The sequence below is a fragment of the Mobula birostris genome, chromosome 30, assembly GCF_030028105.1.
Source record: "Mobula birostris isolate sMobBir1 chromosome 30, sMobBir1.hap1, whole genome shotgun sequence".
Classification (NCBI taxonomy): domain Eukaryota; kingdom Metazoa; phylum Chordata; class Chondrichthyes; order Myliobatiformes; family Myliobatidae; genus Mobula; species Mobula birostris.
This window is the reverse complement of record NC_092399.1, coordinates 14,345,834-14,634,191: the sequence shown is the minus strand read 5'-3', so window position 1 is coordinate 14,634,191 and position 288,358 is coordinate 14,345,834. Positions and strand designations below refer to the sequence as shown.

At 40.8% G+C, this 288,358-nt stretch overlaps 9 protein-coding genes and 2 long non-coding RNA genes across 19 annotated transcripts in view; 5 read left to right on the top strand and 6 right to left on the bottom strand.

Moving 5' to 3' along the window:
- LOC140190611 (kelch-like protein 31) overlaps positions 1-13,473 on the top strand; it is a 41,530-nt gene extending 28,057 nt beyond the window's left edge. For both annotated transcript variants that reach the window (XM_072247314.1, XM_072247313.1), the window contains 2 exons: positions 1-183; positions 7,899-13,473. The exon at positions 1-183 is cut by the window's left edge and continues 1,018 nt beyond it. In XM_072247314.1, coding sequence (XP_072103415.1) covers positions 1-183; positions 7,899-8,631 — 916 coding nt within the window. In that variant the 3' untranslated portion in view covers positions 8,632-13,473. The remainder of the gene's footprint in view (positions 184-7,898) is intronic.
- Positions 13,474-14,655: 1,182 nt separating this feature from the next.
- Positions 14,656-23,610, bottom strand: rpl11 (ribosomal protein L11). Of its 2 annotated transcripts, none has more exons than XM_072247315.1 (6): positions 23,381-23,596; positions 20,700-20,850; positions 20,470-20,576; positions 17,642-17,773; positions 14,830-14,940; positions 14,656-14,730 (listed from the first exon to the last, which is right to left on the bottom strand). In XM_072247315.1, exons 1-6 carry the CDS (start codon positions 23,384-23,386, stop codon positions 14,701-14,703), a joined length of 537 nt encoding a protein of 178 aa, XP_072103416.1. In that variant the 5' UTR covers positions 23,387-23,596; the 3' UTR covers positions 14,656-14,700. The 2 variants fall into 2 exon arrangements, with proteins under 2 accessions (XP_072103416.1, XP_072103417.1); XM_072247316.1 differs by lacking the exon at positions 14,656-14,730 and adding an exon at positions 17,467-17,547 and having other exon boundaries at positions 14,854-14,940; positions 23,381-23,610.
- A 4,203-nt stretch (positions 23,611-27,813) lies between these two features.
- Positions 27,814-33,117, bottom strand: LOC140190587 (elongation factor 1-alpha 1-like). The gene is made up of 8 exons (XM_072247277.1): positions 33,012-33,117; positions 31,693-31,857; positions 31,321-31,500; positions 30,545-30,841; positions 30,263-30,413; positions 29,733-29,989; positions 28,778-29,012; positions 27,814-28,198 (listed from the first exon to the last, which is right to left on the bottom strand). Exons 2-8 carry the CDS (start codon positions 31,834-31,836, stop codon positions 28,077-28,079), a joined length of 1,386 nt encoding a protein of 461 aa, XP_072103378.1. The 5' UTR covers positions 31,837-31,857; positions 33,012-33,117; the 3' UTR covers positions 27,814-28,076.
- A 259-nt stretch (positions 33,118-33,376) lies between these two features.
- LOC140190588 (uncharacterized) lies at positions 33,377-44,917 on the top strand. Its single transcript, XR_011883639.1, has 3 exons — positions 33,377-33,511; positions 34,247-34,353; positions 44,641-44,917. It is a non-coding gene; the product is annotated as an uncharacterized lncRNA (long non-coding RNA).
- A 33,590-nt stretch (positions 44,918-78,507) lies between these two features.
- On the top strand, positions 78,508-96,748 carry LOC140190444 (palmitoyl-protein thioesterase 1-like). Its single transcript, XM_072247035.1, has 9 exons — positions 78,508-78,628; positions 79,197-79,303; positions 80,496-80,623; positions 80,823-80,893; positions 83,128-83,230; positions 85,708-85,798; positions 89,248-89,346; positions 93,253-93,324; positions 94,153-96,748. Exons 1-9 carry the CDS (start codon positions 78,508-78,510, stop codon positions 94,273-94,275), a joined length of 915 nt encoding a protein of 304 aa, XP_072103136.1. The 3' UTR covers positions 94,276-96,748.
- An 8,371-nt stretch (positions 96,749-105,119) lies between these two features.
- ppt1 (palmitoyl-protein thioesterase 1 (ceroid-lipofuscinosis, neuronal 1, infantile)) lies at positions 105,120-123,547 on the top strand. Its single transcript, XM_072247185.1, has 9 exons — positions 105,120-105,263; positions 106,970-107,079; positions 109,065-109,192; positions 109,283-109,353; positions 111,804-111,906; positions 115,341-115,431; positions 117,841-117,939; positions 120,234-120,305; positions 122,477-123,547. Exons 1-9 carry the CDS (start codon positions 105,137-105,139, stop codon positions 122,597-122,599), a joined length of 924 nt encoding a protein of 307 aa, XP_072103286.1. The 5' UTR covers positions 105,120-105,136; the 3' UTR covers positions 122,600-123,547.
- A 10,465-nt stretch (positions 123,548-134,012) lies between these two features.
- cap1 (CAP, adenylate cyclase-associated protein 1 (yeast)) lies at positions 134,013-176,946 on the bottom strand. Its single transcript, XM_072247282.1, has 13 exons — positions 176,864-176,946; positions 167,772-167,880; positions 165,136-165,236; positions 162,534-162,611; positions 158,186-158,329; positions 155,897-155,982; positions 151,560-151,665; positions 148,886-149,054; positions 145,357-145,529; positions 144,089-144,212; positions 142,892-142,974; positions 138,025-138,165; positions 134,013-136,148 (listed from the first exon to the last, which is right to left on the bottom strand). The coding sequence occupies exons 2-13, from the start codon at positions 167,869-167,871 to the stop codon at positions 136,065-136,067; spliced, it is 1,389 nt and encodes a 462-aa protein (XP_072103383.1). The 5' UTR covers positions 167,872-167,880; positions 176,864-176,946; the 3' UTR covers positions 134,013-136,064.
- Positions 154,749-165,744, top strand: LOC140190593 (uncharacterized). Its single transcript, XR_011883641.1, has 3 exons — positions 154,749-155,148; positions 158,497-158,590; positions 165,405-165,744. It is a non-coding gene; the product is annotated as an uncharacterized lncRNA (long non-coding RNA).
- Positions 176,947-181,543: 4,597 nt separating the features above from the next.
- On the bottom strand, positions 181,544-202,262 carry LOC140190437 (RNA-binding protein 38-like). Of its 6 annotated transcripts, none has more exons than XM_072247008.1 (5): positions 201,065-202,262; positions 194,335-194,495; positions 187,971-188,094; positions 184,024-184,072; positions 181,544-183,025 (listed from the first exon to the last, which is right to left on the bottom strand). In XM_072247008.1, exons 1-5 carry the CDS (start codon positions 201,078-201,080, stop codon positions 182,770-182,772), a joined length of 606 nt encoding a protein of 201 aa, XP_072103109.1. In that variant the 5' UTR covers positions 201,081-202,262; the 3' UTR covers positions 181,544-182,769. The 6 variants fall into 6 exon arrangements, with proteins under 6 accessions (XP_072103109.1, XP_072103114.1, XP_072103115.1 ...); XM_072247013.1 differs by lacking the exon at positions 201,065-202,262 and adding an exon at positions 195,906-195,926; XM_072247014.1 differs by lacking the exon at positions 201,065-202,262 and adding an exon at positions 194,909-194,929.
- Positions 202,263-202,803: 541 nt separating this feature from the next.
- Positions 202,804-224,032, bottom strand: tekt2 (tektin 2 (testicular)). Its single transcript, XM_072247007.1, has 10 exons — positions 223,894-224,032; positions 221,118-221,292; positions 215,897-216,022; positions 214,795-215,000; positions 210,860-211,003; positions 208,912-209,026; positions 206,751-206,858; positions 204,748-204,891; positions 203,770-203,849; positions 202,804-203,143 (listed from the first exon to the last, which is right to left on the bottom strand). Exons 2-10 carry the CDS (start codon positions 221,271-221,273, stop codon positions 202,930-202,932), a joined length of 1,293 nt encoding a protein of 430 aa, XP_072103108.1. The 5' UTR covers positions 221,274-221,292; positions 223,894-224,032; the 3' UTR covers positions 202,804-202,929.
- Positions 224,033-228,343: 4,311 nt separating this feature from the next.
- LOC140190599 (protein argonaute-3) lies at positions 228,344-288,118 on the bottom strand. 2 transcript variants are annotated; one of them, XM_072247296.1, is made up of 17 exons: positions 287,907-288,118; positions 279,111-279,247; positions 266,404-266,538; positions 260,215-260,302; positions 258,076-258,223; positions 256,494-256,613; positions 255,564-255,686; positions 254,322-254,351; positions 251,448-251,581; positions 251,116-251,300; positions 249,247-249,406; positions 247,133-247,223; positions 246,377-246,571; positions 245,060-245,194; positions 244,802-244,903; positions 240,981-241,180; positions 228,344-239,245 (listed from the first exon to the last, which is right to left on the bottom strand). In XM_072247296.1, exons 1-17 carry the CDS (start codon positions 288,002-288,004, stop codon positions 239,137-239,139), a joined length of 2,190 nt encoding a protein of 729 aa, XP_072103397.1. In that variant the 5' UTR covers positions 288,005-288,118; the 3' UTR covers positions 228,344-239,136. The 2 variants fall into 2 exon arrangements, with proteins under 2 accessions (XP_072103397.1, XP_072103396.1); XM_072247295.1 differs by having other exon boundaries at positions 260,215-260,318; positions 266,405-266,538; positions 287,907-288,087.
- Positions 288,119-288,358: the final 240 nt, after the last annotated feature.

The following is a 288,358-nucleotide window of genomic DNA, read 5'->3' as shown; positions in this document are numbered from 1 at the left end:
GGCTTTGAGCAGAGAAATCTTATACAGAGACCCTGAAAATGGATGGAACAAACTTGCAGAAATGCCAGCCAAGAGCTTCAATCAATGCGTAGTGGTGATGGATGGCTTTTTGTATGTGGCTGGTGGTGAAGATCAAAACGATGCCAGAAATCAGGCTAAACACGCTGTCAGCAATTTAAGCAGGTAAAATGAATCCATTGTCCACTGGACTATGTTAGTAAACACATTTTTAAAGCTTTGAAAAGTAAGGACTAAGATCTATTCAAGAACAATGTTTAAAACATATGTAGACAGGTATATGAATAGAAAAGTTTGGACAGATATAGGCCAAATGTAGATATGCTGTAGAACTCTATAACCCTAACCATGAATCCAACCATTTACTACATCAGGGATGCATGCTTTTCATGATAGAAGTGCTTGCGTGTATTTAAATACCTTTCATATTCTCAGGATATTCATAAATAGATTACATTTACGGTAAATTGGAAAATGCTGATAAGAATTGCATTTCATTCTTCTTAATACATGAATGGTCTTTGATGCGTGATAAGTTCTAAGCAGTGGGACTGAATAACAGCAGAGAATATAACCATAGACTTCCAAGTTATAAAGCAATCAGATCTTTGACATAAAAAATTTTGAAAAAGTAAAAGATACTTAAAATACAAAAGTCATTGACATTTATATACGTTCCTAATCTGATGTGCAAAGTTATCCAAATATGTTAAGGGTTGTGGTTGCTACTATATTAAAAGCCATCAATGCAGCACAGCACTAGTGACCACAGATATGAAGTAAAACATTATGGATTCAATTCCAGAAGACTGAAAACCCGATGGAAGACTTTTATAATCATGGAATTTCCCGTGGCACTTTATTAGAATCTGAAGAACGGTGTTTTCAAGTTTGTTGGATATTTTTTGGGATGCTCCCAAATTTTCCCGAGTTTACTGCTGCCCATTACAATATTTTGGACTCGAATTATAATTTTTTGAGCTTTGGAATGAGATTTATTTAATCTGGCTATAGTCAAGGGTAACAAGGCAGGTTCCTTAAGTTTGTTAAGTGCTTTCTTAAGGTTGTCACAGCTGGGGGAGGAGTAGTGGGGACAAGCTCCCACTACCTATTAAATGCTCCCAATGGCGTGCGTCTCAAATAGCCTCTGACGACCAAGTCCAGCTCCTAGCCTTCACGTGTGGCTTAGCTACTAAGCCCAGTGGAAACATTTCTACCGACAGGAGAAGGGGCAAAGGCAGGCTACTGGTGACTTAAAACCGGTCGCTTTGGGCAGATAAGGCTCTTCAGCTGTGATTGACAGCTCATCCAGGAGAAGGAGATCTGTGATCTCAAACTTCTACTGCCTTGCAGCTATACCCACTGATGGGGAAAGCTTCAGTAGCAAACCCCGAGAAAAAATACGGAGCTGGAGATCCCAAGGCAGTCTTATGTTGAGTTCAGCGCTGACTAGCAAATCCTGCAGCACTGTTGGTGCCAAACTGTATCGGCCTCTGCCATTCCTTTGGATTCATCAGCTGTGGAGAGAGGGGGAGCCTGCTACATGAGCAACAGCTTGCTTTCCATATCATACTGCCCTGGCTTGCATATCACATAAACAGCTGGGTTGACCTCAGCCAATGGAGGGCCTCTCTCTTATAAGGCTAGGTTATTTAGCACTACTGATGTATCTAAATTTGAATATGAAGATGATTCACCCATCAATAAATGGTGATGAACTTACAGCATGGATCAGTACTTGGAGCTATGATGCTGTGGCATTACAGAGACTTGGTTGTCACAAGGACCAGGGTTGGCTGCTGGATGTCCCAGGATTTGGAAGTTTCTAAAAGAAGTGGGGAAGTGGTGTTACTAATCAGAGTTAGTATCATAGCTGCAGAAAAGGAGGACATTGTGGAAAGGTAGTCCATTAAGTAAGTGTGGGAAGAAGTCAGAATGAAAAGGGGAACAATCACTTTATTGGGAGTATTCCATAGGTCCTCCAATAGCAACAGTGACACTGAGGAGCAGATCAGTAGGCAGATGTTGGAAAGGTGAAAAAGTAACAAGGTTGTTGTCATGGGTGGCTTTAACTTCCCTAATATTGACTGGCACATCCTTAGTGGGCTCAGATCAGACAGGGTTCTTGGTAGTAATAAGGTAGCCAGGAAGGAGCTTAAGAAGTGCCTTAGTAGAGTTAGAAGGGGACACAAGAAGGTCTTGGCAAGTAAGATTAGAGAAAATCTTAAAGCATTCTACATGTACCTGAAGAGCAGAAGGATGACTGGAGTGAGGGGAGGGATAAAAGAGGAGACATATGCTTGGAGTTAGAGGAGGTAGTGGAGGGCTTTAATAAATACTTTGCTGTGGTAATCACCAGGAGAGGGACCTTGATGAATGTGAGTTCAGCGTAGAATTGGAAAATGGGCTGGAACATGTCAAAGCTAGGAAAGAGACAGTGTTGAAACTTTTGAAAAACATAAGGATAGTTAAGTCCCTGGGACCGGATGGGATATATCCCAGGTTACTACAGGAAGCAAGAGAGGAGACTGCTGTGCCATAGGCAATGATCTTCGCATCCACACTGGACACAAGAGTAGTACCAGAAGATTGCAGGATGGCAAATGTTATTCCTTTGTCCAGGAAAGGTAATAGAGGTAATCCTGGGAACTATACACCATTGAGACTTACATCAATGGAGAACAAACGATTGGAGAGGATTTTTAGAGACAGGATTTACAAGCATTTAGAGAAGCACTGTCTGATTAGGGATAGTCAGCGTGGCTTTGTGAGGGCAGATCGTGCATTATGAGAATGATTGCTTTTTTTGAAAAAGTAACCTAACAAATTGATGAAGGTAGAGTGGTGGATGTGATCTATATGGAATTTAGTAAGGCTTTTGGTATGGTAGGCTCATTCAGAAGCTCAGTAGGCATCGGATCCAAGGAAACTTGGCTGCATGGGTTCTAAGTTAGCTTGCCCACAGAAAGGGTCTGTCCAGACATCCATGACCAGTGGTGTTCCATGGGAATCTGTTCTGGGACCCCTGCCATTTGTGATTTTTATAAATAACTTAGATGACAAAGTGGAAGTGTGGGTTAGTAAGTTTGCAGATGACACGGAGGTTGGTGGTTTTGTGGAGAGTGTAGAAGTTTGTTGTAGATTACAATGGGATATGGACAGGATGCAGAACTGGGCAGATGGAATTCAATCCATGAAAGTTTGAAGTGATACACTTTGGAAGGTTGAACTTGATGGTAGGGTACAAAATTAATGGCAGGATTCTTAGCAGTGTGGAGGAACAGGAGGTTCCTGGTGTCCAAGTCTATTCATTTCGCAAAGCTGCTGCAAAAGTAGGTAGGGTGGTTAAGGTGTATGATGCGTTGACCCTCATTAATTGGGGATTGAGCTCGAGAGTGGCAAGGTAATGGAACTTTGCAAAACTCTGATTAGATTACACTTGGAGTATTGTGTTCAGTTCTCGTTGTCTCATTATAGGAAGGAAGTGAAAGTTTTAGAGAGAATGCAGAGATTTACCAGGATTCTGCTGGGTTAGAGAACATGTCTTATGAGGAAAGACTAAATGAGTTAGGCCTTTTCTCCTTGGAATGAAGGAGAATGAGAGAAGACTTGATAGAAGTGTACAAAATGATAATAGGCATAGCGGGTAATGGCTAATATGAGAGAATATGCTTTTAAAGTGATTAAGGATGGGGGGAGTGTCAGAGGTAGTTTTTTTTAAACACAGAGAATGGTTAAGTACATGGAATGTACTGTTGGGGATGGCAGTAGAGACAGATACATTAGAGGCAGTTAAGAGACTTTTAGATAGGCACATGGATGATAGAAAACTGGAGAGCCACCTGAAAAGGAAGTGTTAGATTGATCTTGGAGAAGGTTAAAAGGTTGGCACTATATTGTGGACCAAAGAGCCTGTGATGTGCTGTACTGTTCTATGTTCTATATTGCATATAAACCAACAAACTCCAATAGTGGAAAGACTTTCAATCTAACATTTGCAAGGTTCAACATTTTATTCCATCTTAATTCCAAGTTAATTGCTACACATGTAACCTTTTGGCTCTGCTTCTTCACTCATTTCTTTGCTGATGATACAAAGATAGGTGGAGGAGCGGGTAGTGTTGTGGAAACAGAGCCTGCAGAGAGACTTAGATAGGTTAGGGGAATGGGCAAAAAAGTGGCAAATGAGATACAATATTGGAAAGAGTATGATCATGCACTTTGCTGGAAGAAGTAAATGGGCAGACTATTATTTAAATAGGAAGAGAATTCAAAATGCAGAAATGCAAAGGGACTTGTGAATCCTTGTGCAGGATATCCTAAAGGATAACTTCCAGGCTGAGTCGGTGGTGAAGAAGGCGAATGCAATGTTGGCATTCATTTCTAGAGGTACAGAATATAAGAGCAGGGATGTGATGTTGAGGCTCTATAAAGCACCCGTGAGACTACACTTGGAGTATTGTGTGCAGTTTTGGGTTCCTTATTTTAGAAAGGATATACAAATGTTGGAGAGGGTTCAGAGAAGATTCACGAGAATGATTCCAGGAATGGAAGGGTTACCGTATGAGGAACATCTGGCAGCTCTTGGGCTGTATTCCCTGGAGTTCAGGAGAATGAGGGGAGGATCTCATAGAAACATTCTAAATATTAAAAGTCCTGAACAGATTAGATATGGCAAAGTTATTTCCCATGGTAGGGGAGTCTAGGACAAGAGGGCACGACTTCAGGATTGAAGGACGTCCATTTAGAACAGAGATGCGGAGAAAGTGCTTTAGTCAAAGGGTGGTAAATCTGTGGAATTTGTTGCCACGAGCGGCTGTGGAGGCCAAGTCATGAAGTGTATTTAAGGCAGAGATATATAGGTTCTTGATTAGCCAGGGCATCAAAGGGTATGGAGTGAAAGCAGGGGAGTGGGTATGGCTGGAAGAATTGGATCAGCCCATGATTGAATGGCAGAGCAGACTCAATGGGCCAAATGGCCTGCTTCTGCTCCTGTATCTTATGGTTTTATTTCATGCAATTGGTAGCAACCTTCTGAATTAAAAGTTTAGTAGTTCAAACTCTTATTTCCAATTTCAGCACTCTAGCTTGTTGGAGTTGCCATCTTTTAGATAATCTGAGAATCCATCTCCATTTCAGGTGGATAAAATAAAAATTGTGTTACAAGTTTAATAAAAAAATATGCCTGGCCAATATTTGCATCCTGCAATGACAAAAAGCAGTTTATCTCGATATTCTCACATTACTGAGTGTAGGACCTTGCTGTGCGCCATTTCGCAGGAGTGATTTCAGGACACTAAAAAAGTTATTTGGGATATCCTGAATTCATGAAATGGTCTGATTCAAAAGATCAAAGTTGCTGGTGAACGCAGCAGGCCAGGCAGCATCTCTAGGAAGAGATACAGTCGACGTTTCGGGCCGAGACCCTTTGTCAGGACTAACTGAAGGAAGAGCTAGTAAGAGATTTGAAAGTGGGAAGGGGAGGGGGAGGGAGAGATCCAAAATGATAGGAGAAGACAGGAGGGGGAGGGATGGAGCTAAGAGCTGGACAGGTGATTGGCAAAAGGGATATGAGAGGATCATGGGACAGGAGGCCCAGGGAGAAGGAAAAGGGGGAGGGGAGGAAAACCCAGAGGATGGGCAAGGGGTATAGTTAGAGGGACAGAGGGAGAAAAAGGAGAAAGAGAGAAAGAATGTGTGTATATAAATAAATAACGGATGGGGTACGAGGCGGAGGTGGGGCATTAGCGGAAGTTAAAGAAGTCAATGTTCATGCCATCAGGTTGCAGGCTACCCAGACAGAATATAAGGTGTTGTTCCTCCAGCCTGAGTGTGGCTTCATCTGTACAGTAGAGGAGGCCATGGATAGACATAGCAGAATGGGAGTGGGATGGGGAATTAAAATGTGTGGCCACTGGGAGATCCTGCTTTCTCTGGCGGACAGAGCGTAGGTGTTCAGCAAAACAATCTTCCAGTCTGCGTCGGGTCTCACCAACATATAAAAGGCCACATCAGGAGCACCGGACGCAGTATATCACCCCAGCCGACTCACAGGTGAAGTGTCACCTCACCTGGAAGGACTGTCTGGGGCCCTGAATGGTGGTGAGGAAGGAAGTGTAAGGGCATGTGTAGCACTTGTTCCGCTTACAAGGATAAGTGCCAGGAGGGAGATCAGTGGGGAGGGATGGGGGGGGGACGAATAGACAAGGGAGTCGCATAGGGAGCGATCCCTGTGGAAAGGGGGGAGGAGGGAAAGATGTGCTTAGTGGTGGGATCCCGTTGGAGGTGGCGGAAGTTATGGAGAATAATATGTTGGACCCGGAGGCTGGTGGGGTGGTAGGTGAGGACCAGGGGAACCCTATTCCTAGAGGGGTGACGGGAGGATGGAGTGAGAGCAGATGTGCATGAAATGGGGGAGATGCGTTTGAGAGCAGAGTTGATGGTGGAGGAAGGGAAGCCCCTTTCTTTAAAAAAGGAGGACATCTCCCTTGTCCTGGAATGAAAAGCCTCATCCTGAGAGCAGATGCGGCAGAGACGGAGGAATTGCGAGAAGGGGATGGCATTTTTGCAAGAGACAGGGTGAGAAGAGGAATAGTCCAGATAGCTGTGAGAGTCAGTAGGCTTATAGTAGACATCAGTAGATAAGCTGTCTCCAGAGACAGAGACAGAAAGATCTAGAAAGGGGAGGGAGGGGTTGGGAAGGGACCAGGTAAACTTGAGGGCAGGGTGAAAGTTGGAGGCAAAGTTAATGAAGTCAACGAGCTCAGCATGCATGCAGGAAGCAGCGCCAATGCAGTCGTTGATGTAGCAAAGGAAAAGTGGGGGACGTGGAGGAACAACACCTTATATTCCGTCTGGGTAGGCTCCAACCTGATGGCATGAACATTGACTTCTCTAACTTCCGCTAATGCCCCACCTCCCCCTGTACCCCATCTGTTATTTATTTATATACACACATTCTTTCTCTCTCTCTCTCTCTCTCTCCTTTTTCTCCCTCTGTCCCTCTAACTATACCCCTTGCCCATCCTCTGGGTTTTTCCCCCCTCCCCCTTTTCCTTCTCCCTGGGCCTCCTGTCCCATGATCCTCTCATATCCCTTTTGCCAATCACCTGTCCAGCTCTTGGCTCCATCCCTCCCCCTCCTGTCTTCTCCTATCATTTTGGATCTCCCTCTCCCCTTCCCACTTTCAAATCTCTTACTAACTCTTCCTTCAGTTAGTCCTGATGAAGGGTCTCGGCCCAAAACGTCGACTGTACCTCTTCCAATAGATGCTGCCTGGCCTGCTGCGTTCACCAGCAACTTTGATGTGTGTTGCTTGAATTTCCAGCACCTGCAGAATTCCTCGTGTTTATGATTCAAAAAGATATTTCTTTCCCTGGGATCGTCTCTAATGTATAAGCAAATTATTTCATAGTCATTGAAACTTCTCATGGCTGATTACAAACTACTAAAACTCTTTTTTTTTATTAGAAATCCAAGTGAATAGTCAATGCAAAATTAAATGGCTTGCATTTATACAGCGTCTTTCACCATCCTGGGACAGGCCACTTACCATCAAGACCAATGAAGTGCCTTGTTAATATTCAGCCTTTTGAATGTATCTGCAAATTTATCAGATGATAGCAAAGGGAATCACAGGAATCATTCTTGATCTTTTTCCTTACATCATATCTGATATTGATTGATAGTTATGAAATTCATAACCTTATTATCTTTGATGCATAACCTTGCATGGTGGGCAGCTATCGATGGGGAATCTTGTCTTTATTGCCTATGAATTCCCATGCAAAAATCAAAATCTAATTAAATCATGAGCTTGATTCTGTCTCTCCAAAAAATCTATAAATTCACTGATTTTTTTTTAAAAAATTCTTTTTCAGGTATGATCCTCGTTTCAATACTTGGTTTCACCTCTCCAGCATGCTCCAGAAGCGAACCCACTTCAGCATGTGTGCTTATAACGGCCTCCTCTTTGCTGTGGGGGGTCGGAATCTGGAAGGTCCTCTAACATCCATAGAATGTTACGTCCCTTCCACCAACCAGTGGCAGATGAAGGCTCCAATGGAGGTCTCCCGCTGCTGCCATGCTTCTGCAGTGAACGACGGGCAGATCCTGGTATCTGGTGGCTACATTAACAATGGCTACTCCCGCACTGTTTGCACCTACGACCCTACAACGGATACGTGGAAAGACCGTGCCAGCCTGAGCACCTCGAGAGGCTGGCACTGTTCCATCACCCTCAGCGATTATAGCTACGTGATGGGTGGCAGTCAGCTTGGACCGCACGGTGAGCGAGTCGATGTGTTAACGACTGAACGCTACAGTGCCTACAACGGCCAGTGGAGCTACGTGGCTCCTCTATCGATTGGCGTGAGCACTGCAGGTGCAACAACCCTGAACGACAGAATCTATCTAGTTGGAGGCTGGAATGAAAGTACAAAAAAGTACCAGAGTTGCATCCAAGTCTACAACCCTGATCTGAATGAATGGACTGAGGAAGATGATCTACCTGAAGCCACCGTGGGTGTTTCTTGTTGCACCATCATGTTACCCAACAACAAACTTAGAGAGTCTAGAGCAAGTTCTGTGGCATCTGCAGCAATCAGTATCTGATGAGCATCATGTTCTAATTACAAAAAAAAATCTCCCCCCACATCCCATGCTGAGGAATCTAAACCCTACGTTACTACACCATTCCTGCCCCATTCCATGAATAATATCCTAGATCAGGCTGAAGCAGCGGGTGGTTCTTCCTTACGACCCACAAAGTTTTATCTGTATGGAAGAGCTCGGCAAATCTTCTAAACCACAATTGCGCCCCCAACACTGTGAAGTGCAGAGATATTTTCTCTTTCCAAGCAAGTTTCATCAAATATTTTTTGCGAAGGTAGTCCAAAATGCAAAGTCGTATCTACTTATCAAATTGAACAATTCACTGGCCTTGGGAGCCTCCAAGACACAATCGTATCATGGACAATGACTATCAAAAGCATTATCTGATTCTATTATGACCTGTATGTGGAGAACAAAAGGTTTTACTTCTGGAATACAGACTTGGTAAAGTTGCATCAATATTAACCAGCTCGAGTGAGGAAGACCCATCAAAAAGTAAACTAAGTTTAAAATGTATGTTACATCTCGAGTTCAGAAGTCAGAAAAGGAATATCTGTATTCTCCCTTTTTTAACATCTCCAAGGTAGTGACTGTTTGTACGTAAAAGGTAAGGTCTTAACTTCCAATGAGTAGTGATGGCTGTGCCTCTCCACAAAGCTTTGCTGAACATTTGACAATGTTTAGGCAGCCTCACTGGGTACCGTCGAACTAGTTGGGAAGGCTTACAGGTACTGCTTCTGTTGATCATTTTAAATGTATCAATCAAACATCAAAAATTAAGATGAAAGCTCAATGATTTAAAGAATGGGTTCTTTGATTTCAATGATTTAAAAAAAATGGGTCTTCCAGAATTGATTTTAGAACAACAACAATCATTTAAATCAGATGCGTTACTGGCTGATGGAAGTAAAGGTGTGAATCTTGGGTTGCTGACTTTGATCAGCTCTGTGATAATGAGGTTGTGAAAAACAGCGTTAAGATAGATATATTTGCAATTGTTTATGTAGTAGGAAGGGAAGGTATGTTGTAGTAATTCCATTATTTACAGAAATTGGGAAGATGCAGTATATCACCTCCTGAAGCTTGAACTTTTAACTATAAAGTTAACAAGTATGAACAGAAAAGTGATTGAGATGTTATTGGTGTCTTCATTTTAACACTCCCCCAAGCCCCAGAATTGAAAGGAGTTCTCTTTCTACCTTAGTAACATTTATTTTTTTAAAAAGGTGTTGAAAAATCCATTCTGTTTCCTTGGTGCAAGCTCCAACAATTCAGAAGGCCAAGACACAAATCAATACATAGTGTTAGAAATACTCAGTAAGTCAGGCAGATATGATGTCCAAGGTCAATAGCTCTTTTTAAGAATTGAAAGAACTTGGTTTAAACTGCAAAGGATGGAGAAAAGAAAGAGAACATCTGTGATCGGGTGGACCAAAGGTTGGTCTTGTGATGCACGTTTTCCAAAGCCACCAAAATTAATAACCATGAATAGAGAGAAAGTAAGAATCATGCTGGAACTTCGATATACAGAACAGCCAGAATTCACAGTTAATGCCTTAGCTGGGTAACTTTGCATCAGAGCTGTTCTCTGATAAACGTGAGAGGGTAGTTATCTGAAATTGTTGAATTTACTGTTAAACCTCATCAGATGGAATGTGTCCAGATAAAAGGAGGGCTCCAATTCCTTGAGCTTTCTCTGGGCTTCATTGAAATAGTGCAGGAGTCAAAGACTGAAAACTGAGAGTGAGAATTAAAGTAACAGGAACTCTGAACACTTTGTCTTTAACTTCCTCCACTTTTCTAATGAAGCCCAGCATAACCCTGTACCTTTTCTTTACAGGCATGTTGCAATCCTTGGGCTCGACACAGAGTTCAATATTTTAGATAACTAGCCTTTGTTGTTTTTTTTGCTTTTATGAGAACTGAATACCTCTGATGTAAGTTCACCCACCTATAGGATTAAATTTGTTTTTCCCCTTCTCTTCATAGAGCTGCTGAATATTTCAGCAATCATTGTTTCAGATTTTCAACAATCGCTCTGCATCTCACGATTCCAGCATGAATTTTCCTCTCTTCCACTAATAGTCCTCATTTATCTGTTAACTAAATTACTTCAGCCGCACACTTGGTCACCACCCCATCAAAAACATTTCCTTTGTTATCTCCAAATTAAAGCACGTACAGATCTCAACTTTTCAGTTCCAAAGAAGGGCTGTTGACCCAAACGGCAATTGTTCTTCCTCTCTTCTAACATGGGGACTGACCTACTGAGTATTCCCAGTACTTTGTTTTTATTTCAGATTTCCATTATTTGCAGCTTTTGATTTTCAAAATACAAATAAGAAACTGGGAGAGGGACAGTCATGTGCCTGAAATATTAACTCAGCCTTCCATTGTCCATTGATACTGCTGGGCCCGCTGAATGTTTTCAGCTCATAATTTATACTTATAATAATGAATAATAATAATAATAATGAATCCCAAGAACAAAACAGGATGGGAGATGTAAATAGCCATTTCCCTAAATGAGTTCAAATATCAGCACCAAGTCTGAAGATTTCTGCCTACATAGAACTTTACTTTTAACTGGATTGAATAAAATGGTTCGTCCAATAGTAATGAGGATTGAGCTTAAGAATTAGTCCTTGGTGGAAATCAAATGAAACATAGCTGTAATGAACGTGAATAAAAAGGAGGGACATTTGGTTCTTACGGTCAAACAATCATAGATTGAAAATATCTAACCAAATATGTGGCAAACTAAAGACTATCCATCATATTGCAAGTTTAAGATAAAGACTTGTGAATTTGCTTTAATGACGTTATTGGTTCACAGCTAAAATATTACGCAAAATGCTAAACAATTATAGGAAGAGGAACAAAAAATAGCTCAGCCCACCATGTTCTGTTTTAAGTACTGCAACATCTGTCTTAATTAAGATGTGGTGTAAATCCCAGCAGAGGCAAATGCTTGAGCCTAGTCTAATCCTCTCCCTTAAAATGCAGAACAAAGATAAAAATATGTATTTAGTCCAGAATTTAGGAAGATTTTAGACATGACATGAAGAAAAATAAAAGCTGACAGCAGGTACTTCAAAACAGAATGATATTGGTTGGTTCAGTATTTCCTGGGAGCTGCAAGTCATTCATCTACTTGTCCCTGCCACAAGTGGATCCCCAGCGAGAACATACTGACCTGATACATCCATAAATCCCAGAAGTACTTTGACATTAAAACCTTTAACATACTATAAAGACGAAAGTACATTTATTTAAATTAGATTTTTGAAATAAGTTACCTAAAACCTGCTTGCCTCTCTATTTGGAATGAATGGCTTCATTGTGGATTGTTCAGATTTTCTAGTATACATAACGTCTGGGAAACTTGCAGGAGGTTTTTGCTCCACTGCCAGACTCCATGACAAATCCAATGTCCCAGCACATTCAGAGTAAGAGCAGCAAGGCCCTGTCAGAAAGTTTGGGATTTTCATTGTGTTAACGCATAGTGACATGGAAGACCTGAGCATCCTGACGGTGTGTGGGAAAATGGCGTATGCCACACACAGAACTAGAAAATTAATTTTTTTGTTGATTCTAGAATTGCATTTAACCTAACTCAGCTTGGAATATAATTACATTTCAAGTTTAGTTACAAGTAACAATTGTAATTTCTGTACGGATCTCAGAAACGTGAAGATGATAAAACCGTGATGGTGGTGAAAAGCTTTAGTGTTGGTTTTAAGAAAAGGCAAAAAGCTTTAAGAAAGATTATAGTGCAGTTAATGGAATCTTGAGCAGTTTAAGGTATTGCATTTTTAAATGTTGAGGTTAATGTAAGAGAATAAGAAAGGTCACTGAAAAAGGTTAATGTTGACTTGCTTGTTAATGAAAGCTAATGTCCAGTGTTTTTTTTTTAAAACATGGCAATACAGTTGATACTGTTTCTTTTGCCAAAGTTACAAACATGTCAAATATCCTTGCAATGTACAATTATAAAATATTATCAATGCTGGAAATTGCCAGGTATGGGTTTTACAGGAATTAAACAGGTAGGGGGAGAAACGTTACAGAGAACTACACTAAATCACCAGTCTAGCATTCAACTGCAAGCTCAGCTTTGATGTACTGAGATTCTGTCAAGGCTTGACTATGGCCTTCAAGAATCAGGCAAGCACAGAAAATAGATATGTGTATCAAAAAGAAGTCAGCTACATGATATCTCTTCAAGAAAGTTACCACTGTAAAATAAACATTTGATACCAGTTGAACTATCTTCAGCTTTTACTGCTGACATTTTCCAATTTTGTATTTACTATTGCTAACATATTAACTTGGAAGGCAACAGAGGCATTACCGATCACGAGAGAAAAAATGAATACGGAACAAATACACAAAATAACCAGATTGAACCCGAACAGATTTCCTAATTTTAGAATAAGATTATTTCACCGAAATCTTATTTGTATTCAAATAGGATAATTATTAAGAACCCTCACCCCTGCCAACCCTTTGCCAACACCAGCACTGAAATTTCTCCAATATGATTAAATGGAATGGTTTCAACCAGTCAAGTCAAGCTTCACTTGTCCAAACTTCATTCTTCTCCAGAGGGAGTCATTTCCAATCTTTAGACAGTATAACACTGGTAGACAGGCTGTGACTGAAGTTAGTAAAGGTTTTGTGAACAACAGAGAAAGTAAAAATGGTTTGTTGAATTTAAAAGAAAATTGCCTTGATCCATTACAAAAATGTCTGTCTCCTTGCATATTCACTGTCATAAAAGGTGATTTACTATTTGTGTGAATAAAAATATATAAATGGTAAACACTGCGCTTTCATTGTATTTATCACTTCCCTCACATTTATAGATTTTACACAATGTAATGCCATACTGAATTTTTAAGGGTGCTTCATTTCAATCTATTGGCTAATTAAAAATCTATTAATTAGCCAATTGATTGAGTTGAAGCACTCTTAAAATTGCTCTGCAAAATGAACCAATATTAGATAGATTAAAAAGTATTAGAAATCCTCAGAACCATAATTCTGTATTAATATTCTAGCTATGCACTCTATTAGAATGAGAAATTATGAATAGTGTTTTCCCTTAAAAGGATGAAAATAATAAAATGCTAGAAAAAAAGAATGTTTACAACATAGTTAGAAAGTGATAGTGAATGTTTATGATCAAAGCTAGACATTAAGAAGCTCCCTAAGGAATGTGTGTAAAGGTAAAATGAAAGCACATAAAACTAAGAACACAGAGCCAGTTCTAGCATTTCAAGACCTGGCTGATAGAGTAAAATCCCAATATCAAAGAACCTTCTACAGTGAACCTAGATAGCAAGAGGATAGGAATTGAGAAGTTAAGTTCCTCAGTGCCAAATTGCCCAATTGACATTACAAATGTTCCCAATAATGAATTCATGGTGAATCTCCCACCTCACCAAGAACATAATCGTGAAGTCGCATTTGCTAAGCTCAGAATGTCCTATTCCTTTTGAACAATCACTCAGAACTGTACTGTCAAGGGTGATAGTGGAGTGAAATACAAAGGCCATTTAAGGGGTTCTTGGATAGGTACATGAATATGCAGAAAATCGAGGGATACAGACATTGTGTAGCGGAAAGAATTAGTTTAGCTGCTAGATTCATTACAGATTGACACAACACTGTGGGCTAAAGAGTCTGTTCCTGTGCTGTACTCTTCTCTGTTGGCAAGGCTATGTTGAGTGTGCACAACTGGAAAATTACTTAAATGTTTAAGCTTTGACTTGAAGAATGAGCATTTGGATGAGGGATTGACTGATGGCACTTAACCACATGCACATGAGAAGGCATACAAGGCTGCCAGTTCTAGCAAAACTACTCACCAAAATGTGAAAGATGCCCCATCACTGGACATGGTAATGGAATTATTCTATACATTTTTAAACATTTGAATAAAGCAAGCAAGTAGTACATTTGATAGATAGTTTTACCCAATCCAAATGACAACGATGCTCACTACACTGACAACAAATAGATTATGGATTAGATTTTTCCTTTATTGATAGTTCTGAAACACTTTCATTTTCCTGGGAGAATGATACCATCATACTGTAAACAAAAAGGGAAAAGGAAAGCATTAGTAAGTGAAATGTCTTAGATACAAAGACAACCCAGAGCAGTGACTTAAATCTGGAAAGCTTAAGGTACCTTTTGCTGAAACCAGCGCATGGCCTCCTCCTTGCTGATCCTGTGCTTAGCTCCAATGCGGCCACGCTTACGCTTTTTATCAGCAATGCTGAAGCCTGGTCTACCCAGAACCTACAAAACGAGGAGAGACTGGAATCACACCAGAGATAGTCTGCAGGCAAAGGAAAAGTTCTCTTCACCAAAGCTGGCAGTATTAAAAAAATGCTGTATATCTGTCGGGAGTGAGCATTCTCAGACAGTGGGAAACTACAAAGAAGATGGACTGAACTAAGCAACTGAAACCAATGATTTCCGCTGGTAAATAGAGGTTTTAGGGAAGACTAAACTTGTGAAGCAAATATAAATGCATATAGTCAATGGGAAAAGTGGTTGAACATATAGACAACATAGGCAGTACAAGAGAGAGGAGGACTAAGGAACTCCCTTATATAAATGAGGCAAAATGAAAGTGTAGGAATGAAAAAAGAAATTAAATAACCCAATTTATAAATTTTAAGGCGTAGAGCAAAAGTGTGGCAATAAGTAGATAAATCTGAATTAAGAGTTTGATTGCAGTCAACAGAACAAATTGTTATTGATGAAAATGCTTAAATAGAAACTGTCTGAAATTGGTTGAGCACAAAGTGTGCAGTGAATTATTATTATTTGATCTGTCACAAAGAATGACATTGGCAATCAACTTTAATAAAATGTGGTTCTGAAATTGACTAAAAGATAAATAGCTCAATATAAGACAGCAGGTCACAAACTCGAGAAAATCTGCGGATGCTGGAAATCCAAAGCAACGCACACACAAAATGCTGCAGGATCTCAGCAAGCCAGGAAAGATCTATGGAAAAGAATAAACTGTCGCTGTTTTGAGCCGAAACCCTTCATCAGTCCTGATGACTTCCTCCAGTATTTTGTGGGTGTTGCATAGGGTGGTAAGTGTTTCCCTGATCACAATTCTATTGGAATATTGTCAAGGGCTGTGGATTTCATGGACAAAGAAGATGATGAATCATTTAAAAGCAAATGAAGCACCAGCTTTGGAAAATAAAATGGACAAAGTTTAAAGGTGGTGAACTGAAGATGATAGTGGGTAGTCAATAACCAAATTAAATGTTGATTAGAAACATGAGAACAGGTAGAAAGACACATACAGGAAGTATTATGGGCCATAAAAATGTCAATGCTTCTGTCAATACAAGATTAATGACAATTCAGTAGATTATCTTCTACAGTAAAGCTTTTGAAATGGATTGTTAATCAGAAGAAATTACATTTTTATCTGCTATGCATGAATGTTGTTTCGACATATGGTTAGAACATCGATAATGAATGGTTACGGAGAGAATCTGTAATTTAAGAACTGTGTAAACATTTAAGAAATTTTAATTTTAATTAAATTGGAACAGGAATAAGTTTACAGCAGATAAGTCTAGTTGAAGAAAAACACTGACAACATTTTAAGTGTTCCTACTTTCCTTTAGTAGGATCCAGGGGACACTCGCAGGATGTTTGCCTTCATTGTCGTTCTCAGCTTGCTCCATCAACATGTCCTGAAACCACCCAAGAGTCTCCCCAAATGTTATTATTAAGAACAGATACCATTGTATGCCCTGCCTCAGCAAATTATGACTCAAACTTTTTCAAAATTGTGAGTAGCTTAATCATTGTTTACGAGTAACAAACAGCATATGACCTAGAGATATCACAAACTATAGCTCCATTTGAATATCAGTATCTTCCATTCTCCCATCAAATGCTGCTAACCATTGGTTGGATAAAAGGAAGAATCATTAAAATAACCGTAGTTTACCTATTACTACCCAGCCAAGATATATTTCCCCTTCCTCTCCAATTTTTTCCCCTCCCCTGAAGGCAGGCACTCCTTACTCAAGTGCAGTTCCACAGATTTGGTCTGTTAGTACATCCAAGTAGCCTTTCTCCTTTTGTGAGTATAGGCAATAAACAGCAATCATCACAAGTTTAGCTGATCCTCATAAGACAGTTACAATGGTCCAAGAATATCAGCACCTGGAAACTTTGGACCTCAGGGCCAAGGATTGATCCTTGCTGGCTAATGAGATGCAAAACATAATTTTGCAGTACAGTAAATAAGTTAGTCTCACTGGGACTATTAAAAAAAAAATCACAACCTCACCTGGAGTACATTATGCAGTTTTGATTTTCAAATCTAAATATTTATATTCTTGCCTTGGAGTCAAGGCATCAGTTCTGTGGACTAATTCCTGGAATGAAGAATCATCCTCAAGGAAAGACAATGCAAAGTTGGTATATACTAACCAGAGATGAGATCAATGAGAGGTGATCTCTTTGAGAGAGTGACCTCCATGTTTCAAGGGGTGATGTGTGTTTCTAGAAAATGAACCACCCTGCGATTTTCCATGACCAAGAACTACAAATTTAAAAGCTATAGATGAACTGCAAGTTCTTCACAACATGGCGCTCATGCATAGTTTAAAGTAAACCGGGAATAACCAAGGCTACTAACCAGCACAATTTAACCAAATCCCTCATCTATCACATCAGTGCAGAATGGCACCTATAGGAACATTTTTTAAAAAAAAGTATTGGATTGTTCTGTGAATCTTTTTACTTAATCAGTTTTTTTTGTGGATTTTTTTTACTTACTTTATGGACAGCAGCACTGAAAGTGACCTGCTAAGATAAGTTCTTGGCCTGGAGTCGATGATGCTGGGCTGGGAAGAAGGTCTCACAAGGGGGAATTAGTTTTGAGTAGCATTAAAATCACATTCACTCAAACATTTTAATCATGAAAGGCAACTGTATAACTGATGGCACATACCACATAAAAATCCAAACCATAGATACCAATGCTTGGGTCATACTTGATACCCAAATCAATATGCTCCTGAATGCCAAAGCCAAAGTTGCCAGTATCAGAGAAGTTATTTTTCCTCAACTCATATTCGCGAACCTGTAGGTGAAAAGAATTAAAGAAAAAAAATTTTTTAAGAAGTTTTCCTCTAATGCTCCATTTTTATAACACATAATTCACAAATAATTGTCAATTTTAAGAAAACAGCATTTAGGCTCTTCTTGGGCAGCACAGTGGATAGCACAATGTTTTACAGTGCAAGTGATGTGGGTTCAATTCCTGCTGCTGCCTGTAAGGAGTTTGTACGTTCTCCCCGTGACCGTGTGGGTTTCCTCCGGGTGCTCCTGTTTCCTGCCACAGTCCAAAGACGTATCCGTTGGTAGGTTAATTAATCATTGTGATTAGGTTCGGATTGCTGGGCAGCATGACTCAAAGGGCCAGAAAGGCTTATTCTACACTGTATACCAATAAATGAATGAATAAGATAAATAGAAAGATAGAATTATTTTCTAGGAAGAGTTGCTCAAGATTATTCCTAGGTAAACTATAGTTTATTTAGAATATTTCATTTAAATTAAAAGATCTAAAAAAGCTAAAGTAAATAGCAGAGATATTTTGGATTAGCAAAAAAGCAGAGTTTGCAAATGCATGCAAAGTATCCAAAGTTTCTATGTTAATTACAGCCCCAGAATTCAGTCTCAAAGATGACTGTACAGATACATATTCCTTGGAAGGTATTAAATCTTAAGTATTGCAGTCTGAAAACTTAGCGCAAGATTATAGATTCTGCTTTTGGAAAAGCAATTCTATATCAGATTTAAGAATTTGTGTTTATAAACTCTATGCAATAATTATCTCTACAGTCTGACAAGAAATACAAGGCAGTACATATTTTATAAATGAACTGCCATTACTCAATGCAAACATGCAAGAAACACATGCATAATTTAATGAAGTGCTAGATCATGCTTAATTCATACACCAAGGAAAATAACAAGTGAAATTAACGAAGATCTGTCTGTAACTGAAGAAGTGGGTTTCAAGTATTTAGTTTCTCAGTGAAATGAGTAAGAAACCAAAATTACGGCCATTACTTCCATTGACAGTATTTACAACAATTTTCAAAAATTATAGATTCACAGTGGTATTAACCCTCATGAGTAGCACCAATTTATACCACATCCTAGGCACTCATAACCAATTTCTGAAGGTGACAATTTTAAAAAGAGACACACAACTCCACATAAAGAGACAGTTATATCTCAGTCATTTTAATACAATCTATCTCACGCTGGACAGGTCATAGGTCAAATCATTAAAGCAAATCCTCTTATTTATTTATTTAGTGATACAGTGCAGAGTAGTCCCTTTTAGCCATTTGAGCCTCACCACCCCAGCGTCCCGACACCCCCGATGATGTTTCTATCATTCATTCTATGGGTTTTTTTGTTTAGTGGATGTCTGTAAAGAGTAAGAATTTCAGGTTGTATACTGTAGATATTCTCTGATATTAAATTGAACTATTTGAACCATTTGAATCTAATCACGCGACAATTTACAATGACCAGTTAACCTATCCGATATGTCTTTGGACCATGGGAGGAAATCAAAGCACCCAGAGAAAACCCATGCATTCCATGGGGAGGATGTAGAGAGACTCCTAACAGACGGCACCAGAATTGAACTCCAAACTCCAATGCCCTGCTCTGTAATAACGTCAGGCTAACCGTTATACTACCATGGCGCTCCTACAATTTACTACAAATTCCACAAAGAAATTTCCATAATCAAGTTCGCAGACGACACCACAGTGGTTGGCCTGATCAGAGGGGATGACGAGACGGCCTACAGGGACGAGGTCCAGCACCTGGCCGCATGGTGTGCCAACAACAACCTGACCCTTAACACCCAGAAGACCAAGGAGATCGCTGTGGACTTCAGGCATGCTGTGAGCCACACTCACATCCCCATCTACATCAACGGAGCTGTAGTGGAGCATGTATTAAGCTTCAAATTCCTTGGTGTCCGTATTTCCGAGGATCTCACCTGGTCTCTGAGCTCCTTCACCCTGATCAAAAAGGCGCAATAGCGCCTTTATTTCCTGCGGAGCATCAAGAAAGCTCACCTCTGTGTCAGGATACTGACGGACTTTTACCACTGTACCATTGAGAGCATACTCACTAACTGCATCTGAGTGTGGTATAGCAATTGTCCCGTATCGGACCGCAAAGCACTCCAGTGTGTGGTGAAAACTGCCCAGTGGATTATCGGCACCCAATTACCCACCATTGAGAACATCTACCATAAGCGCTGCCTGGGCAGGGTGAAAAGCATTATCAAGGATGCATCTCACTCTAACCATGGACTTTTTACTCTCCTCCCATCCGGTAGGCGCTACAGGAGCCTCCGCTCCCGCACCAGCAGGCGCAGTAAGAGCTTCTTCCCCGAAGCTGTGACCCTGCTGAACCTCACGTCACAGCGCTAAGCAGTATTGCACCCATATTATACTGTCTCAGTACTTTTATATTTCTGTGCTGTAGCACTTACTTTTTATTCGCAGTTATTTTGTAAATAACACTATTCTTCGCATTTCCGGTTAGATGCTAACAGCATTTCATTGGTTTTGTATCTGTACTCAGCACAATGACAATAAAGTTGAATCTAACCTAATCTAATCATTAAACAATTGTCAAGGGGAAAAAGAAACACTTCTAAAATTAAAAAGTTCACCCATCCTTTCAAAAAAGTAAAAATGATTTATATAAACCATTATGAATTGAAGTAAAACAACTTACTTTAAGGCCTTTTTCCAGAATTTCTTCAGCTTTTGCACCGCGGACTGTGCAGTGAACGGCAATCTTTTCATTTCTCCTGATACCAAAAGATCTCACAGTATAGCGAGCTAATGGAGAACAAGTTTTATTTATCAGTACATTCTAAGTCAGCAGAGATAACATGCAAAAGATTTGCACATTAGTGTAAATTCTTCAAAATAGCCCTGTAAGTTTTATAAAGCCCAACACACCTTTGGAGAACACAGGTGTTTGGCCTGTTAGCTGTTCCAGTACTTTTGCAGCTCGAGTGAGTCGATCACCACTTTCACCAACACAGATATTCATACAGAGCTTTCTGATACGAAGCTCACGCATAGGGTTTTCTTTCTTCTCACTTTGGTCCTAAAACACAGTGTCTCTTTAGAAAGCAATATATATTATTAACACAAAATAATCTGCAGATGCTGGGGTCAAAGCAACACTCACAACACGCTGGAGGAACTCAGCAGGTCAGGCAGCATCAGTGGAAACGTCAACCGATCTTTTCCACTGATGCTGCCCGACCTGCTGAGTTCCTCCAGCGTGTTGTGAGTGTCAATATATATTATTTATTTATTGAGATACAGCACATAGTAGGCCCTTTGAGTCCCATTGCCCAGCAATCCCCCGATTTAATCCAAGCCTAATCACGGGACAATTTACAAAGACCAATTAACCTACCAACCAGTACGTCTTTGGACTGTGTGAGGAAACCCACACAGTCACAGGGCGAAGGTACAAACTCCTCACAGACAGCAGCGGGAATTGAATGTGTGTCACCTGTACCGTAAAGCATTGTGCTAACCACTACGCTACCGTGCCATTTTGATGACATTAAAAGGTTTGCTTACAGCTGGTTCAAAATTCAGTCCAGCATTAATAATATCTTTATCTTTCCTCAGCTAAAATTATATCTTTTGTGATTTTTGCCTCTGTACTTGCTCAACAAGTTATAATAGGAAATGCCAAAAGGAATTGAGTACATTTATATATAAAACAAACTGACTCCAAATAGCATCCTTAGATAAATGGCATTTCTATGAATTATTACAGTATGTAATTGATAATGGAAACAAATTGTGACTCTTTTCTTGTTATATATTGGTACTACTATACTCAATAAATTTTACAACAGAACCACAAGTTCCTCAATTTCACCTGTTTCAAAGATCACATAATAGACAATAGGTGCAGGAGTAGGCCATTTGGCCCTTTGAGCCAGCACTGCCATTCACTGTGATCATGGCTGATCATCCACAATCAGTACCCTTTTCCTGCCTTCTCCCCATATCCCTTCACTCCACTATCTTTAAGAGCTCTATCTAACTCTTTCTTGAAAGCATCCAGAGAATTGGCCTCTACTGCCTTCTGAGGCAGAGCATTCCACAGATCCACAACTCTCTGGGTGAAAGTTTTTCCTCAACTCCATTCTAAATGGCCTACCCCTTATTCTTAAACTGTGGCCTCTGGTTCTAGACTCCCCCAACATCAGGAACATGTTCCCTGCCTCTAGCGTGTCCAATCCCTTAATAATCTTATATGTTTCAATCAGATCCCCTCTCATCCTTCTAAATTCCAGTGTATAATCAATCAGGTTGAACTATAATTTTGGTAGACCTAATGACACTGCTGCATAGTCATAGCTAGATTTTATAGGATTATTTACTTCTGTACATTCTTACAAATAGCAATTTTATAAATTATAAACATCACCCTTCTTACACCGCAAATTGTCTACAGTTAACAGAAGTAGATAAAAGGCATTTTCCTGGAGGAGCAAACTTAAAGAGTTAAATTGTATGATTTCAGGTTGTGAATGTTCTTCATTTACAAGATTTTTTGAAAATTAGCAACAATTAACATTTAGACAGGCTGAATGTAAACTTTTATAAAATGTAGACCTTTGTCAAGAGTTATAGATCACTGCTGTAAAAAGATAACACAAATATTCAATCCCTTCTAATGCATGATTTTAATTCCCAAACTGAACTTGTAGCTTACAAAATGAGTTGCACTTCAACAGAACTAAAACTGAAATCCAAACCACTGTGAACAAGAGGCCAGCATTCCACATCTCCAAGCAGATCCCTATGCACCTAACTCTCTCTCAAAAAACACATTTTGAAATCCTTAAAGTCTTGCATTAAAATATGACTATTTAAGAAGTCAGTGTAATGCTCAAAATAAACGTAAACTAGAAGTTAATTGATGTCCTCAGGGTGATCAGTATGCAGTGAAACAAAAGCAGTTTTCCTGAAAGAGCGCGGGGGGGGGGATTACCCCTATATTAGTTAGATATCTAATGATATAACTTCTATATTGTCAGATAAGTATTATATATTGAATTAGATTTCTCTACACCTCTTTCTACAACCTATTACACCCAGAAACGTTCAGTTTGCTGCTTACAGTAACAGGAGTTACTGATTTAATATTTCTTAATTTTTATAATCGCTGTTCCTGACGTTTAAATACATGTGATTAAAGCAAACGTCGCTGCACCTGGTCAGTGTCCGGCCCATCAAATGCCCTTTACACCATTTTATTTGGGTCACCCATATGATACATGGGTTTAATGCAGTCTGTGAGTGTTGGATTCCACCCTCACCGTCCAATCCCGATATCACTACTTTTCCCTTTAAAAATAAAAGCTACTCCTGACAGAAAAGGCTTAAGGTGGTGTAAAACGTAGTAACAGGTGTTGGCCCTAGCAACGCAGAAACTATCGCGTATTCTGCGGCCTACTTTGGCTTTCACATATTTCCGGAGAAGGAGCTTTTGTTCCACTTCAGACTAACAGATAAAAGCGAGCAGAGATTCCCCTCAAACCCCTGATGAGCAGTAGAGAGGCCGAACTGTTCCTTCACCACCCCTCCCCCCTTTGCCTTCTTACCGCCATGTTGGTCGAGAAGATGAATCGGCGACACAGCTCAGAACATTTTTTTTTCCCAGGCCCCGAAACAAGCGGCAGCTGAAGGTCGGCAAAAAATTCTCCTAGTGCCGAATGAACAAAGTAGCGCCACCATCTCCAAGCCAGGAAAAATGCATCCCATCCTCAGCAGCGCAGGGCAGCCATCCCCGACAATGAAACGTCTGAGGGGACAGCCACGAGTGTTTTAGGGGATCCTAAAGCCAAAGGCCCCCTTTATGTGATCCATTCTACATATGGGATCAGAGAAGGGGCCCAACTTATTGCGAAAACGAGTGGCGAATTCTCACTTACGGTGCCAATCAGATTTGCTTGTAATCAAATTTAACTTGTGCATATACCTGACCCGGAATATAGAAGGACAATTATCATCCAGCGTTCTAAATTGTTTTAGTTACGCCCAACTGTTTAGGATGAAGCCAATGGGTGGGACACCTTCTGCAGAAGGAAACCTGCAGCTATTTTGTAACAATGACATTACCATCTTACCTGTAATAGGTCAGAGGTACCAAATTCCAAAATAGTATAAATGAACTTCCAGGATGTAGTCCAAACCACTGTGTTTAGGTTGAAAAAGTGTAATCTAAGCACTGACCCTGTAGTGAGATATTACTGAGTGTTTATGGTCATCTGGTCTTGTTTGCAAAATAGGCTTGGAACTTGTGTTTTTTCATTAGGAGACTAATAATCCATTTTTCTATTTTTTTCTGTCCATGCACACATTTCTAATTCTAAATCTCTCCCTTATGCTAGTAATATAGCCCAAGGATAATCCTGATTGTTCTCTGAAAAGTTTTGGACTTTCGTGGTACATCATTTAAAATCTGATACAACTTAATCAGGGAGCATAAGTAGAAAGAATTACATTTATGTAGAGACTTACACAACTTCAGAATATTCAAATCATCAGACATCACAAACAAAATGCTGGGGGACACTCAGCAGGTTAGGCAGGATATGTGGAGGAAAATGAATAGTCAATGTTTCTAGCCTGGGCCCTTCATCAAAGATGCAGAAGCTGGAGTAAAAGGGAAGGTGAGGGAAAGGAGCAAGACCTGGCAGGTGATAGGTGAATCTAGGTGAGGGAGAAGTAAGAGAGAATGATGTGAGAAGCAAGCTAGGAGGTAATAAGTGGAATAGATGAAGCACTGAAGGAGGAACCTGACATTACCAAAAAGGTGCTTGGGAAGCTGAAAAGCCTGAAGGTAGACAGACTACACCCCATGGTTCTGAAAGAGGTACTTAAAGAGATTTTTGATTGGAGGCATTAGTGATGGTCTTTCAAGAATCACTAGATTCTGGAATTGTTCTAGAGGATTAGAAAATTGCAAATGTCACTCCACTCTTTACAAAGGGAGGGAGGCAGAAGAAAGGAAATTAGAGGCCAGTTAACCTGACTTCAGTGATTGGGAATAAATTGGAGCCCATTTATTAAGGATGAGGTTTCGGGGTACTTGATGAAGTAGGCCAAAGTCAGCATGGTTTAGATGGAAATCTTGCCTCAAATATGTTGGAATTCTTTGAGGAGATGACAGGCAGGATAGACAAAGGAGAGTTAGTGGATGTTGCAGACTTGGATTTTCAGAGGGCCCCTGGCAAGGTGCTACACGTGAGGCTATTTAACAAGAGCCCATGCATTAAAGATACCAGCATGAATAGAAGACTGGCTGATAGGCAGGAGGCAAAGAATCGGAATAAGGGGCCTATTTTAGTTGGCTGCTGGTGACAAGTGGTATTCCACAGAGGTCATATTGACCACTGTTTTCCACATTATGTCAACAATTTAGATGATGGTATTCATGGCTTTGTGGCCAGGTTTGCAGACAATACACGAATAGGTGGAGGGGCAGGTAGCGTCAAGGAATCAGGGAATTTGCAGATTGGGAGAATGGGCAGAGCGGCAGATGGAATATGGTGTGGGGTAGTCTATGGTCATACACTTTGGTAGAAGGAATAGAGGTGTAGACCACTTTTCTGAATAGGAAGAAAAATTCAAAAATCAGAGGTGCAAAGGGACTTGGGAGCCCTTGCACAGGATTCCCTAAAGGTTAACTTGCGGGTGGTAAAGGAAGGCAAATACGATGTTTGCATTCATTTCGGGACCACTAGAATAGACAAACAAGGATTTGATGCTTAGATTTTATAAGCTATTGGTCAGACCTCATTTGTGAACAGTTTTGGACCTCAAAACCTCATTGAAACCTAACAACTATTGAAAGGCCTAGACAGAGTAGATATGGAGGGGTTTTCTAGGACCAGAGGGCACTGCCTCAGGATATGGGGACATCCCTTAAGACTAGATGAGGATTTTTAGCCAGAGGTTGGTGAAAGAGTGGAATTCATTGCCACAGGCAGCCAATTCAGTATATTTAAAGCAGTGGTTGTTAAATTCTTGATTAACCAATTGCCCCCAGGATCAATAAAGTATGACTATAACCAGACAAGGCATCAAAGGTTACAGGGAGAATGGGGTTGAAAGGGATAAATCAGCCATGAGTAAATAGCTTAGACCTGATGAGCTGAGTGACCCAATTCTGCCCCAATGTCTTATGATATTGTAGAACCAAAAGACACTAGTGCAGAATTAAGTCACTCAGAATAAAGGGAAGGGAAATGAGAACCAGAGGGAGGAAGGTGAAGGTGAGGGCAGGAGAGGGAAAAGAAAAATGGTAAAGGAGCCACAGGAATAAGGGGAAACAAAGAGGGGGGGGGTGGGAGGTGTTTATGCCAATATATGGGAGAGGTTATCATTAGTTGGGAGAAATTGATGTTGAATGCAGGAAGCAGCGCCAACATGGAATCACTTAGCCAATGAAAAGGCAGGCATAGCTGGGATGCATGTGAGTGCCTATGCTTACGCCTTCGGTGTGGAGAAAGTGAGAAAAGGCAGGAGTACCAATTCTGCCAGACAGGGCGTGGTAGGTGGCAGGAGGGCAATTGGTTGTGAAGAAAGATAGCCTTGAGGCCTTCTTGATGAGGATGGAAGTATACAGAAATTGGATGTCCATGGATAAAATGAGGCAGTCAAGGCCAGGGAATTGAAAGTGGTGGAGATGAGTTATCAAGCTTTGTTTCTGGCCTTAATCTTAACTGTTACCACGATCTTCAATAAAATATGACTTTCCTAGCAATTAGCATAGCAACAAGCCTATCAAGTATGTGCCAAGTACTTACCCAATGACTACAGGTACATAGTGGTGTATGGGCAAGACAGCACAGCAACAGTGGTTAGCCCAACTCCATTACAGCACCAACAACCTGGGTTCATTTCCTGTAACAAGTATTTAATCCCACCACGGTGACCACATAGGTTTCCTCCCACATGTGGATCATTGATCTGGTCACATGGGGGTAACTGAGCAATGTGAGCAGATCATGTTAACAGTCTACAAGTCTAAATGCACACTGGGGACAAATTAGAGAAGCCAATTAACCTGCAAACTTAGAAATATTTGGGATATGGAAGGAAAGCTGAACACCCAGGGTAACAACCTCGTCAATACAGGGAGTACCAGCAATCCAGATGGATGCAACAAGGAAGCTACATTATTTATTAAAATCATTTAATTAGCTCATTCAGTGAGTTCCCACAACTTAAAAGTGTAATTAATTAACACATGAATAATACCAGAAAGCTTTAAGGAAATATTTATATAAAAATAAAAAATAGCAATTCAAAATAATTAGGAGTTTGTTGGGGAGGATTTTCTTTCTGAATCCATGTGATTTGATAGATACAAAATTCCTAGTTTCATTATTTTTAGATAGGCTGTCAAACCTGACAAAGGGTTTTGGCCCAAAATGCCAACTGTTAATTTCCATAGATGCTGCCTGACCAGAGTTCCTCCAGCATTTTGTGATCTTTCATTTCTATTGAACTCATTTAGCTAGTCTGGCATATTGTGCCAACTTTACAACCTACTCTGAAGATCAATCTGATCCTTCCCTCCCAGAGTCCTTTTTTCTATCATCCATGTACCCAAGAATTTCTGAAACACATCCAATGTATGTCTCTTACCACCACCTGATAGGTGAATTTTGCATGTGGAATGCCCTGACATCCCCAATATACTTTCTATTAAACACCTTCAAAATCATGCCTCTTTGTATTAGTCACTTTATCTCTTGCCATACATCCTTTAAACAATTTATGTTGCTCTTGGCTTTATCAGGATTGTCTATTTATACCTTGTCTTCCAGCAGACCTTTAATTAGCCAAAAAAGGTTTAGTTGTGGTTTAAACATTTCAATATTATATACCTACTTTTATATAGTTCACACTTCCAGATATAGGGGATTTGAATCGGGGAAGTCAGCCACACCATCATCCAAATATTTGCATGTAACTAAGCAGGCAGATTTATTTCCCCATATTAACCCAACAAATTAAAGCAAAATTATACTGGTTTTGTATATTTATTAGTTTTAAATCATTACACAACCAAAACAGTTTCTAATTAGTGAAAGGACATTTACAATTACACTAACTTTGGAATCTACATTTAGAATCCATCATTCCTTATCCTTTCCTTCTGAATTTCTTTCGATGCATCTTAGTCAATATCCAGTCTCTTATTAATATACATATTTGGCTGGTAATGAATAAACATTTTGGTGCAAGTCTCAAGGTTTGCTGGATCTTGGTGGCCAGTGGTAACATTCACCTCTTGTTTAATACTTTACTGGCAGCCTTGGTGGCTTTTGTAGCAATATCTTTCTTAGTAACTGACTTGATCACACCAACAGCCACCGTCTGTCTCATATCACGGACAGCAAAGCGACCTACAAGAGAAAAAGGTAATCAAATGAATCCTCAATGCCATTTCTATTGGGAATTACGAAGTGCAAATCAACATCATGTTGCAATTAGGGCTTTCCTGAGCAGAAAGTAAACACAGGAACTGTAATAGGCTTAAGCATTTTCTGATTTTCAAAACCCTAGTACCAAAGAGATGGAAGCATAATAAAGATTGTGCACTTTAACCATCATTTCTCTCCTTCAGTTCAAAAATTAAATCTGTATTTGTCATTTGTATTCTTTCCTAATGAACATTCTAGCATGTCTGAGTCAGTATTTATACCATACCTTATCAATTTCAAGGTATACCATTAACAGATACAATAGTACTCAGGTATATGAGGCTTTGTAGCCCTCAAGTTTGACTATTAAATACTAAGGCTAACAGTAACCTTTGCACACATGCCAACATTTAATGATTCATATATACATCCTCCTTGGCCATTTTAAGGCACTCATGCCCACAGCTTTGTTATTGAAGAATACACAATGCAGGCACAATATGCAATTATGAACTGATGACAAACAGGCAAAACCAAAAATCTAACTTTAGGAAAACATACCAAGAGGTGGATATTCAGAAAAGCTTTCGACACACATGGGCTTAGTTGGCATCATGTGAACAATGGCTGCATCTCCAGACTTCACAAATTTGGGGCTATCTTCCAACTTCTTGCCAGACCGACGATCAATTTTCTCCTTCAGCTCACTGAACTTGCAGGCAACATGAGCAGTATGACAATCAAGTACTGGGGCATAGCCAGCAGATATCTGACCGGGATGGTTCAGGATAATAACCTTTAAAAAAAAATCAAATTTATAAAATCATAATCAAATAAATTACTCACTCATAACTAGAACTTTTCCTATAGGACATGATTTTTTTTTTGGGACATTCATTCCACTGAATGCAGATGGGAGCCCTCTCCTCTCCCTTAATAATACATTTGTTATTAAGCATGTCTGCTTTTATTTATTGAGATAGTGTTCTGGCCCTTTGAACCACACAACCCAACAACCCAATTTAACCCTAGCCTAATCATGGGACAATTTACAAAGACCAATTAGCCTACCAACTTGTAGGTCTTTGGACTGTGGAAAGAAACCAGAGCACCCAGAGGAAACCCACACAGTCAACAGGGAAAACATATGAAACTCCTTACAGGCAGTGGCAGGAATTGAACTCAGGTCATCTGTATTGTAAAGTGTTGAATTAACCTCTATGCTACCATGCTGTAGCTATAGAAGTGACAGATGTAATGTCTGTTTCGGTCAGTGGGTGGAATGACCTCGGAAATTTCAGTTTTCTGAAGAAAATATGAATTGGTGCATAGTAACTTCATACTTTGCTCAGAGTATACTCACTGGCCAAACTAGTTAGAATTACAGAAAAGGCCTAACCAGTTCAAGCCATCAAAACATCATTGTTATAGTTTACAATCACATGCTTTCTAAGCTGAGATAAACGAGCATTCTGATGACCACTAAATGGAAGATTGAGTGAAAGTTCTCCTTTACCTGTGCAGTAAAATCAGCAGTTTGTATTGGAGGGTCATTTTTGTTGTCACCAGCAACATAACCCCGACGGATATCCTTAACAGAGACGTTCTTGATGTTGAAACCAACATTGTCACCAGGAAGAGCTTCTAGCAGGGTTTCATGGTGCATTTCCACAGATTTCACTTCAGTGATGACTGGATTGGGAGCAAACTGCACCAACATGGCTGGTTTCAGAACACCTGTCTCAACCCGGCCAACTGGTACGGTGCCAATGCCTGCAAAAGAACCAAAAATTCAGAATCCAAAAACAATTTACAAATCCCCCAATAACAGCTACAACAGATGAAAATACTACAGTGTAATAATTGCAGATCTAAATTAGGGTTATACAGTGAGGATTAGGTGGAGTCAATTGGTCAAGGGTTCAGAATGCCCTTTTAAGAAGTCAGGCCATTTTTAGTGACTACAATAACACTCTTGTTCTCCAAATTCTGCTCCAAAGCATCATGAGTTCTGGTACCCATATTACAACAGAACCAGTAACTTACCACCAATCTTGTAGACATCCTGGAGAGGGAGACGAAGAGGTTTTTTTATTGGGCGTTCTGGAGGCTGAATGCTGTCAAGGGCTTCAAGCAGTGTGGTACCAGAGAGGTTTTCATTTTTCCTGGTAATTGACCAACCTTTGAACCAGCCCATCTATTTAAAAAAGAATCAAAATTAGGATATTTGTAGAAAGCACCCAGCACCAAACATATCAAATCTTGCAAAATGTTGCTAGCACCAAATAATTAAATGTAAAGCCACTGAAGTGACCACAGCTTACATACATTCTGACTTTGTTCCAGCATGTTGTCGCCATTCCAACCAGAGATGGGAACAAATGCTACAGTTGCTGGGTTATAGCCGATCTTCTTGATGTACGTGCTGACTTCCTTCGTGATTTCACTGTATCTTGCCTCGCTGTATGGGGGTTCAGTGGAGTCCATCTTGTTGATACCAATAATGAGCTGCTTGACACCCAAGGTGTAGGCAAGCAGAGCGTGTTCCCTCGTCTGTCCATTCTTTGAGATACCAGCTTCAAACTCACCCACGCCAGCTGCAACTATCAGCACAGCGCAGTCAGCCTAGGAAAAGAAAAAAAAAGAGGATTTGTTAAATATGAGGTATTGGCCAGGGCTATTTAGATGAAGTAAATAGAAGAGTTCTACAGAAGGTTCTGCACAAAAAAAAGCACTTGTCATGTAACCTATGACAATAATTTAGAAATATGGACTTGGCTTTCAATCACAAAACTGACCGTATGAACAAAATCAACACACGCAAAATGCTGTTGCAACCTAGCAAGCCAGGCAGCATCTATGAAAGAGTACTTTCAACTTCGGGTCAAGACACTGATGGTACTTTTCCACAGATGCCGCCTGGCCTGCAGAGTTCCTCCAGCATTTTGCTTGGATTTCTAGCGTCTGCAGATTTTCTCTTGTTTGCATATGAACAAAATCCCAGGATAATCGATCATGTAATCAAAAAGCAGCTATTCATATAGAGGGTAATAACCAAGTAGCAGTAATTCAAATTAAGCTGGATACACTGAAGTTCCAGTTACCTGTGAGGTTCCAGTAATCATGTTCTTGATGAAGTCTCTGTGTCCTGGGGCATCAATGATGGTGATGTAGTACTTTGAAGTTTCAAACTTCCAAAGAGAGATGTCAATGGTAATACCACGCTCACGTTCAGCCTTCAGTTTATCTAAAACCCAGGCATACTTGAAGGATCCTTTGCCCATCTAGAAAACACAAAGAGGAATGTTAGGACCACTTTATCAGCCTTAATTCAACAGTTTAAAGTGCTACCTTGCAATAACTTGTTAATCCAACTTCACCCAAATATTAAAACCAATGAATTAATTATTCCACAATGCATTCTGTGACAATTAGCAACCACCCCGACTTGTATTATTCAAAGACAGAAAACAAACCTCAGCAGCTTCCTTCTCAAATTTTTCGATGGTTCTCTTATCAATTCCACCACATTTGTAGATCAGATGACCTGTGGTTGTAGATTTGCCAGAATCGACATGACCAATGACAACAATGTTGATGTGCGTCTTTTCCTTGCCCATTTTTTAACGTTGGAATGAGTGCTGTAAAAGAGCAGGATTACTATTAATTTTTAAATTCCGAAAACTACCAACTTCATGGTTTAAATATACCTACGGACTTGGCCACAGCAGTCTGTGGCAGAGCATTCCACAGGTTCACCACTCTGGTTTAAAAATATAAATCCCCGTTCTGAAAAGTCGCCCCTCAAATTTTGAAGCTGCGTGCCCTCCAGTTCTGGAAACCCCCACTGAAGGAAGCGTGTGAAGGTCTTCGCCTAGCCGGTCACATCCTGCATGTGAGTCAATGGGGACGTGGCCAATGATTCATTCAGCAGTCAGTACCACGATAGCGTAATTACACAACGCCAGATGATGGCCGCCTTCCCGAACGAACGGGGAGAAAAGAAAAATCTACCCCGGGTACCGGTCACAGCTCTTCGGGAATTCAAAAGATGTTTAAATCTCCTCCGGGGGAGGTGGGCACTGCTTGAATTTTCAGGTGGAAACCTGACGAGGGATTACTGTTAGAATCCATAATCAAGCACCTCACCTGAAAAATCACATAAAATGGACCCCTCAGATAGGGGTAAAACAGTTGGTAATCGTGCCGGTATCTCCAAGGCCCACGCTAACAGCCTGACCGGAACACCCATCATTGCATCAGACGCTCAACAATGGACTACCACTCCTCCCTCACGTTACCCAAATGAAAGGCCGGGGGGTTGGGGGAGAGTGAGTTTAAAACTACAAATTACACGGCGAAACGCTTCGAGGCACTCCGTATTTTGTACAGGTCTGGTCGATGTCGCCGGATGGCCACGGACAAGCAGCAGATTGAAGTGGATTGTGCCCGGCCAGACCGGCTGCTCACATCCAACAAAAGCGGCCTTCAGCGAAAGTGACGCCGGTCGCCTGAGTTCTCCCGTCTGGAGACTTGGGGTTTTTTTCCCCCCCCAAAAAACTCTTATCGTTCTGACAGACACGCTCTCTCCATTTATATTACACATGAGAGTTCTCCCTCAGGAGGAAGAAAATCACGCCGTCACAGAAATGAGCTATTCAAACCGTCCATCACAAAAATAAAAACATCTTTTAAAACCATATATATATATTAATTTTACCACATGAAGGTTAGTAAATAACCGTGGCCGGCCCCAGGCCTAAGCTTCTCCCAGACAGCCATTTATTTTAGTTACCGTTCAGATGCAGCCGCAAACCTCTTTCCGTTAGAATCAGAGACTAAAAGGACCGAAAAAATGGCGTCGTGGCAATTTATAGGCGGGAGGTGGGGTGGAAGGCTCGCCGACGACGGCTTTCCCCCTTCCCGCCCCTTTTTTTCTGCCCTCCAAGTACGGAATTAATGTCGGATGCGTGCATGCTTTATATATTTTCTCCACCTTTTCACCTACTCTTTCCTTTTTTTTAAAGTTACGGGGGGGGAAAAAAGTTAAGCGATTTCATGATCCAGTTTTCCGTTTCATGAGAGTTTTCTGCACCCAAATATCAAATAAATTCTTCGAGACCCCCGTCGAATTTACCCACCCATCCGGCTCTGAACGGATTGACGTTTTTATTGCCTCCCACCCACTTGTTTCCTCCAGAAATTTCCGAAGCCGAAGAATGAGCAACGTGCCAAGAATTTGACTTCTTTACTGACCTCTTGAGCGATTGAGAGCTTTAAATACCAATGCCGAAGGTAATTTCAGAAATGGCTCGGGTAATTATTTCGTTAATATTCCAGTCTTTTCCGAAATAATGTGTTGTTAATACAATAATATTTTAAAAATGATTCCCCCACCCTTCCTTCACCATGGCATGAACATGAAACTGATATTTTATACAGACTCCAGAAGATCCCAAAATTTAAAAAAAACAGTAAACACGAGAGAGATTTTTTTGGCTTATGAGTTAAATCTTATGGAAACAGACCGCCTAGTAAGTTTCTCACCTGAAACTACGCTATAAAACTCTCCTTATGAAACCAGACCCTGGGGGTTGCTGGCACGTGATTAGAATTAGCCCAAGGCTAAATTATTAAATCTTTATTTAAATATAGAAGTTAATGAATGCTGACAGCTCTCAGAAACTGCAATTGCATAGCTTTGCCTTTGGTGATTCAGAGTCTCCCCATGGTTTATAGAGGTTTTTTTTATGCACATTGCAATTGGAACGTGGTGGTGGGGAACCTACATTCTACTTCAAACTTAAATATAATTGCTCCCCAAAAAGATCCTTTGGAAGCATTTATTCCATGATGTGCCATGAATTAACAAAAAAAAAACATAAATGAGTAAAATAATAACCATCTGGTTCTTCGAGCTCACTCTGCCATTCAGCAAAGGTCATGGCTGATCTACTTCTGTGCTATTTCCATATCCCTTGAATTGTTTAAGTCCAGAAATCTATTAATCTCTTTTGATTGCATCCACAGCCATCAAAGCTAGAGAATTCCAAGGGTTCACTGCCCTCCGAAGAAATGTCCCCTCAACAGAGTCATAAAAGGCTTGTGACTTATTCTGGGTCAAATAATAGAACTGAGTAGGTTTGCCATCACTCTAATTCTCTCATTCGCCTAGTGTAAATACTTCAAATTTATTTACAGATGAAATACGTAACTTCTCTAACTAATAACTTGTTGGTTTCACTCTGACAGGATGTAATTGTACTTTATGGACAAGTTAATTTCTGGGAGTACTATGTATTATAACTTTAGCTACATTGTAAGCTGTCTGGAAGTCCACGTACATTGGTTAGCTCTCTGTTCTTTTGGGGTACATCCTCAAAAAATGTCTTTTAAGTAAAAATCCTTAAAATGACTTATTTCCCTTTCGTATATCCACCTTGACTCTACCCACATAAAAGTTGCTGGTGAACGCAGCAGGCCAGGCAGCATCTCTAGGAAGCGGTGCAGTCAACGTTTCAGGCCGAGACCCTTCCTCAGGAGATGCTGCCTGGCCTGCTGCGTTCACCAGCAACTTTTATGTGTGTTGCTTGAATTTCCAGCATCTGCAGAATTCCTGTTTGATTCTACCCAGTTTATTTTATTTAGTGATACTGTAGCGGCCTCCACAGACTTGTATGATGCTCCCTTAGGGCAATTAGCAAACATACAATCTTGAAGTGATGAACCTAAGCAAAATTAAGTGTAATTGAGCGGTCAGCAAAAGATATGACACCCATCGGGCCTCAATACTATCGAGCACGAATACGTAACCAAACCCTACGCTTTTACCACCCCCACCCACATGAATAGTTACCGTAGTAAATATAATAAACACACAGTACAGAATCCAATGCTGACAGAGAACAGATGCATGGCTCCTACAGATACAGCACGGAATAGGCCCTTCCGACCCACCAAGCTATAACCCTAGCCTAATCACAGGACAATTTGCAATGATCAATTCACCTACTAACCGTCTGTGGGAGGAAACCCATGTGGACACGGGAAGGAACGAACACACTTGCTTACAGAGGATGCTGGAACTCTACTCTGAACTCCGACCCCGCCCCCAGCTGTAACAGCATCGCGCTCACTACCTCACTACCACGGCGCCCCGTATTGTTAGTATTTTCTCGGCATTTTGTTCACTATTACTGGTAACTGATGTCCAAGTTTCCATTATAGAAGACAGAGTTGAAATAAAACTATGCCAGATAATTTCACTCATGAGAGCCTGCATACAGAGATTAATTCCTTTGATAAAGTCATAAGACCATGAGTCATCAAATTCCACTTTGGTCTTCTTAAGTAAATGCTGCCATAGTCATATGAGCCAAAGAAGGTGAACACAATCTTCAACTCCAATTACCAAGAAAGCAAATAACTTGACAAATTAATCGTTATGCTCGCAACAAGTATATAGTATTGATTTTCATCTTAAGCTGTGGCTACAGATGTAAATGCTCTAGGAAGAGTGCAAAGGACATTTAATAAAGTGGTTCCAGGGATGCGGGGCTTAATTTTTTGTGAATAGATCAGAGAAACGGGCAGACACACGAGACTTGCAGACACTGCGATCTGGGGCAAGGAGTAAATTGCGGAGAGAGCTCAGTGGGTCAGGTAGCATCTGTGGGCAGTCGATATTTTAGGTTGAGGCCCTGCTTCAGGACTTTGAGCTAAGAGGGAAGCTAGCCGGTTTATAGGAGAGATGAGAAATAAGTTGGTCAGTGGTAGGTGCAAAAATGAGGAGGGTGGACAGATGGAGGAAAACAGAGAGATTGAGCTGGATGAAAAGTAGAAATAGAGTAGGTGATCACTTTCATCCAGGGTCTTTTCCCTTAGCTTGCCTTTTCCATCCCTGCCTCCTCCCTCAGTGCCAGTTACATCTGCCCATCATCTACATATTTACCTGGGTTTCTTCACCCTTGGTTCACCTTCCATATCCAATCCACCTCTGGTTTCCACCATCCCTCCCTTATCCGGCTCCATCCATCATCTACCAGCCTCCGCTGGCCCACTGAGTCCTTCCAGATGTGTGTTTTTGCTCCAGGGAAGCTGGGATTGCACTTCTAGAGACTGAGGAAGCTGTGTTGGGATTGGCATTAGGGGAGCAGATAGGAGGAAACTGTATCTGTTTGTGGGGGGGGGGGCAAGATTGAGGAGCTACAGAATGAAGACAATTGGCAAAAGAGCCAGAAATGATATCAGGAAAATAATATTCTATGATTAAGATCTGGAAAAGGTTTGTAGCAGTGACAGATTTGACTGTGGCAATAAACCAGAAGATGGATGAATATTTGAAATATTCTCCCTTCCTTTTTCTTCTATTCTACATTCTGGCCTCTTAGCTCTTCTTACTTACTAATCATCTCCCCCTTGGGTCCCCTCCTCCTTCCCTTTCTCCTATGGTCCACTCTTCTCCCCTATCAGTTTCCTTTCTCTCCAGCCCTTTATCTTACCCACTCGCCTGGCTTCACCTTTCAGCTTATCCTTCTTCCCCTCCCCTCCCCACCTTTTTATTCTGGCATCTTCCCCCTTCCTTTTCAGTCCTGAAGAAAGGTCTCAGCCTGAAACATCGACTGTCTATTCATTTCCATAGATGCTACCTGACCTGCTGAGTTCTAGCATTCTGTGTGTTTCTTTTGGATTTCCAGCATCTGCAGATTTTCTTGTGTTTATGATTTGAAAGAATTTGCAAAATTATGGGGAGAGAACAAGGGAGTAGTATTAATTGGTTAACTCTTGCATGTAGCTGCTATAGACTTATTTCCATTTAGACATTAATGGGTTAAAAGACTTTTCTCTATGATGATAAGGTTCTGTGGTTATATGCTGTGACTCTTCTTTATAGCTTTCATCACATTTCTCAGCATTTGTCCTTAAATAAAACCTTGAAATTCAACCAGGAAGCACAACAAAATTGTGCAAAATACTTTGATCGTTCAGAATTCAACCATGAAAAATTACCGATCTAAAAAATGAAACTGCTCAATCTGCTGAGCTTTTCAGAACTTTCTGTTTACCTTTCTGCAAGATTGTTTCTCTCAAACAGTTAAGCTTGCTTGCTACTAGGAAGATATAGCAAGCATGTGCATTCAGGAGATACCAAGGACAAGGAGGTATCAAGGTTTAGCTGTCCTTGAGTTTCAAGGTCAAAAAATTAGACTTTCCACATGTTATAGTAGTTTGTTTTAAAATAACATTACCAACAATTAGCTAATTGATATCAGGGTCCTAATTCTTACCAGGGTATTTCAAGTTCATGCATATCTGCTTCTAGCTATAGTAAATCTGGGAGGCGACCATGGCAGCAATAGTAATTCAAAAGTTCTTACATCCACTGTGCCTGTACCTGCTCTTTAAAGGAGTTCTTTGAAATTATAGTTTGTGAGAGACATGTGCCCGCTAAACTGTAACCCAGTGCTTTGCAGGAATGGATCTGTGCCCTCCAGTACTCTAAACCAGTTCAAACGATGAGACCAGTTTCAACCTGATCCATAGTCCCAGCTCAATCAGGTCTCAATTCTTAATGTTAGCCTGGTCTCTAGTCCTCAGCTGTGTTAAGACTCCACAATGAGCAATGTCTGGGATCCAGGAGGACAGCTGGAAATGGGGAGAAGTGAAAAGAATTCAGCCTTACCTCTGATTTCTGGCCTCTGTAGCACTTATCCCAGTCCCAAACACTTCTGTTCAATGACCCTGCCTGCCAATTCCTTTTAAAGGGCTGAGGATGTTTTAGGTTTCTTGGAAAATATTGTAAGCGCAGACTCATTTACACTCATTTATCTCTGTTGAACTAATTTGCTAATCATTTGTCCATTGTTGCATGTCATTTATTAAAGTTCTGCTTAGTATGGACCATCCACCCTTGTTTGGACCTGCAAGAAATTCCTAACTCCAGAGTCTAAATCATTCATGTAAATTATTAACAGAGTGACCCTAGCAGAGATTCTTGTGATCCACCACCCACTTCGTACCACAAACAACTCCACTTTACTCTTGCTCTCTGCTCTCTGCCCTGCTGCTTTTCACCTAACACAATATTCTCCGACCTTCTCCAATCCTATCTCTGATTGTTGTCTGTAAAATATTCCACTATTTTATGTTACTTGATAACTTTATAGTTCTATTTTGCTTTCAATTGTTCTCTTTTACCTTCATTGAGGTGTGGAGCCTCCTGGGTGTTTACCGTTTTCCCCATTAAGCAGAATCTATGGTATTTTCTTGCACCCTGTTCAATGCCAGTTTAAAAGTTGCCCATTGTGTTCTGCACGTTTCACTGATATGATTGTCCAATTTATCTTGCTGGGTTTTATTTTCAACCTGTCATAACCTACGATTTTCCAATCATTAAACCTATGTCCTTATTGATTAACAAGTTAAAGCTTCCCTATGACAGTCCCATTAGATCAGGGGTTCCCAACCTTCTTTATGCCATGGACCCCTAACATTAACTGAGGGGACCATGGACCCCAAATTGGGAATCTTGCATTAGATCTTCCCGTTTTTTACTCCACCACCCATTCCTGATTTTTCTATAGCAATATCTCCATAATTCAGGTTATTTCCTATTTCTTTCAAAGCACAATTGCCTCCCACTCTCCTATTTTCCTAGACATACATACGATGTGTATACAGAGATAGGAACTCATTAGATTTTCCACTTGTCTTAATGTTAACCATCTGCTGTTTTATAGCAGCATTTACCTCCTTCCCATCAATGAGCCTCCTTACACATTTTCATGCATTATTTTTAAACTCTTCATTTTGTGTACACTCATTATTCCTTGACCTTATTAGTTTGAAGCCAGCCTTTCTCACCTCCCCATTTACCCTTAGCACCAGAAACTGAGCTCATCCTTGATCCGATGGAACCCACCTTATTAGTACAGTCCTGGGAAGAGTGCCGAAAGGAACTTCCACATGCCTTTGCAATGGTTGGCCCATGCTTCAGTGCATCCCTCAATATACATTGTGGTGACTTGGAACGTAGCCGATTTCCAAAGGCAGTTTTTGTTTGGAAGCCAATTTGCTGCAGCACCGAAGAGGTCATTTTCAATCTCTGTCCTTTATGTTGATTCACCACCACCTTTAATTTGGCCAACATCAGTATTATCATCAGCAAACTTATATATGCCATTTTATCATGGTTTCCATTCTTACTTACCAGTACTTCTCCCTCTGTCCCCACACCCCACACCCGATGACGATCCTTTCTGGCTATGAAGATGGAGCACTCCTAGTTCTCGTTTCACCTTGGCTAGGCACAGCTATTCAGTTTTCTCACTCTTGAGGCCATGCTTTTTAATTTAGATTCTAACTCCAAATACCCTTTCAATTACACTTCAGTCTTATTCATGCTAATGTCATTTGTTTGAACATGACTCACGACAGCTGATTTACTGCTGTCCGCCTCCACATCCTCTCCTGCCACTGTGAGATATTTCATATCCAGTAGGTAACACACCTTTTGGTATTTATGTGCTTGAATGCAGAAGATCCTCCGATCCTCATATCCTCATCACATTACTGATCTGCTCTCTCCCCTCACAAACCCTTGTGAGCCACGGTGTCATTGAGGATTTTCAGCTTGCAGTACTTTGCTTGTCCCCACAGGTAATGGTGTGTGAGATTCTTTGCAATGCTGCTTACACTGTGGACTGTATATTGTAATGTAAGCAGGTTTTTGAGATAATTCTGATCATTATACTGCAGCATGTTTAAAGGCACATGCTCAAACAGAACTTTATTTACAAAATATCAAATTAAGTTTAATGCATGAAGCCTTCTGACAAAGAATTGCACTGAGCGGGAGAAGGAACGTATTGTAAGATTTGTAGCACTGAATGGCACAGGCTGATACTTGGAGCTGAAAGTATCACAAGAAGATGCATATGCAACTTGGGCTTTTGAAAACCTTGTATTTGTACAAATATAAGAAAAATATATTGATTTTGTTTAACTGAACAGAGGGAGAAATGCAGGTGGGTAAGAAAGGAGATGATGATAAAATGCAGTATTTCATTTTCCTGATGACACCACTGTTGTTGGCCAAATCAAAGGTGGTGATGAATTAACGTATAGGAGGGAGATTGAAAATCAGGTTGTCTGGTGCTACGATGACAACCTTTCACTCAATGTCAACAAAATCGAAGCACTGATTATCAACTACAGGAGGAAGAAGCTGGAGGACCCTCAGCCTGTCCTCACTAGGGGACAGAAGGTGAAGAGGATCAGTAGCTTAAAATTCCTTGGTGTTATATCAGAGGATCTGTTGTGGAAGCAACAGGTAAGCGCCATCACAAAGAAGACACAACAATGCTGCAACAGTTTTAGAAGTTTGCTTGTCACCAAAACCTTTTGACAAACTTCTATGGATGCACAGTGTAGAGCATCCTAACTGGTTGCATCATGATCTGGTATGGAAACTCCAAAGCCCAGGAACAGAAATGACAACAGGAAATTGTGGGTGCAGCCCATTCCATAACAGGCAAAACCCTCCCCACCACTGAGGACATTTGCATGGAGTGCTTGCCACAAGAAAGCAGCGTCTATCATCAAAGACCCCCACCATCCAGGCCATACTCTCTTCTTGCTATTAGCATCGGACAAGAGGTACAAAGGCCTTACATCCACACTGCCAGGTTTAGGAACATTTATTACCCTAAAAAGATCAGGCTCCTGAACTGGCATGATAACTTTACTCACCTCAACAATGAATTGATTCCACTACCGACAGAATCACTTTCGAAGACTCTTTACAATTCATATTCTTGGTACTAGTTTTTTATTTGCACAGTTTGTCTTCTTTTGAATCTTGTTTTATCAATCTTGTGTTTATGTATAGTTTTTCGTAAATTCTATTGTATTTCTTTATTTTTATGTACATGCCTGAAAGAAAATGAAACTGAAGGTAATATAGTGACATATACTAACTTGATAATAAATTTGCTGTGAAATTTGAAATTTCTGAGATAGCATTTCCAAGATTTGAAACATGACATGTTTAAATAGTTCCTTTTCTTTAACGTCTGCCAAAAAACTAACTTTTGAACCTTTTACAATTCTGGTAGTGTAATCATCATTGCAGAAAACAGGAAACATCTTGCAATAATATTTTAACTTTTCTCTTTTACATTGTACTCTCCCAAAATGTTACAGAGTATCAAATGAATAAATCATCAAATCAGTATTGAACAAAGATATAGATCCATTTTCATAATTGTAACAAATTATTTAAGATAGCCGTTTGAATCACATTTGAATCAATTTCTTGCCTTAAAGAAGTAAAAAAGCTAGTGTTAACATTTCCTGCTACAATAACAAAAATGTGGCATATATGTAGTCTTTCAGTCTTTAAAATGTACCACTTAAAATGCTCATATTGTATTTATCAATCATTTTCATAATGCCATAAGATATAGAAGTGGGCCACTCGGCCCATCAAGTGTGCTCCACCATTCAATCGTGGGCTGATCCAATTCTTCCTGTCATCCCCACTCCCCTGCCTTCTCCCCATACCCTTTGATGCCTTGGCTAATCAGGAACCTATCTATCTCTGCCTTAAATACACCCAATGTTTTGGCCTCCACAGCCGCTCGTGGCAATAAATTCCACAGATTTACCACCCTCTGACTAAAGTGATTTCTCTGCATCTCAGTTCTAAATGGACATTCTTCAATCCTGATTCGTGCCCTCTTGTCCTAGACTCCCTTACCATGGGAAATAACTTTGCCATATCTAATCTGTTCAGGCCTTTTTACATTTGGAATGTTTCAATGCGATTCCCCCCTCATTCTCCTGAATTCAGCCCAAAAGCTGCCAGACGTTCCTCATAATCCTTTCATTCATGGAATTGTTCTTGTGAATCTTCTGAAAACCCTCTCCAATGTCAGCACATCATTTCTAAAATAAAGGAGCCCAAAACTGCACATAATACTCCATGTGGCCTCACGAGTGCCTTATAGAGCCTCAACGTCACATCCCTGCTCTTATATTCTAGACCTCTAGAAATGAATGCCAACATTGCATTCATCTTCTTCACCACCAACTCAGTCTGGAGGTTAACCTTTAGGGTATCCTGCACAAGGACTCCCAAGTCCCTTTGTATCTCTGCATTTTGAATTCTCTCCCCATCTAAATAATAGTCTGCCCATTTATTTCTTCCACCGAAGTGCATGACCATACACTTTCCAACACTGTATCAAGAGCTTTCTTTTAAAGTGAATTACTTTATCAACATTTGCTATAAAAATAAAATTACCTGTATTCAGATTAGGTTGCACGCAAAGGTGTAATCTACTTTGCAAACACTAGGTTATTTATGCCACTAAGATTCAAAAGATATAAAATATTATGGTTATAAAGAATGTGATCTGGAAGCTGTTCAGCAAAACACACACACACACACACAAACACTGCCCTTTAGGACAGCAATGAAGGTTGTCCATCTCTGGCAGGGTTAAGGGTTTCCTTCATCGTGTCAGTAGCTTCCTCTCAGTTTTCACTACTGTCAGTCATGCAAGTCCCAGGTGGAGACACAGGAATACCGTCACACTCGGGTGTTGAAGGTTTCTTCATCGCTGTTCCGTAATAATTTTGTTTTACCAGTCAGGGTTGTCAGCCCTGAGCTGAACCCCCCAAGCCAGGAGGACCAGTGGACCACTCAGTCTGGCCTCTACCCTTTGACCTGTTTGGCATGGATGACCCTACCAACAGCCAAAGCATAAAGCCCTGACTCCAGCCAACATAACTCTCTGGGTCATTGCAGCACACAAGCCTCCAAACCACAGCAAGGAATGTGGCCCTCCTGGAGGTTCCCATTCTTGCTCAGGTGTAATATCCAGATGATGGGTATTTACTTCCTTATATGTACAATCGAGAAGGAAGCCAGGCAGTCCATGTTGGTTCCTAGCAGACCATCACATCTGATTCATTCCCCACTCCCCCCCATAACTTGTCTCTCACATGCCTATCGACTCTTCTTTGATTCCTTTTGTCTCAGGTACACACTTACATTAAACCATCCAAACTGGAGTACAGTATTTGACAGAAACCTATACAGTTACGGAGAGAAGGTATAAAACGTCACACAGTTCCATTAAACAACAGGAATTCTGCAGATGCTGGAAATTCAAGCAACAGACATCAAAGTTGCTGGTGAACGCAGCAGGCCAGGCAGCGTCTCTAGGAAGAGATACGACGTTTCAGGCCGAGACCCTTCATCAGGACTAACTGAAAGAAGAGCTAGTAAGAGATTTGAAAGTGGGAGGGGGAGATCTGAAATGATAGGAGAAGACAGGAGGGGGAGGGATGGAGCCAAGAGCTGGACAGGTGATTGGCAAAAGGGATATGAGAGGATCATGGGACAGGAGGCCTAGGGAGAAAGAAAAGGGGGAGGGGGAGAAAACCCAGAGGATGGGCAAGGGGTATAGTGAGAGGGAGAAAAAGAATGTGTGTATATAAATAAATAATGGACGGGTCTTGGCCTGAAACGTCGATTGTACCTCTTCCTAGAGATGCTGCCTGGCCTGCTGCGTTTACCAGCAACTTTGATGTGTGTTACACAGTTCCATAGCCAGGATTGAATCCAGTTTCCTAAAGTTGTTTCCATCTGGGGACTTGGAAAGCATGAAATGCCGAATTACAGGCTCATAACCATGGAATGTCGCTGCCATCATTACTCCTGAAGAGGAATAACATTACTTCAAATATACGTTATAATAAAAAGATTAATGCATGACCCATGAATATGCATCGCATCAGCCAGATTCTTTTGACTCAGACTTGTTAGGAACTGAAATTTTATATATTCGAATTACAAGAAAACGATCTACTTCAAAATAATTCCAAATATTTAAACAGCCTAAGCATGTAAAGGTTACAGTGTTCTGTAAGAATTATTATTGTTACGGTAATTTGTCACATGGGTTGGGGTGAGTGAGAACGTTACATATTCACCCTTTGTGCCGTTGGTGGCGCTAGTTAGAGGCTGTGAGGTTAGGTTGGATATTATGGTTGACCACTTATTTCGTTATTTTGCTCGTTTTTCTCACTTTGCTTATTACATTGATCCCGATATTGCTAATTTTGATCGCTCGTCTTTGCTGGTTTCATAGTAAAGGATCGAAAGTACTTTTTTTTCGACTTGGAACTCCGTTCAGCGCGTCATAGTGTCAAGTCCCTCGCTCGGTTTCTCGGCGTTTTTTCCCCCTCAAATAACCACTACAAGGATGATTGGAATGTTATGAAAACATTGTTATGTAACTCTTATTATATAAGCTTTTGGAAAATGTCTTTAGAATGAAGCCTTTGACTGTAATCATCCTGATTTTGCTTTTCCCGTTTTCCCTTCCCTACAAATTCTGTTTTTGTGCATACAGTTTAGAATTTCGTGTTATCACCTCAGAAATGATGAAAAGGTATCAATCATCACAATGGAATCTGGACTACATGTTTCCCTTGATTTATAAAAGAGTTATGTTCCTGGAAAACATTCTGTTAATTAAAAAAAGTCAACTGAAATGGCTTTTCCAAGTAGTTTCAATGCAGAAACACCAGTCGTGTTTTCAGAGATCAAGAATTTCAATTGAGAGGAACTCAAACGCTTAAAAGTACGTCAACACAAATACTTGAAGCAACAAAATGTAATTTTATTGACAACGGTCTTAAATTACGAAAATAAAAGTACATAATTAATGCGCATTCTCAGGGTACTCAACAAGTGAAAACATAAAATCCTCAGGGGTTGTGACGGGAATGTGGAGAGGATATTTAATTCTGTGGGAGAATCCATTTGGGACGTGCGTCTATATTTGCTGTTCGGCTGTCTAGGGTTGCTATAGCGTTCATTTACCAGCAGGGGGAAGCAGATGGTTAAAAATAAAGATGGCTACACAAGGTGATGCCGGTCTTTCTCCCCTTGCTACTATGTTGAAGGTTATTACAATAGTGATAAGGTAAAACTGGCATGAACTGAATTCTGGAAATGTCCTACATAATGAGTCAATAGTACAATTAAACCTACACAGTTTTTTAAAATGCCAACATTTGGATGGGTAACATAATTTGAGAGATCAAATCAAGACAGAATATTAATTGAGCATAGTTTAATAGTAGTTAGTAGAAAATAATATTACAGATGAGAAAAAGACAAATATATTCCTTACCATTTTGGGCTCTGCTAATTTGGACTCCCCAGATGTCTGGCTGTGTAAAGAAATTGGTGAAATTGCCTTAGAATAAACTTTTTGAAACTGTCAAAAATTTCAAGTTGAAGCCATTTATCATTGTAGCATGCTTCATATTTCATCACCAGCACCAAGGAGAAGCTCTGGCTGGAGACCGTAGCAAACTGCTTGGGCTTGCCTTAGTGCTAAGGGATGAGATAGGGCAATTCACTCAGTGTGTTCAGGAAAGTTTTCTGAAACATTACATATTTATCCATACTAGAGAAAGGGCTACACCATCTCTTCTTTGGAAATGAGACTGAGCAAGTGGTTGATCTGTCAGTGTGGAAGTACTTTGGGACTCTATTAGTTTCAGGATAGTTATGGAAAAAGATAGGACTGATCGTGAAATTTGTTTTGTGGCAGCAATACACAGCAAGACATAAAAATTACTATAAGTTTCAATAAAAAATTGTGTGAAAGAGGAATAGTGAGAAAGTATTTGTGGGTCATTCAGAGGTCTGAAGGCACAGTAAATGATAGGACCCTGGGGAGTGTTGTTGAATAAAGAGACCTTGGGGTAAAAGTACCTAGTTCCCTGAAAAATGGGAAGGTAGACAAGGTGGAGATGAATGTGTAAGGCATACTACCAGAAACCTATATATAAGGCATCCGTTAGTCTTGCGAGACTATGGATCTGCGCCTGGAAAGTCTTCACTCTCCAGGCCTGGGCAAGGTTGTATGGAAGACCAGCAGTTGCCCATGCTGCAAGTCTCCCCTCTCCACAACACCAATGTTGTCCAAGGGAAGGGCATTAGGACCCATACAGCTTGGCACCAGTGTCGTCGCAGAGCAATGTGTGATTAAGTGCCTTGCTCAAGGACATAACACGTTACCTTGGCTAGGGTTTGAACTCATAACCTTCAGGTAGCTAGTCCAATGCCTTAACCACAGGCATGCTAGCCTTCATCAACTGAGACACAGAATATTCTACTACACCCCATCTCCCTACCTCCCGGTTACACACTATGGTCAATCTACAGTGGCCAACTAATTAAGGCTCTAGGTAAGTGATTGGGATGTGGGAGGACCAGACTATCCAGAAGAACATCAAGTACTTACTAATTCCACGCAAATAGCAGCCGAGGTCAGGACTGAAACCGAGACTTGGGCACCGCGACTCCTACTGGCTGCACTATTACTGCAGTGGGCTTCTGGTGCTAACTTTTTCAATTGGCCTGTGCCAGTAGAATATTCATTGAGGCAGACCCTTAGTGGACAAGGGGTAAGGTTACCACATACAGGTGGAAATGTGGAGTTCAACCTGCAACTAGACGACCCACCAAATCACAGAGCAGGCTCAAAGCGGCATGATCTAAACCTGCTCTTGACAGTGTGAAAAGCGATTTCTCTAGCTTCTACAAGGAAATCTGCAGATGCTGGAATTTCAAGCAACACACATCAAAGTTGATGGTGAACGCAGCAGGCCAGGCAGCATCTCTAAGAAGAGGTACAGTCGACGTTTCGGGCCGAGACCCTTCATCAGGACTAACTGAAAGAAGGGCTAGTAAAAGATTTGAAAGGGGGAGGGGGAGATCTGAAATGATAGGAGAAGACAGGAGGGGGAGGGATGGAGCCAAGAGCTGGACAGTTGATTGGCAAAAGGGATATGAGAGGATCATGGGACAGGAGGCCTAGGGAGAAAGAAAAGGGGGAGGGGGGAGAAAACCCAGAGGATGGGCAAGGAATATAGTCAGAGGGAGAAAAAGGAGAGTGAGAGAAAGAATGTGTGTATATAAATAAATAATGGATGGGGTACGAGGGGGAGGTGGGGCATTAGCGGAAGTTTGAGAAGTCTATGTTCATGCCATCAGGTTGGAGGCTACCCAGACGGAATATAAGGTGTTGTTCCTCCAACCTGAGTGCGGCTTCATCTTTACAGTAGAGGAGGCCGTGGATAGACATATCAGAATGGGAATGGGATGTGGAATTAAAATGTGTGGCCACTGGGAGATCCTGCTTTTTCTGGTGGACAGAGCATAGGTGTTCAGCAAAACGGTCTCCCAGCCTGTGTCGGGTCTCGCCAATATATAGAAGGCCGCATCGGGAGCACCGGATGCAGTACATCACCCCAGCTGACTCACAGGTGAAGTGTCGCCTCACCTGGAAGGACTGCCTGGGGCCCTGAATGGTAGTGAGGGAGGAAGTGTAAGGGCATGTGTAGCACTTGTTCCACTTACAATGGTAAGTGCCAGGAGGGAGATCAGTGGGGAGGGATGGGGGGGTACGAATGGACAAGGGAGTCGGGTAGGAAGCGATCCCTGTGGAAAGCGGGGCGGGGGGGAAGATGTGCTAGTGGTGGGTTCCTGTTGAAGGTGGCGGAAGTTACAGAGAATAATATGTTGGACCCGGAGGCTGGTGGGGTGGTAGGTGAGGACCAGGGGAACCCTATTCCTAGTGAGGTGGTGGGAGGATGGAGTGAGAGCAGATGTGCGTCAAATGGGGGAGATGCGTTTGAGAGCAGAGTTGATGGTGGAGGAAGGGAAGCCCCTTTCTTTAAAAAAGGGGGACATCTCCCTCGTCCTGGAATGAAAAGCCTTATCCTGAGAGCAGATGTGGCGGAGACGGAGGAATTGCGAGAAGGGGATGGCATTTTTGCAAGAGACAGGGTGAGAAGAGGAATAGTCCAGATAGCTGTGAGAGTCAGTAGGCTTATAGTAGACATCAGTAGATAAGCTGTCTCCAGAGACAGAGACAGAAAGATCTAGAAAGGGGAGGGAGGTGTCGGAAATGGACCAAGTAAACGAGGGCAGGGTGAAAGTTGGAGGCAAAAATAATGAAGTCAATGAGCTCAGCATGCATGCAGGAAGCAGCACCAACGCAGTCGTTGATGTAGCGAAGGAAAAGTGGGGGACAGATAGCAGAATAGGTTTGGAACATAGATTGTTCCACAAAACCAACAAAAAGACAGGCATAGCTAGGACCCATACGGGTGCCCATAGCTACACCTTTAGTTTGGAGGAAGTGGGAGGAGCCAAAGGAGAAATTATTATGAGTAAGGACTAATTCTCTAGCTTCCAGTAATTTCCCTCACTTCTCCCTTCTCTCCTTTTCCATTTCCCTTTCTGGCTCTCCTCATACTCTGTCTCTTCTCCTCACCTGCCCATCATCTCCCTCTGGTGCCCCTCATCCTTCCCTTTATCCACAGTGCACTCTCCTCTCCTATCATATTCTTTTTTCTTCGGCCCTTTTACCTCTTCCCCTTCCAGCTTCTCACTTCATCGACCCACCTACCCTCCCCTTGCCTGGTTTAATCCACCTCTTGCTTACTTGTACTCCTTCCCTTCCTCCCACCTTCTTATTCTGTCTTCTTCTCCCCATCTTTTCAATACTAATGGAGGGTCTCAGCCTGAAATATCAACTGTTTATTCTTCTCTATAGATGATGCCTGACTGCTGAGTTCCTCCAGGATTTTGTGTTTATTGTTCCTAATTTACATCTCTGTACCACATAACGAGCAGTATTGCATGTCAAGGTGACAGCCCATGTGAGATAGAGAGTTGTCATGGTTATCAGTGAATCTGAGCTTGGTTGAGTTTGCAGCATTGATATCATGCTCTTCTGTGCTCCCAACAGCAAAGCAAGGTATTTTTTTTAATCATGCAGGCACGCCTAATGCTACTCTCCATCGTTGGCATCATCACCATTAAGAAGAGCTGTACTTTCTCAATAAACGAGAACCTTTTCTCATAGGAAGTTGTTTAGATGGTACTGCTACAATGTTGTTGGCTTATTCTGTAACCTCTTTAATATTATTGGCCTGCTTACTTTCATATTCCTTCTTTACCCTCTTAATGACTTTCCTAGTTGCCTTCAGTTGGTTTTTAAAAACCTTCCAGTCCTCTAACATCCCACTAATTTTTGCTCTATCATATGCCCTCTCTTTGGCTTTTATGTTGGCCTTGGCTTCACTTGTTAGCCACGATTGTGTCATTTTTCTTTTAGTGTTCTTCCTCTTTGGGATGTATATATCCTGTGCCTTCCGAATTGCTTCCAGAAATTCCAACCACTGCTGCTCTGCCCTGCCAACTCCTCTCTCGTGCCTCTGTAATTCCCTTTGCTCCACTGTAATACTGATACATCTGACCTTAGTTTCTCCTTCTCAAATCTCAGGGTGAATTCGATCATATTATGATCACCTGCCCTACATGGACATTGTCTGCAAGCTTCTAGATACTAACCAGATGTTTTTCAGATTCAGAGTAAGGCTCTGTTGTCCAGGTTAGTCCTTGTAAAATATTGTTGAATACAGAGTGATATAATTCTGGACCAACAACCGTAATGCAGGTGTGGTATATCACCATACCACTAGAAAACTGGCCTTTGAATGTACGGCCCTTTTGTGCCTTGGGTTCTATGAGTGATTGATTCAGAAAAAAACTTAAGCCTGATTGTCCCAAAGAGTAGGATGATGTTTTACTGCCTGGAAACTTGGAGTGGTTTTCTCATCTTGAGTTGAACTTGCACAGGATACCCATTACCATGAGAGCCCAGACTCATTCACCACAAGTACTTGTTCAGGGGAATAGGCACCTCCTTCAGTGATTTCTTGCAGTTGTTTGGGAAATTTTCTGTCATCATGGCAACTGTCTTTGCTTCCTCCCTTTCGAGGTAAATATTCTGCAGATTTCCAAGTGGCTTGAACATTTCAGAAGATCCAGAGCACTTCTCATGTTTTTCTTTCAGGTAACAATCTAACACTTTACTGTTTATTAAGCTTTCAGAGAGGAAATGCTGTTAATTGTGATGTTCTAACCATATACTAGATCCATTCTTTCCATTATAACATTTGTTCCCTCTGTAGCATATGATGCACTTCCAGGGGTAACATTTTGTTTGAATTCCTAAGCAATGTTCCCTCAAGGCTGCACTGGTGCACAGCTGCACAGTAACTGAAATGCTCCCGTGCACATAACCTTTGTTGCCGCGCAGCTGAAATTTTCTTTTATGTAATGTCAATATAATTTTGAAGTTATGTTAATATAGTTTTGAAATCTGTGATAGTTTACTTGTGAAATACCCTGAAATTAATTATGCATTAATGAATAGAATCCATAAATTTTCTAAATAATATATGTTCTACACCTTTACTTTGAAATATCTCAGAGCATCAATATATCTACATTGGCAATGTTTCAAGTTGTAACAATAAACACAGAATGGAAGTCGGTAGCTCATTATTAATAACCTGCTAGCCCACTGAACGCAACGTGAAAGAGTTTCTCTGTTGTATTTCAGTATAACCTTCACTTAATAAATAACATCAAAAATGTGTGTTTTTAAAATTTTTACTTTAAATGTTCATAGTACGCATATTATATGAAAAAACATATAAAGTGCTGTGCAGTATTCAGGCTGTATAAAAACTTCCTACTCAGAGCAATGGTTGGTCTGCGTAGCTATATTAAAAAATTAGAGGGAATGTTGCGCTAAGGATTGTTTGCACCAACAAGTTCAAAAATGGCTGAAGTTCACAAAATGGTCATTCCACAACCTCTCCCCGCCCCCACTTTTATTAATCTCATCCAGATTAGCATTATTGCCTACACCCAGTGACTACGTTATTAGGTACACCTGTACACCTCTTCATTAATACAAATATCTAATTAGCCAATCACTTGACAGCAACTTGATAAGTAAAAGCATGCAGACATGATCAGGAGGTTCAGTTGTCGTTCAGACAAAACAACAAAAGAAATGCGATCTAAGTGACCTTGACCATGAAATGTCAGTTGATGTCAGATGGGGTGGCCTGAGTATCTCAGAAACTGGTGAACTCCTGGGATTTTCACGCACAACAATCTCTAGAGTTTACACAGTGGTGTGAAAAGCAAAAAAAAAAAACATCCAACGAGTGGCGGTCCTGTGGGTGAAGGTGCCTTGTTAACGAGAGAGGTCAAAGGAGAATAGCCAGACTGGTTCAAGCTGACAGGAAGGTGCTAGCAACTTAAATAACCATGTATTACAACAGTCGTGTGCTGAAGAACATTTCTGAACACACAAGTTGAACCTTGAATTGGATGGGTTACAGCAGCAGAAGAGTCCACTGCTGTACCTGATAAAGTAGACACTGAGTGTATAGCTTGATAGATAGATAGATATACTTTATTGATCCCGAGGGAAATTGGGTTTCGTTACAGCCGCACCAACCAAGAATAGAGCATAAGCATAGCAATACAAAAACCACCAACAATCAAACAACAAAATGCAAACTATGCCAGATGGAAAATAAGTCCAGGACCAGTCTACTGGCTCAGGGTGTTTGACCCTCCACGGGAGGAGCTGCAAGTTCGATGGCCACAGGCAGGAATGACCTCCCATGCCACCCAGTGTTGTATCTCGGTGGAATTTGGCCGAAGTCCAACAGTAAAAAGTTCAATATCTGGTCTACAAACACGTTCCTCGATTGTAATATGACCCGGGTTGCACCATCTGTTGTTAACCAGAACAGTGCATGATTTCTTAGAAGGGGTGCAACCTTAGAACTGTTGGACATTTTGAAGGATGCACAGAATAAAATATGATAAACGAGAGAAAATCCGCAGATGTTGGAAATCATAGCAATACACTGTTGACTGAACTCTTTTCCATAGATGCTGCCTGCTGAGTTCCTCCAGCATTTTGAGTGCATCACTAAAATATGATAAATCCCGTTAACAAGCAGAGCACTGCAACCTCAACAATGACAAGATGGCATCAGAGCAAGTGTGAATGCATTGCGAGCAGAAATTAGTGTGTTTTACATTAAAATGCACAAAGTTTCACTAATTGAGGATGACATTGTAATGGAATTTCAAATCAAAAGATACCTGTATCTTGTTTCATCCATTTAGATCGCCAACAAAACATACCTTAGGAGATTTCTCCAATATGCAAGTTGTTAATTTTATATTCAAATATTTTGGAATATTGGAAAATTATGTAATATAACTAAAATATCTTTTTCTTTACTTTTCTGGTGGTACCAATTTATTGTAACATTGGGCAATGATGAACATGAGCAAGCCACCTAACCAGAAAATGCCATGGCCTGGAGAACACCATTATAATGGTGTATGAATAACATAATTAGCTACTAAATGTTGTTTACCAGCTAGACCCCCATTTGTTACATTGAAGACCTCAGGCGAGGGTAGAATCAAGTGCTGATGGAGGGTCCCTGAAAGTAATTGAGGTGGGGTTTTTGTGGAGATTTTAGGCTCAAGGAGTAGTGGTGGTGAAGATGCATTTTGAGGAAATTGAAGCCTCAGTGTCCAGCAGTGATGGGACAGAGGAAGGATGTGTTCTAGGAGGGATCTAGGACAGAAACAGTTGTGCATTCACCATTCACGCATATCCACCCTTTTGTGGTGAGCAGAGTATTGTTTAGGGAGATAGGCTCACTCCCTGACTAGGGGGAAAAAACCTTCTGGGACAGGTGTAAATCAAAGTCTGTTCATATGGCCCGCTGGCATATACCTCTCTGATCTGATCTGAGGCCTGTGTCTGTCAGAGTTGTCCATGGATATTGCATCTAGATATGTAAGCCTGGGCAGTACGATATGGAGAGCAAGCTGTTGCCCGTGTAGCAAGCTCCCCCTCTTCACGGATCTGATGAACCCAAAGGAACAGTAGAGACCGATACAGTTTGGTACCAGCAGCGTCGCAGGAGTTGCTAGTCAGCATTGAAATCAATGTAGCACTGCCTTAGCGACTTCAGCTCCAAATTTTTTCCTCGGGGTTTACTCCCGAAACCTTCTCCAGGAGTAAGTGTAGCCGCAAGGCAGTGGAGGTTTGAGATCAGAGTTTTCCTTCCGGAGGAGCTGCCAGCCACAGCTGACACGCCCCATCTGCCCAAAGCAACTGGTTTTAAGGGGCCAGTAACCCACCTTTGCCTCTTCTCCTGTCAGTAGAAATGATTCCGCCAGGCTTAGTAGCTTGGCCACATATGAAAGCCAGGAGCTGGACTTGGTTGTCAGAGGCTATTTGAGGCGCACACCATTGGGAGCATTTAATAGGTAGTGGGAGCTTGTCCCCATGACAATCCCCAGCTATAACAACCTTCAGGAACCAGCATATACCCTAGACACATTATTGACAACACAAGGCACAGAGAAAAAGAATCACGTGATTGTAACTGCGCTCATTCATTTGGACTCAGTCAGAATACATTCCCTTTGTTCTATCCAACTCTCCACCATCTTCTCTCCTGCTAAAACAAAAGTTGTATTTCTTTTTCCTAGTTCTGAAGAAGGCTCCCAGATCTGAAACATTAACTGTGTTGATGTCTCCACAGAAGCTGCTTGACCTTCTGAATCTTTCTAGCATTTTCTGTTTTTTTTTCATATTTTCACCATCAGCATTTTTAACTTTCATTGTGCTTTGTCTCTCATTAAGGACCAACTATGCCATAACAAAATTGAGATCTTACTGCCTTAATAAAGATTATCCTATGGACAGTTGTGTTTCAGTTATTCCTCAACGCAAAGAGCCGTGCACGCTATGCTGTTATTATATTAGTGTTGAGTTTGGGGTGTGACTGCTTGTAAAAACAGAATACAGTAGTGGCCACTACAAATGCCTAGCATTGTGGAGATAAGGTGAAGCAGTCTTGAGTGTAGCCAAGGAACATGGCACTGTCCTTCAGCAAATTCCTTTCTGATCAACAACCAGCTGTCAGTAGAGAGTATAAATATTTCCCAGTGATGAAAAGCTCTGAATTGTTCATAGTAACCTTACTTGCTGTCTGCACCCCTGGGTAATGTTGGAAAATCCCAGTGAGAGTCAGCTGGGGTGAGATACTGCGTCCGGTGCTCCCGATGCGGCCTTCTATATATTGGCGAGACCCGACACAGGCTGGGAGACCGTTTCGCTGAACACCTACGCTCTGCCTGCCAGAGAAAGCAGGATCTCCCAGTGGCCACACATTTTAATTCCACATCCCGTTCCCATTCTGATATGTCTATGCACAGCCTCCTCTACTGTCAAGATGAAGCCACACTCAGGTTGGAGGAACAACACTTTATATTCCGTCTGGATAGCCTCCAACCTGATGGCATGAACATTGACTCCTCTAACTTCTGTTAATGCCCCACCTCCCATTCGTACCCTATCCGTTATTTATGTATTTATTGATTTATTATTATTATATTTTTTTTCCTCTCTCCTTTTTTTTCCCTCTGTCCCTCTCACTATACCCCTTGCCCATCCTCTGGGCTTCCCCCCCTCCCCCTTTTCTTTCTCCCTGGGCCTCCTGTCCCATGATCCTCTCATACCCCTTTTGCCAATCACCTGTCCAGCTCTTGGCTCCATCCCTCCCCCTCCTGTCTTCTCCTATCATTTTGGATCTCCCCCTCCCCCTCCCACTTTCAAATCTCTTACTACCTCTTCTTTCAGTTAGTCCTGACGAAGGGTCTCCACCCGAAATGTCGACTGTACCTCTTCCTAGAGATGCTGCCTGGCCTGCGGCGTTCACCAGCAACTTTTATGTGTGTTGCCCAAAATAATGCTTTCTTTCTTCTAGAGTTTTTCTTTTTGGAGTGAAGGAGGATGAGAGATGGCTTGATAGAGGTGTATAAGATGATAAAAGGCATAGACAGATTGGACAACCAGTGCCTTTTTTTCCCCCTGGGTGGAAATGGCTAATACGAGAGGGCATAACTTTAAGATGATTGGAGGAAAGTATAGGGGGAGGTGTCAGAGGTAGTTCTTTTTTCTACACAGAGAGCGTTGGGTGTGTGGAACACACTGCCAGGGGTGGTGGTAGGGACAAATACGTTAGAGACATTTAAGAGACTTTTAGGTACGTGGACAACAGAAAGTTAGAGGGGCATGTGAGAGGAAAGCATCAAGTTGATCTTGGAGTAGTTTAAAAGGTTGGTATAACATCATGCCCTGAGGAGCCTACACTGTGCTGTCGTGCTCAGTGTTTTTCAATAAAATTTTAAATTGGTGAAATAATTCCTTCAAGAATGTAAGCCTTTAGTTTACATCTATTTTTCAGTGTCTGGCCTTTGCCGGCTAGTCTGGGATTTGTCCTGGACACTTAAGCTTCAGGAGAGTTGCTAGTGCTACACTCTTCCAGGCAAGTAGAATATTTCCCAACCTGCCTGGATTGGTGGCAGAGACAAATACATTAGAGGCTTATAAGAGACATTTAGATAGGCACATGAATGTGAGGAAGATGGAGGGATATGGACATTATGTAGGTAAGAGGGATTAGTTTTTGGGTTTTTTAAATTTACATTTGAGCTGGTTTGGCTCAACGTTGTGGGACGAAGGGCCTGTTCCTGTGTTCTATTTCAATAGACTCTTGACTTGTCCATTGTAGATAGTGGAATGGCCTTGGGGTTCAGGGGGATGAATCACATGCCACAAGTTACCCAGTCCCTGATTTGCTCTAATAGCAATGGCATTTACATAGTAAGCAGCTGAAAATCAATGTTACGTCGGTGTTATACTGAGCCCAGGGAGAGAGCAGTCCAGGTGAAGGGTTTTGGCTCGAAACGTCGACTGTACTCTTTTTCATAGATGCTGCCTGGGCTGCTGTGTTCCTCCAGTATTTTGTGTGTGTTACATGAAAACATGGCTGAAAGTCCTCTCACAGTATGTTGTATATCTCAGTGATGAAAAACTTTGAAAACTCAGAGCTTCAGACAAATCCATGCAGGTAAGAAAATTGCGTTTCTGAAGACCACACGTGGGCAGCCTTTTGCAGAGAATAGTGTATTTGTCTCCTGCCTAAAGGTCTATGATGTTCAATGAGTGGCCTGCCAAGCATATCATGAAGCTTCTAGTGATGCAGTGCTGCAAATGAGCGATTAGTACAATATTTCTCAGTGGCAAAATGCTAGTAAAAGTACTAGTTGTTAGTTGTAGAAGTTTCGGTGGACTTTGGAGTAGCTTCAACAATCTGCAGTCAGTCCTGAGGCTGCCTATTCAGGTCACCAAAGTCAACAATCTGTTCCTTTAAATCAGGGGTTCCCAACCTTTTTTATGTCAGTAACTGGGGTGGGAGCCCCTACTTTAAATGATAAATGCCCCTACAGCAAAGCATGGTCCTAGCTCTGGGGAGAATCTTCCATTACAGATCTTTGAGTTCTAATTCACATAGGTAGTGGTGTAAACAGCCCTGACATGGTTTGGGTCATGCCTGTCGATCCTGACATGGTTTGAGTCATGCCTGTCGGGCTAATGTGCATCAAACGTGGCAGAGTCCAATCTAATTTTGCTCACTGTGCAATTTTCCCTCAATGATGCAATTGTTAATTTTAGACTAGAGGCCAGGGTTCATGATATGCATGGCAGGCCATTCATTTCCCCTCCCTAGCTTACAAAAGAACCCAACCCAATACTGTAATTGTTACTATGCAGTGTCTACTTTGTCCATAGTTATGTGTTCAAATCCTACCATGACAGCTGGGGAATTTAAATTCAATTCATTAAATACATTTGGAGTTACAAGCTAGTCACTGTAATAGTTATCACGAGCACAGGACTGTCACAGAAACCCATTTGCTTTACTAATATCCTTCATGGAAGGAAATCTGACAAATGCAGATGTGTTTCCAGACCCAGCAATATGTTTGTCTGAACTATCTTCTGAATTTAGGAGAAATTAGGGATAGATAATAAGCTCTTGATTACCAGCAACATTTATGAACCATAAACAAATAAAAAGACTGCTAGTGCAAGCTACATGCAAAATCAATTTATGTTGTTCTGGACTTTTTTTCATAATGAAATACGAGTTTATTTCTATGTTTTAATTTACAGCAGTAATCATCAGATTCACGTGAGCACCATACTCATTTTCTCCTCCATAGTTTACCCAATAATTGTAGCTGAACTGTGTCTACTTTTTCCATTTAATCCCAGGCAAAAAGTGGCAAGATTATGTCTGCGCACAGAGGTCATCATAACTGAACTTATCACTTTCTCTAATTCATCGTCTGCAACAGAGAAACTTTCTGGGATCAAATAATATCAAATGGAACCAACATCTGGACACACTAGCTGTTGCAGCTGAGATCAGCCACTTCCTGATCCAATGGCCTTGTTACGTCGGATTTAAGTATTTGCTTGTTCAATCAAAAGTGGCCAACTTGTATTGAAGTACGCAATTCATTATGGAATGCATAAACACAAGAATGTCTGCAGATGCTGGAAATCCAAAGCAACACACACAAAATGCTGGAGGAACTCAGCAGGTCAGGCAGCATCTGTGGAAATGAATAGATAGTCAACGTTTCGGCCGAGACCCTTCTTCGGGACTGAGAAGGAAGGGGAAGATGCCAGAATAAAAAGGTGGGGGGGGGGTAGCTGAAAGGTGATGTGAAGCCAAGTGGTTGGGAAAGGTAAAGGGCTGGAGAAGAATAAATCTGATAGGAGAGGAGAGTGGACCACAGGAGGAAGGAAAGGAGGAGGGGACCCAGGGGGAAGCAGGCGAGAAGAGGTATAAGGTCAGAGTGGAGAATGCATATAGTTGAGGTTCTTCTCCATGCCAGCAGAGGTCATAGTGCTTTTGGAAGCATAGCTTACTGTGCGACACTGTTTTGATCTTAAGTAGATACATTTTGGTTGATCTCTGTAAACATTGTGGTTTCAGATACGTACTCTTACCAGGCTCAAAGAAAATAAAGCTTACAGAAAAACAAAACTCAGCTTCCACTTTTTAAAAAAAATGTTAAAATACTTAGGGCATCTCTTGTCCATGTGACAGAAGATATGGGCAGGACCCCTACCTTCAACAACTCTAAATGTATAAATAGAAAAATACAGCACAGAAATAGGCCCTTCAGCCCATTTAGTCCATGCTGAACCCTTTAAACTGCCTACTCCGATTGACCTGCACCCGAACCATAGCCATCAAAAATGTGGTTTCATTTTCTCTAACATCGAGGCAGTGTGTAGAGCACTGTTGTCATAACATTCCTAAGTGGTGAAAGCTTCCAGTTAAGTTCACAAAACCTGGCCAAAATGACTTGTAGGTGGTCATACAATACAAATTAAAGTTGGACACAAATGTGTTATTGAAACTGACAGGTTGTCACCAAAATCCTGGTGTTTTTGGATAATCAATTAACCACTGATACTTTTCTCAAATGGGTGCCAAGAATAAACAGAACCACTTGCCTCCTGTGTTTCCTGCCAGCTTCTGCAAAAATGTTTAACCTTGGTTTGTGTTACAACCAGTGTTGTCAAATTTCTGAGAAGGAAATGCCATGAACAAACTTTCTGCCGCTTTGTAGCATGACTGTGCTCCAATCCAACTGAGCTAATTTTGCAAGAGTTATTAGTATAATTTAAAAATAAATTGATTTCAGATTCAGATCTATTTATCTCATTGAAACGTACAGTGAAATGTGCCATTTGGGGTAACAACCAACTCACCTAATGGTGCCCTGGAGGGGCAGCCTGCAAGTGTTGGCACATATTGAGGTGCCCAACATAATGTGCCAACAATATTCAGCAGGACAACACGAGCAACGACAACAGAACAAACACTAGAAAGTCTGCAGATGCTGGAAATCCAAAGCAACACACACAAAACGCTGGAGGAACTCAGCAGGTCAGACAGCATCTGTGGAAATGAACAAACAGTTACGTTTCGGGCCGAGATCCTACTTCAGAGACTGAGAAGGAAGAGGGGAAGATGCCAGAATAACAAGGTGGGGGGAGGAGCAGGAGGCTAGCTGGAAGGTGAGGGGTGAAGGCGGGAGGGGGGGGGTAGAAAAAATCTGATGGGATAGGAGAGTGGACTGTAGGAGAAAGGGAAGGAGGAGGGGACTCAGGGAGAGGTGATGGGCAGGTGAGAAGAAGTGAAAGGGGACTGGAGGAAGGGGTGGGGGAGGGGCATGGATTAACACATCGGATCGGGAATGGGAACCAGAATTAACAACAGAACAAAACAAGACAACAGCAGCAAAACAGGCTCCTTTACCAACTCGCCACCCAACATAGACAAAGATATAAAAACAGCTATGTGAATGCTGTTTTTCTTTAAAGTCAGTTCCACAGGAGACAGTTCAAATTAAAATATTGTTTTAATAGAATTATAATAACAATTGTATCTAGGACTGACATTCACCCTCAATTAAGCACAATACCCAACCAGGCTACAGCTTAACGAGAATACAGATGATGCCCATGTGCAAAATTGCAACACGAAGGAACCTCTGGTTTTAATGAACAAAATATCAATTGAGATCAGATGAGTTGTGTAGAGATGGTTCATTTGACAAAAGCAGTGTAGCGGCCGGAGAAATGAGTGATAGCTTTAGGTCTAACCACAGTCTGTTTCAAGTCAGTTGATCTTGATTGGTATGTTAGTATGAGTCAACCATGGCCTTGAACTAGCATGAGTAGAGCTTAGAAAGCAGCCTGGCTTCCTGCTCCACAATACCAGCTGTGACTCAACTAGATGGTATGCCAGCTGGCAACAACAGAAACAAATTGAAAGGCTAATCAAATCCATCAAAAATTGATCATTCCCCCCACCCCGCAACCCTCAAAGAACTGGGCTTATATTTAACTACGTTAACTATGACAATGTATTCCCAATAACTTTGTATCAATATTATGGTATGTTTATTATTATGAAACTAATAAAAAGATTGAAAAAGAAAGAAACAAACAAATTTTCATGGGATTACTGCCATTGAGTTTTCAACTATCACTTCTGTGGGAATCACCACTGACCAGAACTTAATTGGATCTCCTAATAAGAAACAAACCAAGTGCACAAGAGAACCCACTGTGTGTCCCAGAGCAAATCTAAAGCAGCACAACACTGCACAGCACAACAGTCTGCTTAACCAACACCCTGACTAATTGCTGCCTCCACCACCAGTTTACCGAGTCTCACAAGACAGTGCTGCAGCTCCCCAAGGACTCCCTTATAGCAGTTCTCAGAATGGTAACTCCTGCACCCTGAGATATTTTACAAATACCTGGGGATACGAATTGACAATAAACTGGACGGGTCAAAGAATACTGAGGCTGTCTACAAGAAGGGTCAGAGCCGTCTCTATTTCCTGAGGAGACTGAGGTCCTTTAATATCTGTGGGACGATGCTGAGGACATTCTACGAGTCTGTGGTGGCCAGTGCTATCATGTTTGCTGTTGTGTGCTGGGGCAGCAGGCTGAGGGTAGCAGACACCAACAAAATCAACAAACTCATTCGTAAGGCCAGTGATGTTGTGGGGATGGAACTGGACTCTCTGACGGTGGTGTCTGAAAAGAGGATGCTGTCCAAGTTGCGTGCCATCTTGGACAATGTCTCCCATCCACTACATAATGTACTGGTTGGGCACAGGAGTACATTCAGCCAGAGACTCATTCCACCGAGATGCAACACTGAGCGTCATAGGAAGTCATTCCTGCCTGTGGCCATCAAACTTTACAACTCCTCCCTTGGAGGGTCAGACACCCTGAGCCAATAGGCTGGTCCTGGACTTATTTCCTGGCACAATTCACATATTAATATTTAACTATTTATGGTTTTATTACTATCTAATTATTTATGGTGCAATTGTAACGAAAACCAATTTCTCCCAGGATCAATAAAGTATGACTATGACTATGTTAAGGGAGGCTGAAGCATGAGAACATAACTTAGAGTTCACCTGGGGCTGGCGTACATTTCTGTCAATATTTCTTCACTGTTTAAACATAGAAAAATACAGCCAAGGAACAGACTATCCGTAGAACACAATGTTAGTACTGAACACAATGGAAAATTATTTTACCGTGATCCAGATCTATTAGCCTCTTAAACCCCACTGTCATATCCCCCTCTGTTATAATACTTCGGCAGCCCGTTCCAGGCACTTTTCATTCTATGTGTAATAAAACTTGCCCCTTATATCACCCTTAAACCTTCCTCTTTGTCTTCATTGTATATCCTCCAGTATTTGACTTGTCTACCCCAGCTGAAATATTCCGCTGTCTATCTTATTAATGCCTCTGATGCTTCAGAGAAAACAGCTTGTTTGTCCAACCCTTCCTTATAGCTCACATCAAGGCAGCATCCTGGTAATCTTCTGTACTCTTTCCAAAGCTTCCACATTCTTCCTGTAATGTAAAGACCAACACTGCATTCAATACCTCAGGGGCAGCCTTTATGACTTGCTCACACTTATACTGCGTGTCCTGACCAGGGAAGGCCAGCCTGGAATATGCCTTCTTTACCATCCTATTTGCTTGGATGGCCGCTTTCAGGGGACTTTCAGGGACCTCGAGATTCCTCTGTATATCAGTGTTGTTATGAGTCCTGCCATTAACTGTATATTTGACCTCATAAAGTGAAACGCTCCCCTTAGCCCCAGATTAAACCCTATCTGTCATTTTTATGCCCATTTATATTCTGTTACATCCTTTGACAACCTCCTCCCCTTTATTGTATACCCTCTAGTATTTAGTTCCTCCAGCTCCTTAAGGTGGTGCAGATAAGTGGCGATGGGAATCATTAAGTATTCCCAGTTAGGACCACTACAGCCGAAATCCACAGTCACAATCACTGGGAACTGCAGTAAGCAACATTGTTGTAAGACGTTTGGAAAGACCTACCAATCTTCAAAATCGGCAGTCCCTGGACAGCAGACTGGGGTCGTGAGTGCAGTTCACCTGTAAGAGAAAGGAAACGTGGAAAGGGGGCCAGTCTCCAGGTACAATTGAAATGCAGAGGTCTTAGAATCAACCCCCCCCCCCCCCGCCGCTCCTGACTACTCTAATGGCCTTCATAACAAGGGGAGTTGAGTATAGGAGCAAAGAGGTCCTTCTGCAGTTATACAGGGCCCTGGTGAGACCACACCTGGAGTATTGTGTGCAGTTTTATTCTCCAAATTTGAGGAAGGACATTCTAGCTATTGAGGGAGTGCAGCATAGGTTCACGAGGTTAATTCCCGGGATGACGGGACTGTCATATGTCAAAAGATTGGAGCGACTGGGCTTGTATACACTGGAATTTAGAAGGATGAGAGGGGATCCGATTGAAACATATAAGATTATTAAGGGATTGGACATGCTAGAGGCAGGAAACATATTTCCGATGTTGGGGGAGTCCAGAACTAGAGGCCACAATTTGAGAATAAGGGGTAGGCCATTTAGAATGGAGTTGAGGAAAAACTTTTTCACACAGAGGGTTGTGGTTCTGTGGAATGCTCTGCCTCAGAAGGCAGTGGAGGCCAATTCTCTGGATTCTTTCAAAAAAGAGTTAGATAGAGCTCTTAAAGACAGCGGAGTCAAGGGATATAGGGAGAAGGCAGGAAAAGGCTACTGATTGTGGATGATCAGCCATGATCACAGTGAATGGCGGTGCTGGCTCAAAGGGCTGAATGGCCTACTCCTGCGCCTATTGTCTATTGTCTATTGAATGTACAGTCTCTGAAAAATAAACACCGCCAGTTTCACTGCTATTATAGTGATAAAATTTAACACAGTACTGAACATGGAATTTGAAGAACTCATACAAACTCTGAGCTTCCTTATGCAAGAAATAGGTCATGTTTAATTTCGGTAGAAAACATCAGTCTCATCTTTCCCTCCCCACTCTTCACTTTCCACAGGGATTGCTCCCTCCATGAGTCCCTTTTCCAGTCGTCCCTCCCCAGTAAGCTCCCTCCCGTCACTTATCCCTGCAAGCAGCTGAAGTACCACACCTGCCCGTTCACCTCCTCCCTCACCTCCATTCAGGGCCCCAAACAGTCCTTCCAGGTGAGACAACATTCAGCTGCGAATCTGCTGGGTTTGTCTGTGGTGTTCGGTGCCCCCAGTATGGCTTCCTCCACACTGGCGAAACCCGTCGTAAATTGGGAGACCGCTTTGTTAAGCACCTCCACTCAGTCCGCCAGAAGTGGAACTTCCCAGTGGCCCAACATTTTAATTCCCATTCCCATTCCCGTCCCGCCATGTCGGCCCACGGCCTCCTCTTGTGCCATGTTGAATCCACCCTCAGGGTGGAGGAGCAACACGTTATATTCCGTCTGAGCAGCCTCCAACCTGATGGCATGAACATCAATTTCTCCTTCTGGTCATTTTCCCCTCGCCTTCCCCTCATCTTCTATCCCCCATTCTGGCCTCTTCTCACCTGCCTATCACCTTCCCCTGGCGCCCCTCCTCCTTCCCTTTCTCCTATGGCCCACTCTCCTCTCCTGTCAGATTCCTTCCTCTCCAGCCCTTTACCTTTCCCATCCTCCTGGCCTCACCTATCACCTTCCAGCTATCCTCCTTCCCCTCCCCCCACCATTTTTATTCTGGCATCTTCCCCCTTCTGTCCTGAAGAAGAGTCTCGGCCTGAAATATCGACTGTTCATTTCCACAGATGCTGCCTGCCCGGCTGAGTTCTTGCAGCATTCTGGGTGTGTTGCTTTGGATTTCCAGCATCTGCAGAAATTCTTCTCTTTCCTTTCCCCCCCTTTGCTTAACTAGCTAGCTATCACTTGTCAATGTGGATAATGACATTTTGGTAAGCTAAATCGGCTGTGAACAGCACCTCAGCCAAATGTGTGGGATGACTCAGAATTTGGCAGAAAGCTGAAGAAGTCTGGACTCTCATCTATTTCCTGCTCCTGGCTTCATATTAGAGACCAACTGAGATCCCTGAGTATCCGCAGGGCAGCGAACTGATGTAGCTGGCATTTGTTTAGTATCTTGCTGTATGAATTTTCTGCCACTGAGGAGCTAACCTTTAGGCTTTTTAATAGAGCGTAAATGGTAAAAATAATGAGAAGGGGGCGTGACTGGAATGCAATGACACAGAGTCCAACAAACAGCTGAACAGAAGAAAGGAGTGAGGAAATTCCATAAATGTAAAGAAAATTCAGGGTTCAACATTTTCACACACTGCAGGTGGAAGAAGTGTTGGGTAGTGGAATCAGTTAAAATTGCAGTTTCCAACTCTGGGCTGTCACGTGTCCATCATTTTCTGATCAGAATCAGAATCAGGTTTATTATCATCGGCATGTGTCGTGAAATTTGTTCACTTAGCAGCAGCAGTTCAATGCAATACATAGTATAGAATGAATAAACAAACAAACACACAAATAAATAAATAAATTGCAGTATATGTATATTGAATAGATTAAAAATCGTGCAAAACCAGAGGTTTAAAAAGTGAGGTGGTGTTCATGGGTTCAATGTCCATTTAGGAATCGGGTGGCAGAGGGGAAGAAGCTGTTCCTGAATTGCTGAGTGTGTGCCTTCAGGCTCCTGTATCTCCTGCCTGATGGTAACAATGAGAAAAGGGCATGCCCTGGGTGCTGGGGGTCCTTAATAACAGATACTTCCTTTCTGAGACATCGCTCCCTGAAGGTGTCCTGGGTACTTTGTAGGCTAGTACCCAAGATGGAGCCAACGAAATTTGCGATCCTCTGCAGCTTCTTTCAGTCCTGTGCAGTAGCCCCCCCTCCCCATACCAAACAATGATGCAGCCTGTCAGAATACTCTCCACAGTGCATCTACAGAGGTTTTTGAGTGTACTCTACAAAGTTCAGGAAAGGTAGATCATTCCTTAATGCACTTGAATAAATCTTTGTTCATGAGATTTCAGCAGCAGTTTTAAATTGACATCTGCTATGTGAACCTTTCACACTTTAGAAAACTCATCTTCAAAAAAAAAGGAGGGAAAATGAACAGTATTTAATGTCACGCAAACACCAAAATTTCTGCAGATGCTGGAAATCCAAAGCAACACACACAAAATGCCTGGAGGAACTCAGCAGGTCAGGCAGTATCTATGGAAAAGAGTAAACAGTCGATGTTTTGGGCCGATACCTTTCTCTTCATTACTTAATCTGGATGGTTGAAAGTAAAAAGTTTCAAATGAATAAAGACTCAATGTTCCCTCTTAGATGTGTGTGTGTGCGCCTCACACATCTATTGCTGTACTAGCGCACAAAGGGATTTAAACTGCACGCAAAAAGGTTGTCACCCTCTACCTCATTGGCATGTAAAGTTCTGCAAGACAAATTTAAAGAGTTAGGTGGGAAGCTTAGGGACAGGACTGACAAGGTGGTCTTCTCGGAAGTTCTGCCTGTGCTGCGCGCCAGTTCAGTAAGATAGAGGAGATCAGAAGATTTAACGTGGCTCAAGTCAGAGGGGCATAGGTTTATGGGACACTGGGGCACCTTTTGGGGCTGATGGAACCTGTACCACCGGGATGGGTTGCATTTGAACCGGGGGCGGGGGGAGTCACTAGTGTGCTGGGCAGCATATGCTTTAGTTAGTAGAGGACTGCTTAAACTAGGGAATGGGGGAGCAGGGAACTTAGAACAAGCCAGGCTCAACTGTTTGGAGAATAACATATTACGACATAAACAGATTACAGGCTTCAAAAATACAGAAATGGGTCAGAATAGGATGAAAAACATCAGCAACAGACTAAGGATGGCCTGTATAAATGCAAGAGGTATTAAGAATAAAATAAAAGGGCTGGAATTATATGCAAGAGCGTACAAGTGTGTCATAATAGCAATAACTGAAAGCTGGCTGACCTCAAAGGATGGTGATGAATACAGTATTAAAGGATATACTTTACTTAGGAAAGACAGGTAAGATTGTAAAGGCGGAGGAGTAGCCATATACATAAGAGAGAATTTAAACATGAGGCTGCTTATGATGGGAGATAATCAATACTTAGTGGAAATATCCAGGTGAGAATTGAAAGCAATAAGGATAAGGAATAACATTGGATATATGTTATAAACCCCCTAATGCCGACAGTGATTTTAATAAACAACTCTAACAGAATATTAGAAAAAGCAAGTTCTGAGGGTGATGTTCTAGTTATGGGAGACTTTAATTTCCCAAACATTGAGTGGGAGAACCCAGTGACTAATGGATTACAGGAAAGTGAATTCATTGAGTTATTGAATGACTGTTTTTTGACCCAGCATGTTGATGCACCAACAAGAGGAGACGCCTGTCTGGATTTGATATTCTGTAGCAATCAGGATAGAATTTTGAGTACAGAAGCTGTTGAGCCTTTAGGAACAAGTAATCATAACTTGTTAGTCACAACGATTTTTTTGGGAGAGCGTATCAGTAAAATCCAAAGCCATTAAATTGAATTCCAGACAGGCAAAGTTCGTGCAGATGCGGCAAAGACTTCAGAAGGTAAACCGGAAGAAACTGCTTGATGTCGAGTGAGCTGAGGAACAATGGGGTTGATCTAAAGAGGTAATACATGCAGTGCAGGAAATGTTCCTACTCAAGGCCACGAGAAACAATAAAAACAATAGATCAACTGCATGGATGAATAAAGACTTAAATAAAAAAAATTATTGAAGAAAAGACAGCTATATGAGGAATACAGAAAAAATTAGTAATGATGTTAACCTTAGGGCACATGAGAGTATGAGATCTATAGTCAAGAGGGAAATTCGGATTGCCAAAAGGCAGGTTGAGAAAGATATTGCTGATAATGCTAAGATTGACCCCAAGAGATTTTTTTCAATGCTTTAGTAGTAAAACAAAATCAAAGAGGAAGTTAAGTGTATTAGTTAATGTTAAGTGTAATAATAATGGAGTGTTAAATTATGCAAAGAAGGGCATAGCGGATACTCTTAACTCATATTTTGCTGAAGTATTCACCTGCGAAGATGTTAGCAATATGCCAGTAAGCGTAGAGAAAAATAAGGTTGTTGTAAGTGTCTTCGAGATCTTGGAAAGTAAGGTGTTTCTTCAGCTGAAAAGTCTGAAAGTTATTAAATCTCCAGGGTCAGACAACATATATATATCCAAGGGTACTTAAAGAGGTCTGTGATTATATATACAAACCCTTAACATGTATTTTTCAAAAGTCAGTGAAGACAGGTGAAATCCCTAATGACTGGAAAAAGGGTAACGTTGTCTCAGTAAATCAGAAGGGAGACTGCACTGACCCTGGTAACTATAGACCAGTAAGTTTAAAATGTTTCGTAAGCAAGATAATGGAAACAATAAAAAAGAATGAGATGAAAAAGCATAAAAACAGGCATATTTGCAGAAAGCCAGCATGAGTTCAGAAAGGGGAAGTCATGTTTTACTAATATGCTGGAGTTCTATGAAGAGGCAACTAAAATTTATAATAACAATACAGCGGTTGATATAATTTACTTGGACTTTCAGAAGGCTTTTGACAAGGTACTCCACAAGAGGTTAATAATCAAATTACAGGAAGTAGAGATTCAGGGTAAGGTGTGCGAATGGGTGCAGAATTGGCTCACAAACAGAAAACAAAGTGTTATGGTGAGAGGATCATTTTCACACCTAGAAGATGTTAAAACTGGGGTTCCACAGGGAGCAGTTTTGGGCCACTGCTGTTTTTAGTTTACATTAATGATTTGAATAAGCACAGAACAAATAAACTAATAAAGTTTGCAGATTACACAAAATTAGAGGGACGGGCTGATAGGGTTCAGGCAACAGAATCAATAGAGTTAGATTTAAAGAAAATCCAGATGTGGGCAGATAAATGGCAGATGAAATTTAATCTAAGTAAATGTAAAGTATTACATATAGGAAGTAGAAATATTAGATATAAATATACTATGGGGGGGGTCTTGAGTTAGAAAGTTCACTGTATGAGAAGGATTTGGGTGTCCTGGTAGACTCATCACTGTCAACATCTGCACAATGCACAGAAGCCATTAGGAAGGCTAAATAGAATGTTGGGCTATATAATGCGCTCAGTGGAGTTCAAGTCAAGAAACATTCTCCTTAAGTTGTATAATGCACTTATGAAGCCTCACTTTGAGTGCTGTATATAATTTGAGTCCTGACGAAGGGTCTCGGCCCGAAACGTTGACTGTTCATTTCCACAGATGCTGCCCGACCTGCTGAGTTCCTCCAGCGTGTTGTGCGTGTTGCTTTGGTCTCCATATTGTGTGAGGACTGTGAAAGTACTGGAGAGTTCAGAGAAGGGTGACGAGACTCATTCCAGGTCTGCAGGGTATGAGCTGTGAAGAGAGATTGAAAGAATTAAATCTTTTTAGCCTAAGTAGACATAGAATGAGAGGAGGCACAATAGAAGTGTTCAGAATCATTACGGTATAATTAAGCTGAATAACAGCTGCTACTTCAAAATTAATCCATCAATGAGGACACGGGGCCATAGGTGGAGACTGGTTAAAGGAAGATTTCAGGAACATTTCTTTACGCAGTGAGTTGTGGACTCATGGAACAGCCTACCTAGTTGTGTAGTTGAGAACAGTACCTTAGAGGCTTTCAAATCTAAACTGAATAGTTATTTCAACACCCTATGTGAATAGGAATTTGGCAAGCTTTGTTGGGCTGAATGGCCTGTTCTTGTCAACAACTTTCTAATGTTCTAATATTTCATGATCGTACACAATCACAATCCCTTTTCCGGTTTCTGATACAGACAGTGTTGACAATGCGGAGTTTGCAATGATTTGCCTGCAGATTTTAGAACTGACTTATTTATACTGTTTTTATTGAAGAAATTATTCAGTGCGCACATGTTGTTGTCACTGGGCAAAATCTAGGGGACCCAATCTGTCATGAAATTTGTTAACTTAGTAATACATGATAAATATAGCAAAAATTAATTAATTACAGTAAGATAATATATGTATAGTAAATAGTTAAATTAAAAATAGTGCAAAAATAGAAATAATTTAAAAAGTGTGGTAGTGTTCGTGGGTTCAATATCCATTCAGAAAATGGATAGCAGAGGGGAAGCTGTTCCTGAATCGCTGAGAGTGTGCCTTCAGGCTCCTGTACCTCCTTCCTGATGCTAACAATGAGAAGAGGGCATGCCCTGGTTTACGGGGGTCCTTAATAATGGATGGTGCCTTTCTGAGGCACTGCTCCTTGAAGACGTCGCAAGTCCTGGTTATGCAACCACTGACGCCAGGCAGATAATCTCAGAAGAGTATTGATAGTGGCTGGGATCACCCATCTGGTACAACACCTCCCAAAAGAAGGCAATGGTAATCCACTTCTGTTGAAAAATTTGCCAAGAGCGTTCATGGTCATGGAAAGACCACGATTGCCTACGTCATACGACACAGCACATAATGAAAGAACAAAAGAAAGTTAACCTACATAAAAGTCACACATTTCTGAACTAGCAATTTACTTCATCGTTCATACTGTATAAACAAAATGTCTGTAACCTTCCTTCAGTCATTCAGGAATGGGTTTTAGTGAAAATTGCTGTTATCTCATAGCCTAATGGAGCTTTGGGTAATGTATAACTCTAAAAAGTAACCATAAGATTGGTTTCCATGTAACTTCTTTATTACAGCTGCTTGCCTGCTGTATGTTCTCAGAGTTTATTCACCCAATACTCAGCTCATGATTTGTTTAAAAATAGTTTCAAATCACATTGTGTTAAATCATCTACATAAAGGTTCTACATCTCAAGGTCAGTATCATTGGTCATTAAAATCCACAAGGAGAAAAACTGGCCCTTTGCCAGCAAAAAAAAATCTCCTAGAGCTCCCTTACAAGTACTCATGGCAAAATACTTTCCAAGGAGGTGAAGAAGTAATGGGAAACATTGAATCTTACAATGTTCCCTCTAATTTGTACTGACCAGTGTGCACAAAAGTCTTGTGCTGTGCAATTTTTTGCCCAGTGACAACATGTGCATATTGAATTTTTAAGTGGAAGTAAACCTGAAGCTATTCTAAGGATAATAAGTCATTCTGTTTTAAATGAATTAGCAGTTCTCCTGCAGCTTCACATCCTTTGCTTCTTTGGAATTCGACTTAGTGAATCAATAATTTCTTCAATACAGTTTCCTCTCTTTTTAAATTATTTCTGTTTTCGCACTATTTTTGATTTAACTATTTAATATACATATTTACTATCTTATTGTAATTAAATAATTTATTTTTCCTACATTTATCATGTATTACATTGTACTGCCACAGCAAATCTGAATGTGAATGTTGCACTATCCTGTTTCAAGGTCAAATACGAATTAGCTGAAGAACCCAGGGATACATTCTTCTCTATGAATGCAGCCACAGAATACTGAATCTCCAGATATGATGGATTTTATACTAATGTTTCTAGAAATGTTTTTAGAAGTCGGTATTTCTAAGACGTCCGGCATTTGTAATGTCTAAGAATGTTATATCAGAATCAGTTAATGGTACAGGTCCAAGGTATAAAAAAAGTTGGGAACTCCTGATCTAGATCCACATCTTATCATAGTAATTCTCCTCACCATATAAGAACATATGAAATAGGAGCAGGAGTCGGCCACCTGGCCCGTCGAGCCTGCTCCACCTTTCAATAAGATCATGGCTGATCTGACCATGGACTCATCTCCATCTACCTGCCTTTTCCACATAACTCTTAATTCCCCTACTATGCCAAAATCTATCCGAACTTGTCTTAAATATATTCACTGAGGTAGCCTCCACTGCTTCATTGGGCAGAGAATTCCACAGATTTACCACTCCCTGGGAAAAGCAGTTCCTCCTCATCTTCATCCTAAATTTATTCTCCCGAATCTTGAGGCTATGTCCCCTAGTTCTAGTCTTACCTATCAGTGGAAAGCACTCTCTCTTATCTATCCCTTTCATAATATTATATGTTTCTATAAGAAATCCTCTCATCCTACTGAATTTAAGGGAGTACAGTCCCAGGCGACTCAATCTCTCCTCATAGTCTAACCCCCTCATCTCTGGAATCAACCTGGTGAACCTCCTCTGCACCACCTCCAAAGCCAGTATACCCTTCCTCAAGTAAGGAGACCAGAACCGCTCCAAAATAAGGTACTTCCTTGCACGTATTCTGAGGTGAGGTTGAGAAAAAGAGGATGAGAGGTGACTTGATAGCGAGTATCAAGGTAAGGGGCATAAGTAGAGTGGACAGCCAGAGACCTTCTGCCAGGGTGGAAATGGCTGTCACAAGGGAGCATAACATAATGAATTTTGGAGAGAAGTGTAGAGGAGATGTCAGAGGTAGTTTTTTTCTACACCGAGAGTGGCAGATGTGGAATGCGCTGCAGGGGGCAATGGTGGAGACAGATACATCAGGAACATTTCAGAGAGTCGTAGATGGGCACACGAGTGATAGAAAAACAGAGGCCTATGTGAGAGGGAAGCACTAGATTGATCTCAGAGCAGGTTAAACAATGAGCAGAACATTGTGGGGCCAAATGTTCTACACTGTTTTATGTTCCCTATTCAGAATGTGCTTTCTTGCCACTATGAACCAACAGTTGATCAAGACTTGCCTCATTAAATCTGGAAGCAACTTTTTGCCTGCCTGACTATATTTCTATTCCCCATTGTCAGACACAATTCATCCACTTCCTCAAAATCCTGTCTGTGCATTGGCTTGCTAAATGATAGAAGTGATATTGCTCTGCGGTCTCCCTGGGCAAGTTGAAAATGCAAAACAATGAAGTAAGATTAACCTGTCAAGTTGAAAGCAGATATTGTCCTACGTTCCATGATCTACATGTGCTTTCACATCCCTGTTCAGATCCCAACATTACATTAATTTCAACCTCCCTTATTGGAATTAGTTACAAGTTAGATCAAAGAGAAATACTGCTGCAAGTAAGCTTTCTATTGCACCCATGCATACATTTACTTGTGCATATGACAATAAACTCAACTTTGATAGTGTAGTTTGATGGCGGTGTGACGCAGTGCGCATAACCTTCCGGTGAAATGATATCATATTTGTTAAGGAGGGGACCGTGCACAATTCTGATTTGATGGAGACAGACGTGAGAAGGCACAGAGGGACATCTGGAGAAGTTTCTGAAATGCCCGGTTTGCTGCCGCTGCTACTGTGCGATCGAGAATCTCCAGAGAGAAGGCCTCAAAGTCCCCGGCTTTGCCTGCTGCTGGTAACCAAGGCTGGGGTCAAAGCATTCGGCAGAGATGGTGCTCGGTACTCGGTGTCGGAGGGCTGATTGGAGGCTCAAAGTTTTCGGACAACTCAGAGTCAGACTGTGGTTGGGCATGGCAGGGAGAGTTTTCTTCCTTCTCCCGTCTGCATGGGATGTGGGACTTTCGAGAGACTTTGAACTTTTTACTGTGCTCATGGCCTGTTCTTCATCAAGTTATGGTATTGTTGCACTGTTGTAACTATATGTTATAATTATGTGGTTTTTGTTAGTTTTTCAGTCTTGGTCTGTCCTGTGTTTCTGTGATATCACACCAGAGGAATATTGTATCATTTCTTAATGGATGCATTACTAAATGACAATAAAAGAGGACTGCGTGTCCTCATAATCTAAATAAATAATCTAGTAGTCATGGGTGACATCGACCAGCCTAGTTTTTTTGGACATGAAGCCCTCCTTTGGTCGGGGTCAACCAGATGTTGCATCCCAGCTGTTAATGTGATACGTGTTCAGGGCAGTACGATATGGAGAGCAAGCTGTTGCCCATGTAGCAGGCTCCTGCTCCCCATGCAGCTGATGAACCCTAAGGAAGAGCAGAGACCAATACAGTTTGGCACCAGCGGTGTCGCAGGAGTTGCCAGTCGGCAGTGAACTCAATGTTGGGACTTCAGCTCCAGATGTTGCCCTTGGCGTTTACTCCTGAAACCCTCCCCCTGAGTGGGTATAGCTCTAAGGTTTGAGATCAGAGTTTTCCTTCCCCTAGATGAGTTGCCTGCGAGCCCCATCTGCTTGAGCAATCTTATAGACATTTTTGAGAAAGTTACCAGGAAGTTTGATGAAGACAAGGCAGTGGATGTTGTCTACGTGGACTTTAGCAAGGTACTTGACAAGGTCCCGCATGGGAGGTTGGTCAAGGAGGTTCAATCGCTCGGCATTCAAGATGAGGTAGTAATTGGGATTTGTGGGAGAAGCCAGAGAGTGGTAGTCTGGTCTCTGATTGGAGGCTTGTGACTAGTGGAGTGCCACAGGGGTTGATAATGTGGTTAACTGGATCAGTATATCTGTGGATGACACCAAAGTGGGAGGTGTAGTGGACAGCGAGGAAGGCTATCATGGCTTGCAGCGGTCAACATCTTCTGGATAGATCATGAAACCATATATTTTACTTCTTTTATGTCTTTTACATTTATTTTTCACCTTGAGTGTGATTCTGGAAGTGTTGGAGCCTGTGATTTGCTGTTTGGAGATCGTCTGGGTGTTTTAGCACTCTGCAGTCTCCGAGAAGGTTCTGGGAGGCAGAGGCAGTGTGTGGGAACCTCGTAGCAAGAAGGCTGCGGGACAGAGTGCGAGCTGATGTTCAACTCCACTTCACCAATTAAAGCTTCCATTATTCGCCAATTAAAGCGACAAAGATTGAATCATCGAGGTGAATGCAGAAGGTGAGCGATGGCTGCCTGCCTTTTGATCGTTGGTGGGATCACTCTGCTACTGGAGAGGGGAGACTGACTTTTGATCGCTGATGGGATCGCTCTGCTACTGGAGAGGGAAAGGACAGCTGCTGTGTCTGGAGGATGTTACCCAAGTTTTCTGCGTTTTGGATACAGACCATAGTCCTTTTTTTTCAGTCTTATAGTTTTTTATATTCTGTGTTTTTTTGCCCAATCATTCCGGTTTTTTTGTGTGAGGGGTTGATGTTCCTGTTCCGTATTTGTTCACTTTTTTTCTGCGGGGAGGAGGGATTTGGGGATTGATGATTGTGCTGCCTTGGTTTCGTGGCTATCTGGAGAAGAAGAATTTCAGAGTTGCATACTTTGATAATAAATGAACCTTTGATATATATAGCTAAAACAAAATAAATATCAAGACACTTCAATGATGAATAAAGCCATAAGCGAACAAGTATATACAAAGAAATATGTGCATTTTAAGCCCATCAGCCGCTGGGAACATGCATGACAAGTGAAAACAGAAGGTGGTTAGGAAAGAAGTGAAAATCATTTGGAGGGCAATGACAACTATGAAATTGTTACCAAGGAAATTAACGCAAAATACTGTTTTACATATATCAATACAAAGAAAAGGTTAAGATAGAATTGGATGGGTATCAAGGGTCAGGTAATGATAGACAATATAAATGTTGCTTCAGCACTTATTAGGGAATTGGAACAGGTGGATATTAAATGGCTTATTGCCAGAAGAGATTAATCCATTAGAAAGCAAAAAGAGCTATATTAAATAAACTCGTTAAGCTCAAAAAGGATAATTTCCTGGTGTAGCAGTTCAAATGATTGAACCAAAATCATACAGGACAATTGCCACCTGCTTGCAACCATACGGGTTGTTATACTTGTGTGATATGCCCACAGCTCCAATGATTGATACAAAGAGTCGAATTCCTGATTTCGATCCCTTATTAGCAATTAGCAAACACACAATTAAGCATTATTGAACATTATCTCAGCGGTCACCAAGCTACAAATTGCCACGAAATAAGCAAGAATACGAAACTTATTCCCTTCGCTTTTACCACGCCCCCACTAATGTGACTAGTCACCGTAATAAACACAGAATACGTGGCTCCTATAACCTGGGCTTAGATGGGCTGCACCCACCCATTCAGAAAGAACCTGCAGAAGAGATTGGCAGACACATTACTATATACATTTAATAATCTGTTAGGATTATGCCAAAAGACTAGCAAATAGCTAACCCAATACCTGTATTCAAGAATTAGGTAGAACAGGTCCAGGGAAGTCTTTCAAGTCCAGGGTAGGTAGCTTAGCTTAGTATTCAGCTTAACATCAGTGATGGAGATATAATGGAATCACTAAGGAAACTAAGAACAGAAAAATGTCTAGAAACAAAATTTGATGAAAAGTTAACATGGACTTCAAAAGGGACCATAAAATTTCTGGTGACATAACGTGCATATTTATTAGATTTTCAAAAGTCATTTGATATAAGGTCCCCCAAACTACTAACCCTGAAAAAAAGGTTAGGAAATGCAAAGTGTTGGGACAAACAATAAAGGAAGCAGAACTTTGCGAATAAAGTTTCACACAGACAACTGAGAAATAGCCCAAATTGGTTAAGAAGAATAGGTTGTTATTGGCAGAAGTGATTCTAATTGATCTAGGGGCCGTCAAGGTAAGAAGAACTATAAAGTTATAGCATAAGTTATCAAGGTCATAAAAACAGCAATCCAAGCACTGGAGTTTGACTGGAAATCTCCCAAATAATATCATAAGTTGCTAAGAGCATCTGTGATTGTTAGGAATCATCTACAGCAGAGTTTGCGGTGTTCAGTCTGTAAATCACATTAGCAACTGGAGAAATCATCGAATCAGCCGACTGTGGCTACACCATGTGGACGTGCAGGGACAGGGGAGAGCGATGCCCATTTCACTCATTTTACGTCATTCCCAGATGGCATGTTACTCGAGAGGAATTCCAGTACTGGCCATTAACTCCACTGGAGTTCATTTGGATAATGACCATTCTCTTTGCCGAGGTGAGAGGGGAGAGGGACTCAGATTGTGATCATGCTGATACATCTTGTGATGGAAGAGTGAATTTGACCTGCTCCACCAAATCACACTCAACACTCCAATACCTGAGGCAATCATCTTGTAGTTCTCCAAAACTCCATTATTAAGCTACTTTTATTGTTTTTTTTTTGCAATCTAAGAGTCAGTGGTTAGTTTACCTCTGTCAAGGAAGTTTTCCTTCTTTACTGCCTGAAATGGCCAGGCTGGCCATCTACAGTAACCTTCTGGAGATCTAAGAGACTGTAGGCTCTGGAATTTGGAGTAACACACAAAATGCTGGAGATACTGTGTATGTCAAGCAGCATCAATGGGGGATGTGGAGATCTTAGCTCATCTAGCTTTACTGAAAGTTGGAGAATTCAGAAGTTGTAGGCAGCCCAGAGCTGCTGTTCCTCCAGTTTTCATCTAGCCTCAACTTGGCAGCAGAGGAAGCCAAAGACAGATATCCTGGTGTGGGAATGGGAATGGCTGGCAATCAGGAGGTCCACAAGGCCACGGCAGACAGAGTGAAGCCACTCAGCCATGCAGTGACTCATTTTGTGGCCAGATGGCCTGAGTCTGAAGCATTAAATATCTCCTTCCCTCCAATGATGCTGCCTGACCTGCTGCGATCCCCTCGGCATTTTCTGTGTTGAGGTAACCTCAGATAACACCTATGAGTTGGCTGATTTCCCCAGATAGCTTAGTGACCGAGAGCTGAAGTTTGAGGTAATTGTTTGACCATATCTGTTTGCTCACTGTTACCTGTCTCAAAGTAGGACAGTTGGCTTTGGTAAGCTGTTTCCACCTCAGTTCGATAGATAATGCATCCCGTGGTCTCCATCCCTTCGTTTCCTGCCATGCTCTCCCTTTGCTTCCCCCTCTAGGTCCCATGCTTTGCTGATATCTCAGGAGCAGTGTCTCAGATAGGCAGCGTCCATTATTAAAGACCTCCAGCACCCAGGGCATGCCCTTTTCTCACTGTTACCATCAGGTAGGAGGTACAGAAGCCTGAAGGCACACACTCAGCGATTCAGGAACAGCTTCTTCCCCTCTGCCAGCCAATTCCTAAATGGACATTGAAGCTTTGGACACTACCTCACTTTTTAAAATATACAGTATTTCTGTTTTTGCACACATACGTAATTGATTTACTTGTTTATTTATTATTATGCTTTATTTTATTTATTTTTTTCTCTCTCTGCTAGATTATGTATTGCAGTGAACTGCTGCTGTTAAGTTAACAAATTTCACATCACATGTCGGTGAAAATAGACCGGATTCTGATTCTGATTCTGTGGGGCTGCTGACACTATGAGTTGCCTGCGCCTTCTGCTGAAGAATTATCTTGCAGATTGGGACTGGAGCACTGTAGATAGGGACTGTAGATTATCTCTCACCTAGGGGAAAACAAAGGTGAAATTAAACTAAGAAAAATAAGAAATCCAACAGCTTTGGCAGACATACTATAATACTCCATTTCTCATTTCCCTTAGTTTAATTTCAATTCTGCTCCATCTAATCCATGTACTTTCCATATCCCCCCAGTCTCATCTCATTCTTACTCAAAGTTCATTTCCTTAATATTTCACCCAGTCTAATTCCAGTTGCCCCACTCCTGTTATCTTCAGTATTTCACCAGTCTAATTATACAACCCTCAAAGTATCCCAGACAAAGGTAATCCCACATTGTTAAAGATTTGCTTGATTTGTCACATGTACATAGACGGCGTTTGCATCGAGAATTGTGCTGGGGGCAGCTCACAATTATCGTCACGCTTCCAGCGCCAACGCAGAATGCCCACAATTTACTGACCCTAATTTGTGCATCTTTTGGGAACGTGGAGGGTGGGGAAACCCTTGAAGTCATGGAGGGAACAGACAAACTCCAGCAGACAGCAGCGGGAACTGAACCCTGATCTTACCACTGGCGCTACACGAACCATTACCGTTGACCCCCCCCCACCCCACCCTGACTTGCCGACTGATAGGTTATGGCTCCCCACTCCCTCTGCTGCTGCCTTTTTGGCTCCAGGGAGTCCGTTTGCAGCGTGGATAAAAAAAAACTGATCAGTAAAATTGATTATTTTACAATATAAAAAGATGAAAACTGTTAAAAGTTGCTGTTCAGAAAGATCTGATTGTCCTTACATAAGAGATACAGAAAGTTAACACATGTCTTTTAAGCAAATACTGTATATGGTTATAAATTAAAGAAAACGTTTTTACTCTTTGTACTCTAACTCCCTTGAAATAGATATTTTTAAGAAACATTTCTTTTTTATACCTGAAATACTAACTTTCTGTATCTCTTATTGTAGGTCAGTCAGATCCTTTCGATCAGCAACTTTAAGTTTTCATCTTTTTTATTGTAAAACAATCAATTTTACTATTCTTTCTATCAAAGAAGATGTGTTCAGGTCCCAACAGCCCATCTGGCACGACCTAGGCTAATTGTCATACCTTTTACTTGCTTTTCACAGTGCCCCAGCATATTTCATCACTTAACTACTGCTCTTGAAGAGCTGATAATGAGGATATTAGTACATGAAATTGTTTATCCCGCCAATGTTCCCTAGTTAAATCAAAATATTTAGCTGTACCACTGAAACCATTGAACTGATGTAGGTTCCCAAACACTCGGCGCAGGAGCGATCACGTGATTTGGATCACGTGCTCTTCTTTTCTCCCAAGATGGCTGCGCAGGGAGTGAGTTGCTGCCTCCTGTTCTGCTGTCTCGTCTTGGGGGCATCATCGCGGAAAGCTGTCCAGAACAGCACGCAGTTGCCACCTGTGGTCATTTGGCACGGCATGGGTGAGAAGAGGGAGATTTAAAAAGTCAAACATATTGTCATATGGCTGATTCTGTCATGTGCAACTCGCAAATCGTGAATTCGGAATACTTCACACATTAAACCGGAACGATTCAGTGCTTTAGAAATTCTTTCCTGTACGATAGTCTAATTACTGTTTTATTTTTATTAGAAACATTAACGCATGCTTTTAAAGTCTCGTAAAACGAAACCCATACTTTAAATGTCCTGGGATAGAAGTTCGAATCCCACTGAACAACATTCAAGCTTTGAGACCGCGGGGAAAAAAGTGGAAGTGAACTTTGTTTGAGGTGTGAGAGGGAAAATTAACACAAGTATTTCTTAATTAAAATCATGCAAAATATGTTGTAATTTGGAACTATATGCAATGATATTTAACAATTAGTGTGTTACTCTTGATTTTTATATTCTGACTGTAGCTAGTAAAATATAACTTAAAACAGTTGTTCAACTTTGTGAAACAATTATACTACAGGTGTCATCAAGATTGTCATAACATTTTGGCAATATCTATCTTGCTCTGATCTTGTACACTTCATTCATTTTTAGGTGACAGCTGTTGTAAAGGTCTCACCTTGCACTTCATTAGACTGGTGAAAGAAGCAATTCCAGGAATTTATGTCTTGCCTTTGGAAATTGGAAGCACTGTTGAGGAGGTTTGTCTGTAATGAGAATCAATTGTCAGCGATTACAATTGATTCAAACTTTTAAATGTAGCTATTTTTTTAAATGGTTGAGCAGCTGCTCCTTTCAGTTGCTTAAAACAAAAAGTTTTCCAAGAAAAATGATAGTGAGCGGAGTCAACACAGATTTATGAAAATGAAATCATGTTTGACTAATCTATTGAAGTTCCCTGATGATCCATTTGAAGAACAGATGAATGGCTCCAAGTGCAGCCTAATTAATATTTTTTATACAGTACTGTGCAAAAGTCTTGGGTGTATATATATTTAATAAATCAATTGATTGGAATCAAATTACCTTGCTTGGTGTCTCAGGGCTGGGTGTGTCTGCACCCATGCCACACCCTGGCACTTCCTCTCTGCAGTCTGTGCCACACCCCTCCTGCGGCGCTCCACCCTCACCATTGCCAGCGTCCTTTGCTCCTGCCAGATTTACAAACTTTCTCTTCACTTCACATTGACAAACACAGTACTGTGCAAAAGTCTTGGGCATATATATCAAATTTTTGCACAGTACCGTAGGTACAACATGACTTCCTTAATCTTAGACATGATGCCCTGATCAATGAAGGCCAGCATGTAATATGCCTCCTTCACCACCCTATCTACTTGTGTGGCCACTTTTAGGGAGCTGTGGACTTGGACCCAAAGATCTTGCTATACGGTGTCCTGACATTAACTGTATACTTTTGCATTTGATCTATCAAAAGTGCAGCACCTCACCCCTTCCCAGATTAAACCCCATCTGTCATTTTTCTGCCCATATCAGTAAGTAGTCTATGTTCTGTTCTTTGACATCCCCTCCACGCTGTGCCACAACTCCACCAATCTTTGTGTCATCCGGAAACTTACTAACCCACGCATCTATGTTTTCATCCAAGTTCTACACATCACAAACAACAGGGGTCCCAGCACCGATTGCTGCCGAACATCACTGGTCATAGACCTCCAGCCAGAATAATACCCTTGTGCCTCTACCTTCTGTCTACAGTAGCCAAACCAATCCTAAATCCAAACTGCCAAGTCACCGTCAATCCCATATTTACTGGATCAGCCCATGATAATGGACTTTGACAAGTGCTTTACTAAAATCCATGTAGACTTTTAAAATGATTAATTATACAATCCCTCAAAGTTCTTGTGAATTAGGACATTTTCTTTTTAGGACATTAAGAACGGTTACTTCATGAATCTAAATGACCAAGTAGAGTTGGTGTGTAATATATTATCCAAGGACAAGAAGCTGCAGAATGGATACAATGCGATGGGCTTTTCTCAAGGAGGACAATTTATGTAAGTGTGACCAGTAGTGCTACAATATTGGGGAAGATCTCATTCTTAGAGAACTTTCATGTCCTAAGGTCATCCCAAAGTATTTCACAGCCAGTAAAAGACACATTTAAAAAATGTATTCAGATAAAGGGCACTTTATGATCTGACTGCTTACTTGGCAAAAATATCTTACTAATGGATGATTCTATACCCGTTACAGAAGAGCTGTAGCACAGAGGTGTCCTTCTCCTGCTATGATTAATCTAATCACATTTGGAAGTCCGCATCAAGGTAATATTTACTTGTCTGTTCTCTTTTAAGAGCTGATCTGTTGAAATATATTAACTATTAAAAGCAAAAAAACCTTTGTACTGTTATGTAATGAAACTTGCGTGATTAAGTGTGGCAGGTGTTTGTTTCAAAGGTCATGTCTGAAATACAGTGAATCATGCAGCTGCTGGCTGTAATTACACGGATTTCCTTCATTCTACAAGGGCAACCTCGTCCTGCTTCCCAAACCCTTAACATATTTCAGTCGAAGCTAAATTTTTCATTATTATTCCACAAAGATTGGAAATAGGAAGCAGAGAAACAAAGCTGCTTTGGTGTGACTAAAAGGTATTGAGAAGTGTCCAATTCTGATAAATCATCCAGCGATAAACTGGGGAAAGCAATCCTCCATGAAGCTGGATAGACTAAATTTGCCTCAGTTATGATTTTAGTGGCTGCACCGAAACGGCGTTTATTTATTATCAAAGTGTACAACTCTGAAATTCTTCTTCACCAGATAGCCACAAAACCAAGAAAGAAAAGACTGGCAGCACAATCGTCAACCCCCAACTCCCCCTCCCCGCACGAAAAAAATTGGCAAAAATGAACAAAAAAAAACAGAACAGGATCTTCAACCCATCCCCCAAAACCCCCTCCCCCACACAAATTTTTTTTGGTAAATACGAACATAAAAAACAGAACAGGACCATCAACCCCTAAATCCCCCTCCCCTGCACACCAAAAAATGAGGAAGATCGGGCAAAAAACACAGAATATAAGAACACTATGAGGCTTGGGGGGCAGAGAAAGACCATACCTATATCCAAGCCTGGGTAATGTTCTTGGGGCACAGTGGCAGGCCACACAGGCTTCCCCCTCCAGCAGCAGAGTGATCCTCTCTCCTCTCTCCGGTAGTAGAGCGATCCCACCGGCGATCGGAAGGTGGTCTCGCCTCTCCGATAGCAGAGCGATCCCACTAGAGATCAAAAGAGAGGCAGCCGTTGCTCACCTTCTGCATACTCCTCAACGTTTAAATGTCCCTCGTGGCTTTAATCGGTGAAATGGAGTCGAACTTTGCCTCGCGCCCCGTCCCGCGGTCTTCATGCCACTGGGTTCATGCTCGCTGCCTCTGCCTCCCAAAATCCTCTCAGAGATAGCAAAGCACTGGATCACCCAAACGATCTCCAAACTGCAAATCACAGGCTCCAGTGATCTAAGCAAGCATGCTCCCATCTCCATTTATCATATCTCTCTATGGTTGCCATGGTTTTTGCAAGAGGACTGTAAAATATTTAAAATGAAACTCAATATTTATCTATCATAGAGTAATAGATGCACACGGCATGGTAAACAGTGCACTCAGTCCCACTTACACTTGCAAATCAGTGGGAACCCTTCCATATTAATCCCATCACTCTGCACTTTGTCCATAAAGTTCCATAACCAAGTAGTGGGTGTGTGGAATGCACTGCCAGCGATGGTGGTGGAGGTGGATATAATAGGGTCTTTTAAGAGACTCTTAGATGGGTACATGGAGCTTAGAAAAATAGAGGGCTACGTGATAGGGAAATTCTAGGCAGCTTCTAGAGTAGGCTACGTGGTTGGCACAACATTGTGGGCCGAAGGGCCTGTGATGTGCTGTAAGCCTCTATGCTTCTAAGTGATTCAGGTGCTCATCTAGACAGTTTTAAATGCTGTCAGTTACCCAGCTTCAACCAGTCAAACACGAGAAAATCTGCAGATGCTGGAATTTCAAGAACACACATCAAAGTTGCTGGTGAACGCAGCAGGCCAGGCAGCATCTCTAGGAAGAGGTACAGTCAACGTTTCGGGCCGAGACCCTTCGTCAGGACTAACTGAAATAAGAGCTAGTAAGAGCTAGAAAGAAGAGGGGGAGGGCTCCCCTCCCACTTTCAAATCTCTTACTATCTCTTCTTTCAGTTAGTCCTGACGAAGGGTCTCGGCCCGAAACGTTGACTGTACCTCTTCCTGGAGATGCTGCCTGGCCTGCTGCGTTCACCAGCAACTTTGATGTGTGTTGCTTCAACCATTCAATCAAGCTAAGTAATTTAGAATGGACCTGGAGCCAAATAGGAGAACTGATAAGCGAACCACACTGAATGTACCAACAGCTTGTGCCTGCAGATTTCACATTGTATCAAGGATTTTTATTGACAAGGCAAATGATTCAAATCTTCCACTCAGATTAAACTCTCCTTCTGTGTTTTGCACCTGTCTGCTGACATCTTCTCTAGGAGTGTATGGTGTCCCCCACTGTCCTGGAGAGAGTTCTGACTTCTGTGACTGGATAAGGAAACTGTTGAACTATGGTGCTTATAGAAGCTTAATTCAAAACCAGTAAGTACTAACGTTGAGATTTTAAGAAACTTCCACCTTGTACCAATGAGATAATTCGTGGAATAAGTACAAACTGGGCCAAGAAACAATCGTAAGGATATCTTGTGTGCACTTGGCGGTAGTTTGCTGCAGGTTCCCCTGCTGGAATGGGCCTTTTCTGTTACATTGGGAAGTGTAGCCGCACGAGAAGATAGCTGAGGTAGAATGTGGAGTAAGACCAAAGGAAACTGTATCTGCCAGATAGAACTCTTGAGTCAATAATGTAGAAATTATAGCAGAAGATGGAGAAAGGTGAAATGGAAGATTGTGGAAGTTCAGAATCATCATGAAACTAAATGAAAGCTCAAAAAGTATTGGATTTCATGGCATAAATGGTATTATTTATGTGAAGATGTTGAAGTTTTATAATAATCAAATTGAAAATTAACTCCTTGAATCATAACTTGTAATCTGCCACTGTTTATGATGTAAAACAGGGACTTAGGATGAATTCTTAAATTTAATATTTCAAGATATTGTAATTTTTTGGTCTTTAGATGAACTCTGTAGTATGAGTGGAATATTGGATTGTATTTTGAGTTGCTTTGTTTTATTTTTGAGGGGTGTTACAAAATATCCTGGTAATTGAATGGAGGGAATCTTTTTCCACAGGGTCATGCGAGGACTTGAGTTCACTTTAGCCAATTTTTGAACATCTCCTGTTTACTTTCAAATCTAAACAGAGTAGTGAATGAGGACCAGTACATTTTGGCCCAGTTAAGTAGCTGGACCAATTAGCTGAAAATTCATGGAAATAGTTAGAAAGGTGTGTGTGTATGTATGTATGCATGTGTGTGTACATATCTGCAAGAAGAACAATGGCGACTTGAAGATCCACCAAGTGAGGATGAAATGTTTGGTGGGAGCAGAAGCAGCACAACGCGCAGGTGTCCAACTTGGTGAGACGAAGGAGGGGCCAGGCCCGGAGTCACCCCATAGTGCCCGGAACCTCCATATGTTGCAAACTAATCCCTCTAACATGAAGTCTAACAGGAGTCGGATCAAATGGCCCGCAGCTAACGTGCCTTCACTGTAGAAGCATTTTGATGAAGATGTTAACCAAATTCTGGAGGCAACGGCGAAGGGAGGGGTTGATAGGAAGGTCTCCCAGTGGAGGTTGGTCGTAGGGGATTCGCATCCCGTTCCTTAGTTAGAGCCTTCAGCATTTTGGGCATTGAGGGAGAGAGGAAGAGGAGAGCCATCCGCAGTACCACCAATGCGGCAGAGAGGGCCTCAAGATGGCTGTGGCTCAAAAGAGGGGAGCCATGGAGTCATAAGTAGCCAGCCATCTGGACACAAGCTGGGGTCTGATCAGCCCCGGCCAGCTGGGTCACCTGGAGGAGGTTGTATGATGTTGAAAGACCCGAAACAGCCAATGATTCCAGGAACATCACTGAAGGTGTGTCCAGAAGCATCGATGGATGTATGTACACAGTATATATATGTGAGTGTGTGTGTGTATATACATATACATACACACACGTTACTGTTTAACTGAGTAACAAATTATTATTTAAATGAAATACAGAACAAATTAAAACCCTACCAATACTACTACAGTACTATAAAACTCTATTAGTTCCAAGTAGTTATCAATGGAGGAATTCACTCAGTGTACACTTGTGTTCTTTTGATTGACTGTAAACAAACAAAATCAGCGCAGACACCTAATGCAGATAATAGACTGCCTTCATATCATGCCTTCGATGACTGCATTCTCCAAATTTTCATTTTTGTTGTAACATTAAAGTTGATTGTCTGTACCTTCAAATTCTTAGTAGTTCCTAACTTGGAAGTAGTGAAATCATTTTATTTTCACTTGTTGCCATTTCTGGCATCTGCAAGCCTGACTGCTTGAAATCGCAGTGAGCAAAACAATTCTGAATAGTCTTGCTGCTTATTCTAGCCATCTATCAGTGATAAAAATCACTGCGTTTTGAACGCAAGCATACGTATTTGACGCAATTTTAAAACTGCTCACTCTAAGCATAGTGCCATGCCTAATGGCTACACAAATGCACACCATTGACGATAGCTAAGAAACTATTTAGCAACTGTCTCTTGTCCCAATTAAGCAACATAGTGTCCCAAATAAACAAAAGGAATCCTGGCAATTTTTCTCGATTAGTTTTTGTACTTAACAGTTGTCCCAAATAAGCGGCTGCCCCAATTAACCAATAGCTGAATGAACTGGAATCCACTGTATTTGCAAGACAAGATTGTGTGTAGCTTGTAGGAAATCGTAGAGCATCTGATGTGAATTCATTTATTCTGCACAAAATCAATAATTTTCATGGCTGACCATGTGATTTCACCTTATCCACATGACATTGTAACAGGATGGTATATGTGAAAATAGTCGTGTAATTGTACAAAACTGCTAATTAATGCCTTTAATTTGCAATTTTTCTTGCATCTTTAAATTGCTTTCCTACTAGTTTGGTGCAGGCAGAGTACTGGCATGATCCCTTGAATGAAGAGCTTTACAGAAACAAAAGTGTTTTCTTGGCAGACATTAATCAAGAAAGGGTATGTAATCAATGTTATTTAATTGTTCTGCTTTGTTTTGGAAAATTCCCCAACTCACCACCAACTACTCTCATCTGCCTAGCTGAACTTGTTCATGCTTTGAGAAACTTCTCCTTTGACTCCTCTCACTTCCTATGAATTAAAGGCTGAACTTCGTTTCCCCTTCAGACGGGGCAATCTTCCTCTCTGTGGCCTATGTGAAGTAGTTCCTGTTCCAAACCTTCTCTGGCACCACTCTCTAACTCTTTCTTCATTACATTGACAACTTTGACTGTGCTTCTCCTGCACTGTGTGTGTGTGTGTGTGTGTGTATAATTCCTAAACATAAGCTAATTAAGACGCAGAGGCAGGAATGTGTGTCTTTGTTTTTACTTTAAGTGAAAGTACGTATGACGTGGTGGCATGATGACGTATGCGATTCATGTACTTTTACATATAACCCGTAATTAATTAGTTAAATGAACAAGAATGCTTAACCAAAATGTATTTACAAAATTACTCAAATACTACTGAAATTTTAAATAGCACTCCATTATGCTTAACTATAAACTCCAGCTCAATATAGAATGCAATTCAGCTTAAATAGGTAATGTATTATACTTCAATTTATATATGTGTATGTATATGTAACTACTATGTACACATCTACAACGTAGTAAATTTTAAATTGTCCCATTCAGGCCTAAAGACTTAATCACTGAGGTTTCTCTTGTGGGATACCGTCTTTCCTGACTGGGGGTGAGTCACTCTGCAGGAGAGACTTGTGGTCGTGAAAGAGTCTCAGGTTCTGGGGCCTCCTCCGTGGTGCTTGTAAGTGTATTCTGTGGGGCTGCAGGAAGTGGTTCTGACAGCTCTGGACACCTTTCCTTTGAACATGTTGGCATCCTGAACCGTGCATGTCAAGCTGCTAAATCTGTTGATCTATCCCAGGCCACCCGACAAAACCTCTAGCCAACACTTTCATTTTGACCTCACCTAGATGATTTTAATTAATTTGCCATTCATTTCTGGTGTAAACTATATTGGTTGTCTTTTGTTAGTTTTCACATCGTAGATCTCAAGGCTACTCAGTCCTATGTCACTCATCATTATCAGATTTTTCACCAACAGCATGCAGATTGGCGCTCTTTTTGAAACGGCAACTTGACATTTTATCCTCTTTTTCCTGTGAAATCCATTTACTTTTGTCTGTCCAACATGATATTTTTGTCTGTCCTACTTTGTTGTATTTTCTGTTAGTTTCACCTTTAAATTTTGCATTGGTCTTGTGTATGTGAGCCCATCACAGATGTAACACAATTTGTTCAGCCAGGCTAGTTTCTGTTTAGACGTTGCAATTTTGTTCACACTCCCTTTCATTCCTGACTGCAACTCAATTGTATCTGTGGACTATTTCCATTGATACAGCGATGTCAACTGCTCTTTCAAATGTAAGTTGTGCTTCAGACACTTTTGTAAGTTTTCTTGTCAGATTCCACAAACTGAACAATCTCTCAGTGCATCATTAAGGCCATCATTGAACTGGCAATGCTCAGACAATCTCTTCAATTCAGCCACGTATGCTGAAATGGAATCCCCTTCCTTTTGATTCTGCTTATGAAACCCAAGGCGTTCTACAATCCACAATAGTTTTGGTTCTAAATGTTCCTGCATTACTTTGAGGATATCAGCAAAGCTCGTTTTGGCTGGTTTGGTTGGAGCAGTCAAACTTCAAAGCAAACTGTATGGTTTTAACCCCAGTGCACTCAGCAAAACTGGCAATTGCTTTTCATTGGTTATTTCATTTGCTTCAAAATACTGTTCAATTCATTCAGTATACAGAAGGCTGTTACCTTTTGTGCAATCAAACATATCTATCTTTCAGATGTAGCAAGCTATTTCTGCTTTTTAAAAAAATTATTATAATCACCCAGTACTCACTGTAAAGGAACCCATGAATCTGTCCGCTTTGTTTGTTTAACTTGACTCAACGTTGACTCAAACATCTCGCTGTGCCTCAACAGGTAGGTAGTCGTCTTGGATTTGTTTTAAAACTACCTTGTCACCAATGTTATGTTTTGTAACTCAATTGAAAGGAAACACGGAGCCAGGAATGCACGTCACACACACGCACAGGTCGTGCTACAGGCTGCGGTCACTCAGTTCGCCAAGGCTGCAAAGGCTTTCGGGTTAACGGTCAGTCTGAAGAAAACGATCCTCTATCAGAAGCTCCCTTCTGATGTTTTACATACACGCACACACGTGTGTGTGTGTGTGTGTGTGTGTGTGTAGAGAGAGTACGTTTTCTGTAGTATCATCTATTGCATTGTACTGCTACCACAATATTAACACATTTCACAATGTATGCCAGTGATGTTAAACCTGATTCTGATATAGCTAGGGTGCCTAATACTTTTGCACAATACTGTCTATTGGTTAAAATAGGAAGGTGATTGGGAAACAGAAACATGAGTACTTAGCTTTTATTAGCTCAGTCATATTAAATGTTATTTGTTAACTGGAAAGACATAATACAGTACTGTGCAAAAGTCTCTCCCTCATTTTTGTATAGATATACATATAATGACTTTGCACAGTTCTGTAGGCAATAGGTGAGATCAGGTGAAGGGGAAGATAGATGAGTTTTTTGGGGGGGGGGTAAGTGGGAGGAATCTATTAGAGGACATTGGACCATGGAAGAAAGGGAAGGAGGAGGGGAACCAGGGAGAGGTGATGAACAGGTGAGGAGAAGATTACTACGTGACTCCCGTCTCCATTCATCTCTTCCCCACTGATCACCCTCCTGGCATTTAGCCCTGCAGGTATGACATGTGCTACACCTGCCGCTACACCACCTCCCTCACCACCATTCAGGGCTGCAAACAGTCCTTCCAGGTAAGGACATTCCGCCCGTGAGTCTATCGGGGTCACTTACTGCATCCGGTGCTCCTGATGCAGCCTCCTCTACATTGGTGAGACTTGGCGCCGCTTAGGAATTGGTTCAGCAAGCACCTTTGCTCCGTCTCTCATAAAAGGTAGAATTTCCTGGTGGCTTCCATTTCAGTTTGGATTCTCATTTCCATTCTGACATGTCTGTCTCTTCTCCTCGCCTACCCATTACCCTCCGGTTCCCCTCCTTCCCTTTCTTCCATAGTCCACTGCCCTTCGTTAGATTCCTGCTTCTTTCCCCCTTACCTCTTCCTCCTATCCCCTCCCAGTGTCTTACTTAACCACCCCCTCACCCACCCACCCACCTTCCCCCTCACCTGGTCTCACCAATCACCTACCATCTTGTCCTACAGCCACCCCTTCCCCCATCTTTTTCTGGCATCTGTCCCCTTCCCTTCTAGTTCTGATAAATGGTCTCGGCCTGAAAGGTGTTACTGCCTGACTTGCTGGGATCCTCCCACAAATTTTCCCGCCGATTTCCAGCATCTGCAGAGTTTATAAACCAACTACTTGCTTTGCAGGGCATCAATGAAAGCTATAAAGAAAATCTGATGAAGTTGAAGAAGTTTGTAATGATAAAATTCTTGAAGGATTCTGTGGTTGACCCTATTGATTCCGAGGTGAGGACGCAAAGTTTTGATTCTGAAAAATTTACTGTAATTTTTGCGATGAAAATGGTTCCAGTAACTTAAAGTTTTGGTGATTATCAGGACAATATTGTATAAATATATATTTTTATTTACAATGACATTAATATTTACTATATTACACATTTGGAGAAGAAGGATGCTTATGGGAGAATGCTGTTCTTGGACTACAGTTCATCATTCAACACCATAATTCCATCCAGGCTTGACAAGACCTTGGACTTGACCCTGCCTTGTGCAGCTGGATCCTGGGCTTCCTGTCAGATGGCCAGTAGGTTGTAAGAGTGGGCTCCCTCACCTCCAACCCTCTGACTCTCAATACAGGAGCCCCTCAGGGCTGCGTACTGAGTCCCCTCCTTTAATCCCTGTATACCCATGACTTTGTCGCCACCCACAGCTCCAATCTGCTAATTAAATTTGCCGACGACAATAACGAGGTGGCCTACAGGGAAGAAGTCATCTTTCTGACACAGTGGTGTCAAGAAAATAACCTCTCCCTCAATGTCACAAAAACAAAGGAGCTGGTTGTGGATTACAAGAGGAATGGAGACAGGCTGACCCCTATTGACATCAATGGATTTGGGGTTGAGAGGGTGAACAGCTTCAAGTTCCTCAGCATACACATCACCGAGGATCTCACGTGGTCTGTACACACCAGCTGTGTGGTGAAAAAGGCACAACGGTGCCTCTTTCACCTCAGACAGTTAAGGAAGTTTGGTATGGGCCCCCAAATTCTCAGAACTTTCTACAGGGGCACAATTGAGAGCATCCTGACTGGCTGCATCGCTGCCTGGTATGGGAACTGTACTTCCCTTAATCGCAGGACAGTGCAGAGAGTGGTGCAGACAGCCCAGCGCATCTGTAGTTGTGAACTTCCCATGATTCAGGACATTTACAAAGACAGATGTTTAAAACGCACCCGTAGGATCATTGGAGACTAAGTCACCCCAACCACAATCTATTCCAGCTGCTACCATCTGGGAAACGGTACCGCAGCATAAAAGCCAGGACCAACAGACTCCGGGACAGCTTCTTCCACCAGGCTATCAAGCTGATTAACTCGCGCTGATTTGAGTGTATTCTATATTACATTGACTGTTCTAATTATTATAAATCTTTATAACTCACTATCTATGATAAATTAAACTCCCAGAATTATATGCCCACATCGAGAATGAAAGCTTGGAATAGGGACATGTCTGAATTGGGACAAGACTTGGATTGGGATGTGATTTGGGATAATGCTACTGGTGCTTCGAAAAACCCAAATCATCGGTATATACACTTGAAATTTTTTCATAGAGCATATTTAACACCGAGGATTAGACATCAAATGGGACTGATTCCTGACCCTTATTGCTCATTTTGCCCCCATGGAGCCATTGGCTCTTTTATACATGTTGTATGGGAATGTCCAGGTATTTTTGGTTTGTGGGGGAAGGTTATCAGTACTCTTACAGAACTAACAGGGGTACAATTACCAATGGACCCCGCTGTACATCTTCTAAATGATGGCTCCCACCGTCCCCTTATGGAAAAAACACGCAAAATCTGGCTGGCAGGCCTGACTGCAGCTAAGAAGATTGTAGTCCAGCGTTGGAAAACTCCCCATGATATTTCAAATACTCACTGGCTTCGGAGCTTTTTGGACATTTCTTACCTGGAACTTTCATCAGCAAGAGTAAATGATGCACGACCAAACAATCTTAATGTGGACAAATTTGATATCTAACTTAAAAGATCTTTTGTTAAATTAGGAATGCTTTGTCTGTGTATATACTACTATTCAGTTGATTGGTGGAGGGGAGAGGGATGGGGGTAGAGAGGGGTGGGGGGGATGGAGATGAAGGTTGGGGGGTGGCTGGGTTAAACAGTCAAAATGTAATTGGCAACTGGTTGTATTGAATAATTGGTGTTGCAATAAAAAAATAATAAAAAATAAATTACTATGATTGCACATGGCACATTTAGATGGAGATGTAACAAAGATTTTTACTCCTCAGGTATGTAAAGGATATAAGAAATAAAGCCAGTCCAATTACCCTTCACCCCCTTTCCCTGTTTGAGTAAAAAAAATAATTTTTTCTTTTCGTCTGTTAGCATTAAATGGGTCAACAACAGAGAACAAAACTATAGACTGCAACAGGATACTTAGAAAATATCATTATAGATTCTGAAAGGGAAATAGTGGTTGACAAAACTAAAGGTTTTTTTGAGGATGTAACTGGCAGAATAGATGAGACAGAGTCAGTGCATGTGGAGTATTTGGACTTTAAAAAAGTCATTTGATAAAGTCCCAGATAAGAAGTTAATTTGTAAAACTATTATCTGCCAAAAGTGGAACTTCCCGGTGGCCAAACATTTTAATTCCCATTCCAACATGACGGTCCGTGGCCGCCTCTTGTGCCATCGTGTATTCCATCTGGGTAGCCTCCAACCTGATGGCATGAATATCGATTTTTCTTCCCAGTTTTAAAAAAAGATTCCCTTTCCCTCCTTCCTTCTATTCCGCACTCTGGCCTCTTACCTCTTCTCACCTGCCCACCACCTCCCCCCGGTGTCTCTCTGCTTTCCCTTTCTCCTATGGTCCACTCTCCTATCAGATTCCTTCCTCTCTAGCCCTTTATCTTTCCTACTCACCTGGCTTTACCTGTCATCTTCTCGCTACCTTCCTTCCCCTCTCCCACCCTTTTATTCCGGCATCTTCCCCCTTTGGTTCCAGTCCTAAAGAGGAGTCTCCAAAGCTGCTGCCTGACCTGAGTCCCTACAGCATTTTTGTGTGTGTGTGTGTGTGTGTGTGTGTTGCTATGTAAAACTGACACGTGGGATAGGGAGGAATATATTGATAGGTTAACAGGACTTGGAGAGAGAGTAAATAGCTCTGTATTTGGGATGGCAGATGGGGTACCACAGGGATCAGTGCCAGGCCCCAAACTGTACACAATTCATATCAATGATTTGGATGAGGAAACTGTGTATGAAATATCTCTAAGTTTCTTGATGGCATAAAAATGATTGGGTTGAGTTGTGGAGATGTTGTAAATAAGTTTCAAGGCAATTTGGACAAGTGAGTGGGCTGTTACATAGCAGTTACAGTATAATATGGACACGTGAAGGTATTCACTCAGACAGCAAAAACCAGGAAGGTACAATGTTATTTAAAAGGCTGTAGATGAGGAAATAATGGTGTAAAAAGGGACATGGTTGTACACTTACTGAAAGCAAATGTGCAGGTGCACCAAGCAGTCAGGACAAAAACTGGCATGTTGGCCTTCACTGCAGGAGGTTGTCTGACCAATAAATGAAGCCATGGTGAGCTCTCCCCTGAGTTTTGTGCAGTTTCGGTCTGCTTATACTCCCCATTGAAGTGGTGAAATGGAAATTCAACAAGCTGTTGGAAGCTGATTCTTGGGCTCTCAAGATGAAAGATTGGGTGAACTTAGCTAGTGTTAACTCAAGTTTAGAAGATTGATAGGGGATTTCATTGAAATGTATAAAATTCTGACTGGGTTTAAGAGGCTGGTTACAGAAAGGATGTTTCCCTTGGCTGGGATGAAATTTCTTCCTCTGGTGAATTTCTACAACCCATAGCGGCCAAGTTGTTGAATTAATTTTAAGATGAATGCATTTCTAGACACATGGCTTGGAGGGAGAAGGGCAGAAAGCTGGAATGTGGCATTGAGATAGAGGATCAGCTATGATTGTATTGAATAATGGTGCCTAATTCTTCTGTCCACTAGCCCTTTAGAAGTTGTCAATTCTCAGAATAAGACTCACCAATTTTAAAATCATGGATTTAAAATTTGAGCCACATCACAAGCTATGCAGAGCTTCCATTTATAAACACTATATTTATCCCTCTGTTGAATTTTGTTCCAGTGGTTTGGTTTCTATAAAGCTGGCCAGGCCAAAGACACGTACACATTGCAAGAGAGTATTCTTTATAAAGAGGTAAGATTTATCCCACTGCTGTCTGAAAGGAGTTTATACGTTCTCCCCGTGGCCGTGTGGGTTTCCTCCGGATGCTCTGGTTTCCTCCCACAGTCCAAAGATGTACCGGTTGGAAAGTTAATTGGTCATTGTAAATTGTCCCGTGATTAGATGAAGATTAAAATCAGGGGGTTGCTGGGCAGTGTGGCTCAAAGGGCCAGAAGGGATTATTCTGTGCTGTGTTTCAATAAATAAATAATAACTTTAAACAACTATTATTAATTTCCCACTTCTAGCAAATAGACAGATATTGCACCATGTTTATTGTCATGACATGGTTTGCTGCTAAAGCTGCAAATTAATGCCCTTAGAGCTGCGGCAGGGTGGAGATCTGTCTCTACCGAAGGAGGTGTGAGGCGCTCCTTCCCTCCGCTAGCCTGCAGGTCACCCTTCAGCAAGGTATAGTTCCTGCTTAGCCCCCCTCGATTAGGGTCAGGTGAAGCCATGAGAGCAAGTCAACCTTTTATTCCCCTCCATAAATGCTGCCTGACCTGCTGAATTCCTACAACATTTTTTGTGTGTGTGTGTGTGTTGCTTTTCTGCAACCTTTGTTTCAACTACCTTTGACTACAAAAATACTTCAGACGAGTTCCAATAGACAGATAGTGGCCAGATCCAGTTGTTAATCTGTGCCACGTTGACCGAGGCAATGCGGCAGCGGTCAGGGAGCCTGCCTTATAGCAATGCGGCTTGTGCAGAATATCTTTGCTGATAGGAATAGCGACCTGGAGCTCCCAAAACCAGAAGCTGAATTAGAAAGTTTGGTGAAAATCTTCCTTTTCTTTCCAGGATCGATTGGGGTTGAAGGCGATGGACACACTGAACAAACTAGAATTTCTAAGTGTGGATGGGGACCATCTTCAATTCTCACAGGAATGGTTCAACACCAATATTGTACCTTACCTAAACTGATCCTGTTTTTGCACTAACGGCTTGCCTGACTGATTCATCCTCAATCGGTGCATCTAGTTTTTACTTGCAAAAGGAACTAATTCACTTCAAATATAATTGAGTTCAAACGTAACTGGCGCCAGTGACCGCTCACTGGAGGCTGTACCTTTCTGGGGTGGTTCCGCCTCACTCCTGTGTCAGTAAATTGGTGCACTTCAGGGAGGGCTAGCCTGTTTAGGGATTTAACCATTAGCACACAAGATATTTTGTCATGAAAAGTTCTGCTTTTCTTAGCATTTTGAAAACACTGAATTAACTAATTGCAATTCAGCAATGACTTGAGTATTAATATTTTTAAAAGCTTTTCGGGATAAATTGAGAGTTGTGGAGATCTGCACTCAGTGGCCACTTTATTAGGTACAGGAGTAGAACCCGGTGTTGCCTTCTGCTGTTGTAGCCTGTCCGTTTCACAATTCCATGCGTTGTGCATTCAGAGGTGCTTTCTGCACGCCACTGTTGTGAACGCGTGGTTACTTGAGTTGGTCACCTTCCTGTCAGCCTGATCCAGTCTGCCCATTCTCCTCTGACCTCTCTCATGAACAATTCATTTTTGGTCACAGAGCTGCCACTCACTGGAGGTTTTTTTGTTTTTTGCACCGATCTCTGTAAACTGTAGAGATGGTGTGTGAAAATGCCAGGAGATTAGCAGTTTCTGAGATACTCAAATCGCCCCTTCTGGCAGCTGTGGAGACCAAGTCTTTGAGTATATTTAAAGTGAAGATCAACCGGATCTTAGTAAGCATCTCAAAGGTTTCAGGGGGAAGGCAGGAGAGTGGTGGAATGACAGAATAGACTCGATGAGCCAAATGGCTTAATTCTGCTCCTGTGTCTTAGTCTCAAGCCATGTCAAAGCTCATTTAAGTAGTGTCGTGGTTACCCAGCATGCTGGGCTATGAAGCTTGGTCAATTTGTGTGTGTGTGAAGATCAGCTACTGGGCCTTTAGTGCTGGAGGTTATCTGGAATTTTACTTCCTTTAAGTGGCAGTGTGTTACATTCACATTTGCTGTAAATTGCCAGTCATTATTTGTGTCAAATGCAAGTTTCTCAACTAGAATGTTATAATGTTTGCAGATGATACTAAGATAGGTAGAGTTGTGGATAATGAAGTAGGTTTTCAAAGCTTGCAGAGAGATCTAGGCCAGTTAGAAGAGTGGGCTGAAAGATGGCAGATGGAGTTAAATGCTGATAAATGTGAGGTGCTACATTTTGGTAGGACTAATCAAAATAGGACATACATGGTAAATGGTAGGGCATTGAAGAATGCAGTAGAACAGAGGGATCTAGGAATAATGGTGCATTGTTCCCTGAAGGTGGAATCTCATGTGGATAGGGTGGTGAAGAAAGCTTTTGGTATGCTGGCCTTTATAAATCAGAGCATTGAGTATAGGAGTTGGGATGTAATATTGAAATTGTACAAGGCATTGGTGAGGCCAAATTTGGAGTATTGTGTACAGTTTTGGTCACTGAATTATAGGAAAGATATCAACAAAATAGAGAGAGTGCAGAGGAGATTTACGAGAATGTTGCCTGGGTTTCATCACCTAAGTTACAGAGAAAGGTTGAACAAGTTGGGTCTTTATTCTTTGGAGCGTAGAAGGTTGAGGGGAGACTTGATAGAGGTATTTAAAATTATGAGGGGGATAGATAGAGTTGACGTGGATAGGCTTTTTCCATTGAGAGTAGGGGAGATTCAAACAAGAAGACATGAGTTGAGAGTTAAAGGGCAAAAGTTTGTGGGTAACATGAGGGGGAACTTCTTTACTCAGAGAGTGGTAGCTGTGTGGAATAAGCTTCCAGCAGAAGTGGTTGAGGCAGGTTTGATACTGTTGTTTAAAGTTAAATTCGTCAGCTATATGGACAGGAAAGGAATGGAGGGTTATGGGCTGAGTGCAGGTCGGTGGGACTAGGTGAGAGTAAGAGTTCGGCACGGACTAGAAGGGCCGAGATGGCCTGTTTCTGTGCTGTAATTGTTATATGGTTATAAGTATTATGCACTTTGAATTAAAATACATTAAAAATTGCTTAAAATAGACACCATTTCCTCAGTTAAGTTGTGGAATGATAAGTAATTTCTGAAATTCTGATATTGCCTTGGCTCATTGTTAAACTTGCTATTTTCAGAATGATCCTTTCTCCTATGGTCTGCTCTCCTCTCCTATCAGATTCCTTCCTCTCCAGCCCTTTACCTTTCCCACCAGCTGGCTATCCTAACACTTAGTCAGTCGCTCATCTTCTCTCCTTTCTTTCCAGTCCTGATGAAGGGTCTTGGCCTGAAATGCCGACTGTTTATTAATTTCCATAGATGCTGCCTGGCCTGAGTTCCTCCATTCCATTTTGCTCTGGATTTCCAGCATCTGCAGAATTTGTGTTCCAAAATTATTAATTTTGCATATCACATATATGTCAATTTTCCCTATTAAATATTTTTAAAATTGTGGTAATAAAGTTCCACTTTCATTTTGAAACTCGTCTGCTTTTGTGTGTTTTTTTTTGTAACACAACGTGGAGTTTTGTCGGTATTATTCACATTTTCACTACCTCCGAATCTAAAAGGTTGCAAGAGGAGTGGTGGGACCGAGAAATAGGGGGGAAAAATGCACCTTTTAGTGCTGGAGAGTGTGAAATGTTGCATTCTCGAAGCAGGAATGAGAAGATGAAATGTAAAGGGGGATACAAGAACACATGGGGTGGGGATATACTTGGAAAGTTTCACCTGGAATATTGTTTCTTGTCTGGGTGCCATATTGTAGTAAAGATGTGAGGGATTGAGAGAGTATAGAGTAGATTTACCAAGTGACTTCAGAAAATGGAGTCTATAAGAGATGGGAGCAGAATTAGGCCTCTTGGTCCAATGAGCCTGCTCTGCCATTCCATCATTTTCCCCCTCAATTGCCTTCTCCCTGCCCTGACCAATCAAGAATCTATCATCCTCTGTCCCAGATACACCCAATGACCTGTCCTCCACAGCAACCCATGGCAACTAATTCCACAAGTCTACCACCCCGCCCCCCCGGCCAAAACAATTCCTCCCTGTCTCCGCTCCAAATGGCCGCCCCTCCTTGTGTGTCAGACTGTTCCTTGAGGAACGTTGGATGTCACAAAGTCATCAAATAGAGGTTTTTGCGGTAGGTCTACCACAAATGCGTGATAGACATAAATAAACTTTAAACGAGAGAAAATCTGCAGAGGCTGGAAGCCCAAAGCAACACACACAAAATGCTGGAGGAACTCTGCAGAACAGAGTAAACAGCTGACATTTCAGGCCGAGACCGTTCGGCAGGACTGAGATGGAAGAGGGAAGGTGCCTGAATAAAAAGATGGGGGGAGGGGGAGGAGGAAGAAGGCTAACTGGAAGGTGATGGATGAAATCAGATGGGTGGGAAAAGTCAAAGGAGGGAGAAAAAGGAATCTTTTGGTAGCAAAGATGGGACTAAGGTACAAAGTTAACCTTGGGAAAGAAACCAAAGGTGACATGAGAACAAAAACAAAATGATGCAAAGAGCCAAAGATTCCAGAATATATTGAGAGGATGCTGGGTGGAGGCAGATTCAACTGCCCATTCAGCAGGATAAGTACTGCATCTAAAAGGAACGAATTGGCAAGACTTTGGAGAAAGGATGAGGGAGCTGGGTAAGGGATTGTTTAGATTCTTTTGAGTAGAGATGCAATGACTTAACTGAGTGCATGCTCGCCCCCCCCCTTCCACATTTTAACCATTTCATGAAAAGAGGAGCATCCACAAGTGTCTGAAGCTTAGGCCCTGAACCAACCAGTTGCCACCCATTTGGCCTTGCTCTGCAAGTGGCTTCCCTGGTCAACCATGACTGGTTCATATCTGGGTGAGGATTCTCCCATTCACACTGGGTTAACATTTTTTTGCCGCTTTTTCAATTGGGTACAGGATACTAAACCATCTTGCTGAAAAGATGTTCCTCAGTCAAATCCAGAAATAGTTTAGAGTTGCAGGAATTGCACATCATGGACGCTGCTTTAAAATTCATGGGTTTCGAAATGGCTTTTCATCACAGCCCTTCTGAGTAGCTTGCTTCCGTGGCTTTTGCAGGTTTTGTTTTACGGCTTTTACACAGATGACTTCACCTGGTCCCTTAATAATGCCTCCCTGAACAGGAAGGCACACCAGTTTCTCCACTTCCTAAGGAGATTGAGGAAAACAAGGCTCCCCCATCCTAATTTAATTTTACAGGAGCACCATTGAGAGTGTCCTGACAAGTTGCATCTCCATCTGGTATGGGAGCAGCCGAGCATCGGACTGGAACTCACTACAAAGGCTGAGAGTTTCGTAGGGGTCTCCCTACCATCCATCAGGGACATTTATCAGGAGCGCCATGTACGCAGGGCCCTTAGTATTATCAAGGATCCCACCCAGCCATCCAGCATCCTCTTTGACCTTTTCCATCATGCGGGAGAGTGATGAATAAAAACAAGAACGGTCAGGATGGGAAACAGTTTCTTCCCTCAGTCCATTAGGCTTCTGAACTCACTGCAGCATTGCATTCAAAGTGTCACTGGTTAATCTGTTCCATTCCCAGCATTATTTATGCACTTTCTGTAGATTTCATCCTTACTTTTATAAGTTATTTTGTGTAATGTACACTACAATGCTTTATACCTGGTTTGGAGAAACAGTGTCTCGTTTGATGGTACATGTGTATATAGTTAAATGACAATAAAAGACATTTTTTGTAATATGAACACATTTTTGGAAACATTCAACAGGTCAAGTAGCAACCGTGGAATGAGAAACAGTAAATGTTTAAGGTTTGAGACCCTTTGTCACAAGTGGGAAAGAGGGAAATAAGTTTTCAGAGAGATGAGAGAGGGATGAATAGTTCAAAATAAATTTATTATCCAAGTATATATATGTTACCAGACCATCCTGAGATCCGTTTTCTTGCGGGCATTTACTGAAGAACAAAATACAATAGAATCAATGGAAAACTACGCACAAAGACTGACGAGCAACGTGCGAAAGACTAACAGTGCAAATACAATAAATAAATAATTCTGAGATCTTGGGTTGTAGAGTAGTTGAAAGCAAGTCAATGTTCAGTACTTGGGTGAGTGAGGTAGTCCATGCTGTTTTAGGAGCCCGATGGTTGAAGGATAATGACTGTAGTGTGGGACCCTAATGCTCCCGTACTTCCTCCCCTGCTGGCAGCAGTGAGATGAGAGCATAGCCTGGATGGTGAGGACCCTTGATGGTAGATGCTGCTATCTTGTTTCAGTGTTCCTTGTAAATGTTCTCGATGGAATAGAATGTAACTTTGAAGAACACCACTCCATCTATTGTCTGGGCATATTGATGGCCAGCTGCACTTGATATTAAATTCTCCATCTTTAGATAATATGCCTTTTATTTCTGATACCCGTGTATAAGGGAGTGTCTCTGATGGGAAAGTAATAAAGTGTGTTAAATACAGTTGAAGGGACACTGTGCAACGGGCACAGTGTGCTGGGGAAATAATCAGCATCTTAGTCCAGAACTTTTTTGTTCCCCTTTACACATGCTCATACAGTTGCTTGGACACAAGCTCCCACTACCTATTAAATTCCCTCAGTGGTGTGCACCTCAAATAGCCTCTGTCAACCAAGTCCAGCTCCTGGCCTTCAATGTGTGGCTTAGCTACTAAGCCCGGCGGAACCATTTCTACTGACAGGAGAAGGGGCAAAGGCAGGTTATTGGCACCCTAAAATCAGTCGTTTCAGGTAGATGGGGCTCGTCAGCCGGGGTTGGTAGCTCATCTAGGAGAAGGAAAACTCTGATCTCAAAATGTCCACTGCCTTGCAGCTACACCAGTCTTAGGAGAAGGCTTCAGGAGTAAACCCCGAGGGAGAAATCCTGAGCTGGAGTCACTAAGGCAGTCAATCAGTACATTGAGTTCAATGCTGACTGCAACTTCTGCAATGCTGCTGGTACCAAACTGTATTGGTCTCTGCTGTTCCTTTGGGTTCATCAGATGGGTGGAGAGAGGGAGCTTGCTACTTGGGCAACAGCTTGCTCTCCATATTGTACTGTCCATTGTGTTTTTAGACAGCTAGGACTCAATATCCATGGTCAACTCTGACCGACAGAAGCCCTCATCTGACACATGCTGAAAGTTCAAGATAGATAAATAAATATTTTATTGATCCCAAAGGAAATTACGGTGTCACAGTAGCACTGATATAGAAGTATACAAATATTAGAAGAGAAGTAAGGAAGAATTTTTAAAAAGTTACCCCAAACAGTCTATCAAACAGTCCATCACTTCACCGGCTATAGATTGACTCATTATCGAGCCTAATGGCTAAGGTAAGAATGACCTCATATAGCGCTCTTTGGAGCAGCACATTATACAGCCTTGAGATTCAGCTCTTTACAGGCAGCCACAAAACAAAGAAACCAAAAAGAACACATAAAAAAAACTTGTCAGGCACCCAGTGTAAAGAAAGAGAGAGAGAGAGAGAGAAACAAATCGTGCACCAAACAATAAAAAGTAAGCAAACAGCATCCAGGACAAAAGTGAGTCCATAGACATGAAGCCGGGAGCAGACCACAGCCTCAGCTTCAGCTTCAGTTCAGTGCAGAGCTGAGTAAACGTTATGGAACAGTGAGAAGAACTGGCTTGACTTGCTGAGCTCCTCCTGCATTTTGTGTGTGTTTCTCAAGATTTCTGGCATCTGCAGAATCTCTTGTGTTGTGAAGGAATACTGTGCTGCACTCCTAATAGTAACACTGCCCAGAGTGCCAGGTTTACTAGGCGAGAGAGAAGTAGTCAAAATCTCAGAGAGATGACAAACATAAGTGGCCGACACTGATATGGACAGATAAAAATAACAAGTTACCTTAAGTTGGAGAATTCAATATTGGGTTTGAAAAGCTCCAGCATACCCAGAGGAAAGATAAATTGTTTCTCATTGGGCCCTACTGTAACAGTGTGGGTGGCCATTGATAGATTGGAGTGGGATAGTGAATTAAAATGGCAAACCAAACACTCTTTTCTGTGAAGTAAATCGATCGGCGTTTGGTCTCTCCACTGAGAACATTTCTAGTCTTTGCCTTCCTTCATTTCAGGTGATTGTCATGGAAACCTTTGGTGACGTTTTTCCACTGGGGTGGGTGTGATGCCACCAGTCATGTCACTCAGCTCCTGGGTAATAAAATACACAGAAAGTGGCCCAAAGGTCACCTTAAATCATTATCAGGAAAGGGTCATTTAGTCACTTAGAAAGAAATATATACAGACTCAACTATTTCATAAGGCATTGAGAATGAAATCTGGTCATCACAGGTGTCTATCTCTTTAGTGATTATAAAGAAACTGACAGAAAGTCAGGAAAAACACTTGCAGATTTCGAAAGGTGTACTGTGGAGAGTATTCTTACTGGCTGCAACACCGGCTGGTAAGGGGGGGAGGAGTGGTGCACAGGATTGAAGTAAACTGCAGAAAGTTGTAAAATTAGTCAGCTCCATCATGGGTACCGGCATCCGTAGTATTCAGGACATCTTCAGGGAGCAGTGCATCAGAAAGGCGGCGTCCATCGTTAAGGACCCCCACCTCCCAGGACATGCCCTCTTCTCACTGCTACCATCAGGAAGGAGGTACAGGAGCCTGAAGGCCCACACTCAGTGTTTCAGGAACAGCTTCTTCTCATCTGCCTTCAGATTTCTGAATGGATACTGAACCCATGTACACTACCTCACTGCTTTTTTATTTCTATTTTTGCACTCCTTATTTAACTATTACATACACATTTATATAAAACTTACTGTAATTCACAGACGTTTTCTCTCCATTATCATATATTACATTGTACTGCTGCCACAAAGACAACAAATTTCACGACATTTGGAGGTGGTATTAGACCTGATTCTGATTGTGATCTCTGAATCACATTAGAAATTGGAGTAGAAGTAAGCAATTTACCCTTAATTACTATTAATCAACATTCTTCTACTTCAGTGTTATATTGCTGTATTGTCCCGTGTCTCTTGATTCTTTGAAATCCATTGCTGCCCATACTGAATGACCGAGCCTCCACACCAATGGAGTAGAGGATACCGAAAGTTCACTCCCTCCTACGTGAAAGATTTATCCTCACCTGTGTTCCAAATGGAGCATTGCACAGTATGAGACTGATTCTTCAGTGAGAGAAAATACACAATTTATTGAACTCTGTGAGAATATTGCAAGTTTCAATGAGCTCACTTCCTGGTTCTTCAAACTCTAGCGAATATAGGCCTGGCCTACCCTGGAGAGGGTTCAAAGGAGGTTCATGAAGATAATTCCAGGATTGAAAGGCTTCTCGTATAAGGAGCGTTTGATGACTCTGGGCCTCCACTCAACTGGAATTCAGAAGAATGAGGGGTGAGCTCATTGAAACCTATTGAGTGTTGAAAGGCCCGATAGAGTGGACGTGGAGAGGATGTTTCCTATGGTGGGGGAGTCTAAGACCAGAGGGCACAGCCTCAGAATAGAAGGATGTCCTTTTAGAATGGAGACGAAGAGGGATTTCTTTAGCTAAGGAGTGGTGAGTCCGTGGAATTTGTTGGCACATGTGGCTGTGGAGGCCAAGTCATTGGATATATTTAGGGCAAAGGTTGATAGATTGCTGATTGGGCAGGACATTAAGGGATACGGGGAAAAGGCAGGAGATTGAGGCTGAGAGGGAAAATGTATCAGTCATGGCGAAATAGCAGAACAGAGTCGATGGGCCAAATGGCCCAGTTCTTCTCATATATCTTATGGTCTTATCTCCTTCATATAGCAAACCCACTAACCTTGGACTAGTGAATTTTCACGCACTTCCCTATCACAAGTATATCATTTGTTTTGGGTAAGAAGAACAAAACTGTACACAGTTCTCCAGGTGTAGACTCACCTTGCTGTAAGATATCGTTACTCCTGGACTCAAATGAGCTTTCAGTCACTTGTTTACTGGATACAGTATCTAAATTGTTTTTGTTTTTGGCATTGCCCAATCTCCCATTGTTTAAAAAATGCCCTGATAGATCATAAGACATAGGAACAGAATTAGGCCATTCAGCCCATCGAGTCTGCTCCGCCATTCCATCATGGCCAATCCCGGATCCCACTCAACCCACCTTCTTGCCATATCCTTTGATGCCCTGACCAATCAGGAAACCGTCAACTTCCGCCTGATGGGCCTTGCCCTGAAATGTTGATTTTTTATTCTCCTCCATAGATACTGCCTGACTTACAGAGCTTCACCAGCATTTTTGAAGACAGGAGAGGGAGGGATGGAGCCAAGAGCTGGGCAGGTGATTGGCAAAAGGGATATGAGACGGTCATGGGACAGGAGGCCCAGGGAGAAGGAAAAGGGGGGGGGGAAACCCAGAGGATGGGCAAGGGGTATAGTGAGAGGGACAGAGGGAGAAAAAGGAGAGAGAGAGAAAGAATGTGTATATAAATAAATAACGGATGGGGTATGGGGGGGAGGTGGGGCATTAGCGGAAGTTAGAGAAGTCAGTGTTCATGCCATCAGGTTGGAGGCTACCCAGACGGAACATAAGGTTAGTTCCTCCAACCTGAGTGTGGCTTCATCTTTACAGCAGAGGAGGCCGTGGATAGACATGTCAGAATGGGAATGGGATGTGGAATTAAAATGTGTGGCTACTTCATGTACAAAGACCATTACCACTCACGTGGCCTCCCAGAATGATACCACCATGAAGGGTCTGAGGAGTTTCCGCACCAGACCCATCCTGTCAATGTGCAGTGGCAGGACCTCAAAAAGCACTCCGTCCCCGCAGGAAGATTGCATTGGCTGCATCCGGCTTCAGTGAGCCCCTTGGCATCCTCCCCTTTGCCATCAGATTTCTTACTACTGCATTCCACTTCAGTGCTATTTATTCAGTTATTGTAGATTATAGTAATTTTATGTTGTGCTGCCGGAAAACAACAAATTTCACAACATCGACAGTGATAATAATCCTGATTCTGAAAACAAGCAAATTCCTGAAACGTTAACTGTTTCACCGTGGGTTTTGTTCATCCCACAAGGAATATTCGGCCATCACAAACACAAGAGATTCTGAAGATGCTAGAAATCCTGAGTAATACAAACAAAACGCTGGAGGAACTCAGCAGCACGAGGAATTCTGCAGATGCTGGAAATTCAAGCAACACACATCAAAGTTGCTGGTGAATGCAGCAGGCCAGGCAGCATCTCCAGGAAGAGGTACAGTCGACGTTTCCAACTGAGACCCTTCGTCAGGACACTTATTTCAGGTCTCAGCCCGAAACCTCGACTGTACCTCTTCCTAGAGATGCTGCCTGGCCTGCTGCGTTCACCAGCAACTTTGATGTGCGTTGAGGAACCCAGCAGGTCAGGCAGCATCTATACAGAGGAATAATTAATCAGTCGACGTTTCGAACCGAGACCCTTCATCAGGACTGGAAAGGAAAGAGAAGGAAGGTGTGGAAGGTATTTAGCTATTCAGCTACTTCTGTTTTAATTGTGTCCTGAAGAAGGGTCTCAGCCCGAAACGCCGACTCTTTACTCTTCTCCATAGAGGCTGCCTGACTTGCTGTTCCTCCTGCATTTTGTGTGTGTTGCTCTGGATTTCCAGAATCCCCTGTGCTGCTGTTTTAATTTCATACTTTGCTCCTACCAGACTGCCGATACGTGAGTAAACATGAAGTTACCTATTAAATACTTGAGACGTAGCGCGAGAACTTTATGAATGACGTGATCCGGTAGGTCAACGCCTCCGCTCAACTCAATGGAGCGAGTCCCATTCATCGCTACCCCCCCCCGAGTGATCACGTGACGGCCCGCGTCACATGATCTGGTAAGATGGCTGTGCTGGGAGCGGGCTGCTTTGTGTTGCTCTGCTGCATCTCCTCCGTCCTGGAAACCGGAGCATGGGAGACGGACCCGAAGAGTGCACAGCCAACACCCCTGGTGATATGGCACGGCATGGGTAAGAGGAATGAGCCTAACTGTGAACTGCGCGCGTTCATGAAGTGTTATGCGGGATCTTATCCACTCCGGAAAAGCACCGCCTGTTCCTTTCTATCTTGAATGGCACTGATCCGAATTCCAACGTCTTAGAAGATGTTTATGCATTTATAACCCTAGATCGTGATTCTCGATGTCTACATTATTAGTATCAGTCGATGATAAATAATATGGCTGTTTATTCCAATGTAAGCGGGAAGCCTTTGTCTATAAAGCATTGTGTTACTCTAATCCTTCTCGGGATCTGGTCAGGCAAATCCTATTAAGTACTTGAGAAGTTTGAGTGGGGAGGGGACAAAACGCAAGTGAAAGCAGGCTTTAAGCGGGGACAAGGGAGTGGTCTAAGTCTGATTTTGTTCTTGTTAGGAAGTATGCAAAGCGTGTTATTGACATTTCCTCTGCAGAGAGTAGTCTTTGAATAGGAATGGCTTCTGGCTGCGCGTAAAATGAATAAACAAAGAGTTGTGAGAAATGGGGTGTTATGGACTAGGGTTGATTTGAAGTTTAAGCCTGACTGAGTTCTTTGAGGAAGTGACTAAACATGTTGATAAAGGTCAAATGGTGGATGTGATGTATATGGATTTTAGTCAGGCATTTGACAAGATTCCCCATGTTCAGTCTCATTCAGAAAGTCAGGAGGCATGGGATCCAGGGAAACTGGGCTGCGTGGATTCAGAATTGGGTTGCCCACAGAAAGGAGAGGGTGGTAGTAGATGGAACGTATTCTGCCTGGAGGTCCGTGACTAGTGCAGTCCTGTGGGGATCTGAACTGGGACCCTTGCCCATTGTGATTTTTATAAATGCCTTAGATGAGGAAGTGAAGGGTGGGTTAGTAAGTTCGCAGGTGATAGGAAATTTGTGTTATTGTGGATAGTGTAGAAATTTGTCATGAGTCTCAAAGGGGCATTGACAGGATGCAAAGCTGCCCTGAGACGTGGCAAATGGAATTCAGTCTGGAAATGTGTGAAGCAATTCACTTTGGAAGATCAAACATGAAGACAGTGTACAGAGTGGATGGACGGATGGATCTTGGGGTCCACGCCCATAGATCCCTTAAAGTTAGCCAGCAGGTTGATATGTTGTCTAAACAGATGGCTGTCACCTTTGGCCAAGATTGTCTGCTCAGTTCTGATGCAGAGTCTGAACCCACACACTTTGCCTCCCTGTCTGAATTCATCCAGTAATTTATTTTTGCTTAATTATGGTGTCTGCAGTCTCTTGTGTCACTTTTTTGATATTATGGAATGGTATAATATTATATTTGTGTGTGAAAGGGAACTAGGTCCTGCTGAACCACTGGGATTTCTGAATGGTTGGGGTTTTACTGTATTTGATTTTAATGCACTTATATAACTAATCAAATTGTTGCTTTAGAATGTGTACAATTAAACTTAAAACAATAGATACACACATCAAACCACTTAAAGTCTGTTCTATTCCGAAGCTGCTTGAGTATAGTTGAGTGTAGTTGGGATTAGCATTGCCATGTGAAAGGGGATGTGAGAAAAGGCTTGGAAGTGGTTACGTTGTAAGCAGAGAGAACATCAGTGAACCCTAAAGTGGGTGGTATTAACCCTTTCAAATGGCTGTACTTTATATTTTACAAATACATCCAGTGATGGAAATGGAGATACTTCAGTACTGAACTGTTTTATATAAATTAACCAGGTGACAGCTGCTGCAACCCTCTCAGCATGGGATTTATCAAGAAAGTGGTAGAAGAAAATATTCCCGGAATTTATGTTTTGTCATTGGAAATTGGGAACAGTATTGAGGAGGTATGTTTGAATGAGAGAATGAACTGCAATTTAGGTATTTGCTTTCAGATCTTTTGTTGGGGGTTGTTAGTGGACATAAAATCATCATTACTGATCCAGAGACGAGATCAAATCTTGCCACAGCAGATACTTACTTTAAATTCAATTAAATATTTTGGAAAATATCCACCCCCACACAGAAATCTACAGTACATTACAGGCCTTTTGGCCCACAATGTTGTGCCGACCACAAAACCTACCTAGAATTTTCCTACCACATAGCTCTAAGAGCCTCTTAAAAGACCCTATTGTATCCACCTCCACCACCGTCGTCGGCAGTGCATTCCATGCACCCACCACTTTCTCTGTGGAAAACTTACCCTTGACATCCCCCTTGCACCTGCTTCCAAGCATCTTAAAACTATGCCCCCTCGTTTTAGCCATTTCAGTCCTGGGAAAAAGCCTCTGGCTATCCACGTGATCAATGCCTCACATCATCTTATACACTTCTATCAGGTCTGCTCTCATTCTCCGTCGCTCCATGGAGAAAAGGCCAAGTTCACTCAGCCTATTCTCAAAAGGCATGCTCTCCAGGCAGCCCTCTTCATTACAATATTTGTGTCACTAATTCAAGCTGTTGACCTTGTTTATTGTAAATGTATGAAAATCAGCCCATAGCCACATGCATAATTCCAAAGCCTGATCAAGGCATACAGAACAAAGACAATTCAGGAGCTTTATTGAATTATTTAATAAAACAATTAGACTCAAAGTCAGTACAATAGTACCACAGCTTACAAAGTTGCAAGGAAGCCAATAATTTAAGCTTCCTAATTGGAAATGAGGAACTGTTCTATTTCAGCATCTTTTAGTGCAAAGGTTTCTGTTTCCGATACAAGTGTACGTTTGTAGGTAGGATGTCTGTCAGTGTAGGAGAGCTGGGGTTCAGCTGATTTTCCTTATTTAATAGTTCCATCTCTAATCTTATCCAATTATGATTAAAGCTAAGTTCTTCATTAAGACTGTGTCTGTTTGTGTGTGAGTCTGTCACTCTCTCTGTGTCAGTGTGTTTGTATCTATGTGTGTGCTTCCTCATGTGTGTGTGTTTAGCAGAGTTTAGCTACTGGAGTGCTCACTGAGAGCTCTGCTCAAGATGATTTTTTTGGAGTGGAAATATTGACATCCTTGATTTTAAATGCTCCTTACCCAAGATTGGATGCAAGTTCAATAGTTCCAGTTAATATCGGAGAATGTATACAGTATACCACTTGAAATTCTTACTCTTCACAGACATGCAGGAAAACAGAAACAAACCCCCAAAGAATGAATGATAGAAGAAACAATAGAACCCCAATGCCTCCCACCCACACACAGCAGCAAAGCATTGACCCTCCCTCACTTATTTCAGGAGAAAGCATCAGCTCCCACCAAGCAAGCAGTAGCAAAGCCCCTAAAGACAATAGAGAATAGCTGCAGGAATAGGCCATTCAGCCCTTCGAGCCAGCACCACCATTCACTGTGATCATGGCTGATCATTCACAATCAGTACCCTTTTCCTGCCTTCTCCCCATATCCCTTCACTCCGCTATCTTTAAGAGCTCTATCTAACTCTTTTTTTGAAAGAATCCAGAGAATTGGCCTCCACTGCCTTCTGAGGCAGAGCATTCCACAGAACCACAACCCTCTGTGTGGAAAAAGTCTTTCCTCAACTCCGTTCTAAATTGTCTACCCCTTATTCTTAAACTGTGGCCTCTGGTTCTGGACTCCCCCAAGATAGACCGTGATCTGCAGTGGAAGAAAAACTGTAGCTCACCTGACAATCCAGCGTGCCACCGGCTCTCTCCCTGTCTCTCTCTCTCCAGTAAGAACAGAGATGTCACCTTTTCTACAAATCGGGTGGGATTTGATTGTGGAAGATTTAAAAGCAAATTCTTAGCAAGAATATTAGACTCGTCTATTGTTAACAGTTTAATTCTTCTCTAACTTTGGAACCTTCCTTTAAAAAGGACATAGAGAACGGTTTCTTCATGAATGTAAATGAGCAGGTGGAACTGGTGTGCCATATATTATCCAAGGACAAGAAGCTGCAGAATGGATACAATTCGATGGGCTTTTCTCAAGGAGGCCAGTTCCTGTAAGTATTGCCACCAATTAAATGTGAAAATGCAGCTTCTTGTGGGATCATGTACTGGAGTCTAGAACTTATGGTTTCTGTCCATTGCAGGAGAGCAGTGGCACAGAGATGCCCTTCTCCTGCCATGAAAAATCTCATCTCAATTGGAGGCCAACATCAAGGTAAGTTTAAAAACCCCTAATACCTTCATTTAAGTGAATAGTTATTCACATGCGTAACTGTGAGATAAGGCTATTAGACTGAGTAGTTTTAAAATCCCATGAGTATTACGTCTACGGACGATACTAGGTAGGTAATTGAGTAGCACTCTGGTCAATCCAGCCAGAGTATTGCGTGGTGACCTGGTCTCCCCAACTAAAGGAGGTCATACTTTAGAGCAAGTGGTCCCATCTTTCTTTTATGCCATGGAGCCTTACCACGTCTGATTCAGAAAGGGTAAGATGAGGGAACACACTCACCAATCCTCATAGAAGTGGAGAGAGTGAACAATTTCAGCTCCTACGTGTCGGTATCTCTGAGGACCCAACCTGGACCCAACATATCGATGTAGCCATACGGAAGGCAAGACAGCAGCCATATTTCAGTAGGAGTTCGTGGGCATTTGGGTTTGTGATCAAAAACAGTCACAAATTTCTGCAGATGTTCCGTGGAGAGCATTCTAACTGGCAACGTCACCATCCGGTATAGGGGAGGAGGGTGCTACTGCACAGGATCAAAGTAAGCTGCAGAGGGTGGTAAAATTAGTTAGCTCTATCATGGGCACTAGCCTCAGTAAGAACCCCTACCACACAGGGCATGCCCTCTTCTCATTGCAGCCATCAGGAAGCAGGTACAGGAGCCTGAAGGCACACACTCAACGATCCAGGAACAGCTTTTTTTTTAGATTATGAAGACACACAGTCCTCTTTTATTGTCATTTAGTAATGCATGCATTAAGAAATGGTACAATATTTCCTCCGGTGTGATATCACAAAATGCAGGACAGACCAAGACTGAAAAAACTGACAGAACCACATAATTATAACATATAGTTACAACAGTGCAACAATACCATAACTTGATGAAGAAGTCCATGAGCACAGTAAAAGTTCAAAGTCTCTCAAATGTCCCACATCTCACGCAGACAGGAGAAGGAAGAAAAACTCTCCCTGCCATGCCAACCACAGTCCGACTCCTGAGTCATCGGAAAACTTCGGGCCTCCGATCAGCTCTCCGACACCAAGTACTGAGCGCCATCTCTGTCCGAACGATTCAACCTCAACCTCGGTCGCCAACAGCAGGCAAAGCCGGGGATTTTGAGGCCTACCCTCCGAAAGATTCCCGACCACGCAGTAACGACAGCAGCGAACGAGCGTTTCAGAAATTTCTCCAGATGTTCCTCTGTACTTTCATGTCCATCTCCATCAAATCAGAATTGTCCACGGCCCCTATTTTACGGATACGGTATCATTCTTCCCCTCCACCATCTAATTTCTGAACGGACGTTGAACCCACGAACACTACTTCACTACTCCTGGTTCGTTAACCAAGGGGTCGTGGACTCCAGTTTGGAAACCCCTGCTCTGGAGGAAGTGCAGTGGAGATTCACCAGGTCGATTTCTGGAAGTGCGGTGGGGAGGTGCCCTTAGGAACAATAAGCACCATCGAGCTTGTGCCATCTTGAGTTTAAAAGAATTGGAGGCGACCTCATTGTCACCTGCAAAATTCTTGCTGAGCTTGACAGAATAAATATTAGAATGTGCTTTGCTTCCTCCCCACCCTCCTCCTGGTTAGGGAAGGATGGAAAAAGGGTGTAGCTGATCTAACTGTAACCTAAATTCCACAAGGAGAAGGGTCAGCCCTTCAGGAATAAAATGAGTTTTTCTTCACCTGACAGAAGCCAACCTTTGGAACCGAGGACTGTGTGGAGACTGAGTGAGTTGCACACAGAGGTCAATAGACTTGGATAGTAGAATTGTTCAGGAGAGTAGTGCTGAGATAAAGATCGGCATTCGTCTTGGACGCACAGGGCTCTGTGGCCAATTCCTGTTTCTTTCTGTCTTTGTTTTGCTGCAAAGTCAGATGTGTTTGGGTACCGTGCGGAAGGCAGCTGGCTCAGTGGAAGACTAACCCTCTGCACCTGGGAGGCAATCAGTGTGTGAGAAAGGGCTTCAGGAAGTAGCCTGTCCTGGAATGCCATTAGTCCGCCACAGGAGACTAGCTTGTTTTTTAAATGCAGAAGCTAAAATAACTTCAAATTCCCTTGTTAGCGAGAAAGAGAGCCCCGAGCGATGTCAAAATTTTGGAATGAACGGTTAGTTTTTGGTGGACTGTGGACCATGGTCACTCTTTGGGGGCTTTGATGGTGGGTGGTGGGAATGCTTTATGCTAGAATAAGGGGAGGGGGGGAGGACTGATGCTGGCTTCTGCTGCTTGTGCCTGAGAGAGGGGCAGACGGCTTTGTTTTTTTTTCTGTTATTCGTTCTGTGGGGTTTTTCTTCTGTTTCGAGGATGTCTGCAGAGAGCAAGAATATCAGGCTGTATATTGTGTACATTCTCTGGTATTAAATGGAACCATTGAATTTTCCCTGCAATCACTATTAATTGTGTTTCCCACAACCATCCTTTATAGGTGTGTACGGTTTACCGCACTGTCCTGGAGCAAGTTCCAAAATCTGCAATTTGATAAGAAAACTGCTGAACTTCGGTGCTTATAGAAGTCCAATTCAAGACCAGTAAGTAACGAGAATGTAGATGAGGGCTTTATGGCTGTGGAATGGGTGAGGAGTTATTAATTTGACAGCAGTTAACTGTTCATTGTAAAACAATGTAAGTACTGTTGAAGAATATGGGGTTAAGAATACTCAGTCATCTTGCATGCAATTTCAATGCAAATTCTAAGACCTAAAGGAGGATAAATGGCCAAACCAGTGACTGGGCCAATTGTTCTTTTTTAATTTCTAGAAGCTGCTTAGAAATTGCATGCACTCTTAACATTTAATAAAACTCATGAAATGAACTTTGAACATTCAGATTTCATTAACAAGCAAATCCATGGTCTACTTATTTTCATCTAAATTTTTGCCTGGAGCTCAAGACCCCGGTCATTCACAATGACTGAGACACGTTAGCACGTTGAATAAAAACAAGAGCAATTATTTAGATCAGCAAATATGGGCACGGTCAGTCAGTGTCTCCATCAAAATCGAGAATAACTTTCAGACTGTAATGAAATTTTTCATAAAATCATTTAATCCTCTGACAGTTTCCAATTTCCTGGCCCTGCCAGTTCAAATTCACATTGGATGCCCAAAGCCCCCTCTACCTCAGTCCCACACCAACATGGCCAGGAGGTCCTTTGCTTCCTCTAGCAGCTGCGGGAGAAGGTGGTGTGGGAGATTCGAATTGTCGCTGCTGTCCTTACTCAGCTGGCTAAACTCATTTCTCCTTTAACGTACTCGCCCTCTAAGTCGAAAGTCTAAGATAAGGTCATTGGCATGGGTGCAAGCTAAGTCTGTCACAATACCACTACAGGTTCACAACCATCCTGATTACAATCCCTTCCCCACTTCTCTAAGCCCTTCTGCTGCACTGCATCTGTTCTGATGGGACCTCCCATACTAATGCCTGAAATGTCTTTCCGTGTTGGCGTGTGGCCAAGTGGTTAAGGCGTCGGTCTAGTGATCTGAAGGTCGCTAGTCCGAGCCTCATCTGAGGCAGTGTGTTGTGCCCTTGAGCAAGGCACTTAACCACACAGTGCTCTGCGGCGACACCGGTGCCAAGCTGTATCGGCCCTAGTGCCCTTCCCTTAGACAACATCGGTGGCATGGAGAGGGGAGACTTGCAGCATGGGCAACTGCCGGTCTTCCATACAACCTTGCCCAGGCCTGTGCCCTGGAAACCTTCCAATGCGCAAATCCGTGGTCTCACAAGACTAACAGATGCCTATATAAATGTCTTTCCATTTCTTTAACCACGGCTGTCCTTCTGCCGTAGTTGACAGGGGAGTGTGTCTGCTTTACTTCCCATGTTACTTCCTGTGCCCCCATCCCACTTGTTCGTGCCCTCCACCCTTCATGTTCGATGAGTTACCCCTATTATTTCTGCCACCCGATGCCAGCTCTCCCTCCTGCATTCCAGAGGGAAGGGGTTCCCAACATTTGTTATGCCACGGACCCAAGGGGTGCGTGACCCTGGGATGGGAACCCCTGCCAAACCTGTTCACTGTGACTGTGGGTTCACACTTCCAACTTCGTTAACCATGCTCCTTTTCACGAGCCCTCCCATGCAGTTGTAGGGTGGCCAAACCCACTTCTTGTCTGCAGAAAACCAGAGTCCTTTTTCAGGTGAAGCAACACCATGCCTCCTTTTAGTACTCACACCGTGGTCTCATGTTGGAGAATTAATATGGGTTGGGTGACTGTTTTGCTGGAGCGGCCCTGAGGAGCTTCCACTCCCACACAATTCCAGAGTCAGCTCACAGAACAGCGCCTCTCTATCCGTCCAGGTGAACTGCAGCCTTAGGCACTCAGATTCCGTTTTGAGTAAACAGCCTCTCCTGTTTATAAAAACTGGTCAGTTCTGATTCAAGGTCGTCCTCTTGTAACATGGTCGCCATCTGATCTGCAGAACTTCCCAGCGGATCTTTTTGTTGCGGATTTTCACTAGTTATACTCTGCACCTCTGGGTTCTAGTACATTGCTTTGTCCTGTTTTCCCTGTCTCCCTCTGTTTGCAGGCCAGACAGATCAGCTTCATTTATCTCGTTCCGACTGCTTGTCATTCCCGCCGCTGCCTGTAAGCAGTTTGTACGTTCTCCCCGTGACCGCGTGGGTTTGCTCTGGGTGCTCAGGTTTCCTCCCACAGTCCAAAGACGTACTGTTTGGTTACGCCAATTGGTCGTTGTAAATTGTCCTGTGATTAGGCTAGGATTAAATTGGGAGATTGCTGGTAAGTGTGGCTCGAAGGGCCTATTCCACGCTGTAGATAGAAAAAATACAAAATACAAAAAAAACCCCAAAAATAAATAAAAATTACAAAAAAAAAAATTCTGGACAAACTCTGCTCTCTGCTTTATCATACAAATCCCCTTCCTGTCCTGACTGCCTACTCCGATTTAAACAAAACTCCACCAATTATAATGAGAAATCATTGACCTGAAATAGTAACTGTTTCTCTCCCAATACATACATGTGGAATATTTCCAACGTTTGCTACTATTTCAGGTTCCAGGCATCTGAAATCATTCTGATTTTGAAATAACATTAGAAGGATTTTGACAAGAAAGTTTGCCAAATTCCTATTCACATACTGTGTTGAATTAACGATCGAGTTTAGATTTGAAAGTCTCTTAGGTACTACTCTCAACTACACAACTAGGTAGTTTGCTCCATGTGTCCACTGTGTAAAGAAATGCTTCCTGATGTTAGTCTGAAATCTCCCTTTAACCGGTCTCCACCTATGGCCCTGTGTCCTCATTGATGGATTCATTTTGAAGTAGCTGGTATCCACTTTACTTGTACGCTTAAAGATTTTGAACACTTCTCTCATTCTCTGTCTACTCAGGCTAAAAAGATTTAATTCTTCCAATCTTTCTCAATAGCTCATACCCAGCAGAGCTGGAATGAGTCTCATCACCCTTCTCTGAACTCTCTCCAGTGCCTTCACATCCCTCACAAAATATGGGGACCAAAATACACAGTACTCAAAGTGGCCTCACAAGTGCATTATACAGCTTAAGGAGAACGTCTCTGGACTTGAACTCCACTGAGCACATTATATAGCCTTTCTGAAATCTAATTTAATGGCTTTGGCTTTTACTGATATATTGTCCCAAAAAACTTCCAGACTAACAGTGTTATGATCACTTGTTCCTAAGGGCTCAACAATTTCCATACTGAAAGTTCTATCCCGATTGTTACAGAATATCATATCTAGACCGACCTCCCCTCTTGTTGGTGCATTAACATTCTGGGTCAAAAAAACAATCATTCAATAACTCAGTGAATTTACTTTCCTATAATCCATCAGTCACTGGGTTCTCCCACTCAAGATTTGGGAAATTAAAGTCTCCCATAACTAGAACATCACCCTCTGAATTTGATTTTCTAATATTCTGGTAGAGTTGTTTGTTAAAATCACTATCAGACTAATTGTTTCTTTCTTGGTAGCCTAGTGCAGGCAGAGTACTGGCATGATCCCTTGAATGAAGAACTCTACAGGAACAAAAGCGTTTTCTTGGCTGACATCAATCAAGAAAGAGTATGTTCTTGGTTTTTATTGGAATAAACTTTACCAGTTACCTATCTGTGCAACGTGGTTAGTGTGTGATAGGGTGGAGATGTGTCTTTGGTAAAGAGGTGTGAGATGCTCCTTCCCTCTGCTGGCCTGCAGGTCACCCTTGGGCAAGGGGTAGCGCCTTCTTAGTCCCCCCGATCATGGTCATGTGAAGCCATGGGAGCAGGTGGTGGACGGTCGTACGAGCAGCTGGTGCACATCACAAGTCCTGGTTAAGCAACCACCGACACCAGGCAGACAATCTCTGAGGAGTATTGATAATGGCTGGGGTCACTCACCTTCTAAAGACACTGCCCAGAAGATGGCAATGGCAAACCACTTCCGTGGATAATTTTCCAAGAACAATCATGGTCATGAGACCATGATTGCCTACATCATATGACATGGCACATAATGAATGAACAACGTGGTTAGACTTCTTAGATATTGAATAGGATCCTTCAAATGTTAACAGAAGCTTGGCAATTGTTATGTAGTGGTGCTACCAGATGCTATTCTAACTGTAAACCAGGTTGTCCTTTTGCTACCTGAGTATATTTTTTAAAGTCTTAATATTCAATATTGTATCTGTTGTGACTGAATAAAGTCAGGAGAGAGACACTGAAGCTAGTGGATATAGAAGTGTTTATTCAGCAAAATGAGCTGCTATTCCAGAGGAAGAGGCCTGCCTGACCCAATACTTTTATCTGCAAAGATCTAGGGTAACGGCAGGTCAATTCTATGGTTACAATGTATCTACAATGCTTCTTTTGAATTACATATAATTTTTTATTACATATAATTTTCAAGCACCTTCTTTGCACCCACACTCCGATCACTGAAAATGAATGTTAATCAATAACCTCTGTCTCTCTGTGTCTCTTTCTCGTGAATTTCTGGTTTGCTATCAACCCTAATCTACAGCTCCAGGAAGATGATTGTTCAGAGCTGCATTTCAAATTCAATCTACAATCCATATTCAAATTTGGAGATTGGTTGCTTTTGAAATTAATATTTGCAATATACCCTCACTCCAGAATACACCCTAACAATACAGATTCACCTTATTTAAGGGACGTTAATGTATTGAAAATGATTCAGAACATATGTACTACATCAGTGCCTGGAATGGGTGAGTTGTCTTGAACATAGAACATAGAATAGTACAGCACAGTACAGGCCCTTCGGCCCACAATGTTGTGCCAAATTTGTGAGGAAAGGCTGAACAAAATGCCATTTGTCAGTGACATTAAACCTGATTCTGACAAGTTAGCCTGCTATCCATGAGTTTAGAGAAAGAGAGATTGCAGAATCCTCATTTCAGACAGAAAGGATGTCTCCTGCTGTGAGAGAATCTGGAACAAGATCATTGTTTTTTTTTAAAAAAGGGTTATCCGTTAAGATGGAACTCTGCTTCCACTATCCTCTGAGGAAGAGATTCTGAAAGCACTTAAGATTCTTGATAAACAGGAGTGAATAGTTACTGAGGATGTGGAATTTAGGTTACAGTCAGGTTAGACCATAAGGTACAGGAGCCATTCAGCCCATCAAGTCTGCTCTGCCATTCCATCGTAGCTGACCCTCGATCCCACACACCTGTCTTCTCGCCATATCCTTTGATATAGGAAATTATCAATTTCTGCCTTAAACGTACTTGGCCTGCACCATAGTCTGTGCCAGAGCATTCCGCAGATTCACCACTCTGGCTAAAAAAAATTCCTATTACCTCCGTTCTAAAAGGTCACCCCTCAATTTTGAGGCTGTACCCTCTAGTTCGAGATATGCCCGCCAAAGGGGGTAACTATACTGTTATTAAATAGTAGAGTGAATGGTTATCGAGGACGTGGAGTTTAGGTTGCAGTCAGATTAGCCATACTGTTATTAAATAGCTGAGTAGATTTGAAAGGCTGGTGTTGTTTTTGATTCTGTGTTGTACGGCAGAGGTGATTGTGGTCTTTGACCATGATTGTTCTTGGCAAATTTTTCCACAGGTGTGGTTTGCCTTTGCCTTCTGGGCAGTGTCTTTACAAGACGGGTGACCCCAGCCATAGTCAATATTCTTCAGAGATTGTCTGGCGTCAGTAGTCACATAACCAGGATTTGTGATATGCACCAGCTGCTCACACGACCATCCACCACCTGCTCCCAATGGCTTCACGTGACCCTGATCAGAGTGGGGTTGGGGCTGAGCAGGTGCTACACCTTGCCCAAGGGTGACCTGCAGGCTAGCAGAGGGAAGGAGTGCCTTACACCCCTTTTGGACACATCTACACCCCTTTGTATGCAGCTGTTAAGCGTCAATGTTTGCAGGGGTGGGGAGCACTTGCTTATCTAGATCCGAGTTTCAGATATCTTTGGGAGTTCGATGACAGCTGCCACTGTTTTTATTTGCAGGGCATCAATGGAAGCTACAAGGAGAATCTGATGAAACTGCACAAGTTTGTAATGGTGAAATTCCTGAGGGACACCATGGTTCTCCCAGTTGATTCAGAGGTGAGGACAGAGTCTTTTGACTTCAGCTAATTGTAGTTTCCTATCGTGGTTAAAGATAAATTTTACAATTTACTTTTACATTCACAAGGCACTAAGTTTTCAATGTTTGATAGTTTTACCCTATTAGTTGCAGGAAGTTACCAAAGGAAAACCTATTAGTCTTTATAGTATATATTCATTCCTTCCTCCCCTGTCCTCTTCCACCATAAACGTTCCAATAGACATACGGCACCCTGTGCAAAAGTCTTGGGCACTTATGTATGTCTAGAGTGCCTAAGACTTTTGCACAGTACTGCAGTGTTTCTATGTATTGTACTGTACTACCACTGCTAAAGAAAACAACAAATTTCTTGATGTGGACTGAGAGCGGGCAGAGAGAGGGAAATCAGGGTTGGGAAGGAGTGGGGAGGGAGTGGGAAGCACCCGAGAGATATTCTGTAATGATCAATAAACCAATTGTTCGGAATCAAATGACCTTGCCTGGTGTCTACACCCATGCCACACCCCTCACCACCACGATTCCAGACAATCCTTCTCTGCCACCAGTCCCAAGCCCTTCCCACGGTGCTCCACTCTCACCAATTCCAACACCCTTTGCTCCCGCCAGATTTACAAACTCGCTCTCCGCTCCACGTTGATAAATACAGTAAAAGTCTTAGCACTATAGCTGCATAACTGTGCCTAAGATTTTTGGACAGTATTGTAAATTGGGAGCAGGGTGTTTGGTCCAGCAATCCAGCCACACAAGCTTGTGCTGTGATGTTTACTCTAGAACCAACAGTTTCTTTAGTACAATCTTCCTGCGTCTCCTGCCTGGTCTTCAACAAAGAGAGGCTTGCTTATCTTTGTTCAGCAGCTGCTGTTATGTCCTCTACTGCCGTACATTTAGTCCCAAATGCTGTCTATCCTCATACTCTGCATAGACTTTTCAATAAACTTCAGTAGGCCCCACTTCATGCTCTGTTTTCTGTAAGGTGGTCACACTTCCGTTTGGTGCTTCAGTCATAAATGGTCGTCTTCCCTTTTGTGTTGACTCTTCCTCAACACACTCACTGGTTTCCCCTTTCTTGTTCAAAGTTTCATTCATCATCAAATTATATATGCAGTGTACAACTCTGAGATTCGTCTTCTCCAGATAGCCATGAAACCTGGTGCCGCAGGCTGTCAAGAAGGCAAATGGAATGTTGGCCTTCATCGCTACAGGGATTGAATTTAAGAGCAGGGAGGTTATGCTGCAACTGTACAGGGTACTGGTGAGGCCACACCTGGAGTACTGCGGGCAGTTCTGGTCTCCTTACTTGAGGAAGGATATACTGGCTTGGGACGTGGTACAGAGGAGGTTCACCAGGTTGATTCCAGAGATAAGGGGGTTAGACTATGAGAAGAGATTGAGTCGCAGGGACTGTACTATTCAGAAGGATGAGAGATCATCTTATAGAAACATATAAAATTATGATAAGATAGAGGCAGGAAAGTTGTTTCCACTGGTAGATGAGTCAAGAACTAGGGGACTTGGCCTCAAGATTAGGGGGACTAAATTTAGGGAGTGAATGAGGAGGAACTGCTTTTCCCAGAGAGTGGTAAATCTGTGGAATTCTCTACCCAATGAAGCAGTGGAGGCTACCTCAGTAAATATATTTAAGACAAGGTTGGATATATTTTTGCACAGTGTGGGAATTAAGGGTTATGGGGAAAAGGCAGGTAGGTGGAGATGAGTCCATGGCCAGATCAGCCATGATATTATGAGTCGCGGTTGCCCAAATAGGGATCAACAAGGGGTAGTTTTCTTAAAATATGATGAGGGTTTCCCATGTTAAACATATAAGATTACATATTGGGAGTCATTTGGAAGACCTATAAATTTACTTTCAAATATTGGTAGTTTAAAAATCATTGCAGTACTGAAAAACTGAAAGGTGGCATTCATTATTAAGGACTTCCATCACCCAGGACTCATCAGGAAGGATGTACTGACTCCTAAAGGCAGGCACTCAGCAACTCAGGAACAGCTTGTTCCCCTCTACCATCCGATTTCTAAATGGACATTGAACCCATGAACACTACCTCACTTTTATTTTGCTATTTCTGTTTTTCCAGTATTTAATATACATATACTTTAGTTGATATTTTTCTATATTTATCTCATATTGCATTGTACTGTAATGCTAACAAATATGACATATACTGGTGAGATTAAATCTGATTCTAAGTCCAATAATATCATTGTCTTTTTAACTAAAATGGTTCAATTTAATTTTAATTTCAAAAAGCACTAAATTGTTACTCTCTTGTAGTGGTTTGGTTTCTATAAAGCTGGCCAGGCCAAGGATACGTACACCTTACGGGAGAGCGACCTTTATCGTGAGGTAAGAATTGTGAAGTAAGATTTGTGACGTTACCTGTGTTATTTGCTAAAGAGGCATTTACAAAGGTGCCCTCGGTACGGACGGGATGATGCAGTGGAATAAGAGACTTTCTGCCTTCAGCCTTTGTTTTAATCTGACTCCAAAATTGTGAAGTGAAACTGGGCGGTACCAAGTCTGATTCAGAAGCAAAGCCAAGTGCAAGTCGCAGTGAGGTGGGAAAGTCGAAGATGCACTGTGGCGAGTGATCGAAAGTGGGCTAGGAGTTACAAAAATGAACTTTACTTGTGGAAGGAAATACAGTAAAACCGGGTTCCAGAAGTAAATGGAAGACCAGGAACTGGATACTGATTGTGGGTGATCAGCCCTGATCACAGTGAATGGTGGTGTTGGCTCAAAGGGCCGAATGGCCTACTCCTGCACCTATTGTTTATTAGATCAATATTGAAACCTTTTATGTTTTATTGCTTTGTAGGATGACTCCCTCAAAAAAAAACACAAAGATAGACCAGAAAAAACTAAGATAAAGTTAGCAAAAAAAAACAAATTTTGTAAGGCTGAGAATTTGGTGGACTTCTAGCAAAAGGTCAGAATTACTTTCAGCCAATAAGCTGCATTGCCAATTGATGAGTGGAGGCAGCAGGACCTGGAGAAATCTGTCAATGCATGCAGTCCTCTGCCTGAATGGAGAAGGATGCGTAATTTCCCCACATCAGTCCTAAGATCCTAAAGGAAATCAGGGAAGTGATTGTGGACGTTGAGTATGGAACATAACAGCACAGCATAGGCCCTTCGGCCCACAATGTTGTGCTAACCATTTAATCTACTCTAAGATCAATCTAACCCTACATAGTTCTTCATTTTTTTCCTACCTTCCATGTGCCTGAGAGTTTCTTAAATGCTCCTATTGTATCTGGCCTCTACCACCAGCCCTGTCAGGATATTACACTCTGTTTTAAAAAAAAAACATCTACTTGCCTCTGACATTCCCCCCTGCACTCCCCTCCATTCGCCTCAAAAATTATCCCCCCTCGTATTAGCTATGTAACACAATAATAAATATTTTATTGATCCCGAGTGGGAAATTCTTTTGTTACAACAGCAACATTTAAAAACACACTTAGCAGTGTGCACACTTAACTAATAATAAAGTACAGAATAATAATATATACAATAATCATTTACTAGTCTGCAATAATAATGTTTGAAATAATAGAACAGACGATTGTACTATGATGCGAGTTCTCCTGTTGCATGGAGATGAACTGTTGTATATGCTTATTGCATTTGGTAGAAAAGATTTTCTGTAATGATTCTTGTGACAGCGGAGCTGAATGATATCTGCCCTGGGAAAAAGCCTCTGGCTATCCACTTGATTCATGCTTGTCACCATCCTGTACCTCTCCACTCTCATCCTTCCCTACTCCAAAGAGAAAAGTCCTAGCTTGGGCTATATATATTTTCTGTAAAAATATCCAGTCTGTAAAAATGAAGATAACGTTTGTATTAGAGTGGCATGTTTACAGGGATGATTATGCTGCAGGGAACTTTTCTAAGTTGAAAAATGGTGTACCTTTAAGAGCAACGTGTACAAAATGCTGGAGGAACTCAGCAGGCCAGGCAGCATCTAGGAAAAGAGTACAGTCGACATTTCGGGCCGAAACCCTTCGGCAAGACTGGAGAGAGAAAGCTGAGGGAGTGGATTTAAGAGGTCGGGGGGAGGGGAGAGAGAAGCACAAGGTGATGAGTGAAACCTGGAGGGGAAGGATGAAGTGAAGAGCTTGGGAAGTTGATTGGTGAGAGGCAGAAGGCCATGGAAGAAAGAAAAGGGGGAGGAACAGCAGGGCGGGGGGTGATAGGAGGCAAGGAGATGAGGTGAGAGAGGGAAAAGGGGATGGAAACCTTTGAGGTTGGTATTCGGTGTTTACTTTCAATAAACATTATGATTTGGATCATTTCATTTTGGGAACATCATGTAATGTAACCTAGAATTGAAGAACGATGATTAAAACCAAATTCTTCAGAGCAGTACTCGTTTTGAACACTTGCATTTGAAGTTTTTTTTTGCATTTAGTTTATTGTAACAAGTAACCCCTACCCCATTTGAAATCCTGCTAGATATAAACAAGTTTTACGGAATATTCAGGTTAAATGTATTTTTGTTGTTCATGTAGGATCGACTGGGGTTGAAAGCTATGGACAAAGCAAAGAAACTGGATTTCCTAGATGTGGATGGGGATCATCTTCAGTTTTCAGAGTCATGGTTCATCAGCACCATAATTCCTTACCTCAAGTGATCCTTGTACCTAGCTAGTAATTTTCCACTAATTGCTTCATCATTTGCCTAATATCAAATTGTAAAGCACTGGGTCTCAACTACAATTGAATTACAACGCTTTGCTAATCCAAGATGCTGCAGAGTTTAAAAGAAGAATGCAGGCACTTAGGAACTCAAGAATGTCCATTCTGCTCGGCAGGACTAAACTTTCAGGCTTCTACTTTTACAAGTTGAGAAGTACTTTGAGGTGAGTGCAAAAATAGTGGGGATGAGGAAAGTAGTTAATTTCTTCTCCCGATGCAGGAGTTGGCGTCCCTTCATATAGGATCTAAATGAAAACCATGTCCTTGTAATGGTAAAGATCACCTTGACCATCTAATGGTTTGACTAAATAAAAACTGTTCACGAGATCATGACAAATCTTTTAAGTTTAAGAATGCCAGTGAATGTTATACCAGTAACCTTAGTTCTAATTATTGAATTTTAGATCAGCAATTTTGTTCTTGGCCTGTGATTAGAGCTAGTCTCAGCTTTATTCGTGGGATCTAGATAAGTATATTATAATCAGAATGACAGCCAGACATTATTGACATAATTTCAACCCTCCAACTACTGTCTCCTCGGCTCGTAATTAAAACTAATGAAACAGGTTGTACTAAAATCTCAACATGAGTGAAATAAGACTTGATTTGCAATGCCTTTCATGGTCAGGATGTTTTGTACGTATGTTTTGTAAGCTGATATGTAATACTTTTTTAAGCAGTGGTACCAATAACCAGAGAGTAAGATTTCAGATTGGATCTAATCACTGAACAATGCAAGCTGAAAGACAAGCTGTTTGGAGGAACGCAGAGGGTCAGGCAGAATATATAAAGGGGGTGGAGATGAGAGGAAATCGTGACATTGACATTTTTTTGGGTCAAGTTCCTGCCTCACAGCCAAATGATTCTTGACGGAGTTTTTTTTTCACTCTGAAGCACAACATCCGCAGTCTGCCTCCAGTGAATGAAAACATTTATTTCATTTTAGTAACATTCACCTACCATCTGTTTCAGTGTTAAGATTGTGCTGTTGTCTAAAATTTTAACATGCTGACTTCAGGGAGCGTGTAAAGCTGAGTGTTATTGGTGTGGTCGTGGTACAGATTAAAAGATGATTATTGATTTAATAAGTACCTCCTCGCCGATTAAAGCTCCAAGGAAGATTAAAATTATCAAGCCGAGTGCGGAAGGTTCAGCACCATCTACTAGCCTTTCGCTCGTTGCTGCCGGAGAAGGTGTTTACATATCTCAGTCTCTCACTCTCTCTCGTTTGCTGCTCTCGTGTGAAGTCCCCATGCCCGAGTGATTTCTGTCTCCCTCGATGCTGTCGGCGTATGGTTCCAAAGCAAGATTGCAGATTTGGACTCTTAGTTCAGGTTTACGATGTGTTCCAGTTCTGGTCACTTTTTTTGTTACTACTTTTGGGCAATTTTTGAATCAGGTTGGCCTGCAGATCAATGAACACTGAGCTAAATTGTACTGCAATATGCCTTTTGATTTTGTGTTTTATGTGTTTTTGCTCTTGTTTTTGTTGCGGTTTGTGTGACTTTTTTGTGCGCCTGTGGACGAGGATTTGATGTTTGATAATTTTTCTCTAAACGGGTTGAATCCGTGGTTCTATGTTTCGTGACTGTCCGTTGAGAAGACAAATTTCAGGATTGGGTATTGCATATGTACTTTGATAATAAATGTTCTTTGAATCAAATCCCTTTAGCTATGACTTGTTAGGGATAATTTCATTATTCATACTGTAAAATTGTATTTGGAAACAATGATTGTGGTCTGCTTTTATTTTAGCTTCAGAAGTGGACTAACTCTTGAGTCTTCACGACTGTGGTCAGTTCCCTATTGAAAAATGACCAATATTTGCTTTCCTTCCTTAACATGCATGAAGACCTCATGGAATTTAGCAGATGAATATTTTTTTTGGGGGGGGTTTGCTTTTGGTTTGGAGTGAAAATCACTGCAAAGTCTAGGGTGGGGGATGAGGGAATTCAATTTCTTTAAAATAATTCTTTACAAATTAATTTTCAGCCAGTGCTCCAAATAGGAGCACCTTGAAAAAATTCCTAGTGGTTTGTGTTGTGAATTGTTTGACAGAAGTTAGGATAATGCATGGGTTTGAGATGCGACTGGCCAACTTGCCAGCTCGTAACACTCACAAATGACCATTTGAGTAGCTATTTACATTTTATTTTATTTAGCGGCGGCAGCATACGGTAGACCCTTCCAGTCCAGCAACGCTGACAAACCCAATTAACTCTGGCCTAATCACAGGACAATTTACAATGACCAATTAATCTATCCATTACATCTTTAGACTATCGGAGGAGACCAGGCACCTGGGGAAAACCTACAGACCATGCAGAGGATATATTTGACTCCTTATGGACGGCCCCTGATTTGATCAGTGAAGTCCAGAATGCTTTAAGCTCTAATAATGTGCTACCATGGGTACCAACTTTGGGAAACGCTATTTCCACTTCTCCCCAATTTTGGGCTTTGAGTTGGTAGATGAATCCTTATTCATACAGCTATATTCTTAAAAGGGAAGCAAAATAAACTAGAGCTGGCTATTATAAGAAAATGCAGCATGGGGATGCAAGGTAGATACACGCGTTGTTTTCGGTGATTACACCTCATCCAGAATGTAAACGTCTTCGATTTACATAGATGTGCTGGAATGGACGTCTTTGCTCATGCAAATGGCTATTGGGAATCGTGCAGTGTGTAATATGTGATTTTATATGTAAGTAGATGTGTACCCTTGAAAAATGAAGTTAGACTGGGAGTACAGCTGGAGCTGCAAGGGGGTGGCCTGGTGGTAATTGGGAGTTGGCAGCCCTGTCAGTGTTGCCCAGATCCTGAAAGCACTGAGTTAAATCAGTTCCACATGAATGTCTGCAGTAGCATTCAGATAACAGTTCTTCACTCTGCAGAATTGAGCCATTGCAAGGATGTGTTCCTGACTCTAAGCTTTTCTTTAATGACATTTCTTCAGATTTGTGGATGAGTGGGATCTCTTCTGGGATGTACGAAAGGGATGGGTTACACCTGAACTCGAGGTAGACTGGTGTTCTTGTGGGTAGTAGGCTTACTAGAGCTGTTGAGGTTTTAAACTAGTTTGGCAGGGACATGGCAAGCAGAGGACAGAAGAGTTGGTGTAAACGTATTTGCAACATGTAGAGAGACTGAGGAAGGATGGGTGGTAGATAGGGCATAAAAGGTGGATGGACTAAAATGTGTTTATTTTAACATAAGTGTCAGAAATAAGAGTAATGAACTTGGAGCATGGAACTACACCATTGTGGCTATAGAGTCTTGGCTGTCACAAGGGCAGGAAGGGCTGCTGCATCTTCTAGGGTTTGAATGATTCAAAAGGGTATGGAGGGAGAGGCATTGCTAATCAGGCATAGTGTCACAGATGCAGAAAGGGAGGACATCATGGAGAGATTGTCTACCAAGTTAAATGTGGGTGGAAGTCAGAAACAGAAAGGGAACAACCATGCTATTGGGAGTTTCCATAGCAACAGACACTGAGGAGCAGATCAGGAGGAAGATTTGGAAAGGTGCCAAAATAACAGGGTTGTTGTCATAGGTGACTTCAACTTCCCTAGTGTTTATTGGCACTTCCTTAGCGCAAACTTTTAGGTACTGCAGACTTTGTTAGGGGTATCCAGGAAGGATTCACGTAGATAGGTCAACAAGAAAAGAGGCCATAGGAGAATCTAGTACTAGGCAATGAACCTAGTACCAACTGTGCCAACTAAACCTAAAAATATCTAACTTAGTGTTTATAGAATGTGACTGAGTAACATGTTGGTGATTTGAGGCCATTCTGCTATTCCATAGGATACTGGCTGTTCTGAGTGTTGTACCAAGCTGATTTCCAAAGATCTATCCATTAGTGGTTGAAACATCCATCTACAGGTCTAATGTAGCATTAAAGTAAAATTAAGATAATGTTAGGAAAAAGTGCACTGTACTTTGCAATAGCTCCATGGCATGGAATTTAATGTTTATATCACTTCCCCTTTCTGAAGGAAAAGAGCTACTTAAGTTGTACATTCGGTTAGCTCTTAACATGGCTCCACAGTTGTCAATGCATCCAGTTACACACAAGGTTTACTTTTCCACTGAACACATTTACTAGCCACTAGCCTTGAAGCACTGCCTTCACAGGCCAGGTGGAGAACAAGTAGTATGACAGTGTCATAAAGGAGAGTGTACCTTTACAATTGTTAATGGCTAGTGGAGTTCTATCTTAAAAGTAAGAGCCCTTGGTCACGAGGTGAACTGCAGTCAAGATGGATGGCAAAGCCACTGGATGTTGCTGGGACCATCTGCACCTGATGAGCACCAGAAGTCACAGCTCATTGGATCATCAGTGTACAGAACCCCTCCCCACCCCAGGGAAAATAATGATGATGCCACCTTGCATCCTACCACCCTCTCATTGCCAATCCTTTCATACTTGCTCCTGTCACTTTAAACCAGCAATGTCCTCTACCCTGACCTTCCCTTTCTTTATTGCCTCCAAAGCTCTCAACTAACTTGCCCCTTCAGTCAGTCCTGTCACACTCTGTATCAGATGGATATTAAGTCCAGTGCAGCATTACACCCCTCGATAGAACTACTTACACATGGGATTGCAACCCTCTCAAAGCACTTAGCTCAATCTGTGCCCAGTTTAGTCTAGTCAGTCATTCTGCAAGCAGCAGGAGCCTTGTAGACACTGATTTTTTTTTTCCCTAGAATTTGCTGTTCTACTTTCTTCCTTGATTGGTTTTGATCAACTTGACAGTAACATGTGCTGTTTACTACTCACACAGTTGCCATGAAGCTTCTGTGAGTGGTTACTCATCTTTTCGGATGGATTACATAAACTCTTTCTCTGAACTTAGAAAATAAGAAATAGGAGCAGGAGTCGGCCATCCAGCCCGTCGAGCCTGCCCCGTCATTCAATAAGATCATGGCTGATCTGTCTGTAAACTCAGCTTCATCTAACTGCCTTTTCCCTATAACCCCTAATTCTCTTACTATGTAAAAACCTGTCTAACTGTTTCTTAAATATATTTAGTGAAGAAGCCTCAACTGCTTCCCTGGGCAGATTCACCACTCTCTGGGAAAAACAGTTTCTCCTCATCTCCATCCTAAATCTTCTCCCCTAAATCTTGAAGCAATGTCCCTTAGTTCTAGTCTCACCTACCAATGGAAACAACTTTCCTACTTCTATCTTATCTATCCCTTTCAAAATGTTGTATGTTTCTATAAGATTCCCTCTCATTCTTTGAATTCCAGAGAGTATAGTCCCAGATGACTCAATCTCTCCTCATAGGTTAACCCCTTCATCCCTGGAATCAATCTGGTGAACCTCCTCTGCACTGCCTCCAAAGTCAGTATATCCTTCCTCAGGTATGAAAACCAGAACTGCACACAGTACTCCAGATGCAGCCTCACCAGTACCCTGTGTAGTTGCAGCATGACCTCCCTGCTCTTGAATTCAATCCCTCTAGCAACAAAGGCCAACATTCCATTTGCCTTCTTAATAACCTATTGTACCTACAAGCCAACTTTTTGTGATTCATGAACAAGCACTCCCAAGTCCCTCTGCACAACAGCATGCTGCAATCTTTCACCATTTAAATAATAATCTGCTCTTCTATTATTCCTTCCAAAGTGATGATCTTGCATTTATCAACATTCTATTCCATCTGCCAGACCTTGGCCCACTCACTTAACCTATCTATATCCCTCTGCAGACTCTCCACATCCTCTGTACAATTTGCTTTTCCACTCAGTTTAGTGTGATCAGCAAATTTTGCTATGCAACATTCAGTCCCCTCTTCCAAATCATCAATGTAAATGGTATACAGCTGCGGGCCCAGCACCGACCTCTGCGGCACCCCACTCAGCAGACTGCCAACCGGAGAAACACCCATTTATAGCAACTCTATTGGTTAACCAATCCACTATCTTGCCAATACACTTCCTCCCACTCCATGCATCTGTATCTTATTTATAAGTCTCTTGTGTGGCACCTTATCAAACGCCTTCTGGAAATCCAAGTGTACGACATCCAGACTTGTCGTATGAGACTTGCTGCCTTTGAGGTGTGAGATTTTTGCCAGATCACTGCCAAGGTGATTGGTTCTCTTATCTGGAACTAATCAGAATCAAACTCCCAAGTAAATTTATTATCAAAGTCACCATCTACAACTCTGAGCCTCATCTTCTGGTAGGCATACTCAATAAATCTAATAACCAGACTAGAATCAATGAAAAACCACTCCAACAGGACAGGCAATCAGTGTGCAAAAGAGAACAAACTCTCAAATACAGAAGAGTAAAAATAATAAGCAAATAAATAGAGAACACGAGATGAGGTCTTGAAAATGAATCCATTGGTTATGGCAACAGTTCAGGGAAGCTTTCACCTTTGGTTCAGGAGCCTGATGGTTGAGGGGTAATAACTATTCCTGAACCTGGTAGTGTGTATCCTGAGGCTCTTGGACATTCTTGCCGATGACAGCAGCAAGAAGAGAGCATGACCTGGGTGGTGGGGGTCCTTGATGATGGATGCTGCTTTCCTGCAACAACGCTCTGTGTAGATGTGCTCAAATGGTTGGCGGGCCTTCACCTGCGATGGACTACTTTCTACGGGCTGTAGATTCAGCATCTTTTCCTTTGGGACTCCCTTACCCCAGTCAGTTTAGCACAACTCAGTTTTGTTTCTCAACTTCTGCACCTGAAGAAGTGGTCAATCATGCGCAGAGCAAACAGACGAAGCCTAGAGTCATTGGAAAAACCTGTTGTTCTGTCATCCCTAACATCTGGAGCCTGATTTGCTGCCAGTTACGACACAACTACCTGCTTCGTTTGCTGCTCATAACACTGGAGGAGGCCATTTGTCCCAGAGGAGCAATCCCATTAGTTCCACCTGCCCACCCCCGTATTTCTCATGCAACTTAATCCTCTTGCAGTTCCCGCTAGATTCTTTCTGTAATTCATGTACAAAAAATGCAGCAAAATGACACAATGACTGGAGCTCCTGCTGAACAGCTCCTGATCCTGACCTTCCGTCTGTGTGCGGGGGTTGCATGTTCTCTCTGTGCCAGAATGTGTGTTGCTGTCAACACAAATGATGCATTTCACTGCATACACGATAAATAAACTTGCATCTCTGTGACCGTGTAAGCTTGTTTTCCTCCCGTGTCACAATTTGCCACTTGGTGTAGCTAGGTGACAAAATAATCACGGGAGTATTGCTGAGCATGTAAAAGAAAATGGATTACAGGGCTATAGGGAAATGACATGGGACTCATTGGTCCCAATCATCTCCTGTGGTATAATAAGAGTCAATTCGCAGTCGTCAATGAACTGATAACAGATCTTTGGAATGTGGGAGGAATCCAGGGCATCTAATGAGGGCAATTCATATGGTCATGGAGTGAGTGTACAATTGCCACACAGACTGACCTGAAATCTAGATTCTTTCTGTAATTAGTATACAATAAATGTAGCAAAGTGACACAATGGCTCCTCAACACAGGTGCCCCTCAGGGCTGTGTCCTCAGCCCCCTCCTTTACTCTCGGTATACCCATGACTATGTCACCACCCTCTGCTCCAATCTGCTAATTAAATTTGCTGACGATACTACACTGATTGGCCTAATCTCAAATAATAGAGAAGAAGTCATCACCCTGACACAGTGGTGTCAAGGAAGCAACCTTCTTCCTCAATGTCGCAAAAACAAAGGAGCTGGTTGTGGATACAACAGGACTAGAGTCAGGCATTGACATCAATGAATCTGGGGTTGAGAGGGTGAACAGCTTCAAGTTCCTCGGCATAAACATCATTGAGGACCTCATGTGGTCTGTACATACCAGCTGTGTGGTGAAAAAAGCACAACAGCGCCTCTTTCACCTCAAGACAGTTGAAGAGGTTTGGTATGGGCCCCCAAATCCTAAGGATTTTCGACAGGGGCACAATTGAGAGCATCCTGACCGGCTGCATCACTGCCTGGTATGGGAACTGTACTTCCCTCAATCGCTGGACTTTGCAGAGAGTGATGCAGACAGCCCAGCGCATCTGTAGATGTGAACTTCCCACTATTCAGGATGTTTACAAAGGCAGGTGTGTAAACAGGGCCCGAAGGATCATTGGGGACCTGAGTCACCCCAACCACAAACTGTTCCAGCTGCTAATATCCGGGAAACAGTATCGCAGCATAAAAGCCAAGATCAACAAGCCCCAGGACAGCTTCTTCCACCAGGCCAACAGACTGATTCATTCATACTAACACAACTGCATTTCTATGTTAGATTGTACATACTATTTATTGTAAATTACTATAAATTTCACATTGCACATTTAGACAGAGACGTAACGTAAAGATTTTTTACTCATGTATATGAAGGATGTAAGTAATAAAGTTGATTCAATTCAATAGATTGCAATTGATTTCCCGAAGTTGTGGGGCCGCAGTGCTACCGATCTGCAGCAAACTTGCAGACCTTTCCAGGCAGAGCTCTGAGCTGTCAGCATTGCAAATCCATGACTCCCAAAGAATGTCCTCATTGCGCTCTTCATGTCTCCATCTTTCACTGACATTTTCCACCCTCGTTGTAAACAAACTTCTCTCATGTTCTCATTCGCTTCAGCCTTCACTTCACGTTACACTACATCCCTTCAGTGTGGGGTATGACACAAGCACGGTTCAACCAAGCCATTGTCTCACCACCACCGAAAGGTCTCGCATTTAACTGCTCGACTCGCTCTTCATCCAGACTTCAGAATTCTCACTGCATGAACAGTTGTCAAAATTTACATTCAATGCATCACCACCGGTACCTTGGCAATTATCTTCATGGAGATTGCTGTGATATTTGCTGCGCTTCCTGTTCGTTCCAGATGGTTGCATGATAGCCAGAGGAGAAAGTTAGTAAGTACATGTACATTCAGTGGCCACTTTGTTAATGAAAATATCTAATTAGCCAATCATGTGGCAGCAAATCAATGCATAAAAGCATGCACACATGGTCAAGAGGCTCATTTCAAACATCAGAAGGGGGAAAGAATGTGATCTAAATGAGTTCGACCGTGGAGTGATATTTGGTGCCAGATGGAGTGGTTTGAGCATCTCAGAAGCTGCTGGTCTACTGGGATTTTCACACACAATGGTCTCCAGAGTTTAAAGAGAATGGTGCGAAGGACAAAACTCATCCAGTGAGCGGCAGTGCTGTGGGGCAAAAATACCTTGTTAATAAGACGTCTAAGGAAAATGGCCAGACTAGTTCAAGCTGACAGAAAGCAACAGTAACTCAAATAACCATGTGTTACCACAGTGGTGTTCAGAAGAGCATCTCTGAATAGACAACACATCAAACCATGGAATGGATGGGCTACAGCAGCAGAAGGCCTCACAGGATTCTAAGGTGTTCATTATAAAGTGACTCAGAGTATACTTTGCCCATAAAAATTAGCTAGAATAGTCAGTATAAATGGATTGAATTGGCATTCTTGCTGATACAACTGCACCTGTGAGAAACTTAAGTTATTTTCACTGATGACCATTAAACTTTCGGAAAAAAAAGAGTATAGCTTGCTGCTGTCTCATTCCAAACTGCAGCCTGCAATCCTATCAAAGAGAGGAAAGCCTCTTCAATGTGGGTACAATGACACAACAGAAGGCTGGAGCAACACACAAAAAAACCACAGGCTCTCAATGGGTTAGGCAGCATCTGTAGCGAGAAACTCTACATTACAGGCCAAGACTCGTAAACCTTACCTTCTAAGTATGTACTAATTGGAGATGCTGTAGCATCTCTGAAACTAAGCCGTTTGCCTGCCTAGGGTGGTCCAGTGCACCTTAAGTGTGAATAGTTTAACGATTTCTTTGCTGCCTAAATCCTTTGAAGAATATCATTTAGACCGTCACAATTGTTGTGTACACTTATAATAAGCACCTGGCCTCCTGCCTTTAACAGAGTACTAACATTCACTCATAACTCAAAAAGGGTCCTTCTGCATCCAACATCATTTTGCGCTGCCTCAATGGAAAATCATTGGGATATTTCAGATACAAGCATTAGCCTTTGAAAAACCAACTTGCTGGAATATTGATGGACATTGTGACTGTTGTTAATTCAATTAGGAGGTGACTGTTCTCATAACTGTCCTCAGATGTGAAGTAGTGTTTAGTGCTCTTATTTCCACAATCCCATTGTCGGATTCTACCTGAAGTATAATGCCCAACAGGACTATCTTTGCCTGTTTGCAACTGTGTCATCTTCTTCAGGGATTTGCACCCTCGTGCAATTTGTCCGTAAGTGCAGAGACTCCCCGAGATTCCACAGACAGAGAGACAGAAAGACAGAAAACAAGTTTTAAAGAAACAGCCTCACTAACTTACCTCAGCCTAAAGGAGAAACGACCCTCACAGTCTCCAGCTGTTTGTGAGGTTCCAGGTAAGTGACCTTTGGTAATTTTTGGTTATTTTCTTTCCATTTATTCTAACTGATGGAATGTTCCAAGTCTTAGTATCAGCAAATTATGTGCATTTAAAGTGGTAAAATCTAATAAAAAATAATTGAACTATTAAATACAACTTAAATAATTAAAGCAGAATGCTGGCAATGCGACATACACAAAATGCCAGAGGAACTCAGCAAGTCGGGCACCATCTATGAAAATAATAAACAGTCGTCGTTTCAGCTGAGATGCCAAAGTAAAAAAGGTGGGGGAGGTTGTGAGCAGGCAGGGGAAGGAGATTAGCTAGAAGGTGATAGGTGAAGAGAGTGGACCACAAGAGAAAGGGAAAGAAGAGGGGAGACAACAGGAGGTGATAGGCAGGTGAGAAGAGACAAGAGCTCTGAGTGGGGCATAGAAGAAAAGGGAAGGGAGAGGGAAAGTTTTTTTTTAACCGAGAGGAGAAATTGATGTTCATGCCTTCAGGGAGGCTACCCAGACGGAATATAGGGTGGCCTCATCTTGGCACAAGAGGCGGCCATGGACAGACATGTCGGAACGGGAATCGAAATTAAAATGTTTGGCCACTGGATGACAGTCTTACATATTACCTTCTTATCTGGGACTTTAACAAATGGCTTTTTAAAATCCAAATACTCTACATCCACTGGGTCTGTCGCACCCAACCTGCCAGTTACATCCTCAAAAACAAACACTTTAGTTTTGTCAACCACTATTTCCCATTCAGAAATATGGGAGCAAACAGATTAGAAAGTGTTTTTTGATGTTAATGCTGTTATCAAAAATATTTATAAATCTATTCATAAAGAACCTCTTAAACTTCAAAGCCTACACCACGTTTCATAGCTAGGTACACTGATCTGCAACCATGAACAAAAATGAAGCAAACAACGCAAATGTGAAAATTTATAAGCGAGTTGGCAAATTTTATTTTGTAGTTTAATTCCTGATGTATTTCAGATAGCCTGGTAACCATAAGTAGCAAGAACTGAGTTTGATCCCTCTTGTACATAACAAACTTTTCAAACTGTTATGAGGACATTGATATCAGGTTTAGAACATACAATACAGCAAAGAGAGGCCGTTAACATCAATCTGCTCATAATATTCTGCATGATGGAGGGGCCATAACTTGTTACGTGAACAAGAATATTTTTCTGAGCAAGTTCACTTTAAATGTAATATGTCGATTCCATAATCTCAAACAAATGGCAACCAGTTCAGGGGCAATTACATTAACCTTTTTTTACCTGCTACAGTCTTTATATAAATTACTGTAGCAGCATCACAATCCAACTGTAGCCATGCATCATCTCCCATATTCACCGTCTGGTAAATTCCCACAACTATAAATTTGCAAACCTGTACTACGACTGCAAAATAACCCCACAGAAGTCATACAACACACCATAATCACAGTGGTCCACTCAGAAATTAATATACACCATGTAAGGCCCCAATTACTTCCCCAGCCATTAATACACAGATATTCTTGAAACATAGCTAAAATTAAGAATAATGCATCTAGAGCCAATCACAGAATATTAAACTGAAGCACAAAAGGAAATCTGGCAATATTTTTTTAAAATCTGTATACCGGTAAAACATATTGAATTGAAAAAGAAAAGTGACCATATGTTGTGCAGCCAGTGCTGAAATGTTAATAACCAGAAAATATAGTTTTATTTATCTACTGAAAACCAGATTATTTAACACTCTAGAGAGGAACAGTGGGCAATAGGATAGTTTTTAGACAGAACTTTAAACCCCAAAACATCTGCCATCAGAATTCTTGAATGTTCAAAATGAAGATACATTATTAGATTTTTTTTTCCCTAATCAGCAGGAACTAGACCCTGAGAAAAGATGAATGAAGTTTTATTATCTTAAAATTATGTTGAGTCGGAGGAGAAACCGCTTCAGGATCCCAGCTTTAGCCCATGACTATGCTAGAAATAAAACCCTGTCCAATCAAATTGTCAAAGTGTAATCTGAGAAGTGACTATGACTAAAAATTGGAAGAAACAATGCAATTTGCATTTTGACAGGAAAGCCTCATTTAGTTTTGAAACCGTGGAATGTCTAAGAGTTACCTTAAAGTAACTCACCCGTACCCACAAGTAATTAGACTTATTATTTTAAGGATTTCAAGTCTAGATCACAAAACTGGAGAAATATCCGCACAAAAATAAATTCAGGATCTCGGCCTTTCACATAAATTTTGATCTGGTTCATGGAGGGAAGTTCTTACCCATGAATAGGTTACAGTGTGCACATTGGACTATATATAGCTTCAAAGGATAAAAAACAATCCTACTAGTGCAGTGAATAGAATTTCACTTGAAGTCAAAAGCAACAGATCTTCCACAAAGCAGTCCCAAAGCCTAATTAATCAAAGAAGAGGCACAAAGTAGAAACTAAAAAGAAAATTGTAATTGCATATTATAACTCATCTATGCCTATTTAGCAGGGCTTAAGATTAGTCGTATGCATACATTACAAATTTTTTTTTTAAGAAATAATTTCTTTAAGACAGTTAGAGATTTAAAAAAGTCCTTCCTCCCTTCACCAATTAAGAGCTCAGCAATGTTTGTCTCTAGTAAACTACATTTGGTACACTATACTTACTCAAAAATCTTTTCCCAATCATTTCCCTCTCCACACTGTTCTACTCTCATAGATTCAAAATATTTGCATTGCTAGATTGTTCTGGACAGCAGTCATTATGCTTTATCGCAGCTGCCTTAGGCCATTATTATACTGGAGAGGGTAATTCCAGTCATGAGGTATAACGTGTATCAGAATAAGTACCTCTCATATGGAGTTATAGGATGAAAACTAAGTAGACTGTGCAGAAAGTTAGCTTGTTGCTTCTACAGATTAATCAGGCTCATGATTAGCAACATCATTAAGACCATGCTTGTGGGTTCAAGTCCCCAGGTTCCATACATTTAACCACTTATTTCAGTTACTGTGGTCACCAGTTTCTCTCCATTCCAGACGGTCTTGAATTGTTCTGGAACAGGGCATTCCACCTATTAGACAAAATGAAAAATGAGTTGCTATAAAAATGCTCGATTCTATCACAAACAGTTTCCTTTAAAAAAAAAAGCTCCACGTCTGAGTGTTTTCTACACCACCCAGTTCCAGCACCACGGCATTTCATTTGGCCCAGAAAATGCATGATTAACAGGTGTTGAAGAGCCAGTCATCTCATACCGTCAGCTAGATTTCATCTTAGAATTTGAGTCAAAAAACCCTGAACCACACCGTATGAATCCTGGTATAGAGTCACAGAATTATACAGCACAGAATAGCACATCAGCCCAACTTGTCCATGCTGACCAGGATGCACCATCCAAGCTAGTCCTATTTGGCACATCACCTTCTACATCTTTCCAATCCACGTACCTGTCCCACTGTCTTTTAAACGTTATTATATTTGCCTCAGCCACTTCTTCTGGCAGCTCATTCCACATATATATCAACTTCTGTGTAAAAATTACCCCTCAAGCTCCTCTTAAATCTTTACCCTTTCAATTTAAACCTATGCCCTCTGGTTCTTGATCCCCCCAACTCTGAGAAAAAGACAGTGCATTCACTCTATCTATGCCCCCTCATGACTTTATACACTTCTATAAGATCACCTCCAAGTCTCCGAAGCACTAAGGAACAAAGTTGTAGCCTGTTCAATCTCTTCTTTATAACCCAGTCCCTCAAGTCTTGGCAGCAACCTCGAAAATCTTTTCTGCAGACTTTCCAGTTTAAGACCATCTTCCCTATAACAGAGCGACCAAAACTGAACACAATACTCCAAGTGTGGCCTCATTAGCACCATCAAGACCTCCAACTTTTATATTTAGTGCCTTGACTTATGAAGACCTGTGAGCCAAAAGTTTTCGCCCTGACTGCCTATGGCTTGACTCAGTGAACCAAGGTCCCTCTGACCTAAAAAACACACCAGGGCCATTGTTGTTCACTGTGAAATTACTACATGGATTTGAATTTCCAAAATGTAACACCTCGCACTAAGCCAAACTCAACATCGATTACCATTCCTCAGTCCACTTAGTCTGCTTATCAAGGTTCCCTGTAATTTTTGATAACCTCTTATTATCCACCATATTTCAGTGTCATTTGCAAACTTGCTAAACATGCCTTTTACATTTCTCATCTATAGCTTTGATACCATTGACAAATAACGATAAGCCCAGCACCAACACCCAAAGCACACCACTATTAATGGACCTTCAGTCCAAGAAAACCTAGCACTATCACCCTCTGCTTTCTACCATCAAACCAACTGTGTATCCAATTAAACAGCTTTACCTGGATTCCATGTGATACAAGTAAGGGATAGGATTTCACCCCAATGTCCAATACCAACTAATATTCCGAATTTTTTTTCACAGGTGCTGCTTCCCTATGGAGTATATCCAGTTATTTATCTATATTTCAACTGGAATATGTGGAAGGCTTATAATGAATCTCGTGTTTCAATTTGCCTGTTCTCGTAAAGTACTTGAACCTGCCTGGTTGACCTCTAAATGTGGAGGGCCTGGAGATACAGAAGAGATTCTTGTCCAGTAAGTGTAAGCCAAATCTGAATGTCCAAGGTAAGTTACAACCAGCAACCAAACACACACCAATTATTGAACACTGATTACATTTTGACATTTAGTCCCCTACCCCATTGTAACAAATCTGTTCAAATTTCAAACATCAAATATTTGTGTACAATTTTGAACTGACAGTTCAAAAGAAAAATTATCTGCACTACATTTCAGGAATGCAAGGAAGGAGAGATAAACTTGAAAGCAATAAACTATTTTTTTCTCTGGAATATTCTATGGAATATTAAGTCATTCTCATTAACATGCAATTTTTAAAAGACAAGGGAAATGTACTTACAAAATCATCCTTTTCAGGAATCAAGATGTTCATCTCAGAGGACTTGGCACTGATAACCTCACAAGAGAGAGAATCCTTACTAAGGTAGATATGGCACCCATCAGTCTTATTGACTGATATAGTTGGCACTTTACCCAACACCTAAGGAAGGAAAATGACAGAGCAACTTTAAATATGGACCTTGCACATACAGCAAGCTTCTGAAAACAATTAAAAGTTTAACATTTTCCAATAAAATGTGTAATAAGTGACCAAAATAATCTTTAAAAATTCTGCAACATGTGAACAAAATACAGTGATAAGCTTAGAATTCTAAATTGCACTTTGCTTTTGCATCTACCCTATATAATTGAAACAAAAATTTCTTCTTCTATTAGTTACTCAAGTTCATCAAACCTGAATCTTTTTGCAAACTGGTAAACTCTCAATACAATCAGCTTAAAAATGATCCAACATTTGGATCACTGCTATCAGCACAATTGTTTGGTGTTATATTTGCTGCCTTTATCCGAGTGAGCACCTCTGGATTTGACCTGCAGATAAGAAAGGAACTGGGGGGTGGTATTGGGGTATTGGACCATATTTAGAATTACTGCGCGTTTTAAATTTCAGAAATTAATGGTCTTTCATCCTTGGATATACAAATACAGAGGCGTTTTTAAAGACATACTTTGCTATTGATTGCAGTTGTTTATCTTCGTACAATTTCAAGTAATTTTTATCTTCCATATCTCAATAAAATGTTCTCCACTTAATAATAAATCAATGGCCCAGATTTTGATTGTATATTTTTCAGTACAATCAGAACATACATGAAGTTAACTGTAACTTTGATCTGCACATGCAGTTAAACACAAACATGCAAGTTGCTATCAGTGATCCTTGCTTCTTCACTGACTTCGAATGATGATAGAGAAGACCAGAAATTTGAGAAGCTAAAACTAGATTATTGTTAAAAATAATTAATCCTTGCTGAACGAGGGGACACGATTTAAGCGTACTTAACCTCTGACCCCCACACACACAAAACCATAAATTTTGTAGCAATTTTATTTTTTTTTAAATCCCAAATTTGTACATTACTTATGATACATTAGCTTCTACCCCAATACTTCTATACAACAATCTGTATTTTGCATGCTAAATGTTGATTAAACATTAATTTTTCTGATTCATGATTTGGAAGCTCAGCTCTCCTGATTAACCTACTTGTTGACACAATATTTGCCGGACACAAACAATTTCAAGAACTGATGCCAATCGCAATGCTAGAAAAGGGAAGTCATGCCAGAAGGTCCCATTTCTTTTTCCAGATCAGCAGCATGCAGTTCACTGCCAATAGCAGAATCTAAACTAATAGGTTAGAGTACCATCGTTTGTCTAGTGATCTGAAGGTCGCTAGTTCGAGCCTCAGCTGTGGCAGTGTGTTTGTGTCCTTGAGCAAGGCACTTAACCACACATTGCTCTAGTGTCTGAGCAAGGAGTGGCGCCCCACACAGACTTCCAATCTCCGCCTTGTAAGGCATGAAAATGCCCGACGCACGGTCTGAGTCAACGTTCCCCCCTCCCCCCCACCATGCCTGTGAATAAAGAGTATAGCAATACTGCACATCTTCTTCTAAAACACAAGCTTATTTCTTCTGCTGAGCAAATTATGTTAAGTATATTAACATTCTGAATTTTGCCCAAATTTTGGGATTTAACTTAAAAAAAGAAAGCAGTAAAGACTTTTAAATTGATAACAATAACTTGTAATTGTCTTAGCAGTCACATCTACATAGAAGAATAGGGTTGTCGTATTTGAAAAATAATACAGCTACTTCACATACACAGAAGTTAATGGAACACAATTACACTCCTTTGGATTATGTGTTTTACCTGTGCTAGACAATAACTTGGGACACGTCTCCTTGAAGACTGTAAACTTGAAACAAATTTTTGGTCTGTTTACAATAACAAAGGTTCCCATAAGATCCAAAGACTGAATGTGGCTGAAGTATCCTTAACATTTGAAATATCCTATCACCTACAAAATATATACACTGATCCACACAAGGTCTTGAGGAAGATAACCAAGAGTTTAGTCAAAAGAACAGGTCTTAAGAAGAGTCACGAGGAGGACAAGGATAGAGAGGCACAGTCCAGAGCTTTGGTATTGGCTGATAATGAACCAATTAAATTTGGAGATAAGACCTTAAAACATGAGAGCTGAATTATGCCATTCAGCTCATCAGATCAGTAAGTGGCCAGAATTAGAGCATCATAGATATCTGACAGTTAAAGGCTGAAATTAGAAGTCTCTTAATTGCTGAGAAGGTGAAATTATAGAGGTTAAACACAGAATAAAGAACAGTACAAGCCCTTCAGCCCACTGGCCTCTTGACCTACTCCAAGATTAATCTAAACCAACCCTTCCCTTCCCCATAGCCCTCCATTTTCTCTTTCCTCCATGTGCCCAAGAGTCTTTTAATGTCCCTAATGTATTTGTCTATACTACCGCCACCTCTGACACATGTGCTCCATGGACTTGCCATTCTGACTAAAAAAACAAAAAATCTACCTCTGATATTCTCTCTCCCCATACTTTTCTCCAATCAGCTTAAAAGTATGCCCTCTCATATTAGCCATTGCCACTTGAGAAAATGGCTGCTGGCTCTCCATTCTGTCTATGCCTCTTATCTTGCACACCTCTATCAAGTCTCTTATCCTCCTTCACCTGAAAGAAAAGAACCCTTGCTTGCTCAACCTTTTCTCATATGACATGTTCTCTAATCCTAGTAAATATCCTCTGCACCCTCTCTAACATTACTCTAAGTGTGGTCTAACTGAAGCTTTATAGAGCTGCAACATTACTTTGTGGCTCTTGAGTTCAGTCCCCGACTAATAAACGACAACATGCCATACACCTTCTTAATAACTGTATCAAATTGTGCAGCAACTTTAATCCTTCTATGGCACCACCCTAAGAATCTTGCCATTATCTTTCAAGTTCAACCTTCCAAAGCGTATCACTACACACGTTCCCCCATTGAACTCCGACACTTCCCAACCCAGCTCTGCATCCTATCAATGTCCAGTAGTAACCTACAGCAACCATCTACACTATCCACAACACCACCAACCTTTGTGTTATTTGGAAACTTAGTAACCCACCCTTCCACTTCCTCATCCAAGTCAGTTATAAAAAATCACGAAGGGTAGGGATTCCAGAACAGATCCCTGTGGAACAGCATTAGTCACCGACCTCCAGGCAGAATATGCCCCATCTACCAGCACTTTCTGCCTTCTACGTGCAAGCCAATTCCAAATCCATGTAGCCGAGTTTCTATGTATCCCACCCACCCCATGACTTTCTGGATGAGCCTACTATGGGGAACCATGTCAAACATCTTACTACAATTCACATACACCATATCCAATGTTGTACCTTCATCAATTTGTTCAGCTACTTCCTTGAAAAACTCAATCAGGCTCATAAGGCACAACCTGCTCTGCACAAAGCCAAGCTGACTACCGATAATCAGACTATGCTTCTCAAAGAATGCGTCTCTAAGAATCCTCTCCAACAGTTTGCCCACCACTGATGTAAGACTCACTAGTCTATAATTCCCAGGATTATTCCCAATTATCTTTCGTGACCAAAGAAGTAACACTTGCCATCCTCCAATCTTCTGGTACTAAAATGAAGCCAGTGAAGATGCAAAGATAATCATCAGCAGTGCAGCAATCTCTTCCCTCACTTCCCACAGTAAATTGGGGTATATTCCATCCGGCCCTGGGGACTTATCTACCCTAATGTTTTTCCAAAAGTTCCATCACATTCCCTTTCTTAAAGCCCCAGCACATTAATCCTGCTCTACACCGACCTCATTCATCAATGGTGAATACTGATGAAGGGCCTCCCCTACCTCCTCCAATTCCAAGCACATTTCCTCTTTTATCCCTGTTCAGTCCTACCCTCACTCTAGTCATCCTCCTGTTCTTCAAATATCCATAGAACACTTTGGGATGTTCCTTAATATTACTCACCAAGGCTTTCTCATGTACCTTTCTAGCTCTAAGCTCTTTCTTGGTCACTTTATAACGCTCAAGATCAATGTCTGATTTTTGCTTCCTCAACTTTCAGCATGCTTCATTCTTTCTCTTGACTAAATGTTCCACCTCTCTTGTCAACCATGGTTCCTTCACCCTACCATCCTTTCTCTGCCTCAGTGGACAAACCTATCCAGAACCCCATGCAAATACTCCCTAAACAACTCCACAATTCTGTTGTAAATTTCCTTGAGACCATCTGTTCCCAATTTACACACCCAAACTCCTGCCTAACAGCATCATAATTATCCCTCACCTAATTAAGTATTTTTCCATTTTAGGAAGGTTGAAAATTGAAAATGAGGATTTTAAAACCAATTTGTTGTTTATCTGGGGTCCACTGGAGGTATACAAGTAAAAGATAAGCACTCCAATGACAGGTAATATTATGCAGGGGAAGTCAGACAAGGTAGAAAGAGAGATGGGTTCAGTTTCAGTTCCAAAGGTAAAGACAGTGGCTGGCTCGGGAGCAGAACTTCGGGCAAGGATGGAGACAGTTACTCCAGTCTTCTGAAAATCAAGTTCAAAGAAATGTTTGCCCCCCTGGTATTGATGTAAAAGGAGCAGTCAGTAGATGGGAAAGAGTTGGTGGGAAGTTGAAGCTGACTGCCACCTAAGTACACGTGGATATGGACGCCATTTTGGTGACCATGCGTTGGGAGTTAAATGTCAGTGAGAACACTGAGTTAATTTTCATGTTCCAGCTAAGCGGCCCCTGGAGAAACTTGTGAAAGTAGCAGAGATTTTTATTCTCCTCTGCCCTTGTTTCAATTACCTGAATTTTCACATCCCTGGAATTTATTACTTCCACAATTCCAACAACATCATCAAAAACAAGGCCCAATTTTTTACAGTTATCTGTAAAACAAAAAGCAACATGATCTTCATTAGGGTGTAGAACCCTACATCGCAAACATTAAGAAAGTTCATCTTCATTCACCATTACCAAGCCTCCTCCATGGTGCTTATACTTTCTAGCATGGATGCCAGGGACATTTTGTAAATTCTACATTGACTATATAATTGACCAGATTCAAGCCCTGTATGTTAAGGTGAACGGTAGCACCTCTTAAGGTTTTCTGAAGAATGGCAGATGGATCTAGAAAATTACTCACTTCAGTAGCTCAGCTGTTCATTAAGCATGCTGATATGCAGGGAGACATTTCAGAAACAAAGCAGTTACTTGGATATTTGGCATTTATATCTAAAGCCAATTAATTGATACACAGGATAAATCAGTATATAATTAGCCAGCATGGAGAATAAAATAAACAATTATATGTTTTTACATAAAAATGCAAGTTCTCTCATATAGCAGGTAATTGAGGAAAAGAGAAAGCATAAATTTATTTCACAATTGTTACAATGCTGAAAATTAGTCTTTTCTTTCAAAAATTGCATGCAATGTGTTTTCCATAACTCAAAGATAAAACTCAGTACATCACTACAAAGAAACGAACTTAAGGAGAGCACACCTCAGTTATGTACCACCTGCTGATGAATTACAGAAGCCAATCTCTCCTTAAAAGGCCAACAGAACACCCAGAGGGAGAAGGTAACATAATCAGTTTCAAGCTATAAGAAACAGACAGGAAACCAAGCAGTCTTGAAAATAACAAGAGGTTTTAAACCAATTTATTGTTTGACTTGGAGCCAGTAAAGATAAGTAAACAAGCAAAAGATGAGCGTTTCAACAACAGATGAAACGAGGCAGGGCAAAGTCAGGTAAAGTGAAAATAAATACTAGTTTAAATGTGGCACAAAGAATCTGGCTCAGTTCAGTTGCCAAGGAAGCAAAGTTTGAGATTTCTTGGGAGAAAAGTCAGCTGTCACCACACAGTAGCTTGCTCACCTGACCACAGTAAGATAGACCATTGCATCACTGTTTGTAATTGAGCAAAAGCAGTCTTAACAGTGATTAAACATGCTAAAAAGCAGCTTGAAGATTTGATCTTTATATGTTTCCACCTACCGACGGTGATGGAGTTGATCTTCCCTTTGACAGTAACAGTGGAGTGGGCACACTTGTAAACATACACAACCTGCTTCAATTCAGTGTCTTGAATAACCAGGTTACTGGCATTCTCTTGGTTTTCCTAAAAGCAGAGAACAATCTTAAACCACTTCACATAAAGAGAGTGAGAAAACACTGTAAATGACTAACATGCTGTAGTTTATTCATTTAATTCATGCATAAATATTAAATTACAGGTTAACAATTCAGTGTTCAAAGACTTCATAATTATAAAAGTATAAAATATTGCCAGAAGGATTACAAGTTTCCAAAATACTTACGTGCAACAGATTTTCTGACAAAACTGTCCAATTTGGTTTCTGTCTTTGCCTACTAGCTCCTAATGAGGGATAATTCCATACCTCCAATCATTCCACGTTAGCCCAGTGAAATAGCTAATATTGAAATGTATACCCAATGATTACCTTTTCATAAGGGCATCATGGTTCTGTCAAGTTTTACAGTCACCTACCTTCTGTACAGGCAAACTTTCAGCTGATGGGTTACTAGATTATCAGTCACAGAGACAATGCTCAACTTTTCCATGTAAATTGTTGATCACATTGATATTCAGATTAGTTAAACTTAAAAGTAGGAATTAATTTTTTCAGGTTTCTTTTTACAATGTGGATACACCTCATTTCAGCCCATCCACAGCCCCAGCCTCAAACGCAATTACTTCAATTTTCTTCTGACTGGCCTCCTGTACGCAACCTACTGCACTGGCCAATTGTCCTGTGTGTCTATATACATTTATGTACCTAACCAACCTCGAATCAATTTTAAAATTTTATATCAACGTATTGGTTCTTAAAATTCATTGAAACCCTTAAACCGGCTCAAAGTCACAGTAAATTTATTATCAAATCTCTGACATCATCCTCTTCCCCCAATGTTTCATCTACTCACTCACAAAACCTTTCATGACTGTATTCTTTCCAGCACTCTAATGACCTCCAATGACAATCACAAGCCTGGTCATTACACTAGTGCCACAGGGACACTCTTCAGAGTACAAAGCTGCTGAGTATTTACTTAACTTTAAGGAGCTAAAACCAACTGGAGCTCCATTAGGAAATGCAGCCAAAATCAGCTGAGCAAATACCAAATACTGAACCAAGAGAATTTATTTTGCATTTTCTTTGTCATCACCCACTAAAATCAAAGCCCATCTTTCCAAAATAAATTCTGGAATAATGGATTATTTTGGATAAATTTAAACTTACCACCATCCATTTCTTCCCTTGCAGTTCTAGCACGGGTGGCCCTTTCTTATTTGCTGGCTTCACTGTTGGAGAAGCTGCTTTGAATGGCTTTGGTCCAGATACGGAAGTTCCACCTGCACTTCTTAACGCAGGATTCTTGTGGGTTTTGTTACTGTCCGGGACATGCTTCAGTCCTGAATTAAACAGATGTTCACAACATTGTGCTTATCTAGAACATTTTAGTTCTTTGCTTTTCCTACGCAGCTGAATAATAAGATATTTAGAAGAGTGGAGGGTTTGATTAGTGACTATATACCGAAGGCATAGTTGAGACACAACTTGTGTACTTGGGAAAGCTGTCTTTTATTATGGAAGTCACTGCCAGATGTCCTAGAAAAGGGTGCTAAAATTGATAAAGAGCAATTAATATTAAAGTTAGATACATCTACAGTAGCGTCATCAGTTCTCAGTTGGATGCATCATAGGTTGCTGAGAAAAGGGAGGAAAATGTAGAAGTAGTGGTCATAACCCTCTAATCAGAAGACAGTGTCTGAAGACTGTAGAAATGCAAATATTTTAAAAACGTTTACAAGAATAAATCCAGTAACTTGTCAGTCAGGCTAACCTTAGTTTAGGGCATGGTGGGAAAGCAATTTGGGATAAATTCACTTGGACAAAAATGGATTTGATAATGGGAGTCAGCATGAAGTTACCTGGAATGATAAGACAACTTACATTCAACTTGCCTGTTAAGATTTTGAGTTAATTGTTCATTAGGTTAATCAGTCACTGTAAATTATTCCTGGTGTGTAAGTAAGCGGTAGAATTTGGGGTAGAGGGAATAGTTGATGGGCTAATGTGAGCAGTTTTGGGTCCCTTATCTAAGAAAGGGATTGAAAGGCTTATCATACGAAGAGCATTTGATGGCTCCACTCACTGAAATTAAGAAGAATGAGGGGTGACCTCATTGAAACTTATCAAATGTTGAAAGGCTTCGATAGAGTGGATGTGGAGAGGATGTTTCCTCTGGCGGGGAACCAGAGGACACAGCCACAGAATAGAGGAGTATCCTTCTGGATAGAGACGAGGAGGAATTTCTTTGGCCAGAGAGGGGTGAATCCAAAATTCGTTGCCACAGGTAGCTGTGGAGGCCAAGTCATTGGGTATATTTAAGGCAGAGGTTGACAGATTCTTGATTAGTCAGGGAATGAAGGGATACGGAGAGAGGAGCAGGAGATAGGGGCTGCGAGGGAAAATGGATCAGCCATGATGAAATGGCAGAGCAGACTCATTGGGACAAATGACCTAATTCTGCCCTAGATCTTACAGTCTTATGGGGAATGTGGGAAGAACAAAATGTAATTAATATAAATTATTCCTTAATGGTCAGCAAGGGTTCAATGGGCCAAAGGGGCCAATTCTGAATTACATGACACAAATAAAGAGGGAGCAACAAGGTTGATGCAGTGCATACTGGCTTCTGCTAAAGTGCCATCTGGTTGATGGTAAGACTAAAGTCCAAAGAATAAAAGGAGTAAGTAGCAGCATTGCTAAGTAGTAATAAAAGGGAGACAAAAACGTTACAGTGAATAGTTATTTTAAATAACGAAGTGAGGAAGATAGTATTTTTCTCTGGGGTCAGTGGAAGAACAGTTGCATTTGCTGATCAATATTGATGGCTTGTATTTGGATATACAGGAGACAAATTCATAACCTGCTATTCATTCAAAATGTGGAAGCACAGTGTACAATGAAAAAGACAGTGAGAAACCTTCATGAGAACCGGATGCTGAATGTGAAGACACAAAGCAGAATTTTGATAAAACAGAAAGATCTGGGTGTTTAGTCCAAAGATGGCAAAATAACATATTGAATTCATGGTTTCATAAAATAAGACCACAGGTTTAGTCATAAGTAAATTGGTGAACTTAATTGCAGCAACTTCTCTGAAGGAAGGATGTGAAAGCGGAGAGGATGCAAAAGTAAAGATCACCTGAAAAATTTGAGAAAGTATGAAATTTGTGTGACATGGAAAGGTTGAAGATGGGCCCGTTTGCCTTGAAGCAGAGGCTGGAAAATGCAACAGGTGTTCAAAGTAAGTGGGTCCACAGAATAAATGAGAAAAAGCTGTTCATATTCAATAGGTGTCACTAGGTACATTTACACTCAGGGAAATGTATACAATATACATCCTGAAATTCTTTTTCTTCACAAACATCTATGGAAACAGAGGAGGGGGGTCAAGAAAGGTCTATTGTAAAAAGAAAAAGAACCAAAGGCTTAAGATTTTTTAAAACTTTCTGAAGCACAGTAAGTGGTTAGCATTTTGACTGTATTGCCTAAAGGAGTGTCGTCTGTCCAAAGGGGACAGTATTAGCACTTGAAAAAAAAATTAAATTACACAAGGGCATTCAATTTTTTTCTGGCTCTGTACGTCTTATAGGCAACAAATTAAAAATAAGATTCAGTATTTTCAATATGCATATATGAAACTAAGGTTTCTGTACCTTAATTTAAAACTTACTTCTCAGATACTAGTATCAAAAGGTCATTTTATAAATCTCCCAGTTATTGGAAACTCAAACAGTTTAACACTAAAGTCAAGATCTGATGAATTAGCCAGTCTTCATGAATCTGATTTCCAGGGCTTATGGAAAGCATACAAAGGGCACTATTTGAACACTTCTTTCTTCGACACAAGGAAACTATGTCGTTTCCTGCATTACTTCTATTCACAGTATCTTTTTATAAACTGTGGATTCTTTCCTCCAAAATATTTAGTTCAAGCTGGAAGCCTGTGAAAGTTGGTTAACTCATTCATTTTTTCCTGCTTTCAACTAAATGCTTAATAAACAGTAACTTGCATAACTATTTTCCCACCAAATTTTAACCTTTAACAGACCAAACAAAAACTCCCACATCCATGTGCCCTTCTGTGGGAGCTGTTGGAATCACTCAAATACAAGCCCTGTCAGCACATCAGCAAGTTGTTGACCACTGACCTGAATAGAATTAAATTCCATTAACACACTAAATGCTAATATTCACTATCGATCCTCATTTGAAGATTTTGTTGGCTACATCAAAATGGTTATTCTCATTAGATTTGTGGAACTCTGTACAGAATAAATTAATTAATTCTGAAGCTAAAGCAGTCAGTTTCAATACACTGAAACTAAAATTATCAGGATTTTGCAACCTGCTCTCCCAATTTCTCTGGTGGAAGGTACAGGGGAAGGAGGAGATTAAGGCAATTCAACTGTAATTTAATCCAAAAAATAACTTTATAGATGCCTAATGTATGCAGGTTTACTACAGTTCATTTTCCATCAATATAATGGAGATCAACATTTTTGCAAAAGAATAGCCATTTACCAACATGGTAAATAAATAATTACTATTTATTCCTTTCTCAAAAAGGGAAACTCCAAAGTTCTAGACAGTGAATTAGAGTTAGAGTTCTGAAGTATCTGCAAAACTGATTGCTCGTTATATTAGGATGTTACTTTCAGATTAAGTATCAATAACAAACTCGCCATGTATTACTTACTACTAGTAATATCGGTTCCCTTGTTAAGCTCAGCAAATAGAGCTGATCGCGAAACAGATGTGTCATCTTTAGAAGCTGGGGATGGAACGGATGGTGGTGGTGGTCCCGGAGGGGGAGGAGGAGCTCCTCCTGAAGCTGGGGCAGAACAAGAGGCCAACGCTATCCGACCCTTAAAGAACGAAAACAGGATAAAGCGTTAGGCTTTCTAAAGCATTGTATTTTTTAAAAGTCTAACTGCAACATCAAGCCGAACAGTCATTACAATTGAGAAAAAGCCTTCCAAATAGATCTAACAGGAAAATAGAGGTAGTTCAGCCCAGCCCATCACAACTCTGCCAGATGCCAGTTGAGTAATCCCATTTGTCCAGCGGCATGCAAAAGTTTGGGCACCCCCGGTCAAAATTTCTGTTACTGTGAATAGCTAAGCGAGTAAAAGATGAACTGATTTCCAAAAGGCATAAAGTTAAAGATGACACATTTCTTTAATATTTTAAGCAAGATTACTTTTTATTTCCCTCTTTTACAGTTTCAAAATAATAAAAAAGGAAAAGGGCCAGAAGCAAAAGTCTGGACACCCTGCATGGCAGTAGTCAGTAACACCCCCTTTGGCAAGTATCACAGCTTGTAAACGTTTTTTTGTAGCCAGCTAAGAGTCTTTCAATTCTTGTTTGGGGGATTTTCACCCATTCTTCCTTGCAAAAGGCTTCTAGTTCTGTGAGATTCTTCGGCCGCCTTGCATGCACTGCTCTTTTGAGGTCTATCCACAGATTCTCAATGATGCTTAGGTCGGGGGACCGTGAGGGCATTGGCAAAACCTTTAGCTTGTGCCTCTTGAAGGTAGTCCATTGTGGATTTTGAGGTGTGTTTAGGATCATTATCCTGTTGTAGAAGCCATCCTCTTTATAATCTTCGGCTTTTTTACAGATGGTGTGATGTTCGCTTCCAGAATTTACCGGTATTTAATTGAATTCATTCTTCCCTCTACCAGTGAAATGTTCCCCATGCCACTGGCTGCAACACAAGGCCAAAGCATGATCGATCCACCGCCGTGCATAACAGTTGAAGAGGTGTTCTTTTCATGAAATTCTGCACCCTTTTTTCTCCAAATATATCTCTGCTCATTGCGGCCAATAAGTTCTATTCAAAACGTTCAAAGGAACATCTAAACAAGCGTGATACATCTTGGAAACATGAACTGTGGAGATGCCAGCAACAGCCATGAGTGAAAATGAAACTATTTCACTACTTCATCAAGTTAGGGACTATGAACAATTTGAAGGTATCGACAATCACCTTGAATTTTAAAATGAAAATAAAGATTTGGAGGATGCAATTGTAGAAAGCAATGCATGAAGGTAGCCTATCATCTCCATTAGGTGCCTGTGCTGATTTTGTTCATTTATAGTGAATCAAAAGAACACGGCAGCGTTACATGGATGAATTCTTCCACTGATAACTATTAGGAAATAATACATAGATTTATAGTACTGAAGTAGCATCGGTAGTGTTCTAATTTGTTCTACATTTCATTTAAGTACATAATTTGTTATTCAGTTAAACGATAGTTTGTCATTTTATATCTTTTTAACTATTTCCATGAAACTTCAGCGAATTGGGACAGCAGCTTAATTGGGCCAAAATGTACTGGTCCCAATTAACCGGAATCCATTGTATATAGGATGCGATGCAATCTTGTTGTATGATTGTTGTGAATAGTAAATTTTACATCATATACTGTGATGAGCAATGAAAACATTGCTGATTAAGAGGCACTTCCATAGTGACCCTGGCACACAATGAACATGACAAACTGCCTTAGACTCTGATTAATAATCTACTCTATACAAGTGCATACCATAGAATAAGACAATTGAGGCCATCACATTGCAGCTAGACCTTTTTGGAAGAATATAAACCAAATAGTACCTCGCCCATCCTATTCCTTTCTCACTGTTTACTCTTTAAATATTTATACTAATTTTGTTGTTCATGGAACCATAAAGAAATTAATCCTGGAATGAATGCAACTTTAAATTCAACCAATATCACCCTCAAGTGTTTTATTTCATGTATTTTCCATACTGTTTGAGGCAATTTATGCATATTTTACATTGGTGAGTTCGAGATGAAACAGCCTTTGCGATGAAACAGCCTTTGCTGATAAAATATTGAAGTCTAAATTATTCAGTTTTATTCGAAGTACTACAGATACTCCATAGAATACTGAAGAATATTTATTCCGTTCAATGTACATCTTGTTGCTGTTTCTGCGGCTTGAGAATATACCCTTGCAGAATGAGCAGTTCCATTTCACCCATATTCCCTTTTCCCCTCAAATCATTTTGGGAATAAATATATTGAGTAGTAGCAGCTCTACTGTGAGTATTTCACCACAGCCTGGTATGGAGCCTCCAATGCACAGAAAAAGCTAACAAAGACATTTGTCCCATGTCAGTGGGGTATGTCATATTATAACTCAATGGTTGGCAATTATTTGATGATTGCAGTCGCCAGCACTATTTTTACCTGCAGTATAATTTGTTTTCAGGAGTTGACATCAGCAAACTGTATTAACCTTTGACTGTGCAACCCTGCACAGTAAATACATAATAAAAGTGATCAAAATAATTTAATACAAAAAACTTTACTGTACCAACAAAACAGGAGCACTTACATTTTTGTTCCATAAAAGCCCTGTGGTGTGGTTTGCTTTGATGTAAGCCTGCAGTTCAGTCCAGAAGCTAATATAGGCCTTGACCCATTCTACATGCTTTTTATCCCTGAAACATTAAGAAATATGCCATTAGTCAAAGTATCACCTTATTACTACTTCCTGTGTATATCTCTTTCTGTGTATAATTCAACATGAGATTCTGTATATTCCACACAACTATGTCAGGGAGATAAGAAACAGAAGGTTTGAGCCAGAAGAGATTTATGACAGAGATAAAGGGTACCAACACCTGAAATGGAAGCCACCAAATCTTCCTAACATTGTCATGCTGCATCTATTACTAAATCTAAATCTGTTTCTTATGATTGTGGGAAATAAATCAAAACCTACGAATTGCAATTCTCAAAAGCACACACCTCTCAGCATCAGCGGCTCCACAGTGGAGAGAGTGGAAAACATCAAGTTCCTTGGGGTGCAGATCTCGGACAATCTCACCTGGTCCAGGAACACCACTGGGATTGTGAAACAGGCCCAGCAGAGATTGCACTTTCTGAGGAAGCTTAAACAAGCATCACTCCCCACTAACATCTTAACTACATTCTACAGAGGCATGGTTGAGAGATGCTAACCTTTTGCATCACAACCTGGTACTCCAGCTGCAGTGCTGTCGACAAAAAAGCCTTGCAGAGGGTGGTTAGGGGAGCAGAGAAGGTTATCGGGATCTCCCTACCTTCTGTCCAAGACTTTTTTCAGAGTCGATGCCTCCAGAAGACACGGTACATCATTAAAGACCCCTCACACCCTCTCCATGAACTGTTTGTTCTTCTGCCATCAGGCAAACATTACAGGAGCATCAAAACTAAAACCACAAGGCTACTACACAGCTTCCTCCCACAGGCAGTCAGACTGCTAAATAGCTGCTCCACCTGACTCTGCTTTGGACACTTTTAACTTGCACTGGACACTTATAACTGATTTAACTGACATGTGGCTGCTGTGTTTTACTATTTATTGTTATGTTTATTATTTAGCATTGTGTTTGTTATGTTACGATTGCACTGCCCCTGAGGAACGCTGTCTCATTCTGCCCTGCAGAGCTGATGTATGGTTAGAATGACAATAAAGTTTTTTGAATCTTTGAATATTAACAGCATGAATTGGAGAACATCTACTTTTGCTACTGATGCACCCTACCTTTGCTATGTAATTTAGTACAAGATTTGTGATTTTGTGTCATTCATCAGGGCAGCTCACTCAAATTCCCTTTCCTCGCTTGTTAGTGTTGATTGACTTTCACTGAGTTCAGAGATGTAATTTTCAGAAGTACGGTCTGTCTGCCCAACAGGCTGAAAGCATGGGAAGGTGAATGGTTACTTGTGAGAAATCTTAATATGGTTTGTATACATAAATCTGGTACAAGCAACATGGAAACAAACTACAGATCATTCACGACCTTATTAAATGAAGGAATAAGCTTGAAAGGTTAAATGGTTATTTGCTTCAAAAAGAAATGTAACCAATTTGCACAAAGTGAAATTGACTGAACAAATAATTTTTTACAATCAAGAATGGAATCAAACAAAATCTCCTGTAAAACCAGATTAAAAATTTGCTGCCATTTTGACTTCAAGGTCATTAATAAAATCAAATAAGTTTTTTTAAAAAATCTAACCTTTTAATTGTATGTATTTACAGGATGTGGACATTACAAGTAAAGTCACCTATTAATGCTTATGTCTGAATTGGTCCCTGAACTATTTGGTTTACAAGCCAAGTCACACAAAGACCAAACAAGGGTGGTGCATTTATTTCCATGATTAAAAAGTCTGTGAAATACAGTTGCAAGAAAAAGTTTGTGAACTCTTTACAATTAACTGGTTTTCTGCACTAATTACTCAAAAAACGTGGTCTGACCTACATCTAAGTCCCAATCTGCCTTAACTAATAACACACAATTGTACTTTTCATGTCTTTATTGAACACATTGTTTAATAATTCACAGTCCAGGCTGGAAAAAGTATGTGAACCCTTGTATTTAATAACTGGTAGAACCTATTTTAGCAGTAATAACCTTCACCAAACGTTTCCTGTAGCTGCTGATCAGACTTGCACAATGGCAATGAGGAATTTTAGACCATTCCTCCATACAAAACTGTTTCAGTGCATCAATATTTTCAGGATACTTTGCCTGAACAGCCTTCTTCAGGTCACACCATGTAATCTCAATTGGGTTAAGGTCTGAACTCTGGCTTGGCCATTCCAAAACACAATTTTTTTTTCTTTTTAAACCATTCTGTTGTTGATTTACTCCTGTGTTTCAGATCATTGTCTTGTTGCATCATCCAATTTCTATTAAGCTTCAGGTGACGGACTATTATCCTGACATTCTGCTGCAAAATGTCTTGATACAATTTTGAATTTATTGTTTATTGTTCCCTCAACGATTGCAAGCTGTTCAGGCCCTCAGGCGGCAAAGCAGCCCCAAACCGTGATGCTCACAGTTGGGACGAGGTTTTGGGGTTGGTGTGCAGTGTCCTTTTCCCTTCGAACATAGTGGTGGGCAGTCCTGCCAAAAAAGTTCCACTTTTGTCTCATCTATCCACAGAACGTTGTCCCAGAGGTGGTGTGGAACATTCAAGTGGCCTTCTGCAAACTTGGGATGTGCAGCAATGTTTTTTTTTGGAGAGCAATGATTTCCTCTGTAGTGTCCTTCCATGAACACCATTCTTGTTCTGTTTTTCTTATAGTGGACACATGAACAGAAATTTTGGCAAGTTCTAGAGATTTCTGCAGGTCTTTTGCTGTTACCCTTGGGTTCTTTTTCACCTCCTCCAGCATTGCACATTGTGCTGTTGGTGTGATCATTGCAGGACACTCACTCAGAGGGAGAGTAGCAACAGGACTGAATTTCCTCCATTTGTAGACAATTTCTCTTACTGTGGACAGATGAACACTCGGGTCTTTAGAAATGCTTTTGTAGCCTTTTCCAGCTTCATGCACCTCTACAATTCTTCTTCTAAGGTCCTCTGAAAGTTGTTTTGATCGAGGCATGGTGCACATAGAAACATAGAAAACCTAGAGCACAATACAGGCCCTTCGGCCCACAAAGTTGTGCCGAACATGTCCCTACCTTAGAAATTATTAGGGTTACCCACAGCCCTCTATTTTTCTAAGCTCCATGTACCTTTCCAAAAGTCTCTTAAAAGACCCTATCATATCCGCCTCCACCACCGTCGCCAGCAGCCCATTCCATGCACTCACCACTCTCTGCAAAAAAAACTTACCCCTGACATCTCCTCTGTACCTACTCCCAAGCACCTTAAACCTGTGCCCTCTTGTGGCAGCCATTTCAGCCCTGGGAAAAAGCCTCTGACTATCCACACGATCAATGCCTCTCATCATCTTGTACACCTAAACAGGTACACATAAACAGATCTTTCTTAAGAGGAGACTGTCAGTAACCTGACTGTGTGTCATGTTTTTTTTTAAATATAGGGAAGAGCACCTCTACAACCCACAACTCCAATCTCATCTCTTTGATCGGAAGACCTGACTCCAAATAGCTGTTGCAGAAGGCATTCCCCTAGAGGTTCGCATACTTTTTTGAACTTACACTGTGATTGTTTAAATGATGTACTCAATATTGATGAGAATTAGTACAATCGTTTGTGTGTCATTAGTTTAGGCAGATTGTGTTTGTCTATTATTATGACTGAGATGTAGATCAGATCACATTTCATGAGTAATTAATACAGAAAACCAGTTAATTGCAAAGGGTTCACAAACTTTTTTCTAGCTACTGTAGATGCTTATTCCCCTCCTAATATTCTGATAGTCTTATGACTACCAATACTAATTTGTACAATCCCAAACAGAACAAAACACAGAAGACTGGATAATTCATTACAATTCACTGGGTCCTGTGCAGAGCTGCACTGGGCGTAAGCCTGTCAGCAACAAGACTGAAGCAATTGTTGGATACAGATGGAAAGATACTTCATGCACTGAGGATTTCAAATAAGGAGAGAAATACTATAGATTTTGGAAATCTGTAAATAAACTATATTTATTCAGGTCAGGCAGCATTTGTGGAGAATAATGATGCTATCTAACCTGCTGGATATTCTGACCATTTCCTGCTCTTCCAATCATTTTATAACTGGAGTAATCCCAAATTTTGATTTTCCCAGTTTTCTAATGTAAAGTCACAGAGTATTGAATGTATATACAGGTTAGAAACCATGTAGATAGTCTAATTTATCAGATTGGGATATTTTGAGAATATGAGACCCAGTATTAGCAAATTTCATTAAACACAGTATAAATGGTACTCATACGTGTCTTTGTACTCCTTCAGAATCCGATTGGTGTAAAACATAGCAGCATCCATCATCTCTTTAACATAAGGACCAGGTTTTGGAGCCTACAAAGAAAGTCATTTCATTAATTCCCATGCCTCAAATTTTATAATTTATACACTCAAACAACTTATGCCATCTAGATTCCAATAAGCATTCAAATACACATTTCTCAAACACCTCCCTTCACTGCCATCAGGCAATCATGATTAACATTGTCATTTTCATTGGGGTCAGTTACATATGTATCACACATTCAGTTTGCTGACTACTTTAGACAGTTCAAAGTTATTTACATTAATCCCATGTCTAATGAAGTTAAAAGGTCCAATTTTTGGTAAAAACAGATGGTGTAAGTATCTGATTGTAAGTGTTTATAGTTCATATGCACCCTGGTGATGGGCAATTCAACAAACTAGTCATAATTGCAAACATTAAGCAGATTCTAAAAAGAAATGCTGGGAAACCTGCTCCTGTCCCTTATAAATAAAAGGAAATCTTTTAAGTTGTTTGTGCTATTCCATATCAATAACTACATTGGTTTAATAACAGTTCAATCCACCCTGAATGGATATCAGGTTGGCGGCATGGTGGCACTGCGGTTAGCGTAATGCTTTTACAGTGCCACCATCACTGTTCAGGGCTCAATTTCCACTGCTCCAACATTAGAAAACAGCATACGGGCTAGAGTTAGTAAGCTGTGGGCATGCTATGTTGGCACCGGAAGTATGGTGACACACACAGGCCGCCCCAGCGCGTCCTCGGACTGAGCTGGTCACTGAAGCAAACAACACATTTCACTTTATGTTTCAACATACATGTTGACAAATAAAGCTAATATTTAATCTATCTTTACCCAACAGCATAACATAGAAATTGCAATCCATGCAGGTACGCTTTCATTTTTTTGCATTTTCTCCTTTCTCTTGTTTTACCTAACAAGTGATTCCATAAATGTCAACATAATCCACACGGTAGGCTTATTCAGAAAGTCAGAAGGCATGGGATCCAGGGAAGTTTGGCCAGGTGGATTCAGAATTGGCTTGACTGCAGAAGGCAGAGAGTGGTGGTGGAGGGAGTACATTCAGATTGGAGGGTTGTGACTAGTGGTGTCCCACAAAGATTGCTTCTGGGACCTCTACTTTTTGTGATTTTTATTAACGACCTGGATGTGGGGGTAGAAGGGTGGGTTGGCAAGTTTGCAGACGACACAAAGGTTGGTGGTGCTGTAGATAGTGTAGAGGATTGTCAAAGATTGCAGAGAGACATTGATAGGATGCAGAAGTGGGCTGAGAAGTGGCAGATGGAGTTCAACCCGGAGAAGTGTGAGGTGGTACACTTTGGAAGGACAAACTCCAAGGCAGAGTACAAAGTAAATGGCAGGATACTTGGCAGTGTGGAGGAGCAGAGGGATCTCGGGGTACATGTCCACAGATCCCTGAAAGTTGCCTCACAGGTGGATAGGGTAGTTAAGAAAGCTTATGGGGTGTTAGCTTTCGTAAGTTGAGGGATAGAGTTTAAGAGTCGCGATGTAATGATGCAGCTCTATAAAACTCTGGTTAGGCCACACTTGGAGTACTGTATCCAGTTCTGGTTGCCTCACTATAGGAAGGATGTGGAAGCATTGGAAAGGGTACAGACGAGATTTACCAGGATGCTGCCTGGTTTAGAGAGTATGCATTGTGATCAGAGATTAAGGGAGCTAGGGCTTTACTCTTTGAAGAGAAGGAGAATGAGAGAAGACATGATAGAGGTGTACAAGATAATAAGAGGAATAGATAGAGTGGATAGCCAGCGCCTCTTCCCCAGGGCGCCACAGCTCAATACAAGAGGACATGGCTTTAAGGTAAGGGGTGAGAAGTTCAAGGGGGATATTAGAGGAAAGTTTTTTACTCAGAGAGTGGTTGGTGCGTGGAATGCACTGCCTGAGTCAGTGGTGGAGGCAGATATACTAGTGAAGTTTAAGAGACTACTGGACAGGTATATGGAGGAATTTAAGGTGGGGGCTTATATGGGAGGCAGGGTTTGAGGGTCGGCACAACATTGTGGGCCGAAGGGCCTGTACTGTGCTGTACTTTTCTATGTTCTAATCCCAGTGCCAATTTGCAACTGCAACACTGTATAGTAAGATGCAAAGGGAAACTTAAAGCCATCAGCAAGTCACATACAAAAGTTCAAGGACACAGCGCAAATCATGAGCACATTCTGCAACAAAGAAACCTACTCTTCTAGGCAAGATTGTCTTGCTTAGATGAACAAAATACTTACTACTGCCAACCATCCAAGGCCAAGAATGCTCTCACTTATTGCTGATAGATGATTAAATTGACTGCTTCCACGGTTTTTTTCTCTGAATTCTTGAATCTGCATAATTTTACTGGACAGTGGCTGAAGCAGTTGGGTCAATTCAGCCTGTAGATACAAAGCAAATGACCACTTGTATAATTGCCGAAAACGGTGCAGCAGGTAGCATAATAGTGCATTAAAACATAAATACGTAACTGAAGGCACTGTGCTCATACAAAGCACAGCTGCAGAAGAATATATCAGCTAAGATTTTAACTTTCTATCTTCCCCAGAATGAGTGCAATGTCAACACTTGGAAAGAGTGGACACTGGGATGGAAGCGGGAAAGAATTCAACTTTCAGCAGCAAAATCGGACAAATCACTAGGTGAGAAAATGCTGTCTCACTCCCCAACTCAACCTGATTTTCATCAACAATTATCACAAGTCACTCATCCCAAAATATTAGAATGATACAAAATTCTTATTCTGTCAGATTGGGCAATGAGGTTCCAAAAAATAATGAAGGGCATTAATAAAAAAGTTAAAATATTTTTCTGCAATTAAACAAAAACTGCTCATAAAATAATTGTCCAGTAACTAAACCATTTTTAAAAAATTTAAAGCTCTTATAACGTCCTCTGGGAAGAGAGGAATTAAAACTACAAGTTTACCAAGGTAGATTACAATAAAAATTTGGATACAAGAATTTATTTTGAAAAATTTTGGTGGGTTAAAAGTTATCCAAGATTGATAAACAAAACAATAGCACATTAAAAAACAAACTTTGGGGCATAGATCTCCAACCAAATTTGAAGCTTCGAAGATCTGCTTTTATTTTTTGGTCAGAAATCAGTTTTGAATTTTATAGATAATTTATTCCGTGGTTCCAAAGAAATTTATGTAGCACAGAAACAAACCCCTCAGCCCACCACTTCACTAATCAAAACTAATCCCATCCGTCTACACGCGATCCTCTATTCCCTGCCTGATCGTGTGTCTGTTTCGATGCCTCTGAAACATCGCTGTTGTAACTACCTCTATGCCTCACCTGACAACAAGCACTGCCACTGTGCAAAATAAAAATTGCAATGCGAATCTCCTTTAGACTATCCCCCTCTTATCTTTGAGCTACATCTAGAATTTGACCTTTCCATCCTGGGAGTAAAACCCTGACGATCAATCCCAACTATGCCTCTCATAATGCTTCCATCAGGCCACCCTTCAGCACTCCATTAAAAACCCAATGCCCCACTGGATGAGACCTCCAAAATGTTCCCTCCGTGCAGCCAAAACATTCTAACAATAAGTGCAATTTCACTTCCTTTTCTTACATAACCCTGTCACATTCAAAACATTTATGTCCTAGAATATTGAGATGCTAGCCCTGTCCTTCTCGCACACAAGTTTCAGCAAATGCTATGATATTGTAGTTGAATGTACAAATCTAGCTCATCTGCTTTACCTGATATATTCCTTGCATAACAATTTCCATATATGCAAAATTTGCAATGCAGTTACAGGAATATATTGTACTGTCCACTTAGTATGACTGAAATTTATAATCTTAACTCACTATTGTTACAAGGAGCAAATGTGGCTTTTAAGGTAGCACACAAACTAGATTACAAGGTTGATATCTCAAGTCCCACTGCAGGAACCTAAACACAAAATTCCAATGCCATACTGAAAGGGAAAAACTACACTTAGAAGTTCTCCCTTTTTCTCAGAGAAGACGTTAATGGATTGCTCCAATTTGCTACCATCACAACAGGTCAACACCAGTTGCTATTCCATTGGCTCTCCTCTCAGCTCTGAAACACTTGGACAGTGAATACCACAAGAAAATGAATCTCTGGGTCATATATGGTGACAAACGTACTTGGATAATAAATTTACTTTGAAATTTAAGTTTTAAAAAATGCTGCAAGTGCACTTAATTAGCAACAACCCCTAACCGATAAAGCACTATTCAATAAAATAACTACGATCTTGTCCTCCACTCCACCTACTTCCCTGAGCTCACCAACAAACCAGGACTCTATACATCTTAGCTTGAAAATTCCACAATTCTACCACAGGAAAAAAAATTATAAAGATTCAAAATAAAGAATAAATTCCTTTCTTAAATGGGTGACCCCTTTTTCTAAAACTGACTCCTGTTGTAGATTCTGGGGGGGAAAAAAATCCTCTTGGCCTCGTTCTTCTAAATTCCAAAAGTACAAGCTTAATCTGCTCAACCTTTCCTTAAAATTGATACCTTCATTTGGCAATCAAACCAGCAAATCTTTCCTGAACAGACACTTCAAATAAGGAGATTATAAACACACACAATATTCTGGTCAAGGTGGTCACCAACATCCCGTACAGTGGTATGAAGAAATACTTAAAGCCAAACCATAACACTGATAGTTGATACATCGTGGATGGAGTCCTGATGAAGGTTCTCAGCCTGAAATGTTGACTCGATTCCTTTTCATAGATGGTGCTTGACCTACTGAATTCCTCCAACATTTTCTGTGTGTTACTCTGGATTTTCTGCACTTGCAGAATCTCATGTGTTTACGTTGTTGACACATTTTGCCATTATCATTCACTTATCAACATCAGGGTCACATACCACATTTTGAAGTTTGCTAATTTGCTGTCAAACCAGCTAAAACCTTAAAGCGCTCATTAGGAACCATTTTGAAGAAATACCTTACAATGCTACTTAAAAATTTAATGATTAGGACATGAACATTGTTGACAGAGACTTGAAATTAACTGCATCAGTAAGCAATTTATACACAATTATGACTGAGGTACATAATTAGCAGCTATTTTTAATCTTGCATGGCACCTTAATTAGTCTCTGGTGGAAACCTTAGTGGGGAGAAACAACCAAACATTTCAGGATTACTTAAATTATTAAGATTAACACAACAAAAACACTACCTCAAAATACTTCCAATTACAGGTTCCGCTGTAAAGTATCAATCAACATATTTAATCTGATTGCTCACACTTCTTGCAATTAACCTACTAGCACATCTTTGGGAAGTTGCAAGATTTGAAGCAAATAGTAACAGGAGGAAAATACAAACTCCATGTGGATCCCTCGAGCTGAGAGACTGCAGTGCTCACAGCTGTGTCGCCATGCCACCAAAGGAAGGTCTACATGGTACCAACGCACCATGGTGGCGTAGCGGTTAGCGTGACGGTACTGCAGCCTGGGGCTGCTCTGTAAAGTGTCTCTGTATGTGTTTCCCCCTGGGTGCTCCAATTTCCTCCCACAGTTCAAAGACATACCGGGTAGGTTAATTGGACACTGCAAATTGTCCCGTGATTAGGCTGAGGCTAAATTAGGGTTGTGGGGTTCCTGGAGCGGCGTGCGTCAAAAGCTCTACTTAGCGTTGTAGCGCTAAATAAACAAACATTGTAGTTTGGGCATGATTCATTAATTCAGCACTACACAAGTATCAGATTAGTCTATCCAGGTCTAAGCAACTCACTGCATGCTGAATGACCTGAGGGGATCAGGTGGTAAAACAGGAATTTAGTTGTGTAATCCTAATCAGTGCTATGCATTTGAAAAATCTTCTGAAGAGAAGCATGACTGCGGTCATTGATATACGCCCAAAGTTCAGGTTCTGGTTCATGTCTGTGCATCTGTTGGAATTTCATGTCTGGTACGCGTCAGGGGAAAAGAGAACAGGGTGCCGGAGCTGTGAAGAGGCGACCACTGCGCTGCCCTGAAAAGCACACTGGGATCGGCTCCATCCTGTGGGAATGCAAGATTTACAAAATGTCCGCCTCACAACCCTCTGTCCCTGTCGTGGGAAGTGGAAAGAGGGCTCTGGTGAAGCCGTGTAGGCCAATCCCCTGTACAGTGGATGCAACGGATTACAGAGATATTGATGAACTCTAACCACACCCATTGACCTTGGACGACGGAGACAGGTGGCCATCAATGACCTATAATCCACTGGGAGCTAAGGGCTCGAGAAGAAGAAATACAAAAGTATCAGTGGTGTACCCAGCACACTTACACGTAAATAATTGAGACAATAACTCAAGTTCAACAGTAGCAGTCAATGCAGTCTCCATTTACTTTTAAGATTTATTCTTGATCGAGGCAGCAGCATTTCCAAATTGCAAATGACACAAAATGGTGGCGCAATGAAGATAAAAACAGCAGAACAAAACAGATTGACTAGTAACGGACAACAGTATAGTACTGAGAAATGTGAAGTGGTTACATTCTGCTAGGTAGAACAGTGAGAAGCAAAACAAACAAAAAGGTGGCACAATTTTATCTGGACAATTGCCACAGAAAGCTACCTGCCTACCTGTGGAGGCTGCTGACACTGGGAAGCCATTACCAGGAATCCTCTCTGGAACTTTAGAGCTTCATTCACCATATCAGCCTAAACAGATAGAAAAATATGTACATAACAACATTTTATTATTTGTACAAGGCTGAGTTTATGTTCAAATATACTGAGGTGGCTTTTGATTCATTATCATGTTAATTTACTGCCATCAAGTTTTGCTTAACGTCCCAGTTTTGCTATTCAGTACTCCAACTACTAAAACCTATTTTGGAAACGTTCTTCACACCCTCTGTTGGTCGGGGTTGACCATGGACGATGCGAACCAACCGCCTACGTGATACCCAAGCCAGGGCAGTATGATATGGAGAGCAAACTGTTGCCCCTGTAGCAAGCTCCCCCTCTCCACGCAGCTGATGAAACCAAAGGAACGGCAGAGACCAATACAGTTTGGCAACAGATGCGCCGCAGCGACTGCAGTCAGCGCTGAAGTCGATGTAGGACTGCCTTAGGGACTCCGGAAAATTTCAATCTTAACATTATTTTCTATAACATCAAAGGACCCATCAAATCAGTTCCAGCTCCCATTCCAACACCCTCACCAATATCTCCTGTAATTTCTCCCCTCTCTATTCTGTCTAGCCTCAGCTACATTGGTGAGAACCATCATAAATTGAGGGACCACTTCGTTGAGCACCTCCGCTCCATCAGCCACAAGTGGAAATTCCCAGTGGCCAAATATATTAATTCTGGTTCCCATTCTGACATGCTGATCCACAGCATCCTCATGTGCAAAGATGAGGCCTTCCTCAGGGTGGAGGAGTAACACACTGTATTTCATCTGGGTGGCCTTCAAACTGATTGCATGAATATCACTTTCTCCTTCCGATTTAAAAAAAAACTCCCCCCTCTCCTCTTCCTGTTCCCCACTCTGACCTTTTGCCTTTTCTCACCTGTCTATAACTTCCCCCTGGGTCCCCCTCCTCCTTCCCTTTCTCCTACCGTCCACTCTCCTCTCCTATCAGATTCCTCCTTCTCTAGCCCTTCACCTTTCCCACCCCACTGACTTCATCTATCACCTTCCAGGAACAAGCCTCTTTTCCCCTCCCCCCCACCTTTTTATTCTGGACTTCCCCCTTCCTTCTCAGTCCTGAAGAAGGGTCTTGGCCCAAACCGTCGACTGTTTATTGCTTCCCACAGATGCTGCCTAACCTGCTGAGTTCCTCCAGCAATTTGTGTGCATTGCTTTGGGTTTCCAACATCTGCAGACCTTGTGTTTATGATTTAATGCCCCCGATGCTACTCCTAGGCACAGGGGCCAAGTGACTAACCAACATGCAAATGTTTGAAATGTGGCAGGAAAACAAAGCACTTCCAGGAAACCCTTACAAACCCCACAGAAATAGCACTGGAAGTTAGGAGTGAAGCCAAACTTCTGTCCCTCTGGTTTCTTCCTGACTTTCACTGTTGTCTCTGTGGGACTTGCATGTTCTATAAGCATTGTAAGCAATAAATAAATATAAAAATATCCAAAACGGAATGGTATTAGCTAGCAAGCTATTTCCATTGAACGCACTGATATTTACAAGTAGTGATAGGGGAAAGTATAAATCAGAAAATGCAGCTGCTTAAACAAAGATGACCCTCTACTAGAACAACATAATACAGCGAGCCATTTGACACAAGTGGTCACGGTATTTATGTAAACAATGACTGGTTGCTGAATGTGCACATTTATCTTTCCTACCCACATGGCTTCACCTATCAACTAGCTACCCTCTTTCCTCCCCCCTGCCCACCTCTTTGTTCTGGCGTTTTCCCCCTTCATTTCCATAGATGCCGCTTGACCTGCTGAGTTTCTCCGGCATTTTGTGTTCGTTGCTATGTGTATGTATATTTATGTGAAATAATTCAAAATAGGGCCTTGGGCCAATGTCATGAGTATGTGGATCTATGGATAGCAAATCAGTCAATAATGAGGACAGAGTGCACTATACCATAATTGATTAGTATTAACTTCCTGATTAGCATCAGTTTGCCTTCCTGAACATATCATTGATGGATACAGAGGTGAAATTATATTTGGTGACGAGAAGGAAAAGAAAAACTGTAATAAGGATCTTCGTCAACCTATTTTTTTGCAAAGGTACCAAATTCAAGGCCAAAGGCTCCAATAGGTATAAAATTAAATTAATATATGCAGGTTTAAATACTGTCAACAGAATGGTAAACTACATTGCATGCATCTTACCACAAGCAAGCTATTCTTTCCCCATATCATGTTTATCATGCAAAGTACTAGCTCAATTTTTTGATTGTTAACAAGTGGCATCGGCTTTTCACTTCCCCCATGTCAAGCACCTAGATACTATTCAGTTAAGAGTTCAATTGATTTAAGGATTAAACTGCAGACTTTTAAATGAATTGGCTTGTTTATAATAAGAGTTAAAACAAACATTTAAAATCGATTTTTCATAAAGTAGCCATGAGCACAGTATCAAAGTTTCTGGCCTGTTTTCTTTCATACGGCAAGATACACGATCAATAGATTTCAAAGAATGATCAGGAATATTGAGTTCTAGGAAACTACATCACAATCACTTAAAGACAAATTACTCACATGTTTCTCAACATCTCCTCCAAGTTCTTTGCTTATTTTATAATATGTAGCCACTGGCCCAGCAAGAATTTCATCAAATGCCTCAACATAAGGAGAAGACACTACAAAGAAGCAAAAACATATGAGAGCTAGCCAAGGAGGGAGCAGCATCACAAGTTATTAATACACAAGCAGACACGCTACAAAATAAAGGATAATCAAATATTATGTTACAAAATGGAGAACAGAATAAGTATTGTGGGTCTTAACCATATTCTGTTTCTTCTCAGGGAAAAAAAATCATGAACTCTAGCTCAGCTTCCCTTATTAGCATTGAAGCAGTTGGAGCTGGATACACAAAATCATGGAATACAGTTTTTATTCTTGTTCATGGACAGAACAGAGTGTCTGGTTCCCATTAGGGAGAGATTGAAGAGTTATCCATCAGCTGCCAATGAAGTGGTGGAACCATTCTCTTGTATTCATTTGTTAAACATGTGTTTGGGTATGACTATGGTGTATGTAATCAGCTATTGATATTATAGGAAAAGGTATTTCTCTCTTTTGTCCCATAGAGTTGGTTGCCTAAGATACTTTAGTGACTCTTTTGAAAAGTGATATATAAAATATATGCTGATATAATAAACCCTCTGTGCTTGAAACAGCCCCGGGATTTTTGAATTGCTTGTTTCCACTAACAAATAAACCCAGGCTTAATTCTTTCGGTGTAAAATAAATAAAACAAATGCATACGGTACAAATTTCAAGTTAGATTAAACAACTGCTCATTAATCTACAAGGATTCTTTCGTATAAAGAATCATGTGGCTCCCAAAGGAGAAAGCTTTTCAGTCATCATGTTCTATCATTGTATGATTTTGAACCGGGTTACGTTTCTTCATGCATATTAGATTTGAATTCACAGAGGAATCGATTTAGAGAAAACCTAGTACAAAGGATGTGGACTGTTAAAGCAGATACTTTACAAACCAAAAGTGCTGCACTGATAGCTCAGAAAACATGAAAGTAATGATACATTTACTCAGGATTTTCCCATCTACTCGCAGTACTTCTAATGATGGAAATACTGTCCAGCCGCATGTTATCACTTTTGTTGTGGTGATTTCTTATTTTGCTATCTTTAAACTTGAGCACTGGAAAATTGCAAATGTCACTCCACTCTTCGAAAAGGGAGACAGGCAGAAGGAAGGAAACTATAAGCCAGATAGTTTGACCTCAGTAGTTGGGAAGATGTTGGAGTCGATTATTAAGGATGTGGTTCCATGGTACTTGGAGGTAAATGGTAAAATCGGCCAAAGTTATCGTGGCTTTCTTAAGGAAAAATCTTGCCTAACAAATCTGTTCGAATTCTTTGTGGAAATAACAAGCAGGATAGACAAAGGAGAATTGGTGGATGTTGTGTATTTGGATTTTCAGAAAGCTTTTGACAAGGTGCCACACATGAGACTGCTTAGCACGGTAAGAGCCCATGGTATTACAGGAAAGATACTAGCATGGATAGAGCATTAGCTGATTGGTAGGAGGCAAAGTGCGACACTGAAGGGAGCCTTTTCTTATTGGCTGCTGGTGACCTGTGGTGTCCTGCAGGGGTCAGTGCTGGGACAGCTTCTTTTCACGTTGAATGTCAATGACTTGGTGACGGAATTGATGGCTTTGTGGCTAAGTTTTCAGATGATATGAAGATAGATGGAGCAGGTAGTGTTGAGGAAGTATGGAGGCTGCACCAGGCCTAAGACAGATAGGTCAAAGAAGACAGATAGGTCAAATGGGAAACAGTATCGGTAAGTATATGTATGGTCATGTACTTCGGCAGAAGTGTAGACTATTTTCTAAATGGGCAGAAAATACAAAAAACTGAGGCGCAAAGGGTCTTGGGAGTTCTCGTGCAGTATTCCATAAAGGTTAATTTTCAGGTTGATTTGGTGGTGAGAAGGCAAGTGCAATGTTAGCATTCCCTTTGAAGGGACTAGAATATAAAAGCAGGATGTAATGCTAAGGCTTTATCAGACACTGTGAGGCCTCAGTTGGGAGTACTGAGAGCAGTTTTGGGCCCCTTATTTAAGAAGGAACACACTGACATAGGAGTGGGTTCAGAGCAGATTCACGAGAATGAAAGGCTGATCGCATGAAGAGAGCAATTGATGGCTCTGAGCCTTTACCTGCTCAAATTTAGAAGAATGAGAGGGAGTCTCATTGAAATCTATCCAATGTTGAAAGGCCGAGATAGAGGGAATGTGGAGATGTTTTCTATGGTGGGGGAATCTAAAACCAGATGGCACAGCCTCAGAATAGAGGGGCATCCATTTAAAATGGAGATGAGGAGGAATTTTTTCAGCCAGACGGTGGTGAATCTGGGGAACTTGTTGCTTCAGGCGACCATGGAGGCCAAGTCATTAGGTGCATTTAAGGTTCTTGATTAGTCAGGGTGTGTAAGGTTACGGAGAGAAGGCGGGAGAATGGGGTTGAAAGGGAAATGGATCAGCTATGAGTGATCCGGCGATAGTCAGATAATCCAACAATCTCAAAGCATCCATAAAGTGGATTTAGATATTAACACAGATCATTCAATGGGGCAGAATAAAGTGCAGGCAAGAACTTAATCCTTTATAATGTTCAAACAACTGGTTTTTCCATTACCATCAGAAAAACCAACTTCACTTCCAGCAGATGACCCTATTGTCTCCAACCGCAGCACAGCTTTCTCCAGCCTTTGTACAAGAGCTTCCATATTTGCCATTGTTCAAACCTGAAAGGAAGGATCAACAAGTTCAACAATGCAGTAAGCAAATGTTATTTAAAATACACACACATTGCTTATTCAAATGTTATGCTTTTCTCATCCACCGTGAGGTATAACATTTCAATTTATACAATTGTTGTACAGCTGATATTCCCTCTCTCTCCCCCCCCCAAATAAATGACACAAAGATGTACACCCTACACATTACTAACATATGAAACACTGCAGGCCAGGTGTCCCTTTATTTTCACTAATGTACTAGTTTATACAGAAACCATGTTCCAAAGTTTATTGAGGCAATTTTTGATGAGGTACATTTTCCAGCCTCCTTTAGATATTTTAGTATCAAAGCCACATAAAAATCTCTCTCAGGAATAAGCCTAAGTGTTGCATATCCCGGAGTTTGATCGAAAGTTGCATCTTTCAAGTAGAAAAACATAGGCAAAGATCTGAGTCACTCTTCAAGCTCTTATGCTGCAGAGAAAACAGTCCCAGCCTGTCCATTCTTTACTTATAACTCAAGCTGTCTGATCCAGCAATGTAACTGTGAATGTTTTCCACTCCCTCTGGTTTAATCACATCCTTTCTATCACACAGCAGCCAGAATGACAAAAAATACTTCAAGTACAGTCTAATGATTTGTGGCAAAGCCACTACTCATCGCCTCAGCTGAAGGTCATTATCACATGCTCTTTTCAAGTTTAATAATAATTCAACCATACATGAACACAGCCACACAAAACACCGTCCCTCCAGGGCCAAGGTGCAAAGTAAATTACCAACAGCACACTGCACATAACGCATATGGTTATGATAACAGAAAAACAGACACAAAAAATATACAGCCCAAGTCCTTGAGTGGCAGGGCCTCACCTCACCCCCTTCTGTTAGCACATTTTGGGAACTTATACTCCAAAGATCTCAATGCTCATCAACACTTCCTCGCCCAGCCGTGCACATCCTGTCCTGCTTTAACTTCCCAAAGCACACCAATTTGCACCGTCCAAGTTAAACTCCATCAGCCATTCCCTTGTACACTTTCCCGCACGATCTAGATTCTCTGTAACTTTAAACATCATTCTGCACTATCCACTACACCTCCAATTGTGGCGTCATCTGCAAACTTATTGATCTCACACCTACACTTATTTCAAAAATCAAAAAACAATTATCCATCACTCAAATATGTAGGATCTGGCTACTTGGCTTTGAAATTTAATCACGTAAAAGGAAGACAGTGATGTAACAGTTAGCGCCACTGCCTCACAGTTCTAGTGACCCATGACACCTGTGCAGAGTGACAAACTCTCTCCTTCATTACGGGTTTTCTCCGGGTGCTCTAGTTTTCTCTCACATCTTAAAGATATGCTGATATCTTAACTGGTGACTATAAAATGTCCTCAGTGTGGCAAAAGATTAGGGGGTGAGTTATGGGCAAGAGACTAGGTTACAGGTCCTTGCCGAGTAATGAACACCTGTACGTATGAATGAACATTTGGGAGAAAGGCATGGATTTGTCATCTGTTGCAGGCATCTTCTGCTGTCTGGGCACTACATTTGTGCTGTGTTTTAGTAAACTGATTAAGCACAGTTCAAAGGAACAAAACCTGCTGCAGCCTGGAGAAAACCTGTACAGGGTTCCCTCTAGACACTTCCTATTAAATTGCTCCCCTGGGTTCATGCTGCCTCCCAAAGGACTAAATTAATATCACTTTTAACACTTGTGAGACTTGGATTCCTACCAGAAGCTTTCTACAAGTGAAGCTCCAACCTCAGAGTTCCCTCAAAACATTTCCATTACAGAATAATTGTTTAACAGAGAAAACATCATACTTTGTACCATTTTAGTCAATGAACATAAACACAGCAATTAAAACAACGTATAAACAAGGGAAAATTTTTCAGATACTGGAAACTATGTGGTTATTAGTAGGAAGTGATAAACGGAGGAGAGGAGAAGATGATGGCGCAACGCAGCGTGCGCGGTCGCTCCAAAATGATATCATATTTGTGAAGTAGGATGCCGTGCACAATTCTGATTTGATGGAGATAGCTGTGAAAAGCACGGAGGAACATCTGGAGAAACTTCTGAAATGTCCACTTCGCTGCCGCTGCTACTGTGCGATCGAGAATCTCTGGAGGGGAAGGCCCCAAATCCTTGGCTTTGCCTATTGCCTGTTGCCAGGGCCGGGGTCGAAGTGCTTGGCAGAGATGGTGCTCGGTGTCAGAGGCTCGAAGTTTTCAGATGGACTCAAGAGTCGGCTGTGGTTGGGTGCTTCCAGGGTGCTGCATCGGCAAGTTTGCGGCGCTGGAAGCTCATGGCAGGAAGAGAGTTTCTTCCTTCTACCGTCTGCGTGAGATGATGGGACTTTCGAGAGACTTTGAGACTTTTTTTTACCGTGCCCATGGTCTGTCCTTCATCAAATTATGGTATTGCTTTGCACTGTTGCAACTACGTCATAATTTTGTGGGTTTTGTCAGTTTTTTGAGTCTTGGTTTGTCTTGTGTTTCTGTGATATCATATCGGAGAAACATTGTATCATTTCTTAATGCATGCATTACTAAATGACAATAAAAGAGGACTGCGTGTCCTCATAATCTAATCTAAGTGTAATCCATTTTGAGAGCGATCAACTTCAACTTTTTAGGATTACTGTTCAAAGACCAGTGTAACAACCAATAAACCCTAATCAGCACAAAGTACACATTACAGGAAATGGCTCACTTAAGAATGGACTCGATACCAGTGAGCTTTCAAGTCAAAAACTGTCTCTCATCTCAAATAACTGAAACTAATGCCACAACTGTAAATGAATGAACAAATCTCTCATTTCAAATAACTGAAACTAATGCCACAACTGTAAATGAATGAACAAATCTCTCATTTCAAATAACTGAAACTAATGCCACAACTGTAAATGAATGAACAAATCTCTCATTTCAAATAACTGAAACTAATGCCACAACTGTAAATGAATGAACGAATGATTCAAAACAAGATGCACTGAACAGATATGGGTTTTTTAAGTCTACCTCATAGTGGACCCCTAACTGACACACAAGCATCCCTGTGCTGTTTGAAGTAAAGGGAAACACTGAGACTACCAAATACTTCCAATTTCCAAAATGCCTTTGAAAGCATACCACATTAAACATTAAAGTAGAAAGTAATTCTGCATACCATTGAATGCTACAGACCGGTGTAAATGGAGTACTGGCTGGTTATCAGGAAAAAAAGGCAAACAAATCTTATTTTGAGTGGCAAGACCAACAAATGTTGTGCCACAGGGACTAATGTCGGGTCTCTTTTTTTTTACAATTTATAAAACTTGTATGGAGGTACTGAAGCCATGGTTGCTCAAAATCACATCCTATTTATAACAGGATGCACTAAGGCTAGAAACCTACATGGGCAGATTAAGTAAATGCAGTAGCTATATCAAATAGAGTATAGTGCAGGAAAAGATGAAATTTCAATTTTGGTACAAAAAGCTAAAAAATATTATTTAGATGATGTACAGGGCCTTACCTATCCAGTGTGATTTGCAAAAGGTAAAGGCGCAGATTCATTTATTCGGAACGCTGAAATACTACTATTAATGGCAAGGGCACTTAAATACAAAAGCAGACTATGTTTTGGTTGTGTAATGCTTTGGCAAGACCTCGCAAAGAGTACTGTTGTTTTATTTAATGCGTTGAAAGCAGTTCAGAAACCAATACTGGAATTGGCAGGCTACATTCTGAGGAGAGAGAGGTTAGATAGGCTAGCATTGGATCTGTTGGAGTGTAGAAGATTCTGAGGCAGCCGACAAGATTTGTGTGGAGAGGCTGTTTCCTTTTGCAGAAGCATCTAGAATTGTGGTCGCTCACTTTAACAGATGACGTGTTTCTCTATAGGTTCTGGAACTCTTATTTGCAAAGACTAGTGGAAAAGGGCTCCGAATATTTTTAAGGGTAGACAGGTTCTTCATAAACAAAATGTCGTAATATTACAACAGGTAGACTGGAATATTGTGCTAATGCTTCAATCTGATTAGCCATGATAATAGAGGAGCAAGTTTGAGAATCGAGTTGCATACTTTCTCCTAATTCACGCGTTTGTGTGTATGCTTGTATAACCAACATAAAGTTCTATGAACCGGGAAGATACACATTCTAAAAACACACATTGACCCTTGGGCAAGTATGCATTCCTGTACCTCAGGAAGTTATTGTGTACTTAAATATGGGCCTTTGCCACAGAGGCCCATATACTCTTATACAGTCATCAGAGGCATCCACAGCCGATTCACATTTTCCAAACCAAGAGACTGGCGCTAACTGAATTCCTGATACTTCTACAGACGTGCACGGTTTAGACTAAGGGGCTCAGGTTGGGACCTCAAACTGGCTGATCAATTTGCTGGAGAAACTCTGCAAAAGAGGGTTGTGCAGGGGTGGGGTTGAGGCCGAAAGCTGATGAGTCACATATTGGCAAAACTACATAAACATGATAATGTGAAAAAGAGCCTTCACAATTTCAGTACATCATAAACTGCTTTACAATCAAGTATATTTTGAAGTACAAATCAAGTACAAGGCAACAATGTGCCAGCAGGCTCCCAGGAAAAGAGTGACAATGCAAGATGCCCATTTTCTTTTTAAATACAGTAGTGTTCAGATAAATATTATCTAATTCACTGGAGTAATTTATTATTACACACACTCCTGAGCTGTATTTCACTGGCATTCAGAAAACATTGCTATTTATTGGTCTGGGACAGTATCTTCTAAATATAATTGGCATTCATCTTCAGTTCTCAAATCTCTGCACTGAAAATCAAATCAAACTGCAAGATGTTTGAAATCAGAAATAAAAACAAGTGAAAATGGGAAAGCACCCACATCTGTGAAAAAGAAAGCTAACATTTCAGAACACAGCCACTTACCAATCATGGTCAAACAAACTTCAGTTAAGAGAGGACAGGAAAATTATGTGCATCCTGTAACTGCAGTGATGTGTAATTCATGTTCTTAAAATAACAACTGTCATGAATTTTTATCACCTAGACTGCCAATTTAAAGTCAAACACTTCTACAGGATGAAAATGCACTTCTCCAATCTACCAGCTTCCGCATCTGCTTAGATGCAGAGGGAAGTTCTGCATGTTACCCAACACTTTAGAAAATGGTGTGTCAATAAGGACATTAGCCAAACTTGTTTTATGACCCAATGGAAAAAAAGGTTTATTTATAGGGCACTTGCAGACTGAACATGAACATTTCACCTAAGTTTCTGTGATGATTCAACCATTAAAAGTATTCTTCCTTGGAACAAGTAATTACATATTCCCAGCTACATTTAAGAGAAAAATTCCAAAGTATAATGAACAGCTTTTAGTCATAAATTTTGCAACACAAGCATTTCCTGTCTGCCATATGTCTATTCACAACCAATACTTAAGTAGTGTGGCTTCTGTTCTCGGATCTTTTTGCTATTTTTGGAAAAAGAACTACGTATTCACTCAATTTATTGAGCAAGTTGTCTTATGATTTGTAGACATGATTTACAGAATTGCACCAATATTCCATTATCTTACCTAGATAAAAGGAAAAAACAACAAAGTAATATTGGATCTAAAGCTATATTTCTTTCCCTCTCTTAAAAATAGCATTTAGCATCATCCAGCCACAAGCTAAAAAAAGATGTAACCCAGATGATGAAGAGGAGTTTGACCACTCAACAGCCAGTATTTACAACTTACTTGAGGAGCAAAACATTACTTAGTTATGACCACCTCATCAGGAAGACTTTGTTAATTGAATAGCAGACATGCAAAATGGCACAATGACACGAATAAGTGTTTGGTTTCCCAATCCTTTTAAAAATTTGTTAAAATTTTTTTTTGCATAAAACCCAAACTCACAACCTCATTTGCTGAGGACAAGGTTTCAACTGCACAGCAACACCATGTTTGCTTCAGAGTTGCACACCACGCAGACCTGGGAATGCTTCCCTGCTGTAGAGTTCAAATCACCTGTTTTCCAACGGCACTGTGGTAATACCTTCACCACAGAGACTGGCTCAGGAAGGTGATTCGCTGCGGACTTCTTTGACAACCGTCAATCCCACTCTAACTGTACCACTGGCTGAAAGAGCTCATTCAAGAATAAATGATGGTCGAACCAACAACACAATCCCAAGTTCAAATAAGAAAGCTCCTCTAAAATCAATACATTCTGAATCAGGTTTAAAGAAACAGAAAAGGAATAAAATAAGAAGTTTATTTGTCAAAACTTAATGACTTAAAACCCACTGAACATCCCCAACACCCAAATCACCAAAACAGAAAGCAACTTAAATTTTGATTAAAAATTTAAAAAAAGGAAAACATCTTGGGAAACCACTTATTTATAATATACTATTAAAAAAAAATAAACCAACGGTTCAGCCCTAGTTGGTCAATTTCCAACAGTGGCCAGTTAAGACAAGCATGCAAAGATGCTAATCATGACTAATATAAGGAATAGGAATTTTAACCCCTTATTACTTTGTTGCTATCCTAAATGCAGCTAAATGTACTCTTAATCAACAAATGCTTTTGTATTCCCTTCAAATCATTAATTAGGCTTTTGTTAATTGAGGTAAAGAAATAAAAAAAACACTGAAGCAGACCACAAGAAATAGCAGTTTTGAATCAACTCAATGACCGGGTCTCCACAGTCCTCAGAAGAGAATGCCCAAAGGTTCAAAATCCACAATACATTTTTTTATTCCTCCACATCCCTCTTGCATTAAATCCTTTTAAGAATTTTGTACATTTTGATGAGATATCTTTGTTCCTGTTTTCTATCCAATAACCAATTTTCAACTCACATCAGTACATTTCCCCCAGTGCCAAGTGTTCGAACATGGTTGATCACCTCTCCTGATGTGCAAATTTATCAAATCTAATGATTGCCCTCTTGCTCCAGTATGCATCACTGATGTTGAGAGCTAGAAGCTCCTAACAGTAAGCATCATGAAAAGCCTGTCCTGGTCCAGCCAAGTTAATCTCACCCATGCCTCCACTGTCAGTGATTTCACTTAACATCAGAGGATGTACACAGTATACAACCTGAAATTCTTACTCTTCACAGACATCCACGAAACAGAAGAAAACCCCGAAGAATGAATGACAGAAAAACTTTAGCACCCAGAAGCCCCTCCCACACACAAGCGGCAGCAAAGTATCAATCTTTCCCCTCCTCCCTCAGCAAAAGCATCAACCCCCCCCACCACCGCCCATGCAAGCAATAGCAAAGCCCCAAAGAGACCACGATCTCCAGTCCATCCCAACAGTTTAACGTCCTACAGGCTCTTTCTCACGCTAACAAGGGAGAAAGGGGTATCACTCCTGCCACTGAGGGAGGGGAGACTAAAGAAATTTGGCATGTCCCAGTCGACCTTTACCAATTTTTATCGATGCACTATAGGAAGCATTCTATTAGGATGCATTATGGTTTGGGATGGCAGCTGCTCACACGTGACCACAAGAAACTCCAGATCTGTGCATAGCTCAGCAAATCACGGAAGAGAGCCTCCCCTATACGGACTGTCTAAACCTCGCTGCCCCTGTAAAGCAGTCAACGTAATCAAAGATCCTGCCCACCCAGAAAATTTTCTCTTCTGCCCTCTAAAAGATACAAAAGCATCTACCATCAGGCTCAAGGACAGCTTCTATCCTGCTCTTAGACCTCTTGTAAGATAAGATGGCCCCTTGACCTCACATCCCACCCACCTTACGTATCGTTACCCGCTCCACACTTCTTTCCCTGCAGCTTTGAAACTTTATAGTGCATTGTTCTACCTCAGTGCACTATGTGATGGTTGGATCTGTATGAACAATATGAAAGACAAGCTTTTCACTGTTTCTTGGTACATGTAACAAAAAAAAACCCAATACGGGTTATGTCCTCAAAGTATTCCAGCAGATTAATCAAACAAGATCTTCTTCTCAAAAACTTATGTTAGCTTTTCAAGATTCTCTGCTATCACATTTCATCCTGTAGATTCTAGCAATTTTCCTTTTGCTGACAGCCTGGAAATTCTCCATTTTATCCCTCATCCTCCAAACCACAAGGACACCAAAACTTGTAGAATTCTGGAAGATGATAACCAAAGCACCTAGCACAGTGGTTCCCAACCTGGGGTCTACTGATCCCTCGGTTAAAGGGAAGGTTCCATGGTGTAACAAGGATTGGGAACCCCTGCTGTACAGGCACCCCTTTCCAAACTCAGGATTCTTTGGGACTTAATCAACTTACAAACCTCCAGCGCTGGTTCTGACACTTCATTCTAAGTCCACGATTCTCTTAATACATCTAACAGGTTTAGATGGCCGACCAAGATCACTGACGCTCAGAAGTTTTCAAATCCAAAAGGCGAACTTCCTGGTAAATTAGCTGCATCTTTAAGTTCATTGAATCAAAGCCGATTTTTCATTCTGTTTCGCGGCTCAGTTGGATGTTTTGCTTCTGCCGTCACCAGAGATCACTGAGATCTCTGCAATACTTGTCAAGAAGTATCCAGCCTTGACCTCTGAGCTACAAATCCCCTGAACAACCATATGCACTTTTTAGGAAGACTAGTCCTCCGTGAGAGATGTACCATACAAGTACAAAGCCTCCTGGCGGACCCGCCCTATACACAAACAGGAAGTCAAACAAGCAGCGATTCTTTTGCAGACAAGTTTAATGCTTGAGCACAGAAGCTCCTTCTGCCCCCCACCCTCCTTTTCCCTCCACAATAGAAACTCGGGCACCTCCTCAGTCCTCTGCTGCTCGCACCTCCTCACCTGAGGGAGGCAGGGGGAAGAAATCAAAACATTTATACACACACGCATACGCCCACCCCACCCCCTGAATAATACCCCCAGCACGCCGAGCGGCGGCGGAGAACCCCACAGATCCTGCTTAAATAGACTTTTGAGCAAATAGCACCGAGCGCCGCCGAAGCCGAGTCTCTCACCGTCACCGAGGAGTCGCTCCCCCGCTGCCGGAATCCGCCCCGGAAGTGCCTCCAGCCGCCGGCCCCAGAACCCCCCGCGCGGCGCGGGCCGCTTCCGCTATCTCCTAATATGGAAGAAACGGCCCTGCGGCGCGGAGGGAGAGGAGATTTTTCTTGCGAAGGCCGTCTCGGGTCGGAAGTGAGAGGAAGGATCGTTCTGAGGAAGGGAAGGGCCGATCTGCTTCTGTCTCCCCACCTCCACTTGCATCTATTATTTTAAAAAAGAAAAGATTTTCAGCAGGCGGTGTTTCTGCGAAATCAAACTCCCTGAGCTTGCACACACACGCACACGGGGCTGTGAGGGCCGGCGGCCTCGGAGGTCCAGAGCTGAGGGGAGGTGGTTCGAGCCCTCCGTCCCACCATTGCACAGAGGGGAGGGAACCTGTGTGAATACTCTCATAGTTACCGCTCGGGAAGTGTGTCCCAGAGAGAGAGGTCCAGGAGCTAAAACATGCACCGTGGACAGCCACCTATGTAGATTCTGAAGGATATTTGTAAATGTTTTGGGCTTGGAACTTGGCCTCATTGCGGCCTCAGATCTCAAACCGATGACAGAATCAGTGATTCCTGTTTTTTTTTGTTTCAGCATTCTCTGTTGCCAAGAGCTAAATGCAGTAGCGGAATTGCTACCGTCTTGACTGGTGAAGACTGCTCTGTGAACTGTTGATTGTTCACACCTTTTATGTACATAAAATTAGAATACAGAATCTGCAGTGAGGAACAAGCTAAAACATTTCCGATTGATGACCATGCTCACCCAATTCCACAATGAAAACCATGGAAATCTAAAATATGTGTACTTTAAAGGCAGTTTCGTTTATATACGGCTTTTCACAACGTTAAAATCTCCCAAACACGAGGAAATCTGCAGATGCTGGATTTTTTTTTAGTCCTGATGAAGGGTCTCGGCCCGAAACGTCGACTGTACCTCTTCCTAGAGATGCTGCCTGGCCTGCTGCATTCACCAGCAACTTTTATGTGTGTTGGTTAAAATCTCCCAAAAGATTTGGCGGATGACTGGGACACAGCAGTTTTAGGATTCAGATGACTCAGTTCTAGAGAAAATTATAAGGTTTAGAAGTAGCAGGGACCATTCTATAAGATAGTTCTCATTTTTTTTTACCTTGCTTCAATAGTACATTTTATTTGTGTTGTTGCATGATAAACTTGCATAGTCTGTTAAACTATTTAGCAGATCATAGACTAGGGCAGGGTTAGTAATTAATAGCTTGTGGTGAAGTTGTGTTACAGTGCTGTTAGTGATATTCCCGGGATCTTGATTATGCCATTGAAGAAATGATGGTATGTGGGGGGATTTAATTTTCCTAATATTCTAATGAGGGAAGATGTTTCGTGGTGCTTCTGGGAAACCAGTGCTTCTCCATTTCAACAAGAAGTGAGGCATGGCTGTTTAATGGGGAATGAGCTGGGTCAAATGAAGCAAATAACAGAGGGATAGAACACATTCTGGATTGAATAGGGAAAGAAAGGGCTAGTTTTTAATACATCTATAGATGTGGCAGTGTGTGAGAGGACTGGAGTCTCCAAGGCAGTCCTACGTTGAATTCATCACTGACTGGCAACTCCTGTGACGCTGCAGGTGCCAAACTGTATTGATCTCTGCCGTTGCTTTGGATTCATCAGCTGCATGGGGGGCTGCTCTCCATATCGTATTTCCCTGGCTTGTGTATCATGAAGGCAACTAGGACACAACATCCATGGTCAGCCCTGACCACCGGAGAGCCTCATGAGGACTAGTGAAGTGCCTAGTGGGATGTTTGAGGTTGCAACTACCACTAGTTTTCTTATATGTTAGTGACTTAGGTCTGGGTGCACAGGGCATAATTTCCAATTTTGCAGATAGCACAAAATTTTAAAACATACAAACTGTGAGGAGCATTTAAAATCTCTCGAGATCTAGACTAGCTGGTGAAGTGGATGGAAATAAGACAAAAAAATGTAGTGCAGGAACTGTGGAGTAATTAACTAGGAAGTATGTGGAGAGATGATGTAAGCTGAAGGGTTAAGACCATCAGAACCAAACACTCATGGCTAAGTTATGTACAAGGCAGTCAAAAAAATAGTGGAACAGTAATAGCAAAAACTGTAAAAAAAATAATCATATTGGGCATGTTATGGTAACAGCAAAATTACAAAACATCCTTTATACTTTAAATAAAATCTAATGTTTTTGGTGCCTGTTGAGAAACCAGCTGATGTGTTTCCTCAGTCATTGTCTTTCAAAGAGTACGAGGAATCTCGCAGCAGCCATTGCTACTGAAGGTAGCAATGTAAGCAGGTAAGTTCATTTCCCTCTCATACCCAGGATGGGGGAAACACGGTCCCATCTCTTCCTCCTCCCCTTTCTGGACTGGGTATTATACAAAGTGGGAGATAGTGTACCAATATAACTGGCCTGGACCCAAAAGTTGTATAGTACACCTCTGCATTATGGAGGGGTTGCTTTCCTAGAAAACTCTACCTCTCTGGCAAAAATTCATGTTACCTTGTTTTTCTTTCACCATATGTCCCCAGTTATTTTTTTTCTCACATAATTACCATGAGGGCAAATTGTTATTCTGTGCTTCAAATTTTTGTTAGTGATTTGTGAGTTCTGCAAGGGTGAATTTCCTTGACCTGAACTGCTGGGGTGGGGGGGGGAGGGGGAGGAGTACTCTGTAGCTGAGATGTAATATTGTGGAATTGACTATTTCCACATATTTTCAAAATTCAGAATGCACAGGGACAGAGAGAGCTGGGGTATATTTGCATGGATTATCGAGGCAGATGGAGAACAGTTTTCAAAAATAGCATTCCAGATTGAAGGCTTTATAAACATGAGAGCCGTTTTCAAAAATAGCAGTTCAGACTTTATAAGCAGAAGTATTGGGAAGGGAAGGGAGTACAGGGGAAGAGAAGTCATGGTGAATCTTGTGAACACATTGCTTCAGCCACAACTGAAGTAATGTGACTGTTTCTGAGAACCACAGTTGAGGAAACATGTTAAAATCTGATCATGGTTACAGAAGAAAATTGCTTACATGAAGGGCTGTCTTTACTTGAACTGTTCCTCATTAGATCAGGAGAACTTGAGAGGGCAATCCCATTAGCTACTTCAAATTAAGCATACAGACAGAATAAATAAGCACTGCTCCAGTCAGCATATTCCAGATATGAACTTAAAAGTTACCTCTCAGATCTCCCTCAAAACACCTGCTTCTCATCTTAAGTCTTTGCCCTGTTGTTTTGACACCCTACCTAGGAAAGAGATCTCTACTCTGTCTGTGTCTCCCATGATCTTATACTTGTATCACATCACTCTCGGGGCAGTTCCTGCAGATGTCCCAAACTGTGGCCTTGATGCTTTAGTTTGTATCATCAGTCTTCGGTTTACTCCGTGAAACACATTGCCACAGTTGTAATTCCTCTTCAACGAGATTGCCACTTTGGTGGTTTTGTAAACAAAAGTCCCAGTGTGACCCTGGTTTTGAGGTAGGGTCTTTGACACAAAGCATTAACCAGTTTCCCTTCTCACAGCAGCTGTTTGCAGGCTGAGTCCTCCCAATATTATTTCTTCCTTTTTTGAAAAATTCCCACTTACGATTTACCAGCAAGCCATATTGCTCTAATCATTTCTTAAGTGTTTTCTTTTATGAATGAACCTCCATTAAAGGACCTTTTCATTTCCTTAAAGCAGCCAAACATTTGGGATTTATTTTTATTATTAAGATACAGCAGAGCAGGCACTTCGAGCTATGCCAGCCAGCAATCCCTGGACTTAATCGTGGCCTAATGATGAGACAATTTACAATGACCAATTAATCTACCAACTGGTACGTCTGGGCTGTGAGAGGAAACCTACATGGTCACAGGCAAACTCCTTAGAGGCAGCGGTGGGAATTGATCCCAGGTCACCTGCACTGTAAACCATTGTGCTAACCACTGGCAGAAACTGGAACATCTGGAGGAAATCCAATGTGGAAAACCTCCACACTACATTGGAGATGGTCAGGACTGAATTCTAGTTACTGGAACGGAGACAGAGGCTCCACTGCAAGTGAAGTAGCAGTTCTTGAATAATATGTTACTAACATACAAGGTAAAACATTCCCGACTACCTACAAACCAGACTGGAGAAAGTCAACTAACTCATAAGGGAAATAAAAGATCAAAAAAATGAAGCTGTTTGGGGATACATGAAGCATGCAGAACCAAAAGAATCTTAAGACTGAAGATGTACTTCTAAAGGGTTATCGTCGTTACTTTGTGGTAGTAGTTAACTGTGAATTGTAGTGTATATATTTTTCACCTACAATTTAACTACAAACAGGAATTGTAGACAGGAGAATTCTTCCCCCCCCCAATAATATATAGCTTTTGTCCCTTTCTCCACATTTCCACCCAGAGCCAGTGACTGATTAAGCAAAGACACTGGTTTGCTGAGGCTTACAATTTGTACTGCTAAGTGTATCTTCAATTACCCCTCAGTTATTTTTACACACAAAATCACTCCCGATGTTGAAAGTTAAAGAAGAGTGTTGGAAGCCCCATTTGTTTGTTTGAGAACCGAGCAAAAATCAGTCAAGTTAATCTGGACCCTGTGGCTCTTGTAAAGTTCCAGTAAACACACTGTACAACTCCTTTTTTGCCATAATGATATTTTTAATATTCCATGGTACAAAGATCTGGTCAGAAATTAGTTCAGAATGTAATGATATTTAACAGTCTGATGGTTCAGCATTACAAAATGATGTACCAATTTTCTGTTTAGAGTAAGCACCCTCATAGTACCTGTTCCCAACAACATACCTCAGATATGGTTGGCACAAAGTCATGTTCTATTGGCATCAGGGATTATGTTGATAGATATCTGCACTGGCGGCATTTTGCATTAGTTTATCTCTAATAATATACGCTAAACAAATTTATACAGTTACATATGGGAAATAGACTACATTTTGTACATTCCTACCAAATGACAGGTTAACTAGATTTGGTTCATAAATATTTACTGGGTAATTTGTTACTCATAGAGAGCAAAAAAAAAAAAACAACCTTCAAGCAGTGATTTATTGATCCATTGCTTCAATTCATAAATTACCTCAGCTTCATTTTACCAGATACCGTGGACTGGCTAGATGCATGGCAGATCCAAGCAAAAGAACTCCCAAAAATCTTTCCATGCAGGACACAGAAATTCCGGAAGTATAAAAGTTCCAATTCTACAAAAATCCTGAGTTAATTATGGAATTGCAACACAACAATCCCTAATATTGAGGTCTGTGTCTGCCATGTAAGCATTTGAAAGGTTTCTACAAATTTTTTTTAATGTAAGATTACAATGGTAGAAATATTACATTCCCCCCCCCCCTTTGTCACTGATTGTTACAGTTTGAGTGACATCAAATTCCTTTAAACATTTAGCTGATATTAGCTGACACTGGTCGAGTGGGGGGGGGGGGGGGGCTGGCTGGCTAGCTACCCACTAAATCCCCATAGCCTTCTGGCTTTTCTTCCCCCTCTGTGCCACATAATAAATACATTTCCAATACAAGACCCTTCGGTGCTGACTTTTACCCTTCAGATGGGAAAGACAACAATGATCAGAAATACACAAAAGGTTTTACTTCCAGGATTCCTGGAAGGAGGGAGAATAAGAAAGAGGAAATTGAACCAGTAGGTATAACAATTTCTTGGACTTTCCTCTATTTTGGATGTTTTTTTTTTCTTTAAAAACTTTAAAAAAGTACTATTCTCAATACCAATGCAACGGCAGCAGGTCCAACTGGTACAGCATACATGGAAACCAGCAATATTAAAAGTTCCTCTGAAGACAGGTAAACGATACATGAAAAGCAACCACAATTTTATCGTCTCTGAAGACCAGCCGTGTGCAGTATTGTTGGCTCGTGCTGAACTTGGCTTAAGTTTGGAATTCCAGTCTGTAATGGAAGTTGTACTGTGTAGGTGTAACCAGGATTGGGATAATGAGAAGAAACTGGGTAGAGTTGTTCATACGCAGGATACTGTGCATACAAGGCTACACTGGATTCCAGGTACGAGGTGGAGGGTAGAACCAAGCCAGGTTGAATGATGGTCTGTGGGATCAGGTATGGTCCAACTCTGGAATAGGTTGATAAAAGGTTAAGAGTATTAATAATCTTATTGGAGACAGAGAGAAAAAAAAAGAACATGCAGATAACATAAAATCCAAGATGAGAAATCTCCCATTTAAAGGCTTTTACCAAGATCAGTGTACTCCTGGGAATTATTTCAAAGTTGTACAGCAAAGTGATGCTATGGCATTATTAAATTATTGCACAAATTTGTGTCTTAACTTGCTAATCACTTTCGTACACTGTCAGCTTGCTCACTGATAGTACTGGAATCTTTGAGTTATGGGTTCAAACTTCACCCCATGTGCTATGGAACACAACACTAATGCAAAAGACACCAATTTAAATTAAGCTTTTCTGGAAGTGTGTTAAAGTTGGAAAGAAGTATATACCTCTTTTATCCTGTGAAACCTGCTAGACTTGAGAGAGTATCAGGATTGATTCCTGGAATTTACATCCGTTTCCATTTTATATTAGGCATCTTAGAACACTGCATATAATAAACTTACAGAACCAGATGGAAGAGGAGATCATAGAAGTTCAAGTCAACCTCAGTATACACTGAGAAATAAGTGATGGGAAAATAAAACATCTAACCATGCTTCATTGATATATTTAACTCCGCCTTTTTGAAATCAAAAAGTTTGCTTTTGCTTAACATGTGTACGGAGGATCTTCTCCAATTCAGTTTCAGAAAATATATAAAAGGATAATTTTTCATTTCTTCAGGGGGAGAAGTACTCACATTAGGGCAAACTTATAAACTCTCTTCAAAATCAGCATCATTCCAATGCATTTGTGGTCCTGTCAATAGTTGAAATAGCCCAATTCTAATCAGCTTCACCAAATCTGCACGTGTATTGATAATGGTTACCCATCCATTTCTGGCACTGCTGTATGAATCTTCTCTCATAGCACCAGATTTTTAAAGCAAGCTAAATAAAAGCTCTCTTCTCTTAACAGGTTTTGTATTTCAGATTGGCTCACAACAAGTAAAATGCTTACCCATAAGGTCTCTGCATCAGAGCTGAGTGAACTTGTAGACCAAGACTTCCTGATTTAAGTTTTTTTTAAAAAAAAGGAGAAAAGTGTATTAATAAACCAGTTCTTTGTTAACCTGTGTAGAGATCAAATTTAGGCCATAGTAGGTCCAAAGTACAAACAAACATCTCAATTGGATTCTGTTAGTTTTTTGGTACTTCAATGCATTGGGTTTCCTGACCTTTATTCACTGACCTATGAACACCAGCAGTGGTAATGGAATTGAACCGAATAGTGATGCCCCGTGCACTATGATCAGGTAGCTCATTGCCACCTGGGTCACTTGCCCAAGGTATTAAATTGCCATTGTTAAACCATGTATCAAGGGCAGAACCTTAGCACACTCAGCAGAAATATATTGCCTCACGGTGCCAGACATCCAGGTTCAGTCATCTGTATGGAGACCATGTTCTCTATAATGGAACAGCTTTCCTCCAGGTGCTCTGGTTGCCTCCCATATCCCAAAGATGTGTGGACTGGTACATTAATTGCCCCTGGTATGTAGGCTGGTGACAGAATAAGGTGGGATCTGATGAGAATGGGGTGAGGATTAATTAAAAAAGTGGGAATAATATTTGAATAGTGTTAATGACGGCAGATCATCGTGGTCTTGGTGGGCTGTAAATCTCTCGATGACGGTACCTCAGTAAGCCATAAAAAGAGAGAGGATAGATTTTCTAATAAGCAGCCTAAAATTCATCCAGATACAATGTAGGACATGAAGAAAAATGGGAAGAGCTTCAGGGAACACAGAGTCTACTTGAACAGCAATTTTAAGTAAAAGGCAAGAGATTTTTTTTAAAAACTTGCCTTTCTTCCACACACTTCTTACTCAATGAAGCTATGTCAGCGACGATCGTCCCAATTTCTCCGTGTGCATTAATTCACCCGATTCTCCTACCTATACGATATACAATTTACAGTAGGCAATTAACCTACCAACCAGCACACCTTGGGAATGTGGGAAAAAACGGAAGCATTCGGAGGAAACTCAAACACCACACATACTACGCCTGGGATCAGAATCAAAGCTGGGTCACTAGAACAGAAACAGTATACAGCTGTGCCACCACACAATCCACAAGTATACTTTCATCTACTTAAAGTAATTGATACATACCGCATAACCCAAGCTTATAGCCATGATCAGTTATTAATGGACCCATGTTTTAGATAATTCAGCCTGCCAATATTCCTGATTGAGATATTAAAAAGCAGGTACTCTAGGAGTGATTCTGAAAACGCAACAAACTTAATGAACAAGTTGGACAATTTCAAGTTGATTTTTCTATATATAAATTACTTGTTTTACTACCCAAAATAACTATTTGTTCAAACAGGATAAATGACAGTAATTTGGGAATATTTGTCCAGCATTATGAGGGAACATCATCAGAGTAAATGTTCAATCATCAGTGATTCCATCAATGAATGTTGTCTAGCTGGCATCATCCTTGCCTTGTTTAAAATAAAGCAACCAGAATTTACTGTAGTATTTATTACAAACTACATGAATAAGGGCTGGTATGACCTTTTATATTCAAAACTAACACAAGTTAGAGATCAAGATGATCCAGTGAGGTCTCAGGGTTTCTGGGATTTATTTGAACAGTACTGTGTATCAGATTGCAATTTCATTTTAGAACCAGGAAGTACAAGTAAAATCTCAAAATGAAATAAAATGAAGGTTATTTATGTTGAAATTATTAAAATTTGAAGCAGGGGTTACCTCACTTAGAGAAAATAATTTTCAGTGAAAATTGGGTTGCTGACAGTGGTTTTGTCTTACCAATAATTAAAAAAAGAGACTGAAATGTCCATATTTTCTGCTCCAAACCTGATTTGCAAGTACAGGAACAATACATTCAAATGAGGAACCAGACATAAGTTACTATTTTGGGGGTAGGTTAATCCATTTTCTGTGCATCTCAGACAACATGTTTTTTGTTTTTAAATAACTGTACATAATCAATTGTCCAATTTGCACTCAAATAAATGCTCTGCATGCATTACTCTTTTTAAAGCAGTAAATTCCCAGTCATTATTTTAATTAATCATATATATTTGAAAATAGACCCTGTTTTACTATCTGTTACACTTGATCAAGTTAAACACATATATTATTATATGGGTGGCATCTATTAGTCTCGCAAGACCATGGATCTGCACCTGGAAGAACTCAAAAGTTCCTCAGGACCTGTCCTGGGCCCTGCATGCAAGTGCACTTACAAAGAAAGCACGACAGTAAATCCAATTCCTTTAAAATTTGTGAAGATCTAAAACTTTGACAAACTTCTATAGATTTGTAACAAAGAGTATATTGAACAGCTGCATCACAGCCTGGTATGGAAACACCAATGCTCCTGAATGGAAAATCTTACAAAAAAAAAAGTGGATACGGCCCAGTCCATCCTGAGCAAAGTCCTCCCTGCCATCGAACACACCTACACAGAATGCTCTCGCAGGATACAGGTCATGCTCTCTTCCTGCTGCTTCCATCAGGAAGGTAGTACTGGAGCCTCAAGACACACACCACCACGTTCAGTAACAGTCACTACCCCTCAACCATCATGCTCTCGAACCAGTGGGGATCAATTTCACTTGCCCATTCACTGAACTGTTCCCATAACCTATGGACTCAGTTCAAGGACCCTTCATCTCATGTTCTTGATATTTATTGCTTTTTTTTTCTTTTGTATTTGTACAGGTTGTTGTCTTTTGCACACTGGCTGTTTGTCCGCCCTGTTGGGTGCAGACTTTCGTCGATTCTATTATGGTTCTTGGATTTACTGTGTAAGCCTGTAAGAAAATGAATCTCAGTGTTGTATATGGTGACACCTATGCACTTTGATAATAAATTTACTTTGAGCAAACTAAGTTTAAACTGTTGGCCATGCTCATAATAGCGAGAGTAGATTTCCAGAAACAGAGGGAGTAGTAATTTTCTACTGGGAAGTAAATTTTAATGGATGTCAAGATCAGACAGACCAGTTCCCAAACAGTATCCAAGAACTGAATTTATGTTGACAGGTCAGGATGCAACTGAACAATAGAACCATATTATGTTGAGAAATAACACAAGAACTTGGCACTGCATAAATTCAGGAAGTTGTCATTATTGATGGAAAACATTACAGTTTGCTTTAAGAGGGTAGACAACTAATTGGGGAAAACAAAAAAAAAAACACAAATAATCAAGAATATAAGATGAAGAGTCCACAGCCTACGTACTCATTTCAAGGACTCTATCTCATGTTCTCGATATTTATTGCTTATTTAAAGTTAAGTTAAAGTCTGTCCCGAGCCTTTATAGGCTCATCAGGCCGGTGCTTATGCTGGTTTCTGTGGCGTGAAGCGACAGAGTACGAGACTCCTTCCCCTCCCCCGGATAGGACGCCAGTCTATCGCGAGGTTAACCCCAGCATTTGCCAGTACCCATTTTCAGCTGGGTGGACTGGAGCACTGTGTGATTAAGTGTCCTGCTCAAAGACACAACACGCTGCCTCGGCTGGGGCTCGAACCCACAACCTTCAGATTGCTAGTCCAACACCCTAACCACTTGGCCACGCGCCACACATATATTTGTTTATTTATCTATACATTATCATTTCTTTCTTTATCGTATTGAACAGTTTGTTGTCTCTTGGACACCCCAGTTGCAGAAGACCCTAGTTAGTGTGGTCTTCCATTGATCCTATTACGGTTGTTGTTCTATTGAGTATGCCCGCAACAAAAATGAAATTTCAGGGTCGTATATGGTGACATGTACATAGTTTGATAATAAATTTACCTTGAACTTTGCTTATTAAAGGAGAAACCATACCAGGTTAAGTGACCTAACCAACCACATTCAAACTCAAGTCAAAACTGTGTTCCCAATGACATCCCAAAGACTGTTAAACATACAGTACCTGAAGGTACAGTGCGCTGTTTGGCCCCAAGGTAAGCAAGATTTACGTTAGTTTTCCTTCCATCAATGATGGGATTGGGATCTTTACATGCCCTCTCAGCTGCAGCCCAATCTGCCATGGTGACCTGTAATACAACCAATAAAATTAGAGGAGATGTAGCTCAGGGACACAGTTCTCCAGTCTCAGGTTTGACCCCCACCTCATCAGGTCAAAAGGATCAAACTTAAAAGTTCTCTGTATTTGGCTTTTCAATACAGGCAATCCTTGCACAAGTAAGACTTCCAACAAAAGGCAGCTGTCATCCAATACTTCAGCCAAGTGTTCATTCACATGCAAACCTGGGCAGAGGCATCAGTGACCTATTCAGCCAGGTCAGGTGTACTTGACCAGATCACACCAAGGGCCACTAACTAGCTGCAGTGCATTCCGGATGTTCGTGCCTGTGACATGCAATGCAAAAGTACAAAATATGCTCGTGGCTGCATCTTACAATAATACAGGAGATCATTCAACCCATTGGCTCCGCGTGATTCTCCGAGTAATAACCCCATAGCCCCATTCCCGTTTTCCCTATACTCTTGCAACTCGGTCTCTCTCAGACACGCCTAACTGCCTTTAGGTTCCTTTTGCCATTAAGCTATTCCACAGGGATGCCTACAACATTCAGTTAACCTACTAGCGTTCCTTTTGGGTGTGGGAGAAAATTGGGAGCACCTGGAGGAAACCCACCCTACACAAGTCATGCAGCAGACCGTGTTCGACATGTGGGTCAGGCTCCTGGAGCAGAGAGGCAGCAACACCATTACACCACTGCACCTGAGCTCAGTCCACCCCCGACTCTCCTTCAAGTCCAAGTGCTTCTCATTGTTAGGAAAGGGAAGGTCAGGACACACTTGACACCATCGATCACTGCCTCATTAATCCAACAGGTCATGAACTTCCATTAAAAAGTTAAGTTCAGAATCAGGTTTACTAACACTGACATATGTCATGAAATTTGTTGTTGTAGATAAACAATTACTTTTCTTTGTTTCATTTAAACAAAATTAAAAACATTTCATTTAAGTAGTTTTAAAACGGTGCTGAATATCAGAGACAACTAAGATGTGAAACAGACTTTTACAGCACAGGCTCTCAAGACGGCGGTGCAGGATCAGCCTAAAGGACGGCCAGAGAACCAAGGTCAATGTTGTTTGGAGCCTCATGGCTGTGAGAGGTCAGTGTTGGAAGAGGTGGCAGGAAAACGACAATCACAGGTAGAAGGTTCAACCTTGCACAACCTGGCCCATTTCCCTTACAACCATATGCACCTAGGCCCAGGGAGAACAGGAGATCTGGTTATTTACCTTGTAGAGCCCAATTATGACAACCATTTGGAGATTTCTAGCCACTTCAAACCATGGATTGAAGATTGGCTCATCACATTCTGACCTGTGAGGGCTTAAGGATGCAGGAGATTTGACTCATGTCCATACCAGCTCCTCACAGGAACATCCCACACGTAGTTAAACAATTATGCTATGGCACCCCCTTTTGCTTGAAATAGCCTGTCTTAATACCACTAGAATGATTTCCAATCAACTGGAATTAACCAATTTCCCTCGGGATCAATAATGTATGACTGTGACTATTTCTGGGCCACTGAGCTGATCATTGAAGATTTCCATATCACCATGAAGGCTGGCAGTTCAATAACGTCAAATGAAAACCGATTGTGAAACTTGTAGCAACTGAAAACCTTGCTGGTTCCAATTCACCCCATTCTTCTATTGCATCTGAAGTGCATCTTGTTAAACTTTAAAACTAACAAACAATTCACAAGAGAACCTATAACTCTTGATCTCTGTAGCACTGAAGGGATATTGAAATTATCTGATACCAAACAGGATAAACAGATACAATTCAGTGCAAGAAATTTCAGATGAAATTTTGAAATAAGGATAAGAAGAAGATTTCCAAGCACACGTGGTAGAGGCACCAGCCATTTAGCATGTTGTTACAATCACAGTATTGTGCAAAAGTCTTAGGTGTGTGTATGTGTATATATATATATATATATATATATATATATATATATATATATATAGAGATAGAGCTAGGGTGCCTAAGCTTCTTGCATAGTGCAGTGCTGTAGTAATTTTATGTATCGCACTGTACTGCTGCCACAAAAAAAACTAATTTCATTACGTACGTGAGTGATGACAAACTTGATTTTGATATGGGTATCCATTGTGCACTGACAGTGGGAAGGGTCAGGGAGAGGGAAATCATGGCTGGGAAAAGGGGAAGGGAGAGGCAAGGGAGCGGGAAGCACCAGAGAGACATTCTGTAATGATCAATAAACCAATTGTTTGAGATTAAATTACCTTGCCTGGTGTCTCAGGGCTGGGTGTGTCTGCACCTGTGCCACACCACCCCCCACCCCAGCATTCCTTCTCTGTCACCTGTCCTGCAGCGTTCCACCCTCACCACTCCCAATTTCCTTTACCCCCGGCAGATTTACAAACTCGCTCTCCGCCCACATTGATAAGTACGGCACTGTGCAAAAGTTTTAGGCACCCGAGCTACAGGTATAGGTGTGTGTGTATTTTGTACAATGACCCAGATCTGGGCCGTACCCTCCAAATATCCAGACCTGCCTCTCGGTATTTTTGCACTACCTTACTTTCCATTTTTTATTTATGATTTATAATTTAAATTTTTAATATTTACTATTGATTTGTACTCCAGGGAGCGCGAAGCACAGAATCAAATATCGCTGTGATGATTGTACATTCTAGTATCAATTGTTTTGGTGACAATAAAGTATAAAGTACAATGCTGTACATTAAATAATAGAGGTGTGAGATAAACATGCAAATTTGAACTAATGGAAGATTTTAGTTAAATTGCAAAATTTTATTGAATGCACAAGTTACCATATTGTCAATAATCATTGTGGTTCCCGCCAGGAAGTCCAATTTAACATTTAATGACTCCTTCCTTGCTCTTTGCTTCTCCATAGCATATGTTGTTATTTTCTGAACATGCAAGTTATGTATAATTTGTTAATTTTAGTTTGTTAATCAATGTTTGCCCTGATTTGAAACATATTGTGCTGCTGCAAAAAGCTAATTTTCATGGCACGTATACCCCGCTGGGTATGTATTCCCATGACAACAATAAACTTTAACTAATGAAGGAAAATAACAAGAGAAAAAAATAAATCCCTTGCCATCTTCGAGGATTATTAGGGGTAGATATGCACTTTATAATTAGAGAGCATTGAATTTAAAGTTACGAAAAATATCACAGCATGAACTGTTGAAACACAGTATTTTACCAGCAAAAAGCATCTGTGAATTGGATAAAAAATAAAACCGGTTGAAATGGCTAAGGAATAGTCTGCACAGAAAGATTAGAATATACAGTAGCTAAAAAAATGCTTGGAGGTTTGACAAAGCAAATAATTATGCATAATACAACTCAATTATTATTTTGAACAGCAAGTTGAAATTTTGTTGTTTGAATCCTGGAAGGGTTCCAGGACTTTTTGGACCCTGTACTACAGACACAAAATACTGGCTCACTGCCATTCGATTTGCCTGCTGGGAGTTCTTGCCTCACAAAATTGAGTTGATCATCTACACTGAAGCAGGGTGAAAGCCTGACTTTGGGTGGGGGGGGGGAAATAAGCATGGAGTTCTGGAAGAAACGCACAGGTTTAGGAGATACCTGTGTTCAAGGGTTTCAGGGGAAAGAGGTTGGAGGCAGATCAATAGCTTGCCAGGAGAGGGAGGGCCATTAAATGTAAGATTTTTGGAGACTGGCCTGAAGACAAATTTGGAGGCAAGTGTCTGAAGGTCTGGGAGAAGCCACTGTGCATCAGGCAAGATTTCCACCCATCTCTCTGTAGACCATCACCTGACCACTAACCACACGATCACTGACTTTATGTCCGTAGAGAGTTTTCTGAGTCAAGACATTCCCAGCATGCTTTGTTTCTGCTCCTCCCCTGGGTTCACAACCGAACTGCACGGGGTGCTTATTCATTCAGACTTCCTCGCTGCACCAAGCTTATTTCTACATCAATTCATTTCTCATCTTTTCTCCAATTCCTTTCCCAGATACATCCTCAACAGCTCCTGTGAATTTCCATCACTTTAACAATGATCTCTTCCCAGCCTCATTTACACCTTGCAGATTCCACCTTCTCCGGACACAGGGTAGATCAGTCCACCTCTACCAACTCTCCTTTCCCTCACCCCTAATAAAGAATTCCAAAGGAAATCCACCATGCCTCATTCTTCCTGACACTAAGGCAAAATTATTTTTTTGTTTCATTCACACTCAGGTCTTCTCCTTCAACTCTCCCCACCCATCCCCACAGTTCACCAATGATTGTGCCAGTTCTGGTTCTCGCTCTCTTGAACTGGAAAAATTGCTGCCAATCCATAATCTTCCCTCAACTTCACATTATCCTTCTGCAATCTTGGCAATCAATTTGCAAACATTTCATCACCATTCGAGGAGACACCATCAGTGCGCTGACGATGTCTCCTCAGACGGTGATGAAACGTTTGCAAGTAAATCACCAAGATCTGAGTACTACTCAGCCCAACCATCAACCACTGGGAGCTACACATTTCCAACCTTCCTCGAGCCTACCCAGTTTGGGTAACAGACTTTAAGAAACAGGTTTACATCTGCGTTCTGTCCCAGTTATGTTTCATATTAATTCTCCAGCGAATATATACTCAAAGGCCAACATCTCAACTTTCAACCAGGCCATCCTGGTAACCATTTCATCACTTGTACTTCCTCCAAATGACATCGCTTCTTGCTGCTGCCATCTGGAAGGAGGTAGAGGAACCTTGGGTCCCACATCAGCAGGTTCAGGGACATCCACCACCAGGCTGCTGAATCAGAGTGGATAATTTCACCGCCTCAACACTGAACTGATTCCACAGCCAATGGATTCACTTACAAGGACTCTACATGTGATTATTCATTCGCAAAATTAGACTTCTTTTGCACATTGGTTGGTTGTCAGTCCTTGCATCCAGTTTTTCTTTGATCCTATTTGTCTTTCTTTGTTCTATTGTGGCTGCCTGCAAATGGCGGCACACTTGCTCAGCGTACGAGAGGCAGCAGGATCGATGCCCACAGTCCCCCCCCCCACCCCCGGTGTAGGGCGACACAGCGGTCAGCACAACAGCTCACGGTACCAGCGACCCAGGTTCAATTCCCCGCTGCTGACTGCAAGGAGCTTGTACGATCTCCCTGTGACTGCGCAGGAGTTCCCCACCCACATTGGTAGGTTAATTGGTCGTAGTTAGGCTAGCAGTTGCTGGGCAGCAAGGCTCGAAGGGCTGGGAGAGCGTATTCCATCCTGTGTCCCAATAAATAAGCAAGCTCAGGGTAGTACATGATGACACAAACATACTTTGATAATAAATTTACTTTGAACTTCATTTTCAAAACCTACATCATTAGCCCTGTTTTGCCTAGCATCATCCCTTATTTAATTTCTCTTGAATATCATCCCATTGCAAATCTTCCCTTATTATTTCTTAGAAGTGTAAAACCTATTTCTAATTTTACCCGCTTTCATTTCTAAAATTAAATCCACAGATTTCTCGCCACTTCCTTCACTCACCTCTCTGTCCAACGTGCTCCAACAGGGCATATCATCTCACTGTCTTTCTATACATGGTTTAGCTTTTTGAAGACCAGCCCACTGACCCCCAATAGGCACCAGTTCAGTTTTACACAGTAGGAGGCATACAAGGGGCTGCAGATGCTGGCACCTGGAGAAACCTTGTCAGGCAGCATTTATAACAGGAAGCAGCTTCAACTACGTTTCCAAAAAAAAATGGAACACCGTGCATTTGCCCTCGCATCTGGGACCTACAAGGTGAGGAGGCTAGAAGTTGTCACTTGTTTGCCAGTGGTAGAATCCGAATGGGGATTAATGGGAACACAATGGGATTTGTGTATGTGGCTACGCGGTGGTCAGGCAGACTCAAGGTCTGTTTCCCCCCATCCCCGCAGTCAGTCTTCACATTTCTAGTTTTTATTTCAGTATTTTAGCATTCGACGTACTCTGGGCCACGTGATCTCAATACTTGTGTTGCCTCCCTGGTCCTCCGTCTATTTAAGTCTGGACTGGGGGAGAGAAGACGCAAAGAGAGAGAGAGTGTGTGTGTGTGTGTGTGTGTGTGTGGGTGGGGGGTGACTGCCTCGTCTGATAGGCTTTTCCCGCTCGTTGAAACGCTAAATGCAAAGTGCCTTTGCTAATCAGCAACCTCCACCGGGTAGCACCCGACCCGAAAGCAGATTTCGCCACCAAGAACCTTCGACTTGCAACGAATTCGATACTCACAAAGCCGTATCCTCGTGATCGGCCGGTCAGCTTGTCGGTTATCACCGCCGCTTCCTCAATCTCGCCGAACCGCTGGAAGTGCCGCGTGAGAGACCCTTCATTGCTGTGATACGGTAACCCACCCACAAAGAGCTTCCGAAATAACCTGTCCTTATTCATAACTGGCGGCCGGCGGGCGGGTGGGTGGGGGAGGAAGGAATAAGAGGCACAAGAACATATAATGAAACAAATACATTAAAAAAAATACCCCACAAGAACTGTGAGATGATTGTCTGTAATTAACTCATTATTGTAATTAACACCACGGAGGGGAAGAGAAAGATTTTTTTTGCAATGAACTGGATTTGCAGTAGACACACTTTAAATAAAGGTCTGTGTCGCCACTCACTGCCGGGGAGAACACGCGTCCGCTCGCTGCCCGATTCACCCACTCTTTGTCTCGCCACTCGGATCTTCTAAAACAGTTGCTTTTGTTTCTTTGTAACTCGCAATGTAGCCACATGGGACCTGGGGACACGCCCCCTCGCTACCTTATTGGACATCTTGTCGCGGGTGCCCGCCCTCTCAAAATTACCTGCTTCTCAATTGGCTGCCACACCTGTCGATCATCGGCCCGGCGCTACTTCCTTTTATCGGCAATCAATTCACAGCAACCAAATACGATTTAAGGTCACCCACCTAACATCGATCAAACAATAACAGTTGCTTGTTGATCCTGGTTATATATTGTGTAACTGCAGGATAAGATTAACTTTATACCTACATCCCCCCGCCATTGGTATGAGCATGTGTAGAGAGAGGGTAATGGGAGACCGCTGCCGCCGTCTGGTGGAGACAGGGGTCACTGGAATCACATTGTCTCGTAGTTTCGGTATTCTGGAGAATTTAAAGTTGATTATTTTGGTTATCTCTCTCATTTTTCTGCCCAGCTCTAAACTTGGGGTGTTAATTTGAAGTCCCTGTTTCTGCCGAGCCCGCCCCCCAGTTTGAGCGGGTTATTTAATTGTGAATCCTGCCTCTGCCAACTGGGGGCGATGAATACTAACAGTACTTGACTGACAGTCCCGGGTTAGGGAGCTACATTTTGCCGAGATCAGCAAATTCAACATGGATTAGGGTTCAAACCTAAATCCGCAATCTTCCATCCTCTCTTTTTTAAAAAAAAATCCATAAAGTACATGTGAAACAACCCGAATAATAATCATTCCTGGAGTGAAAAGTGACTAAGGACAATTACAAATTGTAGGCATTATGTTCAGTGCGGGCATACTGGTTATGCCCGCTGGCATTTCGGGCACCAATGCTTACATTTAATATCAGAGAATGTATATAGTATACAATCTGAAATTCTTATTCTTCACAGACAGCCACGAAACAGAGGAGAACCCTAAATAATGAATGACAGTAAAAAGTCAGAACCAGAAAGCGCCCCTCTCCCACACACAAGCATCAACTCTCCCCCTCCTTCACTTATTCCGGCAGGAAGCATCAGCACCCACCAAGCAAGCAGCAATAGCAAAGCCTCTGAAGAGAGACCATGGTCGGCAGTCCAACAAAAACTAATGGCTCACCATTAAAAGGGCCTCCATTTCTGTCTGTCCTTGGCCATCACACAGTTGCACACTGACGTAGAAAGGTTCTTCATTGTTGTATCTGTTACAGTTGTGCTTGACCAGTCGGGGTTGTTAGCCCCATGCTGAAACCCCGAACCTGGAGGACCGGTGGACCAGTATTAGTTTGACCTCTCCCCTTTGACCTGTTTGGCATGGGTGACGCTACCAAGAGCCAAAGCATAAAGCCCTGACTAGAGCCAATGTAGCTATCTGGGTCATTGAGGCCCATGAAAGGTTTATGGTCCTCTTGGAGGTTGTGCAGTGTAAGATGATACGAAGTTTCCCATCCTCTTGCTGAATTATCACAAACGAACCAGCCCCGTAAATAACACGCCTACAAAAGCAGCCCTGGCATTCTGCAGCACGTGACTGGAGTTCCACTACCTGCAGAGTGTGAGTCAGAAATGCAATGAGAAATTCTCTGCAGCAATCAGGAAACTTATCTTCCAAGATGAAGTTGCCCACTTAAGCAGAATCCCACCCTATCCTCGCAACATCCCACTCCCACCATCTACAACAACTCACCAGAGGTCACGGTCAATCTGCAGCTTCGACCACCTGTAAGGACAAGGGCAGGAAATGCAAGGAAACCACCATGGTTATATTCCCCACGACAATGCACTCCTTTGTCACCGGGTCAAAATCCTGGAATTCCTCGCCGAGCAGCTCTTTGAATACTTCGATTACGTGGAGAGCAGAGAGGCAACGTAGCAGATCATGGTCTCTCTGGCAAGAGCAGTTCAGCGCAGCGTGGGAAACAAATATTTTGCTGGTGATTATCATAATAAAGATCACAGATCTTTTATATTCCTTGCTCATGTGTTTTTCATGTCTCTGGCTGGTAGTTGAGACTACAGCTGCCTTGTGAGAATCCATCTTAAGCTATTTATGTAAATAAAATCATTCAGACCTTGTCCAAGAGCATGTTTTTCCCCACAGAAATTAGTTTTCCTTTTTCTGAGGTATTTACTTCCTAAATTCGGGTAGCAGGGAGGCAGGCGGTCTCTACCAAAGGAGGAAGGTGTTCCTTCCCTCCGCCAGCCTGCAGGTCACCCTTGGGCAAGGTGCTTAGCTGCGCCCTTCCCCGATCAGGGTCACGTGAGTCCATGGGAACAGGTGGTGGATGGTCGTATGGGCAGCTGGTGCATATCACAAGTCCTGGTTATGTGACCACTGATGCCAGGCAGTCTCTGAAGAGTATTGATAATGGCTGGGGTCACCCATCTTGTAAAAGACACTGCCCAGAAGAAGACAATGGCAAACCACTTCTGTAGAAAAGTTTGCTGAGAACAATCGTGGTCATAGACCATGATCACCTACGTCATACGACACGGCACACGATGAAGGTGATGACTTATCAGAGACTTTGAAGCTAAAAGACACCTTCAGGGCACCCGCAAATGTTCAATCTACACTGGAAATATTGATGTTCTAATCAATTAAGAGTTTTTGTCATTCGCATAAGGAAATTGTCCTCTTCAGTGTTTTTTAATGAAAGTAAATCCTTCAGCATTTCAGCCAAAAATGATTGCTTAAGATATAAAAATAATATTTTTAGAAAGGAGAACCAGAAGTTTCACTGAAGAGATAGACATCAAGGTAATAAAGGCATCTGTTAGTCTTGCGAGACCATGGATCTGTGCCTGGAAAGTCTTCACTCTCCTGGGCAAGGTTGTATGGAAGACCAGCAGTTGCCCATGTTGCAAGTCTCCCCTCTCCATGACACCAATGTTGTCCAAGGGAAGGGCAAGGGCCAATACAGCTTGGCACCAGTGTCGTCGCAGAGCACTGTGTGATTAAGTGCCTTGCTCAAGGACACAACACGTTGCCTCGGCTGGGGCTCAAACTCACAACCTCCAGGTCACTAGTCAAATGCCTTAACCACTTGGCCACGTGCCCACGCATATCAAAGTAAAGGGCAACAATTATACCAGTGCCCAAGAGGAGCAGAGGGAGCTGCCTCAGTGACCATCACCCAGTGGCACTCACATCCACTGTGATGAAGTCCTTTGAGAGTTTGGTCATGGCTAGAATCAAGACCCGTCTAGGCAGGGACCCGGCCCCACTGCATTTTGTCTATGGCCGCAACAGGTCTGCGGTGGACGCAAACTCGCAGACTCTTCTCTCAGCCTTAGATCACCTGGACAAGAGCAATACCTACAGCAGACGGCTATTTATTGATTACAACTCAGCGTTGAACACAAATGTACTGTCAGTTCTGAGCAGCAAGTTCCAAAACCTGGGCCTCTGTACCTCCCTCCGCAAATGGATCCTCGACTTCCTCACCGCGAGGCCACGGTCTGCATGGACCGCGGAAGTGACATCTCCTCCTCGCTGACAGTTGACCCTGGCGCACATCCCACTGCTGAACTCTTTCGACACCCAGGACTGTGTGGCTAGGCACAGCTCAAACAAATTTTTCAATACCACAGCCACTGGCGGCGGAATTTCAGATGGTGACGGGGGGGGTGCACACGGGAGCGAGACAGACCATTTGTCTGAGTGATGTCACTGCACCAGCCTTGCACCCGGAGTCGGTAAGACCAAAGAATTGATTGTGGATTTCATGAGGGAGAAGTCGGGGGAACACACACCAGTCCTCACTGAAAGACAGCAGCGGGAATGGTGAGCAGTTTCAGGTCCTTTGGTTCTATCCCGGGCCCGCCATATTGATGCAATTACAAAGAAGGCACGACAGGGGTTCTATATCATTAGGAGCTTGAGGAGAGTTGGCGTGCCACCGACAACTCTCACAAATTTCTAGAGGTGTACCACGGACAGCACTCTGGCTGGTTGTATCACCGTCTAGCACACAGGGGCCATTGTACAAAATCAGAAAAAGCCACAGAAAGTTGTAAACTCGGCCACCTCCATCGTGAGCACCAGCCTCCCCTGCATCCAGGACACCTTCAAATGGCAATGCCTCAAAAAAGGGCAGCATCCATCATTAAGGGCCCCATCACCCAGGACGTGCCCTCTTCGCAGTGCTACCACCAAGTAGGAGGTACGGAGAATGGAGACACACACTCAACGTTTCAGCAACAACTTCTTTCCCTCAGATTTATGAATGAACAATGAACCCACATACACTACCTCACTATTTTTCCCCTCTTCTTTGGCTTTCTTTTTTACACTACTTACTATTACAGCCAGAATTGGGAACAGCTTCTTTCCAACTGTGATAAGACTGCTGAACGGATCCTGACCCAGATCTGGGCCGTATCCTCCAAATATCCGGACCTGCATCTCAGTTTTTTTGCACTACCTTACTTTCCATTTTTCTATTTTCTATTTATGATTTATAATTTAAATTTTTAATATTTACTATTGATTTGTAATCCAGGGAACAGGAAGCACAGAATCAAATATCGCTGTGATGATTGTACATTCTAGTATCAATTGTTTGGCGACAATAAAGTGTAAAGAATCAGGTTTAATATCACTGGCATATGTTGTGAATTTTTTGTAGTACAGTGCATGATGAAAAGCCCTACAAATCACAATAAAATATATAGGTTTTTACTTATCATGTATTGCAATGTACTGCTGCCACAAAACAACAAAGTTTAGTACATCTACCAGTGATATTCAAGTCAAGTCGTCACTTTTTATTGTCATTTCGACCATAACTGCTGGTACCGTACACAGTAAAAACGAGACGTTTTTCAGGACCATGGTGCTATATGAACAATACAAAAGGTACACGGAACTACGTAAAACAACACAAAAACTACACTAGACTACAGACCTACCCAGGACTGCATAAAGTGCACAAAACAGTGCAGGTATTACAATAAATAATAAACAAGACAATAGGCACAGTAGAGGGCAGTAGGTTGGTGTCTGTCCAGGCTCTGGGTATTGAGGAGTCTGATGACTTGGGGGAAGGAACTGTTACACAGTCTGGTTGTGACAGCCCGAATGCTTCGGTGCCTTTTGCCAGATGGCAGGAGGGAGAAGAGTTTGTATGAGGGGTGCGTGGAGTCCTTCATAATGCTGTTTGCTTTACGGATGCAGCGTGTGGTAAATGTCTGTAATGGCGAGAAGAGAGACCGACAGTGATGAATTTTAAATCGCAGGGCTGATTAGCTGAAGCATGAACTCTCATGGTGGGCAAAAGCAAGGGTTATTCTATAGTCATCAGAGTCAGTGAAACAGGGTCTTCAGGGATTGTAAAGCTATGGAAGTTTACAGAACAATGAGGGGAGAGACCACGATTTAGACTCCTGAATGCGAATTTGCAGGCAAACAAAGAGTTTCATTGGATTGTTTCAATTTTGTGAAACAACGTGAAACTAAGTGGAGAAAGTCAACTAGTTAGTAATTATGACTAGTGCAACTTACAGAGGTGACGGTGTAACCAAGGCAGTGTATCAGCAATGAAATGGGACTGAGCACATTCCTAATGCCACCTCCTGTTATATTATTTTAAAAATGATAGTTTTCTTTTGCTTATGAAATTGATTCAGTTGTTGGTGTTCCTCTTTATATGTTTCTCATTGTAACTTTGCAACAAAGTGTATTTTTGGTCATGTGGTCCATGACATCTGAATATTGCTTTACCCAATTTAATACATAGCTATTTGAAATAAATGTTATTACTCTGTGTTGGTAGAACGAAACAAATTCAACAAGCTGCTTTGGTTTAATTATAGATTTATATTCTTCAGTTTCAGACTTTGGGAACTAATTCATATAAAGCTACACAGGGCAAATCAAAGTCCTATCATAACAAATTGAATGATTTTTCATGGATCTTAAGCTAATATTTTTTTTAAATTGCGGTCTTTCAAAGTTCATAATGACAAAGTGAGTTATCTACCTTATCTTATAGTTTTAAAGATTATATCCGTGGCAGGTTCTCTGCTTACTCCTCAGTTTATCTGAGGCTTCAGCAGAAGTAAGTAGATTTCAACAAAAGACAAAGCAAAACTAGGGGTAATTGCTATTAACTATCCTCTAGATCAGGAGTTCCCTACTTTTTTATGCCAAGAACCCTTACCTTTAACGGAGGGGTCTGTGGACCCAGGTTTGGGAACCCCTGCTCTAGGAATAGGTTGAAAGGCAACATTGAGTATCTCACTCTCACTCTCTCTCTCACACACACACACACTTACTTCTTTGGTTGTCCATCGAAATCCGATGACGACATCCACTCCTTTAACGGTGAGATCTTTGATGACTATACAGTCCTTTCCTGGACCCACAAGCTCTATTGCAGGTGGTTCATGTATATGTGGTAGTGGCAGCAACCATGGCTGCATTTCTCCTGGCTCTCTTCTGCTGTCTTCTGGTTGTTCTTTCCATCTCCAGGATACGAATCCCGTCCCTACACAGCTGTCGCCAAGTGGTACGGTCAGCAGCAACCTCCTCCAGGTCCTCGGGTCTGATCTTGCATTTCTTGTAGCTGGCTGTATAACACTCTGAGGGGTAGCCGACATGGGGGCATCCTTATCACGTGCCCCAGCCGCTGCAGCTGATGCTGGGTGATCATGGCCTCAATACTCCTGCAGTTGGTCTTTACAAGTATTTCAGTGTGAGGCACCTGCTCACGCCAGGTAATTACACACACACACACAATTTTGTTTATGGATTTTTGTATTTGTAATCTTTTCGTATTAACTGTGTGGTGCAATGAAACAAAGGGAATAACAGTCAGAATTTTTGGATGAATTCTATTGCTAATTCCCCATGACGCCTGCCCAGCCACTTCGTGTGAGCAAAGCATAAACCTTCAGTGTGTGTCCATTCGCTGACAGCCTCACACATTTTAAAATGAAGGTATAAGATTAACCACCATTCTTTTCACCCATGTACCTTTGCAAAATAAACTTGCGACAAATGCCAACAACAAAAAAAAACATTTCCACAACAGGCATCATTAAGGTTAACAATCACGAGGAAATCTGCAGCTGCTGGAAATCCAAAGCAACGCACACAAAATGCTGGAGGAACTCAGCAGGTCAGGCAGCATTTGTGGAAAAGAGTAAACAGTCGACATTTCGGGCCGAGACCCTTCTTCGGGACTGGAAAGAAAGTGGAGAACTCAGAGAAGAAGGTCGGGAGGGGAAGAAGAGGTACGAGGAGGTAGGTGATGGGTGAGACTGGGAGAGGGGGGAGGGTGTGAAGTAAAGACCTGGTAAGTTGATTGGTGAAAGAGATAAAGGGCTGGAGAAGGGGGAATCTGATAGGAGAGGACAGAAGGCCATGGAAGAAAGGGAAGGGGGAGGAGCACCAGAGGGAGGTGATGGGCAGGCAAGGAGAGAAGGTGAGAGAAGGAAACAGGAATGGGGAAGGGGCGGGCCAGTTACTGGAAGTAAGAGAAATCAATGTTCATGCCATCAGGTTGGGAACTACCATTAAGCTTCAGGCTGTTCAGTAAGGAATATACAAGATGATTAGAATAATAATCTTTATAATTTTTATAGAAAATGACAAGTAATTGTAAAGAAAAACTTATATGGTTTTGACTTTTGACTCTGAAGAAATTGATTGAAATGCATGAAATTATGAGGGGTGTAGACAGGGTAAATACAAGCAGGTTTTTTCCACTGAGATTGGGCGAAACTAGAACTAGAGGTCATGGGCTAAGGTTGAAAGGAGAAAGGTTTAAGGGGGACCTGAGAGGAATCTTCCTCACTCAGAAGGTGGTGAGAGTGTGAAATGAGCTGCCAACGAAAGTGGTGGGATGTGGGTTTAATTTCAACATTTAAGTGCAGTTTGGATTAAGTAAGCAGATGGGAGGGGTACAGAGGGCTATGGTGCAGGTGTGGGTTCATGGAACTAGACAGAACAACAGTTTAGCATGGACTAGATGGGCCGAAGGGCACGGTGCTTTATGACTCTATACACTCGCTGAGAGAGATGAGGCACTTTTATTTATTTCCTTGACGACTACTGCATGTGTAATACATGTTCACTGCTGCAGGTGCATCATCACATTATAAAATGTATTCTCCTCTATGAACTCAATCCAATATCATCATAATAAATCAAGCTGTCTGCATTTAACTTCTGAAAGTTCCCGGTTGGGTGTACGGTTGAAACTATCCATCTTCGACACATATTTCTCGGGTGGTGTTGTCAGTTTTCTCCTTATATCCATGCTCTTGTTATCAAGGCAGAGGGAATGGGTCTTTAAACTGATGTCTTCTTGTACTCGTGCCAGTTGTTTGTAGAGCAAGGTTAAGGCATCCCTGGAGTAGAATCATAAAGGATATAAATATTCCTCATCTCTAAACTGTGTTTCTTCCACCCCACCCCCCAGAATAATGTAACATTTATCACAGTCCAGTAAACTCTGCAATTCACAATCAGCCTCACAATTTTGGGGCCTTTTGAGGTTTCACACAATTTCCACAATGACTGTTTCCTCTGTCAGCGATTGCATTGAAGTCATTTACAGCAGAACTTTGCAAGTACCTCCTACTTATCTCAACAGCGCCACCATGTGGAGGTAGGTCTTTCCCACAAGGAAATGACTGCCAGAGTTGCAATCATTAACAGAGGAAAATTGCCTTGATTTTCCTTGACGGAATATTAGGAATGTACCGTAGATCTAATTTTGTTCAAGTGGAAAACATTCACATTGTTTAATGAACAAAAATCCACTAAGATTCATGATGATAAGGGTTTGAGTGGACCATATTTTGAGAAAGGAAATGGCAGGCCAATAGTTCTGAAACTTCTACAATGCAGTCTCTAGACAAAACTATATCGTTTCAAAATCTGAAATTAATATAATGAGTGCTTTTGGCACCTACATTGGAGAAGTTGTTTTCTGTGTGAAAGCTAATGTGTGAGTTGAGTACATACAACTTACTGAGATTGACCAAGTTTCTCTTTGAGGGCAGCGATGGTCCCCTCCAACTGGTGTACCTCATCTATCAATCCATACTGTGCCTGCAGAAACAAAACATTTGCTACTGACAGTGGTCATCATTCCATCTTCAACAAATCACATTACGGCGAATGAAGATAGTTCTCCCTCTATTTTATTAATCAGTAATTCGCATCCTCTGCATTGTATGTGGTATGGGAAAGTTGTAATCATACAATATAATTTCATTAGGCATATCCTCCCATCAGTACTATACAATGGCAATATTTAGACCACAAGACCATGAGATATCGGAGCAGAATTTGGCCATTTGGCCCATTGAGTCTGCTCCACCATTTCAACATGGCTGATCCATTTTCCCTCTCAGCCCCAATCTCCTGCCTTCTCCCTGTATCCCTTCATGCCCCGACTAATCAAGGATCTATCAACCTCTGCCTTAAATATACCCAATGACTTGGCCTCCACAGCCTCCTGTGGCAACCGATTCCACAGATGCACCACTCTTTGGCTTAAGAAATTCCTCCTCATCTCCATTCTAAAAGGACAGCCCTCTATTCTGAGGCCGTGTCCTCTGGTCTTAGACTCTCTCACCATAGGAAACATCCTCTCCACATCCACTCTATCAAGGCCTTTCACCATTCGATAGGTTTCAATGAGGTCACCCCTCATTCTTCTGAATTCCAGTGAGTACAGTCCCAGAGCCATCAAATGCTCCTCATGTGACAAGCCTTTCAATCCCAGAATCATTTCTGTGAACCCCCTTTGAACCCTCTAAAGGTACATATGAAGAATTCAGCAGCAGCAGGAACAGGAAATTGAAGAGATAAAAGGAGGAAATTTCCACCCCGGGAGAGAGGGTTTAGTTTGTTGCTCACTTGTTGGCTCAGCCAGAAACCAAAACAGTGTCAAAAGTCCTAACTGAGGTAGAACCACTATGATGTAATAAGCTTTCATTCTTACTTCATCTCTAGTGAGATCAACATTGGGTCTGTAGGTACGAGTTTCAAGTCTCGTGTGGGCCACCTTCAAAGGCGCAGTCTTAGCTCGAAGATCTGCTTCAAGGTGTCGAATTTCTTCTTCCAGATCTGCAATCTCCTCCAAGATCTGAGTGAGAACAATGACACAGGAAACTAAAATATTTGTTACAACAGAAAAAAAACAGGACAGGTAGCTTCACAAAAAGAGAAAGTGCAGAATATCGGACAAAAGTGCAAGTTACATCCTCCAACACAAAGACTGGAACCTTGAGTGGCTACCAGTGAGGAATAACAAAGGCTTCTGCATACACTTCCCATTAAGGACAAAATCAGACAGCCGTCTAAACACATGCAGTTTGATGCAGAAATCACAACGTTGCTGAATATATTAACTGGCTGGCAACAATGTGTTTCTTTGATTAATCTTGCTAAATAATCCTTACTGAAGCAAAAAAACTGGAAAGTAAAGTATTCAATTCAATGTTAATCGTGTACAGAAATCAAAATGACTAAGAAATTGTCTGAGTGTGAAATACAAAAGGAGAAAATATTAAAGTAATTAGTAATTAAATGAACAAAATTAATTTTTCAGTGATATGGAGTTTATTTTGTAGTAAAAAAAATCAACACAATTTTTAGAACAAGTCAGACTCAATTTTTTCAACATAATGGTCAACTTTCTCAATATTAAAGTTCTAGACCAGAGGATACAATTTGTGAAATTGGCTTGTTTGGATAAGTTGATCCAAAGCTATGAAGTAAACATCTCATCCTTTCCTGAAGAAAGCCAGGTGCAATAATACTCATTGTACTCTTCTTTAAGAAACTAAACAATGGTATTATTGCGCCTGGCTTTGGTTACATTTCGCTTATCTCAAGACTCAATTGTCAATCTATGTGGCCAGTACGATCTTCTATGAGGTGGTGGCCAACACGGGTGATGCCAACAGGCTCAACAAACTGATTAGAAAGGCTGGCTGTGCTATAGAAGTCAAGCTGGACACACTGAAGACTGCGGTAGAACGAAGGACCCTGCAGAAAATCCTGGCAACTCTGGACAATGTTACTCAACTTGGTTGAACAAAGGAACACTCTTAGTAATAGACTGAGACAACTGCACTGCTCCAAAGAGTGCTATATGAGGTCATTCTTACTCTTGGCCGTTAGGCTCTATAATGTGTCAACCTATAGCTGGGTAAGTGATGACCCCCTCCTGTTAGACTGTTTGAGGGTTTATTCCCCTTACTTTTCTTCTAATATTTGTATCTCTGTGCACTTGTAATGCTACTGTGACACAGTAATTTCCTTTGGGATCAATAAAGTATCTATCTATCTTACACTGTATATAATGCACAGAGATTTCAATCTGCTGTTCGAGGCTCAACATTGATATCTAATTTGAGTACCAGCACAGGTAAAGAAGACACAACCTTTAGAATGCCGAACTGTTCAAAGCTGAACCAGAGGCCGCAGCAGCCACTGTTCACAATAATCTGGGAAAGGGGACAAGTACTGGACAAAGAGAGTCATTGTTAGGATCCCTAAGAAAGGAGCGCTAAGTGATTGCAACAACTGGCGTGGCATCACACTTTCGTCAGCAGCCAGCGAGATTCTTGCCAGAGTCATTGTCCAATGAATTACAGATGCTATCGATGGGTGCTTGAGGAAAGAGCAAGCTGGGATGGACCCCTGAAATGTGGAGGAAACACAGGAGACCAAAGACAACTTGGCGCCGTACCAAAGAGGCAGAAATGAGGACCCTGAACCACACCTGGGGCACACAAGAGAAGATGGCCAAGGACAGACAGAGATAGAGGACCTTCATTGCTGCCTTAAACACCACTGGCATAATGGGCAGTAATTAAAGGTAAATAAATATTCTGTCGTTCTGACTTGATCATTCTATAAATTAGAAATATACATGTTTCAACAAGCTTTAGATATAATCAAACAAAAACGGTGTCCAAATAGAATGAAGTCCATTACATTTTCCTCCTGCCACTTTAGTTCATTAAGGGCCTGTTCAAACTCATGAATTCTCTTCCTGAAGGCAAAGTCTGTGGCAACTCGCTGTGCCCCCATTTCATTATCGGTCTGCAAGGACAAAAATCAGGAATTGAGTTATGGGTCATTTCATTTTCCAAAATACCTCTTGTCTGTTCATCCTTATCCTTTTTCAAAAGGTCTCACTCTTTCCCCTTCACATCCCATGTGACACACATATCTCAAGAACTTGCTGACTGGAGGACAATTTACTAAACTTTTTATTGACATTGTGAATTTTTTTAACTCCTCATCTTAGAACCTTCCCTTTATAATCACTATTATAAATATAATAATTATTTTGGAGTAGCCGTATCAGATACTGGAGCAAGGCAGTCTTATGTTTTGTAACTTCAAAACATTAAGTAAATTCAAAGGAAGACAAGGGAGTCTGAAAATGTGGTCTAAATTTGAATTTACTTTAAGTGAAGCGTGCACATATTACATGGTAGTGTGATGACCTATGCAATTAGCATGTATTTTAATGTATAATCCATAATGAATTATATAAACAAACAAGAATGCTTAAGCAAACAATAGATTGACAAGATTACTCAAATATTACTGAAATATTAATTACACAACAGGCAGTTTTGATCTTGCATCTACTTTGCTTAAGATTAACAATAATGCAATCTCAGTGATTGGGAAGATGTTAGAATCAATTGTTAAGGATGAGGTGATGGAGTACTAGGTGACACAGGACAAGATAGTACAAAGTCAGCATGGTTTCTTTCAGGGAAAATCCTGCCTGGTGAACCAGTTGGAATTCCCTGTGGAGATTACAAATAGGATAGATAAAGGGGATGTAGTAGAGGTTGTATATTTGGACTTTCAGAAATCCTTTGACAAGGTGCCACACATGAGGCTGCTTACTAAGTTAAGAGCCCATGGTATTACAGGAAAGTTACTGACATGTTTAGAGCATTGGCTGATTGGCAGGAGGCAGTGAGTGGGAATAAAAGGATCCTTTTCTGGTTGGCTGCCAGTGACTTGTGGTGTTCCACAGGGGTCAGTGTTGGGACCACTTCTTTTTATGCTGTATGTAAATGATTTAGATGATGGAATAGATGGTTTCGTTGCCAAGTTTGCAGATGATATGAAGATTGGTGCAGGGGCAGTTAATGTTGAGGAAACGGATAGGCTGCAGAAGGACTTAAACAGATTAGCAGAATGGGCAAGAAAGTGGCAAATGAAATACAATGTTGGAAAATGCATGGTCTTGCATTTTGGTAGTAGAAATAAATGTGTAGACTATTTTATAAACAGAGGAAATCCAGGAATCTGAGATGCAGAAGGACTTGGGAGTTCTTGTGCAGAACACCCTGAAGGTTAACTTGCAGGCTGAGTCAGTGATGAGGAAGACAAATGTCATGTTAGCATTCATTTCAAGAGGCCTAGAATACAAGAGTAAGGATGTGATACTGAGGCTTTCTAAGGCACTGGTGAGACTCACCTTGAGTATTGTAAACAGTTTTGGGCCTCTCATCTTCCAAAAGATGTGCTGGCATTGGAGAGGATCCAGAGGAGGTTCACAAGGATGATTCCAGGAATGAAAGGGTTATCATATGAGAAACATTTGATGGCTCTGGGTCTGTACTTGCTGGAATTCAGGAGGATGAGGGGGATCTGATTGAAACCTTTCGAATGTCAAAAGGCCTAGACAGAGTAGATGTAGAAAGGATGTTTCCCGTGGTGGGGGAGTCTAGGACAAGAGGGCACAGCCTCGGGATAAAGAGGCGCCCTTTCGAAACAGAGACGTGGAGAAATTTCTTTAGCCAAAGGGTGGTGAATTTGTGGAATTTGTTGCCACGTGCATCTGTGGAGGCCAGGTTGTTGGCTGTATTTAAGGCAGAGGTTGATGGGTTCTGGATTGGACATGGCATCAAAGGCTACGGGGAGAAGGCCGGGAAACGGGGTTGAGGAGGAGATAGAAAAAAAGGATCAGCCATGATTGAATGGTGGAGCAGACTCAATGGGCCAGATAGCCTAATTCTGCTCCTATGTCTTATTATCTTATGGTCTAACATAAATCTCCTTGACACAGATTTCAGCTTTTGCAGGTCCTATAAGGAGGTGATTAGAAGTTCTCATTAAGACTTACGTGTTTAATGGTGGCTTGAATCGCCTCACGAAGACTAGTTGAAGCTTTCATCTCTGCCTCTGCACGGTCCTTGTTGTAACGGCTGAACATATCCCACTGCTGAACAGTGGTTAATCTACCCAAAGCAGGCAACAACAAAAACAGAGGTGAACTCATTCTTCCCCACCCTCATCATTTTTAGTTTAGTCTTTTCTGCTTCCTGAATTTAGGTGACCATCTCATTGGAGAATATCCTAGGTCTATTTATTTGGTTACTGAATGATGATAAATTGTGTGGTACTAAGCTAGAGGACATCATTGCTGACGTGGCCAAACTGAATTAGGTATTCAGCTAAGACAGCAGTTGAGAAGCTACAATTGGCCACAATATAGATAGGTAGATAGATATACTTTATTGATCTCGGGGGAAATTGAGTGTACTCATAAACGTACTCATTTCTGATTTACTTTTCAAAATCAGAATCTCGCCGGCATATATCATGAAATTTGTCTTAGCAGCAGCAGTACAAGCAATGCAAGATAAATATAGAGAAAAAGACAGAATTACTGTAAGTATGCATATTCAAGATTCAAGTACATTTATTATCAAAGAATGTATAAATTATACAACCTTGAGATTTGTTTGCCCACTGGTAGCCACCAAGCAATAAACCCGAAAGAACCCAATTAAAAAATAAAATTAAAAATAAAAGACCAACACTCGATGCGCAAGAGAAAGAAAAACATACAAATCAAATGCAAATACAATGTATATTAAATAGTTAAATTCAATAAATAGTGCAAAAACAGAAATAAAAAAGAAGCGAGGTAGTGTTCACGTTCAATGTCCATTTAGGAATCAGATGGCAGAGGGGAAGAAGCTGTTCCTGAATCACTGAGTATGTGCCTTCAGGCTCCTGTACCTCCTACCTGATGGTAACAATGAGAAGAAGGCATGTCCTGGGTGGTGGGGGCCCTTAATGATGGATGCTGCCTTTCTGAGGCATCGCTCCTTGAAGATGCCTTGGATACTACGGAGGCTAGTTTCTATGACAGCTAATTTTATCCTTGCGATACCTTAATGCACTGTATAATGATTTGATCTGTATCAACAGTATGCAAAAAGCGCTTTTCACTGTATCGTGGAACAATAAACCAATTCCAAGTCGGTGTGCTGAAGATTGATTTAACAATAGCTCAGAACGACTGTCATATTCACAGGGTGTTTTCTTGATACTCAACATAACTAAGCTTTCACTGGATCGACTAGGCTTATACTCTCTGGAATTTAGAAGATTGAGGGGGGATCTGATTGAAACGTATAAAATTCTAAAGGGATTGGACAGGCTAGATGCAGGAAGATTGTTCCTGATGTTGGGGAAGTCCAGAAGGAGGGGTCACAGTTTGAGGATAAAGGGGAAGCCTTTTAGGACCGAGATGAGGAAAAACTTCTTCACACAGAGAGTGGTGAATCTGTGGAGTTCTCTGCCACAGGTAACAGTTGAGGACAGAAATAATGGGCCTACCTGGACAGTCAGGTTTGTGGATCTTGGGCAGGAGGTAGAAAAGAGCAGGCAGAGTAATGAGGTTAGTGGCAGTGGTTGGGAGATCTCCAGAGCTGATGGGGTTGGTGAGGGTGCAGAAGGTGTCTGAGAGTTGCTGCCTGGCCTCAATCCAAGACCTTTTTCAGTACAAAGGTCAAACTGCATTGGCTCAGTGGGTAAATTGACCACTAGATAGGTTAATCTCATTCAAGCTTCTAGTTTGTGATCACTTAGTCAACCTCAGCCTAATAACATGGATGCCTAGAAGAGGAGTTAATTGGTCAATATGCTGCCGAAATTATAGCCATAGTTCATCATAATCAAAAGGGGGAAACCTGTTTGTCTTTGGAGTGACGGGTGGAAGAGTACAGAACTGAAACGAAGCACTGAGAACAATCCACATCGGACAAAAAAGATTTTCTTACCCAGGAGGGATACGCAGTGGGTTGGGTTTGAGTGAAATATTTGGGGAATTATTGTTGAGAGACAGGGCCACTCCATCAGTATTCAGAGCTTCCCTTTTATTCTTGATGTCAAAGATCAGCTGCTGGCGTGCTTCCATTAACAAGCTGCATGAAGAAAAGAAAACAACAGGACGTCCGTCCAGTCAATCAATTGGGCCAGCTGAGAACGCAATCTCACCTCGAGTCAATAAGGTTGTGGATGCAGGTCCTACTCCAGGGCTCTGCACAAATACCTAGACCGTTTCAGAAATGGGAAAAATCTCAAAATCAGGTAACTTGCAGAGAAACTTGGTGGAAAGGATGAAAGGAATGTCTGTGATAGGACGAGGAGACAAATTCCAGCTGAGAAAGCTGGTTACTTGCAGATAGGTCTATTTGTAGAAGGTATGAATAGAATGAAAAGAGTAAAAACAGGAGGGGAGAGGATAAGTGTTGGGGATCAGAACATAGAATAATACAGCACATTACTGGCCCTTCAGACGATGGCATTGTCTCAAAGTTTTAACCTATTCTAAGATCAATCTAACCCTTCCTTCCCACATAGCCCTCCATTTTTCAATCACCATGTGACCATATAAGAGTCTCTTCAATGTCCCTAATGTATCAACAGGCTGGAGAACAAAAACAGGGAATACTCAAAGTTCTTCACAGGCCAGGCAGCATCTGCGGAGAGAGAAGCAGTTACTGATGGAGATTGACTTCTTCTCATCAGAACTGGCCTGAGGGAGTGAGGTGGAACATAATGTGACAGGCAAAAGGAAAGTTGGGGTTAACCCAGTGGACTGGAGATATTCTGGGAAGTAGTGTTAAAAATCTGAAGTGAAAACAGATTGCTGGCAGTATTCAGGTTGGGGAACAGCACTGAAGAAAGAGAGGTAAGTGTTGCAAGACGATGACCTTGCATTCCAACTGGTTTGTTCTGAAACCAACCAAAAATGTAGATTTTCTGCCGTTGTTTTTTTTTAATCTTAAATCCCAAGGGCAGCAATAGACCAGAAGGCATATTGTAGAAGTGGGACGGAGAGTTAAGGTGGCAGGCAGTAAGGAGCACAGGGTTACCCTTGAGGACTGACTGGGGGTAGTGTGCAAAGAAGCCACCCATTCCACTTTTGGTCCCCCCAACCATGGAGCAGAACACTAAATGCAAAAAAAAATGCAGGTCAATCACTGCTTTATCAGAAAGAACCTGGGTCTGGAGACGGTGAGAAGGGCAGATGACTTCCCGCAAATACTGGCTGGTGGTGGAAACGGAAGAGCAAATTAACACATTAAGGGAGGGAACAGTACTTCTAGAATGTTGATGGGGAAAGAAAAATGTGTCTTCTAAAGATGTTGTCTGGAATCTATATAGTGTGGCGAGAATACACATAGATGTTAGCTGTCCTGTGAGGTCAGCAGTTGGTTTGCCACCTGTCCTCAGGGGAAGGAGAGATAAGGAACAATGGAGCAGCGTCTGGAGATGTGTAATGAAGGGACGGGAGAGAGAGAGAGCTGTCTGGAGCGGCTCCCCCTTTGAACCCTGAACTGTTTGAAGTGATGGACAGGCGATACCCCAGCAGGGGGATAAAAAGGGACAGGTTCGCTAAGGCAGGACACACACATGACACCCGAGGTAACGAGACCCTGGAAGCGGTGCGCCTCTCACGAGTCGGTGGGAAGTACCGGACAACGCACAGGGTGGAAAGGTACGATCAGCGGGAACCTGGTGTGTGTCCGCCCTTGCTTGGGTGCCGAGTTCACTGCAGAGGATCGACCGCATCTGGAGGAGGGGTCGCAGTCGGTGACCTCAGGTGACATCACCAAGGACCTGCCCAAAAGCTGCTTGTGAGCCATATCGCTGGTCTGTGAGTGGAAGACGTGTCTGAATGATCAGTCGTTCCCGTTCTCTCTCTCTGTCTCCCCCCCCCCACGTTGTCCATCGCCATGGCAACGATTACTGCGAACTGAACTACTAAATCAGACTGAACTTTGTGTCACTTTGAAATTGGTCATTTATCCCTAGACAACGATAGAGCTTGATTGATGCTGTTATCTTAATTCTGTGCACATGTGGTTATCATTGCTGAACTGTTGCATTTATTATCCTTTCGATTACTGTGTTGCTTGTTTCTTTAATAAAACTTTCTTAGTTCTAGTAATCCAGACTCCAACTGAGTGATCCATTTCTGCTGGTTGGGCAACCCAGTTACGGGGTACGTAACAATAGGATTTTCCAAAACAGTGGATTCTGGTTAATTGGGACAGTTGCTTATTTGAGATGAGGCTAAAAGAACAAAAACAAATTGATAAAAAAGATGGGATTCCCTTCATTTATTTGAGATCCTAAGCGGCTTAATTGGGGCAGGGCATTATTGCCGAACATTTTCTAACCGGCATTAGCCATGGGCATGTCGTGTGGCCATTAGACACTACACTGTGCTTAGAGTGAACAGTTTTTAAATAACGTCACTTACTGTGTTAAAAAAAAAAGAGATTTTTGTCACTGATATTTGGCGAGTAATAAACTCTCAATTTATAACAATTCAGAATGATTTTGCTTACTGTGGTTTCAAGAATTCGGACTTGGAGATGTCAAAAATGGCCTGGAGTGAAAATAAAACACTTCACTACTTCAACAAATTAGGAGCTATGAAGGCATGGACAATCATTTTGAATGTTGCAATAAAAACTCACCAGTTGTAAATATATGTCTTTGGAATCAGAGCCCCACATGGTCACGGTGAGAGCATACAAACTCCTTTACAGTGGTGGGATTGAACCTGATCTTACTCCTGGCACTCTGCAAAGCCTTGTGCTAACCACTACCCTACCAAGTTTAGAGTTTTTCCATGTAGATTCCAACGCCTTAAAGCTTCAATCTTGGAAGACGGAGAGGGAAGATGGAAGAGAAACTAAAGTTAGAAGGAAAAATTTTGAAAACGGATAACATTTCAACAATGGACCTTTTCCTTGCATGTTAGTTCAACACAACCGGGAGAACTGGGACTTAGATAATTTGGTTAGAACAAGAGTGATACATAACAGGACTTTGAGCCAGTAAGATGTGAGTGCAGAGCTTTGGAAGAGTTTAAGTGCATATTGAACTATGGAGATTAATTGAAGTTCAGGGCAGTTGAAATCTAGATATTGTATGTCTATGGATAATCCAAAGGCAAGATCATTGTTCCTCCACAAGAGGATTGAGAAGGGAACCAAATCATTTCACAGTAGTTGGTTCAGGGACTGCATTTGTAGAGTTCTAAATGAAAGTGGAAAGTTATAGAGCACGATAGTAAAGAAACAGACCCTTCAGCCCATCTTGACCAAGCTGAACTATTATTCTGTCTAGTCCTTTTGAGCCGTGCCTGGACCATAGCCCTTCATACTCCTATCCATGTTGCAATTGAACCTGCATCCACCACTTCCACTGGCAGATAGTTCCACACTCGCACTACCCTCTGCGCTGTGGCAGCGTAGTGTCGCTATTGCAGTCTGGGTGCTGGGAGTTCAATTCCTGCGCACCTCTGTAAGCAAGTCTGTACGTTCTTCCTGTGCATGCATGGGTTACCTCCGGGTGCTCCTGTTTCCTCCCACAGTCCAAAAACCTATCGGTTAGTAGGTTCATTGGTCATTGCAAGTTGTCCTGTGATGAGGCTAGGGCTAAGTTGAGGGATGCCAGGCAGTGCGGCTCAGTGAGGTGCAAGTATCTGCTGTACTTCTCTAAATAAATAAAGAAGATTCCCCTCTGGTTCGCCTTAAATATTTCACCTTTCAGCCTTAACCATTGTCCTCTAGTTCTGGTCGCACTACACTTTTGGATAACTTAGTAGATTTCAAAATATACTGGATATGAGTAACGCAAGATGTCACAAGTGATCAGAGATACTAATAAGTTACAGGCAGATGTTTGCACATACCTGAGTTGTTCAAAGGCTTCACTGACTTTTTGCTGAAGTGCTTTCTTTGAACCATCAATCACCTCAACCTCCTTAAGCAGCTGTTCATGCACTTGGTCTGTCACAAGATCAATGTCCTGCCGACCTTCCCGTAAAGTTAGAGACTCGATGGCAACATCCAGATTTAGGTTCTTGGCTTCTAAAGCACGTTCTGCTTCTTCCTTAGTCTGGAAGGGGTCAATTAAAACTACTCAACTGTATGAAAATATACCTCCCTCCACGTAAAAATATATATTAACTTTGATCAGGTTGAATAATTTAGAAGTATTACTTTCCCGAAGCAGTAAGGCTGATCAACACCTCCACCTCCACACCCCCCACCACCACTACTTTATCATTTCCTGTCAGTCACCTTGTGCTCTGACAATCCTGTACCTATGGATATACAATCAATCAATGTATATAAACTATCTTATGTATTTATATTTAATGTGTTTTATTATTGTGTTCTTTATCTTATTGCGTGGTTTTTTTTTGTGCTGCACCAGATCTGAAGTAGCAATTACTTCATTCTCCATTACACTTGTGTACTGGAGGTGACATTAAGTAATCTTAAACCTATTAGGTGTTCTCTGGATAAAGAAAACATTGATTAAATCCTTAAACTACACAGATAGAAGGATCACTCTAATTTTCGCTGTGGTGTGAAGTTTGCATTTGATTTCAGTGCCTGGGTCTTTACCGTACCGTGGAGGTGCGACAAGGGAAATGGATGTTGTTAGAAAGTAAGTGGGAAGGTTGGAAAATACGAGGGACCCAGGGTAAGTGAAGAAGCAACAAAGCTTGTATCTCTGAGGCTCAGCTAAGGCAGGACATTTTTTTTCAGGCTAGTTTAGAAAGTTCCGCCTGACATTCACCCAGATTAAGTAAGACGATTTGTTGTCCGACTTTACGAAGTTTCCTCACTTTTCCTCCATCCTCATTGTTCAAATATTATCAGTGAAAACCCTCAAATACAATAACCTGAATCCAAGGTTTGTACCTTCATGTTTGCGCAATGCAATGCTTTCAAAATGTAATAATTCTGAGATCAGGAGGAACTACACAGTATAGTTAAACTTACTTTGGTTAAACCATCTATTTCAGCATTAATATCGCAAAGAGCAATCTCCAGAAGTTCCTTCCATCGCTCCACATCGTCCATACGGTCAGCGAGTCGGGTGCTGTTATCCTCTTGGTCCCATTTAGTCTGCAATGAGTAGTAGATCATACAGTTCCACAGATCAATAAACTCAATTGGATCACGAAGGTCAGCTTCCACCAGCTGGTTGGAAATAGCATCATTCTAAGTTGTACATTCTAAGTCAGCTTCCCAACCCCTCCTCCCCCCCCCCAAATATTTCCAGTCTAATAACCTTTACAACACAGTTCCGAATACAAATTTCTTAAAGGTCAGAAATAAATAGCGATGAGAACAGAAGACATTAGAATGAAAAGATTGATTAAATTACAGGTCGAAAGAACAAATTTTGTTTAGTTTACCAGGTTACTAAGCTTGTCAATATCACTGCCGGGACATTATTCATCCTCATTTTTCTTATACACATGTCAGAACGTGCACAGTGGTTACTAAAGATTGTGATCTTTTGGAGATACTATTCCTATTATATAGGTTAACAACTGACAAACCTGTAATTGATAAACAAATCTTTACCTGCCCCTCCTACCGCTTTCCATCGGGATCGCTCCCTCTGTGATTCCCTTGCCCATTCATCCCTCCGCACTAATCTCCCTCCCAGCACTTATCCCTGCGAGTGTCCCAAGTGCTACCTCCATTTGCCTCCATTCAGGGCCCCAAACAGTCCTCCCTGGCGAGGCAACACCTCCCTTGCGAATCTTCTAGGGCTGTCTATTGTGTCCGGTGCTCCCGATGCAGCCTCCTCTACCATTGGTGAGAGCCGTCATAAATTGGGGGACCGCTTTGTCGAGTACCTCTGCTCTATCCACCAAAAGTGGAACTTCCCAGTGACCAAACATTCTAATTCCAATTCACACTCCCATTCTGACATGTCAGTCCATGGCCTCCTCCTGTGCTAAGATGAGGCCACTCTCAGGGTAAAGCAGCAACACCATATATTCCATCTGGGTAGCCTCCAACCCAATGGCGTGAATATCAATTTCTCCTTCCAGTAAAAAAACTACTTCCCCCTCCCCTCTTCTTCTATTCCCCACTCTGGCCTCTTACCTCGTCTCACCTCCCCCGGACCCTCTTCCTGTGGTCCTCTCTTCTCTCCAGTCAGATTGCTTCTTCTCCAGCCCTTGACCTTTCCCACCCACCCGGCTTCACCTGTCATCCTCCTTCCCCTCCCCTCCCCTCCCCTCCCTTTTCATTCTGGTGTCACACCCCGCACCCCCCCCATTCTTTCCAGTCCTGAAGAAGGCCCTCAGCCTGAAACATCGTCTGTTTATTAATTTCCTGAGATGCTGCCTGACCTTCTGAGTTCCACCTACAATTTGTGTCTGTTGCTCTGTAATTGTAATGCTTGATTTACACTAGTTGCAAGACTACATCAGAATATATTTTCTAATTCCCCGGGATTCATTCCGAAACACAATTTTTACAGCTATGCAATTTGCCCTCAGCTGTACGAATGGATCAGGTTCTTTGGGAACAGGCACTGGATGTCAAACCAATACTGTACTGCGGCTGCATATACACGCTAAACAAGATCATTGGAAAAATTGAAAAGGAAGAGATAGAGAAGACATTATATGTCTCTCCATAAAATGTAACAGTGACTGCTTGTTTCAGGCAAGGTAGCCCAAGAATGGCAAATGTGACCGGTGGTGTGTTCAGAAGGTTTTGTGGTTATTTCTCATTTTCCATCTCAGACACTGGTAAGTCAGAGTAAAGTCAGTTGTGTTTAATTTGTCTGGCGATACTCTCCTGGTAAGTCTGAGTAAAGTCAGTTGTGTTTCATAGGTCTGGTGATACTTTCCTGGTAGGTTTTCCAAACGCTAAGTTTAAAATTTGCTGTCACCTTTAAATGAAAATGGGTATAAATGGATTGAAGGATAAACGCAACACACACAAAATGCTGGAGGAACGCAGCAAGCCAGGCAGTGTGAGTTTTCCAGCATCTGCAGTTTTCTCATGTGCGTTTATCTAATGCCTTTCACAAGTGATGGAGTATTAAATTACTTCATAGTCGCAGGTTTTGCCTTTGAGGTGTCACAACCATAACTGCTGCTTTTCAGCCAAATGTTGGGAAACACTTGTACGCAAAGTCCCTCACAGATCCAAGGAACTGAACCTCGGGCATACTGAACGCAAGCACCCTCAGATGGCTGAGCGACCTAGCTGATTTATTTATTTATTGAGAGACAGCCCTTTGAGCCGCGCTGCCCAGCAATCCCCCGATTTAACCCGAGCCTAAACACAGGACAACTTACTATGACCAATTAACCTACCAGCCGGTGTGTGTCTTTAGACTGTGGGCGGAAACCAGAGCACCCGGAGGAAACTCACACGGTCACAGGGAGAACGTACAAACTCCTTACCGACAGTGGTGGGAGTTGAACTGGGGTCCCCCTGTACCGTAAAGCATCATGCTCACCACTACCTTACTGTCTGCCTGTGCCTCCGCGTCTGTTTTCAACAAATGGACTAAATAACCTGGTTTCATCACCTCTGTGTACATATGATGACAGTAAGTCTTCATACTGGTCACCACATTTACTGGCAAGTCCATACTGAGACAGAAATGAATTGAGAGAGTAAAGAATGAGGCTGGAAGTGAAAATACAATGAGAACAGAAGTTCTTGTTCATACATAATGATCTAGAAGTGTAATTAGATATTGGTCTCTCAACAGCGAGCTGAGACACTGGGGATCTTGCCTTCCCAGAATAGTAACTTACAAAGGAAGGCAAAATTACATTTATACAGGTGAAAATGAGCAAGATTCTACAATGTGGTCATCTATTTTATATTTCATGGGAAGCTGAATAACGTGTATTTGTGTCATCAAGGCTTTATTAAATTGACCAGTCCAGAGGTTCATTTATTATCGAAGTATGTCTGCAGTATACAACCCTGACGTGTGTCTTCTACACGTGAACATCAAGAAACTCAGGGTCCTGATGTGGGATTTTTTCCCCTCCCAGGGGTGCTGCTCGACCCACAGGGTTCCTCCAGCGAATTGTGTGTTGCTCCAGATTCCTGCGTCTGTGGTCTCTCGTGTCTCTACCACGAGACTCAGGCGCCACTTGCACCCACCCGTGGGCTTCCTGTGGGATTTTCATTGGAACGTCTGCTCATTACTGAGCTTTCCTCGGGAGATCTAGGGCCTACATAAGCTGGACATCCATATCTACCTTCAGATGGCCAGCTGCTTTAACTCCTCACTCACTGCGGCTCATCATCCTTACTAGGCGTAGGCCGTCGAAGGTAACTGGCCAGAGTCCTCTGTTCTGGGCCAGTCTTTCACATTGGTTCCAGGTGTAGCTCGCCTTCCTGGTGTACCCTTCCTCCTCCAGGGACGAGGCCTTTGGAGTTACTGCAGCTCTGGGTTTTTATGAGGCAGGGTTGCTAGCCCCATGCCCAACCCTCCACCTTTCACAGCTGGGCTTGGGGACCATCCATGGCGCGGTTATTTTAACTCCACTACTCACTCAAATGCCTCAAAGTAGCCCTTGTAATTCTACTTTCCAATCCCACACTCACATGTCTGCCCGTGGCCTCCTCTGCTGTCAAGTTGAGAATACTCGCAAGTTAGAGGAACAGCACCTCATATTCCATCTTGGAAGTCTCCAACCTGATGTCACCGACATCGATTTCTCTGTCTTCTAGAACCACTCGCCTCTGTTCCATCCCCTACTCCTCTTCGTCTTCATGAATCCCACTGGTCCTTCTCCATCTCCTCCTTGCCCTTACACACACCTTGCCTTTGGTTTCCCACCTCCTCCCCTTAATTCCATGGTTTACTCTCCTCTCCTGTCAGATTCTTCAGCCCTTTGCCTCTTCTACCTATCACCTCCCTGCTTCTCTCTTCATCCCATCTTCCACCTTCCCATCTTCTCCTCCTCATCTGGTGTCACCAGTCACCCACCAGCTTGTGCTCCCCCGCCCTTTCATTCTGACTTCTGTCTTTTCCTTCCCATCCTGACGAAGGGTTTTGGCACAAAACGTTGACTGGTCATTTCCCAACTAGAAAGCCACCTGACCTGCTGAGTTCCTCCTGCACCTTGCGTGTGCTGCTCCAGATTTCCAACATCTGCAGAATCTCTTGCGTTCCGCATATCTGCTTGACTGATTAGACTGGGAAAGGGCACGCAAATCAGAAAGTTAACATTGAAAGACTCTCAAGCCCTTTGGTCATACAAAATGCTTTGTAGCCAAGAAACTGAAGTGTTTTTAATAGTCCCACCTCACAGAAAAGACCTGGCTTCATCCTAGTGCAGTAACAGTCACAGAACTACTGATTGTTGTAAAAAAAAACCCTTCTAGTTCCCTAATGTTTATCAGGGAGAAACTTAATGTGAGTCTTAACGCCCTCTCAAATGAGCTAGCAAGTCACTGATACTGTAGGAGCCATGCATCTGTTCTCTATTTGCTTTCTATTCTGTGCTGTGCATTTATTACATTTATTACGGTAACTAGTCACGAGTGGGGGCGCGGTAAAGGTAACGGGAATAAGTTACGTACTCTTGCTCATTTTGTGGTAGTTTGTAGCTTGGGACCGTGGAGGTCATATCTTTGCTGAGCGTTGAGTAAACGCTCAATAACACTTTGTTATGTTTGCTAATTGCTAGTAAAGGGTTGAATAAAGGATTCAACTCTTGGGAAGGATCATTTCATCGGAGCTGAGGGCGCCTCACGCAAGTGTAACAACTCCGCAGGGTCGCAGGCTACCGGTAATTGTTTTGTTCTGATCTTGGATTAGTTTTGCCGCTACAGATTCCATTACTTATCAAAAATGTTGAATCCTGAAATAGATTCCAGTCGTCTTCCTCACTGCTGTAATGAAGTTCACCTTTACTTAAAATTGTACTTCAAAATGCTACAACTCACTCAAAATTACCCAAAACGGCCTTGAATTGAGCTCTTTTAGTTTAGTTCCACTAAAGAACTCAGGACATAATCTGTTTGTTCGAAGTATGTGACTGTTACAAGCAGGGCCACCATTTACTGTGGACACACAGGGATATGGGCCATGTGCAGGCAGATGTGCAATTTAATGTTCAGCATGGTTATGATGGGCCGAAGGGCCTGTTCCTGTGTGGTACTGTTCTCTGTATGCATTCACGACCTCTTTCATAAATGCCGTGGCTTGGATTCATACCTGATTGTTGGTTTCATTTCGCAGGCTCCTGCTTTCCTGCCGAATCTGGTGGGACGTATAACGTTGTCTTTCTGAATTGGTTGAAACCTGGTTATTACTGGCAAACCAGTCTGGGACAGAATATCTCTGAGCTGATTTTAAACTCAGAGTTTCCATTTTGCCTTTGTGAAATCAACTGAAAAATAAAATTCAGAGTTGTTAGAAGAATATACTACGGTTGATTACTATTTTCTCTCTCTGTGACAGTGATATGTTTATCCTCAGCCTGCTTCATGTGAAGAAAGGAGAGGATATTAACAGGGAACCCCAGATAATTCAAAAGAAAATCCAAATGACATGCACAACATCTCTAACACAAAATACTCTGCAGATGCTGGGGTCAAAGTAACACTCACAACACACTGGAGGAACTCAGCAGGTTGGGCAGCATCCGTGGAAATGATCAGTCAACGTTTCGGGCTGGAACCCTTCGTCAGGACTGTAGGGGGAAGAAGGTGGGGGAGGGTGGGAAGGAGAAGGCTGGTAGGTTCCGGGTGAAAAGCCAATAAGGGGAAAGACAAGGGGGTGGGGGAGAGGAGGCAGGGAGGTGATAGGCAGGAAAGGTGAAGAAGAAAATAAGCACAATGGGTAGTAGAAGGAGGCGGAACCATGAGGGAGGTGATAGGCAGCTGGGGGAGGGGGCAGAGTGAAATAGGGATAGAGGAAGGGAGGGGGAGGGAATTACCGGAAGTTAGAGAATTCCATGTTCATGCCAAGGGTCTGAACATCTCTTCTAGTTCTGAGGAAGAGTCATTGTCCTGAAAAATTAACTGCTTCTCTCTCCACAAGCGCTGCCTGACCATTTGAGCACCTCAGCACTTCCCATTTTTTTTTTGGCAGAAAGATAAATGGTGAATAGATATATTCAGAACTCTGAAACTATCAGTGCGATTGTCTCTCTTCTGCTAACACTTAAATCCAATCTGTAATTACAGCCTCCCACCAGTGATGGCATCATCCTCAGTTCTGCTTTATCAGATAAGGGTTTCATTACCTCCTCTGATCACAAACAGATCTCATGTCCTCTCTATTGCTACATCTTTCTTAAGGTTTTACAATGTTCAATAATATATACATGCAGTTGGCCACTTTATTTGGTACCTCCTGTACTTAATAAAGTGGGCACTGAGTATATGTTCGTGGTCTTCTGCTGCCGTAGCTTACCCCACTTCAAGGTTTGATGTTTTGAGCACTCAGAGATGCTCTTCTGCCCGCCACTGTTGTAACATGTGATAATATTTGAGTTACTGTCGCCTTCCTGTCAACTTGAAGCAGTCTGGCCATTCTCCTCCGACCCCTCTCATTAACAAGGTACTTTCACCCAGAAAGCTGCAGCTCACCAGATTTTTTTTTTGCACCATTCTCCGTAAGCTCTAGCGACTGTTGTGTGTGAAAATCCCTAGAAATCGGCAGTTTCTGAGATACTCAAACTACTGTCCGGCACCAACAATCATTCCACAGTCAGTCACTTAGATCACATTTCTTCTCCATTCTGATGTTCAGTCTGAACAATAATTGAACCTCTTGACCATGTCTGCATGCTTTTATGCATCGAGTTGTGGCCCCATGATTGGCTGATTAGAGATTTGTATTAATCTCTAATTAATTAATTAATACTGGGTGTATTTTTGCAAGATTTAAAGTACAGCACCCAGTATGCTAACTGGAGTTAACAAAGGGATAATTCTGTTTTCAACTTCCCACTTGAGTTTCTAATCTTTTAGTTGGTTTTACCCCTCAAGTATCTACACTACAGGCAGTCCTGAACTTTCCCACTAATATGTAAAACATGATCTTTCATGTTCTCAATCCACATAGAATTTAAATTAGAAAATGCTCTTCCTTTTTAATTATCTTAAAATTAGGAAGTTTAATGTCCCTCCTAACCAACGGTTTATATTGAGATGGCATTGACATAAAACATGTCTTGGCACTTTATTCTATTGTTAAGTAGATGGTGGGAAAAGTTGAAAGAGAGAAGGAAGGGGTGGACCCACAAGTATTCCTCAGAAAGAAACAAAATGCTGTACTCACCAAGTCAGGCTGCATCTGTGGAGAGGAAAGTTAGCAATAAAACAAGTTTCCCTAACGTATTGAACAGCAAATGAGCAATGAAATAAGTTGATATACAGTTAAAAAAGAAATCAGTTAAGTGATTTGAGGAGATGTACAAGGATATCTCTGAAGGAAGGACGAGGAGCAGTAACATCTAAATCAGGAAGCGAATTACAGAGTACAGTGTTGAGTCTGATGAAGATTCCATTTTGATGCAGTGAGAAGAGAGGTTGGCTGGAGATAAAAGATATGAACTCTCATATCAAAGATATCTTCTACAATCCGGATACTCAGAATCCTGAATAACAGAATTTTTTTGCAGACTTGCAGTCTCAGTCCTGATCCCGCACATTAACCATCAGCGTTAAAAAAGTTAATTAAAATTGCTCTTCCCACATTTCCTGACCAGACTCGTGTAGCAACCAGGAACTTAGCTAGCCTCTTTGCTTTCGTGCGCCATTGTCAGGCCTTTGCTGAGGGGCTAAGTTTTCTACTTTTTGTGTTCGGCTTCGGAACGATCAGTGGGCATTACTTAAATCACTAACATGTGAAGAAAAGGTCGTCCAGTAAATGAAAGTACTTAACCCATCATTCGATGGTTGGAGGATGTAACACGTAAATAAAAGTTGCTGCGCTCCAGTGAATTCAAACATCAAACATCAGCAAAAAACCAGGGACTTACCCACAGGTTCGTGTTTGTTACTTTCAGCCTTCAAACAGCGACTCCGTGAAGCAGCCACTGGATTCTCCCGAGCGCCCCACCCCGTCCTTTCCAAACACCGGCACGTTGCTGGGAGACGGCGTCCTTCTCCAATCAGAACAGCACCGCTGGTACAAAATAACCATGACAACTGAAAGGGCAACAACAAGACCGCAGGACACGTGGTCCTTTATCAATAATTCATTTGTGTGCGTTAAAGTGTGACATTATGATAGAATTTACTCTCGGGATCCGCGATAGATTCGCCTGCTGTCCCGGCGAGGTTACCCCACCCAGCCCCACGACGGAGAGGTTTAAAATTCGGAATAAACTAATCTAAAATTACGGGCCACTGAGCAACACGAAGCAGATACATAAAGTGAGTAAAATAGTTGTGGAAACGTTAGGATTAGAAACAGGTAGCGCTGAAATCGAAAAAAAATAGGTGAGGTGAAAATATTGGTCCTTTCTGACACATGTAGGCTGATTGTATTTTCCCTCTGGATCGAGGATAACTTACTTCCCTCCGATTTTATGGGTTCTTGGCTAATACAGTCAATGTGACACCTACAAACTCTTTGACGGATGGACAACTGGTGGTCAGTGGGAGGAGTGTCCTTAGATCAGAATCAGGTTTATTATCACCGGCATGTGACGTGAAATTTGTTAGCTTAGCAGCAGCAGTTCAATGCAATACAGAATCTAGCAGAGAGAGAAAAAAATAAAATAAAACATATTAAACAAATCAATTACGTATATTGAATAGATTTTTAAAAAATGTGCAAGAACAGAAATACTGTATATTAAAAAAGTGAGGTAGTGTTCAAAGCTTCAATGTCCATTTAGCAATCGGATGGCAGAGGGGAAGAAGCTGTTCCTGAATCGCTGAGTGTGTGACTTCAGGCTCCTGTACCTCCTACCTGATGGTAACAGTGAGAAAAGGGCATGCCCTGGGTGCTGGAGGTCCTTAATAATGGACGCTGCCTTTAAGACACCGCTCCCTAAAGATTCTGTGGATGAGGTTTCCCCTGAAGAGAGTGATCGCCCTACGTTCAATAGAATTTGAAAGAACAGGTGATTTAATTGATGTACAGTATACGTGGCTGATAAAATAGACGAGGAGGCTGTTTCTTCCAGCCGATGGGTCCGGAACCAACAGGCACCACCTCAGGCTAAGGGACCAGCCAGATGATGATGAGGGAGATGCTGAGAGGGGTGTGAGTTTTCAACCGTGGTATATACTCAAGGGTCAGATTGAATTTTGGTTGTATTCAATGATGTGTGAAAATATCTGGACAGGAAAGTGCATTCAAGGCACAAGATCAGTGCCGAGCATATTGAATGTCAAAGGAAGTGCAATGGGTCTTTAGGCCTACTCTTGCTGAATATTTTATTTGGATTTGGCAATCATGTGATAGTGAATTTTATTCATTTATTTAGAGATAACAGCCCTACCGGCCGTCCGAGTCGCACCGCCTAGGCACCTCAGACAAATCAATTTAACCCTGATCTAATCACGGGACTATTTACAATGGACAATTACCCTACCCGTAGGTCTTTGGACTGCGGAAGGAAACCGGAGGACCTGGATAAAACCTAGGCGGTCACAGGGAGAAGCAGAGTCTCCTAACAGAGGTCGCCGGGATTGAACGCCGACGCCCCGAGCTGTAATAGCGTCGCGCTAACCTCGACACTACTGTGAATTGGGCATTTCTGCCACAAAACATCAAGTTCAGAGTATAATTGTTGCAATTTCCACGCATAGGATAAATCAGTCAAGGGTGATCCGCTGAAGGTGAGAAAATCGTCGTTCCATTTTTTTTTCAAAATAATACATTTTGCATAAAGTCAGACTTTACTTCTCCCACGGTAATTGTAAATTTGTAATAACACTACTGTTAAATCAATGTTAATCTATTTTAAAACTAAGTGGTATAGCTGCAATTTATTCCTGAGCGTCCATTGCACAGAGTAGCACTGTGGTTAGCACGCTTTACAGTACCGGTGACCGTGGTTCGACACCTGCCGCCACCTGTGAGGCATTCTCTCCGTGACCGCGTGGGTTTCCTCTAGGTGCTCCCGGTTTCCTCCTACAATCCAAAGACCCAATGGTTGGTAGCTTAATTGGTCACTGTAAATTGTCCCGTGATCGGGGTAGGAGGGCAGTGTAGAGTGAAAGGCCTTATCCACGCTGTATCTCAATAAAAATTTTAAAAAGTGGGAGAGCTCCACGTACTTCTAGACCAGAGATCAGGTAGGTAGCTCAATTCACTCAAATCTTACAATTATCAGGGAACCAACCTGTGACAATCTATCCTGATATCCCGACTCCTGCACACTGAAACAGTGATACATCCAAAAGCCTACTCTTAAATGTCTGATAGTACGATGCCAAGCTGGTAGTTACAGCAAATAATGACCCCCCCCCCCCCCCAGAGGGTTATTCAAAACTGTCACGGAAGCCTGGGTCACTCTCTTTTTCCTTGCTACTTTATACTTTGCTTCAAATTGCCCTTTTTCTTTTATAAGCTCTTTGCCTGCAACCAGCATGGACCCATCCTTTAAGCGGTCAGATATCATTAAAACCATTAAGCAGGCCCACGTTCTGCTTATTGACACCATTTATGAATACTTTGGGTAATGCTGGCTGAATATGAGAGGCAATGATTTAAGATGGTCAGTGACACTTTGTTTGCCATCCTGGAGCATGTACTGTTCCTACTAAACCAAACAGCGTGCATTAAAAATTGAGATTCATAGTGCACATCTTAAGGTGAAATCTCTCAAAGCTCCATTTCAAGTGGGTCCATGTCACAGTCCCAGGTCCTGGCTTTTAGGACTGCAGAGACACAGCAACCGCAGATACCAGAATTTGGAGCAGTACTCTGCTGGAGAAACTCACTGTGTCAAGCATCTACGTTGGCAGAGGGATGAGCAACACTTGGATGGAGACCACTCTGATTTCAGGGTTCTAAACAAAAATGTTGGCCATCTCTTTGCCTCCACAGATGCTGCTTGGCCCACTAGGTTCCTCCAACAGGTTGTATTATATAGAACATAGAACAGTACAGCACAGTACAGGCCCTTTGGCCCACAATGTTGTGCCGACCCTCAAACCCTGCCTCCCATATAAGCCCCCACCTTAGATTCCTCCATATACCTGTCTAGTAGTTTCTTGTTTCTTGCTATTGATTTCAAATTCCTTATTTCGATCCACAAAACTCACCGCACGGTGCTGCTAGATTACAACCACATGTTTCTGGCTGTGGTTGATTGAATTAACTCTATAACTGGTGGCATAATCCTCAATCATCTTGAGAAACACTCAAAATATTCCAAATGTTTTAGACCTGGAAAAGTAATGGTAATGCTCAACAGTGAACAAAACAACAATGCAGAAGGGAAGTTTCAGTTCGGTGATTTTGAACAGAATTTTCATCATTCATCTTTCTTCTGCTCTGCCCCTTCAAAATCTTCTTACATGTAGATCCTCACATAATTTTACTCTTGGGTCTCATCTCCCATCAGGGAAGAGGCTATGCAGCATCTACACCAGGACCACCAGACTCAAAAAAAGTTACTTCCCCCAAGCCACCAGGCTGATCAACACCTCCCCACATTAACTCATCCCACCAGCACTACATCCACATCAGTCATCACTCGTCTGCTCTGCCCTGCCCCTCAGCACCCTTCATCCCCGCCCCATACATTGACACTTTGAGCTTCCACCCCACACCTCATAACTACACTGAGTCACTGTTTGTACTGTGACTTCATGTCCCCTGCTGTTACCTTGAAGAGTTCCTTTTGCCAAGAGTCACTCTGTCACTATCATTTCCTGTCAGTTACCTTATGTTCAGATATTCTTAAATCTAGCAATACTTTATGTACATATGTATACAAGCTAATCTTAAGTATATAAGGCCACACTCAACAGTTACTTGTACATTGTGTTTTACAAGATTGCTTTTATATTTATTGTTTTATGCTTATTGTGCTTTTTTTTTACACTGCATCAGATCTGGAACAAAAATAACTTTGTTGCTCTTTACACGCGTGTACTTAAGAATGACAAACAATCTTGAATCTGCAAATATGTATTCATATTGTGAATATTTTTAATAGATTATATTAAAGACATTATATTAAGTTGCAATTGTCGTCTTTACTGAACTGTGCTCAGGCTTAGAGAGTGGTGGAGTGAGAACCATCAAACACATGGTCTGTTTTGACACAAAATCAAAGTGTCTTTTAGCCCAGCAGTCTCAACTGGATTCATCACAGGACTGGAAGTAAAATGTCACCATCAAACCTTCATTCAACTCAGAATTTAGTATTCAATTAAAATCCACCAACAAATTTGTATACACAAACTTAAAGTAAAAGAGAAGAAACAGACACAACTGCAAAATTAAACTTGCCTGAAACTTAATGTAATTGAAATAAATTTTTATTGAGAGGACAGTAACACTGAACAAAAAGTTACAAAAAATTACAATAGATTTAGTCAAGGAACCTATAGGATTTTGGTATCGAATCTTTTTTGCTATATGGTTGATTTGATTTTCAATACATAATCAAGACTGGGAAATATCCCACTGGATGGCAGTGTGGGACAAACCACAAGATGTCAGGATGACAATATTTAAACTGCTTGTTGAGAGATCCTTCTGGATCCCCTATTACTTGGCTTGAAAGCGCAAACTGTTTTAGTAACAATGGGGCATTCTTGTAGCAAAAGTAACACAAGTTCTCTTTTGGATAACATTCCAAAAATATTTTGAGCATAAAAATGTGCAATGGTAATGTCTTTTACCATTTAAAAAAAAAGAAAATATTTTTACTTAAATACATGGGCAACGTAAAGCACAGATGATTCCTTGTGTGCAGTTTGAAAAATCCATTGTCCTGTATAATTTTGGGATCACTGAATTCTTCAGTTGGGAAAAAAAAGAACAAATAAATCCCTTAACATTTCATGAGATAAGGTCAAAATGATCCAAATATATATATATATTTTTACAGAATTTTCATCAGGTAGTCATTCATAAAAGTCTAGTACAGGAAAACATCTGTACCCAATCACATAATCAATTTCTTTTGCATATTTATTAATGGGAATTTTAATTGAATATATAATGTGGCAGGAGAATTCAATTTACCTGAATGTAAATGGAGATGGTGAATACCTTGAAAGCCAAAATTATTTCAGTGCTGAAAATGATTGCTCCTTTTCATAGAGACAATCAAAATGTCTGCCCAGGTACACAAAACTTTGGATCAGACTGTATACAGACAACAAAATCCAACAAGCCAACTGGCAAATACATATACATTATAACAAAGAAAAAAAGGTAATTTCTTTTGTTACAAGAATGGACTGAGTACAATATTCTTACAAATTATGAACACCTTTACAAAAATAACTGAATAAACATTAACCCTCTTGAGGATTGCAATAATAATTCTGCATCAATATCAAATTATTCTTATTCAAAGAATACTTAGAATATGTGTTCTGTGGCTCTGTGCATTTCTTAGTCATAATGTGCATCACATGGCAGGTGTCAATAGTTGGTTTGAAGGCATTAAATATTGATGTATATTTGGAAGACTAAAATATATTCAGTTATATTTGGGTTAATTTATTTTGAAAACAAAATACTAAATTTTTAGTTACTCAAACCTACCAGAATGTGAAAAGCTGCTAAAGTTCAACAATCACAAAAATTTCTACTTCTCTAGTGTGTACTCTGATTCAGCAAGGCTACAATAGGAGCTCCAAGGATGGTGGCTGCTGCACAATGGAGATTATGGATAACAAAATTGCATACAAAAATAAAAATCCATTTATTACTCAAGAAGGTTAATGCACAAGTTATTTCCAAGAAAGTCAGCTTTGAAGAATCAAATATAGTCCCCAGACTAATACAAAAACTGAATACAAAGTACACACAACAGGAAACTGAAGGAATGCAGTTTATCCCACAAAATAAAGAACTAGTAATTCTTCAGTTTCATGAGTATTAATGGGATGACCTTCTCACCTTTCCTTACAGAGCTGTTTCAAGAGGCATTAGCAGCCAGATTCTAACATGGGTGACAGTGGCCAATCATGTAAACAGATGGAAATCTATCACAAATTCTTTTTACTCCATGGGCAGAAAGTAAACAATTACATTTATAAAATGATGCTTTTCATGATGTGCAAACTTGCATCAATATGGTTAAGATGCATTAAAACTCTTGACATTTTTTGAGTACACTGTTCCAAGAGGGTATGACAGGAATGACTTGCCACAACGTGGCATGGTGAATTTTCAAGTTTGGCCAGTCAGTCAGGGAAACACTCAACATCAGGCACTTCTCCAGGGATAAATTGGCTGCCAAGTCACCTGCCACAGCTGGCTTTGAAACATTCAGATCAAGGATAAACAGACACCCAGGATTAGGTCCACATGTCATTTTTTTTTGTGTCTAAAAGATGTACAGACAGGGCAAGGGAGCATAGAAATGGAAATTTAATTTAATATGAAAACTTTCAATGTTAGAGATGTGACCATGTTTCAATGGCAGTAAAATAAGTTATCAAATTGGTTAAATTAACAATTATTTGATAAAAAAATTGTTATTTGATTCTTTCCTATAAATCTCAGCATGACTTTCTCAGTTCCCAGAGTACTATATAAGACTCATCACTGACCAACCACAATGTTTCGATATCAGGTAAAGGAGGTGGGGGGGGGGGGGGGGAGAGAGGAGAACCTAAGTTTAGTTACATACACTAAAGTTGAATTCTTACTAAATGTAAAAGGTCAAATTTCTCTAAAGTTAGTTATAAAAATTAGAAAAATTGCAACAGGGCATGAAGCACATTCGAGGTCACTTTGGAGATTTATGTATTGGAATTTGGCCATTTGACCAGAAAAGTATAAATAAAAGGGAACAAACAGCATAAGATGACTTCATTTTATGATTTGCAATGGGTTCTAGGATTGCTTGTATGGATTGTATCACTGTTGTATTTCAGTTAGAACTATGATTTGGTGGCTGGAAAATACTAAAGACATGCTTATGACACAATCATACTTATTAGAATTCAAAGGTATTTGTAGTTAAATATTGAAGCTCTAAAGAACTAAAGTTTTTTTTTAATAATCTTAAGATTTTACCTTTCACAAGGTCTGTTCATGTAGACCTTACAACCTTTTACTGAAGGCCAGTGATTCAATGTCAGTGACCTCAACAACACACTAATAAAAATACAGCATCCAAAAATACAGATAACACACCTCAAATCCTCACTCATCTGAAGAAAGGCATCAAGCAATAGCAAAGAATCTCTCTCTAAACATAGTTGCAACACTAATGCATGTTACCTTGCAGTATGCTAATCATGAGTAATAAGTTAATTCTTAGAAATAACCACAAAATAAAGACTCATCTTTTCCATTATAAACCCAATTTTGATAACTGCTATTAAGACAATTCTTGAACATTTTAAAGTGTATTGTCAAGCATATGCAGCAGGTATAATGTAACCAAAGCAGTACTTTCTTTTTGCAGCATATGAAGGTTACTGAGGTGCAGTGTTTTTATTGTAATTCCAAACTTCCTTATAACAGAACGCTCACCATACACAACCAGCAAATCTACTTGTTTTTAATCTTTCAAACAGCCTTCTCAGTTAGGAAGGAAACTGCAAGAATTCTCCTTGAGTTTGACACAAATGCTGCTCAGTGCTGGGCTCACAGGAGGCACACTTCTTTGAAATGTGAAACAGATCATTACTTTTCCCCCTCCTCCTGTTCATGATATCACACTTCTATAACACAAATCAAATGCAAGTAAAGCTAGTGGAAAGTTTCATTTAGCACTGGAACTCAACACTCCCAACTACTGGGTTGTGATCACAAAGTAATTTTTTTTTTAAAAATCAAAAAAATCCCTCTTTGTTAAATCTCAGTTAAAACCATTTCCCTCAATTTAATACAAGCAACATACAATGGACAAACTCTTACAGCTGGCTCTATTTTAATTTACATTTCTACATTTCATTTTCCCATCTCCATAACTTACATTTCCACCAATTCAACATCACTACTTCCACTAATGCTTAGCTAGGAAGCTGTCCAAACACAAGCTACTTACAATTCTGATGGGGAATGTTACATTAATTAATTAATATCTCTGTCCAAAATTGAACAGTTCAGGAATGATGTCAAGGCATTATTGGAGGATATCCAGACCAGGGCTGCCAGAGTGCTATCAGGGATACGATGTCTGCACTGTGATGAAATCACAGAAAATGCAGTTACCCTTAACAGGAAGGCAAGTTTAAGGATAGATTTAGTGGAGGATTCAAAATTAAGGATTTTTAATGAAGCAAATGGAGAGATGGTTTCTCCAGTCAAATCATTTGATGACAAAGGTTATAGATTTACAATAAGTTGCAAAAGGATAAGAAAAGGAATTAAATGACTTACACCCTGCCCTCTTCCCTTACACATACAGTGGAATAAAAAAGTGGTGAAAGCAAATGGGTAATCAAAGTTCCAGAGCATAGGTTGAAACTAGCTTGTTTTTTCCTAAAAGTGGTGACACAGACATGAGGGGTCAAGAATTTCCCTTCATGAATTTTTCCTTTCATGTAGTGTACTGTAACTTGGTATTCTTGATTCATTGCTTCTGTTGATTTCTACACTGGTAACCTTATATTTTAAAAAAAAAAGGATTAATTCAGCGAAAGTATCATTCAATCATTGGAAATCTTAAAGTACCCATATCTGCTAATAGAAAATATATTAGAAAATATTTCAGCTGTAAATTCAACTACACACCAAAACATTGTAGGATAAAGGCAGCCAGACAGAGCAAGAAATTGGTTTATAACATTATGTTTTCAACTTTAATTTGATAAGTCACATCACAGTATGTTAACTATTTGAAGGGAGCAGGGAAGTTAACAACTTATTACTTCAGTTTCCTTGGAATAAAAAAACTACCAGTTTCTTTTACAAGGAATGATTAACAAACAATCCAATTAGAACAAACTGTAATAAACTATTTAAATAACCTACTGCAAATGAACACCATCTTTTACCCTTTCTTTGTAAGAGTATTGATCTATTTGCATCTTGCTCACATGGCCTTTATTCACGTGATGTCCTAGAGCAAGAAAGTGATTGAAAGCCAGAAGCAGGAAACGCCCCCCCCCACCCAATTTTCTCCTCTTCTACTGACCTACATAGAAGCCAATTGCAGAACTCTCATGACTCAGCTGAGATCACCTGACAAACAGATCATCAAAAGGATTTTACTGTTCTAAATGGCTCAGCCGCTCAGTGTGCTTAAGATATTGATTCAATAAAACACCATTAGATAATAGCATCTAATACAGTATCAAGTGATCCTAGTATATCAGATTCAGAAATAGATACCGTCAACTTGTTTAATGAATAGTAAATTCCAAAACATTCTTGTTCTGAATGTACTATGCCCAAACAGATTAATTTTCTAATTCACTGGCTCATGAAGGTCTGTTCCTTTGAATTACAATCAGTGTGCCAAAATAACAGGTAAACTTCAGCCAATGAGTATTCCTTTCCTGAATATCTGGCTCCACTAGTGAGCACAATTAACAACGTACTAAAAGGGTTCTTTTGAGTTATTATACAAAATTATAAATGGCTCCTTTGCTTTAAAATAAAAGATTCTATCAATCCACCTCCACAAATATAACAATCATAGAATGTTAGGGGAACCATGGGAATTATGTGTCTACATTTACATGTTAGTACACGTTTACTATTTCACTAACTGTAATTGTGTCTTCCAGGAGTTCCATCTAATTATTCAAATTAATATCATCTCTTACTCGGAAATATGATAGAGGCCTAATACCAGGAGCCGCACAGAATGTAGTTAGCCATCTAGAAAACAAATCTTTTTCTAAAGCGACAGATGAATTACAAAAATAACCTATTACATTCTGCAAACAAATTACACTTCGTAACATTGATTAGGCCTATATCACTGATCCATCCCTCAGACCTGAAGTTTGGGAAATACAGTATAAATCAACATTTTAATTCAAATCTTTAAAAACAGGAAATATTCTCAACCTTGGAGGCAGACTTTTGAAACAATGTGTCAATTTACAACAATCATAGCTCCTATTCCGTGTCTTTTTCTGATTAGGTTGTGTATTGAGAGAGTTCTTCAAAGCTTTTCAAATTATAGTCCCCATCTTGGTCCTGACTGAGAAGAAACTGCCATTAAACACATTAGCTACAGGATACTGTCAATATTCTTGGCATTATATAAAACTTTCAGCCACATAATGAACAAAATAAAAAGATTCTACAGCACCAGCTTCTGTAAAGGCACTTTCTAAGGACTGTCCTTCAAAATATTAATTAAAATGGATCAGCACAATTGCTGATACCACCTCTTTCCTATAGCAAAAGACCAGCACAAAATATCAAATTTGTACCAGAGTTGGCGCTTGTACCAAAACATTAATGGCACAAGTACTGGACCCATGGAGCACAGGTGTTCAGTATCATCAGTTCCAGCATTTACTACAGATACAGTATTGCATCTAGGTGGTACCAGACCTGTACCAAGACCATTCCAGTACATTAAAACAATAAAATACTGTGCTAGCAAAAGCCCCCATATCACTACAATTACTCCTAGTGAGAGGTACCTAGATGCAGTATGTATTACTAACTAGCCAGAACCAACAAGATTGACATGATTCTAATGTGGTGGTATTGATATAAGCAACCTCTCAGATTTACATTTGAAACAATGCTACCTTTTTATCACATCATCCAATACAAGTTGCTGTACATCAATATGAAAACATAATCAGTAGTTAGGGCTCAGAGTGTAACAAAAACGGTTTGGAAAGAGCTGGCCTGATCCAATTTTTATACTGGTCAATTACTACATTCTTCCCTTCACTCTAATAAATAGGAATCATGAGCATAACTTCAATTCCTAGTGCAGTTATTGTCTGACACTGATTAACAAATAGCAGCTATCGGTCTCACTGCCCTCCCAACGCTGGTACATTATGAAGTACGTCTGCAAATGCAGTCAGCACTTTATGCAGGCATTTACAAACTGAGCTGATGGGTGTGGTACAGGGACATTCGCCCCTCCTCACAGAAAATCTCTATTTTACAGATTAATATTTCAGAAATACCTGACCAATAAATATGCAGTACAAGGAAGCATTCATCCTAAATGCTATGTTGTAAATTTGCAAGAGCAGCATTACATGTACATTATTACTGTACATTGTCCAAGGTAAACAGTGGTGTTTTGAATTGTAATCCAGGCTTGGTATTGGCTCAATTAAATTAGGTTAACCATTGAGATCAATTGGAACATAACAAAGGCACCAAGTATCATACTGGTCTTGGTTTGGCATGACTGCAGAACTCTCCTCCCTCTCAAATATTCATTGGAAGCTGGCAAGTTCATTTGAAAAATGTCCTACATCTATAAGATTAACTTTATTTATTAAACATTAGTTATTAGCACTAGTTATTAAATTGCAGAACTTTTGTGTAAATTGGGAGTGATTCTAAAGGGCAATAAATTAAATTACCTGGAATTAAAATCTAGCATCTTAAATCCATAGCAGTGGGCAAAAGGAGGCATTAGAATACCGATCGGCAAATTTGGTCTATTCGCTCATCTACGACAACTTGAGAGTAGTTTTGATCATCTGTTGGAGGAATTAGAAGTTCCCTGTGATCTGATGATAAAGGCTTGAACACAAACTATATTTATTGTAATTTTGTCTATTACCAACTTGAATAGCAAATAGGAGCTAGGGGAAGGGTTGTAATCACCAGTTGTTATAAGAACCAAGGATAAATTATGATACTTCATCATTTGAGAATTTCTTTGATCACAGCTCATTACATGTGATCTGATAGCATCACAGGTAACCTACCTGAACTTGGTAAATGATCTGTGATACAGATCTATTTCCAATGGAACCTCTAGATCATAGAATAAGATTTTCAGGTTTTTGTGCTTGCTCTCTGTTCTAAGTGATTCAAAAAGCATTCATTCTGTTAGAATAAGTAGACACAATTTTACAATGTATTATTTTATTTTAACTTTGCTTCCTTTGTGGATAACTATTTATTAATTATCCAAGTGACTGATCTCTGTGTGAAAGATCTATCCTACGGTCTATATTACTAATCTGCATTTGCTTTACATTTCATTTTTCCCACGTTCCAGCTCATGCCAATTTTGTCCATCAAATTATTTTTCTGATGGAGAATGCATTGAAAGATTTAATTTTGCCAGAATTTAGTAAATTACGACAACATTAAAACTGCATCTGGAGACCTGTCAAAACAATGGTTATTACAGCAGAGTAAAATAATAACCAGAAAAGTCCCCTAAATCCCTGTTTCATGAAGATAGGCTCATTAATAATTTGTAAAAATATTAGTGACATCAGTCAAAGAATTCCAAAGAAAAGGTCCTGAAAAACAGCCCGAAAGATACTGATTTTTTAAAATAAGATCCCCTGAATAGGGTAGCGCTCTTGACTAAATTCTTTTGATGCTTTACACCATCTTTATAGTGCTGTAGTAATTTTAGCTTACTAATTCTCAAACCAAAATTCCTTGAGCAACATAAACTAAACAGTCATTTGTGGTGCTCACTGTCAAAAATCAACAGCATCTGATTATCAAACTAACAATAAAACTGTTAGAGGTACTTTGATATTTTTAAGATTTCTAACAATCATGTACAACTAGAGCTGCGACCAATCTGTACAACACAGACAATTTAAAGAAACAGATCCTTTTCAACTAGCAGCATTTAAAAACTAGATTTAAGAACTATTAAAATTAATCTATTTAAATCTCATTATTTTCTCTGAAGCAGAGCACCTTATATTTTATTGGAAACAGTATTTTTTTGGTATTATAAACTAAGAGCAACAGAAAGTTTTCAATCTATAACAAGAGACCACACACTAAATTTGCAGGAATGGTGTAATATGCACTCTTTTCTTAAGATCAACTGAGCAAAACAGGATCATAGAAAGGACGTGTTTCTTATTCAGATGCACCATCAATCAGCAAGTGACTGATATTCAGTGTAACTCTATTTTACAAGTGTGATTCTGAACACAAGAAACACGATGAAAAATTATGATTAACTACAATTGGACAATACATGCATAAATATACATGTTTCTAAAAGGCACAAAATGAACAAGTTATGTGCAACTCTTTCACACAAATAACTAAATAAATGCATATTCAATTTAATGCCCAGAATAAAAAATGATTTTTTAAAAAGTGATATTATTTGCCTTTATAAATTAACAAATCCATCTGATGTCTTTTAAATTAACAGATTAATTTAATCAGATTGCTGTCCCAAATCGTGGATGGATAGAAATTGTTATAAAGTTGGTAAACTTTTTAAACTTTCAATACTGTGAACATGCCTGAAGAATCGATCTGGACTCCTACATTTCATTGTAAAGCAGGAGTATCATTTAAAAACTACAATATCATATGTAGAGTAATAGCCCTTTCCGTATCTAGGAGATGAAGTGGAATAAACTAGGAAAACAAAAGTTTGCTTTATGATCACAAGGACAAAGACCCAGCTTTTGTGAAAGGGAAGGAAAATTCTGCAGTGTCTTTTTTGCTTCCATAAAGCTGTATTCATTTTTTTCCCCTAAAAATAGATATTTTCATGTGGAGGAGAAGCGATTTTGTAGGGCTGGGACAGAGGCAATGCCCATCCATTAAGAAGGCTGCAGCATTTTGTATATTGCGGTTTGAGCCAGTGCAATGACAACCGTTAGATAAAATATGCAGTTCATGAGGTTTTACAAAGTGCAAACAACGTCATGAGATTTCTATCAATGACACATCAAACTGTTTTATGAAAAAAATCCAAATAAAAAAACTGGTATATCTTAAAATGGAATGACTGTAATAAAACAGAAATATCTGAAAAAATTCACATTTCAGTGATTAGATGTGTAAATTAAATAAATCCATGTCCCAATAAAGTAATATTAAAACATCCCAGCCCTATTTTTTTTTTGCATTCAACTTTTTCTTATTAAAACTGATAAGGTTCTGAAGTGCGGAGGTGTCCACTCTCCCACGATTATAGTGGTACAACTGCTGCCCCAAAACAGCATAGGACACGGGCTTTCTTACCGCTTATTGCACTAACGGTAGCAATGTTCTGTCAGTATACAACACGGTTACATTCCAGAACTAAATAGAATTGATGCTACTATATTTTAATGTAAATCCATATTAAATTAAGCATTCTTTCTAATAAATACAGGATGCTAAAACAAAAACATCACATTTAGTTATGAGCTAGCAAGTAAACAGTAACAAAAAAAAAAAGCAGAAGTTTCTACATTAAACAGCCTCCAATTCTTGGAATTTTCAAAGATCTTCTCACACCATCAATAATTAGGATTATCCAAGCACTGGAAATGATCTTTTATCACATACACAAAGTTCCACTGCTCTGTTGGTGGAGCTTACCACAACTAATAGCTAGGTTCAAGAGTCAGTTGACTTAATTTAACCGGTAAGCAGAATTTGAACAGTGGAATGGTGGAGATGGGCCTCTTGGATCTTATGAAACATTGGTAGTTATTCCCTACAATATATTTTCAAGTATGTCTTCACCTCTCTTTCCAACCTCCCACCCTCCCAAATTGAAGACTCCAAGCAAATGACTGGATTTCTGAACTAATTAGTGACTTGCTTTGAGATCCAAGATTGGTCAAACATTTTTTCTTTGACCCATTTTCATGTTGCTTGATAAAGAGGAGTTTTGTGCTGCCAAACACTGAGGTAAAGGCAAAAGGAAACTATTTTGGAAAATAAGGAAAGACACAGACACAAGGTCTGACGCAGCACGCGCACGTGCGCACGCCACACACACGCGCACGTGCACACGCCACACACTCACACACACGCGCATACACACACGCACAGAGCAGTTGGCTGGTTTCATATTGCATAATAGTGCTATGATCTTCGTAGGTAAACAATCTCTTTTTGTCAGTTTATGAAACTACTGTCCCCGCACAGTGAAAGTTACAGTATGGCTGGAGACATGCCCGTAAACTGACCCCACTGGAATTGCAGGCTGTGATCTTCGGTTTCTTCTGGAGGGAATTTCCCAAACTTAAGCGAAGTACATAGTGCGCAAGGTGTCCTGGTGAATCTGCACAGCCTTGGCGAGAGCCTGAGGGTCACGTCCATTACTCTGACCAGAAATGTGACTGCCTTCGGCACTATTAACAGTTAGAGAAAAATAATCAGAACTGGACAAACTCCAATATGTGTTGTGACTTGATATTTAATAACAAAGACAGTAATACATCATTATAATATGATTAAAGCCTCAAAACCCATTTCTTGTACATATACATTGCAATGTGAAGTGGGAAACCTAGGTGTTGCTGACACTGCATTACTACTACTGTGGCAAATATCCAAGATGAAAGATTAAACTTCCCCACAAAATTGGGTTTAATTTATCCAGATTGGAAATACACCAACCCGATTTCATTTGGTTCAAGTTTTGGCATCTTCAGATAAATCCAATCCTTTAAGTGGGTTCAAGGTTTTGTCCTGAAGCATTGTAAATTGTACACCCCAACCCCCAACACACCACCCCTGCCAACAGATGCTGCTCAATCCTCCGAGTATCTCCAGCAAATATCTGCTGAGGCACTGTTAGTAATACTTATTGCCGCTTTTACCAATCTTATTGAGAAAAATCTTAATTCATGTACAAAAGTCTTAGGCACATATATATAGCTAGGGTGCCTAAGACGTTTACACAGCACTGTATTTGTCAATGTAGATTGAGTTTGTAAATCTGGTGGGAGTAAAGTATGTTGGGAATGACGATCGGGGAGCACTGCCAGATGAGTGTGGGACAGATGGCAGAGGAGAGACGGGGGATTGCCTGGGGGCAGACACACCCAGCCCTGAGACACGAGGCAAGGTCTTGTGCTGGATGTTTTCTGTTTCTATCTGCACAACTTTGTGGGCCAAAGGGCCTGTATTGTACTGTAGGTTTTTCTACGTCATTTGATTCCAAACAATTAGTTTATTGATCATTGTAGAATCTCTCTGGTGTGTCCCGCTCCCTCCCCCTTTCCCAACTATGATTCACCTCTCCCTGCTCCCTTCCTACTCTCAGCACACAATAGAGACCCTTATCAGAATCAGGTTTATCGTCACTCACGTCATGAAATTTGTTGTGGACTACAGGAGGAATGGAGACAGGCTAACCCCTATTGACATAAATGGATCTAGGGTTGATAGGGTGAATAGCTTTAAATTCTTCAGTGTACACATCACTGAGGATCTCACATGGTCTGTCCATACTGGCTGTGTGGTGAAAAAAGCACAACAGCGCCCTTTTCACCTCAGACGGTTGAAGTAGTTTGGCATGATTCTCCAAATCCAAAGGACTTTCTACAGGAGCACAATTGAGAGCATCCTGACTGGCTGCATCACTGTCTGGTATGGGAAAGGTACTTCCCTCAATCGCAGGACTCTGCCAAGAGTGGTGCAGACAGCCCAGTGCATCCGTAGATGTGAACTCCCCACTCGTCAGGACAAGGACCTGAAGAATGATTGGGGACCCGAGTCACCCCAAACACAAACTGTTCCATCTGCTGCCATCCAGGAAACTCTACCACAGCATAAAAGTCAGGACCAACAGGCTCCGGGACAGCTTCTTCCACCAGGCCTTCAGACTGATTAATTCACGCTGGTACAATTGTATTTCTACACTATACTGGCTGTCCTGTTGTACATACTATTTATTACAAATTACTATAAATTGCACATTCAGACAGAGACATAACATAAAGATTTTTACACATCATGTATGGGAAGGATGTAAGAAATAAAGTCAATTAAAAAATATATAAATAAGACTCTTGCACACTACTGTATGACAGTATTATCAGCAGAGTAGGCGTTCAGCAGTCTGAATAGACTGTGCCTTACCTGTCATGTTCTTTGTCCACCAAATGGTACCTTGCTCTAAATGCCACCAAATGTGCATAATAGGCTGGTGCTGGGATAGATACAGAACGCGTGCAGCGCACATAGGTATGACATAGCTGATAGGTGAGGAGCTGAAGCTCGTCCGCAGAGAAGCAGTTATCATCCCACAGAACGTGATAGTGAGAGGGGCGACTCGTACCCTGAAACAAAAATAACAACACTGGCAAAATGCTTTAATTAGATCATCCTCAGAGAAATTATTCTTGTTAGACAAACTTCTTTAACTTAGCTTATATTACATACTGTTAGACTTTAGGAAGGGTTACAAAAACAGTGAAAAGCAAATTCAGCTACAGAATTGGATGCACAGATATTCAAATGAAGAAATGGATAAAACTAAAAAAAATATTGATGGGCTCCTCTGCTTTATAAGGGGAGTATAATATCTAAACTTATGCATATGAATGAATCATATAATTGTTAACGAACACTAAATATAATCCACTGAACTCATACCGATGAGCTGCATTTTTTTTTGTTTTTTAGAAGGAGTCAATTCAGTTAGACCCATTTTCTAGAATTTTTTTCCCTGATAACTATACCTTTCCCTTCATGTTCTTTTCTGATTTCTTTTTGAAAGTGGCAACACAATCCACTTCCCACCATTTATGTTTAGGCAGTGAATGTCAAGTTATAATAATTTATTCTGTGATAAAGAGTTTTCTCAAGATGTCTTTCGTTCGCTTGCACATCAAGTCAAGTCTTTTGCTTCCTGATCTCCCGATCAAAACAGTTTCCTCTGCTCGTTGTCCAGCTGATTTTCAACACTATATAACAGCACTCAACTTCTTTAAAGAAAACAATCCCAGTCCACTGACGAACTCAACCCCTTCACACTCAGGCCATTCTGGTAAATGTGAAGGCCTAATTCTGCTATGTTTATGTCTAAATCTTTTCTGATCATCAAAATCTTTAAATGCTTCCAAAAATGCACACAATTAGTCATAGATTATTGAAACTGATGTTTTATCATATTTCAATAGATTGGTTAGGTTATAATTAAAATAATTTCCAATTTTGAATGCCCAAGTATACGTAGTCACTCCAGTATTTCTGAGGTGAGAATGGAGAAATTGGAGGACTGTTCATTTCAACCCAGAGAAAAGGGAAAGGTTTGAAAGATGCATTAAATAGGTATAAGATTAAGATGCATTGAATAGGTATAAGATTAGAAATTCCTATCATAGACACAGGAGAAAAAAATATGCATTTGATTAATAACTAGAGGCAATTTTAAAATGTTGAGTATGTTAAGACATGATACAGCGAAATCTGTGATATCTGATAAAAATGAGACATTTGAGAACCAAACTTTTTTAAAAAAGGGGTATGGAAAAAGGGTTGGGGGCAACATTATATTGATAACTTTTATGGAAATTAAATGGCTCCTTGCAAAGTTTCACCCTGATGTTTTCAAACATGTAACAGTGACATTGCTTTTCTTACTGTATAATATCTTAAAAGTACACCAATCAGCCATTATGGAATGAAAACACCTCAAACATACAAGTATTTCTGAAATGTATTTGGATTTATGTAAATAAAAATAGCATACAAGATGCAACAAACAGTAATGAAAGGAACCACTACAAGGCTCCTCTCCAAATTTCTGGAGAGCATTCTGACTGGTTGCGTAGCAAAAGGTTGTAGACTCAGGCAGCTCTATCACAGACACAACCCCCAGGACATTTTCAAAAGGCAGTGCTCAAGGCAGCAGTACCCATCACCAAGGACTCTCAATATCCAGGACATGCCCTCTTCATAAACCATGAACACTACCCTGTAGTGCACTAGTTATTATTGTAATTTATATGTTTGTGATATTAAATCTGATTCTGATCATTCATCTTCTTTAGGTGGTAGTGACTGCAACTAGTATTTAGCAAATATTCCTTGTCCTTCAAATTGTTTGATGGTATTTGTCACCTACAGATTATCAACTAGAATAGGATAAGTAAAATTGAATTCAATTTAATGATTAAACCCGCAAACTAACGGGCCGGCTGGTGGCGCAATGACATCAGCGCTGGACTCTGGAACGGAGGTTCCCGGGTTCAAACCCAGTCGGGCCGCTGCCGAGTACGCTTTCCATCCGTGCCAGGTTGAGTGTCGAGACCGCAACTCGATCTCGTAAAATAAAGGGAAAAATACCGCGAAAATGTCTGTGTGAGGAGTGGCGCGCCACATAGTCTCTCTCTCTCACTCTGTGTCATGTAAAGACATGAAAAAGATATTGTCCTGCCAACATCGCACATACAAAAAAAACCCCCCCACAAACTAAAACCAATTCCTTAACAAGTTGTTTGGTTCCCCAGGGCACCAATCACATCTAGCAATTACTATATGAATACAAAGATTAAGTCAGATTATCCCCAATCATGGAGGACAAAATAAAAAAATTATGTAAGTCAATGTCATTTTCCCGATAACTTGGTGTTCTTCAATTTAACTTTCTAATTTATACACTGATCCTTAGCACTTTCATTCATCAACATGGCATAATTTTCTCCATGTTCATTGATGATACTCACTGCTTCTCTTGACCCTTCAGAAATTCCTTAAACTACATTTCAGAAAAAGCCAGAACATTTCAAGTTCTCTATCATAAACTTTGTCCATTTACTCCATCCCTCTTCCTATGAACTGTTTGAAACTAAATCATGTGATGTACAACTTTGGTGGCATACTTCATCCTAAGGCAAGCTTAACAATACCAATCTGCGCCATTACCAAGTATTCCCGTTATTGACTCTCCAATATTGCTCAATTCTGAACCTGCCCTTGTCATCTATTGAAATCCTTATCATTGTATTTGGCTACTTCTAGATTTGACTATTTAAATATACTCCTAGCTGGCCTCCCATCTTCACTCTCACCAAGTTGTGTTCACTCATAACCTTGCTTCTGATCCAAATCATAGCAATAGTGCTATAGAAAAATTAATACCCTTGCTTGCTAACCCTCGATTACCTTGCCTCTCTCTATCACAGTAAAATCTTTCAGCTCAATAACTTTCAGTACTCTCAATTATCCCTGAATTTAATTGCTTCACTTTTGGGAGACATATCTTTAGTTACCAAGCCACTGGGCTCTGGAATTTCCTTTCTAATACCTGTAAATAACTTAAAATTTCATGCTTGACTTGATGGTGGTACTCTGGCCTCAATAAATAGCAAGGATTCAAACTCTTTACAGAAGCCTTAACTTAAAATTTACACTAACATTCAATGAGATGGTGCTTCTTCAGTTTCCAGTAAAATATGTTTCTTTAGAGAGTAGAATTATTCCCATGCCCTGATCTTAACACAAACAGATTAACATCCAATTTCCTTAAGACAACCATATTTCAATTAGTTGTTGATGATCAAAAACATGGTGAAAAATATGAATGACACACAATGACATACAAATCAAATTCTACTCGAGTTAAGTCATATAATTTAGACATCAGTCATAAGTTCTTAAATGCTTTGGAAGTTTTTCCAGAAGGGTTTTCCTTTTCGAGCCTTTATATACAAAATAAAAGCCATGGGTGCTTAGAAAAAAGGAAAGGGTTTATATTGCAATAACTTTATCAATTGTGACAGTAGCAGAATGTGCCCTTCGTCCACTCAGTTCACCAGTTTTCTATCTTTCCTCTTAATTCAATGCAATTCATTAATGTTGGAGCTGAGGAAAAACACATCCACATACAGCTTCAAGAAGTAAACTCACGACCCCCAAGAATAAAAGATTTAAGTTCTCAAGCTTGTATTCCATACCTGTATCCCAGCATGGCTGCAGAGATAAAAATCAAACTCGTATGGGTGGGTGATATCTGTATCTACAGTAGTTCCGGCTGGAATATTTCCACTTCTCCCAACCTTTAAAACAGATTTTTAAGAAATTTCAATACTCTCACTCATTTAGACTGCACAAATTCACTTAAGACTCTCCTTACAGAAAACCTGTTCTCCTAACAGCCTTAAGTTCTCACACCACAAAATTTACCAAACCAAACAGATAAGAAAATTTCTTACCCTTTCGTTTTTATCAGCACAGAATAATCGTGTATGGTGCCGCTTCTGTACCACGATATATGTAATACCAGGTTGATAGTCCTTCTCCAGGCTGATGCACGCTTCTCGAATTGCCAGAAGCTCGCAATACAATACCTACAGCAGAAAAGGCAATAGAAATACAGTTTGCAAGAAACATGCCACTAAAAGACGATGAACTTCATTTACAGTCTATCGAAACATACAGTGAAAGGCATCAAATCAAGTCTGCTGGATCATGCTGGGCAGCCAGCAAATGTCGTCACGCTTCTGGTGCCAACGTAGAATGGCCACAAAAACACAAGCAGTCACTGGGAGAACACACAAACTTCTTAAGAGACAGTGGTGGGAATTGAACCCCAATCGGTAATCACCAGCACCGTAATAAACTAGCGTCTACAAAAAGATCAAGAATTTTCTATGCGGAATATCATGGGTAAAATAGAACTGCATAATTAACCCTGAAACAGAAATTTGAAGGAGATGCTCAATAGCTCAAAAGCACTTTTGTTGATAAAACAGTGCATATTTCAAGTCAGGCTCTAAAAAGAAGGAAGAAGTCAAACAGCTTTCAAGTTGCCGAGAAGTCAGGGAGAGCTATAGTACTGTGTAAAAGTCTTTGGCACATGTAAAAAAATTCTGTACAGTGCAGATGCTTTCAAAAACAATGAGAAGTTTCTAAATATCAAAAGAGAGCAGTGAACAGTAAAAAACTAAACCAAACCAATATCTGGTGTGACCATCCTTTGTCTTTAAAACTCCAATTCTCTTAGGTTCATTTTTTTTTAAAGAAAATCAGCTGGTAGGTTGTTCCAAGCATCTTGGAGAACTTGTCAGTTTTTCTGCAGACTTTGGCTGTCTCATTTGCTTCAGAATATCTAAGTTAACCCAGACAGCCTCGATGATGCTGAAATCAGGACTTTGTGGAGACTGTAATATCTGAAACCATATTAAAAAAAATCTAGGGTGCCAAAGACTTTTGCTCAATGCTGTATGACCATGGTAGGGTGCAGACCAAGAGAAAATAAATGACCCAAGTAGTAGTGCTGAGGCCATGTCAATCACAAATGATTTGCCTAAAGAAGCAAGGAGATAAATGAAAAAGAGAGAAGAGGAATAAAAGGGTTTTATTTCATCTTTATAGTATCTGTAGTTTAGTTTGCCCTGAAATAGTTATAACCAAGTTTGAAAACAAAATATTTTCCCAATATTGACTAATGAAATTTCAAGTTTTCATTCATTCAGTTTTAAATATAGGACACAGCTGATAAAAATAGTTGTTGACAAACAAACACTGACCTGACGAAACTGCCCTTCAGAAACCCCATCTCGATAAAATATAATTCGTGTGGGCTTAAAACGTGTTGATTTGTAAAACTGGATGAGAAGTTCTCGAACCATCGATGCCAAATCTTGAATGATCTCCTGCCGAGGCCTCTGAACACGCACGGTAGCACAGTAACGACTAGGATGGGCATCCATACTGCCTACAACCTAGAATGAGGTCACATCACAAGTGAGGATTGATCTGAACACGTCAAGATCACAACGGTAATACAATTCCATATGTAGCATCAGAGAGAAATAACGAGGGAGACTGTTCCCTTCGATACCAGGACACATACTTTAGATGTATGTACTGTCAATGCTTCTGCCTGGTTTTGAATACTTAAAAGTCTACTGATGCATGTGATTCTTCGTCCATATGTCTGACTACACATACAGACCTCTTTGGGTAGCTGAGTCAAGTGGCCCTGCTGAACAATGTAAATGTAGAATAACATGCCAATAACGGCCCTATTCTCCTCAGTACCTCTCCCACCCTTCCCCCAGATGATCTGAGCCAAGTTGTCTTAATATTCACAAGTTCCTCAGTTAATTAATCAAATTCCAAATAACATCTGGAAAATAGATGTGGCAAGTGAGAAAATGCAAGGATACCCCATGAAATAAACAAAATTCTCAACAATATACAAGAAAATTATGATATACTGTAACTAGTTTTCCCTCACATAAACAAAATTCTTGGCAGGAAGATTTTGTATAAATACATACAGCAGCAATTGAGGGCTTCTTGCCATCTCCAGCAGGTGGGTGTGTGACATCGGCTCCCAGGAAAATAACAGGCTGCTGGAACACGGATGGTCTACAAATGAGAAATGGAAGAACTGACTGACCACAAATGTGACTATGTATTGTTTCTGAAAAATTCACGCACAACAACAGCACAGTATGATCAGAATATAAATGAGCACTTGTAAATTCAACCACTTTTAACTAACATAATTATGCTACGTCAATCATTCACCTTTACCGCAAACTTAATTTCATGGTTCAGGCTGATATCCTACTTGAAATTAACCTGAGGAAACAGTCACTGTGCAAATATCAGATTCAGCTTTGGCGTCATTATTCTAACAATGTCTAATTCACCCAGCCTTCTAACTGCAATAAGGGATTACATTTCAGGCTTCTATTTTTGGCTCAGTTCAGTTAATGTTTAGCCTCAATTTTTGTTTACACTCAGCAAATCCAGTAAATTACGATTGTTGAAAATTTCAGTTAATATTTAGGATTCGTAAAAACTTCACATTACTCACTACGATTACAATGTGTAGCAAATTATCTTCAAATACCACTTGCAAAGTGGTTGCAAATAGTAACAGAACTCTCACTGCAGGCAGAGATTATTAAGGGTTTATCTGCTTGATTCAATGTGTTCACTAATTACACCAATGTCCAAACAAATTCTCAAGTAGTGACCACTTCCTTGTGGTTTGTTTTAAATTAAATTAGGTACTACTAATGACATCCAGAGGCGAAGCTGGCAATTTTTATAACATAAAATTATTTATAATAAATTAAATATTTTATAATATCTGTGGGATGTATTTGACCTCTGAAGTAGACAGATCTCATGCAGCACACCTTTTGCTTTGTGCCCATTTTTCACAGTTTCTTTTACTCTTCTTCACAATGTTTAGACAGCTGTCCAGCAAATCCCATATACATATTGTACATCGATTTGGAAAGCCACATGCAGCATACTGAAAGCCAAATTAAAATTCTGCTTGGTTTATTAACTTGATGAAACAAGCCCACCCACCCTCATATACACACACACACACCAATGAATGCATTAATGCTGTGAGGCCTTTGTGGTACATTTTTTTTTGTTTTGACAGTTAGAGCTGAAAAATTCACATTACAACTATATTTTATGTAAGGAATCGAAGTAATCTGCATATGAAGCACACACACAGTTGAAGGGCTCGAGTCTGAGCTGAAATTCACTCTCACCAGTTTGCATCAGATACCACTGCACAGAGACAAACAGAAGCATACTAAGTCATTTTTTTGCACCTCAATTCAAAATGATAATTATGCTCAATGGTTTGAACCTCAACACAATAAAGACGATTAGAGAATACGATTGGGATTTTCACAGCCCTTATTCCTTTAGTATTTATGCACCAGGTTAACAAGGGCTTAAGACAACTATTCACAATGTTCATATTGGTTTAGTTTATTTCATTTCAGATTTGGAGTAGCATACTTTTGCTCCTCCATCGACATCGGTTTGCACTTTACATAGAAATACATGAAGATGTACAATGCTAGATTACTTTTTATTAAACTCCAGCAAAGTAAGCTTTCCAACATATCCAGTTGAGATGAAAGAACACAATTTCTGTAGTGCAGGGAACTTGAGTTGCATATGGGGCATTGAATACCAAGGGCCTGAAAGATCACTGGGGACCCGAGACATCCCAACCACCATCTATTCCAACTGCTAACATCTGGGATGCGGTACCACAGCATAAAAGCCAGGACTAACAGGCTCTGGGGCAGCCATCAGACTGATGAACTCACGTTGATCTGAGAGTACTCTATGTTACATTGACTGTTCTATTTATTATAAAGCACTCTGATTGCACATGGTACATTTAGATGGAGACGTAACATAAAGATTTTTACTCATGTATGTGAAGGATGTAGGAAATAAAGTCAATTCAATCATTAAGTCAATGCTCTCAAGTTGATTGCAAGTAAACTCACTTCACAAAAGATGAGAAATAATTCTTCTGCCAGCAAACCAAGATGAGCATTACACAGCATTTTAAATTTAGACAATATAAAACATTAAAATAATGAAGGAACAGCCTTACCGTTGATGCGGTACCAGGATGTTGTTGATTCCACCTAGTTTCACGTTGATCTTGAGACAGAGGTTTGATAACGTCTGTGGAGATGTTTTAACAACATTCTTCACCTGAACACACTGAGTGGCCATCCCTAGGAGAGTATCACCCACACGCTTCACTTCCGCTGAAAGAAAGGTCAAAGTGTTAGAGAATGTGTTTTGGTTCTTTAATCTTTAACTTCTTTCAGGTCCTTTCAAGTCATTGCTCATTTTCCAAATGTATGCACTCAGATTTACAATAAACCTCAGAGCTCACTGCCAATTCTTTTTTTAAAATTTAAAAAAATTCAATTTTCAAACTTGGTTACATAGAATAATGTCTACCCTCGCCCCCCCCAACCCTTCCCCCTGTTCCATACCTAAAAAAAAAAGAGAAAAGAGAAAAAGAGAAAGAAAGAAAGACTGCCTGGATATTGGAAGGTCTCCACATATTCCATGGGGATTCGAAATAAATTTAATATATGTATTTGTTTCTTTCCCCAAAGGACCAACATCTTTATCATCGGAGCACCTATATATACAATCCTATCTTTTGTAAATAAGGGTGCCAAATACTCAAAAATATATCATATTTATTTGTTAAATTATTCTTAACTGGTTTTCTGGAGAATTAGGACCAGTAATATCTGACAGAAGGGTAGCATCCCAAGGTTTTGAATGCAATAGCATTAGCACACTATTATTGACCCTTCATAAACATCTTGGTAATCATTCAACTTCCTTACGAGAAAACACATTTTGGTATATTTTATAATAGGAAATTTTAGTTTGTATGCAAGCAGCACACACTGGTAATTTGTTTTAGCAAAACTTAAAAATTAAAGGAGTTAAACCACAGTGTTTCAATCCATCATCACACATGTGCCGGTGTCATATGTCATAGACAATCAGAGTCCCATGACCATGATTGTTCTTGACAAATTTTTCTACAGAAGTGCTTTCCTATTGCCTTCTTCCAGGCAGTGCCTTTAAAAGACGGGTGATCCCAGCCATTATCAATACTCTTCACAGATTGTCTGCCTGGCATAACCAGGACTTGTGATATGCACCATCTGCTCCCATGGCTTCACGTTACCCTGATCAGAGGGCTATGCAGGGCTACAGCTTGCCCAAGGGTGACCTGCAGGCTAGTGGAGGGAAGGAGTGCCTCACACCTCCTTTGGTAGAGACGTATCTCCACCCTGCCACCTGTTTCAAGTGCTTTCCCTAATTTCTTCAGGAATGTCCAACAAAAAACATTTCTGATTGTGAACATACTTCCTCTCTGGTTTCTAATAATAATAATAATAATAACGACAACAACAAAAGTATTTTTTTTTCCTTGCAGCCCTTAAATCCCATTAGGCCAGAAATTACAGCAACTGGATTGGATCCTTGAGACTTAAGACTGATAGAAAGAGGGATTTTTAAAAAAAAAGTGCTGAATAGCACAGATCTCTGAAGAGGACCCCCATAAAGGTGGTTTTGTTTTCCTAAATATAATAAATTTATATCTATTTAAGAATTCATGTTAATTCTACATATAGAAGCCAATAAAGCAATGATAATTTATGGAATAAATGGAGCTAAAATAGGCCATTAGCACAGTGCCTGACAGCTATATATTGTTCTCTACAGAAAATGTACATGCAGAATTAGAGAGAGGATACAAAAATGCCTCTCAGTTATGTTGAAACGCCTGTGGCCACACAGAATCAAGCTCAGTTACAAATGACAGCCACTTAAGATACTACAGGGGAATTGGTTGTCAACAGAACAGTGTACCAGGAAAGAATTCAAATTTCCAAATTGGAATAATTGTGTGTACTGCTAAGTCTCAAAGGTATTTTCTTACCATAGACAGGAGTTTTCCCAGGTAAAATGACAATAACAAGCTGGAGTCCTGAATAGGTGTTCTTCAGATGCCTGAACATCGGCTCCACACTATCAGCTCCTTGTGCATATTTACAAAAACACGGCTGGCCCTGAATTGGCATTCCTGCATCCTTAGATATCTTCCGCAGCTGGTCAGTGAAACTCCTAAAAAGACATACAAATTAACATGACACTTTCATTTCAATAAAGCGCAATCAAGATTGGAATTCTATAAATTTAAAAGCTTTGAGCAGCACTTGGTAACATGGAGCTAGAACTAAAAAAGAAAAATTGCAGAGTGATGTATCTTACTTAAGTACTTCTTCTCTACATTGTCTCTGTGCTGCAAAACATGCTATCGCCCACATTTTGATTTCAACCCCAGTGTGGAACTGCTTGCCCCGCATGTCCCAAACACCATGACTTGGAGTAGCGACTGTTCGATTCTGGAAAGAGGAGAGAAATGAAATAAAAGACCAAGTCAATTTAAGAACTAAAATGGTCAATTAAATGAGTAAACATTGCTTCCCCCTGACCCCCCCCAAAGCTCTCACAAATAGTCACATTCAGTGTAAGAAAAGGTTTTAGCCTCTGAAAATTTGCCTTTTGACTTAAGTGCAAAGTGAATGTGTGAAAGGGGAAGAATAATTTATTGGCTCAAGTTTCAAAAAAAAATTTCACAGTTCTTGACACAGTGCAGAAGCTTGCTATTAATTTCACTTCTGATATCGAACAGCTCTCTATACATTTATTTTTTTTTATTTCAAAATATACTTTATTCAAAAATAAATATATACAATAAACCATTCAATAACTTTCCATCCTTTACATACGTTTCCATTATACTCAGTAAAATACCCGTGTTTATAGCCACCCAAGTGGCACTCCAGTAGTTCAGCTTAGCATCTCATTGTTGAGGGGTATACTCCCCGCCCACCGACCCCTCCCACTCCCACGGGTGGAGAAACCTATACTGTGGTCCTTCCCCACCGGGCCCTTGCGGTGGCTGCACCAAGTTTCAGTGCGTCCCTCAGCACGTACTCCTGCAGCCGAGAGTGTGCCAGTCGGCAGCATTCTCCCACGGACATCTCCATGTGCTGGTAGATCATCAAGTTTCGGGCTGACCAAAGAGCGTCTTTCACCGAGTTGATGATCTGCCAGCAGCACCGGATGTTGGTCTCCGTGTGCGTCCCCGGGAACAGCCCGTAGATCAGAGAGTCCTCTGTCACGCAGCTGCTGGGGATGAAACGTGACACTAGCCCGTCCATCCTCCTCCACACCCTCTTTGCGAACTGGCAGTGTGCAAAGAGGTGGGTCACAGACTCCTCCTCACTGCAGTCCTCCCGTGGGCAGTGGGGTGCGGAGACGACGTTCCGGGCGTACAGGAGGGCTCTGACTGGGAGGGCCCCTCTCACCGCCAGCCAGGCGAGGTCTTGGTGCCTGTTGGTGAGATCTGGCGATGAGGCATTTTGCCAGATGAACTGGACAGTCTGCTCAGGGAACCACCCCACTGTGTCCATCACGTCCTTCTCCTGCAGTGCCTGCAGGACACTTCGTGCCGACCACTGCCTGATGGCCTTGTGGTCAAAGGCGTTCTCCTGGAAGAACTTTGCTACGTGGGATAGGTATGCCGGCAACGACCAGCTGACTGGGGCGTTGCGCGGGAGTGGGGCCAGACCCATCCTTCGCAGCCAGGGCGACAAGTAGAACCTGGGCACATAGTGGTACTTGGTGCCCACATACCTGGGCTCTACACACAACCTGATGCAGCCACATACGAAGCTGGCCATCAGGGTGAGGGCGACATTGGGGACGTTCTTGCCCCCGTTGTCCAGGGACTTGTGCATGGCGGTCCGTCTCACCCGCTCCATCTTGGATCCCCAGACGAATCTGAAGACAGCCCGGGTGATTTCCGAGCTGTAGGAGCGGGGGACGGGCCAGACCTGCGCCAAGTACAGCAGCCCTGAGAGCACCTCACACCTGATGACCAGGTTCTTGCCCGTTATCGACAGGCAGCGCCCTCCCCACAGTCCCAGTTTCTGTTTCACCTTGGCAGTCCGCTCCTGCCAGTTCTTGTTGCACGCCTCAGCCCCTCCGAACCAGATCCCCAACACCTTCACGTGGTCAGACCTGATGGTGAAGGGGACGCTGGATCGGTCGGGCCAGTTGCCAAAGAGCATGGCTTCGCTCTTCATGCGGTTGACCCTGGCCCCCGACGCTAGCTCGAACTGTTCGCAGGTGCCAATCAACCTGCGAACTGACCTCGGATCAGAGCAGAAGACGGTGACGTCGTCCATGTACAGGGAGGTTTTCACTTGGGTCCCTCCACTGCCTGGCAGCGTCACCCCTCTTATGCCCTCATCCCTCCTGATGGCTTCCACAAAGGGTTCTATGCAGCAGACAAACAAGACAGGGGAGAGGGGGCAGCCCTGCCTGACTCCAGACCTGATGGGGAAGCTGTCTGTTTCCCACCCGTTGACCTGGACTGCACTACGGGTGTCTGTGTAGAGCAGTCTGATCCAATTCCGGATTCCCTCCCCAAATCCCATTTTGGAGAGCACGTCTGCCATGTACGTGTGCAATATCCTGTCGAAGGCTTTCTCCTGGTCCAAGCTGACCAGGCAGGCGTCCACCCCCCTGTCCTGCACGTAGGCGATGGTGTCCCTCAGCAGCGCGAGGCTGTCTGAGATCTTCCTGCCCGGTACAGCACAGGTTTGGTCCGGGTGGATCACCTGTCCCAGAGCAGACTTGACCCTGAGAGAGAGAGAGAGAGCTCTCTTATACATTTAATGTCAAGTATTGGTGACTACGTAAATAATTCTCCACAAATCTCATTAATTGGCAGTTTTGGATTAATCAGCCCAAAACCATATTAAAGTCTCCTGAACTGGATGTGAAATAAAAACGATTTCTCTCACTTTGCTAATGCTTATTATCATTAGAGTATGAGTTTCCTTTATGGCAAGGCATGTCCATAAACAGGGAAAAGCAACTGTGATTCATTAAACGCATGTTATTAGCATAATTCTGACTGTTATCTGTTATTAGCATTTGCAATTAAACCCCATACCAGTAAGCATGTTGAAAACATTATAACTTATCCCTAGAGAAAACAGCACTGCATATTTTATTAACAATGTATTCCAACTACATCCACTACTCACTCAATCTCGTACAGTTACTTACAGTTTGCAATCTGAAATGACTTGGTTCCACCTGTAAAACAAGATGATGCCTGAGTGTGAGTCAGATAATACCACAAAGCACAGCTATAAGAGTTGTTTGAAACAAATACAATTCAGCAAACAAAAAGTCACCAATCTTTAAAACACATACACATAGAGAAATAATTAAGCAATACATAAACTCAAGAAATAGGTATATATAAAACTGAGAATTTATACTTAGCAGATAGGAAATTATATGAAATGTTGCCCAATTTTTAAAAAAACAATTAAAACTACCCTGGAATCTGAACATTTTGGCCAACTATTGTTTTAAAATCTTCAATGGTAGCCATGAAGTAGGTTCCGAAAGTGTTAATTATCAACCTATCTTTTCATGTGAACTGCAAAGAGGTAATTTGAAATGTTACCGTTTCCAGGATTTGGTATTTAAATTGAACCCTGCATATTAAAGTACAAGGGCAAGGTCAAGAACAAGCATACCAATGGGTTGTTTATATTGTTTAACTGCACATTAATTTAATCATGGAAAATATTCCCATTGCCCAAAATTTTATCCAGGTAATCAAAAAGCAAATTAATAAACAGTCAGGTTTTACAGAAGCAAATTACTGGAATTCTCAAATAACAAACTTAAGTATTTCAGACCTCCAGTATTTCCCTTTTGGAATTTTTAATAATGAATGGCTTCCCCAATTGAAAGCTCTTCTTGACCAATCTTTTTATCAATGATTTAATGACATTCACACCACTGCCTCAGAACTGTTTGCAAGGAGTGTGTGGTCCAAATTATCTGCTGACATTTTGACCTATTCACTTGTCCGTTAACATTCTGCACGGAGGCAGGTCAGGGCATGTCCCCACATATTACTCCATGAAAAATTCCATCTAATGAGCCAAGACTGAAGATGACAGTTCCATTTTCAAACCAATATTGAGAAGAAAAGAAAGATCTCCAGCCTCTAATCTTCTCCTACTCCTCCATAAATCATGGATATATAGCCCCAAAGTTTTGATCAATGGTTTACAGACAATCAAGGAACTCCAGCAGAAGGAAACATTAAAATATATGCAAAATACTAAACCAACAATAATTTTATACCTTTACCTAAAGGTGCACAGAAAATACTGAAATGCTATTTGCTTTGTGCATCACAAACGACTAACTTCAGGTAACTTGGGACAATAAAATTACCAAGGTCCTGTCTGACAGCTGAACTTTATAAGATTCAGTACAACTTACCCTCCCTCCATACTGCAGCATGGGAGCTGGAAGCACCCGCCCCGTCACGTGAGCCATTTCATCACGTACTTTAAACTGAAACTCCTGGACAAAAGGGTCCGCCTCATAGTTTGCACTTTTTACCTAAAGATAAGAAAAGTAAGTACTGGAATTAAAATATATTTTAGGAGCATATGCAAAGCCACATTAATTAGCCTGTGCATGAGAGTTAGCTTAAGAAGCTTTCTACATTTTTGAATAACTGCTGCATATTCCAACGGATTTAAGATTTTTAAATTCTATTTCATCTTTTTAAATGGTGAAACTTTTCTTATGTATATTTATGAAAGCAAAAGTGAAATAGTTAGGGGTACAACTGAGGGAAAATTAGTGTCCAGGGACAGCACTGGAGCTTCATCCAACAAATCAGAATGAGATTTATTCTCATTAGCATGTGTCATGAAATTTGTTAACTTAGCAGCAACAGTACAATGCAATACATAATAATATAGAAAGAAAAAATGTAAATCAATTACAGTAAATATATGTATATTAAGTAATTAGATTAAAAATAGTGCAAAACAGAAATAACAAAAGAAAAAGTGAGGTAATGTTCATGGGTACAATGAACTGAGTTCCTATCACCATGTGCAGGACTTAAACCAAGATAGCCAAGAGATTAAGGGATTAATAGTTATGAGTGATTACTTGAGAATCGGAAGTATAGAGTATGCTAATTTTTTTTTAAATGTAAAAAAAAAAATGCAAAATCGTCACAACTAAGCAAGATATGGAGGTTACAGATTATTTTAGTATAAATTTCTATCACATGCCATCAATGAATACTTAGCATTTAATACTGGAATTGCTATTTCACAGATATAGCATTGGCCACTTTCCTTTGGGCACTGGTACTAGTTCTGTTAAGTTCAGAAACAATTCAAAACATACCAGTTTACTTATCTCCTCTTGTCTATCAGGTGCTGAGCGTGCGGTGGCTTTGATCATTGTTGATGTTTGATTGTCTGTCAGTTTCTTGATACAGCGCTGCCCCGCAACAATGTTACAGACCTAATTCAAAATAGCAAATTCAGTGGAAGCTCATCCAAAAGCAATTTTCCACCTCAACTTGAAGGAAGAAAACTTACAGGTCTGTGTACACTGTTCCACTAAACTAAACAGCTATACAAAATGATTTTTATCAATGTGTTAAAAGTATATAAAAGGGTACTTAAATGTTAAAAGTAATCAAAGTGCTTGAAGAACAATGCACTTTTTACAAGTAATTTTCATAGTGGCAAAATATTGATTATAATGGAGTAATTATTTTCTTTGTGTTTTAAATACAACAGAGAAACGAAGGACAGAATTTCAAGATTATAATTCGAGATACTTTAAGAAATACAATCACACAGTAACAATTCTTTAAGATACACTAAAGAATATTGAGCAATCTCCATATGCACAGTGATCTTTGGGAATGTTGCAGTATCAGGAGTTTTGCCTTTCAGGTAAACATTACTCTGAGGTCCTGTACGCATTTGGCATAAAGATTCCATGATACCGTTCCATGATTCTATTGTTGGGGCCAACATTCACCAACAGTGTATAAATTGGCTGCAGCACTAAAATAATTACACACTATTTGCCGCAAGATGTTTCGGAATGTCTGAAGTTGTAAAAATAGTATTTGAAGCTCTTAGTCATTAAGTCAGTTCCATCATTTTGTGCTGCTCTTTTTTTGTATAAAGCAGGCCAATTTCAGATTTAATTTTTTGCAAGGTATAAACAAAAAGTACTTAACCACAAGCAAAACAAGTGCTGACCAAATACAAGCATCCTATAAAGCTGTTATACAAACCTTACATACACAAAAATCATAAATAAAAATTTATATTTGACCTTAGGATCTTTAGATATATGAGGACTAACTGGTGTATAAATATGGACACACAAGAAACTGCAGATGCTGGAATCTGGAGCAACACACAAAAAGTTGGAGGTTCTCAGCAGGTCAGGCAGCATCTACGGAAGGAAATGGATAGTTGATGTTTCAAGTCGCGACCCTTCATCCGTATATTGCGACCTGAAAGGTTGTCTGTCCTTTTCCCTGCATAGATGTTGCCTGACCTGTTGAATTTCTCCAGTTTTTTCTCTACTGGTTATAAAGGCTGCTCCCCAGCAAACATATCCACTAAAATTAAATCCTCACGAGCATTCTCCGACTTGAGGAAAATATAAACACTTTTCTGTTTTAGAATTAAGTTGTAAAAAGCAGCTTTATTGATGTATTTAGATAATCTCAGCTAGGTAATTACTTGACCTTGGCCCTATTTGGCAAATAAAGGTGCCACCTGTATAATAGACTCTCGCAGGAAGGTGATCACAAACATTAAATTAGTGGATACATGCAAGATCAAACCTTCAATAGCTAAAAAAAAAAATTCAGATATACCGTGACTTTACAATGAACCAATACTTGGATACACTATCCAAACATTTTCAGAATGAAGTTTTTCCATGCATCTCTCACCTCAAGTGGCAGATAGGTGTGCTTCTGCTCCTGTCCCACCTGTAGACAGGGTAGGTGTGGGTATTTTAGCTGCAGGTTGTATTTCTGTTTGAAATACTGAGCCACCGTGCACTCTACGGTCTGTCCACTTTCCAACTGTAAGGGAAACCTGGGAAACAATAGAAATATGCTCAACACGTGCAAGCTGAAATCCAAGAAATATAAATGTAAGAAGTCAGTGTAACCCAAATCTACCATACATAAAACAAATGGCTTCCACAAAATATTAACCATCTGAATGGCTTTCTAAATATGGAATGAAAATTTGGTTTTCTTTTAGTCCTGACCAAAGAGCCTATCAATCAGATCTGATGACTGATTAAGATTTTTGGGGACATGACAAAGAAGATGATGAGCGTAGGGCAGTGGATGTTGCATTCATGCTGTATAATAGGGAAATGAGGAATTGTTGTGTTCTGAATTACTGAGACTTACTCAGAATACATCAGACACGGCGAACAGACCTGAAGGCTTCTCGATACACAGGATGGATTGAACTGCTGATTCAGAATGGGGAAAAGGTGGAGGTGTGTGTTTCATGATAAACCTGATGTGAAGGTTTGCCAAACGCATGTTCCCCTGATCTTGAATACCTAATGATCGAATGCTGACCATTCTATTTACCAAGAGAGTTCTCCTCCGTGATCATGACTGCAGCTTACATACCACCAGCAGCTGACTATAATCAAGTGTTTGAGCTACTGCATGATGCCATCACCAAACAAGATACAGTCCACCCCAATGCATTTCATATCATAATTGGGAAGCCCAATCAGGCTTGTTTGAAGAAATCCCTGCCCAATTACTATCAGCATATAACCTGTAGCACCAGAAGACCCAACACACCAGACCACCGTCATACTAAGATAAAGCATGCCTAAATTTCATGCCCAAACCGCATTTTGGGAAACCTGATCACCTGGCTGTCCTTCTCCTACCTGTATACAGGCAAAGGCTAATGAGCAACGCTGCAGAGATTAGGACAACAAAGAAGTGGTTATGGGAGGCAGAGGAATAGCTACAGGATTGTTTTAAGTCAGTGGATTGGGCCGTGTTCAAGAACACGTGTGGATCTGAATGTATACACAATTGTCTCAGATATAATAAACAGTTGTAGACAAATGTGTCCCCACAAAATCATTCTGCCTTCCCTGACCAGAAGCCCTGGATGAATCATGAGATCTGTAATCTGCTGAGTGCCATATCAGGGGCATTCAAGTCTGATGACCAAGAACAGGTCCAGGTACAATCTCTGGAAAACCATCTCACAGGTGAAGTGGCAGGGGTTGAGTGCCATCACCTCTTACAAATTGAAATCAGGCAACATAGGTGACGACAGGGCTTCACTTCCAGATGAGCTCAATGCCTTCTATGCTTGCTTTGATGATCAAAACATGCAGGAACCATCGTGAACTCCGATAGGCCCTGATAACCCTGAGAATTCAGTCTCTGATGCCCACATGAGAGCATCCTTCAGGACGGTGAACCCACTGAAAGCATCCAGCCTAGATGGGATACCTAGCCAAGTACTAAAGACCTGTGCTGATCAACTGGCTGGAGTGTTACCTATATCTTTAACTTGCTTTGGCATTCTGAGGTAAACGCCTGATTCAAGTAGGCTTCAATTATACCAGTGCCTCAGAGAATGTGGTAACCTGCCTCAATAACTAAAGCCCAGTAGCGCTTACATCTGCGGTGAAGAAGTGATTTGCCAGGTTGGTGATGAAACATATCAACTCCTGCCTGAGAAGTAACTTGGATTCTCTACAATTTGCCTACTGGCCCAACAGGTCCACAGCAGATGCCATCTCACTGGCTCTTCGCTCAACCCTGAAACATCTGGACAGCAAAAATACATAAATCAGGATGCTCTGTATCAAATGAATTAACATTTTAGTTGGATATTGATGGCAGAGTTTCATGATCCTATCACCTCCAAAAAAATGTGAGCTGGTAAAGGAACTCAAATTAAGAAATATCTATTTTTCCCTAAAACATGTATCAAAACAAATTTTGCCATGTATGAGAACCTTTCAAGAAAACTGTACCCACTACACTTTTGTACCCTCCTTAAGGTTTTATTCTTCAACCTCTACTTACGTCTGATGGCTGGCTGGTCGTCTGGTAACGTTGCACACACGGTACTTTCTCCTCATAGGCCCACAGTGAGTTACTTCAACTTTCAATCCTGTGAGAAGTTTGTCAGGAGAAGGCAAAATAGCAACTGTTACAAACCAATTTAACTGTCATCTAAATACTGGAAAATAAATACATTTTAATATCTTATAATTCAAATATTTTTCAATTATTCCAACAGTGTAATTTGTTTTTTCTTGTTCCACATCACTCTTTTCTGTAACACTGAGCCCACTGCACAGAGGGCAAGGCTTGAGCCAAATCCTTTTCACAATGGACTTAAAATAACCAAGAGGCAAAATTTCATTGTGTTGATTGTCATGGCTTTTAAACGATTGCAAAACTCTCAGTAAATGATTGTTACGATTTATCACTCCAATATCCTTTATTGCTTCTTAAATGACTTTGTTTCCACCATTCACTCAGGGAGTGAACTCAAGGTATTCATCAGTCTCTGAGTGACAAAGGTCCTTGTTGATCTCTAAATCTCTTGCATCTTACTCCAAATCTACATCCTCTAGTTTTATCTACCCTGGTACTGTATCTATCCTATCTAAACAACGCAAATTTTCAGGAAATCTCTCTCCAAAATAATCTTTCCACACTTCTCAAAATCAGAACAACTGCCACCCCTCCACATTTTCATGTATTAGAACTCATTTTCATTTCAGCAATGAATATTATGTCTGCAACTTCCATTGCAGTTGCTAGGGCATTTGCTGACTTTCTTGGTGCATTTTTTGTGGCTCTGAAGCAAGAAATTTGATTGGACAATTCACTCATTGCAGGCTGGCATTTCAAATTAAAGGGCTTCCTGAGTTGAAAATTCCTCACCACTGAAATGACAGGGTAGTGATCTGAAATAATAGGCAGCAAGAAGTCTAAAATATAGTAAGACATATCAATAAAAGTAATGCTTGGTGGTTTGTTTTTCTATTGGAAGACTTGACATGACATTCACTAACTGTTCAGTGGCCTAGCAAGCCACTCATTTACATGAAGCAATTCAAGTACAGGAACAAACCCATGGACTATTTGGCATTGACCCACTCACCTGATCTGGAAATCAAAGGCTCTATTGCCTTTCAAAAGCCCCCTTACTAACATCATGGTACTAATGCAGAAAATGAAGTAACAGTAGAGCAGCCAAAGATCACATAACAAAAATATATTATAGCACAAGATTTATGGATTTAGCTCATCACATGAGAAAAGGTGACTATTAGTGACTTTACATTTCGTAATCAGTGGGTGGCGCTATTGAGCAGCATGCGGGTATACGGTATCGCAGTTGCTGACTTTGTTGACAGAAAGCCATGACCAGCCACATGGCACTTAAGGTATAGAAATTCCAGGAATGATGGGATGGTGGGTGGGGGTGGGGGGCACGTGGAATGTAAAATAGAAGGGGGCATTATGTTATGGATCAAGGAGGCCATCTCTACGGTGAAGGGGTGACCATGTTGCATGGTTAATACTACAGTTCTCTAAACACTCACTGGCACATAGAGGAACAAATTGGTAGATTTAAAACAAATAGTGCAATACTAATTTGGAGACTGTAATACTAATTGGTATTAACTTACTGTAGATCATCTTAGTTTGAAAGACAGAGCAGAATTTTTAAAACACATTTAGGACAGTCTTGTGTACATAGATATTCCTCCTGGGGATTGACAGTGCCGGAGTGAATCGAGGGAATGAAGATTAACAAGTGGATGAAGTGGCAGTCAGTGAGCATTTTGGGAATTTCAAAATAGTTATAGAAAGGGATAAGGATAGTCCAGAAATTCAATTGGAGAGGAAAGCTGATTTCAGTATCATTAGACAGGACCTGGCAAATGCAAATTGGGAGTAGAAACTTCCCATTCAATTGACATTCAGGAATCAGAAGACTTTTAAAAATGAAATTAAGAGCTTAGGGTCATTGTATTCCCATAAGAATACAGAATATGGACATCAAATCAGGTAATTGTTAGAGCTGAGGAATATTGAGAAAAATATAGGAAAATTATGGTAGGTACGGAATCCTAGCATGCTGACTCATCAGGAATACAGAGCATAGAGGAATGCTTAAAAAAATTAGGAGGGAAAAGATGGGCCAAGAAATATCCCTGGCAGTGAAAAGATCCCAATCCATTTTATAAACATATTACGGGCAAGAAAGTGGCCAGAGAAAGAATAGAGTTTATTAGGGACCAAAGGGACCAACTGGTGCGTGGAACTAGAGGGCACAAACAAGGTCTTAAATGAATGTCTTTCATCTGTATTCACTACAGGACAATTTCATTTGGAAATGTGAAATTCAAGAGCGCATTCCAACTAGAAATGATATATTAGATGTCCCAGCTAGCATAGAGTCCTATAACTCCCCAGGGCTTTTAACATACGAGAAGTGTTTCATGGCTTTGAGCCCATACTCGACGGAGTTTAATAGAATGAGGTCACTAAAGCCTACCGAATATTGCAAGGCCTAGATAGAGCTGACATACAGAGGATGTTTCTATTAATGGGACAGTCTAGGACTAAAGAGCATGGCTAGAAGGATATTCCTTGAGAACACAGATGAGGAAAATTAGAAGGAATTTCTTTAGACAGAGGGTGGGGAACCTGTGGAATTCATTGTCACAGTTGGGTATGGAGACCAAGTCACTGGGTTATTTTAAAATGGAGATTGATAAGAACTTAATTAGTAGGGGTGTCAATGGTTATGGGGAAAGGCAGGATAACAGGGTTGAGAAGGAAGATAAATCAGCCATGGCTGAAGGGAGGAGCAGACTCAATGGGCCAAATGGCTAACAATGCTCCTATGTTCTATGGCCTTGATCGAGTGTATTACAGGCCACTATGGGAACGAAGGAAGGAGATTGCTGGGGCCTTAACAGAGAAATTTAAACCTTCAATGGCCACAGATGAGGGGTCTGATGACTGGAAGACAACAAATGCGTTACCTGAGTTCAAGAAAGGCAGCAGGGATAAGATAGGTGATTAATCAAACAATTCCTCTGATATCAGTGGAAAGAGGGATAATTATTATTGGAGGGGGAAAAAAAAATAAAGGTACAGGTTTCATCTACACAGGAATTAATTAGCCCCAGCCTATTATGGCAATTTTTGGATTGCCAATGGTAGAAGATAGATCTCTATCTTCTTCAGCCTGTCGGATGATTGCATTTGTTACTTTAATGGCCAGAAGATCTATTTTATTGAACTGGAAGGAGACCAGTCCTCCTCCTACATTCCAATGGTTTTCCCAAACTATATTATGTTTAAATTTAGAAAAAATTAGAAGTGATATTTTTGATCCTTCGGTTAAATTTGAAGAGACTTGGAAACCATTTATTCAACATTTCCACATGACGTAATTTGACCTTTCCGAATCTTTTGTATTAACTTAAAATATATGAATAGAGGAGCGGAGTTGACGACATTACTGAACCTGTTCGATTTAAGATATTGGTCCAGCCTTGTTTTGCTCCATTTGCTTTTTTGGGTTTAGTATTTAGTTCTTCCTTTCTTTCTTTTTTTTTTGAGGTTTTTCTTTGTATTTTTTCCTTTTTATTTCTTTTTTTCTATAATTAATTATATCGTGAGTTTGGAAGTCTATTATACCTGTGTTATCTGAAATTTTTTCTGTATATGTTTATTAACAATAAGATTATTCCAATCTCTTTATATCAACATTATTTTGTTTATAATTTTGGAAAAATTAATAAAAAGATTTAAAAAGAAAGAAAGGAATTAATTAGCATAGTTAGGCACAAATTTATCAATGGGATTAGCCCTATCTGACTAATGTTACCAAGTTTTTTTTTCGGAAAAGTTAACTACATATATAGATGAGGGCAACATGATTGATGAAGTTTGTGTGAACATCACTAAAGGCTTCTGACAAGATCCCACATGGACCGGTAGTTCAGGAGTTTAGCTCAGGTAAGATCCAAGGCAAGTCAGCAAAATAGATCCAAAATTGGTTTGGTAAAAGGACACAGAGATGATATGAAGGGTTGCTTTATTAATTGGAAGCCCATGACCAGTGACACACGACAGAGTTTAGAGCTGGGATCTTGCATTTTGTTACTGCACATTAATATATCCATTAATTCAGACATGAAAGCAGAGGACATGAAAAATGGTGTTACTGATATTGAGCGGTGTAGAATTGGGCTACAGAGTGACATTGATCAGTTGGTAAATTAGACAAAGCAGTGGCAGATGGAATTTAATCCTGGTAAGCGAAAGATAATGAATTTTGAATTACCTAGGAAGAGTAGAACATTTGTCACAAATGGTAGGGCTCTGCACAGTATTGAGGGACATGTTGTGTGAGACCAAGGATCCTATAAGATGGCAGCGATTGGACGACGAAGGCAGCATAAGGATGCTTGCCTTTATTAACAGGGTCATAGAAAGGACCCTGTTAATGACGGCCTGCACGCTTTATGCTGCCTTTATGGTGTGGGGGAGGGTAACGGTTTTGGTACAACTTAATAAATCATTGGTTAAGCCACAGCTGGATTATTGTGTGCAATTCGATTGTCATACCAGAAGAAGAATGTGATTACACAGGAGAAGGTGCAGAGGAGATTCGCAAGGATGGAACATTTCAGTTATGAACTGAGACTGGATAAGCTAAGTTTTCCTAGGAGATGATGGGGATGTGATTAAGATGCATAAAATTACAAGGAACGAAGTGAGGGTAGATAGAAAGCAGCATTCCCGTCACCTCCCCCCAACACCCCCTCCCCAGCATAATGGATGTGTCTAACACCAGAAGGCAAATGTTTAAGCTAAGAAGGGGATCTCACCATTCAATATAAAGGCAAATCAGAATTATCAAAGCTTTTGCTAGATTACAGCTGATCTTTCTAATGCTTTATTTCTGAGCTAGAATGATTCTTGCACTATATGCACTATACTTATTTCACGAAGTCACCAGAATAAAACATATATTTGAATATATATAGACACCCAAGGACAGCAAACATTAGAGATTTCAAAATTAACCACAGAGAGACTAGACAGAGTCTTTTTACCCCAGGGTTGAAATTTCAAATACAGTGGATTCTGGTTAATTGGGACACATTGGTCCCTGTTAGCCAAAGTTCCATGAAAATAGTTAAAAAGGTCCAAAAAGACAAACTACTGTTTAAATGAGTAACAAATTATGTATTTAAATGAAATACAGAGCAAATTAGAATACTACTGCAGATTGTCCATCAAATCCAACGATGACAGGAAACCTGTGTGGGAGAGTTTCTGAAGTGGAAACGCCGTTGCACTTGGGCTTTTCCACTTTCTTGACCTTGGACATTTGGGTCCAGTGGTACAAGTAAATGTCACAACTGGGGTCTTCTCTGGTTGCAGTGGATGACCATGGCTACCTCTGTGCCTCATCATGCCCTTTGCCCTCCACATAGCATTGCAGAATCACTTCCTGGCTGTTGGATCTCATCACCCCAGTGCACTGGAGCTGACTTTACATGCTAGGACAGGCGTGTTCCTATCTCACCGGGGTATGAGACCCATCGACTACCCTCACCTGGTTTTGTCTGCCTGTCAAAAGTGGTTTACAGGGGGTGTGGCTGCTGTTGCATGCAAACAGCTACTTGAAGCCACAAGTGAGAGCTGAGAGTTCAGTGGGGACCGAAGGTAACAGTCAAGATGATTGTCGATATCTTCAAGTGCTTCGTAGTCCCTAACTTACTGAAGTGGTGAAATAGTTTCATTTTCACTTCTGGCTGTTTACTGCATTTCCAAGTCTGAATGCTTGAAACCCGTGAGCAAAACAATTCTGAACTGTCTTACTGCTTATCTTTCACCAACTATCAGTGACAAAAATCACTGCGTTTGAACACTAACACACACAACTGATGCTATTTAAAAATCATTTACTCTAAGCACAGTGTAGTGTCTAATGGCTGCACAAACACACGTAACTGACACTAGTTAGAAATTGTTCGGCAACTATCTCATGTCCCAATCAAGCAACATTGTGCCCCAAATAAATGAAGGGAATCCCAGCTATTTTCTTGATTCGTTTTTGTTATTTAAGAGTTGATCCAAATAAGTAGCCGTCCTGATCAATTTAAGGCCCAAATTAACCAAAATCCACTGTATTAGATTATTGGAAACAAAATGTTTGTAATTTACCTTTTATTTCTTTGGTGAATTTGACACGATGGGAATCAGTCAAAGGTCGTGGTTGTTCATCAATATTATGAATGTCTAAAACTTCACACATGAACTGAATTACAGGCTGTGCTTTATAGAAAGCAGTGGCAGAAACTAAAAAGATAAAAAAAATCAAATGAAAATGCTGCAATAACAGTTCACAATACAAAGCAATTACAAAGATTTTCTTTGTGATGTTAGAAAATTATATACAATAAACAAGTTCAGAACGTCACTAAGATTTAGCACCTTTAAATTATTCGCTATCCTAACCAAATCCTTCACACTTTTATCTGATTAGTAGATAACTTTCACAAGATCTTGATATGTCCAGCTGCATCTTTAACTTGTGTAAACACAGCTGCACAATGAGTACTACAGGAGCTATTTGCTTAGATTTTAAAATACACAGAAAAGTCTTACAAACCAAAGTAACTGCCTTGCAAAAACGGAGCACAAATCTGGGAATAACTTTAGAACTTTGCTTTGCCCAGAGCTCAGAGGTACAGTCTTGTATCTGAATCAATTCCTTCTGGTACAAGTTACGATGATCGATATTTTCATACTTTACATTGGGTATGGAACAGAAATTAAATTTGAGTCTTGGACTCACTGTCACTCAATACTGAAATTATAGTTCTACTGCTGAAGGCAAAGCTCAAAGTTAGAAAGTATGGTGGCTGTTTCATTGCTGATTTAACCAACTTAAAACAGAAAATACTGGAAATACTCTCAGGTCAAGCAACATCTGCACAATGCTAATGAATGATGACCTTTGATACCTTTTAGAAATTACACATCTTTGCAGAAAAAGGATAGGCAAAAGAGAATGCCTGTGATGGAGTGGAGATCAAGAAAGACTGTGTGACTCAAGTTGTGCTGGTGCTAGCTGCAGGGTAGTTAATTTGTCTGAAGGAGATATCACAGAAGATGAACAGCGAAAATGTAAATAAACAGTCCTGGGATGATAAGGCACAAAACTCTTGCAGATGTTGGAATTCTGAATTAAAAGGGAATATTGAAAATAGATCAGGCAGCATCTGTGGAGAGAGATAAAAGGAGTTAAGATAATCTTTCATCACAACTGTTCAGATCTGACAATATCACTAAAGGCTGGTTATCTGACGTTGTTGGAATTCGTTATTGTGTTCTGAGGGCTGTAATGAGCCTAGAGAGAAAACGAGATGCAGTTCCTTCAACTCACATTGAGCTTTTTTGGTAGAATAAGGAAAGAGAGCTGGACAACATTCTGGAAGTGCTGGTGTCACCATCACAGCAAATACAATGGAGCAGAGAGACTGGGAGAATGGAACAAAGTTCTTTCCGAGAAGCAAGCTGGGAAGTGTACATTATAACTGTGGGAGCCTATGGGCGTGGAATGGACAGTGGTCTTGGACACAGAGACAACGTGGAAGTAAGAGCAGGGTGCAAACTGGCAACCAGCGATTAAAAAAATGTACCAGTACAGTAAACATTACAAATACAGTCAACAATGTACAGGAAATGCAGTGACACTGGGGCTCAAGTTGTACTGAAACAAGGCCTGTTCCTCATATCCTAAAGAAAAAGTATAGGCTGGAGCCTTGTGGGTTCCCGTAGTGCTAATATAAAGGAAATGAACACGGCAGAGCAGCTGAGCGATGAATGGAGACGACTTGGGCCTCTGTTAACAATGCAGCAGAAGGGCCTCAGGGCAACCCTGGCAAAAAAAATGGGGATCTGAAAGATTTACATTCCACAGTGAAAATAAACTGCTTGGGGCTGGGAAACAGGACACCACCAAAGGCAGGTGTCACAGATCTAAGTAGAAAGGGATTGAACACAGCAAAAAAGGCTGAAATAATGGTCAAAAGCTGATTGCATAGGGTTGGGGACAACGAGGCCAGACCAAAGAAAGGAGATTGGTGACTGCCTGGGAGACAATAATCTGACGTTTAGCGATGGTGTCGTGATCCAGAGAAAGGTATCAGGAATTATCAGAGTTCACAAGTCTCAACTCATTCTCACTTCGAACACATCAGTTAAGGAAGCACAAAGAATGCTGGCATTCGATAGTTGGGGCGTAAGGAGATGCTCCAACTTCATACAGCATTGGTCAGACCTCAGCTGAAGTACTGTGTGCATTTCTGGAAAGATGTCAAGGTGGTAGAGAGAGTGTAGAAGAGGTACTGCCTGGATTGGAAAATATTACCTATAAAGAGAGGTTGGGCAAAGATGGATCGTCATCTCTGCAGCTTCAGGGGCTGAGCAGCAACCTGAGATGATCGTTTACCCCAGATGAAAATTTCAAATGCTGGAGGATGTACATGTTTAACATGATAAGGGGGATGTTTAAAAGGATATGCACAAGGCAAGTTTTTATTTTTACACAGAGAATGGTAGGTGGTTGGAACACAATGCCATTAGAGGTGGGAGAAACAGATGTGATAGCAATGTCTGGGAGGCATTCAGACACATGAACAGTCAAGGATTAGAAGGAGGATTAGGATTAGTCCTGCCGAAGGGTCTCAGCCCGAAACGTTGACTGTACTTTTTTCCACAGATGCTGCCTGGCCTGCTGAGTTCCTCCAGCATTGTGTGTGTGTTGCTTGGATTTCCAGCATCTGCACATTTCCTCTTGTTTAAGGATTAGAATGATACAGGTTGTGCACAGACAAAAGGCATTAGTTAGATTGGCATCAGTGGTGGCACAGACGTGGGGGACGAAGGGGCTTTTCCTGTGTTGTACTGTTCTATGTTCTAAGGAGTATTTCAGTTAGAAGGAGAACCTGGATCTTATCTGTTTTCACTGGAGGGGACATGATTGAAGTATATAAAATTGAGGGAGATAGAACAGGGTAGATGGGAGAAACAAGTTATGTAAAACTAGAGGGCATAGTCTTGTGGTAAGGGGAATGGGATTTATAGGGGTCCAGGGTTTGTCACCTGGAGAACGGCAAACACTTAGAATACACTGTCTGAGACCGGAAGCAGAGTCAGAGCATCCATGTGCCCAGGCCAGCACTTGAACTGCCAAGACATAGGAAGCTATGAACCAAAAGATGAAGTTGGGATTAATAATGGATGAATCCCCACAGATCAGTGTGGCTGTGGTCAGCCAAATGGCCTGTTTCCATACTATATGATTCTTAACCATTTTTTTAAAACTCTAATTAGCTTCCCAAAAATCAAACATACTTCTAACAATCACTTAGTGTTGAATGGAGTATTTCTTCAAAATGAACTTGAAATAAATATTAACTTGGGGTATTTGTTCAGTCACCACAATCAAATAACCCAAGCACTGGACAAAATAAATGAAAGACACCTAAGTTTTATAGGATTGAAAGTTAGCACTGAAGAGAAATCTCTCAGTAATAACTAGTAATCCTCATTTCGTTTTCTAAAATTAAAATGAGTATGTAACTTCACTGAGATCATATCAGATCCAATTCACAACACTTTTCCGATATATTGTATGATGAATAATTTATTCTAACACAAAATGAGCAAAATGTAAAGTCACCTCATTGTCATCATACTACAGCAACTACAATAGCAGTGGAATGAATGGTGGGTGGGGGAAAGGTCAAAGCTTGCCATATTGCAATTTTCCACTAGATATATTAGCATAAGAGCACATTATGTACGATCGTAGGCAGACGTTGATGTAAAAAAATGAAGACATTTGAGCAACTTTTGCTTTTCTTTTGATGTTGTTATGCTAACACTGCTAATTCTTTGGGCTGAAGAAACAAATTGCACTTACAAACTTATTTTCATAATAGATTATTTTAGTTTGAAATTAATTTGAGGATTTAATTTTTTACATAATGATTATAGAAAGAAAAAAAAACAAAGATCATAGAAGGAAAAAATGTATGTCACAGTGGAGGCTTTACAATATAAAGAGACCAGGATGAAGTAGTATCATACTTGTATACATGGACATGATTTAAAAATAGAGAACTAAATTAAAAGAACACCATTCAATTTTTCCAAGGATCCAACTCCACAGTCAGTCAAAAATCTTCCAACTTCATGACTTAAGCAGTCTAACATGTGCATTCACAGACAATCTTCCAGAGGAGATTTAATCCGAGGTCTCATCTGCCATCACAAGAGCAAATGAAGATCCCACAAGACTACTTATAGAAGAGCAGCAAAATTCTCCCGGATTCTGGTCAACGTTTATCCCTTAAAGATTAATAGTTAAAATTTATTTGTGGGATGTTACGTGCAAATGGGCTGCACATCTCTGCATATTACCAGCAATCACTCTTCAAAAGATCTGATATGCAAAATGAGGCTCCTTAAAATGGACTTTTTTGATGAAAGATTTCTTTACTTTCAATTTCTGAATCATACAACAGAATTGAGTCACATTTCCAGGCAGCAGCCGTAACTGCAGGATCACATTATGTATTGGCTAATCTTATGACAGTAACAGTTCTGATTGGGTTTTTTAACAGTAATTATTCTCAATGGTCATAGATTCACTAATACTGTTGCACTGATACAAGTCTTTAGCTCTGCTTATCTTAAGTGCAAGGACCTTGCGTGCCTCTATCTCAATCACTGTGATAGAAACACATTTTGTAAGAACAGAAGTGGTTCAAACGGATGCCTGGTAAATGCCGAGCAGTGTTTAGTTTCTGATACCCAGATTTTACATAAATAAGGAATTATTTGACAATCACTTTAAAACAACAAAACTACTAATTACAAGAGAACTAATTTCATTTGAACAAAAGGTATTTTGTGACAAGATGATAACTTACAAATGTTTGATAACTATTGGTCTTTACCTAGGAAAATCATTTGATCCTTTTGGCAAAAACATTTAAGAGCTTTTATGGGGAACAGATTAGTTTGATTCAATTGGTATCAGCTTTCTTTTTGAACCAGTCAATTTTAACTTTAAACATTATTCCTAGACATTAGTACATCAGTTTGGCTAAATGCTCCAAAGAAAACTTGTCTCTGTTCAGGATGGATAATAAAAAAAATTATGACACTGGTCAAAGATGTGACCTAATCAACCCCCATACTAAACCAATACTAAAGCTAAACACAATGAATCATTCATTAATTTGCTGCTTTGACATGATTTTGTTATGCACAATACAGCTATGAGATTTGGGTGTATACCAATAAACAGACAACAAAATAAATTACACTATATCAAGAACTTAAGAGAGAGTTGCAATATAGTGCATAGATAAAAGTCTTTTCATTTTATCATAATAGCTTACTGAGAGCCAAATTAGTTAAAGTAAGAGGCATAAATATATGTGGCCTGAATCAAGAATTGCAATACATTTGCCCTGTGAATACATTCAAGCTAATTATTGATTTGTTCTTTCCAACACATTTTTAAAAGTCCAGTACTTTTTCAGTGAAGCTACTAATGAAGAAGAAAGCCCTTAACTCCAAGTGGTGTCATCGGGACGCCATCATGACGGCATTTTTTTTTAGCAGGCTTTTTTATTTTTATGAGGCCGAGTTGCTAGCTCAATGCTCAACCCAGCACGGATGGAAGCGTGCAAGGGAGCCGGCTGGATTCAAACTCAGGAGCCTTCGCTCCGAAGTCCGGCACTGATGCCATTATGCCACCAGCCGGCTGAAGCAACTAATATTTTCACATTAACATCTAGGGTAAGTGGGAGGTCCCATGAAGATGCCTTACAGAAAATGCCCAGAATTAGAAAACCTAATAAAAGCAGGTCTATCTTGTTTGAATGGAATTGTCAGAATGGCACACCAGGTATCTAGCATTACAGATATACACCATGAGGTGATCATTCTGAGCACTCCTAAGCAACGTATATTATTAAAAAACAAAAAAGGCTTATTTTCCCCAGCTAACAACTTGGAAACTGCCATTCCATAACTTCTGTGGATAATGTGGGAAAATACGCATTTGTTCAGGGATGCTGGGGGATTCTTTTTTAAATTTCCAGGACTCAAAATTCATGTAATGTTACAGAAGCTCAAAGAGCCATCATGACTGCCTGCTAACCCAGCACTGTGGAGGAAATGAATAATGCTGCATGCATGCCCATTAAACTGTATAACTCTTCTACACTGTCAGTAAACTATTATAATCTTTGTCACAAGACACCCATTCTTGCTCTAAGTGTTGTAACTGGTTACTTCATCTAACGGTACCTCCATCCATGATTGAGTTATAATTTGTATGTGTTAATTCAGCTCCCTCACCTGTCAATTTATTTGAGGCACTTGGATTATAAGGTTGCACTTTCTGCAAGGAAAGCAGGATAAAGTCAGTCTTGCAGATAAAGACGGAAACCATCATCTTAGCAGATACGACAATGGTTTAATTCCAACTAGTATTTCAGAACCAGTTATCAATTATTGCCAAATAAGGAATGTACTTCCAACAACCCTTTATTAAATCTAATCATTTCAGATGTGTTTTTTTCTTACGGAAGACCCATGGAAGAATAGCTTAGAATGTGGACATAAACACACTTACTAAAGTCTTTACTTGCGCTAACTAAAGCATAGACAAACAGTGCATTCCAAATCATTTAGTTAGTCTTGCACAGAGATGCAGAACTAACAGACAACTACCAGAAAATGTGCTGGACTCTGGAAGCATCTGCAGAAAGTATCACTTGACTAGCCTTCAGATATCTGTTGGCCTTTATGTGGTCCCTTTGCTATGCTGAGGCAGACAGCAAAGTAGCCGGGGGAAAAACTAAGCAATTAGACTACTACATGCTTTCACCCATTGAAAATGGCAACAAGCTGTTACATATCGATGTGTCTTAAACATTCAAAATTATCAAATAGTTATGCAATATGGCAGAAAACAACATTGCTTTCTGTACAGTGTCTGTGTGCTCAAAACATCTACAATTTCCTTTCATATACTTTCACAAGTTTGATGATGTTGAATTAAAAAAACTGAACACAGTGTTAAAAATCAAGAATGAAAGGTTGACTAAGCAACGGCGGTTCAAAGAATGAAAAACCACATATATGTCATCGCTGAAGAAATATTCCATTTGAATGAGTCACCCTTTCAATATTCCCCTTCAGAACCATCAATTCCACGTCCTCACCCACATCAGCTGATTAATATAAAATTAAAACAGATCTACAGAACAAAAATAACAAGACTACACCAGTTTCGATGGGAGGAAATAACATCACATCCACAAAAAGCTTAAGCACAGACTTGCCAACAAGGTGGCAATGACTAAATGGGTGTGGCAGCTTTGAAAAAAGTAAAACTATTTATATGGTACTTCCTTTATATATCAGTCAAATGAAGCCCAGTGTGGTATATCGAATTATATGTGCATCACTGCTCAGAAAAAATACCCAATTAAATTTGAGGAACTTGTCAATGCCATCCTCTAGGGAACCAACAGAGATAATTCAAAATTTCACAGTATAAAGAGCATTAGCTCCTGAGATATACGTCAAAAGTCAGTTTTACACAAGTTAGCTTGCTACATTGAAGAATTATATATATTATTTATATCTTTTTGTTAGTAATATACTGTAACTCAATACAATTTATCATGTAAAATTAAGTGTTGGCTTAACACAGATAGACTGCGACTTAATTACCTGTGTCTTTCATTCTAAAGACTGATAAAGAATATCAGGACTCAAAACTTTGAAAAACAGGATGCCTTCATCATAAAGTTATTAGAAAAAACTCTGTTGGTGAGAAAGTATTATAAGTAAAGAATATTTTCTTGTTTCAAGATCAGTATCTTGTTTCCTTTTCAGAGAATGCAATGTGTACTTGTTAAAAGTACACAATTGAATAAGTGAGATTTGTTTACATCATGTCCTGACTTGATTTCATTTTTTTGCTATGTGGTTTCAGTGAGTCATTCAAATAATTGAAAAATTCCTCAATAAAACCTGCAATGTTTCAGATACGCCAGCCATCCCCGCCGCACAACAAAAACGACAGTTCAAGAGGGTAATTCCCCATCAACAATCAAAGCAGAAATGAAATCTAAAATTCCCAATATTTAAACAAATTTTCATAGAAATTAACTTAACATAGCGGCACATTAATCTCTGTAAAATACCAACGACAATCTTAAATGTCAATAATATTCTGATTCAACTTCTAAGTAAAGTTTTATTAATGACTTAGAAAACACAAGCTAAGCCAAGGCTAGTTGGGCCTCACCAAAATTACTGAGAGCAGTTTTGGGCACCAAAACTTAGTAAGGATATTTGACCTTGAACAAAGAGCAATAATCTAACATGATTTTTCTAGTCTTTGAGGGTTAAATTATTTTAAGCAAAGATAAAATTAATTTCCTTGGAATTAAAGAGTAAGAGGTGACTTCTATTAAATTTGAGTGGAATTGGTATAACTTTTTTTCATGCAAAGACCAAAAATTAGGAGGACAAAAATTAGATTAAAGATTAGCTTTATTTGTCAAATATACCTCAAAATATTGAAACATAACTTATAAAGCAATTGATTTTGGGTCAATTATTCATCCTACATTTGAGAATAACACATTACTAATAGCCTAAGATATTCAAGAATATAATTAAAGGTCATATCGCTGATATTCTGCTTGCATATTTTTGGAAAGCATGCAGTTAGGTCATAGAACCTCTGCTCCCATGAATTCTGAAGAGGTTGACCACAGGGTGTGAACATAACAATATGAACATCTGTTCCACACTCTTCCCTCCTTTTAATTAGTCACTTGGAATGGAAATTCGGAATGGTGCTCTTATGATGCTAATGATTTGCAGTCAATATGGAAGAGTAATTAAAAGCCAGGTTGAGGGCGGATTCATGGGCTTCTTTCAAAGATATTGCAAAGTGCTTCATCAAATGAATTAGTTTGAAAAGAAATCAATAATGTGTTAAAGGGAAATGCTGTGCAGAATTTGCACAGCGTAATCCTGAGTTATTTCCGAACAGCTTGCACGTCATCAGTTGAAGAAAATCCTGAAATCATACTCAGTTGAGTAGTTCCACCAATCGTCACAGTCATCCAAACCTATCTGCTTCAGTCCCTCTTCTGGATACAGAAGAGGTAGACAGATTTGTCAAAATGCATAGTTGTAAAAGATTAGTAAATTTTAAATGCTAATTTCAGATAACCAGTGCATTCTTAAGTAGCAGACACATCCCAGAAGTAGACTGAATGCTTGAGGTTTGAAATAAATGAGTCTGGTTGTATATGAACAAAGTTCCAATCTCAATTAAGACATTTACCTCGCAGTTATAATATTAATGTACTGTACTAACTTGAAGCAAACAGTATAAATGTTTACTATTGTTTTATCATTTTAACTTTATTGTACAATATATTAAAATATGACACCAAGTATGTTATTTCTATTTAAATACTGTATTTTTTAAAAAATTTGCAGAACAAATGAAAATCAGAACCAAAGTTTCCAGTGTTAGCAGGTTCTGCATCTTATACCTCTTCCATGCCATTAACATTTTAAAATATACCTAAAAAAATTAAGGAATGTAACTCAGTAGTTCCCTATCAATGAGAACTTTGTAACTAAGCAAAGGGAATAAAATTTTCTTCCGTTAGTATTAAATGAAATGTCAAGTTGAATTCACTGTGCCAGTACTTCATAGCAATATTTAAACAAAGTCCAATTGAGTAAAACTAACTTTATGGCCCCAAACATTAATTACTGGAAATATGTGAAATTTAGGTTTGCACCTTTTCTACTACAAGAACAAAAAGGAAGACGACTTCCCCTTTCACAGTAAATGACTCTTCACAATAAAGGAATGTTCATGGTTTTAAAAATATTTGGCTATGCATCCAAAAGCCCATGCAAACACCTGCATTTATTAGGAGGCAACTTTTATCCCTCAAGAAAGCAACAGAATACATTTATGTCCTTCGTAATTATGTTTCTGCTAATTGTTAGAGTCTTTGCTTTTGGTGGAACTAAGTTCACTGTATAGTTAGAAATTAACTTCAATAAGATAACCTCCTAATGTAATCTCCTAAACTCGCGTTACTCAGTTAAATTTGTTTTTCAGTAGATCCTCAGAGTTTTTTTGGTCTGTATAATGAAGACCTATTCCCCACCACTTCAGTTGCAAACACAAGGATAACCTGCTATGGTCTTAACCTTTTTAATTAAACTATAGTTCCTTCTTTGCTCCATGAAGGGGCAGATTCCATTCAGAACCAAATCTATGACACCTACTGTCAGCACAAACCCATACATTACAAATAATCAACATCAGCTCCAACCATTTCACAAAAAGTGGCATTTTATTCTGAGGGCTATAACAGAATAAAAATGTTTTTTCCTTATAGAACTCACCATTAAGCAATAGTTAGATTCAAAACTGAAGTGTGAATACACATCTGTAATTCTCAATGCTGAGAATTTCTAGGTTAGTTAATTGAGAAAGTCATGGACTAAAAATCCATTTGCTTTGAAAGAAATTACTAACAAATTTTTTTTGGCAATCTCTCCCCAAGAACTCTTCCAACGTCAGAACCGGTGTACATTAAGTTGACAGCAAAAATCTTTAAATATTGATCATCTCAGAGTCAACAGATTCAGCACTGAATCGATTTAAAACACAGCACAAAATCATAACTGTTTACAACAGTAATGGGCCCAAGGAAATGTCAACAGTTCTGCACTGAAAAGGCAGCACTTAACTCTCAAGAATTTGAGTTCTCCCTGCTCAGGTAACGCTCCAAAACTTCTTTGAACTCCACAAGGAGTCCAACAGTGGAACACGAAACATGGATTTTCCCATCTTCTCCCCCCAGAAAGTACCCATTTTAGCTGCAACAGTATAAGTAGTGCAATATAATTTGTTGAGTTTGTATTAAAGCTTGTACTAAAGTAATTTAAAAGTTTATAATTTTTAAATTCACTTGAAAATTTGTTTTTATATGTTTCCATTGGCAAGGACATTCAAAAATATTCCGTTCTTGGCAGCTTTGTAGCTGGCGCTCTTTGCATCCATTCCATGGCACTGTATTGCATTAACAATTAGGATAATACTATTATTTTTCCAGAGATCTTTAAAGGACAAGTCTTAACCTTTATCCCTGTGCCTGTGACAATTAAATTTGGCTTGCTGCTATCACAAAGTCCAGTCCATTTTCTCTTGTACAAGTTGCATGAAGATATTTTGTAACTGCTATTTGAGAATTGTTATCTGCAAACCAAGATATCTGCATAATCTATAACACTCATTTATTTGTTTTGAAACAATAGACTGTAAAAAAAGTTATCATGTTGTAGATATGAATATTTTTCTCAAAAAAGTGAACTTTTTCTGGATCTTTCCTAGCGTCTGGTGGGCAATGATGCGTCATGAAAAGCTTTGGCAATTCTCAGAGGGGCCTTTTTGGACAGCGAGAACATCACCCATATTCTATTTCAGGATGAACATGTAAACATAGATAATAAGAGTGCATAAATATCAGAATTAATTGAGAGTTCGTACTTTAAAAAATTTATTGAGATACAGCGCAGAATAGGCCCTTCGGGCCACACCGCCGAGCAATCACCCAATTTAACCCTAGCCTAATCACGGGACAATCTACAGTGGCCAATTTACCTACCCATTAGTAGGTCTTTGGGCTGTGGGAGGAATTCAGACCACCCAGAGGAAAGCCACGTGGCCACGGGGAGAGCGGATAAAATTCCTTACAGGCAGCGGCAGGAATTGACCCTGGGTCGCCTGATCTGAAAATCGTTCGGTTAACCATGACGCTCCCGTGCTGCAGAGTTTTAAAAGCAGTGCTAGATCCCATCACCGCTGATATCATAGCACTTGCTTCTTCTCAAGAGACAGTTTTAACTGTCCTCACTTCTGAACAGACATCATTTCACGAAGATCCAGAGATGGTGATGCATTTTAATTAATTAACATCTCTTGATTAATATCTTGAACCATAGTCCTCAATTACAAGGTTTACAAAAACACACGACACACCATATACTGCCCTAATCCTAAAGAAAGTGGAGAAGTCAAAGACTAATACTGTTGGGACAGAAAAAATAAATGCAAAGTTTAAAATAACAATGTGCACTTAATGTAGAAAACCATTGCACAGCCTTTTATATAATATTCAAGATTTTAAAGTGACTATAAATTTGGCCAAGGAGCAACTTAAAGTGGCAAAGTGGAGTCATTTGCAGGAGGAATTCAGAACTTCCAAATCAATACAGTTGAAAGAGTTGTCACAAATAAAGCAATGAAAGGTTCTTAAGATGCACAAGCAGCAAAATTTGGACAAGCTGGTGTTCTTGGGTGGCTGTGATGCTGAATGTTATTTGCCAATCTAACTAAGGATCTTTGAATGTAAAGATGAAACTCTTAAAAGATATGCCAAGTACAGTCGTTAGGTGATAAAGACACAAGATTCAAGCAATAGAGTATTGAAGATTGGAAATTGAACAAACAACTGCTGAATGGGTAAATTTGGAAGCATGGAAGTCATTGGTTAAGGTTTTGGCACCAAATAACTTCTGTTCAATGTTTCAAAGTCAGCTATGCAGAGAACAGAAACTATTTAATAATTACTGAAACATGAAACAAGTTCGCTACCAACATCATTTTTTTTGTCTTCCTCAGATAATCTAAAAATACTTAATTCGAACACTATAGGAAAAATCAAGAGCAAGATTAACGTGAAGTTTCTGAATTTGAACTTAATTAGTAAATCACAACTCACCATCTATGTTTAGCATCATTTTCCACATGGCAGGTCTGACAGACTGATGGAAACCAAACCAGACTTCTCTACCCCCACCCAATGGATGGTCATACCCTTCAGGGGCAGAGAAGAAAGAGCGGCCAACAGGGGTGTACCTGTAACAATACAAATTAAAGTCAGATGTCTGGGACCTTATGCACCATTTCTATCTGGTACTGCTTAAATACTGACAAAAATAAGTACAAGCCTTGCATGGGTTGATGAGAAACATCAACTCAAAGGATTATCCCCCTTTTCTTTTTATAAGTCTAGTAATAAATTCAAAAGCCAGGAACATAACAAAAATAAGCTACAGTATACAGCACTGTGCAACAGTCTCAGGCACCCCAGAATTTTTCTAATGTTTTAGATGGTACGGCCTCCACAGAACCCTGATCTCAACATCATTGAGGCAGTCTGGGATTACTTGGAGAGACAGAAGCAAATGAGACAGCCAATGTCTGAATTAGAATCAGAATCAGGTTTAAGATCACAGGAAGAAGTCCTGAAATTTGTTGCCTTTGTGGCCGCAGTACAATGCAATACATAATAATAGAGGAAAAAAAACTCGCGTGTGCGTGTATATGTGTTAAAATATATTGAAGATGTCCTGGATACTACAGGGGTCAGTGCCCATGATGGAACCGACTGAGTTTACAACTCAGCAGGTTACTTTGATCCTTTGCAGTAGCAACCACCACCCGTCACCCCCAATACCAGAGAGTGATGCAACCAGTTAGAATGCTCTCCATCGTACTTCTGTAGAAGAACTGAGGCAGTTCTCCAAGGTGTTTAGAACAACCTACCAGCCAATTTTCAAATAAAACTGCAAAACACTGATGCAGTTGTAAATGCAAAAGGTGGTCACACCAAATATTGATTTGATTTAGCTTTTTATTGTTTACTGCTTGTTATAGTAATTTTTTTAAGAATCTTTTTATTTCATTATTTTGAAAGCATCTTTGCTATACAGAATTTTAAAAAAATGTGCCTAAGACTTTTGCACAGTACTGTATATCAAAATATTTTACCAAGATTCTGAACTATAAGTATATTCTTGGAAAAAACAGTATAAAACTGAATGGAAACAGTTAAAGAAACATGCACACAATAAGGAATTGACAAACTTGTAATTGACTACATTATGTCTTTTACAGGGAAGGCAGTGGACAAAATACCAACTTATTTGAGAAACCTTAAAATTTCAAGGTCAGGAATATAGTAGATTCAATATAAATAATGGGGGTACAAGATCAACAAATCTCCAGAATTCAACTGCTTCCTCTGAAAATATTAACAGTATTATAAGGAGCAATTTCAGGTACATTACACATTTTACATTTAGGGATTATACCCTTGGAATAGAAAATAGCAAATTTCACATCATTAAATGAGGCTACTAATAAAAATCTGTACTCCTCGTGGATTAGAATCTAAATCAGTTGGTTTGATTCACTGACACATTTAATTACCTAAACCTAAGTATTTGCTGTTTTTATTTCAGACTTTCAACATCCGCAGTGTTTTAGTTTTGAGCCAATATCAAGTTAATTGTGTGCATGGCAATTATTAAATGAAGTGTGAGGAGAAACTAACCAGCTACTTATGGGCTGGTTTAGTATCAATTACATGGAAGTTATTTAAGGGACAAAGATAATTTGTGAAGGCAAAACAGTGGCAGATGGGCTTCAAAGAGGAGCAGCCAAATTGATAAAGACAGAGAGAAGAAAGAATTACCGGGGTCAGGGGGAGAATCTTTAATAATGCTGTCTGCTTTACTGAGGAAGCAAATGTACACACAGTCCATAGTGAGGATGCTGGCTCCCATGATGTGCTGAGCTGTATCCACAACACTGCAGTTTCTGAATACTAATTATTCAAAATTATTTCCTTGAATTTGGAAGGCTACCATGTGACAAGCTAGGACCCAAGTGTAAAATCAAACTTGCCTCTCTTGGATAACATTTGTGAGAGCTCTACATATTAACAGGAGCCACCCTTTCGATTACCCTTTCAAACAGAAACTTGTTTATGGAATATTAAAGATCACAGGGAATTATTCTGAGAGGACTGAGAATTTTTGCAATCCCCAAAGGAAGAATGACAGACCACCCTCTCAATGTTTGTGAAATGTAGTCTGCTAATTTAAATGGCATTTCAAAATAATTTACTTAATAGGAAGTATACTGCAACAATTCAGAGAAAGGAGATTACAACAAAAATGTCTATCTTAGCTAGATTATTGAACAGCTTCTTTACAGTTAATCATAATAGAAGAACCCATTTTATGATTGGTTATTGCTTTCTGAAAGTTGATACAAATAATACTTAAACTATGATAGAAATTCTATCTTTAAGACAAATATTTGCATAGTCTTGGAACACAGTAGTGTGACTGCACCAAACATACCTGATCAGGTGCCCAGCTTGCAGGTAATTCAGTATGGTTAGTAAAAATCAATGAATCAAAAAATATGATCCAATTCCATTTCTAGGAGTTCACCATACCAGAGTACATCATTTTAATTAGTAGCATGGCCTAGGGTGGCAGACATGTTGGTATGGATGGTCTGATATACCCAATGATGTTATGAAGCTTAACATGATGAACAATAAGGACACAAGGTACTGACTGTGACTTCCACTCAGCTATACACTTAGTGAATCAGACAATCAACTAGGAGTCAAAGTTAGAATCTATTACAATGGTCTGCATTTTGTTGATAATTATTGATCGACTGGATTGGAAGTTTTGTCTTTCATTCATTTTGGGATGGAGGAATCGATGGCAAGACCATAATATCCATCCCCTAATGTCAGCCCAATGGCCCATCCCTTTCCTGTACTGTTCTATGCCGTTATCCTCGAGAAGCTGCGAGCTCCAATGAAGGTACTCTTGTACTGCTCTTGCATAGGGAGTTAGAAGATATTTCGACCCAGACAAATTGAATGAAGTGCAATACATTTCCAAGTTAGTATAGAGTGCAACTAGGAGGGGAATGTGCTGCCCCACTATGCCGACCTGAGTTAGTTGATTACCCTTGTTGCAACACTGTGTTGATTAAATTGTGTCTGTTGGTTATCGCAATATGCCAGGGCTGCAATGTGATATAATCCATCTGGTCAATTAGTCCCTTTGGGATTGGGATAGGGAATTTTCTTAACTACATAAACGAAGACGCACAGCCTTTTCTGGTTCTCAAACACCCTCATAAGCTATCTTAGCAAGACATTCCATTAAGGGCTGGGGTGGTTCAAGGAGGCGACTCATCACCATCTTCTTGGGGAGAGATTAGGAACAGGGAATAATATTGAACAGAAAACACTAATGAAGACAAAATTTAAACAAAATTCAGGTGGCTTAAACTGTCAGTTCACTTACCTAGCTTTATGATTGGAGATTACCTCAGCACTGGCAGATAATGCAAAACTCTCAACTCAGTGGAACATTAAGAGATCGTTTTAATACTTAATTGTTTCTACTTGCTGGTTACAAACAATTATATATTTTTGACGGACTTAGGAAAGCAAAGGCAAGATGATTTTGCCCATTCTTTCACCTCGTAAGAAATGCACAATTATTTTGACGACCAACTGTTTCTTCAAAGATAATGCAGTTTAAGCAAAGTTAAAGATTTTAACATTAAAGAAAATATTAAGATATACTTCCGATACTGGATGACGTAGTTTTACACATTAAATGCTAATCAATTTGTGAATTTGCTGCCTGAACCATAAACCAATGTAAATCATACATCCAATCTACATGGTCAAGATATGGGACCTATGTATTGAACCATGATACCAGCAAATCAGAATACGGTACCAAGGTTCCTTTGCTTAATTCATGGGTCTCATTACATTATGAGATTGGGTAGGTGCAGATACAATCTAGACCATAGGTAGCTGAGGTCATGTTATATTAATGAACAATGACCTTGAGTCACACTGGATACCTAAAGGGGTATGTACTTCAACACAAAAGATTCTGCAGATGCTGGAAATTCAGAGCAAAACACAAAATGCTGGAGGAACTCAAGCAGGTTTTGGATGAAGGGAAGGATCTCAGGCTGAAATGTCAACTATATATATATATCTCTATAGATGCTGTCTGAGCTGCCAGGTTCCTCCAGCATTTTGTGTGGGGTAAACACTTAGGTGCACTTTTTACGCTATCCATCACTGTACTCAAATTTGCCAACCAAAGCTAAATCACAGTTAGTTTTAAATCCATAATTAAATGAGCATAAACAAGGAGGTTCAATGGAAGTTGAATTGATCTGAATGAAACATCACAAACACATCAGCATTTTAATACAGAGTGATATGCTGATACTTCAACTAGACTCCCAATATCAGAATTTGCAAAGGAAATTAAGCAGAGCATGACAGGGAAGAATAAGTTTATCATTCCAAAATTGTAAAGAGAGAATGGTTAAGAGACAGAATACTACACAGTTGGCCCTCCGTATCCGCAGGGGATTGGTTCTGGGACCCCCCCCCATGGATACCAAAATTCGCAGATCCCTTATATAAAAGCCTAAGAGAGCTCATAAGGGTGTTACACTTAGTATAAAACTGTACATAATTAAGTGTTTTGATCATGGTGAATGAAATAAAGACATCGTGCGTGCGTTGAACTTGCCTGTGTCCACCATTCGTACTACAGTATTTACATGCAGAGAGAAAGAATCTTCAAAGTTGCCGATGCTACTATTGGTTCTGCTCGTAGCATATCATTCCTGCTTTTACTATATGTTAGCGTTATTTTAGGTTTTATGTGTTATTTGGTATGATTTGGTAGGTTATTTTTTGGGTCTGGGAACGCTCAAAAACTTTTCCCATATAAATTAATGGTAATTGCTTCTTCGCTTTATGCCATTTTGGCACGGAAGGTTTCATAGGAACGCTCTACTTTTGGATAGTGGGGTATATTTGTACAGTATTTTCGATCCACGGTTGGTTGAATCCACGGATGTGGAGGGCCGACTATAAAAAGAAGTTGTCCTTTTACACGTTTAATGTGGGGGGGGGGGGGGGGGAGGGTAGAACTAATTGAACTGACATTTGACCTAAATTCAGAGTGTGTATATTAAACCACAGCACTACTCAAATTCTATCTGGATGGAATTAAATGGATTTAAATGTCTGCTCAAGTTCTGACCTGCCTAATATACAAAACACAAGCATGCATGACTTACGAATACATTAATGAACTGAAATTAATTTAAAAAACAATATTATAATAGCCATATCTAATTGTTAGATCAAAGAGTAATTACTACAGCATATAAAACCTTGAGCAGTGAATCGATTTGCAAAACAAGGGTGTGTTATACTTCATGCTTTCTGAATATTAAGTATTTGCAGTAAAATATTAATAAATCACTTAATAGTTGCACTTTAAAATAAAAGTTATCAAAATGCTGTTAAAAGATTTACTTTTTTAATGTCTAACAGTGAATGAAAAATTGTTCTTTGTCGTGACCTTAAAAACCACAGTATTAAGTTGTGCTATGTGGAGTAACAAACACATCATCACTGGTAACTACTGAACTACCAATTCATTTTACGGTTGGCTAATAATAGTAACCTGCAAGAGGACCACAACCTTGTCGTGGTTTGGAGGCTTGCATGACTCAATGACCCGGAGAGCTATGCTGGCTGGAGTCAGGGCTTTATGCTTTGGCCCTTGGTAGAGTCACCTGTGCCAAACAGGTCAAAGGGCAGAGGCCAGACTAAGAGTGGTCCACCAGTCCTCCAGGTTCAGGGGTTCAGCTCAGGGTTAACAACTCTGACTGGTAAAACAAAATTGTTACAGAAACAGCAATGAAGAGTCCTTCTACATCTGGGTGTGACAGTATTCCTGGGTCTCCACCTGGGACTTGCATGACTGACAGTAGTAACAACCGAGCTACTGACATGACGAGGGAAACATGAACACTGCCAGAGGAGGGAGAACTTCACTGCTGCCCTAAATGCCAATGGCGTAACGGGCAGTAGGTGGCAATAGTAAAACTGGCCAATTTGCACATTATGGTCATGTAAAAGCCTTTGCTCAAGATGATAATAATTCAACTTTTAAAAGTTTTCTGATACACTATATGCAATTAATGCTAATTGTCATTTTACTCTGAAATACATCAAAGATTGCAATTATCAGATAAGATCTTGCAAACCAAAAAGAAATCCTTTAGTTCTCAGGACAATGCCTATGAACAAAAAGTCGTCTAATTGAATAGGAACAACCTGCTACATGGAAAGAACAGTACAAGATAAGAAACCAAAATGGCCCTACAATACAAGCAAAAACCTGTGTTTCCATTACATTTTCACAAATTAAGTGGCATTTTAACCAAGTCGCATCACATCAAACCCACACAGAAATAAGTTTTCTATATGTGAGTGGAAAAATCTTAGGAAACAAGTGCGTGGTTTATTACTTAGAGGATTTTAAGAGCCAGAGTTGTGGACCACGAGTTTATTTGGTCCAACATACAAAGCTCTTACTGCTTCATGGTTATACTCTATTCTAACTTCAGATCTTTGCATATCCAATTTTAATTGAACGGAAAAGACTGTTTACTTCAATAGTGTATTTTACCCTCCTAAGAATTAGCTTTTACTGGTCTCCAGGCAAGGAGTTTAGGTGTTTATGTGACAGTCACAGCTGGAGTTAGAATGGGAGAACACCTTCTGCGTCTTAGATGGGCATTACACTTATAACTCCCATCATTTATTTACTTTTTGCTTCAAGCTAACCATAATGCCAATTTTCTGATTTATTTATTACTTTACCTGGAGTGCCTGTTCTCCACTGGTCTCATTAAGGTCTCACTGCAAAATGTCACCTTTATGCCCTTTTATGTGATGCAAATCTGGAGGCTAAGACAGTGGGTGGCCAGTAAGTGTGAAGATGCTGTACAGTTACAAGTTCTTACTCAGTTTATTTTGCATGCGATTTCATTCCAATGGAAGCAGAGTTTCTACTGGAGAGATCCGATTACTGATTACCCAAGAGTAAAAACTGGATTAATTTCTTTTGGATCAACTTAGCTGCTTTGATCTACAAGCATGCCCCTAAATAAGTGATGGAACTGCTATGAGGATAAAACACAAGATGCCCCAATGAGGCATGAATCAAACTGTTGACAAAAGGCTGCTGAATTGGGTGCCAGATGCTTGAAAATTACTTATCTGATTCACTGACAGCCATTTAAACTTGACACCCTACCAAAAATGGTCATCAAGGGTGAACTGGTGGTCATGTCAGAAAGATTTTGCACTATTCAAATGGAAACTGGCATGCTATCGCAAGACTGTGACTGGGACCAACCTAATAGATTACTGCCTCTCATAGCTATTCATATTTAAGGCTTCAGCCTATGCCCCAATTTACACTTTGTGTCTCCAATATACCCAAGTCAAAATATTCCTTTCAACCCCACAGGGCTCCATGGTACATGGTTAACGTTTAGTGCATGCAACTATTTTCCATGGGAATTTAGCCATTTATGGCTGTGCACAGATAGAAACAGAAAGATCTAAACACTTGATCAGTTGCATCTCTCGAGCACAGACGTTGGCATTCCTGAATCATCACTCAGCCAACTCTGCAATTTTAGCATATCCAGCTTATAGCTCTAAAAGCTTCTTCCTCTGATTTGAGGCTTCAATCTCACAGAGGCTGGTTAAACTGAAGTTTCCTGGTATTGGTTCTGAAATCACTCAAATTCGCTGAATGCAGGCAGACACAAGAGAAATTTCTTACTACATATGCACAATTAAGAAAACTGCAATAGCTAAGTACAAGAGAAAATTATTTCTGGCTTTTACTTTGAGGGATGCAAACACTGACAAATAAGTAATTAATTGCTTTATGTCACAGGAAAAAGCATTGCAAAATAAAAGAACTTGCATCATTTCACAACTCCTTAATCACTGGAGTAAATTCATTCTCATTTCCTTTCGAGTTTCTGCTATTTCCCAACTGTATGTACTTCTGTAGTATCAGTTACACTAAGTGGAGGTTCTTTCCATATTGTTCCTAAACCCATCAGCAGAATTAAAACAACACAGCATCTTGTTATTTTCTTGAACAATTCACCATGGACTTCAAAAGTAATAATATTTCGGTTCTACAGGTCCAGAAAGCAACCTGATTTTTCCATTTTCATTAAGGAAGGTTGAGTGGGATATGGGCCAAATGCAGTCAAATGTGACTAGGCCAGGTTTATCATCTTGGTTGGCATGGGTGAATTGGGCCAAGGGGCCTGTTTCAGAGTTGTACAATACTATGACTAATCCCCTAACAAAATTAGGATGCAAAATGGGTGGAGGTACAACCCCATACATTTTCCACTTACAATGACAATACAGCAAAATGTACACGACCAGAGAAATGTGAATTTTTAAGAATTATTTTAACTTTATCAGCATATAACAGATAAATTAATATCACAAAGCAAATGGTAGAGATCTGTGGTCAAGAGTTCATTTAGACTCATGTTACCCTATATGATGGTTTCAAGGAACATGTACCGTAGACTAATACGACTGATTTCGGAACCACACTGGAAGCACTGAGGGGCAAGAAAGACACTTGCCTTCTTTTTTAACGTGCAATTATAGCATGCCCAGTGACAGTGATAGATGGAAGGAAAGAAAACTATATATCCAATAAATAAAAAGTTAGTGGTCTAATCTGTGCTTGGTGGATTAAAATAAATTAAAATCAATAACTAAGAGTGTAAAGGAATTTTGACAGTTACTCACTTCATGGAGGGAAGATGTCGAAGGACAACATCAACAGCATGGACAGGATTTGTGCTGAGTGGCTTGTCTAGATCCAACCCGGGCAGCAACTCTGGCATGCTACGACCAGTCAGAACTTCATGTAGCAAGTGCCAGCTCACTCTTGAAACAAATTTTATTGATACCCTGAAAATTCGGTCCTTCCCTTCTCCTGGTAATGTCACCTCCAAATCCACCTTAAAGGGGGGAAAAAAGAATCAAAGGCATAAGACATCTGCAATATTTCTTTGTGTGCAGGGCATACATTAAAACATACAGTGAAATGCGTCATGTGTCTCAACAACCAGCACAACCCATGGATGTGCTGGGGGCAACTTGCAAGTATCACCACACATTCTGGTGCCAAAACACAAACAGATTGTGGCAGTGGAGGTACAACGATTTACTTGTCATTCTATGTGAAATAATATTTG

Coding starts and splice junctions, on each gene's coding strand:
- LOC140190444 (XM_072247035.1), top strand. CDS start 78,508: ATGGCTGCGCAGGGAGTGAGTTGCTGCCTCCTGTTCTGCTGTCTCGTC. Junction 78,629..79,196: donor GGTCATTTGGCACGGCATGG/GTGAGAAGAGGG, acceptor ATTCATTTTTAG/GTGACAGCTGTTGTAAAGGT. Junction 85,799..89,247: donor CAGACATTAATCAAGAAAGG/GTATGTAATCAA, acceptor CTTGCTTTGCAG/GGCATCAATGAAAGCTATAA.
- tekt2 (XM_072247007.1), bottom strand. CDS start 221,273: ATGGAAACTCTGAGTTTAAAATCAGCTCAGAGATATTCTGTCCCAGAC. Junction 216,023..221,117: donor GAAATGAAACCAACAATCAG/GTATGAATCCAA, acceptor TACTCATTGCAG/ACTAAATGGGACCAAGAGGA. Junction 215,001..215,896: donor AAATAGATGGTTTAACCAAA/GTAAGTTTAACT, acceptor GACCCCTTCCAG/ACTAAGGAAGAAGCAGAACG.
- rpl11 (XM_072247315.1), bottom strand. Junction 20,577..20,699: donor AACACCTGTGTTCTCCAAAG/GTGTGTTGGGCT, acceptor GTTCTCCATTAG/CTCGCTATACTGTGAGATCT. Junction 17,774..20,469: donor TTCTGGAAAAAGGCCTTAAA/GTAAGTTGTTTT, acceptor TTTCACCTACAG/GTTCGCGAATATGAGTTGAG.
- LOC140190587 (XM_072247277.1), bottom strand. CDS start 31,836: ATGGGCAAGGAAAAGACGCACATCAACATTGTTGTCATTGGTCATGTC. Junction 31,501..31,692: donor TTGAGAAGGAAGCTGCTGAG/GTTTGTTTTCTG, acceptor TGTGTTTTCTAG/ATGGGCAAAGGATCCTTCAA. Junction 30,414..30,544: donor TGCTGGAACAAAGTCAGAAT/GTATGTAAGCTG, acceptor TTTTTTAAATAG/ATGGGCTGGTTCAAAGGTTG.
- ppt1 (XM_072247185.1), top strand. CDS start 105,137: ATGGCTGTGCTGGGAGCGGGCTGCTTTGTGTTGCTCTGCTGCATCTCC. Junction 107,080..109,064: donor TTGGGAACAGTATTGAGGAG/GTATGTTTGAAT, acceptor TCCTTTAAAAAG/GACATAGAGAACGGTTTCTT. Junction 117,940..120,233: donor TTCTCCCAGTTGATTCAGAG/GTGAGGACAGAG, acceptor ACTCTCTTGTAG/TGGTTTGGTTTCTATAAAGC.
- LOC140190437 (XM_072247008.1), bottom strand. Junction 184,073..187,970: donor ACAGCGCACTGTACCTTCAG/GTACTGTATGTT, acceptor AACTTAAATCAG/GAAGTCTTGGTCTACAAGTT. Junction 183,026..184,023: donor CTGATGCAGAGACCTTATGG/GTAAGCATTTTA, acceptor AACCTATTCCAG/AGTTGGACCATACCTGATCC.
- cap1 (XM_072247282.1), bottom strand. CDS start 167,871: ATGGCAAATATGGAAGCTCTTGTACAAAGGCTGGAGAAAGCTGTGCTG. Junction 162,612..165,135: donor GAGGAGATGTTGAGAAACAT/GTGAGTAATTTG, acceptor CTATCTGTTTAG/GCTGATATGGTGAATGAAGC. Junction 142,975..144,088: donor GATCAACTCCATCACCGTCG/GTAGGTGGAAAC, acceptor TTTGTTTTACAG/ATAACTGTAAAAAATTGGGC.
- LOC140190599 (XM_072247295.1), bottom strand. CDS start 288,004: ATGCCAGAGTTGCTGCCCGGGTTGGATCTAGACAAGCCACTCAGCACA. Junction 245,195..246,376: donor CTGAAGGGCAGTTTCGTCAG/GTCAGTGTTTGT, acceptor TTTCTGCTGTAG/GTATTGTATTGCGAGCTTCT. Junction 241,181..244,801: donor GCAGCCATGCTGGGATACAG/GTATGGAATACA, acceptor TTTTTGTTTCAG/GGTACGAGTCGCCCCTCTCA.